This window comes from Eptesicus fuscus, chromosome 2 (genome assembly GCF_027574615.1).
Source record: "Eptesicus fuscus isolate TK198812 chromosome 2, DD_ASM_mEF_20220401, whole genome shotgun sequence".
In the NCBI taxonomy this organism is placed as follows: Eukaryota; Metazoa; Chordata; class Mammalia; order Chiroptera; family Vespertilionidae; genus Eptesicus; species Eptesicus fuscus.
The window spans coordinates 70,579,966-70,868,323 of NC_072474.1; the positions used below are offsets into that span (position 1 = coordinate 70,579,966).

General features: G+C 39.9%; 5 protein-coding genes and 2 non-coding genes across 11 annotated transcripts; all 7 read right to left on the bottom strand.

Moving 5' to 3' along the window:
• Positions 1-15,717: 15,717 nt before the first annotated feature.
• On the bottom strand, positions 15,718-15,839 carry LOC114232295 (small nucleolar RNA SNORA28). The gene has a single exon (XR_003618331.2). It is a non-coding gene; the product is annotated as a small nucleolar RNA SNORA28 (small nucleolar RNA).
• A 7,589-nt stretch (positions 15,840-23,428) lies between these two features.
• Positions 23,429-45,022, bottom strand: EREG (epiregulin). Its single transcript, XM_054722083.1, has 6 exons — positions 45,005-45,022; positions 42,869-42,995; positions 31,032-31,118; positions 29,424-29,547; positions 28,651-28,800; positions 23,429-26,639 (listed from the first exon to the last, which is right to left on the bottom strand). The coding sequence occupies exons 1-6, from the start codon at positions 45,020-45,022 to the stop codon at positions 26,558-26,560; spliced, it is 588 nt and encodes a 195-aa protein (XP_054578058.1). The 3' UTR covers positions 23,429-26,557.
• LOC114232290 (U1 spliceosomal RNA) lies at positions 39,106-39,270 on the bottom strand. Its single transcript, XR_003618326.1, has one exon. It is a non-coding gene; the product is annotated as a U1 spliceosomal RNA (small nuclear RNA).
• Positions 45,023-58,594: 13,572 nt separating the features above from the next.
• On the bottom strand, positions 58,595-88,290 carry EPGN (epithelial mitogen). Of its 4 annotated transcripts, none has more exons than XM_054728334.1 (5): positions 88,198-88,290; positions 87,613-87,702; positions 84,262-84,370; positions 83,439-83,591; positions 68,341-69,489 (listed from the first exon to the last, which is right to left on the bottom strand). In XM_054728334.1, exons 1-5 carry the CDS (start codon positions 88,238-88,240, stop codon positions 69,360-69,362), a joined length of 525 nt encoding a protein of 174 aa, XP_054584309.1. In that variant the 5' UTR covers positions 88,241-88,290; the 3' UTR covers positions 68,341-69,359. The 4 variants fall into 4 exon arrangements, with proteins under 4 accessions (XP_054584323.1, XP_054584309.1, XP_054584327.1 ...); XM_054728340.1 differs by lacking the exon at positions 68,341-69,489 and adding an exon at positions 80,485-82,039; XM_054728348.1 differs by lacking the exons at positions 68,341-69,489; positions 83,439-83,591 and adding an exon at positions 58,595-58,793.
• A 4,174-nt stretch (positions 88,291-92,464) lies between these two features.
• Positions 92,465-190,410, bottom strand: MTHFD2L (methylenetetrahydrofolate dehydrogenase (NADP+ dependent) 2 like). The gene is made up of 7 exons (XM_054728353.1): positions 190,226-190,410; positions 188,101-188,223; positions 171,187-171,339; positions 169,925-170,032; positions 155,034-155,126; positions 118,880-119,005; positions 92,465-93,773 (listed from the first exon to the last, which is right to left on the bottom strand). The coding sequence occupies exons 1-7, from the start codon at positions 190,377-190,379 to the stop codon at positions 93,661-93,663; spliced, it is 870 nt and encodes a 289-aa protein (XP_054584328.1). The 5' UTR covers positions 190,380-190,410; the 3' UTR covers positions 92,465-93,660.
• Positions 190,411-222,902: 32,492 nt separating this feature from the next.
• On the bottom strand, positions 222,903-225,008 carry LOC129151883 (growth-regulated protein homolog gamma-like). Of its 2 annotated transcripts, none has more exons than XM_054728365.1 (4): positions 224,814-225,008; positions 224,550-224,673; positions 224,359-224,442; positions 222,903-223,609 (listed from the first exon to the last, which is right to left on the bottom strand). In XM_054728365.1, exons 1-4 carry the CDS (start codon positions 224,914-224,916, stop codon positions 223,594-223,596), a joined length of 327 nt encoding a protein of 108 aa, XP_054584340.1. In that variant the 5' UTR covers positions 224,917-225,008; the 3' UTR covers positions 222,903-223,593. The 2 variants fall into 2 exon arrangements, with proteins under 2 accessions (XP_054584340.1, XP_054584333.1); XM_054728358.1 differs by having other exon boundaries at positions 224,550-224,694.
• A 3,560-nt stretch (positions 225,009-228,568) lies between these two features.
• Positions 228,569-230,758, bottom strand: LOC103288017 (growth-regulated protein homolog gamma-like). The gene is made up of 4 exons (XM_054728380.1): positions 230,562-230,758; positions 230,319-230,442; positions 230,118-230,201; positions 228,569-229,247 (listed from the first exon to the last, which is right to left on the bottom strand). Exons 1-4 carry the CDS (start codon positions 230,665-230,667, stop codon positions 229,232-229,234), a joined length of 330 nt encoding a protein of 109 aa, XP_054584355.1. The 5' UTR covers positions 230,668-230,758; the 3' UTR covers positions 228,569-229,231.
• Positions 230,759-288,358: the final 57,600 nt, after the last annotated feature.

A 288,358-nucleotide genomic window follows, 5' to 3' on the forward strand; every position in this document is an offset into this window, starting at 1 on the left:
TTTGTTTTATTCGTTCATTTTTTAATAAAAATCTATTTAATATAAATAAATATATTTTAAAGTAACATGTACCAAATGCTTTTCTAGACATCGGAGATGAGCAGCGAACTAGACAGATGAGGTCTCTGCTCTCATTGTAATTCGGGACACTAAATAATTAAGTAGATAGATAAAGACAATTTCAAATGTAGATGAGACTGTGAAGAAAATAGAAGGAGTAAGAGAGGACTGGGGTGATTGTGCCTACTGCATGTTGAAAAGGTCAGGGGAGTTCTCTTTGACTATGCATTTGACCTTGTACCATGCATAGATTTAGGTGGAGGGAATAAAAAGCATAAAGCCCTGAGGCTGAAATTGTTTTCAGGGATAATATACTTCCCTAGGACACCTTAAGGACAAGCATATAGTGGGACTAGTAATCATATGGAATTTTATGATCTGTGAGAAGGCAGAGTTACAAACATTTCCAGCCACCTGTTCCCAAATTAATAAAATGGACTAAGATTTTTCAGTATCTAAGTCAATAATCTGTGATCAACTTTTATCCACAGGTGAACCAGGCTTGTGGGTCCCCATAAGAGACTTGTTGAATCACTTAATATAGTGAGTTCTATTAAACTTTATTCTTTGACCTTTTCTACCATTCAAGGAAGTGTCCAGAGGAATGCAGAGATAAAAGAGTTTTGTCCACATACCCTCCTCTGCTTTTACCCCCACTTGCTTTCTTATTCTCTCCACTTGCTTTCTTACTCTCTACAGAGGCAGCTGTGACATCCTGCATGGATAAGGAAATGATGTATATCTTCTGCCACCCACTTAGAAATACTTTGGTGTCATTGGCTATGATTATTTTTCTCTCATCCCCACCCCCATCTCTAGCCCTGTCTATCCAGTATGAGAACATGGAAACTCATGTTGGAAAATGTGATCTACTTGGTCCCCAAACTTAACCTTGCTTATTCTTGGGTGATTATATTAAGAACGGATTTTTTTCATTGTATTCTACTGTAGGGTTTTTTTGTTTGTTTGTTTGTTTTGTTTTGTTTTGGGGTTTTTTTTGCAGTAAATAAAGAAAGTTATAGTTTTCTTATTTTTAAAAGATATGTCATCTCATAGAACAAGAAAATGATGGGTGGGTAGATTTAAATATTAACTTAATTTTCTTTATTTTAAAGCATTCTTCAGAGAACTACTGTGTTTTCAGTAGCAAAGATGTGGTGCATTTAAAATAAATTTGATTCACTCAGGAATGTTAAGGACAACTCTAGTACAAAAGGAATTAAACTTGCTGGGTGTATTATGGCTTTGGATAAGATAAACAGTTTGAAGAAGGATATGATATCACTCATCTCTTTAGGAAAGCATTTCTCTGTCTTAGAGTTAAAGCTCCAGGCGGAGGAAATGGGAAGGCGGGAGAACATGGACCAGTTCCAGAGGAGATGTTGGGTCATGGAGAATGAATGAGTCAACAGACATCAGAGGGCGTGTAGAGAGGGATTGGAAAGAGGGAAGAACGGAAGCAGTGGGGCCTTTGAGTGCCCTCGCACCTACACCCATGCACACACACCAGGCTCTTCGGGGATACGATGATAAGTCCTTAGTACTTTCAAAGAGTGACTGTGTACCCCAAGCAACCAACTCACTTCCACAAACCGGCTTGGCTCTGGGAGAGAATCTGACACACCAAAGTTAGGGAGGTGATGAAAGTAGAAGAATCTCTACAGTAGAAGAAAGAGCATTGTAAATTGTCAGCATTTCAGTCTTTTGTTTAGAAAGGTTGGGAAGGAAATGAGAAGTCACTTCTTGAGGAGAAGCAATGCAAACAAAATTGGTGGCACTTAGTTGTGGCAAGATTGGGTGTTTAAGGCACTCTATAGATCTCTTTATGCGATCTGTGTGAGGTATTTTCATTTCCCAGGGGACGTGGATAGGTGAAGGACCCTTATTTCTGTGAATTTCTATATATTTCTGCAGCTCAGGCCTCTAGCACATAGACCTGACATTTGACCAAGTCTTTTATCATATCTTGTTCATCATATTTACATTCCTAGCATTAAAAAATCTTTGAATTTTTTGTAAAATTGATATTCTGAGGATCTTAAAATTTTTTACAGGAATTTCTTACTTAATACCTATGCACTTTTAATTAAACAAATGGAACCACTGCTGTCATCCCCACTATATCATATGGCATTAAGAAAATTTGCTACTCACATGAAGCAAGTAAATGAATAAAATAAAAGTATGGCCTTAGTCTTTCAAATTAATGTTCTATCTTTTTGACATTTTTTCCTGAAGTAAACCAAATATGCTTGAAAATAAAATAAAATGCCTTCTATTTCACCATCATTACAGCTTCCAGTGTGATCTATTAAACTATTAAATAAGATTATGTTACTTATATTAACTAGGAATTTTTCCCATAAGAGAGAAAAAAAAACATCTAATAATTTCATTACGGCCAAAAGCACCTTGTGATCTGGCCTCTGCCTGCCTCTATGAGTGGTCACCATACACCTTACTCTGTATCTAATTGTCTTAAAGTAATAAAGAATGCACTCTGTTACACTAAAAAATATTGTTAATAAATTAGATAGGCACTCAACTCCAACCTCGTGTTTTTTTGTTTTTTTTTTTGCCCCTGACAAAGATGTCCCTCCCTCCTGCCTGGAACACATTTCTTCTCTTCATGTGAACATTTAGGACTTTGAGTCTGCTGAAACTCACTTCTGCGTATACCAGTATAAGTGATTACACATGTCATGATTTGCAATAATTTATTTAAGTATATGTTTATATTTTTAATATTGTCTTCTCCATAGGACTCTGATGCAAGAGCAGGACTGATATTCTGATGGTTCCACTGTAGCCTGATAAGGGTGCTATGTGTCTGCTTTTTCCATCATGGATACCGAGTGCCTAGCATAGTGTCTAGAACAACGTAGGCACTCACAACATTTGTTTAATAAATGAAAAATTGACAAAGCCAGAGCATGCCCTTATGAAATCAATTTTCTGAATTCAATTAATCCAGCCTTTATTGAACTCTTTTTTAAATATATTTTATTGATTTTTTACAGAGAGGAAGGGAGAGAGATATAGAGAGTTAGAAACATCGATCAGCTGCCTCCTACACACCCCCCACTGGGGATGTGCCCGCAACCAAGGCACATGCCCTCGACCGGAATTGAACCTGGGACGCCTCAGTCCACAGGCCGACGCTCTATCCACCGAGCCAAACTGGTTTCGGCCTTTATTGAACTCTTATCATTGTCAGAAGAGAGTAGTTCAAGAACCATCAGAATCAGCTGGGGCTTGGTGAAAAGACTGAATCTCAGGTACAAACCTGCAGAGTCACAATCTGCTATTTCACACGATACTCAGGTGCTTCAAAGTGCACATTAGAGTAAAAATGCAACAGTGCACAGCTATGTACTAAGCATGGAAAAATAAGAAGCTGACAACTTGGCTGGCCAGCATGACTTGTAAACCAAGAGGCTGTGGTTTGATTCCTGCCCAGGTTACAGCTAGATCCTCAGTAGGGGTATGCAGGAGGCAGCTGATCAATGAGAAGCTGATTACTCATACTCTTCACTTTCAAGCAACCTTCATGGCTTACCAAATGGGCCAATTCTTATTTTAAATATGGGTGAAAAATTTGCCAGTTATTCTAAAATCTCTACATACTACCTTCTGTATTTCTTATAAATCATATAATAAAACAATTCTATTACAAAGTTTATGATTTCCTGTCTTGGCATATTGTCTTAATCTAAGCAAATATAATCAGATTTGGGGTCTAATCTAAAATATAAAGGTATACAGAGTATTGAAATTCTACTGTGGTTTTTAAATAAGTACAATTATCTCATTTAAAAAATATTAGTGAATAAAGGTAAAATCATAGTGATACATAATAAACTCACTCAGATTGGTGACTCACATATCTTTCATGCATGTCTTCAAAGGCTCAGTGGACTTTCACATAAAAAGAATTTTTGCCTTTTACTTACTTCAACAGAGTCAATTGATTTCCTGTTAATCAAGATTTGAAAATGTCACTGAGATTTATTTTAGAATAAACTAGGACAATTTAGAAGGACCCAGGCCAATATCCGGAATGCCAGAGGTGATCAAATGAACTTTGATTCAAAGCAAACAATGTTACAAGTTCCATAGCTATTCTGACATTCTCAACTCAGGAGCCTTCTTTATCAAAGGGCAGAGAGAGAGAATGCATTTGTGCATGCCAAGGCGTGTTTAAGCTTAGCATTTAGCATATGAGGTAGCTGCCAATTACAAATTTTGCATATTAAGCAAAATTTAATTTATAATTATCATTGTACTCATTAAAATGTTTTGACTCATAGTACTGAAAAAATAAGGTAAGGCACTAATTTGTCCTGTAAGACCCCAAACCCAGAACCTAAATTCACAAGACCACTCATGGATTACTAAATTGAATATTTTATTGTAGTGTCTATTAGTGTAATAGGATGCTTTAGCTTACTTCCATTAGATTCTGTAACTACCCAAATGAGCAGAGACAAAGAACTAAGTTCTGATGAAGGTGAATTCAGGGCACTGCCCAAGTATGGAAGTGTCCAAAGCTCTTCAGAAATGTCCAAGAGACCTGGCGGAGGCTCCAGTGTTGCTGAGGCAGTACAGTGTAGAGGCTAAGGTATAGGCTTTGGAGTCATAGGACTGGACCCAAATCCTGATGCCCATTACTTGCAGCAAGCCTCATCTATGGATCAATGATAATAGTCATCTCTGAAAAGTTTTCAAGGATTAAGTCAAATAATCAGACAATGCCTGGAATTTACTATTAACAATTAAAATAGTATAATAGAATGAAAACAAAACTTTAAAAATCATCAAGCTTTCTGGGGACTTCAAAAGCATGATGTAAAATGGCTATATCTTAACACCATTCTTACTAGTGGCTAGCTTTGGCCAAATCATTCATTCATTCAACGTATATTGATTGAGAATCCATATTGCATTATGACAATTACTAGGGATCTAAAAAGAACACAAAAAGGTTGTAAAATACAACTTGGAATTTAGTGGAGATAAGATTTTTAAAGTAATTATTATACCACCAAAAACTATATAAATTGTGATAAATATGGAAGAAAATCATAGTATGCTATCAGAATATATATCAAGAAGAATGGACTTAAATTGCAAGGTCAGGAAAGGCTTCTGAGAAAACGTGACTTTTCACTTGAGATGTGAAGAATGAAGAGGAGCTTGCTAAGGCAAGAAGATATAGGAGCAATCCTGGTAAGATACAGTTTTGAGTCTGACAGAGTTTACGCTATGGGAAGAGCTGATCTGGCAAAGAGTGGTGGGAAATGGTGCAAACCCTGGGGGTATTTTACCCTGAGCACGTGGGCTACCATTGAAGGGTTTTAAGCAGAGGTGGTCTGATCACGCTGGTTTCAGTGTGGTGGATGAATTAGAATGTGACCGTTGTGAAAGGCAGGAGACTAGTTTATTAAGGGAATGTCTTAAAACACTGGAAACTGAATTTACCTTTCACACATTCTCTGTGTAAGGCAACTTTACTGTAGAATGAGAAGCATGGGGCAAGTTAGGGTTTTACAAGCTCACATTCCAGTTCCCTTTTAGACTAGTTTAAAAGATGTATTTGCTGAGGGAATAACTAAAAACTGTCTATGTTGGCTCATCCACTTGCAACAAATATTTATTGAGGTTTCTCATGTGCCACTTACCATCTTAGGCCCTGGGAATAGAGCTGGGAACAAAACACATGAAAACATTGCTCTCATCAATATTACATTCTAATGGAGGAAGAACTTAAACAAGTAAGCAAATAAATACATAATATATAATATGATAATACCTATGAATAAAAATAAATCCCAGTGAGAGGATAGAGAGTAAAGGAGGGTGGTAGAATTTTGGAGTGGTCAGAAAGAATTTCTCAGAGAAGGTGATTTTTGAGCACAAATAAAGATTAGGTAATATAAAATCTATACCAAGATCATTTCAGGTTTGAGGAACATAAGTAAGTGCAAAGGCCCTGAGATTAGTGCTGTGCTTAAGGTGGGAGGAAGGGTGAAGGGAGGTGGAGGAGAGTATAGGGAGGACAAATGGTGATAGATGGAGACTTGACTTGGGGTGGTGAATGTATAATTACTAGGGATCTAAAAAGAACACAAAAAGGTTGTAAAATACAACTTGGAGTTGATCATTCTGTACAGATGATACCCATTGTGCAGCTGAAACCCATATAATTTTGTTAACCAATGTCACCCAAATAAATTAAATAAAAAGACAAAAAATTAAAAGAAAAACAGAATGAACATGATTGAATCATCACCACTACCAACACTACCATTGTCATATTTATCACCACCATCACTACCATCACCACCACCCTCAGCATTATCATCATCTCCTCCTCCTCCTCCACCCAACCACCATCACCACCACCCACCACCACCACCACCACCACCACCACCACCACCATGATCCTGTAACACTGGGAAACTTTTCTAGAAACTTCATAGGACATGCTCTTGATTTGGCTCCATTAGAGATAGTCTTACATTAGGCAGAGCATAGAGCTCAATAAAAGTCTAAATCTTTAAGGATGCCCAGGTTTTATAACACTAGGATTTTAAAAGTTAAGAAAACAAATCATTTTTAGGCAGATAGTTTCAGTTTTCAGCATGAGTAGGAATCAACTGAGCCACTTAATAAAAGTGCCCATTCCTGTATAAATATCTTGATTTATTAGATCTAGAGTGAGCCCCAGGAATCCATATGTGCATATAGTTGGTTTTTTATGCAAGTGGTCCGAGGACTATGCTTTAAAAAATTCAATTTTAATGCCTTTTTGGGTTTTGAGATCTCACAACTTTTACAGTTTAAAATCACTTTCATCATTGCACATCTGTGCTTGAACTCAATAACGGGGACCTAACATATTGTTCTTCAGATCACAAAAGCGAGACAAGTCAAGACAAACCAACCTTAATGAGAAAATATGTACTATCTAAAGACTGATGGAGAAGTGAGACCAAGTAGTTAAAATTCATTGTCACTTGAATTATGAGACTGATGACAATTATAATTTTGCTGTAATGTACTTTCACTTTTCTAATTGGCCTCAATGATAAATCTTTTTCTCCTAATATAACTTATGGGGAATTCTTAAATAGATGCTATTTACAAAAGATCTGACACCTGGCATTTCTAGATAGTAATTTCATAGTTAATTAAGGTATGCCAAAGATGATTTACATAAATAGTATTTATTTTCAAGTAGTAGAGTATACAAATATTCATGGCCTTTAATAATACTTCATAATATTTCAATATCCCATTCTTATTATCACAATAATAAATAAAAACTATCAATGTATTGAAAAATTTTAAGGAGTCCCAATTAATAGAGAACTTTGGTTAATAAAATGATGGATAATAGAAAACTGATAAAACTATATTCCTTCCTTCAAATATCAATATTTGCAACATAGAAATGTTGTGCTTACAATAAAATATTTCTTGCTTTTATATCAAGCATCAGTTGATAATTTCATCTTGCTTAATTACTTGGTAGTAGCCAAAGTGTCCTCTACACAACCTTCATGCCAAGATGATTATCTCATTTTCCAATCTTTAGAAGTAGTGACTGGAGCATCATCCTGTTCTGCCTTAGAAAAGGAAAGTGACACCTAATATGGGTCAGCTGTTTGGGTATGTAGTGTGCTTTTTTTTCTTCCCTACTACTTAGTTCTTTTTATTACCTCATTTCAAAAGGTTAATAAGGGGCTGGGAGACATCTGTTCCTGAAAACATAAACCTGAGATTAGCATTCATAGAAACATAGAGGATATTAATACAGAAAACACTAATTTTAGATCAGACACTGAAATTCTGACCTTCAGATGATTTACTCTTCTTTTGTAAATAATTTTCAACGTGCTTTCTAACATAATAATGGTTATTGTGATGATAATTTTAGTAGAAGGTTGAACTTGAAAGTAGACTGTTTTTTCATCCATGTGTATCACACTTATATTTGTACTTAAAATTCAAAATAACTCTTCTCTCACCCCCACCTCCACACCTCAAGTCTCAGTATACTGGTAATTCTTTAATCAGTTGTCTGCATTGAATAGTATCCTGCTCCCAGTTAAGCACCAAGAGATTTTTGAACAGAATCACTGCTATTTGTCCATTAGGCTTGCTAGCATTCCTAAAAAGACATTTGATCACAAAATCCAATAAGCTTAGATTCTAAAATCCACAGCAGAATTTTAATAACTGGAAGCAGTTAAATTTTTGGCCAAAGATCAACCCAACCCACCCTGCAGTCTGGGTGCCAGTGTGCCAGTGAGCCAGGATGCTACTCTGAGTAAAGTAGGGCCATTTATGGTTTTTCCTCATTTCACTTCCTCCTTCCCAAGGGCAGTTTGTTTTTTAATTTAAATTCTTTATTGTTTAAAGTATTTCATAAATCTCTTTTTCCTCCCATTGACATCTTCCAGGCTGCTTCTGCCCCCTAGCACATGCCCTCACCCCCTATTGTCTGTGTCCATTGGCTATGGTTATCTGCATGCATACAAGTCCTTTGGTTGATCTCTTACCCCCTCCCCTGCCTTCCCTCATAGATTGGATGGTCTGTTCCATGCTTCTGTGTCTCTGGATCTATTTTTGTTCAACAGTTTATGTTGTTCATTATATTCCACAAATGAGTGAGATCATGTGATATTTATCTTTCTCTGACTGGCTTATTTCACTTGGCATAATGCTCTCCAGGTCCATCCATGCAGTTGCAAATCGTAAGAGATCAGCATAGTATTCCACTGTGTAGATGTACCACAGTTTATTAATCCGCTCATCTGCTGATGGGCACATAGGCTATTTCTAAATCTTAACTATTGTAAATTATGCTGCTATGAACATAGGGGTGTATATATTCTTTCTGATTGCTATTTCTGATTTCTTGGGGCATATTCCTAGAAGTGGGATTACTGGTTCAAATGGCAGTTCTATTTTTAATTTTTTGAGGAAACTCCATACTGTTTTCCACAGTGGCTGCACCAGTCTGCATTCCCACCAGCCATGCACAAGGGTTCCTTTTTCTCCACATCCTCACCAGCACTTGTCATTTGTTGACTTGTTGATGTTAGCCATTGTGACAAGTGTGAGATGGTACCTCATTGTTTTGATTTGGATCTCTCAGATAATTAGTGACTTTGAGCATTTTTTCATATGTCTCTTGGCCTTCTGTATGTCTACTTTCAAAAGTGTCTATTTAGGTCCTTAGCCCATTTTTTGATTGGATTGTTCATCTTCCTTTTGTTAAGTTGTATGAGCTCCCTATGAATTTTGGTGATTAAACGCTTATCAGATGTAACATTGGCAGATATGTTCTCCCATGCAGTGGGAGCTCTTGTTGTTTTGTTAATGGTTTCTTTTGCTGTGCAGAAGGTTTTTATTTTTATGTAGTCCCATTTGCTTATTTTCTCTTTAGCTTCCATTGTCCTAAGACATATATCAGTAAAGACATGGCTACCTATGTATTCTTCTAAGATTTTTATGGTTTCCCATCTTACATTTAAGTCCTTTAGCTATTTTGAGTTTATTTTTGTGTATGGTGTAAGTTGATAATCTACTTTCATTTTTTTGCATGAATCTGTCCAATTTTCCCAACACCATTTATTGAAAAGACTGTCTTGACTCCATTGTATGCCTTTTCCTCCTTTGTCAAATGTTAATTGAACATAATGGATTGGGTCAATTTCTGAGTTCTCTGTTCTATTCCATTGGTCTATATGTCTGTTTTTGTGCCAGTACCAGGCAGTTTTGTAATATAGCTTGAAATCTGGTATTGTCATCCCTCCAACTCTGTTCTTTCTTAGGATTCCTGTGGCTATTTGGGGTCTTTCTTCATTCCATATAAATTTTTGGAGAGTTTGTTCTAGGTCTGTGAAATATGCCATTGGTATTTTAACGAGTATTGCATTGAATCTATAGAGCACTTTGGGTAGTATGGAGATTTTAATGATGTTGATTCTACCAATCCATGAAGATAGTATATTCTTCCATTTGTTTATGACTTCCTCTCTCTCTTTTTTCAACATCCTGTAGTTTTCTGAGTATAGGTCTTTTACCTTCTTAGTTAAGTTTATTCCTAGGTATCTTAATTTTTTTGTTGCAATGGTAAATGGGATTTTTTAATTTGTTTCTCTTTCTGTGAGTTCATTATTGGTGTATAAAAAAGCCATAAATTTCTGGGTGTTAATTTTGTATCCTGCTACATTGCTGAATTCATTTATTAAATCTAGTAGTTTTTTGATGGAGTCTTTAGAGTCTTCTAGATACAATATCATGTCATCTGCAAATAATGAGAGTTTTACTTCTTTTCCAGTTCAGATAACTTTTATTTCTTCTTCTTGTCTGATTGCTATGGCCAGCACTTCCAGTACTATGTTGAACAGGAGTGGTGAAAGTGGGCATCCTTGTCTGGTTCCTGTTCTTAGGGGAAATGGTTTTAGTATTTGCCCATTGAGTAGGATGTTGGCTATAGATTTGTCATGTAAGGCTTTTATTATGTTGAGGTATTCATACCTTTATTCACACTTTGCTGAGAGTATATATATATATATATATATATATATATATATATATATATAAAGGTGTTGGCCCTAGCTGGTTTGGCTCAAGAATAGAGCCTTGGCCTGCAGACTAAAGGGTCCCAGGTTTGATTCCAGCCAAGGGCACATGCCCAGGTTGTGGGCTCGATCCCCAGTGGGTGGTGTGCAGGAGGCAGCTGATCAATGATTCTCTCTCATCATTGATGTTTCTATCTGTCTCTCCCTCTCTCTTCCTCTCTGAAATCAATAAATTTTAAAATTTTAAATTTTTTTTTAAAGAAAGGATGTTGGATTTTGTCAAATGCTTCTCTGAATCAATTGATATTATCATGTGGTTTTTGTCTTTTATTTTGTTTATGTGATATATCATGTTTATTGATTTGCGGATATTGTTCCAGGCTTGCATCCCTGGAATAAATCCCACTTGGCCATGGTGTATGATCTTTTTAATGTATTATTGGATATGATTTGATAAAATTTTGTTGTGGGTTTTAGAATCTATGTTCATTAGGGGTAATGGCCTGTAGTTCTCTTTCTTTGTGGTGTATTCATCTGGTTTTGGTATTAGGGTAATGCTGGCTTCATAGAAAGAGCTTGAAAGTGTTCCTTCCTCTTGAATTTTTTGGAATAGTCTGAGGAGGATTGGTGTTAGTTCTTCTTTGGTAAAACTCCCCCGTGAAACCATCCAGATTCCCAAGGGTAGTTTTGATCAGAAAGGCCTGAGAGTCTGATTTCTTCAGATCATGCTATAGTCCCCAGCTGCCTCTCTGATGAAGCCACATTTCTTTTGAGAGTACAGCACTTAATAGGTAGTTGTTCATTTAAAATAGTAGGACTGCAGCAATGTGATGGGCTGATTTTTTACTGCCAGTTAGCAAAGGAAAAAGCACATGTCTCTTGAATGTTTTGGGCTGTGCCAGTCTGCAACTGTGCTGTGGCACGTCAGTAATGCTGTAAGGCATATGAAGCAGCCCCAGAAGTTGAAATCTTAGCATTTCATTCATTCCCTGGAATGTAAGCTTCATGACAGCAGGAGCTGTGAGCATAAGCTTCACTGTATCTCAAAGGCCTAGACAGAGGCGGCCACAGAAGTTCTGGATAGTATTAATTGAAGCAAATGGAATTCGCTAATCATTTATTGAAGATAAATTTATTGAACACTTACCAAGTAAAACCATTTGTCAAATACTTATGTGGAATACAAAGGTAAATAAGATACAGAAGTTAACCTTAAAGGATTTTTAGTTTATTAGAGGAGTTAAGGATGCTAATACAAAGAAGAAAATGATAGGCAATATTAGAGAGGTATTGGTTTTGTATTTTTAAAATTATTTTAAAGACATTTCTCCATACCAACTTAATGCCTTGGAAAACACTCTGAAAAGTGCTGCATGCCAAATAAATGTGAAGGATTATTATAGTTCTAAATGGTTGTTTTCTCTGAATAGTCCAATGTTGAAGGCACTGCTTTAAGAGACTTCCTCTTCCTAGTTTTCTACAGATGTCTAAACCAAAGATGCAGACAATTTATAAGATCATCATCTTGGCCTAGCTGCACATCAGAATCACCTTCAGAGTTCTCAAAACTCCCAATGTTCAGGCCACACCCAGACCAATCAAGTCTGAATCTCAGGGCATAGACCCACACATCTCCACTTGATAAAGCTCTCCAAGGGATCTCATTGGTTAAGACCATTGTTCCTAATCCTGTCTACTCATAAGAATCATGAGGAGCTACTAAAAACCAAGTGTAACCCAAAGGGATGCAGATTAATTTGTCTGGAATAGGACCTAGGCATAGATATATTTGTTTAATCTTTTAAAGTTTATAGTAATATGTAATCAGGGTTGATATGAACAGAGTTAGGGAATAACAAAAATTATACCTAATTGTGGGGAAAATATATTTTTGTCATTGTCTATTGTTACTTGTCATCTGTAATAAGTATTAGCAAGTTTAAGAGACTACTCTACTAATTTGTCCCAATTTTAAGTGATTATGACAATGATCACAATGGGTTTCTATCCCTAAACCTATGACTGGTTGGGCCTGGGCAGGCATAGACTGTCCTGAAATTCTTGGCCCCATGAGCTGGTATGGTCACTCTTAGTCATTTCTCTTTGATGGAAAAAGCCTGGGCATGAATAGCGTGCAAGCCTGTGTGATCATTTCAACACAGATGTCACCACCCATAGGAGCCTCCATCTGGGAAGGAAACTTATTTATCCCTTGCACATCTTACATGGGTAAAACAAAACATTGTGTTATTTCAACTGTGATTTGTTTATAAATACTTCTGTTGTGTAATCCATGATAAAGTTTGGAAAGTTCTTGAATGATCAGTTTCTCAGAACTATTGACATAAATGGATCCTTCTGACGCATTGCATCAACTATTTATAAAAAGAAAGGATTGCAAATTGAAAGTTTACTGATAAAGTCATAGACCTTCAATCAAAGGCAAAATTACCAACTTTAATTTCAAAATTTAAATAACAGCATGCTGGTTTTACAGTCTTGAGAGGGTCTGTGTGATTTAAATGTACAAAGAAGAAGTGAGTGAAAGGTGAAGGAAAAGGTGAAATAGTTACAGGAAGACTAATGATTCTAAGTGAAGTCAGCAAGAATTCTGGTTCTTTCAGAGAAAAGAATTGACTCATCTCTTGACATTTAATTCATTTTACTTAGATCACTTAATATAAAATTTTCCTTATGCCTTCAAATAACTTCACATTTCCATTCAAATGAATCACATGAGTGGTAATCTAGGGCAGTTTATTTTGTTAGAAGTTTTTTTTTTGTTTTTTTTTTTTGTTGTTGTTCAGCTTCACCTGAACAAAGTCTGACAAGTTATGGATTCATAACTGCAAAACTCTTCTTTGAGGAAAGCAACTTTGATGAGAAATGGAATCTAAGACAGCATTCGTGTGCTTCTGTTCAATTTTCCAGCATATTGTCTAACTGATCATAGGCTCAAATACCAACTTCATTAAAGGGTCCACTCCTTCTGGTTAGCCTTGGCTTCTCAGAATAGCCCTTCTTTTGGTAGAAGAGAAGGTACCATGCATGTTCTGAATATCCATTGGATATGTTATTCCATGTAATTTGTACCACAATCCTAGAAGTTACGGTAGACAATTACACTAATTTTAAAGAGTAGAAAACAAAAATTATTAGAAATAACTAATATTTGTTTTAAAATATTTTATCATGTTCATTTTTATAGATGTAAATTTATAATTTGAAAAAATCTACATCCATATTTTAGATTATTCATTTATACTCAGTTGATCCCATACCACTTAAGCTAGTTGGCAGCTAAGTGAATTGCAGGCCATTGGGGAAAAAAAATTACAGGCATAGGAAAAAAGAAAATCTGTGAAACACTGGACTCTCAAATACAAACCTAAAATGTTAGGTCAATTATACTTGGATTAAGGGATTTTAAAAAGTATGTGTCATGTATTCTACTATCTGAATCTTTGAAAAGCTACCTTGCCCATTGATATCCTTCTTTCTTTCCTCTTCTTTTTAAATATACTTTTAGGGACACAAATTAAGGCCTTGCTAGTTGTCTGAGCTGATAACTCAACAGCCCACAGTGAGAACCTATCTGGGAGCCATACTAATAAAATTAGAATCTATACTAATAAAATTCTAGGTGGTCCTTTGTGATGTCGTCACAAGATGGCCGCCACAAGATAGCCACCACAAGATGGCCACACGCAGAGCAGAGGCAGGGCCTGGCAGCTGCTCCTTGTGGTGAGGCCTGGGGATCCCGTGGCTCCGTGCAGCATGGAGGAGGCCAGTCCTGGCATCTCTGCTGCCTCGTGTGGAGGAGGCGGGTCATGGAAGAGGAGGTGGGTCATGGCAGGGGAAGGCAGTTGTGGGAGATCAGGCCGCAGGGGAGGGCAGTTGGGGGAAATTGGGCCAGCAGGGGAGGGCAGTTAGGGGTGATTGGGCAGGCAGGGGAGCAGTTAGGCATCAATCAGGCCAGCAAGAGAGTGGTTAGGGGGCAATCAGGCTGGCAGGCAGAAGCAGTTAGGGGCAATCAGGCAGGCAGGCAGGTGAGCGGTTAGGAGCCAGCGGTCCCAGATTGTGAGAGGGATGTCCCAGATTGGAGAGGGTGCAGGCCAGGCTGAGAGACACCCCCCCTCTGTGCACAAATTTCATGCACTGGGCCTCTAGTAAATAGATAAAAATTCAGGTTTCTTATTGTAGCTGTTGAGTAGTGGTTCCTGTAAAAGGTGTTGGGGAGGGAGGACACTATTGGTGGCAATGTGTTGTTGCTCTTAGGACAGACCAAAATCTTTAATAGGACCATAGGCCCTACCTAATCTGCCCACCTCACTAGTCTGATCTCCCCCAACTCACCTCCTCACAGTCTGGACTCTGACACACAGGCTTTCCCCAGGGCTTCATATGTGACAGGTTCACTTCATTCTCAGTCTTTGCTCAAATTCTTCTTTTATGTGGACAGGAAACCATTCTCACTCCTTCCACTTAACTCAAATGTGCTCAGGGCTCAGTTTAAACATTTGCTGCTGTGGAACACTCTCCTGATTCCCTCAGATTTGTGTAGATCTGCAACGTACTGCCATAGCACACTCTGGTTCCTCTTCTGTAGCACTTAGCGGTTTCATGATTTCATACTTAATATCTGTCTTCTTTAGTCTAAGGCCATGGTTGGCAAACTGAGGCTCGCGAGCCACATGCGGCTCTTTGGCCCCTTGAGTGTGGCTCTTCCACAAAATACCACGGCCTGGGTGAGTCTGTTTTGAAGAAGTGGCATTAGAAGAAGTTTAAGTTTAAAAAATTTGGCTCTCAAAAGAAATTTCAATCGCTGTGCTGTTGATATTTGGCTCTGTTGACTAATGAGTTTGCTGACCACTGGTCTAAGGGAATAACTAACACATTTACTATCAGTAACAACTTTCTGAGGGAGCTATTATTCCTATTTACAGATGTGGTAACTGAGAGTTAGTGATATTGAATAACTTACCCATGGAGACAGTAAGGGATAAGCCAGGATTTAAACCTGGGTCTTTGACTCCAAACCCATATGTATTTTTTTAACACTGTCTAAGTTTATAGAATGGCTTGTCGCACAAAGGAGAGAGCACTGGAATAGGTTAGACTTTGTTGCTATAGCAAGCTCAAATTCTGTCAGTTTTGACCATCTGCCACAGAGTGTTACTTGCAACAAAGCCATACTCTTAATCACTATTGTTACCTGAGCTTCACCTGCATGTCTTCTTTTCTAATCCATACCTTGCACTTCACACAGTGCCAGAAGTATCTTGAAACTCATACTTAAATGGAAGAATAAATTAGTTGCAAAAAAAAAAAAAAAAGTAAGAATAAGCCATAGCCGGTTTGGCTCAGTGGATAGAGCGTCAGCCTGTGGACTGAAGGGTCCCGGGTTCGATTCCAGTCAAGGGCACATACCCAGGTTGTAGGCTCCACCCCCACTAGGGGAGCATGCAGGAGGAAGCCAATCAATGGTTCTCTCTCATCATTGATGTTTCTATCTCTCTCTTCCTCTCCCTTCCTCTCTAAAATCAATAAAGTTATATTTTTTAAAAAGTAAGAGTAAAATAAAATAAGAAACCCTGACATCTGGCAACTCACAGCTAGGACTGAATATAAGCTATACCCACAGAGAATCAAGAAGAGTCAGAGAGGGCCCTGAAACATGACAAAAATAAACCACTTTCCAATCATGTGTCAACACAGAGACAGGGTGTGCTGCAATCACAAAAATACCAAGTGCCCCCCTCCCCTGGCTAAGATGTGCGTCAATTACTTCCTTACCAATGACAAATCCAGCCTCACATCCTTCCTGTCTGACTTTGGCATGTAGTTCTGCCCACGGTTCCCATGGTAGGAGCCATTTTCAAGGATGTAGCTTTGAGTAAGTAAGGTGTTGCTGAGACCATCTGAACAGTACACCTCTATATAAGTTATACAAACTTTTATGATTCTGGTGGGTGGGTACAGAGATCTCATCTTGTGGCTTCCCAAGATGAGCCTTCTATGGAAGTCCCTTGCTTATTAAAATTGTCACCTACAATCCGTAGTGGTCTGCATCTTTCTTAGGTCTCTACTTGCCCTCTATTTACCAGGGTCAGTTTGCAAACCATTAGCAGGAAATCCTTTTACCATTGCTATAGTCCGATGTGTGGCTGTTATAAAGGGGCATGACCTGTTGGGTTTGTTTCCTGATGAAAATATCAAGGCTGAACTCAAATGCTGTGCATCCTGGTAAGAATGTATTATAATCTATGAAAAAGGCACACTTCTTTTATTATTTGATAAATTTACATTTTCTCAATGTAATGTCCCAGACTTATAAAGGAATTCTATGATTTCTCTCATGATTGGATTTCCAAGGTTAGTTTAGTTTCTTACATGTTTTTAAGGACCTAAATTTCAGATCGTATGGGCCTGGATTTAGAAATGATTTCTGTGTTTTTAAAAAAAGATATTTTCTTTGTCATGCAACTCTAAATGTAATTGATTGTAGTTTTATCTGTGTATTGCTATAAAAATAATGTGTACTTGTGTGTGTGTGTGTGTGCGTGTGTGTGTGTGTGTGTGTGTGTGTGTTCGCGTGCGCATGCATGCACATGCTAACAAGGCAAATACTATGTCTATTATAGTCTTGTTTTTGGGCATTTTTACATGCTAGATTGGTCCGAATGTGGAATTATTACTTATATTATCATGTTAGTAGTTAATATTGAACTCTTCTACTAAGTACCACAGAATGACAAATAATCAGAAGACAAATATATATTAATCATAATCATATGAACTGCTAGAGTTTGGATACCAACCTACCGAATAGTACAATGGAAGCTATGGACTGTTGGAGACTGAAGCACCAATTAAAAAGGCAGAAACAATGTGATAATGAGGCAATTTATTTCTACTCCAAGCCTTCATTAGGGTTCCCAGTATGCATAACATGGGGAGCAAATTGTTAACTCTGAGAAGCCAACTATGATTTATACCCATTAACGGAAACTTCCTACTCAGGATTTCTAAATTACATGTCTTTAACAACAGATCAGGAGCCATCATGTGCATTGGAGGGGGAACAAATTCTCAAGATAGCTCCTGAGCATATTCTTCAGTTCAACTTTCTGTTCCACAGCCCAACCCATGTTTTATAAAGAGGCCCTACCCAGTGATAAGCGGCTTATTTATATTCCCACAGCAATATCCTCCTCCTGTAATCTTGACTTCATCTTATGTAAGTACATGACTCACATGCATTGATTGGTCGCTTTCCTGAAACTTGGGGTGAGAGCCAACTCTCAGTTATCTGTGGTATGAGTGCCAGAGACGACTTGAAGAACTGAAATGCATTCGTTATTCCCACTTCTATATTAACAAATAATATTAATCTCCTCTCTGATGTCAACTTTCTTTTACTATTGATTCTAACAAACACAGAAAAGTCCAAAGAGAAAAACTACGTCATTATTGAATAGTTGAGAGCTTTTCATTTCTATTCTCCTTCACAGCCAAGATCCAGGGTAAGTATTTTCCACCAGCAGTCACCACCAACTCCTTCAATCTAGTGCAATCTAACCCTCCATCCCATCATCCACCAAAACACTTGTTAAACCTTCATGACATTCAGAAGTCAAAACCAGTGGCATTTTTTCCCTACCTCAGTTTTTTCTACATTTCTCTTGTACTTGACAGTGTTGACTGCTATTGTAAACCTTGTTTTATTTTTTCTCCTGGTTTTCATGCCATTGGGTTACTTTAGTTGCTTTCCTGGTTATAACCATCAGTAAGTCCTGGTGATATGAAGTGTATTCTAAATGTAGCCCCAAGTTCAACCACTTCTCATCACCTGTACCAATACATCTTTATCCCTAGCCATATTATTAAGCTGATGATTAAAATAACCCTCTACCTCTTCTTCCTTGTCTTGCCCATCTTTAGTCTACTTTCCACAGAGCAAATAAACTGGCCTTTTCAAAATACAAATTATACCAACACCCTATCCCCAATCATCTAATAGCTTATTGCATTTTTAATAAAAGAAACTCTACCGAAGTCTTTGCTCCCTAAATTGCCTATCCTTGCATATCTCTCTGACTTCTCTTGACACTGACCATTGAGCATGCTCCAGCCACACTGACCATACTACCCTTTAAACTTTAGCATTTTTGTACTTGCTGTTCCAGGTAAAAATATTTTTGGCTCCACATGTTTGTATGGCTTTCGCTTTACTGTTATATGTCCCTGTTCATATGTTACCTCCACAGACATACCTCCCTGACCACTCCAGATAAAGCAGCCCTGAAGCTAAAGCATATATGTGTTACTATCTTATTTTTATCTCTACCCATACAATCTTGTGCAAGTTACTGTGTACCTATTTTCTCATCTGAGAAATTAGTCTCATAAAAGTAGTTCTATATCTCATAGTGTTGTCATAGGACCTCCTGACTTCAAGATATGTAACCTTAATCACATCTGCCATGTCCCTTCTACCATGTAAGATGACATAGTCATTGAATAGGACATGGACATCTTGGAGAATGGCGGGGATGAGGAGGCATTTTTCTGCTGACCACACCAATTTAATGCTGTCGCTCCTCTGATCAAGAGCTTTAAATGATATTCATTTTCCATTAATGTGAGGTTTATCGTCTCAGTATGGCTTTGAATGTCCTTCAAACTAAATACTTAACTATTTCCAAATAGAGATCCTATTCTACTGTCAAGATGGTCTCCCTGGCATACCTTAAACATACTATGATTTTTTGGGTGTTTTTGCTGATTATTCTTCCCTGTCCGACAGACTTCCCTTAGCATATCAAAATCCTGTCCATTTTCCAAGGTCCAGTTAAAGTTCTATCTCCCCAATAAAAGTTTCCCTATTAAGGAAATCTTTCTCTAAATTGTTTGATACGATACTATTTGGTATATATGGGGGACTTCTGTTTATCTGTTCAGGATTCATTTATTCTTCCTCTGGTAGTGACACTCTGGTTTTTCTTTAGGGGAAAATTTTCTCCCGTTAGATACAAATTTGGTGGCTTCTCAAGCAAAATGCACTGCCCTCCTGACCAAGAGGTGAATCCATGATCCCAGCTAGGCAATTGGATGCTGTGTCAGACCACAGGCACCCAAGAAATAATAATGCTATGATTTTTAAAACTTCACCTTCTAAAAGTAGAACACAGCTAAGTCACCAGGACTTCCTGGTTCTTTGGCTTTTACGTTAATTCTATCTAACCTCCCATATCCTTCCTAAAAATTTCTTCTTAAGCCAAAATTCTTTTATGTTCTATAAAAATCAAAGAACCCTAACTACTAAAGCTTTGAATTATTTTTTAAATGTCTCCATAATTTCAAATTTCTCTTCTAATTTTCTTGAAAATGGCAATATATTTTACCCTTTCTTTATATATTCCACAACACCTTATATATTACTAGACACAAAAATTCTTTTCAATAATTAACGGTTGACTAATTAGTGAAGTATTGACTTTTATCTTTTTTAAAGAATGTGAATTGCTCTTTATATCAAGTTGAGGGCCAGGAACCTGACATATATTTCCTTGGTATCATTTCTGCCATCCTCAGAATAATGGAAATCATTGCTCTCATTTGCGAGATTGAATGGAAAAGTCACCATTCCACTGATTGTGCTTTTTATGTATGTTTCCTATATCCCGATGAGTATAATAAAAATGCTTATCTAGAATTGTCTATTATCCTATCACAAGGGATTCATTCCAAATGCCTTCATTAAATGACCCTGGGCTGTGCTTATATGAAATTTTTGGAAGACTTTTCTCAAATATCTCTCAGATATTTAGATAAACCAAATGGAGTGTCTGTGTTTGGTTTTATATGAGGGGTAGTTACCGTTAGCTGGTAACCAAACAGGATATTTAATAGATAGCCATGTTTTATGTCTCCTTCTTAATAAATCCATCTTGAAACATAATGAGCATCATTTATGTTTTATAATGTTTTGTAACCATGTGGGATAAAATATGTTTGAAAATTGACCAAAGTCAAATTCAGTGCCTATAATATCTTCCTTTTGAAAATTGTAATATTATATCTAACTCTGGTTCCCTGGAGTTTTCTTTCTTCTGCATAATCTCTTCAAAATGATTGATCCTGCCATTGTTGCAAAAAGTTTAGGGTAGTCTTTTTTTCAAGTCACTTGAAAGTGAGTCCCTCAGCGCTCCCAGAGGATGATATCAGGTTTTTGGCCTGAGTTATAAGAAGGATGAGGTTGAGTTTAATTGAGATGGGAACATTGTAGAAGGAACAACTTTTCAGGGGTGATATGAGTGATTGAACATGTTACCTTTGAAAGTCTCGTGGGTATCCAAGTGATGTTAGATAGGTAGTTGGATAATGAAGTCTGGTAATCAGCAGAAATATCTAGGCTGGGAGTAACCAGTATATAAATGGCAACTAAAGGTATAAGACCTTATGAAATAAAGTAGGGAGTGGCTATATAGAGAAAAAGTTTCAAGATCGAGAAGTGGAGGCACTCCAACATTTATAAATCAGAGGTGGGGGATGGGAGATATGCAGGAATGTCTAGCAAGAGACTGAGAAGCAGGTGGAAAACCAGGTGAATGTGGTATCCTGGAAGCCAAGTGGAAAGTGTTTCAAAAGGGTTCTTTTTTAAAAAAAATATATATATTATTGATTTTTTACAGAGAGGAAGGGAGAGGGATAGAGAGTTAGAAACATCGATGAGAGGGAAACATCGACCAGCTGCCTCCTGCACACCCCCTACTGAGGATGTGTCCACAATCAAGTACATGCCTTTGATCAGAATCAAACCTGGGACCCTTCAGTCCACAGGCCTACACTCTATCCACTGAGCCAAACTGGTTAGGGCTCAAAAGAGTTCTTTTTCTTACTGTCTGGCCTCTCAGACTGTGAACAGAGTCAATCTAATGGTTCTGTCAGAACCCAAGAATTTTATTTTACCAAAATTTCTGGTTCTCCAAATGAAACTCTAAACTAGATTTCTGATTAGCTCCATGTGATTGTTATGCTGCTTTTTACAGGGCCAGAATGACAGTGAAATTGGAGATCAGAAGACCTTGTTTTTTGTACCATCTTCACCTTTTACTATCACTGTGATCCTGGATAAATTATTTTACCTCTCTGTAAAATGGTCATAGCTATGCCTTCCTGCCCTATCTTCAGACTGGCATGGTCCAAGGAGCTAATAACTGGCACAGCACTCTGTAGGTTGCTGAAGCATGAACGAAGAAAGCCATTACTGCGATGGAGTTCAGAGGGACCAGCTTCTCCTGCTCGAAAGACCTGGGGAAGCCAAGCCTCTTAGTTGGTAGAAGCTGAGGGCATCATGATACATGTTCTGGCTGATGTATTCTTTCAAAAGTTACTCCTTAGTAAGGTGTTTATTCTTTTTTTTCACTTTATTTAAATTTTTTTCAATTACAGTTGACATACAATATTATGCTAGTTTCTAGTGTACAATATAGTGATTAGACATTCATATAACTTACAAAGTGATCACCCCAATAAGTCTGGTACCCATCTGATACTATACATAGTTATTCACATACCCATATTTTTTAAAGGGAAAAAGAAGTCTTTACTTAAAATAAATGTTCTGTGATCAAAAAAATTCTCTTTTAAGATAAGAAGCTGTTCAATGAGTTTATTTATGTTAGAATTCAGCATATTGCCACTACTTTGCTCTAAGTGAAATAAGTCAGTCAGAGAAAGACAAACACCATATGATTTCACTTATATGTGGAATCTAAAAAACAAGATAAATGAACAAACCAAACAGACTCAAAGATACAGACAGACTGATGGTTGCTAGAGGGGAAGGGGTTTAGGGGATGGGTGCAAAATGTGAAGGGATCAAAAAGTACAGATTGGTATTCCCAGAATAGTCATGGAGATATAAAGTACAGCATAGGAAAATATAGTCAATAATATTGTGATAACTATGTATGGGGCCAGGTGGGTACTGGAAATATCAGGGAAATACTTTGTGAAGAATATGATTAACCACTATGCTGTACACCTGAAAGTAATTCTATCTAATAAACAGTGAATATGCAAATTGACCATCACACCATCACAAAGATGGCAGCGCCCAGACCCCTTAGCCCCGCCGGAGTCCCCCAGTCCTTTCAGCTCCACCAGGGGGGAGGGGGGAGTGGCAGGTGTGTGGTGCAGCTGGACCAGCCCTCAGCCCCCTAGCCGCCCAGTACCACCCGAGGATCAGGTAACCAGGGTCAACCGAGGCTTGTGCTGCCAGCAGTGGCAGCAGCAGAGGTGTGAAGGGGTGTTGCCTTCCCCTGATCGCGGGGTCGCCTCCCACCCCTGAGGGCTCCTGGACTGTGAGAGGGGGCAGGCCAGGCTGAGGGACCCCCATCCAGTGCATGAATTTTCATGCACTGGGCCTCTAGTACAAAATAATATCGAATATAAAAAAAATGTTCTTCAAAATAATATCAGTTATTTTTTATTAAATTAGGGAGTTTATTTTGTTTGAAATATTCTTTTTTAATATTCTAAATACTCTTTTAAAATATTAACATCTAGAATTTTATAAATAATGTGACTTTTTATATTTCAAAGAAATTCTTTACTATGGTGGGCAATAAAATGTGATAAAGTTATATACTGCTTTCCCAAACTAAGACCATATGTCTTTATATCTAACCACATTGTAGCCCTGTAACTGCTTTTAAGTCCTTGCATACATTATAAGGAAAAAGAAAAAGAGACTATATTGGTAAAGCTTTTATGCATGGCTTTATTTTTCAAAAATTTTTTCCATTTCTCAACAAAAATAAATAAACATTAACAATATCTTGTAAAGTATCTATATTATCCTTCAATATCTTAAGGTACACAATTATCAAAGCTGATATTGAACACAAACAAATTGATACAATTCAGTACTCTGATAAAGTTCATTATCAAATAAGTTACTTTAATCCGCAGACAATACAACTTAATGTTCCATAGCATCTTTAATATAAACTGTATACCAAAATGGCTCTTTAACTTTAAAAAGTGCAATTACAGAGTACAAAATAAAAAAAAGAGAGAGAGAAATATTTTTAACATCATACCAATTTGAATAACAGCTATGTTTTAGGTAAAATTTTTCTCAAATTAAAATATTACAAAGTACTCCAGAACACTGTTTATATAAGCTGTTACTCCCTTTCTCTCATGTAAATAATAGTAGAAAAAAAACTGAAAATATTAAGAAGTAAAATAAGTGCATTTTTTCCAAGTGTACAGAATGGATATTGCAGCAAAAATGACAAAGTGGATCAGACATTAGCTTTTACAAACTGCATTATTGAAATCAATAGAAATTAGAAACTATAGTATTATGCACTTGTTGCATGAAGATATATTATCTGTCAGAAATTGATTTTAGCTTTCTTCCCAAAGACACAAAAATAAAAATCTGAGTTAGACTAGTCATGCTAGTGCACCATTTCTCCCATTGCTTTGACATTTGGCAGAAAGATGAGAGCAAAAAAAAATGTCTAGAAGAGTAGTGTTCTATTGTACTATTAATGTTCAATATGTTACATATACAGTATATCTCAATTTTGAGGTAAAACCTTTAGTACTAATCATAGTACTTATGTTCTTGATTACAGAGTATGTTAAGTGAGTTATTGTTTGGCCTTGGAAGGAAGCCATGAATTATCATATATACATTGGATTTACATTTGTTCTCAATATCTTGGCTATGAATAGCCCCTTCTAGAAATATAGTGAGAAATCTGTAAAATAAGGAAGACAGACTAAATGTGAGCCAAAATATTTCCATTGCTTATAGGAAACATGAACTGATAGTAATAATTTTACTTTTATTTTTGCCTAGCATTATCCTCATTAAGGCAATTACTTTTTACTTATTTCTCATCCACGAAAAGCAATCTGGGTCCTACCTTTGATTATTTAACATGTATTTCTAAATAAAGACTTAACTTTTACAGGGGCTAGTTTTATAAGCATCCTCAAATGAAGATTAAAAGCACACCTAACTACTTACAATTAGTGATGCAATATGAGTTGAGATGCTTCAGATAAACTAATATGACTCCCTTTTTTGTCAGTAAAATTAATAAATTGAAGCTGATTTCTTGATTAGTCAATAAATACTCTGAAGCAATCCAGATCACTTAAAATAGGCAGACTTTGTTTACAGGTGTCAATAAGTATGTATAGTATTTAAAATGTTTTTTAAGTTTTATATGTTTTATAATAATTTGATTAATTGAGCTCACATGTACATGTGTGTTTGTATGTGAATATGCACACATACACAAATACATACATATATAATTTGTTTGTTCCCCTAATAGTAAAGAACCAGATTCAGGACTTTGGATAAGCATCATGTGAATGCACCAGGCTATATGATGCAGGGATATATATGGAGTCAAGTCCTGGCACCTGGCACCTCAGAGGTTAGCCATCACTTATTTTATCTTTGTTGCCCTGGCACATGTCAGGACAAAAAGTGGAAAAGAATAGACCCTCCCTGATCAAGTGCGTGATCCTGAGAGACTGAAGGTCTAGCATTCAGTGAGAGTCTCCCATGCGATCCCCAGGTGGTAACAGCTGTGGCTCCTTATGCAGTTGCCCCAAGCATCCTTATTAACTCACTGAAACCATAGGCTCTGAGCACAGGAGAAACCATAGTCTCTTCCCAAAAATAAACAAAAGACAGAAAATAAGGCCCTGGTTTCATCTCCGTCTTCATCAGAAGGAATGAATGGTTAAGTCTAAATTGTAAAAACTTTCAAATAAATGTGTTCATTTGGAAAAATACATTATGGCTTATTTTTTTCTTGTTTTCTTATTTTTTCCATGTTCTGCATCAGGATATAATTTAAATATATAATTTCAAATTCTACAAGAAGCTACTTACTTCATTTCTTAAGTTAAAAATTTCTTGGATAGAAAACAACTATTTCTGTCTTTAGACAATATATATAACTATTGTCTTGTACTTTAAAATAATGATTAGTCCATCAAATTTTGGACTATGAGTTAACCTTAGAATTCAGCAAAGTCCTTACAATAATAAATACTTTTAAAAAGAAGCTCTAAGTGTGGATTTTTTTTAAAAAAAATGTCTCAGAAGCAAGAGTTGCCTCACATAAATGCTGTACAAAAAAGGAACTTTGTGAAGCTATAAAAATATCTACTATTTGCATAAAGGATGATATAAATTGGTTCGTTTTCCTTAAGAAGAATCTGTTAGACAGGTGACTAGTATCCATAGGCGTTGTGGGTTGGAAAAAGGAATTGTCCACTTCCCCTCCAAGCAGATAAACAGAGTTAGAGCTGAGGATGGGCCTGGAGGGAGCAGAACTCTCCCAGTTTAGTTTGTTTCAAATGTGTAGTGTTTAGCACATGATCTGTATTCACTTCTCCTCAATTCCCATTTTATCATTGTTTCAATATATGACACAGTGGAGTCAACTTATACATCAAACTATGGTATAAACAAACCAATTATCATTGTTTTGAGGAGTAGAAAAATATACTTATTAAATTGATTTGACCATATATTTAGGCTTAGAGAAATTTGTCCTTTGCTGACACTTCCTGAGCAACTTATTTGTAGCAGGCAAATAAGCTTTGAAGCTTTCAATAAAGCACTTAGCTCAAGAAAAAAAATATCAATTTTCTTTCTATATTAGTTTGTGTACATTATACAAATAGTCTGTCAAAAATAAAACAGAAATAAAAAAGTTTCCAAATATATTAAAAATATACCATTGTTGACTTAACACATGACCCAACATAAATATTATTAATAAAATAGGAATATTGACATCAACAGTCTTGCTGTGCATCCCGGCGCATGAGCTTGGTGGCGCCACTCAGACTTGTGGCAACGCCAGATCCCCTGAGGTCACCCTTTCATACTCGTTCCTTGACTTTTTACTTTCTCGATTTCTGTACCTGGAAATATTCAGGAATGAAACTGTTAGCACTGTAATTAACAGTAATGAGAAAAAAGTATGTTAACAAAAGGAACACTTAAATGGACTCAAAAGGTGCATCTGCATAGTGTTTCCAGAATGACAAAGATGAATAGGTTTAGGTTGGACAAGAAAAAAATAAAAAAGGAGAGAAGAAGAAGTAGCGTTCTGTGGTCAAAGATTTTTTTGTGGGAGAACTGAAAAATTTTGGGGAAGGAAATGGTGAAACATGGTTAAAGGAGACCACAGAGGCCTTAACATTATCTTGAAAATTGTAAAATTTCAAGAGCATGTGACCACATTTAAGCCTCATTTGTTTTTTCTTCCTTTCTTTCCTTCTCTCTCTCTCTCTCTCTCTCTCTCTCTCTCTCTCTCTCTCTCCTTTCTTTCATCTCTACCTACCTACTTAAGAACTAGTATTTTGAATAACACACTATATTATTACATTCTACCCATCACAATGATATAATGCTATCACCAATAAAAATTAAAATAACTAGGATTTATCAGGCACTAACTAGGTGACTGACAATGTTCTAAGTGCTATACATTCATTATTTATTTTATCCTCACATTTTCATTGCCATCTTCATTTTACAGATGAAGAAAATGACGTTCAAATAGGTCACATAACCTGGCCAAGATCTCCTAGCTAGGACTCATAAATCTGTCACAATTTATTTTGTGTGGTTTTTTAAAAATATATTTTTATTGATTTCAGAGAGGATGGGAGAGGGAGAGAGATAGAAACAAATGATGAGAGAATTATTCATCGGCTGCCTCCTGCACGCCCCCTATTGGGGATCGAGCCCACAACCCAGGCATGTGCCCTTGACCTGAATCTAATCTGGGACCCTTCATTCCGCAGGCCAATGCTCTATCCACTAAGCCAAACCAGCTAGGGCTATCACAATTTAGAATCATCTTTCATTCAAGCTATCTTCCAAATATTTTGAGTTGATTTTCTACCCATTTTGGAAGGAGGCATGTAGCCTATGCTTAGTGGAAGAATACATTAAAAAGCCTTTGTTTAGACTCAGTCCTGCCACTTGTCAACTATATGAGCTGGGGCATGTCAGGTGGCCACTCTAGATTTCATTTTCCCGTCTTTACCAAGGAAAGAACTGTAGTCAAAGACCTTCCAGGTGTATTTCAGATTTAATCATATCCAGTTCTGTAGTCATAACTAATTAGGAAGGCATTATTATTTGATGAATACTTAAAATCAAACATGGGCAAAATAAATTTAATCTTATAAAAGTAGCACACTTCAGACATCAAAAGTAGAAGTTCACTACTTTCATAAAGAATATTCAAATATACGTGGAATGATTTGTAACAGTTTTAAAATAAGAAGGACTTCAGGGAGACATTTTAATAGCATCTGTTAGGACTTAATTCACACTGTTCCCATACCCTGGTTCTAACCCTAATAGCATGGCATTATACATGAGGATGGGTGGGACCGTTCTGCGGACTGACCTGAACCACTTTTTAAAAGTAAGCTTTTATAATTGCCTGGAAACTCATTTCTATTTGTCTGCCTTATATTTTAAGATCCTAAGTTTCTGGGGTTATTAATTTACAAGGTTGCACTTTATGAAATACAAAACTCGACCCAATAAATTAATACAAGTGCCTGAGTATAACACTGGCATCATGGCTTACGGCTTACTTTCATATTTATTATCATATTCAATACTGAGTTCTGTAATTAACGTAGGATAAGGAATTCTCTCTGTATTGTATAAGGAACTGATACTCCCAAGTATCACACTCCCTATGCATAAGGTCACATAGGTAATAAGTAACAGAGATAATCATAGAATCAAATCAAGATGTTCTGCTACTATAACTTCTTCCTAAATAAAATCAGTGCAGAGTTCACCTTCTCCCTTTAAAGAATACTTTGTCCATATTTTTACCCAGTTTAAAAGTCTGTATTGTCTAAAAGCGACTGATAAACACAGAGTGTAAACGCGCTGGCTTACCATCTCCAGAAGTAGTAGATGGAGCCGGCGACTAAGAGAAGAACGAAGAGGATAAGAATCACAGTCAGAGCCACGTATTCTTTGCTCAAGGGTTGTTGGACCGTTAGAAAGAAGTGCTCACATCGGACACCAGCATAACCCACCTCACACCTAAAGGAGAATGCAAGAGAAAGATCAATAAATGTTCTCAAATCATGGCTATGGCTTAGTTTGGTAACAACTGATCTCACACTATGATGCAAGAAATCAACAAGGTTTGGCAAAAGATGAATTCAAAGACTGACCTAGAACCAGGCCGCTAGGTACAAAGAGCCCACATTGCTCTCAAGCTAACCTGTGGCATGAAAATGACAGTCCAGTTCAGCGGCCAGCTGACTGCCCACCTGGAATAGGGTTTTGTAAGTTTTTCAGGTTTGAAGTGCTCTTTGTCTACATCCGTGGAATCAATTCCCAAAACAGTGGTTGATAAATATAAGTCCAGTGGCAAGATTAAAAGTTGAGCTGCTATTGTGGCACGTGTGAGAGGGAGGCATCTGAAGCCCTCCCCAGTCTGTACCCCTGAAGTATCTGTACAATTTGATAACTACTACTCTTTGCTCCCTAATTTTTTTTAAAAATCACTTAATAGAGCTTTTAATAGGACATATAAACTGTATGCGCATAGTACATATAAGCTGCTCCCCGTGGAAATATACTAGTAGGGTAACTTCAATAAATAAAAGATAGAGAAGTCCAGGTTAAAAAAACATCTGTTGTTTGTTTGGGGATATTACCTGCAGTATTTTTCACTCATGTCCACCAGGAAGATGCACTGTCCATGCAAACAGTAGCCATTCATGTCAGAGCTACACTTTGTTATTGACACTTGAGCCACGCGTGGACTGTTTTCTGTCTTCACTGTGAAGGAAATGGAGAGTTGAGTATATTCTGTTGCCTTCTTGGAAGCATGAGTCATCCTTTAATAATAGTAACCACTGATCTACTGTAACGAAGCAGGTCAGGTACCAATCAGTAGAGAAGAATTTTCAGGAGCACGGAGTCACTCTAGTATCACATTCCCTTATCAGTAGACACAACACCCGAGTCCAAAAGAAAGTGGCCAACAGACTAAACCAGACAAACCTGGGGATTTAATTCTCAAATGACAACATGTAAAGGTAGAAAAGGTAAGTTGAGGGACACACACACACACACACACACACACACACACAGTATTACCTTCCACAATTATTCACTTAACCAAAATTAGTCTAATTTTTTCAAATCTCAAAATAATTCTGAAATTCATTATTCCAAAAGCAATTTTAAGCTGAATACATTAACTTATTTTAAATAGTTTAATTCTACAATGGCTTTTAAGCTAGCAAGGGTTGCTCTGGTGTACATGCCAGAATTGTTGAGGTTACCCCCAAAGAAACCAAGCAGAGCCTCCCAACATCTCTAACAACGAGTCCTGAGCATGAACTGGATAAACCCCGGGTTACAGATGCCTCAGTTACAGCAATAAAAATAGGAACTTTGTTAGAAACAGTGTTGCAACTTACATGTACAATTCACTTTAGAATATCTTAGTTACTAAAACATGAAGAATGCTCATAATTTTTTTAAATAGCATCTTGATTGCAATACTCTTGTTCAAATAATCAAAGAAGGGAGAAGAAGGCAGACTAAACCTCCAGAGAGCACAATGTTGGAGGAAGACAAGAGAGAAGGTGAACTTTTGGAAAATACCTTGGTTCCTCAGAGTAGATAACATTGGGCTCAATAGCTCAGGATAACCCTTGACTCAATGACTCAACAACCTTTGACTAAATATAAAGCAAGTCTCTCTTGAACCCACATCAGAGTCCTCTGGGGTCCTTGAGAGAAAGACTGTGCATCCATTTATCTTTGCATCCCTAGGCCTAAACACTGTGTTTGTCACGTAGTAAGTAACCCAGGAATGTTTCTGAATGAGTGCTGTGACTACAAAGACAGAACATCACTTGTCCCTCTTACAAAAATAAAATGAAAATACATTGATGATCTACTGTGTACAAAGTTTCAATGTTCCTATTTTGCCTGGGATTCAGCCTGTAACAATGGTTTCTCAGCAAAGCTCTGGGGAATGGCTATAGGAAATCTGATTTTCTTGTTCCTTATCTCTTCAAGATCAAATTTCTCCATATCACTAGAAACACAGTCCCTTTTCCTCCAATTTTTGCTTTGTATGTTTTCCAGGTTGCCAGTTCATAAGGGAGTTAAAAAATTTGTTTGTTAACACAGTAGATAGTCTCCCTCCTTCCCCCCGGCCCCCGCTTTCATATGTATTTATAGTCTTTGAGTTTGCATTTCTGTTAACAATATGTGATCCTTAGCGCTGTTGATAAAGTTGGGCTTACCTAAAGCTGTGCAGTTGTCTTCAGATTCTCCTGGGATACACGAAGGAATCACAGTGGTTCCGAGAACTATATGTAGAAGATGAAAACCTGTTTATAGAAAAAAAATCAAATATGTAATAAATGCTTCAAGGGAAAAAAAGCTTGGTGAAATTTCCACAATAATGCAGCATTTAGAATTTGATCCATCGAAACCATAAAAGAAAATCATTCCTGGAAACAGGCATATAATTGAAAATGAACCCCCACATCTTAGATCCAAGTGTAAAAGCCTTGGCATTGTATTCATAGTTAACTACAGATTTAACCTGCTTCAAATGTTTCACAGGAATCTTTTCCAAGACCTGATTTTGAAGTTTGATACCGTAAGAAGCTTAGAAATTCAAAAATTGTAGGATTTCTGATGTTTTATTCCATGTTATGCTTGAAACAATGCTCCAAGATGGAACCTATCACAAAAAAATGATTCAAATTCAAATAAGAATTAGGTTCTACTTATGCTAACAACTATGCAGGACTCTCTACCTAAGATACATTCCTTGTTGACTTAAGTGCCTAAATTCTAAATTACTCTGGCATTGTAAAATGTAATCTAGGCAAAGTCAGAATATATCTTATCTAACTCGGAATGCACACACATGCACTGAGCCATAGAACACAGTTTCTGTCAGCCCAGGAAGCATTTGAACAGAATGTTTCATCCTGTATCTCCAATGAAAAGGTAAATATTGGAAAACAGGCACCAGAGTGACTCAAGTAGTTTCTTCATTGTGTAGAAAGCATAAGATGAATGCTTTTCATCACATAGGTATTTTCTGAAGAGAGTTTAGTCTTATCTGTTTAATAGGCATTTGTACTTCAACTACTCTTTCCATTCTTAGGAGTAATTCTTATATAAATATAAATGATGGTGTTAGTAGTAACATTGGCAGCAGTTAACATTTCTTGAACACATACTATATGCAGGCACGGTTCTATCCTCCTTGTCTTTATTATCTCATTTAATCCCCTATTGACTCTTAGAGGAAGATACTATTGTTGCTATTAGACATATGAGAAAACTAAAACATAAGGAGTTTAAGCAACTTTCCTAAGGGTACATAGCATTGTTGTGAATGGGGCACTTGCAGAATTTGGAAACAGACAACAATGCTAGAGTATAATAGACATCACATGGAACAAACAAGTGCAAATGTAATTGAAGCAGATTATTTAATCCCAGACGGGGCAACAAAAGGCAATCCTGGGAGAAAACTTGTTTCCCTCCCTTAGAGTTTTTGGGAGAATTAAATAAAATGGTATTTTTTATTTTTTTTTTTGAAATAATGCCTAACATACCAGAGATCCCCATACATGTTCCTTCCAAGTCAACCTCTAGTCTCTAGTGTTAGCAGGATATACAGGCAGTGCCCTCTACTGGTCTGTTCCAAGATTATTTTATTTTTCTCAAAGGAGGCATGTATCTGTTAAGCAAATTGCGTAGTTTTTTTTTTTTCTTTTGCATCAGCATCATAGTTTGTAATTTAATGTTTCACACTTGACATTCTAACAATGCTGTGGAGTAGTTATTAGCCCCAAATAACCTTAGTGCAGTTAAATTAAATGTCTTGTCCAAGACCAATTATCCAGTGACCATAGCAGATAAGAACCAGAAAAGCACCTTCTGACATCAAGCCTCATCATCTTTCAATGATTTGAAAATACTTTTTGAAGTTTAGAGCTAACCCCCGCCTTCTGTATTTCTACAACAATGTAAATGCTGCTTCAATTACTATTATAAGGGGAAAGGGAAAAAAAAAACATCTTTCTTAAATGACAAAAAAAAATTGCTAAAGTTTAGATTTCATTGTCCGTTGAACAGAAATGAGAAAAGATTACTTTGTCCACATAGTTTTTCATGGAGAATGAGCTAGAATCTCATCCAAGTCCATTTGGTTCTACATCTCAATACAATTTTGCCATGTGCTTTAATGACTGAAGAATTAAACCCTTTAACTTATACAGTCTGCTCAACACAAACTGAAGTTCTAAAGTGTTTTTATATCCTTGACCCTCCTATTCTTCCATATTTCTTCACCTGAGGAGTGCATGGGAGGTAACATTACTAATTCTCCCGCCAGGAGAGGGCCAGCCAGGCCCATTGTGCAAATGTACACCTGAAGCTCATTTCTTTATCCTTTGCAGGAATCAGAAACTAGCCTCTCCTGTTCGGGATTGCTTCCAGCTGCAACCTGCGACAATATTAGAATCCAGCTAATGGTTTGGGGGTGTTGCTTCTCGGTCCTTTTTTTTTTTTTTTAGGATTTTAGCAGTTGTTAAATTTTCCACTGTTGGACACTTTGTTCCACTTGGTCAGGCCACAGGTGAAATATTTGTCTTTGTGAATTAAAGAATGTTCAGTGCAGGGCGTGCCTCCACAAAAACTGGGCTCTCCTCGCCTGTGACACTCCCTTGGACATAGTCCATCGCTCAGGATGGTTTCTGTGAGACTCACGACGTTAATCCAACATCCGGGTGTTCTACAGGAGAAATTGTAAATAATTTTAAATGCTACTCTCAAAAGCAAGTGTGTAGACTCCGGTTCCATCGCGAATGTATGTAACCAATAAGGTAGCAAAACTAGTTCTCAATCGTGTGTTCATCTGCACAGCTCTTTTGCTTTAAAACACTGGTTCTGAAGCTTCCCTCCACCTCACCTCTGCCCCAGACCCTTGCAAACTGGGGTAAAGGAGTAAGTGGAGGAGATTAAAAAAAAAATTGAAAAACTCCACCATGAAAGATTCTGATATCTACTATCCTGTACCCTTAAGAATTACTACACATTATTTTAAAGCCATACAGAAAAGGAATAGATGCTAAAGTCATATCCATATATTTCTTTAACCTTACAGTTTTTCATGACTTTAGCATCATAACTTTAGTGTTATCTATACTAATAAAAGGGTAATATGCTAATTAGACCAGATAGACCAGACATCCTTCTGGACGTCCTTCCGGACAAAGCCGCAGCAGCTGTGAGGGCCGAGGGCCAGCAGCGTTGGAGAGGAGCCGTGGGAGAGGCCACAGCATGGGCCGGTCCAGCACAGTAGCCCCTTCCGCAGAGGCAGCGGGAGAGGGGGCTGCATGATTCCGGTCCCAGTGCTGCCCCTTCAGCAGAGGCAGCTCAGAGGCAGCGGAATGGGCCCAGGCCCAGTGCCACACCTCCACAGAGGCTGGACAGGGTGCGACCTGCTGTGCCTCAACCTCCCACAGCCCCTCCCCGAGCCGGCCTGGCCCCAGATTGCCCCCCACCACCAGTGGGTGGAGGGCGGGGCCAGCGGCCACGGTGGCCAGCAGTGGCAGCAGCAGCGGGTGATGGGGTCGCCTCCCGCAGAGGGAGGCCAGAGGCAGCAGCAGTGGCGGGGTCTTCCCTTGATTGGCCCTGTCGCCTCCCACAGAGGGATGCCAGACTGCGGCTTAGGCCCACTCCCCACAGGTAGGACATCCCCTGAGGGCTCCCAGACTGTGAGAGGGGGCAGCCCCCCCACCCCCAGTGCGCGAGTTTTTGTGCACCGGGCCTCTAGTTTGAACATAGTGATCTCTCTAAGATTCAACTACTTGGGTTTGGATCCTTGAACAGGGTTCCTGCTAAGAAAATAATTCACCATGATACTAAAGATTATGGATAGTGTCCGTGTCTCAGAAAACAGGTCTAGTGGCAAGTTCACATTGGCAACTAAAACATGAGGAATTCTGCTCAAGGTGAAACGGGGTAAAGGATTTGTGAAGTCAAAGCTAGCAGGTGAAACTTCTGTTTCATTACTGCTATAAAAATCAAAACCCCTTTCGAGGCCATTTTTTCTGTCAAACTTCAAAATGGGTTTTAGGATCCTGAAGCTCACCTATTCATCCCTCTACCTTCACCTTTCAGAGACTGTGTCTCAGTGAAATCTCAACTGCGCCAGCAGGAAGTGGTGCTGGTGACTCACAGGATACAAACCACCTCTACCCTGTGAGTCAGGGCCGGGCCTACACCCTTACACAATATTGGGGACCGCACGCGTGGGAGAGGTTGAGTGCCATTACCTGAATGGGGGTAGCACTAAATGTTGTGGGCCCTGGGGCCTTAAGAAGTGCTTGCCCAATAGCAGGAGGGAGGCCAAATGTCAAACGTGTCTAATTACACCTGGTTTCTTTTGACCTTGCTTCTTTTGCCCGCACTGAGGGGCTCATCTAGAAGAAGGCAGGGACTCCGTGACTAGCCTACCAAGTCAAGTCAGCAAAATCAATGGCAGTTCCGGGAATAAATAGGCTCCCCTGAAAAAAAAAAAATCAGGCACATACAAATAACCCAAAATAAAATGAGATGGGTTACAGGATAAAAGGAATGAAATTTTTCTCCCTAATTTTACCTTTTATGTTTAGAACAAAACACCAAACTTATAATAAATTGTATTATTTGCCCAGCCCAAACAGGTAGTAAAACCCGTTTTATTCACATTTTTGCTATGGTCACATGCTAATCTACTCATGGACTGCTAGATTTCCACCTCTTCCATGGAGGTCTATAATTTTAGCATATGTGTGTAACACAGTAGGCATGTTATGTCTCGTACACTTTGAAAGAGTGAATATGCCTTCACCATTTCCACATGCTTTTGTTTTAAATTACATTCCACTATTAGATGAGCTCTTGCTGCACCTTGGTTAAAATAACTGTAAAATCTTTATTATATTACATAATGTAAACCACTGCTGTCAATACTTTCTAGTAACATCCTACTTTTCATATATTTATAAATAACCTTGTCTTTGTTTCCAGCAACCATTCTCTTCTTACAGCTTTTCAATGTTAACTTGTTAACTAAACTTCATTAAAAAACTAAATGTAAAAACCAATTAAAACTACTTGAGACCAAACAGAATGAAATCAGAGGTGGATATGATAATGGTTACAAATAAGTATTTCTTTTAATTTTGACATTAACAGATAGCCATAGGATCCTATTTGTCAAGGGAAAAGGAAAGACTTCATAGGCCATCATTTTTTTCAATTCATAGGCATTATACCCTTCAATTTTGGTAGTAATTTCTAAATCATACTTCAAAGTGCTCATAATTAGTCATTATACAATGCTACACTTAAAACTATTCAAATCAAGAGTCAGTGTGTCAAACTATAAGGGATTAGTTTAGTTCAACCTAAAATAGACTTAAAGATGTATCTTGTTCATGATAGAAATCTTCTCAGAATGCAGGAGGATGCATATCACCTCTTGTGTAAAGGATACAATGCTATTATTAATCTCAGTGTTTGGAATTTTGTGACTTAAGAGCTCCTAATATGGGGCATGCATCCCCTAAAAGCCAGATACATTTCTAGAATATTATTTCAAATATTTTATTGTAATTTTTTTCCTTTCAAGATAATGTTATATGGATCTTTATATAACTTTTTTTTTTTACCTGTCTCCCTTCCATCTTGTTTCTCACACCTATCCCCATAGATCCAATTCAGAAATATAAATTACTACTACATTATTGTTTCAAAAGAAACATCTCCTAAAGGGGCCACAGTTTGGATTATGAGTGTTTGCCATTTGCCTTCTTTTCATTGTGGTCATATTGTATGTGGCCTGAAGCTTTGAACATGTAATGGCATCTTTAGAAACAATGACTATTATCACATGCATTCTTTCTAAAGGCCTAATGCCAAAAATGAATTTCCAAAGGAACTGAGTTTTAATCAGTGAGCATCAAAAAAAAAAAAAAAAAAAAAAAGAGGAAAATATAAGTACACAAAAGTAACTTTAAAGTCTCAGAGTTAATTGCTTTTCATTCAGCAAGACTGCATTATGCACCTAGCACATTTGCAGCTGCTAAAAAGTTGTACTTTGTAAAAATATATTTTTGTTAAATTGGAGATTTCAACTTCAGTAAGAAGCACGTATGCAACCATAGTATAAGGCTAGGATGGGAAGAACTTAGTTACACCCAATAAATAAAAAAGGAGAGCAGCTTCGCCTATATTTATTTTTAGTAACTACATGTCTCAAATTATATTTGTTCAATACATACCTATTGAGGGTTTTCTCTCTGTATGATATTGAACAAGATGCTGAAAGGAAAACTGGTGGAAAAGCTATAGCTCCTGTCCTAAATAGAGTTAATGGGCTAGACCAGTGGTTGGCAAACTCATTAGTCAACAGAGCCAAATATCAACAGTACAACTATTGAAATTTCTTTTGAGAGCCAAATTTTTTAAACTTAAACTTCTTCTAATGCCACTTCTTCAAAATAGACTCGCCCAGGCTGTGGTATTTTGTGGAAGAGCCACACTCAAGGGGCCAAAGAGCCCCATGTGGCTCGCGAGCCGCAGTTTGCTGACCACGGGGCTAGACACCTGGGGATGAAGAGGAAAGAAGAGAATTCACAGATGATGTCAAGTTCCTGGCTATACAATACCAAGGAGGGTGGTGCCATTAAAAGAGTAGGAAGCAGGCAGACCAGCAGGTTTGCAGAGACGCTTAGAAATGGTAGACATGAACGGAGAACATAATGAGTGAAGGAATTTGAGTATGTAGTTCACACATCACCTATTTACACTTATTAGGCCCTTAGAAACACAAATCTTAAATAAAAGAGTAAGAACTGAGTTGATGAAGTCTATTTGAAAATCATATGAGGGAATATAACCTTTAAAGGTATAGGAGCCTTTCAGATTTCCCAAGGGAAAGAGTATGAAATGGAATATAATAGAACTTCAGGAAATATGTAATCAAGAGTGATTAGAAATGGCCAAGGAAATTCAAGAAAAAGGGAAGTTCAGTGTTGTATGAACCAATAGGTAGAATTATAAAAGTAGGCAGGGGTAGTTAGCAAAGCAATTATATAGGAAGAAAGTATGAGTGATGCCATCATAAATAGGATTCATTATTATTCAGGGCAAATGGCGCTAAAATCAGCAATAAAAGTGGCTAAGTTGACTTTTTTAACCACTTGAATTGGTTTTATGTTTGCATCCGGCTTACCATTAATATTAATTTTATTTGTCTTGGTAACTCAAGCATTGATTATTCAAACTTTGAATTATGAGTGCCAATGGAAAACCCATTAGGCTAGTGATTCTCAATCCAGAGTAATTTTGCCAACCAGGAACATTTGGCAATGCCTGGTGACATTTTTGGGTGTCACAACTGGGGCGGGGGGGGGGGGGGGGGGGGTGCTACTGACATCTAGTGGATAGAAGCCAGTGATTGCTGCTAAACACCCTGCAATTCATAGAAAGACTCACATAAAAGGATTATCCAGTCACAATGTAAATACAGCCAAGGCCCCAAAACCCTGCATTAGACACATGAGGGATGGAGTCTAGTTCTAGCTCAGAAACTAATTTTATTTCCCTGCAACTGAGATTCCTTTTCTCTGAAAATAGAGACCTAGGAATGGAGTAGGTTAGAGAGGGGGATGGAATTTAGATTAAATTACTCTAAGGTCCCTTTCATTTCTAAAACAATACTTTTCTTTCTTTTACTGACTATTCATCATTCAGTCATATCACTGCCCAATTTCTCCCTCCCTCTCTCTCTCTCTCTCTCTCTCTCTCTCTCTCTCTCTCTCACACACACACACACACACACACACAGTGTGTGTCATTTAAAATATGCTTAAATTTTGTTAGGCATATCATCAGTGAATACAGACATAAATGGGGAAACATGGGAAGAACAATTATTAGGTCTTATCATAAACAACAAAATTGAATTTTAAAGAACTATTGCTTAGTTTCAAAATATTTAGCTTCTCAAGTACATTTCCAAAGAACAGCTGGATGAGTCAAAACATAGTGGTGAGAATTCTAAAAGTATCAAGCGTATCATGCATCCAGCTAACATTTACTGAGTGTTTAATATTAGTGTATCACAGTGTGAATGAAAAAGATGAGTGCACCATCAGTAAGGAGAAACAGGGCTAGATACACAGTACTACTTGAAAAGGGCAGGACCACAGGAATGGGAGAGGTGTCAGGGGGCTGGGGGACAGGCTGCACATTTTTTATTTATGTATTTTTATTTTATCTTATATTATTTATTGATGCCAGGGGAGAATGTGAACACAGTCCCCCACTTCCACAAATTATGCAGTCGAGTTTCCCACAGTTGGGGGGAGTCTCGGGGGTCAGCACATCTGGAGTGTAATAGATACCCCTGGTCCTGAGGAAACCATCTTTGTGACCATGGTGTGTTCCCTGTCAGGTAAATATGCATACTTATTTTTGAGTGGTGCAAGAAAGGTGGAGGGGGTTATCAGAAAAAGCTTGACACTTTTCTCTAGACTTAAAGAATGAGCAGAACTTTCACCAAAAGTGAAGAGTGAGTTAGGGTCATCCGCACATTAAAAAAATGAAGCCTTATGTGAGGGATAACACTTCTTTTTAAATTTGTTTTCTCGTTTAAAAAATGTGAATAACAATAATAACTTTCCTGGTTAAAATGGAGTTATAAAGTTTAAATGAAGTGTTTTATAAGAAAGCACTTGAAGACGATGATGATGATAGCTCTAATTTTAAAAGTGTTTTTTTTTATTATTTTCTAATATTCAATTTGTTAATTCCATATACAATAACCTGATAGCATAGTTATTATGATCTCCATCTTACAGATGAGAAAACTGAGGTTCACAAAGGAATAAATCTTTATGGAGGCATAAAATAAAATAAAAACTGGGGTGTGAACACTACATTCTATGTACTATCTATGTCTCCTGATTCAAAACTATCAAATTTGACATATATAAATGTGTATATTTTTAATATATGAGAGTGAGACATTTTCCCTGATCTGGAGGATTTGCATTTAATTCACTTTCATGCCTCAAATTTAAAATTCAGGATTTTTGTCCTAAGAAAATTAAGGGTTAACATTTTTTTCTGGATAATTATCAAATCATCTTGTGTATTATAGATAGTATCCTAGTTAATAAAGTCATTACTTTAACCTAGAATGTCACAGAACTTTTATTTGCCCTGTAAGTAGACACCCAGTCTTTCATCACACATTGCCAGAGGACACTGAGTCTGCCATATTACTTCACTTTTTAAAGCTTCCAGAATTGCTATACCAAGGGGATGGCTGTCAGGGTGCTCCTCCCCAAGGATATCACAGCTCTGGGGAGTCTCACCATTGTCTTCCTTCCAAAGGAATGTTCCCAGCAGAAATTACAACCATATTAATTAGACAATTTACATAAGTCTATATTCAGAATGAAGTCTTACAGATGAGGAAACCACACCTTAATTTATAGTCTCTTTGAAGAGGATTTCTTACATGACATTTGCATCTTCTGTGTGACAACCAGGAAATGGGAGATTCTTGGGCAAAAATGGACAGAAGACATTTACTCTTGCCATTTACTCTAGTTTCTTTACTGAGCCTTAGTTTCTTCATTTGTCAAACTGGGCTATTCATACCAACCTCATGCAGTTATTTTAAGAAGTAAGTGAGATGATATGTGTAAAGCACCTACCACACAACATGATTGGCTCACAGTAGGCATTTGGTAACTGTTAGTTCTCTTCCAAACTCCTGAATTTGGCCCCCAATGGGGAGCCACACACCCCAATTACCCAAGTTGTTCATATGGCCAGATGATGTGGAAGGCAGCTGGGTACCTGGATCAAAACCCAGACAGGAGAGGCCTGTCTTCATGTTTTCTGCCTAGAGGTGTCATCTCAGGTGTGCTAACATGCAGGCAGCTCACGAACTCTCGGGTCAACAGAAAAGATCCTAGGAGAGCCAATGTCTCACTGAGATCCATGCTTCCCATATTTTCAAGAAAATAAATGTTTATTCTGCTCAATTCTCTTTCATTGTGCAATGAGGTACGGAGAAATTGTCTTGAAGATATCATTCAGGAATATGCTCAAAAGTCCATTGGGGTATCAATGAAAATGTTTTATTTTATAGATCAAGAGCCCCTAAGTATCAAAAAGACATATAAATTCCACAAAATGGAAATAATAAACAGTTTGCTGAAATCTAAAATAAATGAGAAAAATCATTCAGGAAAAGTTTTTCTAGATTATTTTTTGTTGGCGGGGGGCAATTTCAGAATTAACAGATGACCTTATCTTTTTCCCCCAGGTGCTTTAGAATAAAACTATTAGACTTGCATACTTGCATAGAGTGGGGAGAAATGATACAGAACTTCAAACAGGAACTTTCCTAGTGGCAGAGAAACATCTGAACGCACTGGGAAAACAGAAACTGACCTAGCTCATTTGGAAATGGGCTTGGCAGCTGATGAAATAAGTGAACTATAATTAAGTAATGCAATAAAGGAGTTAAGCACTTTCATGACAACAAAAACACACACAACATAGGTGGGTAGTAACCAGGTTATTCATAGGCTCTTGCTGTCTCAAATTAGAATATTTAATTTGTGTCCCAGAACAGACACTGGGCATTGTTCAGAGGCAACCTCCCAGGTGAGGGGGGAAGCGCTGAGCCACTGTGACCTCTAGGTTAAGTTCTAGCTCTAGGAAGACTGTCACCTTTCCAATTTTATTATTTCCACGGAGATTTAAAAACAAAGACAGCAGAGCCACATGATTTACTCGAGAATCTTCTACCGAGACCTTAGCACAGTTTTGGTAGAAACCAGACATCCAGTTTCCACTTACATTCCTGAACTTGGACAAGTTCCACTATGCATAGTATGCATTTCATTAGGTCTCAACCCCAGAGATAAGGCGTGCCGAAATAACAATTTAACTGTCACATCCTGCACAGGTAGGTAGGTAGGTAGGTAGGTAGTTAGGGGAATTCGCCTCATTGCACGTCCAGAAAGAATGTGAGACTGGCAAATTTTATTTCCTTATTTAATCTTCCTATACAGCTCCAAATTCCTCTTGAACTTTAAGGAATGAAGGAGAGAAGCAATATATATGTTTTTCAAACTAGGAAGCTTACACTAGATCCCCCACCCCTGCCCCCTTCATTTCAAATAGGATGATGACAGGCAACAAAGCACACTCAGCGATAACAGGCTGTGGGGTGCCTTGCCCGCCAGTGGAAAGCGCTGACCAGCCACGAGGGTTCAGGGACAAACCCGAAATGGCAGGTGAGAGGGTGGGTTGGCGGCGAGGAGCTCCAGGACCTGGGCGCGTCCCTCCGCTCCAGGTAAGTGAGAACAGCGGTTTCATTGGGGGGGGGGGGGGGGGGTCTGGGGCTCCAGCAAACCTGCCATCCGCGCCCCCAGAAGCTCAGCCAGGCTTGACTTAGAAAACTGAGGGCAAAAACGGCAGGAAAGCACTCCTTTCCCAATGGTCTCCCATGCCCCAGTCTCATCTACCCCCTTTCTCCTCCCCACCCCCGGCCCCTACGAGAAAGAACAGGGCTTGAAGCGTATCAGCAGTGCATCCAGGTCTTGGGGTTTCCAGAACAGCAAATTTAAAAGCAAAACCCAAAAGCTTTTCGACTTTTTATTTTGCCTAATACGGAGCTGTACAAAGTCATGCATGACATATATACCAATAATTAATTTATCCATGAAAAGCGTGTTGTTGTTTTTTTTATGCCGATTCCCCTCCTCCCGGACCCTACCCCATGGCAGCCCCGGCTGGAGGGACAGACGGACTCGCATGCAAGAGACGTCATTTCTAAGTGTAGCCGGCGGAAAACTCCCCGATTGTCAAATGACAAGTGAAACGCGGCTGCACCGGTCTCCCCCCGGGCGGCCGGCGGGCGGGGGCTTACCCAGGCACAGCAGCAGCGCGGGGACGCGGACGCGGGGGGCGAGGCGCGGTTCCATCCTGGGGCGCTCTGCCGGGCGGCGGGCGGCGCGGCGGGGAGGGAGCTCACCGGCTGGGAGCGCGGGGTGGCCCGGCTGCGGCTGGAGCGCGGTGGAGAGACCGGACGGCCACCAGTCTGCCACGTTCCCCTGACGCTGGTCTGTCCGGCGGTTGAGCTCGCTTGCCCCACGACACGACTTTTATAAGGGCCTGGGGAGGAGCCTGGGGCTGGAGGACTTACTAGCGGGGTGAGGTGCAAAGTGTCCAGAGTTTCATAATGGGCCGCAGGGGAGGAGTGGCTAGCGCGCTGTCCGGATGTCCTCCTCCCTCCCTGAACACCTGACGGTGGCTGAGGAATGAAAAAATGCCCTTCGGGTTAGCCGGGGACTACTCCCCAAACTTTTCCATCTTCCCCTCTGACTCCTCAGGGTGGAGGTGGGGAGCATGGACCAGATGGATTGGTTTGCTTTTGTGGGGTCACTTGCCTGAAGAGTGGGTGGCTTCAGTTGCTCTGGGTGACAGGCATAACTTGAACCCAAACCAGCGCTGGTGTTCCCAATAGTGGAAACGATGTCTGGTTTCTGCCCAAACTCTGTGTGTGTGTGTGTGTGTGTGTGTGTGTGTGTGTGTGTGTGTGTGTGTGCACGCCACCATCCAGGGGTGCCTTTCCTGGCCACATCTTCCTTCTCAGTGCCTCTGTTTCCATGGTATTACATGCATTTCTGGCTTCACTGTAGCGAGTAAGTATGAAGAAAGTCCTAAATTATATATTTCATTCTGTCCTATTTGCTATCCATCAGACTACTGCTTATGATTTAACTTCCCCATTTTTTTTTTTCTTAATCCTATCACTTTCTTGTACAAAATCTTTCCGTGCCTGCTCATTGCCTTTTGGACAAGACCTGCCACAAACCTGAACCCAGTCTTTTCAACCTCAGCTCCCACTAGCTCGCCAAACCATCTCAGCCCAGCCTGGCTGGAAAACTCACTACACCCTTCCTTGTTCCCACTTTCCTGCCTGTGCTGATGGAGTCACAGTTTGGGGGAATGACTGACTCTTACTGGAGCTACTCAAGTCCTACTCATTTTCTCAGTTCTCCTCAAAGGCCTGGATTTCTTGGCCTTCCAGATATCTCTTTTCATTCTGACTTCTCACAGCCATTATTTTTTATCTTCCACCTAGACTCATAGAATTCTAGATTTGGTACTTCACACCTGTTGAAACTACTTGGTATTATTTAAATGTTATTGGCTGTAAGTCATATATCCAAATCTGCATGAATACATAAATGATTTTACTTTTTATTTTATCCCCCGGTAGGGCCTAAGAACAGTGAGTCATTTTAATGTTACTGAAAACATATTTGAATAGAAAATGACATCTGATGGATGTTAATAACTCCTACCTTCCTACTTTTTATTGTTTTCTTATTATCCTCTTTTTCCCCCACCTTTTTCTTCCTCACCCCAAATGGTGCCCTTTAATGTCCAGAACTTTCATGTTGGAAACAAATGCTTACTTAATCCTTCCATCATGGTTAAGATTATAGATTTAGTAAGTCTGCTGTTGAACCTTTAGACAAGTAATTTAATCTCAGTTTCCTTGTATGTAAAATAGAGATAATAATAATAAAAATCAAGATAATGAAGGTACTTAACCACAATGCCTACCACAAAGTTATCACTCATTAAAAATACCTATTATTATATGTAAACATTGATGCTAGCTCGTGGCAGGATGGTGGTACTTGGTGGGTGGTCAATAGTCATGAATCAATGCATAGTGGGAGAGAGGTAGAATTATGGGCTCCGAAATCTAGCTTCGGAATCTACCAAGAAATCAAGCAGAAAGTAACTTATCACTTAACTGCTCTTTTGTAAAGAAAAAATGAAACCAAGAAATATGATCCTGGGACTAGGTTGAAGTTTTACTGAGCATTGATAGAGATCACAATTTAGTAAATTAGAATTAGAAATAGCTTTTGTTTTACAAAGTAGATTTGGAAAATAAATAGCTCAAGTGTTTGAAAAATTAAGGCAGAATTTGAAAGAATGAGGTGTCAACTGGGAGTGTTTCCTTATTCTGCACGATGATGAGGAGGTACTGGCAAGGAGTGACAAGAATGTATTAGTCCTAATTAATGGCTTGTTTCACCAAATACTGTGTTGTGCTTTGTGCTCAAGAGAAGGATGGGGTGGAACGCACTGAGGCGAATGGGGTCATTCCGCAACAGTCAGCTCTATGGTATTGATACGTGGGGAGGAATTTTTTACTTTGTGGCTGATGTTTGCAAGCATGAGATATCATCACTGTGGGGAAAAAAATGCTGTGCTTCTCCCAAAAGTTTCCACAGCAATGTACTCTTCACATGGTGTGAAGAAATCTTTTCTTTATTGGTTCTAGGTTTACTCAATTTTGTAGCCATTAGTTTTTGAGAATGACTCCATCATGACGCATCAGGGAAGATTGGCCACAGCCTCCGCATGTCTTTTTTTTTTAATAATTGTGGACTATTTTCATTAATCGTTCATTTAAATATATACACATAGTATGAATTACAATTATAATTCCTTTAAAGACACAAACATATTTGAAGATAGAACAACTTGGGAAGAAAATAATCAAGTCATATGGAATTTTCCTACTAGGAAGTGAGTTAAACTAATACATTAGCTAGATGAGTAATTCCAAGTCTGAGAGGTATTGGGTTTGTTTTTTTTTTTAAGGGGTTAGTAAATATATATAATGCTATTCTTAAAAATTCATTGAGTCTCTATTATAATTATTAAAATGTATTTATTTTAAATTGATACTAAACTCAAGGTGGCTCATGGCCTATGTTTGTAATTGATACGCAACAAACATGTAACCACTGCCAGGCAGGTAAATGCTGCAAAAATAATATTTTTACATTAAAGTGGGTCCCCTTACAAGAAGTGAGGGAATCCTGGACCACCAGCATCCACATTCGGGCCCTAAACTGGTACAGCCCTACAGACCGCAGCCAGATCAATCGCTGGACCAGCCCTAAAGGGCAACCATCCAGCCTCAGACAAGAACTTATAAAACCTCACAATTCTTCTTCCATTCTTCCCCTCTCCCATGCCTGGCCCCAAGTTGGGGCTCTTTGGGACTGCAACTGATACTTGCTTATTCTGAAATCACTGCTTTTAAAATTGACAACAGAGCACACCTGGTGAATCAGCTTTTTTATACCACAAACATATAAAGCCTTTCATTTAGTTAATCCTTAGATGGAATGATATTGGATCCCTTTTTGTCAATGAAGGCATTGAAAAATAAGGAAAGTGTCCAAGATGAGACTGCTAAGTTTCATATTCAAAATATAAGACCTTAAACATAACTCTGTTCTATTAAACGATCTATTAGATCATTTTGGGGAAAAATGGTTTTATTCTAACTTTAGTTAGATGTTAATTACATGGGGCCTTTTGAACAAGTTCAATTTGAATGAAGAATTTATGTCTTTCATGATAATTTTTAAAATATATGTTTAAATTAAATAAAATCTTATGAAATACAAAAAAGCACACATTTCCAAGAAAAATTCTGGGCTCCATATTTACCCATAACCTTTATAAGATAGCTAGAGGCCTGATGCACGAAGATTTGTGCAAGAATGGGCCTTCCTTCCCCTGGCTGCCTGCACCACCTTCGCTCTGGCCTGAGCCACCTTTCCACCTTCCTATGCTGCCCAGAGTGCCCAGAGGCCCCCAGCGGCTGGGGTGGTGCAGAACACCTACGCCATCGCCATGGCAATGATGCAAGCATCCCACTCTGCCCCCCCCCCGCCGCTCATGCAAATTAACCACCATCTTTGTTGGGTTGATTTGCATACTCACTCCTGATTGGCTGGTGGGCATTGCGAAGGTACAGTCAATCAGCATGTTTCTCTTTTATTAGTGTAGATAGCTGTTTTGCTTTTCGCTTTGACCAAAATCAACAGACTACAATGCTAGTTACACAAATCTCTCTTTTAGTTTATATGCCATCAAATATTTATTGAATGTCTTTGTAATGACATTGTTATATGGATACAGTTAAGACAGGTGCATCCCTGAAGCCAAGGAACTTTTAATCCAGTAAGAAACAAAATAGAGAGAAGGAGGAACATATATTGAATATATGGTACTCTCTTTTATTTAAATGACCTCTATCATAGACTTTTTAAAAAGAGTCTTTCTCTCTGGAGTAATCCATTCTTAATTGAGAATTGGTTCAAGAATTGAAAAGGCAAAATTATCTCCTTTTTTTAACATATAATTAAAGATGTAGAAGAAAATAAAAATTGATAATGTTTTTAAGTCTACCAAATAGTAAATTATATTTTGTCATTAATTGACTTCATAATTTGAGGGTTTTTCTTAAATTAAAAATGACAACACATTTGAAAGTTCACATACTATTTGATTGCTGAGTGATTAACTGGTTGGATGAGGGGACTCATTAAAAAACAGTATCTGCTGTTTGTGGTTTCTTTTAGATTCAGAACTGTAGGTGGTAAGGAACATGAAAGCACTTGATATTTGTTCTTAAATCTAAGTGAGATGTGCTTAATAACAATAATGATAGCAACTAATACTCATATCTAGTATTTTAAATTCACCTGGCAGTTTTAAATGTTTGCTCACTTGTTCCTCAAAATAATTATTTGGGGTAGGTACCTTTTTATTTCCATTTTACAGAGACAGAATTCAAACCAGGCAGCCTGACTCCAGCCAGCACTACACTCTTCACCCCCACACTGTATTATTGCTTTTACTTATAATATTTAGTGCACTTTAGTGAAAGTTTGTTATATGTGCAGTGCTCTCATACAGTCTCATTAAAATCCACATTTCTGGTTCTCTAGTTTCAGATTATTTGCTAAAAGCATTTGCATCCCTTTGCAGATAGTTTTACACTCTTTCCTTAAGAAGAGCGGTCTATGTTATTATTTTCCTACGAAGGAGAAAACCGTGTGTGCCTGTCTTCCACCTTCCATTATCAGAGCAGTTGTCTGTCTCTTTTATTGTTCCTTGTGTTTATGAAAAACATTTTCTTCTAAAAATGTCACATCAAACATGCTTTTTGTGAATTTCATTAGCAGAATCCTCTGAAAAATCATTCAGTAACCAGGGAATGTCAAAAGAGCAGATACTATTTGAAACTCTTAGGAACCTGAGCCATTCTGAAGCTGCTGCTTCTTGTACTTGCCATGAGTTGTGCCCTAGAAGCACCTCCTGGGTCACCTATGTATAGCCACAGACCATTAATTTCACACGTAGCGATGATGAATTAGGAATGCAGGCAGATTAACATCCCTATTTAAAGCAGTACTATTTCATGTTTAACTGACGCCTAGTTGCATGTAATTGCACATTACCTCCATCCAGGCTGCTACTCCTTATGTAACACTTTACAGTTAAAATGTTAATCTCCTTAAAGTTATTGATTCAACAATCATTTTATGCTTGGGCATTCAACAGTCATTTTATGTCTCATTCAATCAGCCTTTGAGGAACTTTCTTTGCATTTTATTGCTAAATCATTTGCGTGATTGTGGCATGATTACATCTGGATTTATACAATTTTACAAGTATTTAATATTCATGTTCTCAGGTGTATAAAAAGGCAAAACATATTTGATAAATGTTTAAGCTTGAAACTTTCATATCTTTTAATCTTCTCAAAGGTACCTGTGAATTACTTTCTAAATCTAAATGGTAATAAGCATTACCTAGGATAGTCTAATTTATGGAGACACTGGGGGTAAAAATATCTACAAGACAGAGTGGTATGCCCTCCAAATTCTAGGAATATTTTATGATTGATTTTTCCCCTCTGTTTAGCACTACCACTAACAGACAAGTGAAAACTTGCTAGTGAAGGCTACAAAACAAAAAGCTACTAAAGTCTTTATTTTTATTATATTGGATATTACTAGTAATAATTGACTTGGAAAATATCCCTCAATAAAATTACACATAAAGAAGATAATACTCTATCTTGCAATGCATCTTACTCTATAAGGAATTATTCATGTATATTGTTAACATTTTGTTATTAGGCTGGCTAGACACTGGTTCTCATTTATGGCTGCTCTTTAAAATCACTTGGTCAGCTTCAGGGGGGAAAACTGGTCCTTATCTTCCCAGAGATTCTGATTCACTTGGTTTGGGAAGGGCCTCAAATGAATGTATTTTTACAAACAGGCAGCTTGATGCTTTAATTAAAACACGGAAAGAGAGAGAGAACACTAAACCACACATTTTAGATCCAAGGTCTGGTCCTGACTGTAATTGTTGTGTGATCTTATATAGGTCATTTAACTGCTCTGGACCAGACTCTTCTCATCCTTAAAATGCAACTTTGAACTACACAATCTTTAATGGAAATTCTCTCTATGACGTCTGAAATGTGGTACTAATATGGAACCACAGCTTGACTGTCTCTCGATCCTTTGTCTTGTAAGATTGAACCATTTTAGACAAGGATACAAAGGTATTGGCTAAAATATGCTAGAGTTACAGTACAGATAATGTCCTCGGGATATGAAAAGGTAGTTTATCCTACATCCAGGCTTCTTCGTTGTTCTAGAATCTTGCCTCCATCACCCCTAAGATCTTTGCTTAGGCCTTTTAAAATTTTCTTTCCTTTGCTCAGAAGTTATGAATCATGAACTCTACCAAAAATAAAAAGAACTGGGGCTTTAGCAACTAGGGAATCTAGATCTGTTACAGATAAAAAAAACTGCATTGTTATATGACCCAAACCATATTTATGAGGAAAGTTTCACTCTTTCTGATGAAAAAAAAAGTTATAGGTATTAAGTGTCCTAAAAACCAGAAAATAAAGCAATCAATTGACAAAAACTGATATTAAAATAGTAGTCAGCAGCTATAGGTTGAAATCCTGGCTCCCATCATTTGTTGACTCTTTTGATCTTATGACCTTACTTAAATTTTAATCACCTCATCTGTAAGTGCTCTTGTCTCTCCTTCATCTTAGTATTTTTATGGAACACAAATTAATGTTTGATAAAATCATGAGACAGAACTATAAGATATGTGTTAACATTAATTTATTATTAATAATAAATAACATCAGATATTTATTTAGTGACAGGATATATATATATATATGAGAGTTAAAAAAAACTTAAAAGGGCAATGATGACAGTGTTAGATTTCCAAAGTCAAAGGAAGTGGGTGTTCCAAAGAGGAGGCACCATCACCAAGAGCAGATGGAGCAATGAGGTCAAGACAAGAGGAATGATGGCAGAGATTTGGCAATAGTGAGGTCACTGGTAACCTTCCAGGAGAAAGTTCAGTAGAATGGAGAAGATGGAAGTTAAATTGCAGACATTAATAGTCTGTATTTCTTCTAATACCAAATATTATGATAAGAGAAGATGAATCAGCTGTGGTCCTCAGCAAGGGGATGTTTATAGCACAGGCCTCTCATAAATTGTCAAGACTAGTGTAAAACTCACGTAATAGAGATGAGTCAGTCTTCCATGTAAGCCTTTGTTTAACCCGTACTATGTTCAAATGAATGAGATAGAGAAGCTACTTGTGTTTGGTTTTACTATAACATGGATTTCTTACTTTTTTTATTATTTAATTTGGAGGGAAATTTAAAAAAAATCATTTTGTTCAATACTACATAACTCTAAGAAGGTATCCTTATACATTGTAATAGAGGGGTTAGGGACAAAGTGATTTTCTGAGATACTATGATTCTATCCTTATCATCTCTCACTCCTTATTTAAATGTATTAGTCTTTCCTTTTATTTCTTTCCCACTTGTCCCTATTTCACTATTTGCATATGTGTATGGAGTGGTGGGGGGCTGTGATATATACACATCAGACACTATTTATATATGTTTTGCTTATTTCTTGTTCTGGCTAACACTCAAATGAGTCTCAATTTTAATATTCCTTCCTCTGATAGCCTTTCCTAATTTTCCTAGATCCTTCTATGCACTCTTCTGAGTTCATAACATCCTGAACTTTCTCTATCATGAAACTTATCAGTTGTTCATACATTTGCTTCTTTGCTTTTCTCACTGAAAGATAAGCTCTAGGAGGAAGGATCAACAACTAAGCTTATTGAGTAACTTATGTGCCAAGCAATGTTCTAAAACATGAAGTTAAAATTTTTAGAAACTTGCCTGGCACATAAGTTAAACAATAGAAATTGACTATTGTTATTGTTAAAGGTTGTAATCTCAATACCACATTCCAATATTCTTGAAGCCAAAGTGATGTCTTCCTTGTGTTTTGATGCCATGCTGTTTCTAGTGTAGTGTCTTACACGTAGTAGGCACTAAATATATTGTTGTGGAATGAATTTATTGATTACAAAGGGTAAATTCATATTATAAAGTATAGGAAGAGAAGGAAATTGCATTGGGACTCAGTTGTCCCACATATGGTAGTAACCAGACATTCAAATGTTAATAACTATTGCAACTGTAATTCCTATTACATTAATGATATGTATATTATTTCAACTAGCTCCTGGACCGGCTTTGTGAGACACCTACAGATCAAATTCAGAGCCAATGGTAAAGAAGTCTTGCCCATTAAGCAGGCTACTTAACCATACTCTGCATTGATCAGTACTACTTAAAAGTCACTATGTCATGTGATGGGTTTGGTGTGGACAACTAGAAGCCTGTTGTGCAGAAGAAATTCTCTAAGCAATCTTTATCATATGCTGCTTATTGAAGACTCCATAATACCTTGAATCATCCTGAGAACTGGTCAGAGATGAGATGAATCATTCTGAGAAAACACTGTGCAGCTTAAGGCCAAGGGACTTATTCTATTGGGAACCCAGTAATTAGGAGCTCAACCAACAGAAGACCCTTATGCACCACATGAAAAAGAGCTGATCACATTTGGATGATCATTAATATGAAAATTGACACAAGGATGATACTGAGACTTAAAAGATAAAATATCTATAGTGTGTTAAGAGAAACAACATCACCCAATATAATGTATTAATCTAGTTATTGCTATTACCACCTTGTACATTTGAAGTGTTTGTAATACTTTTATATATGCATCCCTGATTTATGAAAGAATTAGTGACTATGATAGAGAGGATAAGGTAGCAAACATTATTCAACAATCTTAGGCTTAAAACTAAAACGCTTTTTTGATAGGAAAAAAATAACATGGCATTCATAACTAATAAATTCTAAAATAAAAATTTGAAAAGATCCAGCTACTTTCCTTATTGCTAGCAAAAAATTCTTCCTTTTAACTTCTTTTTATTCTGAGTAGAATTCCATTTTATTAGAGTTGGAAGTTTATAATTTCAAATTAGTTTACCAAAATGTTATTTTCATGAGGTTTTCTCAACCTCATGAAGTAGTGTGCAGTGAGGTGGAGATCGGAGGGGGGCGCATTCAGATTTTTCTTGACTAGAGCTTAAAATCACTTTACATAATGACACAGTATACCAGGAATATATACTCATATATACCTGATAAATATTCCAAAAGCAATACTTTGTCTTGCTGAAAGGCACTGTGATGTACTTTATTTCATATGAAAGATAAAATAATAGCAGATTGATTAAAATTTACTGAATGACACACTAATTAAGTATGAAGGAAACCAAAGTTTTGCCACCCTGAAGTTGTCTTTTGGAATATCAATTTAAGCTCTTTATTAATAAACAAATATTAAGAAGGAAGCTTTGACCCTCCCCCCCCCCCCCCGCTTTTGTTAAGTATATTTTTACTGATTTCAGAGAGGAAAAGAGAGAAATATCAATGATGAGAGAGAATCACTGATAGGCTGCCTCCTGCATGCTCCACACTCGGAATCAAGCCGATGACCCTGCAGGCATGTGCCCTGACTGGGAATCAAACCATGACCTCTGGGTTCACAGGTCAATGCTCAACCACTGAGCCATGAGAGCTGGGTGATCCTTCCCCCCTTTTCTGCCCAAGAGATTCAGGAAGAGAATCTTAGGATGTTCACCTTGGCCTAACTTGAATTAAGTGTAGAAGACAAGAGTGCTTCAGGAAGGTGTTTGTTAGCTAGGCACCCACTGTGTCTCATGGTGTCTGAGTTGCCTGGCAAGGATTTTCCTGCCTTGTATGTTCTGCTCTTCCTCAACTTCTTGTAAATCTCTCTGTCGCAGTCTTTTCGCAGCAGCAAGCGTTCAGGAATCTGGAGAAGGGCTGCGCATAAATGGAGAGAGACTAGACAAGAAATATAAATTTGGAAGGCATTTTGGGGGAACCAGGAGGAAACTTAGCTCTAGTGACTAAGCTCCCCCGAGGCTTTATATTAACACATTTTGCCCTTTAGCAAAGCAGATATATACATCAAAGGTAAGGTTTGGTAAACAGGAAAAGATTATCAGGTTAGGGGAAATGCCTACAGCTGTTCAGCAGCAGGTAATAATATGCAGATCATGGGCCCTGCTGAAGCCCCAAGGTCCATCAGCCTTCTGATGAACTTCTTGCATAATTATGGCCTGCTGGAATTTGCCTCCAGCATCTCTCATTCTCACTTCTGAAATCTAATATCTCATTCCTCTCACCCTTCTCCTTTGTCTAAAAAATGTCTTATATATGCAATGCTGCCTCATTGTCTTTGGAATTTTCATGCTTATGTGAATGTGCATTTATTAAAAGTTTGATTTTTCTCCTGTTAATCTATCCCTGTTAATTTGATTATTAGCCCAGCCTAGAAGAACTTAGAAGAACTAGAAGAACCTAGAAGAACCTAGAAGAACTTAGAAAAAAGTATTGTTATATTTTTTAACCACCTCAGATACAACATGCAATTTAGAAAACAACAACAACTACAAAAACAACAAAAACCAAACAGATCAATGATGTTTCAGAGCAGTGGTAACGTGAGAAGCTCTGAGGCATGGGGGCCCCAAAGAGTCTGTAAGGTTGGAGGGGAGAGACAATGTGTGTTCCTGGAGCAGATGGATTCTAGGTTCTCTCCCAATTTTGCTATTTTGTGTTGTGTATACAAGTCTCCCATATAAAATTTCATTTAAAGAAACCTATTATTGGTTTTTCAAAGTTTGGCAGTTACCTCTGTACATTGTAATTTCCTTATAGGTCAAATCTTGTTATGACAAAATCATTCCTTCTAAAATCACTAAAAATAAAATATTTATTATTTAATGTGCTGTTTATTTCAAGCAATACTCCATTTGCAAAACAACTCTAAAGTGTTTATCTAGGTCCTTAGGATTTTCTTCTAATGCAGTTTCCCTTACATCCTTTAAATCTGGCATTAGCATTTTCAAATTTATATCTTAAGTTTGTGTTAATTTTGTTTATATAATTTGCATGGAATTTAACCCTTTGCTTAGAATTCTATGCTTAATTTTGAGTGGTCAGTTTTTATTTCTGATAAGTGGATCTATTTTTTCTTTAAATAGTTTATTTATTGCTTTACTCTTTATGATCTTTCAGATAAACATTTCATTTCAGTGATAGAGAAAATTCAAATATTTTTTAGACTTTATCTGTCTGTCAGGGAAGGAAACACATTTCCCCCCAGAAAAATATGTAATATTTCAAGCACAAAGGTGATAATTCACAGCTTCAAGCTAATTAGAAAGAATTTTAAATTATTATTAGAATTTCCTAAAATCACATCTGTTTGGGACAGGAACAGTAAAGCCAATTTATAAAAAAGAATCAAGATTGGGCCGGGCGGATGTGGCTCAGCCATCCTGCATGCCCTGTACTGGGGATCCAGGACTGACCCAAGAACCAGGAGGTCATGGTTTGATTCTGGGTCAGTCCTGGATCCCCAGTACAGGGCATGCAGGAGGCAGCCGATCATTGATATTTCTCTCTCATTGATGTATCTATCTCTATCCCTTCCTCTCTCTCTAAAAATCAATAAAAATACCAAAAAAAAAAAAAAAAGAATAAAAAAGAATCAAGATTGGGATGGAGATGGGTGAGGGCAAGATAAGTAAAAGCAGAAGAACAAGACAACTTGTATTTATTGAATATTCACTATGTGTGAAACATTAAGCTAAGTGCATTACACGTCTTCCTTCTTTTAATCCTCACAACAATCCATTGAGTCGATGTAAACATCCCCTATTAACTGATGAGGACCTGAGTGTTAAGTAACACATCCAAGTTCAAGCAGTGATGGAACTGGAATTTGAAATTAGGTTTGTTTCAATTGAAATCCCTAGTCTTTCCTGATGTCCCCTTTGCTTCCCAAAGACCATTCTGTTTCTGCATAGTCCCTGTAATTAAGCTCCTCACTGCTGCCCAAGCACAGGTTCCGTCATGGACCCTGAGCCACATTCCTCCTGCTGTCCTCTCCTCAATCCTCTTATGGCCAATCATTCTCTTTGTGATTACTCCTTCCATTGGGGGGCCCATCTCACCCTTCAGGCACAGCACTCTGCCCCCATTGTTTCTTAGCTTCACTTGACCCCAGTTTAACTTACACTTTGACTACACAGCCTCAGGGTACCTTAGAATAAGCCGCTGTGTTTAAAGTGGTACCGGAGCCCCAGTCTGAGGATGTCTTTTGCAAAAAAGTCACATCCCCTTGGTTTAGGCTGGACCTCAAATTAGGTTAATACATATGCAGAGACTTCGCTTGACAGTAACTCCGGCTTTGGTGAGAAAACATTTAGGTCTGGGATTGGAGGGTGTGGGGAAGGTGAAATTTCCCTCTCCGCCTTCCCCCACTTCGTATTTCTAATACACTGCTGTTGGGGGCGGGGGGGGGGGGGGGGGGTTCTCCTTGGTTTTAAGCCTGAGAAAAATAAAATAATTAAGAAAATTTTCAAGTGAAGTACAGATCCTCAGGCAAGGAAGGTTTGCTGCCCCTGAGATCCTATGGAACAATCTGGAGAACTCTGGTGTATAGAATTTCCCAGAAGATCCTCCTCTTCTGTAGCTCAGGGAAGGACAGGGGGGAGGACCGCATTTCCCCAGGGCACACTGGAAAGGCCAAGGAACACTTTCTAAGTTTCTGTCCTTTTCTGGATGGTGAACCAAGTCCCATGTCTTGCACTTTTGTTTTCTTATCATCCACCACCTGGCTCAATACCTGGAACATAATCAGTGCTTTATTAGTGTTCGTTAGGCGAATGGATGGGTTGGGCATTAAACAGGATGATGTGTGAAAGCAGCGTTGAAGAAGGTGCAGGGTTAAAAGTATGGGCTTGGAGCCAGATTGCCTGGTTTCAAGGTCTGACTATCCCATCTACTGACTGTGTGACTTTGAGCAAGCTATTTAACGTTTCTGTGCTCTGTTCCCCGTCCCCCCCAACTCCCCACTTATAAAATGAAAATAAAAGTACTACTGTCTCTTAAGAATGTTGTGGGTTAGATAAGCAGCGAGTATTTAGAACTATGTCTGGCTCATGGCAAGAGTTCAGTAAACTTTAGCCAAATGAAATTTAGCAACTTGGAAACTATAAACCATACAAGGTTTTTATTGTTTTTAAAATGACCAAGATCAGATAAAAGGCAAATGCAACCCAATAAACCCATGGCATTCAAGTGTCTAATATTTTAAGTTTGACTATTTATCATTAGTCCTAAAGGTTTTAACTTAGAGTAATTTGTAATTTCATTTATGTATCAATTTAAATTACCAATGTTAGACTTGTTTGCAAGACAAATCTTTTCTCTTGAGACTGTGCCTCAAAATATTGTCCTCAGCACCTGACACTTCTTGAAATTACATATTCATTATTTATTTTTGTAATAAGCACTATAAGGACCAGGACAACGCTTGTCCTATTTCCATAGCCTAATTTAAAAAAAGCTAAAAATTATGATACATTTACAATGTGCCAACTACTAAGAGTTTATACATATAATTAACATCGATTAATATCTCATTCAATACAAAAACCATTTGAAGTCAACACAAGGATACAGCTAAGTTATTAAATAAGATTAAATACAATTTAGAGCAGAGGGCTCTTGAAAGCACACATCTGATTGATTTAAAGTTATAATTATCACCATAAACAATAAGAACATTGTAGGCAACCTGAAAGATTTAGTAATCTATAATTCTGTAGTTATCTATAAAACTGCAGGTCAATTAATATTTGCTGCAAATACTCCTAACATTATTTATTCATTTAAATATTAGTCACAGACAACGTGACTTTATTGTTGGTATCTACACTAATAAAAGAGAAACATGCTAATTGACCATACCTTCGCAACACCCACCATCCAATCAAGAGTGAGTATGCAAATTAACCCAACAAAGATGGCGATGATGACGCAGGTGTTCTGCACCACCCCAGCCACTCAGGGCCTCTGGGCAGCGTGGGAAGGCAGAAAGGCAGTGCAGGCCAGAGCAAAGGCGGTGCCGGCAGCCAGGAGAAGGAAGGCCCATTCTTGCACAAATCTCAGTACATCGGGCCTCTAGTTAGAAATAACAAATTTTCCAAACAATTATTTATATTTACAGAACTACTATTTTTTTTCACCTTTTAAACCACTTTTTACCATCTGTTTACCTGGTTAAACTGTGTCAATTTAACTAGTTTGAGTGAGAATAATCTTGCACTCTCAAGATAAAAACAATATCATTTAAAACAGGATGGATAATGATTTCTCTTATGGGCTTAATTTTGTCCCTCCAGAATTCCTATGTTGAAGTCCTAACCCTTAGTACCTCAGAATGTGACTGAATTAAGAGACAGCATCTTTAAACATGTGTTTAAATTAAAATAGACCATTAGGGTTAATTTAATCTAACTGGAGTCCTTATAAAAAGAGGAAATTTGGAAACATGGAGATGTCAGATATATGCATGTATATAAGCCAAGACCATATGAATAAATGGCAGGAAGGTAAGCCCAGATAAAGGCACCAGAAGAAACCGAATTTTCTAACACCCTGATCTTCGACACCCCAGACTCTAGAACTATGATAAAATAAATTTGTTGCTTAAGCTATCCAATCTGTTGTATTTTGTAATGTCAGCTCTAGCAAACTAATACAGATTTTATTCTTACAAACTCTTATGACAAAGGTGTGACTATTATTATTTTTACGTATTATTATTTTATAGACAAGAAAGAAAAACACACACACACACAAACTAAAGTTGCCCGAACTGGTTTGGCTCAGTGGATAGAGCGTTGGCCTGTGGATTGAAGGGTTCCTGGTTCGATTCTGGTCAAGGGCATGTACCTTGGCTGTGGGCACATCCCCAGTGGGGGACATGCAGGAGGCAGCTGATCTATGTTTCTCTCTCATCGATGTTTCTAACTCTCTATCCCTCTCCCTTCTTCTCTGTAAAAAATAAAAAATAAATAAATAAATAAAGCACAAGGACCCAGGATTTGAACCTAGTTGTAAAGAATCAGAGACTTGTCTTTGACCACCAAGCCTTTTTGCTCCCTTAAATTGAATATTACATACAACAGTATTAAAGCCATATTTATATTATACATATTTCTTTTACTGTATAATTGAGTTTATTGTTAATGAAAACAATCATAAAAGTTATGACTGGAGAGAAGGACAAAAGAAAAAAAAATGGCAGATTAGGCCAGAACTTGGTTCAGCAACCTCCGTGCTTGAGTTCAGACTAACAAAGAATTCAGAGCGAAGACTCAAACTATAAGAGAAAGTTTATCTAGAAAGTCACAGAGGTAGAAGAAGTGAGCCTAGAAGAAATGGGCTCAGGAAACAAGTTACAAAGGCTAAGGAAGAGCCCTTGGAGCTTAGGAGAAAGAGAGAGGCAAGGAAAACCTGCCTGGGGGAGGGGATGGGAAAAGGCTCCATAGAGAGAGAGCCAAGGGTTAAAGACTTTTATCTGGAGACCTTAAGGATGAATCCCAATGGAACATTCATCAGCTTTCCAGATGTGCCCCCCTTGTGGTCTCCAGTGTCTGGTCGGCACCAGGAATTATTAGTCAAGGCAGCTGGTCCAGCTGGCTGTGGCATCACTTCGTCTGATTTTGCTGCTTCTTTGGGCCTGGAGCTAACACACAGAAGAAGCTTAGATGTCATCATCTAGGGTTTAATGCTTTAGGGAGGGATCATGCAGGGACTTACAGTTTGCCCATTGCTAGGCACCTGAGGATCTCCGCCCTGGTGACCCTCTGCACCTGTCCTATCTAAGTACCTACTACATTTGACTGAGCAGATAAAAACCATGACAACACATTGACACAAACTTGCACTGCTTAGAATAAAAACCAAAGTTCTCTTAGATAACATAGAAGATCTCAGGGCTCTGTGATGAGGCAACAGAATGACCAGAGGCACGCAAAAGTTCAGAAAAATATAGAAGAAAGGTAGCATTTTATATAAATGAACACCTTTTAAATAGCAAAAAAGGACAACAAATATTGCTTAAAACACAGAGGAAACATTGAGGACAGAACTGAGGAAAAGCAAGTAAAAATAGATATAAACAAAATTAAAATAACTACCATAGTAGAAAGTAATTTATTTAAATATTACATTAATGACAAAAAGTAAGGAGACTGGTATTTGGGATTAACCTTTCTACTGAGAAAACTTAGAAAAACTTGAGCAAAATAAAACAAAAGAAGGCATTAATCCGAGGCATCAGACAGCTAGCAAAGCAGTTAGCAATCAGGTATCTTCATCTGGCAGGGAGAGTGTGAGCCCAGCTGTTGGGATGCTTTTTCCCTTTGGGGAATTCCCAGCGGAGAAAGTAGTAGATGAGGAATGAGAAGCTGAGCAGAACTACTGACAGACTTCCAATGGGGACTGAGATGCTGTGATTTATAAATATATATATTCAGTCATTCGGATCTTCCATCTAGCTGTTCCTAGAGCACATATAGTATATACTAGAGGCCCGTTGCCCTCAGCTTGGCCTGCACCCTCTCACAGTCCGGGAGCCCTCAGGGGATGTCCGACTGACAACTGTCCGCAGGGAGCAGGCCTAAGCCGTCAATCAGACATCCTTAGTCCCACGGAGGCAGGAGAGGCTCCCACCACCGCTGCTGCGCTTGCCAGCCATGAACCTGGCTTCTGGTTGAGCGGCGCTCCCCCTGTGGGAGCACACTGACCACCAGGGGGCAGCTCCTGCCTTGAACGTCTGCCCCCAGATGGTCAGTGCACATCATAGTGACCAGTCGTTCCGCTGTTCGGTCGATTTGCATATTAGCCTTTTATTATATAGGATATCCTTTAATAATAAGCCAGTGACCTAGTAAGTAAAATGTTTCTCTGAGTTCTGACTTCTAGGAAATTAATCAAACCCAAGGAGGGGACCTCGGAACCCCTGCTTTATAGTCAGTTGGTTAGAAGCACAGATTAACAACCTGGGCTTACAACTGGCTACTGGCATCTGACGGTTGCTTGAGTTGGGGGACAGTCTTGTAGGACTGAGCCCTTCAGCTGTGAAATCTGATGCTATCTCTGGGTAGATAGTGTCAGAGATGAGTTGAATTATAAATACGAACTAGTAATACGAGAATTACTTGCTGTGGGGAACACCCAACCAATGTCCCCCCTTCCCTCCAAACACACATACACATATTAGAATTGGTACTAGGACAAATACAGGGACAAAAATTAGAATTTAGATTCTACCAAAAAAAGAGTGTACTTGTTACCACACCCACAGCCTTTCATTTGGGACTTGAAGAGCTACATCCTGAAAGTAAAAAAGAACCAGAAGTAGAAGATGCCTCACATTCATTTTACATAAAAAACAAACAAACAAAAAAAAAACCCAATGCATGGAAAGGTTAAATAATTTGCCAAAGGTCATATAATTGCAAGTAGCAGAACTATGGCTTGAACCTGGCCATTTGGCTTTAGAATGCAAGCTTTTTCTCATCATGTTACAGGATTAAATCTGAATGATATTGACACTCAAATCCAACAAAGACAGCATAGATAAAAACTTTAGACTAATTTTACATATGAATTTTGATACAATAATTTTTTTGGGAAAAACCCAGAAAATAAAATTCAAGAGCACATTAAGAGAACAATATAACAAGAGCAGGTGTGATTAATACTAACAGTGCAAAGAAGATTTACCATGAGGAAAATTATTAATTTAATTCAGCAAATTAATAGAAAAAAAAGACAAACTCATAATAACATCTAGATATTAAAAATTATTTTGACAACATTAAATATTCATTTCTGATTTTAAAAACACTTTAAAATAGAAATAAAAGGTTTTTTTTATTATACATAGATCAACTCAAGAATCTATGTCATGATGATGGAAAACACTAGATGTATTTACACTAAAGTTGGTTATGACTCAAATTATTAGTAGCTAGTATAATTGTCAGCATTAGATGAAAGAAATACTAGTAAAAGGCAAAAATATTTGAATATCAGGAGTTAAAGTATTATTACAAAAGAAATGATTTTATATCTTAAAAACACAAGAGAATTACATAAACTATTACAATTAAAGGCATATTTTAGGAAAATGGATACAAATAAAATTTATATAAAAAAATTGATGGCCTTGCTGTATAGAATCAACAACCAGTTAGAATACAAAATGGCAAAAGATCCAACTTACAGTAACACAAGAATGATTGTTAATGCCTATAAATAAATTTAACAAGAAATGAGCAAGATCTGTATGAACAAAATATTAAAATGCTATTATCCTATCTAATAAAGATGGAATATGCTAATTGACCATCACACCCTCACAAGACGGTAGCGTCCACAGCCAATAAAGAGGGTATATGCTAATTGACTGCCACACCCTCTCAAGATGGTGATGCCCACAGCCACAAGATGGCGGCGCCCAGTCCCCTCAGCCCTGCCTCATCCAGACTCAGTCCCCCAGTCCCCTCAGCCTTGCCTCATCCATCTGGAGTCCTCCAGTCCCCTCAGCCCCACCTCATCCAACTGGAGTTCCCCAGTCCCCTCAGACCCACCTCACCCAGTCCCTGCAGCATCCAACCTCATCCAGCCTCAGTCCCCCAGTCCCCTCAGCCCTGCTTCATCCAGCCGGAGTCCCTCAGTCCCCTCAGCCCTGCAGGGCAAGGCAGTTGGAAATGATTGGGCCAGCAGGGGAGGGCAGTTGGAGGTGATTTCAGACTGGCAGGGGAGGGAAGTTGGGGATGATCATGCCGGCAGGGGAGCAGTTAGGCGTCAATCAGGCCAGCAGGAGAGCGGTTAGGGGGCTATCAGGCTGGCAGGCAGAGTGGTTAGGGGCAATCAGGCAAGCAGTCCAGATTGTGAGAGGGATGTCTGACTGCTGGTTTAGGCCCGAACCCTGGGACATCTCCCAAGAGGTCCCAGATTGGAGAGGGTGCAGGCTGCGATAAAGGACAACTCCCCCTCCATGCACGAATTTCATGCACCAGGCCTCTAGTCCTATCTAATAAAGATGTAATATGCAAATTGACCATCACTCCAGCACACAAGATGGCCACCCCCATGTGGTCAAAGATGGCCACCACAAGATGACCAACAGGGGAGGGCAGTTAGGAGGGACCAGGCCTGAAAGGGAGGGCAGTTAGGGGTGATCAGGCCTGCGGGGGAGGGCAGTTAGGGGCAATCAGTCTGGCAAGGGAGGGCAGTTAGGGATGATCAGGCCAGCAGGGGAGGACAGTTAGGGGAGACCAAGCTGGCAGGGGAGGGCAGTTAGGGGTGACCAGGTCGGCAGGGGAGGGCAGTTAGGGGCAATTGGGCCATCAGGGGAGCAGTTAGGCATTGATCAGGCTGGCAGGGGAGTGGTTAGTGGGTGATCAGGCTGACAGGCAGAAGTGGTTAGGAGCAATCAGGCAGGCAGGCAGGCAGGCAGGTGAGCGGTTGGGAGCCAGCAGTCCTGGAGAGGGATCCCAGATTGGAAAGGATGCAGGCTGGGCTGAGGGACACACACCCCCATGCATGAATTTAGTGCATTGGGCCTCTAGTCTATATAATAAAGAGGTAATATGCTAATTGGTCCTAACGGTGTCATAGTCACGACCAGGCTGCACATACACAGGAGCTGGTGGGCGGGGACAGGGCAGGGACTTGTGCCACTGGGAAATGAGGCTGCTGCAGGGGGCGGCTCCCCTAGTCGAGGTGCACAAGCCCACAGAGCCACCCGTCCTAGAAGGGGGTGTCAGGATGGGGGCGGGGCCTCGGAGGAGAGTTCTCAGCACTCCTGTGGCGGGGTCTGAAGATGCGGAGAGGAAGGGAGAGCACATAGGCAGTTAGGGGGTTTTGGCCAGGAGGGGAGTGCAGATAAGCCATTAAGGGGATCAGGCCAGGAAGGGAGAGCAGATAGGCAGTTAGGGGGATAAGACAAGGAAGGGAGAGCACTTAGGGCCATCAGGCCAGCAGGGGAGCAGTTAGGGGCATCAGGCAGGCAGGTGAGCGCTTAGGAGCCAGTGGTTCTGGATTGTGAGAGGGATCCCAGATTGGAGAGGGTGCAGGCCAGGTTGAGGGACCCCCCCTCCCGTGCACAAATTTCATGCACCGGTCCACTAGTGAGAGATAAAAGAATACTTGAACCAACTGGAAGATATACCCTAATCTTAGATGGAAACATTCAACATCCTAATAATTGAGTATGCTCACCACACAATATGCCTTGTTCCATCCTATTCCCTCCTCATTCCCATCATTTTCCTCCTTAGAAGCAATCCACTACCGTAAACTTTGTGTGTATACATGTACAATAAATAATTCTGGCTCGTGTGTGTGTGAGCCATTTCAAAATTTACATATATTTTTCTTTCTCTTTCTTTGTTGCTCTCTGCCATCATTTTCAATCGTAATTCATCTCCTTGGAATAGTAAATTATTGTAAGGTCTGGGTCTGAGAGCTCCAACATACGGAGCCTGGCTGGCTCTTCTTGTATTATCTGTAGTTTTTGCAAATTTTTATTTGTACAGTCTTGTTTTCTTGTGTGTCTCTTCATTTTTAATTGTGTGCTAATTATGTATTTGCAGAGTTGTTTTGAAATCTATTTACAAAACATTTGAAAATTATTTTCAAATTAATTTGGTGCTTAGGATAATCTAATCTTCCCCCTTCCACCGCCCCCTTTAATTCACTTTTGCCTCTCTCGTGTGCCTGAGAAGCTGTTTTGGAATTTTAGGATCTCATTAACCTAATTTCAAGGACTGCAGTCCTTATAAGGGTCTATTTCTGACTTATCCCTTACTCTTAAGGTGCAGCCCTTTAAGTTCCAACTCAGAGCAAGGGGGGTTGTGTTTCCCACACCATCATAGTAGGACTTGAACTCAAATCTATGTCCACAAAATACCTTGCAGCCATCAAGGGATCTGCTCAGCCTTTCCATTTTTCCTCTGGAATTGGCAAAGGACCCCAAGGGAAAAACAGATCCAAATGCTGGACTCACTCCTAGGTTGTTTTAAACCGACCCTCTACCTTTCCAAGGACTGGTGGTAATTGTGTTCTCATTCTTTTTAAGATTTCTTATCAAATCCAATTAAGGCTTACAATCTATGACTATATTTTCTAGCAAAGCCCAAATCAAAGAATGTAGGACTTATAATTTTCCATTTCTGTAAAAGATTAAGAGTTTATTATCTCTAAACCAACATTGAAGTGACTGTCAATGAATATACTTCAAGGAGATGAGAAAAGATGCCAGGAGGAAAAATGCCATGCAAGTAACAAATGATAAAGAAGGAAATCAGAGATATATGTTGATAAAAAGGAATAAATACTGAGTAGTAGAGGTAAAAATTGACCTGGGGCAACATTTAGAACCTTCTTCCTCCCAGCCCTCGCAGTCTTCAGGAAAGTGCTCTGAACTGCAAGTTTAGAGCAAGTGAAAGAAGAAAGGTTGCTGCTGGGGCTGATTTTCCTGGGATTTTGCCTAGCCTGAGTGTGAAGTGGAAAACCTGGGATCCAACAGAGGGATGGAGGCCCAGAGTGGACTGGAGCCTCAAGGAGAGAGACTGAGCCCCTCCCTGAGACACCACCCACAGACTCCATCCTTCCTGGGTCCAGCACTTTTTAGAGTTTTTAACCCTTCACGACCTGCAGTGTCATTGTAATTTGTTTAGGTGTAAACTTGTTTTTAACTCACATGTCTCAAAAGCACACACCTCCAGTTTGAAGATTCTTGTCCTACTTTAATTCTGGAAAGTCCTGAGCCATTATTTCTTTAATATTTCCTCTAAGCCTATGCTTTCCTTCTGGAACTCATATCAGTTCCAGAGAAAAATGTTCTATGAAAGGCCATCACATACCATTGGCTATGGAGACCTCTCTATCAGGCGCTATGATTACCCCTGCTTAGGTGCAACAAGGACTATGGGTTCTGAATGATTCTCTCTGTGTCTTACACTCTATTTCTCAGCTTAGGCTTCCCCTTCCATGTGAGTGATGTGATTTCTGGTCCCTGTATCCTGGCTTAGTATATCTTCAAGCTCTGATTTCTTGAAGTTGATTCTGTTTCTCTTCACGGCCCAAGGTGGGTATTTTTTCTATCTACAGATGCTCCCCAATTTATGAATTGACTTAAATTTTTTTTTACTTTATTATGGTATAAAAGCAACATTCATTCAGTAGAAACTACTTTGAATTTTTACCTTTTGCTAGGCTAACAATATGCAATATTACAGTCTTGTGATTCTGGGCAGTCACAGTGAACTGCAGGTTCGAGTCAGTCATATAGTCATGAGGGTAAACAGTGATACCCCACAGTGTATTCGTTTTTAGGTGATTTTACCCAACTACAAGCTAATGTAAGTATTCTGAGCACTTTTAAGGTAGACAAAGCTAAGCTATGGTACTCAGAAGGTTAGCTGTGTTAAATGCATTTTCAATTTATTGTATTTTAAAATTAACAATGGGTTTATCTGGATATAATCCCCTTGTAAATTCAAGAGTATCTGCTCTGTGATCTTGGGTGTCCGGTGGAGATTTTCCATCTCAATTCATAAGTAGAGCAGAGCTTTCCTAGCTCAGGGCTCTAAACATTTGCTCATGAAATCTCAACATCCTTGGCCCTAACACCTATTTCTGTTACAGATTCCAACTACCCTATCCCTTCCTTTCCTTTATAGCTTCAACTTCTGTGCTATGATTCTGGGATCATTCTCCTTTTAGTTATATCCATTTCTTTCTCCTGAGTTTAGTCATCCAGTAGCAATTTCTGACACTGACATAATTTTCCAGGTTAAATGTAAGCACAAAATGATACAATTATGTGTCCCGACCTGGAAGGAATTGAACTAGTGAACTCTTTTTTTTTTTTTTTTAATATATTTTATTGACTTTTTACAGAGAGGAAGAGAGAGGGATAGAGAGTTAGAAACATTGATGAGAGAGAAACATCAATCAGCTGCCTCCTGCACACCCCCTACTGGGGATGTGCCCACAACCAAGGTACATGCCCTTGACCAGAATCGAACCCGGGACCTTTCAGTCCACTGAGCCAAACCGGTTTCGGCTGAACTAGTGAACTCTTGGTTCATGTATCGATGCTCAACAACTGAGTTACACCAACCAGGCCAAATTCCAGAATTTTTAATTCAAGTATTCTGATTACTAGAAAATGGTAGAAATAACCCATAAAATAAATAGCTGAAACTACACACAATCAAATGTATTATTCATGAAAATGTTTACATTCAAAGTTTTAAAGGTTCTTCAAAATAGAACTGAGTCTAAAATATATTACTTATTAAATAAGTAAGAGACTAAAAATATTACTTATTAAATAAGCCAACTTTTAAATTTAAATAAGTTTTACTTTTTAGTTTTTTATTATTGTTGTGAAATCATTACTTTTTAATCATTATATTCATATAGAAAACAATCATTCAATTTTAGGTTGGAAAATGTTTAAGCACCTATGCTCCTCTATTCCAGCCTATAGATAGAACAAGTTTTTAAAGTATTTTTATTCTATTACTTCTTAATTTATTCTCATTTTATAAGACATTTGACTAAAACAAAAATTCAAACTATGGTAATTTTTATTTTATTTTGTTTTAATAAATATTAACATTTATACTGTAAAAAAAATATATATATATATATAAATGAGCTACTTCAAAATGGAGTCTGAGCTGCCATCCCAGAGAAACGATGGTGCACATCTTACTCCTCAAACTTTGGGATGTTAAAACTAGGAAAAATAGTTTTAACTACTTTTAACTATTTCCTAGTTAAAACTAGGAAAACCTTTGGACTGGCCCTAAAGCAGCACTGTGTTCCAAACAACTGTTTGCAAAAATAATAGAAAAGCAGACATTATGACTACAAGACTGAAAATTATAGGCATTCCATAGGATTAGCATGGCCATGTTAGCTTTTCTAAACCTATAGAAATTGCTTCCTTAATTTATTAATACCTATAGAAATAATTTTTTCTATTTATGTAATTATTCCCTTTCCCTTTCTCACAAATACCCCCTCACCTTTATATCCTTATACGAACACTATTTAGGTTTCTGTCTGAATCAGTGCTTCCAAAATAGCTATTATTTTGTATCTTAAGTAAATGCTAGTTGTCTCTCACTTTGGCCTTTTATTTTATTTTTAGGTTAACAATACAAACCCATCAGACACACTGAGAAAATTATGAAGCAAACTCTTTGAGATAAGGAGAGGCCAACTACAGTCATAGTGGCTTTGTACTTGGCTCTTTCATCAGAAATTTTGTGTCATAAGTTTTACTCATGGTAAACATTGCACCTTTTTATCCAAGCATTACTAAGGGTACCCCCCCCCAAATACTCTTTAAAAAGTATTTGGTTGTTATACCATAAATCAATTCACAAATTTATCTAATCACTAACATCATCTGTAAATTTAATAACATAATACGCAGGTAAATTCTCTGTTTCCATCCATTTTTAAGGTTAAGTAATGTTGAAATGAGCACAATCTTTGTCATTTGTTTAATATTAAAATTTGAGTTTTATAAAAACATCTTCAGCTTGACTTCACCTATAAGGGGTTGCATATAGGATTCTCCAGTTGTACCCCATTTACTGCCCAAAATGATTCTGATATTGACTTTGAAGGATCTTTTAAACAATTTTAATTTGACCCTCTGATTGGGTTCTCCATTTTACCTAGTTAATACTTCTCTCTTTGAAGTAGCAAAAGAGACTGATAATTTTCTTTCAAATGTGTATAATAATTTTTAAATTATTAAAATGAATGTTTTAAGAATTTCTTACCTTGGGGTTTTCTCTCCAAAGAAACAATAATATTTGGTATCATGCACAGCTTTACAGCAATAACACTGACCTTTAATTAAACATTTAAGTACGTGTTAGAATGTGTAGATTTGCTGCTGCTGCTGGTTACTACTGGTTCACTACTTGTGGTCAAAAGCCTGTTCTCAACCACTTCACTTTCAAGTTCAAAGCAGGAGGCCTAATGGACAATCACTCTTTTTCAACATGCCTCATGATTTCAGCTTGTTTTGAATTTTTCTCATCACAAATATTTTTTCTATAAGCACTTGACTTAAATGTATTGTCTTAAGTATATCAAGAACAATATTGGGGGGAGCAATGGGGAAGAGGGGGGACATATGTAATACTTTCAACAATAAAGATTTATTTTAAAGCATTAAAAATAAAAAGCATAATTTTTAGTTCATTTGTATTATCTGGAACTTTTGCACAACAGTGGAACTCTGTACATTTAACAAGAAAAATATTTGCTAGAGCACAAATCTGACAGATAATGAAACTGGTTTATGAGAGCCAGGGGTTTATGTAATCAAAAGTTAAAACTGCCACTAATTTATGAGGTTAAAAACTAACTTTTTAGAAAAATCTATCTGTGCAGGGCCTTTGGATGGATGCACTTAGAAAGCGTAATTTCCAGCACAGCCATGAGGGTTACTAACTGCAGTGTTAACATCCAAATCAAATCCTCTCAAGTTAAAAAAAAGGCATAGTATTCTGTCACTCATTATATTTTAGTCTTTGAGCTGTCATTTGAAAAAGAATGAGTTGTGTCTTGAAGAGAACCAAAGTTTTGTCATCCTGAAGCTGCCTTTATTGGGATGTTGATTTTAAGTTCTTCATTAAGAAACAAAACTCTGAAAGAACTTTGACCCTCCCTCATCACCTGCAAAAAAGATTCAGTCAGAGAAACCGGTTATAGGAAGGGGATCTTAGAATGCTCACCTTAGCCTAATTTATATTAAGTCTGATAAATAAGAGTGCTTCAGGCAGGTGCCTTTTCGCTAGTGTGGGGGCTAAAAAATATTAATACTTTTCCTCCCATCTTCTAAGTTCTTCTGTCAGGGCTATTTATAAAATTAATATAGACAGATTAACAGGAGAAAATCTGAGTTTCAGTTCATGCTCAAGGGGAATTGACATAAGTATGAAAATTCCAAAGACAATGAGGCAACATTGGGTATATAAGACATTTAGGAAAAAATGAAAAAGAGTGTGCTAGATAGAGTTTTAGATTTCAGAAGGGAGAATGGGCAATTTATAGGGAGTTGAGGAAAAGTAGAACATAAGTGGCAGGAACATTCTTGTTAGGCAACTCAGGAAAAAAGGTACACATTCCCTTAAATAAGTTTCATATTCCAGAAGCGAAGTTGGCAGATTGCTCCATATTTCACTGATTCAGTCACTCAGTCCTGAGGATAAATTAGTTCAGTTAAGTAGTTGAGTCTCATTTCAGGAGGCAGTGATACAGATGGGCACCCATCATGAGGCCTACATTGTATAAGCAAGCAATCTGATATTTCATAAGAGGTGTGTCTATGAAAACAAAATAAAACAAAGGTTAATGATCACAGCAAATTATAAGCCAGTTTCTGAGTCTGTAAGGCTGTCCATCCAGAAGATTTCAGGATGTAAGACTTAAAGCTTCTTTTGGAAAGAAGGCAGGCAATCTGATAGATTCCCCTGATCTGCGGTTGAATGTCTCTGATGATATCAGGTGCTCAGGTGCCTCTCTGTGGCTCACACAGCATCAGTGACTAAGATGGGTTAAGCATGAGCTGTTGTAACGATTTCTCTAACGTTTATGTTGCATTGTCTAGGTGCAGTTTGCAATTGCAAGTCTCAGAAAGAAAAAAAAAAGTCCTAGTTCTCAGTAATTCTAGGGTGGGAGAAAAATAAAACATTAGTTTGGAGAGTTGTAAACAAATATTTAAGAAAAGTAGAAAAAATCCCACATGATTTAGTCCAGGTTATAGATGAAAAAGAACTTTAAAGACAATTATCTTAGCTAGATTCTAATACCCACATCATACAGTATTGTTTCTATTGAAAAACAACTTTTCTCATATGACCCTTATTTTTCTCAAAAATAGCCAAATTAAGACCATCTTATTTACTGCATAGGTCAAGTTTTAATAAATTTGGTCTGATTATTTGTATAAATACAACGAGAATAGCAATTGATAACATGGGCTCTTTTAAGAATCTGCTTTGCTGGAATTTAAGGAATTTCCAGATTGAACTATAGTTAACAACTCAAGGCTCAGAAGCCAAGCCACCTAGTTGTCATCAATATCTGCCTGTGATACCTATAGATTTGGTTGAGTACCTTGGGTTCTTGAGATCCCACAAATTGTTTTGAGGTGCTTTTTGTTTGATTGCTTGTTTTTTTGCCATCTCCCAGGAAAGCAGTGTTTGTTTCTTAGCTGGAAAGCCTGCTGTGAACCATATAAGAAAGGTACCAGGCTGTTTTTCAAGAAAATTGTATTGGCTTCCAAAGTCAATCTTAATTCCTTAAAGCTCTCTAGACAAGCCTTGATGATAATACCAGTTTCCAATTGTTTCCTGTTATGAAGAGAAATGATTCTTATTGAATTTAATTAGATAATCATATTATCAGAAAAATAATAATACTCATTAAGAGTTTCCAAATTCTGGAGGGATGAGGTAGAAAGAAAAATGCTTCAATACTGCTTACAAAGGTATAATCTACCAAATTATTCTAATAAAAACAAGTTTCCTAATATATGGAAAACAAAAAGATTTAAAAAGTCAGCAATATTTTAAGCAAAATGTTTTAAAATGCATAATCATCCTCAGCTCAATCAGTTTACTATAATTAATTATTGTTTATCTTGATCATTTGCCAGCATGTCCATGAATACAGTAATTTCTTTGAGTTCTATAAATCTTCATCCAGTTTTAAGGTGTGATCTGAAAATGTATTCTCAGTAAGCTGTACTTTAAAATAAACCAGTTACCTGTATCTTTCTGAAAATGAAAAATATTTGCAAAAGCATCAAAGTTAAAACAATGACTGCAAATGATAAAACTTAAAATGACACGGTTATAGATTTGATTATAACGCCACTGACAAAGAACTTTGCCTTTTTTCTTTCTGTAACATACTAGAGGCCCCACGCATAAATTTGTGCACGACAGGGGGGAGGGGCAGGAGGGAGTCCTCAGCCTGCCCTGCACCCTCTTGCAATACAGGACCCCTCGGGGGATGTCTGACTACCAGTTGAGACCCAATCCCTGCAGGCCAGAGATCCAGGGGATCAGGCCTAAACCAGCAGTCGGACATCCCCCAAGGGATGTAGCAGTGCATGAAGTGGCAGGTGGCTGGGGAGGAGCCCAAGCCAGGCTGGGCGCTGCCCGGCTCTGCACTTGGCATTCTTGCTGCTCTCTCGCCACTGCGCTTGCCAGTCATGAGCCCGGCTTCTGGCTAAGTGGTGCTCTCACTGTGGGAGCACACTGACCACCATGGGGCAGCTCCTGCGTTGAGCATCTGCCCCCTGGTGGTTAGTGCACGTCATAGCAACCAGTCATCTGATCGTTCTGGTTGTTCCGTTGTATCGGTGGCTTAGGCATTTATATACATAGATAACATTTGAACATAACAATTAGAATGTTGGTGATGGAAATTAGGCTCTTCCATGAGATCATGAGGAAAGAATTCCAAGGACCCACACACATGGTTCATTTGTGATATAATATCAAAAAAGTTTTCCCCCTGGTTTCCCAAAGTCTCATCTTTGTCCTGCCATGGAAAAAGTACAACCATGTCTGCAACAAGGCAAATGCCAGTGCCCAGAGTTTCTGTTTCATAGTCCTTTGGAGCCCGTGCAGTCTGCTGCAGGCCCCAAGTTGCCACTAAAGCCACATAGACTCCTGCTATCAGGTGGGAAATAACATGAATGAATGGGAAGAGTGTGGGTCACAGAGTGGGGAATAGAAAGAGAGAGAGACAGAAAGAGAGAGAGAGAGAGAGAGAGAGAGAGAGAGAGAGAGAAGAGAGAGAGAGAGAGAGAGAGAGGAGAGAGAGAGAAGGAGAGAGAGAGAGAATTATTTTTTTCCTGACATTATGACCAAGAGCTTTTTCAAAATAACCAATTAGCTTCCCAAGATTTTGTAGGCTTGCATTGGAGTCCAGCCCCTAGCCAAAGATCTTCCCAGGTTAAACTGAAAGTCCTCTGTAGTTAAATACCTTCCCCTGCATCAGTTGGCTTGCCATTTGGACTTTTTTGCACATGTCCTTATCTCTCCTTGCTCCACCCCCCAAACACAATCCGGTACTGGAGGAGGGCAGAGAGGGGTGTTAATTCCTTTGGAGCTTCCTGTTGGAGTCAACAATCTCAGTGTCCCCATCTGACTTTGCTTAACAATTTTTTACTTCCCTGGCTTTCTTCCTTTTAATAACTAGCTAACCATGGTAACATTATTGGAGTTGCAAATATATCTGAAATTTAGACTCTGGAGATTTGATATAATCTCTAGAAAATTTATTTTAGTAATAATATATGTATACTAATGCAACATAATTATTATTTCTTTATTTGTCAAAGCTTCCCATGCAATTTTAGCATATCACATAGGCCTAATTAGAATAAAATATATCTTCTATGAGGAGAGAAAAATCAAATCTTTGAGGTATTCCAGGGACCCATTGGTATAACCCAAAGCCATTTCCAGGTTAAGAAAAGGTCTTTTTTCTTTTTTAACTCTGGGAAGATTGTCAAACATACTTGACCAAAAAGATCATATATCATTATGAAAAATTTACCCAACGTATCAAACAAAAATATAGGCTAGTAAACCTTTAGCTCTTAGGATTGAAACAATTATTTTCTTAAGTAATCAAGGACCTGATTAAGACAACATAAAACACAAAATGTTAACAGAGGGAGCTATCCTCATCTTCCTGGGTTGCTAATAGGGGTGGAATTCTTGTGATATCATTGCATTGTATTCACATAAGCATAAAAATTCCAAAGACAGCAAGGCAACATTAGGTATTTATGACATTTTGGACACAGAGAAAGGAGGGGGATGGGCTATTAGATTTCAGAAATGAGAACGGGAAATTTACAGGTAGTTGAGGAAGAGCAGACCATATATGTCAGGAAAATTTGTGCTAGGCAACTCAGAAACAATGGAGTTCAGGGGGTATCTAGCTAATATGCACCTGCTCAATGCCCTTTTATTTACCATACTTAAATAAAATCAGGCTAAGATGAACATCCTAAGATCTCTTTCTTAAAGCAGGGTTTCCTGTCTGAATCTCTTGAGCAGGAGAGGGGGGAAGGTTTCTCTCTAAGTCTTGTCTTATATAATAAAAGGCTAATATGCAAATCAACCGAATAGTGGAATGACCAGTTGCTATGATGTGCACTGACCACCAGTGGGCAGATGCTCAATGCAGGAGCTGCCCCCTGGTGGTCAGTGTGCTCCCAGAGGGGGAGCACTGCTCAGCCAGAAGCCGGGCTCACAGCTGGCAAGCTCAGCAGCGGTGGTGGGAGTGGGCCTAAGCCATCAGACATCCCCTGAGAAATCCAGGACTGCGAGAGGGCGCAGGCTGGGCTGAGGGACCTCCCCCCCCTACCCTGCCCCCGCAGAGTGCATGAATTTTGTGCACTGGGCCTCTAGTTTCTTAATAAACAGCTTAAAATCAATATACAAAAAGGGCAGTTTCAGGGTAGAAAAACTTTGATTCCCTCTAATGGCCTTTAAAAAAATCTAAGATTTCATCTCATTACCTTAGCAATGCAATCTGAAATGGACAACATTTCCCCAAAAAGAATTCCAATAAAAATCCCAGGACTAATTTTCATTGATCTGAATTAAGTTGCATGCCTGCCTCTCAGGATCCTAGAATGGGGCATGAGAGAAAGTTCTGATTGACCCTGGGATCAGACCTGAGGGAATCACACCTATATCAGGTGCAATAAAGGTGAAGGAAAAGGGTACTCCAGAGCAAAACTGGGTGCTGTTTTTGGAAGGGGATTAGATGCTGAAAAGACAAAGAAATAAATGAATTTTTACTACATTTTATTACATTCCATACATATATTATCCTAACTATGCAACCACAAACTATTGGGGGACAATCCAATTTGGATCAGGTTTGAGAAATATCAGAAGGTGTGGTCACTCACAAGAGGCTCTCCAGTCTTTCACGTTAATGGACTGAACCAAAGCACCAGTTTGCAAACACACCTGTTTTCCCAGCCTACCTAAATCAGACTGAACCCAGACAGTAATGTTTGTTAGGCTCAAGCAGGAGACCCTAAGAGATACCAACTTCGACTCTCTTCTTTCTTACAGACTTCCCTTTATTAAATGTTTTTTTAAATGCTTAAGTTCTTGCTTCTGGAAGGTCTGCCATTTGACATAATTTATGGCCTAATATTAGACTATTGAGGAAGACTTTTTTTTTTTTTTACTTCTGCATCATTTAAACAATTTCGAATAAAAGTAATATTTTGCTCAGAGAAGAATAAAAAAAGAGAAAGGGAATAAGTCAAGATGAAAGGAGGAAGAATTGAGATTCTTCATAGAGTGATATTAATTTAGGACTTAGAAAAATATAGTCATGAAGTTTTCTAAGTATTTGTAGCTTGTGACAATGAAAAAGAACAAGTACACTATGATAAGTTTGTCTTAGAGAATATGAATCCACAGTAACATGGGGCTTTGGAGTTAAGTTCTTGATACTCTGTTAAAATTTAGGTGGAGAAATGAGTCATCATAATCCTGGTCTCCAAGGTCTTGCGTGCCTAATATAATCAGAATATTTCAAGTGCTTAATAAGTGTACTTGAGGTTTAGGTTGAGAGACGAAGGTTGTGATAATTTCAAGGTACAGTCAGTTCTGACTTAAGGCTTGTTTTGAAAACATGAATTTATTCCAACATAAAGGAACAACTTGAGCATTTTGTGTTTGCTTATGCATGATTTCATCTGATCGGCTAGATGAATGCATAATGCTGTTGAAGTGAGCAGCATAAACTATACCAAATGCACACACCTGCACAAATCTCAAACATACACCAGATACCTTGGCTCACATTTATGCTATGAGCTACACTCACATTTGCTGATTTAACTTTCTATACAATTTCTATAACCCTTCACCACTTGACAATAACTTACAAGCTACAATCCTCAGACACCAACTTTCATTAGCAAACTTCAGGTGTTTTTCAAGATAAAGTGCCATGCCAACTTATAAATACACTAGAGGCCCAGTGCATGATTGAATCATGCATGTGTAGGGTCCCCTACACGCTGTCCACTGGTGCACCAGGCCTTTCAGAAGCCTCCGCCCCACCGGAGGCTTCGGAAAGGCCTGGTGCCTGAGCGGACAGGCACCCAGCTCCCCACTTTTGATGGTCCGGGGTGGGACGTGAGCTCGCTGCCCCAGAGGCCCCTTCTGTGCCAGAGCACAGCCATGGCGCAGGCGCTGAGCTTGAGCGGCTGCTGGCAACGCGAGCTCAGCGTTCCCCTGGCCCAATCGGGGCCCCCCACGCCCTCCCGGACACCCCGAGTCCTGACCCCCCCCCCACGCCTCCTGGCCAATCGGGGGCATAGCAAAAGTACAGTCAATTTGCATATTTTTGTCTATTATTAGGTAGGATATTTACTTACTTATGAACCATTTTAAATGTATAAGACTGTGCTACTTAAAATTTTTTTCATGTGTCCTTGACAAAATTTTTGAGCATTATACCCCTTAACCCTAGCTTTCCTTATTATAAGCCCTGTGGTTTTTATTGCTTGGTTTTGCAAAGTGATGATTTTTAGGAACACATATGTCATTGTTAATATTATTACCTCTGGAACTTAGCCAAGAACATAAATCATTATAATACAAAACAATGTAAGCACCCTGGAGTTTTGTTTGCTTGTTTTTTAAAAAAGGATGTCTACTAAGGAGTTCAAAGGAAAGAAAGATGACATTTGTAAATAACATGATTCTTCAAGGAAAAGGCATCATTAGAAAAAACTGTGTAGGATCTTGGCCCACAGAGCTGAAGGTAATATATCTGGAGTAAATAGCAGAGACCCAAACACAGATAGAAATTGTGGGTTCTGCGTACGGAGCCCTAGGAGGGTAAACCCATTGAGCCATCTGGGGGAGAGCCGGCCAGCTGGAGAGGAACCTGCCCTAAACATGGCATACAATGGGAAGCTAGCACCAGCTTTTGGGAAGGAGGTAATATGAGTAGAGATGAACACTGAGCAAACAAATCTGTCAGAGATTATAGCAGAGAGTGACTGAGGGCGTGGGCAGGGCGGTGTCTGAGTCACCCGGGCCGCCCTGCCAGCCTCCAGGTGAATGTGGGTTCTCCTAAAGAGCACATTCCTGAGCTTTCCTCATGGCTCTTGCAGTTTGTAGTCCAATGAGGCCCTCTGCAGGCATCCTGATGACTAGACTCGGGAATTTAGATGAGGCAGGATCTTAAGAGTAAAAGCCAGTCAAAGCATCCAGGTTGCAGACATAAAGGCCCCTAGGAATCCTGACCAGTTAGCATGGTGACAGAAACAGGTGGGCGTCCCAGACATACTCTTAGCCAAAACTGTGTGAGAATATAGGGCAAGTGCTCTGTACTTCTAGTTTTCACAAGAAGGTAGAGAACCTAGATTTTCATAGACAAACGCCTTGATTTCTAGAGGTGGTCTTGATTTATGAAAACAACAACACCGGGGACACCAAAATAAACACGTCTGTGGGCTGGTTCTGCCTTCCGGGCTGCACATTTTGAACACAGCTTCCAACCAGGAAGGGAATGTGGAGCTCAGCTTTAGAGTCGAACTTCTCCACTTACCAGGTAGGAATATCATGTCCAAAGGGTCTAGGGGTAAGATTGAGGGTGACCGTTTTGCTTTAAGGTGTTTGTGAAGCTGGGGGTAAGATTGAGGGTGACCGTTTTGCTTTAAGGTGTTTGTGAAGCTGGGGGTAAGATTGAGGGTGATATAGTGAAAAGGCAGTTGATAAGATTTTACTGTAGATGTGAAAACCACTCACTCCTCACCCCATCATCAAACTGAGCCAGGTATGTCCCAGTTACCATAGCATCAGTGCCAGAGAACCCTTGTTCTCAAGCTGGGGTCAAGTATTCCCAAGTGACCTTATTGTACCCTGAGTGCTGAGGCTAAATCAGGATTAATTTACAGTCTACCGTCGCTCCCCAGCCTGTATAGTCAACTGTCAGCAGGCACTCCAGGCCTGTTCTGGCCGCACCTAAGGCTGGTATGCATAGCTTCATAATCTGCAGCTGACAGCAGGGAGTTTTTGTGGTTGACACATGACAAAAGTTATTATTTTATATGTTTTAAAGAAAAAGAAAACCTTTTTCATTTGCCAATAAATCACTTGGGTATATTTCTAAGCTTATTAAGCAATTAACCCCCAATACTAATATTTCCCATAGAATATTGAAAAATGTTATCAGATAGAGTTTAGATGAGAGACTTTGGCCTCAGATCTACATGGTTCAGGTCCTTCTCTACACCTCAAATACATACAGGTGTGGGATTCGTTAAAATAATGCTAACAATGCTTTTCAAACATCGTGAGTGCTCAGAAAGGGTAGCTCTATTACACAATTGCATCTTCATCTGTGAAGGGACTTTATATTAAGTCAGTATTTTTGTGAGGCTTTAAAGATCTAGAGATACCATTCCTTCCAGAAAGTTGGGAAGCCTGATTAACATCCTCTTAAAGATCAAAAGCATGGCGAGTTGGATACTTGCTTGACTGTGATCCTCACCTAATTTCAATCAAAATGATTTAAGCTCCAATAATACCTTAGACATAAAAACTACAAAGAAAGGACATAAAGTGTGTAGATAAGCCCTGACTAAGCGAGTCAGTTCTCCTTGTTACTGTATAATAACATTGCTAATCTTTATGAGATGTATCTTTGGAAGCTGTGGGTGTTGCCCACAATCTGAAACATCCATCATATTGATTTTGGGCAGAGGAGTGAAATATGATGATGGAATGCATTTATTCAGGTGGATATTCTTAAGGAGTTTGGTCTTTGAATTCTTAGGCAATTAGTTGCTTGGGCTCTTTTCTCTGAGCTGTACATTCATTGATTGAATAATTAACAGACATTTAGAGCTGAATTTGGAAAATATGCTTCTGCATGTGCTACTGAATAGGGCTGTGACAAAGGTTGGAACAGAAATGTGGACTCACCCAGATTAGCAGTGCCAGACTCTGACACATTAAATTTCAACACTTCCAGTTCATCTTGGCAGATGCTAGTGTCCTGATGTCATGCAGCCATGATGTAAGGCACAAAGAGTGGCATTTTGCAATAGAGAGATTCTGGGAACCCTCCCCAGGAGTGTGAGCTGCAGGATATCAATATTTACATTACACCACAGAGAGTGTGCTACATTTTTGTAATTCACAGAAGTTAGAGAGCTTACTCATGATCTCCTGCAGAGAGGGATTGTTTCTATGTTCAACACTAAAACCTTAAATCGCTGGTGTTTACCTTGTGATTTCTTAAGACTTTTTTTTTCCCAATAACATATAGTGAATAAAAATCTTCCATAAAGGACATTTCAAAATGAAAGGATTAGATTTGCATTGTTCCAGGAAACACTAAAAGATAAACTATGTTATAATTTTATTCACTTCAAACATTAGAAAAACGTAATTATAAAAAAAACTAATTTGGGGAAAGAAGACTCAATAATAAGCAACTATAATTTCCTTTTTATAAATTTCTGGCTCAAGTATGAGTGAAATTATAGTGTTTGCTCCCACTCCCATTGTTATCATCATAATTAGCTAGTTAATATTAATAACAGGAAGAGAGCAAAGGGGAGGCCAGACACTATAAGCATGGTCATTTGGGCAACTTCACCAGGAAGCTACAGCTTCACACTCCCCAGGGAACCCCTGGTCCATTTCCTGCAGATCACTAGGGGAAGGGATCTAACTAAGGGAAAGATGGGCACATGTGCAGTGAAATTGGGGTGATGCAGGGAAGGTGCTTGTCTGTCAGTCTGGCCTGGGGAACAATAAATTGGCTAGGGGGTGAACCCTATCAGAAGCGCATGAAATCTAAGCTCCTGCTTAAAATCCCCAGAAAAGGAGCTTTTTCTCTCTTGTGCCCTTGTTAGCACTTATTCTCTGGCTCCATGACCCACACACGCCCATGCACTCGCCTGTTCTCTCTCCATAGCTAGTTGGCCTTAAGCCGCCACATGGCCCATGGCCATGGGACCACCCGATGGATTGTAGCTGAGAACACAAGCTAAACTACACAGATGCTGGACTGGACTGGGCTGTAAGATGGAACAGAAATTCTGGGCAGTGGCCTTAATTCTGGCCCTCCTGAAGACAAGATTGGGCTTCTTCATGGCGAGAGAGACAAAGATGAAAACTTGGAGAAGACCCCCTTAATTTTACATCATCAATAAAGCTTTCCACAAAGCCCCATCCTCTCATGGGGGCCTCAGGAAATTGTTTTCCTCATGGGCACCCCAAGAACTTCACTTCTACCGATAACCCCATCATGCTTCAAAATGCTAAGTCATGAATATTGAAGTCCTAGCATGTGTTCTCAAAGAATTGAAGGACAGACACAGCAAGAAGGCAAAATGGGAATGAAAGACATTGATGAACCCCTTGACAAGTTTCACTTTAGTAAAAAATGCCAGAACATACTCCACTTCTTGCCTAAGTGAGCCACCCACCTAATGATCCATAGATTGCTAGAGGAAATGTAGTTCTTATGCAAGGGATTCAATGGTAGACTTCTTTCAGGGCCTTATTGCACATGGGGGGGGGAGGGGAAGTGAAATATTCACAGAACATCTTGTATTTCTTCACTTTTTTCATTTAGGTCCTGATTCCACACATAAATATTGGCTCCATAGGAATGCCAGAGGTTCCTTCCTGCAAATTTAACTCTTGGGGTTATGGGATCACAAGATTATGTGTAGGACAGACCATAAACATGTGGCTTCTTATGAGCCACACTAACTTTCTATGGTCTCACCAGATGGATTTTATACTGATAAGCGTACTGTTCCACTGGTGAAAAAATTGGAATCCTATTGATTTTTTGTTTTGATGTATTTTTCAGTTTGGCAATCTGGACATTTTAATTTTCATCTGATGTTGCATAATTTCAATTATATTGTGTTTGTAATTTAGAAATATTTATAGACAGCAAATATGTATACCTTTTTAGGTTATAACCTCTCCAGACTCCAGCATTAATTCCTCTTTCATCAGGAGGCAGTCCTTAATTAAGCTTTATTGTTTCTTCCTGGACTCTCCCCAGCTTTTTAACACCTTTTTGAAATGCTCAGGGAGAGCATAGCTTTCTAGGTGTGGTCCCTGGAGTCACTGGGAGGAACCTTCACCTCCCCACTTCTTGGTGTGATGTAACCTTTACATACTTTGTGAGGACAATCAGAAAGTGCTGACATGCAATTCATCTGCTTTAAATTCCTTATGAAGGCAAAACAAAGCAAATGAAATACCTTCTACTCAAAGGAAAGCAGAATGTAAAGTTTTAATAGTGAATGGAAAGTCATAACAATATAAGAGAAAGGCTTGTTATTAGGCAATCATGGTAAGAATATTCATGATTGATCCTCTTTTAGCCCATCTCATGATCAAAATGGTTTTGCTGATCAAAATTACAATGGAAAAAGTCAAGAGTTATAGATTGAATCTAAAAGAAAAGTTATAGACATTATTTTTAAATTATATGTTTTGCTTCACTTAAAAACAAAATTTTAAACTATTATTTTACAAAACAAACACTAAAATATACACCTCAGATGATAGACAGTGGTGTGTTTTGGATTTGAGGTACAGTTGAGAATATCCCAATTTTTCAGTTATGAAAAAATTGCTTTTTCTCCCCTGGTCAAATTTTAGAGCTATAAGGGCCCCGTAGAAAATGAAATTAAAGCCCAACAATATCAGTGGTCCTGACCAAGATTATTCTATTACATGAAAAAAAAATATGATTAAAGTGGAAGGCCCTTAATTCCCAAATAGTTATTTCTAGAATAACTATTGCATTTCCTCACTCTATGTGCAAATCTGCTATCAAGTACTCAGAAGTGGTTAATAAATTTCCCACATGCTTTTGGCTGATGAAAAAATTCCTGTGTCCAATTCTTTAGTTTTTCTTTCAGGATCAGCTGTAGAATTTCATGTATTAGTAGAATTCTAGAATTTCAGTCCAAATGAGTAGTCACCAGGTAATTCCACTAACAATAGGAGGAAGTGCTAAACATAAGCATTAGGATACCAGTGAGTCCAACACATTTTATAATCCATGCAGAAAAAGAAATGTTTTGCCTACTCAGGGCTTGATATCCAGTAGCTTCCAGTCATCAGAAACTCTTTAGCTTATTCCATATTTCACAGATAAAGGCTCCACAATATTGTCACAAGCTGGGTATAATGTATTTTTCCTTGGACCTTCCATTTTCTTGTCTCTGACTTAGACTCCAGGCACTTGTTTGGTTCACTGATGGTGCCACAGCACTGATCTTATCCTAATAGTTGACATCACATTCTTTAAGACACTGTGAAAGCAGCATGTTTGGGATTAGGTCCATGGAGCAGTGGTCCAAAATACTGGTAGCTAGTACACGAAGAGCCCAAGCTTGGTATTGCTTTGACTTGTTGCAAGGTTGATAATTCTTCCCATGAAAACTCACATCTGACACGGTCAGAAGCATGGCACTCAGTCTCTTTTCAGTAAGAATAATAACCACACAACAGCAACAGACCCAGAGTAGTACTATGAACTTGACTTCTGTCACTGTAAGCTTGTTCCATTGGCTCTCTTGGTATCCTAACAATGACAAAGTCTAGTGATTTCTGTTGAAATGTATTCCCTCATTTCATCATGATCCCAACTTGCATCACGTTCAAGTCTAGTCAGCTGGGGAAGTTTTGTTGTTTCATTTGAAGATGTCAATTTGGGGTCCACTGATTTTTACAAATGCCTCATGAAAATTTCTTACAAAGGACTCACAGTGGTCTTCCTCTGGAACAGACCTTATAAGGTGATTTCAATTTTAGACACCTAAAACAGAGTATTGATTTCCATAAAAATTTGAATGCTGTTTGTATACCTTATTGTAGATTATATAAATGTTCTGGGATAGCAGTTGTTGCTGGTCCCTTTTACCCATTGGTAGATCCATGCCCAGCAGCTATGGGTGTTAACAAACCCAGAACAGTATCCTTCTCCAGAGGATTCCCTGGGCCCACAGAAAACTTTGCCTGAATTCCTGGGAGACTCCTGGTCTGTGCCCACTACCCTGCCAGGAGCATCCTGACACCCATGCTGATGACACAGGGTACTAAAACCAAGATCCCTCACCTTCTTGGGATAGGTCTATAATGCCATTCACATTTGAGATCACCCTGTGGAGTCAGGCTGAGACTTGACTTTAGCAAATACCACATCTTTGCTTACCTTCTTCCTCTGCTCTAGCTTTCCTTACTTCCTTATAGGTCCTACTTTAGGGCATCTCTTGACCAAACACTTGCACAGGAATCCCCATTTTGTGTTCTGCTTTTAGGGAACCTGACCTCAGACAGCAGTCTTATTAACATTAAAAGGTCTACTTCCTTTCCCCCACTCTTTTTGGTTCCTTAGGCAATTGATATAATAATATCAATTGATATAACATATTTCATATGAATTGTTCTATAATTGATATAACATTTTATTCTTTCTAAGATGCAATTATTAAGCAACCAAAATTTTTTCTTATTTTGATAGTCAGTCTTGATCACTTTTAAAATTAAAACTTAGTTAATAGAGTATGCCAGGGAAATGTATTTATACTTTTTTCTTTAATTTAGCTCACATCATTTCTTGAGTTTCCCTAGCTACATGGATTTAAGGGAAAAAATTACCAGTGTGGATACATCAGAAATAAGAATTAATACACAAGTAACTTATACTTAGTGGATCCAGCTTATCTTCTTAAACTTCTAGCAGTAGATAATATCTTCTGAATATACCTTCAATTGATTGTTTGGAAGTAAATGGCCCATGTTTGCCACACTCTTTATTCATTTAATATTCATTTCTTGATTTCTTCATTCAACAAATATATACAGAGTGTCTATTGTGTGCCAGGCACAGTATTTGGCACTGAATATATAATTTTGAACAAGACATACTTTTCACTACCCTTGTGGAGCTTACTGGCCTCTTCATTTGTAACTTTGATGTAGGCAGACAGAGGATGGAGGGAAATTGGAGCTATCTTATTGCAACTGCAGGTAAATTTTCACTGCTAATCTGAGTTTATGAGAAAATGTATCAAAACAAATATGTAGGAACTAGCCAGATTTGCAGCCAGATTTTCACTAAAAAATTTAACCTGGTACATTGTAGGGGCTCAATAAATATTGTTCAAATGAACGAGTACCCAGTGACTTCATATTTTGTGTGTTTTTTTCCATACCTCTTTCTTATGTAGCAGTAAAAAATAGCAAGAAAGCCACTTAATAATATTCCGACGCCAATCCAAATTGCAATGTATTTTTCATAAGAATTTACAGCATATGAAGTTAAGGTCAAATGCTCACACCTTTCTCCAGTATAACCAGTAAAACACCTTTACAAAAAGAAAAAAATGAATAATTTTAAGATTCACAACGACAGAAATACAAAGAAAAGAATGTTTCAAAGAATGAAGATGCAAATACCAAATGAAAGCCAATCTGTTACAGGTATTGAAGAAGCTATGTATTTTACAATAATCATTTCATTAAGACCTCATATCAATGTACCTTTCCTCATTGGTAAAATGAAGATAGTACGTGTGCTTTATGCCTTGATCTAGAAAATTTACTCTTATATAGGAAGATGCTGAGCAAATCAATGATCATCAAAATAGTATTTTAGTTGCTCTAGAACTCTCTATTCTCCAAGTGTTTTTACCATACCCTATTTCATTTCATCCTAATCACATTTGCATGATGTTAAAATGCTGATATGGATTCGGTAGTTTTGAGGTGGAGCATAAGCTTCTGCATTCCTAACAAGCTACCAGGTTCACAGATGCTGCTAATCTGGGAACCATATATTTGAGTAATGAGGATTAGGTAGCTTAGAAAAAGACTCCTTAGATATTCAACTACAAAGAGAATTGGTGAGTCACGATCAGATCATGTACCCTTTTATCTCTCCATAAAATAGAGGTGTGTGGAAATGTACTGTGTGAAACACCAGAGGCATAAATTCTTCTGTTGCCTCTAGGACTTGGACAGTTCTTTGCAAATTACCTGCAGATGGCTTTCTTCAACTCATGATGGAAGGCACAAACACCATTGATGCAGTAACTATCGTGGTGTTCCAGGCAAGGATGTGAGAACTTCAAGGCTATTGGTCCTTCTGTGCCGTCATATAGGATAAAGGAGAAATAATATTAACAGATGAAGTAGGTCACATTTTTATAGTAGGTTTATAACATGTTAAAGAGACCTTTAATTTTGATATTCTATGGGTGCTCTGTCCACTGAACTATTGATTGGTTCCCTTGGCAGGTTATATTCACAAAGCTTAGGTTAATATCACCTAGACATATAATTAATTAATTAGGGGATGGAGGTAAATTTCATTCTTTAGAAGCTACATAGTAAGGGATAGATACAAGTTTGCCAAAAGGTGGCAGCATCAACTCTAGTTTTAGAGGCTTTCTAGAGCAAGGCTTCCGAAATGTATGCCTGAATGCTAATAAGTATAGAAGATCTCACACAATTTTTTCATTCTCTCCTTTACACCTAAGAAGTCAGCGCATAGAAAGATTTGGGTTTATAATTGTGAGACAATGAACTTGATTTCTCTTTTCCCAGAGGAGCATGAGATGAGAACTCCCTCTTATGTGGACTGCCGTGAGTGGCTAATTGAAAAGGGAATATTTTCTCTAACTGATTTCAGAAGAGATATGGTTATGACCTACACAAGAAGCCAGAAACAACTTATGGCCCGGGCTTAACATAGTTAAGACAGTACTTTCAAATATCATTTAGAAATTTTATTCACTTAAGAGACATTATGAAATAGTGGGAAAAGCCTTGGAGTTGGAACTTAAAAACCTGGGTTTTGATTTCTAACTCTTATACTGTGCAAGTGGCCACACTTGATAGAACTTTTGTGGCCAAGTGTCCAGAAGCTTCTTTATGGGAAACCCCCCCGGGGGAAGCTGCAATGTGGCAAAATGTATTTCCTTCAGGATGCTTACTCTTCATTCCCTGATGTACTCAGGACATATGCTTATATAACCCCTGGGGTTTCTGAAGTGGAAAGCACAGTGGTAAAACTGTATAACTGAGTCCTCTTTGCTATACTTTCATTGCTGATTCTTAAATTTTTCTCAAATAGATTTAGTAGCATTTTATTTTGTTATTGTTATGAATAAATATGTCATGAATAGCTCCTCATCCTTAGTTATGTTGCACAATATTTGTCTTGCTAAGCAGATTAAGACACTCCTATTTATTTGTTCAGATCTAAAAAGGCAGACTTTTTTTTAATAATAAAAATACTAAATTTTTAAGTCCTAAGACACCAACAAGATCCCATGTTGTAGAACTTCTTTTTAGTTGAGAACACATAATATTATCTTAAGATGCACATTCATGTGGAGTCATTAATCTATTTTCTCATTTTAATAATTAATTCTGAAGCAGTGAGAATTTTGCATTATAAACTGAGTTAGGTTCTTCCTACTTCAAGACTAGAACCTGAATCAAGATTTGCTAGAAAATGTGAGACCTGAAAGAAAACATTTCCAAAGAAAGGGTATGCTATAGAGATTCATCTTTTCTATAAAAATCTGGATTCAGGTTAAATAAAAAGCAAGGAAAAACTAAAGTTCTCCATCAAGAAAGCAAGGGGGAAATGATAGAGATATATTCAATCACTTTTATTTTCATTGTTATTACCTGTAACTTGGAGAATTTTACTTGCAGTTCCCTATTAAGAAAGAAAAAAGTGGTCTGGGCATAATGTTATGAACTCAGTCATAGAGAGAAGCCATATTTTAATTTTCTGCAGTATTATTTTCTACTAAACAGATTTCTTTCCCTTTTTGTTCAAAAGCTCAGAAGACAGGAAGACATAAAAGTCTTTCTAAACCCTACACTTATTTTGGTTTGCAGATTAATAGATATTTAAAAGTTCAAATGGGCCTTGACCGGTTTGGCTCAGTGGAGAGTGCCTCGGCCTGCAGACTGAAGGGTCCCAGGTTCGATTCCAGTCAAGGGCATGTACCTTGGTTGCGGGCACATCCCCAGTGGAGGAGGAGGGTGCGGGAAGCAGCTGATCAATGTTTCTCTCTCATCGATGTTTCTAACTCTCTATCCCTCTCCCTTCCTCTCTGTAAAAAATCAATAAAATACATATTGTTAAAAAGTTCAATGGGTGGGAGCAGGGTGGAGAGAGTTACTGGTAATGGGGAGGGTGGCGGTGAGGGGAAAGGGAAACATTTGTAATGCTTTCAACAATAAAGATAAAATTTTAAAAACTCAAATGGGCAAAAATATTTCAAATACATTTTTAAATTTAAAATTATTGGTGAAATGAATTTTTTAAATATATTTTATTGATTTTTTACAGAGAGGAAGGGAGAGGGAGAGAGAGTTAGAAACATCGATGAGAGAGAAACATCAATCAGCTGCCTCCTGCACACCCCCTACTGGGCATGTGCCCATAACCAAGGTACATGCCCTTGACCAGAATCGAACCTGGGATCCTTGAATCTGCAGGCTGACGCTCTATCCACTGAGCCAAACTGGTTAGAGCAGTGAAATTAATTCCTAATTATTACTACCTCATATTCAGAAACAAAATATTTGACTTAATCCTTTTTATTTGCCTGGCGCTGAGAGCATCATATGGCATTTCCTCTGTCCTATGTCACATCACTGATCCCCACATCAGGGGGCAGTATGTGATTTGTGTGAAAATCATAACCATGCAGTACACAGGTCTTGGCAGGTTACAAGCTTTCCAAGTTCACATCTAAGAGTTTAAACAGGTTTGAAAATACGCTGATGCTCAACAGCAGTGGGAAGCTATTCAAGTAATAATAATAACAAAATAAGAAATAAAAAGTGGGTAGAGGAGTTAGAAAATATAGCCTATGTTAAAAAAACAACAAAAGCCCCTCAAAAGAAACAAGGAAAAAATATTTCCAAAGATGAGGGGACATGAATTAAGATTTCATTTTGTAGCCATAATTTCTTTGGCTGCAAAGCTCATAGTCACAGATCAAAATATAATGCCAAAATGGTGACAAATTACCCCTGGACACATGTGAGTTACAGGGAACCAAGCATGAATCAAGCAGAAAATGTGACATGTTTAAATTAACATTCAGGAAAAGTAACTGGAGACATTTCTTTAATTTCCTCACTTCCTCCTTTTAAAAAGCTAATTCTTTGCAGACCCAATTACCTGTCACTTCGATTTAACATCATCATGCTAAGAGTTGATTATCTCATCATAAAATATATATTAAACATTTTCTAATGTTGCTCTTATTACAATCCAAATTCTCTCAAAAATTAAGAAGTCCCTTGAAATGCAAGGGAAATAATTTAAGGGAAGTCCCAAAATTGCAAACAAAATACCTTTTGTTTTGTTAACTGTCCAATTACTTGGCTGGGTTTTGATTGCGAGTGTCAAGTTCAAGGCCACCTCTTCACTTAATGCTGCCATTGCTGTATGAAGAGGGAAAAGGTATCTTTAGCAGGTGAGCCCCCTTCTATGTATAAGCAACAGACTGAAAGTTATTCTATTTATTTCCTTTATGTTTTATTTTGAATCCATTTACATTTGAGATCCATAACCTAAGTAGGGCAACTTCTTGACAGTTTCTCATCCATATTCCGTCCATTAACTATATTATAATTATATAAAATAGAGACACATTAATATTTAAGAGAAAGCGAATATATTTATATTCTGATTTAATCACGAGGATGCTGTCATATAGTAGTTAAAATGTATTAACCTCCTTTCAGTTTTATAAAGCAAATGTGTATTAGGAGAGGAACATACATTACATAAGAAATTAAATTAATTCAGATTCCTTGCACTAATCTTTGTCATGAAGAACAACTATGAAAAGCCAACTTCTCACTAATTGAGAGAAAACAAATCCATTTCACATTTTACACTGACACAAAGTTAACAAAGAAGAAGAAACCACCTACCATTGAATAAGAGACAGACTGACACTGAAACCCTGAGAGCCATCTCCTGTCCTTGCTGACAGTACCTGCTCTTCTCCGCCTCACTGGTGGAAGGCTTTTATGGAGCACTCGGAGTCTTTCTTGCATTTATATTTGATGAAGCGTCATCTGGCAGTTACCAATCAAAAAAATATGTACTCCTGGCAGCAACTTAAAGCCTCAAGGCGCTCACACCCCGGGTGAGGATATCTGTGTTATCTCCCAACATGATCAAGTTTTCCTTTGAAACACTTATTTCCTGTTACCTGTGGGCATAATCGGGAAAGTAAAAGTGCTTAAAACAATAAAAAAAGAATCTGACGTCAGGAAAGGCCCCAGTGGTGTAAAGAGGATTGTACCTGCTCCAACGCTCCTAGCAACCTCTATCAGATTCCAATAAAGGGAGTTTTGATATTTGCAAACTAGGAAACAGCATAACCTGTTAATAAAAGAAATATTCCTGCCACTTGCCCTACCTTTCAGTACAGACTGGGTTTCATTGCAAATCAAGATATTTTGTCACTTAGTGGCAGGGGAGAACAATTTCATTTGTGTAAAAACAGAGGTTTCATATTCCATTTTAGTTTTTGATATCTCATTTTATTATTACACGTTCTGCACAAATGATTGTTTTTAATTGTATAACATTTACCATTATGTCATTCTGCCATTTAATATTTTTCTGAATAAATGAAATGGGCTACTAAGTTCTGGGAACTACATTGCTTAAATTTGTGCCCCAAATGAGTAGACTAGAGAGAGGACCAGGAAAACACAATAATAATAATAACAATAATAATAACATAATACATTTTCCATTGAAATAAAATTAAAATATTTAGGTTGGTACATCTAATGAATAGAAATTTTAAAACTTAACACAACATTCAAAATTTTCTCATTGTTAATCTAGTGCCATTTAAAAGGCCAAAACATGTAATTAATGTTAGTACATATTGTGACTATGAGGAGTTTCTCATACGTTTTTACTGGTCCCAAATTGTTGTGAACAATTTATAAATACGTTCTGCAGAGTTGTCGTGACTTTCTCTCAGGAATTTCAGTTGCTCATATTTTCTATACTGTTTATATTTTCTAAAGCTGTTTAAGTCAAGATAGTTTATCATTTGCATCACGTCCACCCAGCACATTCAATTTACCAGAAAGGATCCCTAACACTATTCAAACATGAATTTGGCTTTAAAAGGCACACAAGAATGAGCTTGTTGAACTCATTATAACTTGGGCAATCACTTACCACAGGCGTCATCATTTAAAGTTAAAAGAATATATAGTCCTTGGCTCACTTTAAATGTGCCTACATTTTGTTTTCTAGTTCTGTGGAGTTTTTTTTCAACTATTTATTAAGATAATTTCTGGATAATATTTCTCCTAGGCCAATATTATTTGAATTATAAGTCAAATAATCATCTTGTGAACCACTGGTGAGGATTTAAGAAGGAATCATTTACAAAAGATTCAGTAAACTGTCACAACCCATTGTAGTTTTTAGAGGAAGAAGCTAGGACTAATGTCAAATACCTTTATTTTGAAGACTGGGGCATAGAAGTACAACCAACCATCTTTGTAATAACTATTAACTGGTGCTTCCAAGGTGCTTTGCATTTTACAAAAGCTTTTTGCACACATTACAATTCTTTGTTCAGTAATCCTGGTCCTAACACTTCCAGCATCCATCATACAGTTAATCTGTCTTAAGTGAATAAAGAAATTAACAACAGGTCTTGTTTTTACTCTCATATTACAATAAGAAATGAAGGCTCAAAAGAATTAAGTGACTTGCCAAAGGCCATGCCCCAGAGTTAAGACTTGCATCTGTGCTCTGATTCCAGACATATGCACTTTCCATTTCCCCAGCTGTGCCCTCTGGTAGGAGTGGGTATACTGCTCTCAGAGGAATTCTCTTAATTATCTCCTAAAATCAAGCTTCAAATAAACTACCTTTATCATTGGAATCTAAATATTAACTGTTGCTTTCATACACATTTGGGTTTAGAGAAATGGATCAGTGTCTCTCCAGATGTTTCCCTATTCTGGTGAGTTGGGCTACATAATAAAGAAACTCATCTGCCACTTCAGCTTAAGGTTTATATCAGAAAATAGCTCTGAGTCATCCCACATGCTTCTTTTCCTCTGATGGATCCCACTTACATTCTCTGTAGGAGAGACTCCAATCTTCACTTCTTCAATCCTCTCTTCAGAAAGTCCTTTCTCCAATCCTGAAAAATCGGTGAGATGGGTGTTGTAAGGTGGCTTCATTGTTATCTATTCATTCTTGATACACATTAGAGCAGGTTGGAGGGAGGAAGGAGAAGGCTGAGAGCTGCAACACTCCACTATCATTTTCCCCTCCTACGTACCATTTTTTGCCTTTTTAAAATTTATTCATCTTGCTCCTCTAGTCATAAGCATCTCTGCAAGTGTCTTCACACCCCTTCCCTTCCCCTTCCTTTTCTTTCTCCTTCCTTTTCCTCTCTTCTTCTCTTATTTCCTTTCCTTTCTGTTTTTCTTGCTCTTTTACTAACTCAACCAAACTTTGATGCTAGATATTGGCAGGAAATGGTATTCTTATGGATTCAGTTGTCATTCACTCATTTATTCATTCATAAAATAATGAATGCCTGCAACATTCATGGCACTGGGCTGGATGTTATGATGTATGCAGGACAAATAGACAAATCCTGTGTGGATTCTGACCTCAAGGAACTAAAGGGAGACAAGGAAAATACATACATGGGTGTTGTAAGGGTAGGAACTGATAACTCCCATGAATGTCTACATAAACTCTAAGAGCTCAGGGGTGGGACTTAAACTCTCCCAGCAGTTGCCATGGATAAGTTTCAATTGAAGTAAACCTTAAATAATAAGTAGGATTTGGACATATACTGATACAAGAAAGGATTCTTGGTGAGGGGAGAAGCAGGCAGAATGGTGTAGTGAAAAGAGTGGGTTCTGGATCATATCATCCCAACAGACTTGTTTCAAATTCCAATGCTGCCTTCATCATCCACTTGGCTTTGGCTGAGACTTTAATAACCCAAAAAGCAAATTTTCTCATCTATCAAATGGTGATTGTCAGTACCAAAAAGAAAATAAAGCATTTAGCATATGATAGGTTCTCTATTTAGGACAACTGTTACTACTGAACAAATACAGAAAGACAGGGTGTGCATAAATGGTCGATTCTTGCCTCCATGTTTTTGTATTATTATTGTTCAATCCCAATTAATTCTGTAGGGTCATTTTTTACAGATACTTTTAGGAGAAGGCAATTTACTTTTCCAAAGTTTCTGCACAAAGTCATCATATGTCTTTTATGGACTCCAAATATTTAAAAGTAAAGTCACGATACCAACAAACCAACAAGGCTGCCTCCTTGGCCACATTTTAATCAGGCTCCTGTGGGTCCTCTTCTTGACCAGGTCTTGACTTGGCATGCTTGGCCCAGTTTTAGAAAAGGATCTTGCTAAGTCAGTATATGGACCACCCCCCATATCTGACCAAGTTTCTCTTCCCCCAATTCTTAATATCATAAGTCAATGGTGGTAAGGTAGTTTAGCAAGAGTCCCCCAACCCTTGGCACTAATCAAGTTCCTCTTAATAATTTTCCATCCACTGATCCCTTCATTCTGCTCATTGGCTATAAATCCCTAGCTGTCTTTGCTGTATTGGGAGTTGAGTTCAATCTCTATTGCTATAGTCTTGAGCCTATTTCTATAGTCTTAAATAAAATATTTCTTACCATTTTTAACAAAGATCAGACTCATTTTTCCTTTACAGTATTTTAATTAGTTTATGGAAAGGCTCACTCCTGAATTTTAGCCTAGCCATAGGGGCAAAAACCTTTAAAAAATAACCCCTCCTCACTTTGGGGAAAGCAGGGTGGGCTCAAAATGACAGATTTCACCTTTTCAGTGCACATATATTTTTGGTCATTTTGTTTGTTTTGAGAATTTGCAGCCCTTAAAAATTAAAAAAGGCCCATTTCTGAAATGTTTGTGTGAGAGCTTTAAATTTAAACTTCTGTCAGGGTTATCAGACAAAGATGATCTAGGCTGATTGTGGAATGAGCCATAGGACCTTTACTTTCCTGCTTGAAAAACTTGTACATTTCTCAGCATGCTGTAAAGAAACAGATAATAAATATATGAACAAATAAACTTAAAGATATCTTAAGGAAAAAAGACAGGCATTCTTATTCAAATTGTTTTTATTATATAGTTAAAATACTATTAATCATAAACATCCAATTTATTCTCACATACATAATAAGTATACACATCATTAAAAACATGCATTGGGTAAGAATGATTATTGGTACATAAATATACTGGGATTTGAGTATGAAAACAATACAATTATGTGGCTAGAGCAGTCTCAAGATACCTTCAACTGAGAGTCACATGTATTTCCTAATTTAAATTGTGTTAGAAGCATGGCATCTACTTTGAGAACCAAATGCTGTAAGAAAAAAGGGTAGAACTGTGGGAAAGAAAACAGATTTTTTGTCATATTCTAATGTTTAACATTGGCACATTGTTTGTGTGTTTTCCCAATTGATTTCTGCATTTGTGAAAAATCATAATTTGTTCTTTAATGAAGGCCTCACTCATAATATGTCATCTTTTCCTGATCTTTGTGGGAAAAGACCACCTTAGTTTTGTTTTGTGCATTTGTTTGCTTTTGGATTTTCTATTATTCCTCAAAGAAGGCACTGTCTACATATTTTTCTAGAACAACAAAGAAGTTACATGTAAACCTAGTACATTCTTATTACATTTTTACTATAACAAGTAGTCATTTATAATTTCATATAATCATTATCTTCCCAAGCAGCACTGAATTTTTTGTTCTCCTTGTATATTTCTCTTTCCTTGATTGAACATTATTTACTATTAGGATGCCTTATAGGATGCATTTAGGAGATATATAAGATCAATATTTTACTTTTTGTATGTATCTTTCTTTTAGCAAGTTAGTTCTTTTTTAGCATATGATATAGAACTAAAATATTTAAAAATTGATCATGCTTATGGCAAAACCTGAATTACATTTTACATGGGTGTCCATTTGGCTGACAAAACATTTGTTGAAAACATATGGCATGTGATATTTAATTGTGTAAAATATATTATTCATTATGAGCCCTTTATTGTTTTAATATTATGAACAAATATTATTCATAAAGTAAATGTTACCAATGTTTCCATTGGAATTGTTTTGTTTGTTTTTTCCCTAAAACTCAAAATCTGTTAGCAGGAAATGCATAAAGTTGTGTGAATCCTCTGATCCACAATGATTCCATCCATGAAAAAATAAATATAATGTAGAAATAAATAGCTTTGTAGTAAAATATAAAGGATTTTCCCCCTTGTCAAGTAAATAAATAGCATGATTTCAGCTTGCTTCGTTCTTTCATGCGGCCTAGTAAATGACTCTTTTAGCTGCCAGGAGTGTGTTCTTCAGAAGCATGGCCACCGTCATGGGTCCCACGCCTCCTGGAACTGGAGTGATGAAGCCAGCCTTCTTCTTTACAGCTAATGGAGGAAACAGAAAGTACTCTTCACTTTTACATTTTTCTGGGAAGTTTATATTTTTTAACATACTGAACTGTTAAAAGATAAACTGAGGCACTAAAAAATTTTTTAAGTTTATTTGAGCATTTATCGATTGCAATTGGGCAGCGCCAAACCGGAAGTGGTTAGGAGAGCTCCACTGACAGAACTCGGGAGAGGCTTTTTGTTTAAAAAATTGTGCTTATTTTTTCAATTACAGTAGACATGAAATATTATATTAGTTTCAGGTATAGAAAAAAGTAATTAGACATATGAAGTGATCGGGCAGAGACCTTTATAGAGAAAAGGGGGGAGCAAAGTCAGCAAGTTATTGAAGGATAGAGCTTTGAGTCTAGCTGGATGTTTGTGACTAGTGGTCTTTAGGTTTGTACTTCATAACGTTAGTTCATTGAAAGGCTTAGATTTCTGTTTGCTTCCACAGGCTGCCATGGCATTAGAGCCACCTCAGTCTACTGGCCTCCTTATTTAATTAACTTAACAGAATACAGTAGATTTTTCTGCTCTACACATGTAACTAAAACAAAACAACTTCAAATTATTTTTATAATAAAGTAGACTATAACACACACACACACACACACACACTTAGACAAACATTCCTGTGTATGATATCTAGTGTGGAAAGAATACTTCTTTAATGCATAATCTGATATTATTAAACACATGCTATTTAGATGTATAGCCTTTTACAAGTTGGCTCATATATGCTTCTACATGAATCAAAATCAGCAGATGTCTTCTAGATCTTAAGTATTACTTTTGTAAAATTTATATTGCCTTCTGGAAATTTGGCTTATAAAATTTATATTTACCTTAGTTGAAGTATAGTATCAGGTGGCAATAATTCTTTAAAATCATATGAAAAGCAAAGCAATAATATTACTTGAAGAAAAGTCCAAGTAAGTTTAAAGACATCACACACACAAAAAAATCCAACTAGTGTGTATTATAAATCTTCTTATGATATGTAACAAAGTAAAGATAAGAATATTGTGATTTGGAAGATAATATTTTAGTTTTCCAAAAAGACTCTTTATATGAAGCATTCCCTTGCCATACTTCCATCCCACCCTATGCTGTAAAAGCCCTAGACTAGGTCCAGAGCCATGCTGTAAATAGCCTCACTATTCCTTCTACCTGGAATAATCTTCTACTATATCCAACTAAGAAACTCTTTATTAGTCTTTAAAAGCCAATAAAATGTCACCTGGCTATAATTTTTCTCAAAATCTCACCCCTCCAACATGAACCTCCACTCTTCGTTTCCAGGAACTTTATAGCTACCCCCGTCATGGATTTACACTGTGCTGTCGTTCTCTGCACTAGACACCAGGACTTAGAAGGCAGAACCAAGTCTTTGTGGTGGTGGAGGTTGTCATTTTCAATCTTTGAACTTCATGCACATGTTAGGTATTCACTACATTTTGATAAAGTGAACTAAATAGCCCTTGAAATTTAAAATCTAAAATCAATTTGCAGGAATATGTCAATGCTGTTGGTTGGATGCAAGCAATATCAAAACAATTTATCTCAAGCTAATTTCCTGGAAAACTCAAACTACTTATTTTTCCTGAGGCTGACAAACTGCATTTTTCGTTTTCTAATAAACTGACTTGATGACATGAGTAATGCCACCCAAGACCCTTTCTATATGATTAAAGAAGCAATGCCTTCAAATATTTTAGCAGTTCTCTAGCAGAAATGTACTATATAGATTACTACTACTATTTACACTGAAAGTGTATAAAATAATTGATTTGTAAAATACTAACTTTGAAATATTAATAGATGAAAATAAAATACTAAATAATACGGTAAATTAATAATCAAATACAAATTAAATCAATAGAAAACAAAATGATTTATTTCACAATCAAAAGATGGGTAAAAGCCAGGTTGGCATGGTTAAGCATCAATCTATGAACTAGGAGGTCACAGTTTGATTTCCAGTCAGGGCATATGCCCGAGTTGTGGGCTCAATCCCCAGTGTGGGGCATGCAGGAGGCAGCAGATCAATGATTCTCTCTCATCATTGATGTTTCTATCTCTCTCTCTCTCTCTCCTTCCTCTCTGAAATCAATAATAAGAAAAGGTAGATACAATTTATTATCTCAGGGAATCTATTGTGGGTATGTAATCATTTTTACATAATTTAATTTTCAACTTTGAAAAGTAAAGTGGCTTGAAATTATGAATATATTGAAAAAATAAATAACCATAGCTACTATCAATTGAGCCCCTACTACTTGCCAATAACTTCCTATACATTATCTTAATAATATTTAATTATTATTTGATTTTAATAGATGAGGAAAATGTGGTTCACTGAAGTCACTGGCTTACCACTCTCCTGTAGAGACATTGTTCAAAGCCAGGTTTGAAAAATTCTGTGATTGCATAATTCCACCCCTTCCCAGTACAACTGTATTACCATGACCTGAACAAATAGAAAAGTCCCAAGAAAGGCCAAAAATAAACTGCTTTCTCAAGGGTTAGGAGGACATTCTGAAAATAGAAACCAAGAGGAAAAAGTTCTAATCTAGTAATTTTCCTACATTTTTACTATAGGTGCTCATAGCTTATCATCTTTGGCTTATATCTAACTCTTCAAGTTACACATCTGGCTTAGCGGTCTGCGTCGCTTTCTTCCTGGATGTCAGGTCAGATAAACCACTTGTTTGCTTAGGTGTCATGACCCTTCTTTACCAACTTACATTTTCCACAACATGGTTACTATCGCATTCTTGTGCTCAAAAAGTGATCTTTGTGGGGAAGAAAGAGGGAATGGAAATGAGCTGTTTCCTGAAATAATACCTGCCCAATATGTGTAGCTTGTTTTTTGCATTTTCCCACAATTTACTGGTAGAAACTAACACAGTTATCCTGTCCTACCTATCATCTCACAGAATTAGAATATGTGATGGGTAATGCGTTTTCACCTGAACCAGAGTAGGGCTTCCCTGGACATCCATAAGCATTTATCAACAACAGAGCCCTGTAGATTATTATCTAGGCAGAAGTTTATGATATCACTGTGAATACCCCCTGGTTATTCAAATACTTGTTTCAGATATATTTTATCTTTAAAATAAAGTGAATAGATATGAAAATGAAATTTGTACATAGTCCTAAAAGGCAGACAGTAATGAATTTGTTAAATACATATCCTACATAATAAAAGGCTAATATGCAAATTATCCCCTTGACCAGGATTTCAACTGGGAGTTCAACCAAAGTTTGACCAGGGTGTGGGGCTGGCCAGCCAACCGCCCGTGGACCCTCCCCCTGGCTGGCCCAATCGGCCAGATCTGGGAGGGCAGACCTCACCCGTGCATGAATTTGTGCACTGGACCTCTACTATAATATATACAAGGTCTTTATTCCTTTGGATTTGATTTTCATGGGAATCTATGTCTGAGAAGGAAATACAGAGATGGGCAAAGGAGGTTTACAGTTGTTTATATGGAACATAATATAATAATTAATAAATAGTAATGCAAGAATAAACTCAGTGTTTTTCATACTCACAGCTGTAAACCTAGTTTTGCCCACCTCTGCATAAATTGATGTGCTGCTGGCTAGTCTTACTGCATTCTTTGTCTATTTACATAAGGACTAGGATATGGAAGTAAGTGATTTCTCAGGAAAGGTAAGGGATTACCATGGGCAAATGCCAGTGGGTACAGATGCCAATGCTTAAAAAAATTCTCTAGTCTAATGATTTTGCACAACTATTTCATAGCTGTCTTAAGTGATGAGTTTATAAAGTATGAGAGGTGGTTTATGACTAAAATTAGTCATGTGAGAAAAAGTTAAGTTCAATACATGTTTGGTACTCTGAAAAGCATCTTCCCCAATTACGTGTGCAAGAGAGTAAGTTAACAAGCATTACTTCTCCAGAATAACCTTTTATTGGCCGGTCTTTCCCTGAGGGCAGACAAGGGTTTATACCTGCTTATAGAAGTTGATGCTTTTAAAGATTAATCCTATAATGTGTGGGCAAAAGTGTTCTATATGCTCCATTGAAAAGAAATACAGAAGCATTTTAAGGTAGTAATTTCCTTCAGAGACTTCCTGTGTGTGTGTGTCTAGGTGTGAGGGAGTATAAGTGCGTTTTAAGGAAAATGCCCAAAGTTCTGTTTATATGAGAATCAGGTATTAGACCTTGATTGCTATCAGCTCTTTTATAAGAGACTCATGAACAGGTATTATAAAAACCAGGGTTAAATTCAATTTCATAAAGTTAACATAATTTTAAAGTCACTGAAACTCTTAGGCAAATAGAACAATCAGCAAATCCTATTATCTGCATGGCACTTGCTCTAAGGAATGAGATTTAGATAGAAATGACGTGGCCATGTTTAAAGCAGGTTCCTGAAAAAAAGTTATTTTGAGGAAAGGCAAATTATCTTAACAATTTGAATGACCTCTCTGTGAACTTTAGACCCTGCAAAGTAAGTTCTATAGATTTCACATGGTCAAACTCAAATTTGAAGGCTTGGGATAGGAAGAATAGTAAAGTCACAATGCCAATGGGATGTTCATATGGAGACTGGAGATACGTGTAGTCATTTTTTATAGTCTATTATAATAGTCTCTTGGTTTCCAGTCTCTACCACATTAGCCATATAACCTGCAGTCAGATTTAGTCTTTAAAACACTGATTAGATCATTTCAGTGTATATACATTGGATGAATCTTCACTGTCTCTAGAATAAAATACGAATTCTTTGTCATGATAATTAAGGTCTTTCATAGCCTGGCCCTGCATCCTGTTTTGCATTATTTCCTAACTCTTGCCTATTTTCCTGACTCAATTACTCTCTGTTCCCACACATGCTACAAACCAGCCCAGATAGATTCATAGCAAAGCTTCCTGGAGAACAGCCATAGTCACTGTCCCTTAGAACTTATAGTCTAGTTGAGAGATGCATATTACAAATACAATGAATTAAATAACAGTTGATCTAGGCTATGAAATGTGCTACAAACAAAATGTCCACTGCATTGTAAACGTTAGGAAGACTTAACTGAGCCTGAGCTTTGTATACACATGTTTATCTATGTCAGGTTCAGAAATCTGATGAATCAAACTTTTCCCAGTGAAATGGAGAGGTGAGGAGTAGACCGTGCTCCTGGTCAGGGAACAATGTTAGCGATGAAGGTGGAAAGAAGCTTCTTGCATGTGGAAGGTAGCATGAACTCTTGGAAACACTGCAAAGAAGGCCCGTGTGATTGACACATAGGAGCGAAGGGGAAGAGTTGCAAGAGATGACAAGGAAAGGCCAGTTCACGTAGAGCCTAGCAGATAATGCTGGGCATTTTGGATATTAAGAGCAATGGTTAAAGTAGTTACATATTTATAAATATTATGAGGCAGGATAAGATCAAATGGGAAACTAAACTCCTGTTCTGTGTTTGCACCTTTCTCTAATGAAGTTGGATTATCATCTGGGGTAGAGGGAACGAGGAAAACAACATAAAGTGAAATGTGCTAAGATTGAAATAAGTTCTGGCACTTGTATGAGCACTTCAACGAGGAACAGAAATCAGATATGGGGGTCAGAGAAATATTTGTAAAGTGACAGAAAAGTTTAAGATCTCGTGGATGCCTGAGGGAGTAAGGAAGGAGTGAATGCAATGCAGACACAGCAAATAGTAAAAGTGAAGGAGGTTTGGACATAATGAATCTTATGCAATAGAAGAGCTGAAAGAAGTTCATTGTGACCAAAGAATACGGTGAAAAGAGAGTAGAAAGAGATGGAGTTGAGAGGAGGTAATGGCTGCATGACCCTGAGGTGAGGGCTCTGGAGTTACTACAGCTGTATTACTGTGTTCAAGGTAAATACATTTTTAAGAAAGTCTTTTGTGAATGAATTTGGTCATTTATATCCTACATAATAAAAGCCTAATATGCTAAGTGTCCGACCATTCGTTCAACCGTTTGTTCGACCATTCGACCAGTCACTATGATGTGCACTAACCACCAGGGGGCAGATGCTCCGACCCATAGGTTAGCTTGCTGCTGGGGTCCAGCAGATCAGGACTGGGCGAGATGGGCCAGACACGACCTGGAGCCCTCCCGTGGTCCCTTCCTGCCCCGATCGTGCACCAGTGGGGTCCCTGGCCTGTGCCCCCTCTCACAATCCGAGTCTCTCAGAGAATGTTGGAGAGCTGGTTTCAGCCCGATCCCTGCAGGCCAGGGACCCCACCAGTGCATGAACCTGTGCACCAGGCCTCTAGTATTTAATAATAGCAAGTTTTGCAAGATGAGAAATTGAATAGAAAAATGAATACTAAATAATTTTCAGAAGATAATTAAAATAAAGGAGAAATTCATGCTGCATTTTTGTAAAGTTTCAGGTTCTTGTATGTTATTAAATTTTTATTCAGGAAATCATTTTTCAGCCTGGAATATATATCTAATCTTTGTGTTCCCTTTTATCCAAAATGTGGACAGCTATTCTTTTTCATGTTATTGGCTTCAGATTTCTAAAGGGAAAAATTAAGAAAAAACTAGCTTGACATCATTTTATTATTCTTACTTGATGACGAGCACTTTTCAATGTCAGGACAAAAACTATAGCTTAGGAACAGATGTTATTCATTTCAGGTGATGGCAGGGATGGTGGAAGAAACTAGGTGTTCAGTGTACATGTGTGCCTCCAAAATCCAGGGTGACACATGGTTACAAGATTTAGAAATATTACTCATAAAGAACACTAACAGAAACATAAGGGACATTAAAATGCCCTTTCACAGTTTTGATAACAAAAAGGAAGAAGTATGTGATCATAAACCTTTGGCACTGACAACCCATGCTTCATGACAGGTGTCTCTGGCTTGTGTGTTCGATGTCATCATTTTCTCTGGAAACTTTACGTTCCCAAGTTCCCAGGGCCTGAGTTTAATAATCCAAACTTTCACCAAAGTGCTTTGTTAAGAAAACTCACTGATTCTCAGGCAGATAGTGCATTTCTGCATCAGCACATTATGTACCCCAGGGGTCCCAAATAATGGAATTTCCAGGTGTATCTTCACAGAATTAATTTTGCTAATACAATTTGCAACTTGCATATTCTGGCAAAGTCAAAGAATATATTTGTGCTTCATACATCTATTTCTGGGTGGAGGAAGAGGAACTGATGTCTCAAGTTTCTATAGGAACATTTCATTTCCCTTTGTATTCTGCCCAGCTCTCTGTCACTTTGAAGGAAGTACTCTTTGGCCCATGTCAGATTTCCAGCAATGCTGCAATGCACTTTGAAAACCAACTCCCTTCCCCAAAAGGAAAAGGAATGATTCCTTACCTGTGGCAAGGCAGCAGAAGAAAAATTTATTGTTCCTCTCATGTAAATTTCCGCCTCCTAGTATACATGTGTAATTGTCTAAATTAAATGCTTGGAGAATTTTCCCATGCTTCTAAATGCAGGCCATTTAAGGCATGAACTCTTAAACATATCCAGTATAGTGAAGGGGAGACAAGCTTCAGGAGAATGAAATGCATGAATAACAACCAGAAAAACCTGTCTGGCATAGGTCTAGAGAAATAGTATGACTCAGGAGGTAATATGGAAACCACTCCACTTTCTCATGTGGTTGATATAAAAATGACACTTAAGAGCATGATAAGCCAGAGGGAGGAAAGAGCTCCTGGACAAGTGAATGGCTCACCACTGAACTCTAGCAAGGCAAAAAAAATCAGGTGCCCTAGAGGCAATTTACTATGCTTTCTCTTGCATTTATCTGATTGCCTGATTCCTGGGGTTTCTGTAAGATTTCCACATATATTAAGACATTCATTATCATGGCCCCTGTGGTGCAGTAATGGGACTGGCAGGATTAATGTCCTAATGGGGTACAAATGTATGACATTCTGATCCACATTTATATACCAACTAGAGGCCCAGTGCACGGATCCGTGCACCAGTGGTCCCTTGGCTTGGCCTGCACCCTCTCGCAATCCGGAACCCCTCGGGGGATGTTGGAGAGCCAGTTTTGGCCCGATCCCCGCAGGCCAGGCTGAGAGACCCCACCGGTGCACGAATTCGTGCACCAGGCCTCTAGTATGTGTATAAGATCTTTGGTTAATCTCTTCCCAACCTCCCCCCTTCCCCTTCCCTCTGAGATTCATCAGTCTGTTCCATGTTTCCATGCCTGTGTGTTGAGCGTCTACCCCCTGAAGGACAGTGTGTGTCATAGCTACTGGTCGAACGGTTGAATGGTTGCTTAAGCTTATATATATATAGATTGTATTGGCCTTATTAGGTGGTGATCTGTACTTACAAATACTTCTTTCCCCTAGTTCCCATGCTATCTGTATGTGTAGGGTGGCTAAGCCATTTTTTTCTTGCTTTAGTTAGTTTTCTCTTTATATTAAATCAAATCGAATATATCTAGTTACCTGCTTCACAGATGTGAATACATACAAATACTGCTCATACTACACAGAAGCATTCAGTGGAGCCAAATAACAAATCAGTAATGCCATGGAAGTTCAAAATTTCTTTTCATGAACTCTATGATCCACTAGTGGAACCTCCTCTCTGACTACGGATGCTGTCGGCTATCATTGCCAGTTTCTATTTTGGAAATCAGGAGTAGTGATCACTGCTATGATATTTCTAGTATCCTATCAAAATGACTAAAAATATCTTCCTTTCATTACTTTCTTAAAAAAACAAAATCATCATTTACCCCTATCATTCTCTTAAATCCCTTTCCTTCAAGCCAATGAATATTCCTATTCTACAGTAGAAAATCTGTAAGCTACATAGTCTGTTTGGAGTATCCTCAAAATCCCCTGGCAGAGCCTTGATCTCAATAGTTATCATAACCAAAGATACTACAACATAAAATTTCCCTCTCATTGACCTTTGTATTTTAATATGAGGCCATGAGAAAAAATTTCAAAAAAATCTCATCATTAAGTGTAAGAATAAAAGGACCTCCAGGGGCATCAGGTACTTCTCTTGTTCTTGTGGATGCCCTTTTTGTGCTTCAATTTTAACTCTTCACTGTAAGAGTATATCAATCAATGTTAAATACATTATACTGTGCTGGCAGGTGTGGCTCAGCTGGTTGGGTGTTGTCCCATGCATCAAAAGATTGCTGGTTTGATTCCAGCTCAAGGTACATACCCAGGTTGCAGGCTCAATCCCCAGTAGGGGGCATGCAAGAGGCAGCCAGATGATGTCACACTCTCACATTGATGTTTCTCTCTCTTCCTCTCCCTCTCTTTCTAAAAATCAATAAACTATTCTTTAAAAAAAAAGACCTAGACTTCATAATGAGCATTTTGTCCATAATGAGCAACAATGGAGATGGTTCTCACTGATGACAGGGATCTCGTAGTGACTATCAGTGGCTCTACCTGTTTTGTGAAATGACCTATATGGGTACTATGACCACAGTGTTAGTAATAGTGTCTCTAACAGGCATTTGAAAATTTTCATCAACAAAATGGTTGGACAAGATCACTTCTGGGTTAAAGCATTAGGTCTTCTCTTATACCAAAGCTGGACTTTTGGGCTACATTGTAATCATCTACCATAAATAGTTGATATTTTGTGTCAAACCGATCAACTGTATTATTATGGACTGAATGTTTGTGTCCCTCCAAAATTCATATGTTGCAATCCTAATCTCCAATGTGGTGGTATTAGGAGGTGGGGCCTTGTGTGGTGATTAGGCCATAAGGGTGGAGCCCTCATGAAAGGGATTAATGCTTTTTATTTTTATTTATTTTTTTTTTTGGCCCTTCCTTCAGATCTTGTTTTTTTTTTTTTTTTTTTTTTTTTTTAAATTTCTTTATTGATTAAGGTGTCACATATTTGTCCTCATCCCCCCATTCCCATCCCACCCCTCTCCCCACGCATGCCCCAATCCCCTGTTGAACTTAACCGTTGGATAGGCTTATATGCATGCATACAGGTCCTTTGGTTGAACTCTCCCCCTCCCCCTCCCTCCCCCTACCCTCTTCTATCCTCCCTCTGAGGCCCGATAGTCCGATCGATGCCTCCTTGCTTCTGGTTCTGTTCTTGTTCCTCAGTCTATGTTGTTCATCATTTCCTCTAGATGAACGAGATCATATGTCACTAGATATATACTAATAAGAACTGAATGTGAGACGAGCAATAATATTTATGCTGACAGGCAAATGAATCAATCTGTAGTGAGCTTCCCCCTGGACCAACAGTTCTTTTGAGACCCAATTTCGATGTCCAGTAGTTCCTTATGTGTACATGTCAGCACTGACCCCTCAGCTCTGGATGGTGGACAAATGGTGGTAACGAAGGTCCGACTCCCTCTGATTTGGTATCGGCCGAACCCAGGGGCACGGCGTCACCCGGACTAAGGGGCACGTGGCCTCACCCATACCCAAGGGGCGCGTGTTCTCACCCGGGCCTGGGACCCAGCCTCACCCGGATGGATCCAGGGGCGCACGGCCTCACCCGGACCCAGGATCTGGCTTCACCCGTACCCAGGGACGCTTGGCCTCTCCCAGACCCAGGGCCACTTGGGCTCACCCGGGCCTAGGTGCACGAGGCCTCACCCAGATCCAGGTACACATGGTCTCACCCGGACCCAGGGACGCTTAGCCTCTCCCAGACCCAGGGGCACGTGGCCTCACCCGGGCCTAGGTGCACGAGGCCTCATCCGGATCCAGGGACACATGGTCTCACCCGGACCCAGGGACGCTTGGCCTCTTCCAGACCCAGGGCCACTTGGGCTCACCCGGGCCTAGGTGCACGAGGCCTCATCCGGATCCAGGGACGCATGGTCTCACCCGGACCCAGGGACGCTTGGCCTCTCCCAGACCCAGGGCCACTTGGGCTCACCCGGGCCTAGGTGCACGAGGCCTCACCCGGATCCTGGGACACCTGGTCTCACCCGGACCCAGGGATGCTTGGCCTCTCCCAGACCCAGGGCCACTTGGGCTCACCCGGGCCTAGGTGCACGAGGCCTCACCCGGATCCAGGGACGCAAGGTCTCACCCGGACCCAGGGACGCTTGGCCTCTCCCCGACCCAGGGCCACTTGGGCTCACCCGGGCCTAGGTGCACGAGGCCTCACCCGGATCCAGGGACACACGGTCTCACCCAGACCCAGGAACGTTTGGCCACTCCCAGACCCAGGGCCACTTGGGCTCACTCGGGCCTAGGTGCACGAGGCCTCACCCAGATCCAGGGACACATGGTCTCACCCGGACCCAGGGACGCTTAGCCTCTCCCAGACCCAGGGGCACGTGGCCTCACCCGGGCCTAGGTGCACGAGGCCTCATCCGGATCCAGGGACACATGGTCTCACCCGGACCCAGGGATGCTTGGCCTCTCCCAGACCCAGGGCCACTTGGGCTCACCCGGGCCTAGGTGCACGAGGCCTCATCCGGATCCAGGGATGCATGGTCTCACCCGGACCCAGGGACGCTTGGCCTCTCCCAGACCCAGGGCCACTTGGGCTCACCCGGGCCTAGGTGCACGAGGCCTCACCCGGATCCTGGGACACATGGTCTCACCCGGACCCAGGGATGCTTGGCCTCTCCCAGACCCAGGGCCACTTGGGCTCACCCGGGCCTAGGTGCACGAGGCCTCACCCGGATCCAGGGACGCATGGTCTCACCCGGACCCAGGGATGCTTGGCCTCTCCCCGACCCAGGGCCACTTGGGCTCACCCGGGCCTAGGTGCACGAGGCCTCACCCGGATCCAGGGACACACGGTCTCACCCAGACCCAGGAACGTTTGGCCACTCCCAGACCCAGGGCCACTTGGGCTCACCCGGGCCTAGGTGCACGAGGCCTCACCCAGATCCAGGGACACATGGTCTCACCCGGACCCAGGGACGCTTAGCCTCTCCCAGACCCAGGGGCACGTGGCCTCACCCGGGCCTAGGTGCACGTGGCCTCATCCGGATCCAGGGACACATGGTCTCACCCGGACCCAGGGACGCTTGGCCTCTCCCAGACCCAGGGCCACTTGGGCTCACCCGGGCCTAGGTGCACGAGGCCTCATCCGGATCCAGGGACTCATGGTCTCACCCGGACCCAGGGACGCTTGGCCTCTCCCAGACCCAGGGCCACTTGGGCTCACCCGGGCCTAGGTGCACGAGGCCTCACCCGGATCCAGGGACACCTGGTCTCACCCGGACCCAGGGACGCTTGACCTCTCCCAGACCCAGGGCCACTTGGGCTCACCCGGGCCTAGGTGCACGAGGCCTCACCCGGGTCCAGGGACGCATGGTCTCACCCGGACCCAGGGACGCTTGGCCTCTCCCCGACCCAGGGCCACTTGGGCTCACCTGGGCCTAGGTGCACGAGGCCTCACCCGGATCCAGGGACACACGGTCTCACCCAGACCCAGGAACGGTTGGCCACTCCCAGACCCAGGGCCACTTGGGCTCACCCGGGCCTAGGTGCACGAGGCCTCACCCAGATCCAGGGACACATGGTCTCACCCGGACCCAGGGACGCGTGGCCTCTCCCAGACCCAGGGCCACTTGGGCTCACCCGGGCCTAGGTGCACGAGGCCTCATCCGGATCCAGGGACGCATGGTCTCACCCGGACCCAGGGGCGCTTGGCCTCCCCCAGACCCAGGGCCACTTGGGCTCACCCGGGCCTAGGTGCACGAGGCCTCACCCAGATCCAGGGACACATGGTCTCACCCGGACCCAGGGGCGCTTGGCCTCCCCCAGACCCAGGGCCACTTGGGCTCACCCGGGCCTAGGTGCACGAGGCCTCACCCAGATCCAGGGACACATGGTCTCACCCGGACCCAGGGACGCTTAGCCTCTCCCAGACCCAGGGCCACTTGGGCTCACCCGGGCCTAGGTGCACGCGGCCTCACCCAGATCCAGGGACACATGGTCTCACCCGGACCCAGGGACGCGTGGCCTCTCCCAGACCCAGGGCCACTTGGGCTCACCCGGGCCTAGGTGCACGAGGCCTCATCCGGATCCAGGGACGCATGGTCTCACCCGGACCCAGGGGCGCTTGGCCTCCCCCAGACCCAGGGCCACTTGGGCTCACCCGGGCCTAGGTGCACGAGGCCTCACCCAGATCCAGGGACACATGGTCTCACCCGGACCCAGGGGCGCTTGGCCTCCCCCAGACCCAGGGCCACTTGGGCTCACCCGGGCCTAGGTGCACGAGGCCTCACCCAGATCCAGGGACACATGGTCTCACCCGGACCCAGGGACGCTTGGCCTCTCCCAGACCCAGGGCCACTTGGGCTCACCCGGGCCTAGGTGCACGCGGCCTCACCCGGATCCAGGGACACATGGTCTCGCCTGGACCCAGGGGTGTGTGGGCTCTCCCAGACCCAGGGGCGCTTGGCCTCGCCCGGGCACGGGATCCAGCGTCATCCGGATCCAGGGGCACTTGGCCTCACCCGGACCCGGAGTCCGGCCTCACCTGGACCCAGGGGCATGTGGCCTCACCTAGACCCAGGGACGTGAGGCCTCACTTATACCCAGAGGCGTGTGACCACACCCGAGCCCAGAGGCGCGCAACCCCGCCCGCACCCGGGTCTCAGCGGGGCCCCGTCTTTCCGATCCCAATTCCTGCCGGTCAATCCCCCCTCAGCAATTCCCCTGACCATCCTTCCAGAGCTCCAGTATGGCTACTTCAGAACTCGTCGGGCGGCGGCTCGGCGAAGCTCCGGTGCACCCGGTGCATGCCTGGTTCCGCGGGACGCGCGCACCGCGCACCGGACAGAAGCCCGGGCGCCCTCTCCGTGCACCTCCCTGCGGCGCTAGACTTCAGTAGAGTTGACTGATTTCAAGGGATTAAGAAGTATAAATTGGGGGGAAGCCGCGGCGGCGACGTCCGGAACGCGGCGATGGCGGTGCCTGGAGCTCGGCGGCCGCCCAGCGCACGTCCCAGACGCGCGACCCTCGCGCGCCTGGTTCCGCGGGACGCGCGCACCGCGCACTGGATGGAGGCCCGGGCGCCCTTTCCATGCACCTCCCAGCGGCGCTAGACGTTGACTGAAATGAAGGGATTAAGAGGTACAGATTGGGAAGTATGAAAAAGATGGCGGCGGAGGTTAGGGGCTGTTCTGTTGCCTCGCACCCAGCGAAATCGGAGGGGATGAGGTGTGGAAGTGCGTGGGTCAGGCTGGTGGCGGGGGAGAGGGGCTTTTGTTCCAAACCTAGGGGAGATTGGCTCTCCATCACCCTGAAACCCATCTTCTGGCGAACCCCGGGAGACCCAGATGCCTGCGGGGAGAGGCGGGACTCTTGCGGAGGTGCGCCCAGCAATCAGTGTTTGCTGCGCTGGAGTGCGGAACGAGGGGACTTAGATACGTGGAAGGCAGAAGGACCAGACTCACAGCCATCTTGGCTCGCCGCACCATGGCCTGTGGGCGCCCTGAGACCCCGCCCCGCCCTGGGACCCGCCCCGCACGTTTTGAAGACCTGCCCCGCAAATCTTGCAGGCACACCTGCGCCCCAAGCAACGGCTTATGCATGTGGGTGGCCTGCCCTCTGGCAGCGGACCAGATGATCTGCTGTTCTAGTCGGACTGCTCCAGGGCCACTCAGACAGGAGGAAGAAACTACAGTTTTTGCTGTAACCCTTGCTGAGTGCCTAAGGCAGTAGCTGATCTACACCCCATTGGAGACCCAGAAACGAGGGCATCTGGTGGTCTGTGGGAGATGACACCAGATTTCAACCACGTGCATAAGGGACACATTCAACGGGAATATTCAGTGAGCGCCAAAGCTTTGCTGCACCAAGACCCGGCCCATAAACGTGTCTCCTACACAGCAACTTTTCCTTTATAGACAAAGAGAGCCCCCCCAGTGACACCAACAACAATCAAGACTTAACTATACAAAGGAAGACCAAGATGGAGGCATAGGGCGGAAGCCTGATTGTTGCCTACCACAACAACTTTGAGACTACGACAAGAGAGCAGAGCAGACACCATCCAAGACCACCATAGGGCTGGCTGAGTAGATGCTCTACAACTAGAATAAAAGAGGGGTATGTGGGATGATGCTGATGCTGGTGACCCAAAGACCACACTTTAAGAACTACGGCTCAGGCGACACAAAAGAACTAAGGCTCAGGCGATACAACAGCGGCCTGGAACGTGCTCGGCGCAGATCCCCCGGCGGTCTCCGGCTGAGGGGACGGCTCCACTGGCAGCCAAGCACGGACAGACGAACCCCTATGAGACATGGGGTGGGAGACTCCGCGCTTGCTGACCTCTGAGTCCGTCAAGAATCTCAACGCCCCGGAAGCGGCCAGGTGCGCATGCTCGGCGACCAGCCACCGATGCAGACCCAAGGGCCGACGCAGCGACGCCAGACTGGCCCACCGCCATGCACCGGGATTAATGCTTTTTAAAAAAAAAAAAAAAAAAAAAAAAACCCTAGAGAGCTCTCTCACTCTTTGTGCCATGTGAGGATAGAATGAGAAGTTAGCTGTCGTAACCCAGATGTGGGTCCTCACCACCAACTGACTATGGTAGCCAACTGACTATCCCCACCTATAAGAAATAAAAATTTGTTGTTTATGCTGCTCAGTCTATGGTGATTTACTATATCAGTCCAAACTGACTAAGACACATATCTATATATATAAAAGCCTAAGTGACCAGCCGACCAGCTGACTGGCTGACCAGCCAGTATTTATGATGCGCAATGACCACCAGGGAGCAGATGCTCAATGCATAGGCATGAAAACATGGAACAGACTGATGAATCTCAGAGGGAAGGGGGAAGGGAGAAGGGTGGGAAGAGATTAACCAAAGATCTTATATGCATACTAGAGGCCCAGTGCATAGATTCATGCACTGGTGAGGTCCCTCAGCCTGGCCTGAGGGGATCGGGCTGAAACCGTCTCTCTGACATCCTCCGAGGGGGTCCCAGATTACAAGAGGGTGCAGGCCAGGCCAAGGGACCCTACAGGTGCATGAATCCATGCACCAGGCCTCTAGTCATCAAATAAAATGATTAACACTGAAAACTGAGTTGGTAGGGAGTAATTTTAATTTGTTTTTGTTTGTTTTTTTAGAATATCACAGATTAATAGTTCTGTAAAAGTGATATAGTTAAAAAAGAGTCTTATGTCCTTAGATTTTGGTAATAGGCTCTTAGTTTTCCATCTTGTACAACACACACTTGGGAGTAAATAGTGCTAAAACTACTTCAAAATAAGCTTTGTTTTAACGTGTAATCTAGAGAATATAAGTTCTGTGAGGCAAGGACTATGCCTGGTACCTTGAAGGTGTGTTGGGTGAGAAATATGTGTTGAGTAAATCAACAAATGACTCAATGTATGTATCATTATTAGATCTGGGTTGCTATAGATTAATACTTGGTTTGATGTTACCTTGAGTAGGAGTTTTGTTGCTATTAAGGCAACTTTAAAGAATTAATCTCTGTAAGAGTAATACTTGACATTTATAAGTGCTGAGGATGGTCATACGAATGACCAATGATCTGACTAAGATGACTGGGACCTGATGTGGGGTGGAGATACAAAAGAAATGCAAGGCAAGAAGTTTGCCTTACAGAGGCATAAAGTATAGTAGGGAAGAACTAAGTAAAAGTTCAAGGTAGTAAAGGATTAAGAGCAAAATGAGTAAGTTAGATGAGATCTGCTTAGGGGTTGGGAGAAGATGGGGATAAGAGTCCTTTAAAGTTGATTCATGTGACTGTTGGGTAAAGAACAGACTTGATGTAATTACACAGAAGAGAGCTGAGGCCAGAAAAGTAAAGGTGAGCAGGGTGGTAACTGAAATGCGAAGTTATATATTTCTAGATTAGTACTATAGCGGGAATGGAGAGAAAAGGTGAGTAGTGTGGACATACACAAACACACACAAACCATTTTCTGCCAGCCATATGCTCAGCAAGTTGCATACATCAGCTCATGTGAAGTGATTATTTTATTTAATCTTCAAAACAACTTTTTAAGATAGGTATTATTACCTCAGTTTTCAGATGATAAAATCAAGTCTCAGAGAGGTGAAGCGATTTGCCTAATTGTTTTAAGCAACAGAGCTAAGATTCAAACCTCAGTCAGCCTGACTCCATAATCTTTTATGAAAGGTTGGTCATAATATAAAAAAAGCTTGGAATGAAAGGTAACTCTTAGGCTTCAAATGTGGAGCACTATGCATATACAAGACATCTAGAAGCAACTATAAGAGAAAATATAGATAAAAACTGCTTTAAAAGAACTCCAGGTGTGTTTTAGTTCCGTTTCTAGTACTTTCTCAGAAAAATAGTACTAGGCTTCTACATAATATTAGATCTTCTTCTGTCCTCATGTTTCTACTATTGGGTTTCAAATTTGAGGAATAATTCTGACCAAATGGAGTCCCACATTATAGAGTCCCTTTTGCTGTAGGAGAGGTTTCCTATCCAGTGGAGATCCTTTAGAAGGATGCAAGGTAAGGCTCCAGCTATTCTGACCACAAGTGTTAAAATATCATACCTTACTCATTTAACATGCAATGCTGGGCCTACTATTGAGTATGAAAGACTTTTGTAATTTTTTCTTCCTTGCCTTTGATCTGCTGTTCCCTCTACCTGAAAAGAGTCCCTTTTCCCTCTGCCAACTCTTTACGTAATTACACAGACTTAGGTGAAATTCATTGATCCTTTCAGACTCATCTCAAAAGGATTCTAGAATTGCCACCTTCCCTCTTGTGTATCTGAAAATTCTTAAGAGTCATAACTGATTCTTCTCTTTCTTTTATATCTAATCATTTACCCAATCATTCTAACTCTCCTTTTAAATTACAATACCATCTAACCACGTCTTAACACCTTCATTGATTGCCAATCTCACCTTGGATAATTTCTTACTTGGATAATTACAATAGCCTCCCAATAGGTACCATATCTATACCCTTACTTCTCTAACATCTATTTGCTATTCAATAGCCAGGGTGATCCTGCTAAAACACAAGTCCACTGTTATTTTTCCCAAAAAAAAATCCTCCAATGGCTTTCCATTGCACTTAGAAAATCCAAATTCCATTCCATGGTCCATAGGCCCCACTTGATATGGCACCCCTGCTGCTACCTCTTGAGCTCCACCAGGCATGCTGCTCCTCGGGGTCTTCACACTTGCTGCTCCAGATGCCTGGCATGTTCCTCTCCCACATATCCACACGTCACTCTCCCTCATTTTGTTCAGGTCAGCAGTGAGCCTTCCCTGACTACCCTTTCTAAACAACCTCACTCCACAATTTTCTAACCCCCCTTATTTTGTTTAATTTTTGTAACATTAAACACTGCCTAAGATATTATATTAATATGTTTATATTTATTATTTTTCTCCTCCAATTAGAAGGTAAGCTACCTGTGGGTAAGGATTTGCCTATTTAGGTCACTATTGTATTCCAAGTGCCTATAACAATGTCTGACACATAGCATCTTCCCACCCCTTCCAGTATCCCAGTTCCAAGCCCCGCTCTGGCCTCCAGGGATTTCTGGGAGGGTCTGAGCAACCCCTCCTCTTCCCATTATCCTCCTCAACTCTATATGCAAAGGGGTGTTGTGAGAGGTCAGAGAAGCCCCTGGGCCTCTATAGGGTTGGGAATTATGGTTCAGGAAGAAATTGATAATAGGAGTGGGCTCAGCTATGTGTCCCCTCCAAGGCTTGGGGTGTTTCATTTCTGGTACAGTTTCAGAAATAGCAAGTTGTAGGACAGAGAGTAGACAGACAGACCAGCTCAGGGTCTGGGCCTTCTCTTTCCCCCTCATTTTCCAGGGAAGCTGGGCTAATGACCCTCTCTAGGACCACCCCTTTTCATCTACACATCCCTCCCCAAGTGCAAGCACAAACTCCATCATGAAAACTGATCTTCCTGCTGCTCAGTTGAGCTGGTGCTGGTCCTGCATCCCTCTATCCCCTGTGGCCTAAAGGGTGAGGTGAGCCAGCTCCAGGAGGGCACTGTCCATGAGAGGTTGCCCTGCAGTAGTGGCACACAGAACCTCACAGGAGGACCCAAAGGGTACACAGGGCATTGAGGAGCGCAGAGAACCAGGAGAGACAGACTCTGTCCCTATCCCTGCCCCCACTGTTTCCCAGCATGAAGCTAAAATCCTGTGCAGTGTGGCGTTTTTTTTTATTTTTATTTTTATATTTTTAAAATATATTTTATTGATTTTTTACAGAGAGAAAGGGAGAGGGATAGAGAGTTAGAAACATTGATGAGAGAGAAACATCGATCAGCTGCCTCCTGCACACCCCCTACTGGGATGTGCCCACAACGAAGGTACATGCCCTTGACCAGAATCGAACCTGGGACCATTCAGTCTGCAGGCCTATCCACTGAGCCAAACTGGTTAGGGCAGTGTGTGTTTTTTTAATTAAGACAGAACATTGTGTAAGTTTAAGGTGTACAACCCATTGATTTAATACATTTACATATCGCAATTATATCGTGGCACATAATTATCATTTATTTTTTTGCGATGAGAACAATTGAGATCTAGTCTTTCAGCAAATTTGAAGTTTATAATACAGTACTGTTGACTAAAATCACTATGCTGTGTATTATATCTCCAAAACTTATCTTCTAGTTGCAGGTTCACACCATTTAACATCTCCCAAATCCACCTACCTCCAGCCCCTAGTAACCACCATTCTATTCTGTTTCTATGATTTCAGCTTTTCAAGATTCTACATATAAGTGAGATCATGCAGTATTAATCTTTCTCTGGTTTCTCTCACTAAGCATAATGACCTTAATGTTCCATCCCTATTGTCACAAATGGCAGGATTTCCTTCTTTCTCGTGGCTGAATAATATTGACCTCATGTTCCATCCCTATTGTCACAAATGGCAGGATTTCCTTCTTTCTCATGGCTGAATAATATTCCATTTTATCTATCGCTATCTCCCTATCTATCTATTATCTATCTCATATCTTCTTTATTTCATTCATCCATTGAGGGACACTTAGAGTGTTTCCATATCTTGGCTATTGTGAACAAGGCTGCAATAAACATGGTAGTGCAGATATTTTTTCTATATCCTATTTTCATTTCCTTTGGATATATATCAAGAAATAGGAAGGCTGGATCATAAACTGAAATATAGAAATATGTTGTTTTTCTGTACAATAACAATGAAATATATGAAAATGAAACAAAGAAAACTATACCATTTACAATGGTATCAAATACAATAAAATACTTAATAATAAATTTAACCAAGTAAATGAAAGATCTACACAGTGAAAACTACATGACTTTAATGAAAGAAATTAAAGAAGACACAAATAATGGAAAGATAGCTCATGCTCATGGATTGGTAGAAGTAGTATTGCTAAAATGTCCATACTGCCCAAAGCCATCTATAGATTTAATGCAATCTCTATAAAAAATTCCCATGGTGTTTTCCACAGAAATTGAAAAAAATAATCCTAAAGTTTGAATGGAACCATAAAAGACCCAAAGTAGCCAAAGCAATCCTGAAAACAAAGAACAAAGCTGGATACATCACACTTCCTGATTTCAAACTACAAAGCTACAGGAATTAAAACAATATAGTACTGGCATAAAAATAGACACAGGGGCCAATGGAGCAGAATAGAAAGCCCAGAAATAAACCCCTACATAAAGGGTCAATTAATATTTGACAAGAGAGCCAAGAATACGCAACAGGAAAAGGACAGTCTCTTCAATAAATGGTGCTGGGAAAAGTGGATAACCATATGCAGAAAAATGAAACTGGCCTCTATCTCACACCACTCACAAAAACTAACTCAAAATAGATTAAAGATTTAAACATAAGATACCATAAAACTCCTAGAAGAAAACATAGGGAAAAAACTCACTGACATTGGTCTTGGCAATTATTTCTTGAATATGTCACCAAAAGTATAAGTAACAAAAGCAAAACTCAGTAAGTGGGATTACATTAAACTAAAGAGTTCCTGCACAGCAAAAATAAACAACAAAATTAAAAGGCAACTGATAGAACAGGAGAAAGTATTTTCAAACCACATATGGATAAGGGGTTAATATCCAAAATATATAAAGATCTCACACAAGTCAATAATGAAATACCAAACAATCCAATTAAAAAATGGGCCTAGAAGCCAAATAGATTTTTCCAAAGAAGGCATCCAAATGGCAAACAGGAACATAAAAAGATGCTCAACATCATCAATCATCAGGGAAATGCAAATCAAAACCACAATGCGATATTACCTCACACCTGTTACAATGCCCATTATCAAAAAGACAAGGTGTAAATGTTGGCCAGGATGTAAAGAAAAGGGAACTCTTGTGCACTGTCCGAGGTATTGCAAATTGGTATAGACACTATGAAAAACAGTATGGAGGTCCCACAAAAAATTAAAAATACAACTACAATTTAATCCAGCAATCCCATTCTGGGTATATCCATGGGCTGTATTCTAACAGCAGGTAACTTGCCCCACCCAGGGAGGCATATGCACAAGAACCGTAGTGTTGAACCAGGAGATATGCAAAGTCTTGGGAGCCCTGTGCAACCCTGGGCCCTGGAATAGAAACCAAGGTTTTTTTGTAGACTTGTCCCCAGTTCCTGAAAATATGACCCAGGCCTCCTTGCCTTGGGCTGCCTTAGTGTACCACTGCCCCAACTACTGGGGACTTTGTGGACTATGGCAGTAGCGATAGCCCAACCTCCCAAGGCCAGGGACCCTGGATTCGAAGCAGACTCCCATCCTGTGGCCCACCTATCAACTAGTACGGCCCAATTCAGCTGCGGTTGGCCTGCCCTCTGTTGCTACCCCATCAATCTGGCATCCCAGCCTCACCCCTAACCTGTCCTGGGACATTCTATACATGTCCATAAGTTTGCCTTCAGTAAATCCCTTTAGCTGTATATCTAGAGTCTTTTAAATGGCAAATGGAGACACTGTCAATATCTCCTGATCAGCTATTTCAAATTTCCCCTTCAGTATCATCACTGTTCATTTCTTTCCTGGCAATTCCCTCTTTCCATGATCTGTGTTTGTAAAATGTCATGAGGTCTATCACTGGGGGATAAGGAGTCAACAGAACTGTGCACTTTATTATCTGAACTGAATGTGCCAGAGCCAATCACCAACAGACTTAGAAACTTGTGACGTGATTGGTCACAACCCACATTTGATATTTACATAATACTTTCTGGACTAAGGACCTAGCAGTGAAGTTTGCACTTTATGCAATTAGAGTTAACATACCACTAAAATTCAGACCTCTTTGCTGGGGGACTGGTGTTACGTAGCTAAATTATGGTAACTGAAATCTCTGCACATCAGAACCAAGCAAACTGAGGACTGCTATACACCAAAGCATTGTCCAGGCACATTTGAAACTTGATATATACATATCCTGGGGGTGAAATAAAAAAGTGACTTCATGTATTAACCAAGTAAAGTACAAAACAGTGGAGATATAGCAAGGGTGGGGAATGTCTGGCCCGTGGGCCGTATAAGGCCTGTGAAATCATTTGGCCTGGCCCTGCCAAGCCATTAGGGGTGAATTAATTAAATGTTTGACCAAATATAGCAGGCTAATTTTTAAGTTGATAATTTTGTATGGCCCTCGAATTATGTTATAAATATCCCAATGGCCCTTGGCAGAAAGAAGTTCCCCCACTCCTGCAATAAAGGGTAGATATTGTAAGAGTCTGGCTGTGAACAAATGGTGCTACATGACTATGTCATCTCAGGCAAGATGCCCAGGGTCTGTGTGCCTCTGTAAACTGGGGATAGTGACAATACCTACGTTATGGGGTTCATAATAAATTAATAATTAATGTAAGAGGATGAGAACAGTGCCTAGCACATCGAAAGCATCTCAAACACTAGCTACTGTTATTACTAAATGAAGAACCAATACAAGATGGTAGCCCCATGTAGAAAAGCCTCTCATATTTTCTTTTCCCTCAATATAATTTTCTGCTAGATTTTCCTGTCACCTCTTTAAGAATATTGGCAAATCTGTGACTGAGGTGTGGTAGGGAATTGTTTGAGCAGTGGTGGAGAGATGGACAATTGTTTCTCTCAATGTCACCTTTAGTCCTGACCACCATACAATGCCATTACCCTAGAAAGGGTTATTCTATTCTATTCTGGGCTCAAAAGGAAGAGAAAGATAAAAGAGAATGAAGCAGAGGAAAATTGAGAACAGGAAACTTTCATAGATGAAGAAAGATGTGCTCTAGAGAAAATAATAACTACAACAAAACAAAAACCTGACATTACAGTAAAAAACAAATAGGGTATTTTTATGTTTCCTTCCAAGAACTATAGTTAATGGAAGCCTTATAAAATATCACTCTTTTGAGAGAGTGATTCAAAACTGAGGCCAAAACATCTAATAATGAATAGGCATCTGGATTTTCTTAGAAATAAAATAGATAAAATGATTCCTGGCTTTATAAATCATTAAATTTGCAATTATTTACATACTTTTAATATTCTTCTAATAGGGTCATTGATGAAATTATTCTTTAAAAAAGTATTCCCATCAAAGTAATCTACTTGACGTTGTCCTGTTTCCTTTATTAGTAAGCCAAAGATTTCAGCAAGGACAATTTCCTTCAGCACTTGATTTTATCTACATCCATTTTGTTGATCTTGGCCATAGTTCTAGTGAAACTTTCACCAATACTCACAAGGCAGCCACACTTTCCCTGTGGCAATTAGCAGCCAAACACTACCTTATAAGTTTTGTGTCACAACCCAAGTTAAAAGTTCCTCCTTCTCAGCCAAGGGATCAGCCCTCACCTCAGGTTAAGTCCCAAAGAACAACCTGAAGAACGACATGTCGAAACCTACCACTTGCCTGCTCCTCTGGGTGGCTGAGTCATGGCCTTCATGGCAAGGCCTTCTTTACTAAGTCCAGGTCTTCCTTAGGCCGCCAGCTCCATGAACCAGCAATGCAGCAAGAGTGAGATTTTTCAATCAGATGGGTGTATTTTATGATAGAATCGGAAAAATCTGACTGTACAAACATTTATGGGGTTTTACACAATCATTTGGTAGCACTCAGTTGAATGTACAATATATACCAAGCATTAGGGCTAGAAGGAGCCATTCTATCATTTAACTGATAATAACACCAATGCCCAGAGAGGTTGCAAAGTTAGTGGGTTAGAATACCAGGTCTAAAAGCACCTCTTCAGAGTCCCAGACAAACGCTCTTTCCTGTTCATTTCATAGCTTGTTTCTCTATGTCATTTCCCTTTTTTATTTCATTATATACTTTGATACACAACCACAATTGAATTTAATAGATTCTACCAAGTGGAGTAGTCTGCCACCTGAAGTGCACTAAGCATATGCACTCACCCCTAAATGCTCATTTTAAAATATTTTCAGACTATCCTCATGAGCAAAAAGATATTCTTAGCTAAACATAAGAATGCATGGAAATGATCTAAGACCAACAAACTATCATATAAGAGAAGGGTCTTATAAGATGTGGTGAACTGCTGGGGAAGTTTGTCCCACAAGCACAGTCAAGGTTATGAACTGAAAACATCCCAGCTTTTCTTGCCTCAAGCTGGTGATCATGTGCTGTCTATGCCATCTGGATGCATCATAAGTGTGTGGTGATTTTTACAATAAACACAGGGTAACTGTAATGTTATCAAGAAGCAGAATTACAGTGCAAAAAAAATAGGAAATAGGGTCAAGACTTGAAATATATTCTCATTCTTTCAAGTTGAGACATTCAAATAAATTATTGTTATCTGACATTAGTGACTGAACATGAAAAGTGAAATAAAGGAATGAGGTCATTTCCTAAAGAGATCAACAGATACACATAACACACACATATACACACAGACACACATGTTCATTTGGAGCCAGCTTGCTGGACTGGGAGCTCCATCCATGCAAGGAGCCTGTGACAGCCTAGGAGGGCAGCCGTGTGCGGTTTGATAAGCTCCACCTGCACTTCGCTCTTACTCACCGTGCTGCCCTCAGAGGAAGGAGTTACACTGATTAATAATATTGCCACCATCAAATAGAAACTTTCTCTTTCTACTATCAAAACATGAAAAATACAATCTTTCTTTACCTTTACTTATCAAGAATGATATAATTTATTACCTTCAAAGTCCACATCTCCAACTAATTTTATCTTTTCTGTTACTGGGTCGTGGACATAGTTGATACCCACATCAATTACAGCAGCGCCTTCTTTAATCATATCAGATGTGATCAGCTTTGGAATACCTAGAAGCAAAACAGAGTTGTAAAACACTCTAGAAAAGACTTAAAATTGGTGATGAGTATAAAAAAGATTTACACATCTAATATTTTTGTTGCCATGGCTTTAAAAAAATACACAATAAAAACTCTTCCTAAAACAACAACAACAAAAACTGCTCCTAACTGTATTGATCATTTCTGACCAAGCAGAAGAAATGTGGGCTTCTGTGGATAAGACCCTGCCAGGATTTGCCCTGTCACCTTTAAGAATGCCTACCAGACTTCTTCAAATGAGTACCTGTTTGAGCAGCCTTCTTTAGTATTTTGTGTACTATAAATGGCTTGGGGAGAATACGGAGATGAATGAGGCTCCTTCTGAGGTTTAGTGGAGTGAAAACAACTTGGAAATTGGAGGCAGACAAAGAGAAGAAAGGGAGGGAGGGAGGAAAAGTATAGAAAATAATGATGATAATAATTCATATTCCTCAGGGTTATGGTAAACTGTAAAGTGCCATACACATACTCCAAATGTGAAATGCTATCTTGAGCTTTCTTTTTATTTGTTCTTGGTTTTTCTGATTATAGAGTATATGTCTCCATCCCAGTTTGAAAGATAGTTTTACAGAGATCTTATGTCACCATCTATTTTCTGTATTTTCAAATTTTATCTCAAGTACAATACCAGCAAATGGCTAATGTTCTAGTTTTTTGGTTATTAATCAACAAACCATTTCCAAACGTAGTGTCTTAAAACAGCAATTTATTATGTTTCATGGTTCTGGGGGTTGACTGAGCTCAGCTGGATGGATCTTCCTGGGGGTCTTTCAGATAAATGGAGTCACAGTGGCTGAGGCTGGAGTCACCTGAAGATGTGACTGGCCGATTTCCACGGAGGCTCATTCACACGTCTGCAGTTGATGCTCACAGTTGGCTGAGCTCAGCTAGGGCTGTCAGTTGGGGCCTATAGGCATGACTACTCCATGTGGCTAAGGCTTCTCACAGCCTGGCAGGTCGCTTCCTGGAATGAGTTTTCCAAGAATCAGGAAGTAGAAGCTGCCAGTCACTTAAGGCTGAAACCTGGAAACTGGCACAATGTCACTTCTGCTATATTCTACTCTAGAATCCACTTAGATTTAAGAGGGGGGTAGAGACTCCACTTCTCAGTGGGAGGAGAATCAGAGAATTTGTGGCCAACTTTACCACAATGCCTCTGGTGGGCATCGTGTCTGGTAGGTGATTTACTCACCTTCACATTCTACATCCTTTGCAGGAAAAGAGCTACGTGTTGTGTTTTCAGAGGCTTTATACTAGCATCTGAATGTATTCATTTAAGTATTCCAGATGGCTTAAATGTAACCTCATGACATAGGATTTTCAGTGTTAGTAGGAATGTAAAGGCTATAAAGAAATAGTCAGTGTCAAAATAGATATAGTTATCTCATAGGTCCCTCAGTCACATAATGATATTATAACCAATGAAGCATCAATGGAGATATTTTCCTCCTGCTTTCCCATTCTGTCCCACAGACCTCTTCCTTTTTATTGGTTCTAGAATAGAAATTTAGGATTGCTCCAAGATAATAATAAAGTCCTGTTTCTTCCTGGCATTCAATAGAAAAAGAAAATGTGCACTCATATGACTGCAGGAAATATTTTAAGATGAAAATGTTGATGACATACTTATTAAAATCTAACTACTATGCTTTTGAAATACTTATTAAATTCTAGCTACTATACTCTCCTTCCCAGTTGTAACTGTTCATAATAATTTTTCAGAAAATATCAGATTGGCAATGGACAAATGTACAATTTTCAAAGTAGGGGAAATCTGAGCTTGATTTTAATTCCCAGGAAAATTACAAAATACAAAAAACTTAAATGTATGTTTATTTTTTTCTGATATGATGTTATATACATTTATTGTGGGAAATATCTAAAAATTTTAACATAAGAATAAAAATCAATATAATCTTGCCATCCAAATATAATAAATATATTTTTATTGCATTTATTTCTAGGATTTCAAAATATTTCTATATTGGATATAAAATATGATGTCTGTAATTTTGTTTATATTGTGCTTCACTATATATCTTAACACTTTGTCATTAAAATTAAATTGTGAGCATTTTCCCATTTCATCAATTATTTAAAATTTAAAAACCACATGAAATAACTTATAATGTGGATTACCATATTAAATTATTCAGCCTTGCATTTGTTCCAATATTTTATTGTTATACATAATGCAGTGATGATCATTTATGTTCAGGAAACTACAGATGATTTCTTAATTGAAGCATCAAATTTGAACCCTTATTAACAGCATGGAAAAACATGGATTGGATGAAAACTCTTATTGGTACAGTCATAGCTGTTTAAATAACATATTCTAAACTGTTGATCAATGCATCTGTAAGGTCCATTGAGGTATTCCATGAAAAGTGTTTGTCAGTGACATTTTCAAAATGTTTATAAAGAACTCTGAAGAACACATTGGCATGGTGATAGTTATTTTCCCCTTGTCTACCTCCAGGTCCATATTCTACCCTTCTCTGACCTACTCTATGCACAGCTGAGGCTGATCCTTACAGAGGTCTTGTGTGCTTCCTACCACTCTCCGGACCCTGTCAGAGCCATGAGAACAGGCTCCAGCTGGTCTGCTGGAGGATACAAATCCTGTGGAGGAGAGCTGAGTTGTCTCAGCTGAGACCATCCTAGACCAGTCAGCCTCCAGCCAATGCTTGAGTGCCCGGTCAAGATCAGAGAAACAAGCCAAAGTCACCATAACTGACCCACTGAACCACAGACTCATGAGAATTTTCTTTTAAATATTATTGTTTAAAGTGACTGAATTGGTGGTATTTTTGTTTTTGTTTTTTTTGTTTGTTTGTTTGTTTTAGATAGCAGTAACTGCATAACCTACATTCACAAATGATACAAAATTGGATAGAATAATTTGTAGGTAGCCACTTTGAAATAATGAACTATAAGTAGCATGAATTTGAAAATAAATAAATATATAATTCTGAGGTGCTGTACTTGATTAAAACTCATTAAAAACTATTAGGCTATGATGCTAAGACAAATAGTGTCCAGATACAAGGAAGTAATGTTTTCCATTGTATTTTTAGCAGACTCTTTCTGGAAGCATTGGCTGTAATCTAGAGAAGAATAATTAGAAAGGATCTAGAATTTATGTTATAAGAAGCAAATGCACCCTAACCAGTTTGGCTCAGTGAATAGAGTGTCGGCCTGCAGATAGAAGGGTCCCAGGTTCGATAACGGTCAAGGGCATGTACCTTGGTTGCGGGCACATCCCCAGTAGGGAGTGTACAAGAGGCAGCTGAATCGATGTTTCTCTCTCATCGATGTTTCTAACTCTCTATCCCTCTCCTTTCCTCTCTGTAAAAAATCAATAAAATATATTTTAAAAAAAGAAGTAAATGCTATCAAATGAGTTAGCTCAACTGTTTATCTGCAACAATATAAAAAAGATTGTGCCACAATGTAAAGTAACTGTATCATTAACTACACTGTTTAGCACTATTTAATTCAGCTAGCTTTATTTTTCCATAGCAAGACTTTTTCAATGAAGGCAAGAGGATGTTGATTTATATTCTGGCACAGCTCCCAGAGGACCTATAACATATAGTTCTCAAAGTGTGAGAAATAATCATGGACCAGTCCTAGTCCACACATTGACTACCTCTGAAATAGAGGAATGGTTGGATAAACTCAGGCTGACTATCTCAGGAAAAAAATACAACCAAATTCAAAACTCAATAATTGTGGTAGTGTCTTCAATATGTTAAACTGAACAGAAAATATATTTATTCTGTATGTTTTCAGAGGGAAGAATAAAGGAAGGAGGGAACAAAGGAAGATAATAGATTTTAGATTAACATAGAGTTCAGCATGTTTTAAGGATAATAAAATACGCTTCAAAGAGAAACTTTATATTGTATTTATTCCTCATTACAAATATTCACAACAGGGTAAAAATGGGATAGAATTGGGAAGGTAAGTGATTCCTTCCAACTCTATGATTTAAACATTCTCTTTTGTCTAGTCATACTGAAAAAAAAATGTTTCTTCTCACAATTAATTCATTTCTGAACCCTTGTAGACTTCTGACTAAATAAAGGTCCAACTAAAGAAAAGAAAGATATTAAAAATTCACTTAATGATTAAAATTTTGATAGACATAAAAATCTATTTTTATGTTAAATATTCTAAGTCATCCATTTACATTATTGTCTTATAGAGGCAAATGATTGATATAGCTAGTTCCCAAAGTATACAAGTGCAATATATTTAAATCCTTATCACTTGATAATAGTGAAAGGGCATTAAAAGCTATTTAAATGTTTGGTAAAGAAAAGACATACATATCATTAGGATGTGGAGTCAGATTTTTTTTTCTTGTTGTAAAGTTGAAAATGATTTCAAGAGAATATTTCCTATGAGCTTTATGTTTTTTTTATGTGTGATAATTCCATGGAAGCCTATCCTTAATTCTTATATAATTTGAAGGCTCAAGTATTATATGTGAGAACCGAAACCATCCACACCCATTAGCTTACTGTGAACATTAACATGACTTTACTATTCCACTGTCTTCACCAACATGACTTTATTACTAGTATTCCAGGAAACTCTCGCTCAGAAAGATAAAAGTTGCAAGTAATTTTATATTAGGAACTTACAGAAAAATTCATTTTAATTAACATCAAACTGTCTGACTTTTCAGTAGATAGCATCAAATGGCTGTTCTCCAAGATAGTTAGAAAACCTTGTTTCAAAACCCTCTCCTTGTTTTGTCTACCAATCCTAAACTTTTATATTATGGTCCTTACCCAATCTTAATCAAGCCTATGCATAAAAAGACTTGTCTTAACGCAAACTTCAACATTTCCTAGATATCCCAACTTTGCTTCCACAACCTAAGATGCTACTAAAGTAATCTGGAACCCAGAAGATAAAAATAAATCCCTGATTTGTGGAATTTGATGATTTGTTTGGTAGAAATATTTCTATATTGGCTAACTTCGAGTTACCAAGGTGACATCACTGAACATGGAATTGGAAATAAATGCTCAGGATCCAGCTACTCAGGCTGATCAGAGCTAGCTCCAGCACACCACGGCTTCTAAGGTGCTTTCCCATACTTCAGTAACCATAAACTCAGATTCGTCTTATCAATGGATTGTTTGGGTGATATGTGGGAAGAGCCAGCATTCAACAATATTGGGGATCCACGAAGATCTAATTAAGAACTTCTCTTGTCCATGATCCAAGACCTCAACTTGGAAACCATGAATGCCCTCTGTGGCCCCTTGAGCCTCTTGCTGGGACAGGGAGCTGTTGGTCTCTCTGGGAATTTGAGTCTCTCATTGAGTCTGAACTGACCTATTTTCATTACAGCTCCCCAAATGCTGAATTTATTTTGTCTTCTATGAATAAGAAGCCCCTTTTAGGAATCCGTTAATTACACAGTCAGTTAAAAAATGTTTATCCTTGTTGGAGATGGGTCTTATTACTTACAACACAATGTGGTTTTGTCTCTCTAATTTTTTATTCCATATCTATAAGGGAAATTTTCACAGGAAGGAGATGGAGGTAAATTGAATGAATCTATTTTTCAAAATGACCCCAAGGACCAAAGAATTCATTGTCTTTTGAACTTTGGAAAATCCTATAGAAAAATTTTGCCTCAGGTTCCTTAGCAAGATTTTATGAGAACTTTCTTCAGTCTTGTTTTGCTTTTATTTTCTGTGAAATCTCTCCAGGCCTTTCTATCTGCTGGGAACTGCAAATCAGTAGAGTCGGTTGGCATCTGGAGATGGGCTAGAAATTAGGCGGTTTTGTGTGTGTGTGTGTCGGAGGGGGTGGGGGAGAAAGGGGGTTGAGGCACAAGGAACACAAGCAGCACTTTCAATTGACCAGTCCTAGACTCCCCTTACCTCAGTCTAAACTTAAGACCGTGCCCCTCTGAGGTAATTACTGCTTCTTACATGTATTTTTAGACCATATCCCAAATTCTTATCCTTACCTTCTAAATGGCATCATTTTACCAAGGATAATTTAGAACTGTAGTAACCATTCAGAGGAACTTTTGATGTACACAAAAGTGTTCATTTGAGAGGTCTTTTAGAACATAAAGGAATAAAATTCCAAATATTCAATGGTCTGCATTATTAAATGATTTTGAGGGCATATCCAAAGGTATTCAGATTCCAAAATTATTCCCTTAAAATATGTCTTGGCCAAGGCAAAAAAAAAAAAGAAGAAGAAAAAAAAGAGAAAAACTAAAAATGTTCTCTCATCTAGCTCCTTCCAAATCTCAGCACAAATCTAATAGTCTTTATCTTATTATTCCTCTTTCCCCCGAGCTATGTTTCTCCATTTCCTTCTGACTCGTTCCTTTTCCCTCCTGGCTGGCCAAAAACCTCCAAGTACAATTACCTCATAAAGTTAAATTCCCCTTGGAGTAGAGAAAACCTCTTAGGTTTTAAGATTTAGTCTTTGTTCTAAGCCAAAAGCCACATTGAAACCTTTTGCAAAGGTTAGAAAAAGAAATTTTGCAGAGGAATTAGGAATACTTTTGTATTTAGTAGTTTTCAAAATTATCATATCAGTTGTCTGAATTCCTGATAAAACCTATCCACTCTATATTCTGGGATATCCAGTAACGTATAAAATTTAATTGTTACACACTTATATTATCAACATTAAAAATTCTAGCTTATAAATATAATTATACACTAAAGTCCAACATAAGTTTATGGAGTTATGGTGTTTTTTTCCTCAAGACAATCCACTTATAAATTTATTTCTGGCAGTAGAAAAAGGCCTATTATTAATGCATATTTTCAAAAATAACTACTTTAGGATGAACTATTCTCAACAGGAAATTTAGTAAAAAAGATTTCTGATTCAGTTAAGATTTTTCTGCTGTGGGTGAAAATTACTTTGATAAGTAGCCTAACCAATGGATGATCTACACAGAACTACACTATTTCAAAAGTTATGACTTTTTTGTTAAGTGACTGCAAATCTGTTATTTTATAATTCCTTATATAAGAAATAAGAAATTAATCACCAGTGCTATCTTAGCAAAATAAACTAAATAAATATAATGTTTTAAAAAACAATACCAATACCTCAAGTACACACCAAACATGATTCTACACCCTAAGAGCTAAATTTACTGATATGAAGGTACAACCATTACCCCTTGAGTAAGTGTCAGGCTATATCTTTATTCTTACAATTTAGAATCCAATTTTCATATGCCTATTTGACAATGTCTGAATTGAGTTCACATGAATTACAAAAACATTAATCCTTTCCCAATGAATCCTCCTATCATAGTCATCTTAAAGTCTTTATGAAATAGCTCAGTCAAGGCATCCTGATAAAAGGAAGTTCCATATTTACACAAATTTAATTAGTAGAGTTCAAAGAGCTATGCAAACATTATCTAATTAAACTTCACAACAATTCAGTGAAGCAAGAGAAGGTTGACCCATTATCCTCATTCACAGAAGAGAGATTTGAGGTGCTGAGAGGCTAAGTGATTTCTTAGTTTCACAATGATGAGTCAGAGGTGAGACTGGGAACAAAACCAGAACTCCTGTTTGGATGTAAAAGTAACACCATGAAAATGCTTATTCAGGTGGGTTGTTCCTTTAGCTGGAAGCTGTCCGACTACATAAATTACAAGAGTAATTGCAATGGAATTTGTATTAATGCATATGTTTCTTTCTAGATTAGAAGTTTTTTCTTCAGCATTATTGCTCCGAAAGCAGTTAGATAACAGCTATATGCAACCTAGCTAAATATAATCTACAGTAGTAGTAAGAATGCCTCAGTGTCTTCCCCCAAGAGTCTTCCTGCACATCTTCTAGAAGTGCTTATAAACCAGTGAGTGAGTGGCAATGACCACAGGGCATATCCCCTTTTCTCTCTTTCCCTGGCTTCTTGGTTCCTATCTGATCCCTGTTTGGTTTATGATGTTTCTCATGAGAATAATGTCCATACCAAGGACAATCTCTGGATGCTTCCAGCTTCTAATCCTTTGGGTGCCAGAACAGTACTGGGTTCCTTTGTTCTCAGAAAGTTATGAGTCACTCTTGAATATTTCAATCAGCTTCTACCTGGAACCTTTTCTCTGTAAAGTCCAGTGGACATGTGAGGGCAAGATGTGTGCTGCATTTTTCGTCTTCCCATCAACTAAACCTTGCTCCCTTCAAATGGACAATGGTGCATTTGGGGCATGGGTGGAGGTTGGGTGCCTATGAGGGCAATAGGCAAGAATTTACATTACCAACCACCATGCTATATCTACACTAATAAAAGAGTAACATGCTACTTGACTGTACCTTTGTGACACCCACCAGCCAATCAGTAGTGAGAATGCAAATTAACCAAACAAAGATGGCAGGTTAATTTGCATACACAGGCACCAAGCGGCCAGGGGTGGGGTGGGATGCTTCGCACCACCACAGCTGCTCCTAGCCTCTGAGCAGCGTGGGAAGGCGGAAAGGTGACTCCAAGCAGGAGTAGAAAGGCAGCTCCGGCCAGAGCGAAGGCGGTGCTGGCAGCCAGGGGAAGGAAGGCCCATTCTTGCACAAATCTTCGTGCATAAGGTCTCTAGTATAGAGTGTAAAACTCAATGGAATTTATATGGTTATAATAATCTGGTTATTTAACAGGAAAGATATAAAGGGAAGACTAGATAATATAAGAATGCCATTTATATAGGTTTGTCAAGAAGTTGCAGTTAACATTGTCCAAGTCTGCTCCCCTCATATTGTTTGGGGAAGGGATTGGACAATAGACATGCCCAGTAAGGTCTGGGTGACATGGGAAGATGCTTTCCTGTCAGTCACACCTGGGAGCAAGTCAGTGGCCAGAATCAGCATGGCCAATGCAAGGGCACGAAATTGAATATTTAAACTCCTGGACAAAGGAATGCTCTTGACTCTTAGATCTTGGCCCTCTAGCTGTCTTGGGATTCCTGTTGTTGCAGGGTGAACACTCTCCAGCATTTGTCCATGTGGCCCATGGCCATGTGGACTCCATACAGTAAACTGATGGACTTTAATTAGTCTAATGCTGAATTGGACCTGGCTGCAATGTGGAACGGAGACTCTGGACACTGGCCCTCCTTTTGGTTTTGCTGGTTTTTGAGACTGGACTAAGGAATATGGAACGTTGGACCCCAGAAATGTAATCCCATGCAAATGAAGTCTTTTATTATATATCTCATTTTCCTGCGGGGGCTTCTGAAAATGCTTATTTCAGTGATGCCCCAAGATTCTGAATCCCACGACTGACGGGGAAATTTGGCCCACTCATTTCTCTGGTAACAACAGTATTTAAGGTGATGGCTTTGGCCATTTTAAGGATTACTCAATTTTCCTGGGTCGGTCCCATGTACACAGGATGTTACATGTTATCAAACTTTTTTCTCCTGTTAATCTGTCTTATGTTCATTTAATTACCAGACCAGACAAAGAACCTAGAAGGGAAGAAGGGAATGATTTTTCCATTCCTAGAGACTGAAGAGAGATGAAGATAGGGAATATATGAAATGAAGTCATTTTAACTAACCTGTTAAAATTATTAACATTATGAAGATTGGGGCATGAGGAAAGACTTCATTCTCCTTCTAACTATCCTGGGAACTTAAATTTTTTTGAACTTTCCACATCCTGTATAAATGCCTAGATACACATCTGGACTTCCATTTAACCCACTAATTACCCACTGACAAACTCCTGTGTCCAGGCCACCTGATTATCCCCTGAAGGACTCACATATTCATTTACCTGACATCCATTAGCCAGAATGCCTGACACCTGCTGATATCCTTAGACTAATCCTAGGGGTAAGAATACAGGATGAATAATTCTCAAGAATGTACTTTATACTATAAGAACTTTAATTCTTTCTTTCTTCTTTTAAACACTTCTGTGTATTTGCCTATCTGTGTTCTCAGTTTGCAAACTCTAAAACCCTTAAGTAAATCTCTAATTTATTTCTAGAAAAGCATCCAGACTAGTTTTGAGTTTGTTCTACAAGCCTATTACAGTGCTTGTTTGTTTAAAAAAAAATGCAGCCTCCACATGTGCAAATTAGGCTAACTGCATTTCTTTTTCATTCACCACACAAAGTATTGCTCTAAAAATACTGCTAGACAATTATTGACATAGAGAATATTAAACTTAGTGATTGCATGATACGTCAAATTACTATTTTATTAACATATATTTATGATTATCCATGACAAAAATACTAGCCATGGCAACTATAAAGTGCATGTTTAACTTTCCCTATTCCCTTGTTGGAGTAAAAGACTCAGGTTTAAACCTCGGGCTTTTATAGATTAATACCAGAGTAACCTTGGAGAACTACCTATCTAAGCCTCAGTTTACAGTAGTTGATAAGAATGGATAGAGAAGTATATATATATAGTGTGAAAGTGCTTAGCACATTGCCTGGCATATAAAAAATACCCTGTACATGCTTACAGTATAGCAAAGTTATGTACATATTATCCTGGACAAAACATTTAGAAGAAAAGAAAGTTACTGTACATGCATATGTTGTGTTATAATTTGGTAGTTTTCAAACTGTTAGTTGTGATACATTACTGGGTCATAAAATAATCCAGTGGCAATCAACATTTGTTTCAAAGAAATAGCACAACATGATGATGTAGCATGGCATAAATCAAAGAGCAAGACATATACTAGTACTAAAGTATTCTTTTGTATGTGTAAGTTTTATCCTATCTAATAAAAGAGTAATATGCAAATTGACTGTCACTCCAAGACACAAGATGGCCACCCCCAGTGGTCAAAGATGGCTGCCCCCATGTGGACACAAGATGGCCACCACAAGATAGCCTGCAGGGGAGGGCAGTTGTGGGTAAAAGGGGTGACCAGGCCAGCAGAAGAGGGTAGTTGGAGATGATCAGGCTGGCAGAGGAGGGCAGTTGGGGGAGACCAGGCCAGCAAGGGAGGGCAGTTGGGGGGTACCTAGACCTGCAGGGGAGGGCATTTGGGGGGACCATGCCTGCAGGGGAGGGAAGTTGGGGGGGGGAACAAGGCCTGCAGGGGAAGGCAGTTGGGGGGACCAGGCCAGCAAGAGAGGGCAGTTGAGGGGAACCCAGGCCTACAGGGGAGAGCATTTGGGGGAGACCAGGCCTGCAGGGAGGGCAGTTGAGGGAGATCAAGCCAGCAGGGAGGGAAGTTAGGGGTGACCAGGCCAGCAGAGGAGGGCAGTTAGAGGTGATCAGGCTGGCAGGGGAGTGGTTAGGGGTGATCAGGCTTGGCAGGCAGAAGTGGTTAGGGTCAATCAGGCAGAGGCAGGCAAGTGGTTGGGAGCCAGCAGTCCAGTAAGAGGAATGTCTGACCGCCTGTTTAGGCCCGATTCTGGTGGGATGGCGCCTAAACGGGCGGTCGGACATCCCTCAAGGGGTCCCAGATTCGAGAGGGTGCAGGCTGGGCTGAGGGACATATATACATATGTGTATGATACTGTATATCATACACATATGTATTTGTTCCACACTTTTACTCACCCTGCCAACATTTGATTTCATCAGATTTTTTATTCTTTGCCAATTTAATGTATGAAAAATTATCTAATTTTGAGTTTATGTTTGTCTGATTATTCGTGACATCAAGTCATCTTTCATATATTTATTAGTCAATTGTACATTGGGCTCTGTCTAGATAACGGATAACTCATAAATTTAAAAACAAATACATAGTACCCTTGGCAGGTGTGCTCAATAATTAGAGCATTGGCCCATGCACTGAAGGGTTGCAGGTTCAATTCCTGGTCAAGGGCAGGTACCTGGGTTGTAGGTTCATCTGTGGACCCGGTGGAGGCGCATATGGGAGGCAATCAATCAGTGTGTCTCTTTCACATCTGTTTTTCTCTCTCTCTCTCTCTTCCTCCTCCCTTCCACTCTCTCTAAAAATCAATGGAAAAATATCCTTGGGTGAGGATTAACAACAACAACAACAACAACAAAACATAGTCTATTGCTCAGCCGGTATGGCTCAGTGGTTGAGCCTGGACCTATGAACCAGGAGATCACGGTTCAATTCCCACTCAGGACACATGCCTGGGTTGCAGGCTCAATTCAGAGTGGGGAATGTGCAGGAGGCAGCCGATCAATGATTCTCTCTCATCATTGATGATTCTATCTCCCTCTCCCTTCCTCTCTGAAATCAATAAAGCTATATATTCTTTAAAAACATAGTGCACTTTTTGAAATCCATGGTCAAACAAGAAAGCCAGACAATTATAATACAGTATGGCATTGTGATGTAGAAATGTCCAGGATGTAGAGGAAGATGAGTTAGGGAGGGGATACTAACTTAGCCTGTGGCAGAGAGGTCTTGTTTTCCAAAGGACTATGTTGATTCTGAGAGATGCCTTGAAAAGTAGGTGAAAAAGTCAGAAAGACTGTTCTAAACAGAAAAACCAGAGTATATAACAAGAACAAAAACATAAGCTTCAATAACAAGAACAAAAACATAAGCTTCCAAAGAACTTTGTAGGTTTAAGGAAACTGAAAGGAATTTGAGATGGTTAGAGTCTAGGATGCATGCCTAGGGCAGTGGCTGGAGATAAAGCTGTAGTCTCAATTCCCACTATGCACTTCAGAGAAGAGAAAGGCTGATTCACTTTCAATGGATCATATTCTAGTTCATGTGTATCCCGAATTTACTAAAGACATAGTTTCTCCCTTGAAAATGTTGGAAATACCTAGTTTTACATTGCATTAAGTTATTGAAAAAACCACAGCTGGGTGTATCCAAAGACCTGGAGGAATGGACATCGCAGAAGTCCCCATGGGGAGGGCTGAGGAGCCTCCAAGGCACATTCCACCAAGGTCTGCACATTAGAATCCCTAGGGGAACTTTGAGTACTTCCAATGACCAGGCTGCATCCCAGATCAACTAGATCAGAATTTCTCTGTGTGGGACCCAGGCATCAGCATTTTTAAAGTTCCTCAATTAATTGAAATGTGTGACCAAGGTTGAGATCCTGCCCTAAAGAAAGAGGGGACCAGGTGTATGTGATGGACTGAAGGCAGCATCATATTTATTGATATGGGAGAGGAGAGTCTAAGTACATCTCAGTATCCATAGCTCAGACCAGGCTTTACTCCAGGCTCCCATGAGTCCATTTAGGAATGTAGAGAGGGAGACCCCATAAATAAAGAATTGGCAGCTCTTAAAAATGCTGTATTATGTTTTGTGCCACTCTGAGAGAGACTGCCATGACGCAAAGGCATTCTTTCCCATTTTTCAACAGAACTTCATTCTTACTTTGAGGGCTCCAGCACACCTAGGATGGACTGTGCAGCTAAGAGGCTGTGTCTGGCCACAGTGGTCAGCATTGTTGGCAGGAAAAATAAAACTCATCTCTATATGAATGTATGTTGTAAAAAGAGGGTGATGAGGGGTTAAAGCAGAAGAGAAGACTATGTGAAAACTGGACTTGTTAGGGAGTATAAAAATCCATGAGAGATGTAAAAATAACAGCAAAGGTATGAGGCATAATTAAAAAGAATTATACAGAGAATCTCTAAAGTTTTGGTACTATAAGGAAAATATCCAGATGGGAAATATTCTCATTATTTCAACAGATATTTGCAGAATAGCTATTATGTGCCAGGTATCAGAGAAAGTGAAAGGGATAGACAAGGAACAAGATAGACAATAATCTCTTCCCTAATGGAGCCGACTTTTTCATAGGGAAGGTAGCTAAGAAACAAACAAACAAACAAACAAATAAATAAATAAATACCACACACAGTGTCTGGCAATAATAAGTGCCAGAAAACAAAATAAAAGCCTGCTATTTTTATATAGGCCTCTCAAATGAATGAAAGGAAACAGACATGAATGAAAACAGTGTTATTATGCAAATTAGTGGGTTTCAAATTTTTTGGTTTCAGGTCTACATCTTAAAAATTATTGAAGACCCGAAAGAACTTTTTTACGTGGCTTATGTTCATTGACTTTATCATATAAGCAATCAAAACTGATAAACTGCTTAAATATTTATTTAATTCTTTTAAAAAAGACATTAATAAGCCCATTACGTGTTAAAATGACACATTTTAATTAAAATAACCACATATCCCAAAACAAACAAACAAAAAATAGTGAGAAGAGAAGCACTGTTTTATGATTTGGATAATCTTTTAATGTCCAGGCAATAGAAGAAGCTAGATTCTCAATCTGCTTTTGCATCCAGCATCATACTCACTTGTAGTTGGAAAAGGGAGTGTTCTAAAAGACTTCTAAGATAATTGGTCATCTTTCTTTGAATCTACATCAAAACTAGACAAGAAACCGTTTCTACAGGGTTAGCTGCAATGTGTAATTGGAAGCCATTTCAATGAGCTTCCATATTCTATAATATTAAAACCCAATATTGGTCCACCTTACATTTTGAGTGGATATAGTGGTATTATGCATTACTTATTTGAAAAATATCACTTCACTGAGTTATACACATCTTCCCAATGTTGTCACACATCATTAAACAATACTTAAAAATCATATTTGTTAATATCACTATCAATCTCGGGGAAAACATATTGGGAAGCTGTCAAGCTCACAGTGGGGTCAGTTTTTGCAGAATTTTAAGATTGCTTGAATCAAACTATAGTCTAGTCCAGAGTGCTAGTACAAGTTCACCACAACTCACCTGGATGTCTTTTGTAGCCACTACCAGTCTTTGTTTTCATATCTTCCTTCCCACTGACAAAAGCAGTTCATTGGGCACTCTGACCCATTTCCTTCAAAGCCAATAAAAGGATCTATCTCTACCACCAAGCAAAGACCTCCCAACACCCCATCTTTTTGGTCTGAGGATCATACCACTTCCCAGCAGATTGGAGAGATTGTGATGATGAATTTTACCTAATAATCCTACTTAATAATAGACAAATATGCAAATTGACCGCACCTTCGTTACGCCCAAGCCATGCCCACCAGCCAAGCCACGCCCACCAACCAATCAGGACGAGTATGCAAATTACCCCAACCAAGATGGCAGTTAATTTGCATATCAAGACAGCATAGAAATAAGCCAAGAGCTGCAGAAGGGAGCAAAGCTGTGGCGAAGCAAGCAAGCTGGGGGGGAGGAGAAGGGAGGAGCGGAGGTGGGGCCTGGGGAGAAGGAAGGAGAGCAGTCGGGCTGGCAGAGAAGGGAGAAAAGCAGGCAGGCTGGTGGAGAAGGGAGAAAAGCAGGCGGGCTGGCGGAGAAGGCGGGGTGGGGGAGAAGGGAGGAGAGCAGGTGGGGCGGGGTAGAGTGCAGCAGGAAACCCTATTGCAGGATTCTTCCTGCAACGGGAATGCTAGTATAATGAATAATCTCACTCTCACTTGAGAACCCCCCTCCCCCCCACAAACAGGGAGTGGCACAACCTTGAACTATAATAATCATGTAACAACAGTTGAAACAAATAGTAACAAGAAGATTGTTCTGTCACACCTACCAACAAAATGAGTGGTGTTACTTTTAATTTTGGTTTTCTGTAGAACATTCAAAACAATATTATTAAACAATTCTCGGTACCAAATCTCACAGAGTTCACTGTCATAGATGAGGTCAGTGTATGAGCCAAAGTCAGGAAAGAACAGGCACTTTGAGAGGATGAGAAAAGCTCTCTGTTCTCTCCGGGATTTAATGGTTGGCTCTGTTACCTTGCCTACAAGCTTTGTTTTGTGAGAATTACTAGTTCCTTATTACATGTTTTGTGATACAAGAACCAAATGAAAAATTAGGGCAACATGTTCATAATCATTTGGAAACACTGAAATGACCCATGAGACTCTAAACAGACCTGAGATGAAAGCAAGGAAATCAAGGGAATACTAGTACATTGTTTGAGGTTAAGAAAATGCTTATTAAAAGCAGAAAAATAAAACAAAACAATAAAACTACCAAAAAAGCCAAAGATTGTGTTTAAAAATGAACAAAATTCACCAAAGTGGATTGGAAAGCTTCAGACTTTGTAGTAGAGTTCTTCTCCTACCATAACTCGCCCTTCCCATGTAGCCTAACAGGGTGCAAACACAGTAGGCTGACATTGGGAGTGGGAGGGTAGCTGACAGAGCCCTGTCCTGGTGAACTTGAATGTCTCTACTGAAATGCACTGCAATAAAGCCACACCAGATGGACACAAGGTGCCCAGTTAAAACTGGTAAAAGGAAAGGTCTTTCTTGTGTATTAGTAATAAACCCTTGAAAAGCATATGCCAGCCATTCACCTCCTCTGAGACGCCTTCTGCAGCGACCCCAAATGCAAAAGAAGACGAAGTGCCCCACTATATATGCCCCTGAACTTTCCTTTCTCACAAGTTTTCAAATTTTTCCATTCTCTCTGCATGTTGCTATTTGACTAAAGCTCCATAAGGGCAGTAACTGAGTCAGTTTTGTGGGACACCCAGCACTGTACTCACTGCCCGACACTACTTGGTGCTCAGTAAATGTGCTGAGGAAATACAGAGAGGGAGGAAGAGTATAGCTTTAGACCAGCTTAATAAGCCAGTCCTAGGAAAGTGGCATGTTAGTCTAATGGGGAGAAAGACATAGGAAAAGGAAGCATCCCATAGGAAAACAAGAGTCATCAAGGCTCTTGTTCTATATGCTTTAAATTGGAAATGTGTTCATGTGAGAAAGCAACTGAATACAGTTCAGTAAGCACCTGTTAGACATCTTAAGGTAACAAATAAATCCTCAGAATTCTGACTAAGAAATTCCAAGTTTTCCTTGTGACATATGCCCCGCTCCCTCGTGCTCTAGTGAGGAGGAAAGAGCTTCTAAGAAGAGACAGAACATTATTTGAGTAGTTTCTCTCATTTGTGCCTTATAATTTAATTGGCTTGGCTGGCACTGCAGGGCTGTTTAGAAGAAACGAGAAGGTGAAACAGCTGTAAGTGTCTCTGCAAGTCTTGGGAGTGTCTTACCTGGCAGTAGTAGCAAGAACTGGCAGGAGGGGAAAGAGAGGTAAGCAGAAATTCCAGCAATGTCCAAATCACAGATTCCGGGGGGAATGTGGATATACAGCAGTCATTCGGTTCCATGAGGCATAATAGGACAAAGCATGGTCGGAGGAATTCTTCACGTGGGAAGACAGATGACACTGACAGCTCTACATGGAGAACTAGCAGACACCCAGTAGGGAATAAGGTTGGCCATTAGGTCTGCACAGGCATGCAGTCTGAGTCACGGAGAGAAGTTGGGCTTCGTGTGATCTTACACTAATGGTAAGACTATATTTCACATTTATAAAAGTAAACACAGTAACACTCCACACCCCTTGCCCTAGGTTTGCTGTAAAAATAATACTAAGTAGATGAAAACATAGAGCATGGTGCTTGGCAAACAGTAGCATTCAATTAATGACAATTGCCTTTGGCTTCTTAGTTTTCTCATTGAAATGTCAAATACAATATGAATATTGTGTTATATACAGTTTTGTGGTATTAATTTACTTTGAGTGACCTTTCTATGTAACAAAAATGTCTCTTTTTTAATAAGTTGCTTCAAACTTCTTTTTTCAAAAAAATCAAAGTATAAATAAAGTTCCACCATTAATCACCTTTTGGTAATTTTAGCAACTCAATTTATTTTGCAAATATCCTATTATTTCTTTAGAGCAAAAAACAAAGATGGCTTGCTTGGCCGGTATTGCTCAGTGGTTGAGCATTGAGCCCTGGACCAGGAGGTCATGGTTCGATCCCCAGTCAGGGCACATGCCTGGGTTATGAGCTCAATGCCCAGTAGGGGGTGTACAGGAGGCAACCGATCAATGATTCTCTCTCATCACTGATGTTTCTATCTCTTTCTCCCTCTCCCTTCCTCTCTCTGAAATCAATAAAAAATATATTTCAAAAAAATAGAGAGAGTAAAAGGCCACATATAAATGAGCTAAAAATGCCCTGATTTTAACTGTGTTAGCCACTATTGTTATGTGACTGAGATCTCCAGCTGATTCCAGGAAAATAATGTCATTAGTGAGTGATTATTTTTGTCTTTTGGCAGTAGGGGGAGAGAGGAGCCTTTTCTTTACATAATTATTCTAGGACTAGAGGCCCGGTACATGAAATTCATGCATGGGGGGAGGGGTGTCCCTCAATCCAGCCTGCACCCTCTCCAATCTGGGACCCCTTTAGGGATGTCCAACTGCCCGGGATCGGGCCTAAATGGGCAGTCAGACATCCATCTCACAATCCAGGACTGCTGGCTCTCAACAGCTTGCCTGCCTGCCTGCCTGCCTGCCTGATTGTCCCTAACCGATTCTGCCTGCCAGCCTGATCACCCTCTAATCACTCCCCTGCCAGCCTGATCAATGCCTAACTGCTCCCCTGCCAGCCTGATTGCCCCTAATTGCTCTCCCCTGCTGGCCTGGTCGCCCCCAACTGTCTTCCCATGGAGGCCTGGTTCCCCGTAACTGACCTCCCCTGCAGGCCTGGTTGCCCCCAACTGCCCTTCCCTGTTGGCCTGGTCACCTCTAACTTCCCTCCCTTACCAGCCTGGTTGCCCCTAATTGCCCTCCCCTGCTGGCCCGATTGCCCCTAACTGCCCTCCCTTGCCAGCCTGGTCACCTCTAACTGACCTCCCCTGCCGGTCTGGTCACCCCTAAATGTCCTCCCCTACAGGTCTGGTCACTCCCAACTGCCCTCCCCTACAGGCCCGATCACCCGTAACTGCCCTCCCTTGCCAGCCTGGTTGCCCCTAACTGCCTTCCCCTGCAGGCCTGGTCCCCCCCAACTGCCCTCCCCTGAAGGCCTGGTCACCCCAAAATACCCTCCCCTGTAGGCCTGGTCACCCCCAACTTCCTTTCCCTCCAGGCCTGGTCACCCCTACTGCCCTCCCCTGCTGTCCTGATCACCCCCAACTGCCTTCCCCTGCAGGCCTGATCCCCCCACAACTGCCCTACCCTGCAGGCCTGATCCCCCTCAACTGCCTTCCCCTGCAGGCCTGATCCCCCCCAACTGCCTTCCCCTGCAGGCCTGATCCTCCCAACTGCCTTCCCCTGCAGGCCTGATCCCCCCCAACTGCCCTCCCCTGCAGGCCAGATCCCCCCCAACTGCCCTCCCCTGCAGGCCTTGTCCCTCGTAACTGCCCTCCCCTGTAGGCCTGATCACCCCCAACTGCTCTCTCTTGCAGGCCTGGGTCCCCCCTAATTGTCCTCCCCTGCAGGCCTGGTCGCCCCCAACTGCCCTCCTCTGCAGGTCTGGTTGCCCCCAACTGCCTTCCCTTGCAGGCCTGGTCCCTCTCAACTGCCCTCCCCTGCTGGCCTGATTGCCCACAACTGCCCTCCCCTGCTGGCCATCTTGTGGCAGCCATCTTGTGTCCACATGGGGGCGGCCATCTTTTGTGTTGGAGTGATGGTCAATTTGCACATTACCTCTTTATTATATAGGATTAACAGTGTACTAACTAGCTTCCACTTAGAGTTTACAGGCTAGAATCCTTAAGGGAAATGAGGTACATTTGATGATGAAAAAATAATTTAATATGCAAGAATATTTATTAAATTTAATAAATATGTAACAGGTAAAAAGAGGCTTTGATTTGTTTACAAATTCCTTGGCGATCAAAGTCATATAAAAAATGTCCCAGAAGCTTATGTTTTTTGCAGTTGGAGCACATATTTTGCAGAAAAAATATGGGTCTATGACAAAAAGGAATGGAAATAGATAATTTTTTGGCCCTTTCAACAACTTATTAATTCCTAAAGCATCATTCTAGGAGGGTATGCTCTTTATAACTGCTGCACATTATGGAAGGGACACATATGGCAGGCTGTGTTTTGTAAAAGCACAACTAGAATAAAAATGTAATACTCAGCTAAGAAAATGCCAAGTCTTTTACTGTTAAAAGTACTTATATGTACTTATTGTTAAAAAATATATATGTGTGTAGTTATTGGCAGACAGAGAATTGTAGTCACAATCTGCAAGCTCTGCAAAGCTAAACACATATTTGGATTTCTACCATATGTAACCTAATCTAATTATTCTTCAGAATATAATTGGATGTAAGCATTCCTTTTGTAGATACACCATCATTCCTTAAATGTTCCCATGTTGTTGGGTGCTTAGACTGTTTCCAACTCTTTGCTATCATAAATAAATCTGTTATGGATATCCTTGAATATTATCTCTGTAAGCTCATTACAATTCTCAATAGGATAAATTCCTGGATGTAGTATTTTGAGAACTGAGATTATGTGTGTTCACAGCATATATCCAAGTTTTTAAATCTATGTATTTGTATTTGAAGAGACGTAGTAAAGTTACTATCTCATCTAGTGCCCTAGGTAAACTAACACCATGTTCTGAGTTATTTCCAAGCCATTCAGTATTCCTTCGCAGAATTTCCACTATAAAATCAGAAAACTTATCATAAAGTAAGGAGAAAATCCCTTCAAATAGTTTTTAATCCCCCCAAAAAGTAAATTTGGGGTGATATCTTAGTAACCTAAAAGAGCTTATGTTACTCCTAGTAAAAACAAAGGGAATTTCATTCACTGTGATATGGTGTGCCACATTATTTTTAAGAATATTCTGACCAACTATCCTAGGGTGAATGTATATCATAATGAGTCATGTGTGTATGTGTGTGTGTTTTACAGAGAGTAAATCTTCCTAGTTACCTTTTAAAGTCAGTGTAAGTATGAATTATGGGAAAACATAATAAGAACATTATGGAAATGTACCTGCCTTTTCTGCAGTGTAATAGTTGATCCCTGTTATAGATTACCATCTTGATTTAAAGGTCACATATTAGTTGCTAAGATACTAAGAGTGAATGGCCTGTAATCTGCATACTCAGAGAAGAAATATGAGAGAGGAACCCCAGCCATAAAGCCCACACTCATGCATAGTACTAATTAATTCTCAAGTTTTGTAACAAAGGCAAGTCATTCTAAAATGAGCAATTATCACCCTAGCCAGTTTGGCTCAGTGGCTAGAGTGTCAGCCTGCAAACTGAAGGGTCCCAGGTTTGATTCTGATCAAGGGCAGATGCCCACGTTGCAGGCTCAAGCCCCAGTAGGGGGCATGCAGGAGGCAGCCGATCAATAATTCTCTTTCATGACTGATGTTTCTCTCTCTCTCTCCCTCTCCCTTCCTCTCTGAAATAAATAAAAATATATTTTAAATAAATAATAAATAAATATAAACTAGGCAATTATTAACTAACCAAATCAGAAATAAATTTGGATGAAATGCACTCAGGTAGAAGTCGAAGGGACAGAGACAGAAACCTTCCCTTGACTATACATACCAATACAGGCAAAAAGAAAGGGCTTTCATACAAAGCTGTCTGATGAGATATATGCTGGCACCAGTGATTCCTTTCTTCTCATCTCTGTCCTTCAGAACCAAAGCCACACCTGAAGCAGGCAACCAGGTGTGCAGTCAGATTCTCCACAGCCCATTTCAAACACTATCTCTACATGGGTTAAACAAGTGTTGATGCGTGGCATTTTGATCCCTGATTTTTTTAAAGTTTCAATTTTCCTGTATTTTAATTAGATGCGTGAATGTTACTGCAAAACCACAACTAATAATAACTGACTGTAGATAATGGAATCATTTCACTTTCTTCCAGTCAACACATGTTTGGAAGAGACATTCAGCAATACCACACACTCGGAATACACCAGAGGAATGATGACTTCACCACAGAAGGGCTCATGTTCCTACCCACACTAGACACTAAAGCAAAGTATTTTCTTATTCTTTCATTGAAGACGGTCATCATGTCTCAGCTGTTTCTCTGCCTCCTCCCTACCGTACCTCTGAACTCTGCAGGTGCAAGCGCTGAGTCAAGGGTGCTGATGCAATGCCATATTAAGCCTCCGTGAAGTGGAACAGCCCAAACAAGGTATTAAGGGTGAATGGACCCTGGAGAGATCATCTGCCCCTATAAAGGCCCTCCTCAGCTTCTAGGAAAAAAACCTTAAACAAAGATAAACATCTGAATTCTAAAGAAGGAAGTGTATTCATTTAGCAATGAGTTTTCTAATCCCCAGTGCAAGATTCTTCACTAGATATTTAAAAATAAATAAAACCTGGTCGTGGCTACTGGAGGTCACAATACCTTGGGAGTCACTTCAATGCTGTCCCCTCCACGTGGTCACCTTCCATACTGACCCACCATAATTCATGCTGTTTTTTATAGACTTATTTCATATCTCACCTAGGTCCTCTGTATTTCCATTCTCCTCCCTTTTATTTTGTTACACTTCAGAATTAGCAATGTGATGCTTGAAAGGGGACTTTCTACTTTAACTAAAGGTACAAAATGCCATCCCCTGTTAGTGTGATGTATCCAAATTTCACATAATATTAAGGCATATTTTATGACTTTTATGGGTGTTGTTAAGCAGATATTTTGTTTTTGTTTTAATCCTCACCTGAGGATATTTTCCATTGATTTTTGAGAGAGTGGCAGAGAGAGGGAAAGACAGAGAGAAACATTGAAGTGAGAGAAACACATCCACATCAATTGGTTGCCTCATGCTCACATGCTGACCCGGGCCCAGGCCAGAGAGGAGCCTGTAAAAGAGGCATGTGCCTTGACCAGAATCAAACCCAGGACCCTTTGGTCTGCAGGCCGATGCTCTATCCACTGAGCCAAACTGGCTAGGGCTAAGCAGAATTTTTGTACAACTATAAGCTATAACTTGATAAGCCTCATATAAAGAAAGGTCTATTAAAATTAATAAACTATAAAGGTATAAATTCAGTGAAGATATGGTAGAAAAAATGCTTTAAACCTCCTCTTCAGTGTAGTCCAGGTAACATTTATTGGAGTCAATAGTTGAAATGAGTAATAATATTCAAAATACATATTTTAAAAGGGCATGGAGCCTTAGAGTAGCTTTTAAATCATCTACTGATATACCAGGAAAAAATAAGGGCTGTAGGTAACACTCTTTATTAGATATGGATTAGCTATCTTAGATCCCATCCAATTTTTAATGTATTTTTGTTGATTTCAGAGAGGAAGAAAGAGGGAGAGAGAGAGAGAAATATCAATGATGAGAGAGAATCATTGATTGGCTGCCTCCTGCATACCCCCTACTGGGGATTGAGCCCGCAACCCTGGCATGTGCCCTTGACCAGAACTGAACCAGGGATGCTTCAGTCTGCAGGCTAATGCTCTATCCACTGAGCCAAACCAGCTAGGGCAAGCCTATTCTATTTTTAATGTAGATATACTCATTTGCTAACAGAGAAATAGTGGACCTTTAATCCCAACTAGCATGTTGACCCTGAATCTCATGGCCATCTCTGCCTTGACCAGAGCCTCGAGAGAGATAAACGGACAGCACAGGAGTAGAAGAATAAATAGAAAAAATAGATGGGGTTACCAGAAAAACAGACTAGATGGCCAGGAAAAACTACAGAGATCCAAAGCATGTAAAACTTTTGTTTTTAGGTCCTACTTTTTAAAGAATAAGAATGAATAAGCCAATGTTTCGAGCAAAAACTAGGCAACCCAGGCTCAGAAATCAAATAATCAGACCATAAAGGATTGAGAAAACAATTTCTTCTTGTTTTGTAAAGCACTAAAAACAAAAAATAGGCATGAGAAATATATGGTTACTGAAAGCAGGCTTTCTATGGTAGAAAAAAATACTATGAAGATATAACAGGCTGTGAGAATTAAGGTGGAAAAAGCAGGTCAACTGGGTTACCTGGCTAAGTCATATAACGGAAATAAAATGCATTTGATGAGCCGAAACCGGTTTGGCTCAGTGGATAGAGCGTCGGCCTGCGGACTGAAAGGTCCCAGGTTCGATTCCGGTCAAGGGCATGTACCTTGGTTGCAAGCACATCCCCAGTAGGGGGTATGCAAGAGGCAGCTGATCGATGTTTCTCTCTCATCGATGTTTCTAACTCTCTATCCCTCTCTCTTCCTCTCTGTAAAAAATCAATAAAATATATTTTTAAAAAAATGCATTTGATGATAAAAGCATCGTATGGTCATGACAAATCCAACACGAACAGAGCAGAAATGTAAGTATGAACAGAAAATACAGGTTGTGAGAAACATTGATTAATAAAGCTTAAATTTATACAGGTTAATTTTATGTTGAGACTATAAGTAACCATTCATAAGCAAATAAAGAACTTAAGACAAATATAATAATTATTAAAGGGACCTTGTGCAAATAATCTTAGGTGTTTACAGTGATGTTCACAGTTTTTCATTGCATTATTCATAATAGTAAAAAAACAGAACAATCTAACTGCCCCATAATCAAAAATTGATTAAACGAATTGTAGTATATCCACAGCACAGAATAAATACTATGGAGTCAGTAGAAGCTGTGCTTTAGAAGAACACATTTTATGAGGAAATGTACACAGTATGGAGCTGTAAAATACAAATACTACGTGCAGATGAACAAGCTGTGTAATATTTGTATTTACATATAGTAAATATAAGACAGTTGAAGGCCAAACATAAAATTAACTTTGGTTGGCTTTGGCTGGGAATATGGATTCTTTCCCCCTCTTATTGTCCATATTTTCTATATTTTTACAGTAAGGACATATTACTAACATCAGAAAAAAATCTATAGTTGTGTCCTCTTATACATTGATAAACCTTGTTTGTTGTGGGTCAGGGAGTCTTTGTCTACTTGGTAACTCAGGCTCTGGGGATGGGTTGTGGGGGCTGGAATGGGGAGGGGAGTGGAAGTATAGAGAGATGACTGGGTAAAAGTCTGAGGGAACAAACCCCTTCAACTAAGTGCCTCTACCTCCCCTACCCTTTCACAAAGTCAGATTTTTCCAAAAGAAAGACAAGTGGACTGTGTGTATTTTGATTTTGTTCATTGTCTGTACTCTTCTCTCAACATGACAACACTCACTGATTTGGAAATGCCACAGACCAGGCTGTGCTATGCCCTGGATCAAGCTCTCACCAGTAATCTCTCTCCCCTAATGCTTTTTAAAGTTTTAACTGTACTCTCTAACCCAGAGGCGGGGAAAAGGTCAAGCATCTATACAAGCCCATTGCTCACAGCAAAGTGAGGTTCCTCAGGCCCCTGGGGTGTAGCAAGCTAGTTGAGGAGCCCAGCATTGCGACAAGGAGGAGAGATTCATGATGAGTTTTGTGTTGGTCCATGAAAGCACTTTCATGCCCTCGGAACAGGGAGCTCTTGCCTGCTGTGCTGGGAACCGAAGTTCTAGCCAGCACTGCATGCTAAATAATCTCCTCTTTGTTGCCAAAGAATTGCGTGTTCTGCTCCTAGTAATTATATCAAAGACATTGTGTTTTACATCTTAAATGTGTCCCTGAGCCTAAAGCCACAAAAGGGGGTGGACAGAAGTGCAAAGCAAGTCAGGACTGTAGGACCATATGTGAAGCTTAGACTCCTAATGCAGAAGTCAAGAACATTGGTTAGCCCCAATGATGATGACCGCCCTGCATCTACAGTGCATGCAAAGCGAACTACAGATCCTCAGCTCCTTTCACTCTGCCTCTAACTGCATAACCTTAAAATATCTGTCAAAAAGCGAGAAATTCAGTTAGTATTCACAGGTCTCGGGCACATCATGTCAAACAAGCCTTTTCAGCTTAAAAGGTTCTGTTGCTCTCATTTTGCTCACATCCTACTAATCCCTGCAAAAGAGCTTTAAAAAAAAAGCCTATTTCATACTCTATTAGGGATGTCGATGATCGCTGGAAATAGAAGACTCCCAAAGAAAAATGCTTCTAAAGATTACACGCTGCAGGGCGGGCAACAACACACAAGCCTCGTTCGGTGGCTGCTCCATGAAAATGCCCCCCTCCCCGTGGCATCTGGTTCTTAACTACACATATGTGTGCCCTCTGCCTTGATGAGCTCCAGTCAATCAGATTTTATCAAGATAACAAAAGTGGACAGCTTAGCTACTGCTTACACAGCACCTACCATATGCCAGAGGTGTGTCACTTCTCTCCACAGGATAACCAGGCCTTACGACAACCCTACATACGAGGGACCATTATTATTACTTCCATTACAGAAGAGGAAACTGGGGCAGGAAACAACATCACGTGGCTTGAACAAGGCCATACAGGTGTTAAATCGCAGTGGGAAGGTTTGGACCCAGGAGGTGTGTCCCTAGATCGAACACTAGTAACCCAAACAATAAATACCCAACTCTATATAGCTTCTACTCAATAGCCCACCCAGAGGTATCACATCTCAGTCTACACACACACAGTACACGGAGGTCTGTTCACATTAGGAACCTGGCGAAACACTGGCCCGCTTGGCTGAAGAGTTGTGAAGTGCCCCCATCCACCTGCGGCCTCTCTACACCCTCTTCTTTCTCTGCCGGGCAGCAGATGCCCCTCTTCAGGGTCCCTTTCACCCTGAGTAAATATTTGGTCAGATGTCTCGTCCATTGGAAATGGCACCATTGAAACACCCACTGGACATCCTAAGCAGTTCTCTGAGTTGTGGAACTTAAACTCTGCCCCGGTGCTCCTGGAATGGACCCTCTGTAGACTTCCCGACCCGCATCCCACCAGCGCAGCTCAACAGCAAGTTCAAAACAGCCCTGCCTTTCACAGGGAGGATGCTTCCGGACAAGGCACAACGAAATGTCCAGTGGGACAGCATGGACTGTGTCCCTGCTCTGACAACTGGAGATGTAAAAATGGCAGCATTCTTGCCCACCACAAATTCACATATCGGTGGGTGCCAAGGTCATGCATCACGTGCTCCTGTAAACGTGCTCCCTCATGAAGGAGCACAGGGAACAGCCTGGTGTGAGGCAGAAGGAAAGCACCTGACCCTGACTTGCCAGGCCTGGATGTGTTTAGTATCAATCTTCCTCGACAGCTCAGATACACAAGAAATAGCAAGATCTTGTTTTATTTTACCTAATTCCTTTTTATTTCAAACCCCCAACCTACCAGTTTGGAAAACCTTAAACCTCAGTCCTCTCTGAATTATCCTTCATTTCCAGAATAGGTACACAGTTCAAGAATCATCTGTCAGAAGTTTGTAGAGATTGCTTTGGTTTGGAGGAGATGGGCTGTTGGGAGCCAGTGGGGCTATCAGTTTGTCTGCCTGTTGTGGGTCCTGTGAGTACCAGGTCTCAGTCACCATCGCCTAACCCTAAGGGGTTCCCTGGCATCTCTAGACCAGTGCTCTCAGGTAGAAGTATAAGTGACGCACAGGTGTGAGTTTAAATCTTCTAGTAGTCACATTTTAAAACAAGAAAAAGTAATTTTAATCATGTACTTTTAAAAATCCAATATGTTAAAAAATACTTTTTCAATCAGTAATTGTACTTCGTAGGTATTTACCCAAATGAATTAAAAACTTATATCCACACAAAAACCTATTAAATGGATGTTTATAGTAGTATTCAGACTCACCAAACCCTGGAAGCAACCAACATATCCTTCAGGAACTGAATGGATAGATAAATTGTGGTACATGGGACAATGGAATATTATTCGGTGATACAAAAAATGAGCTATCAAGCCATGAAAAGACAGAGAGGAACCTCAAATGCATATTACTAAGTGAGAGAAGCCAATCTGAAAAGGCTACATTCTTTGTGATTTCAACTATTTGACATTCTTGAAAGGGCAAAACTATGGGGACAATAAAAAGATCAGTGGTTGCTAGGGTTTGGGGAGGACAGGATAAATAGGTGGAGCACAGGGGATGTTTAGGGCAGTGAAGCTCCTCTGTATGATACTGTAATGATGGATACATGTCACTATACATTTGTCCAAGCTGATAGAATATATAAGAGTGAACCTTAATGCACACAATGGACTTGGGGTGATAACGGGAGTTCATTCATGTAACAAATGTCCCACTCTGGTGGGGATATTAATAGTGAGTGAGACTGTGTATGTGTGAGGCAGGGGGTATATAGGAAATCTCTATCTTCCCCTCAGTTTTTCTGGGAACCTAAAACCACTCGCAAATGAAGTCTATTATTTGAAGTTTTTTTTTTTAAAAAAAAGGAGAGGCAACAAGAGACTTGACCGGGGACAACTGAATACACAGCTGTGGGCAAAGGCTGTTGTCATCCTGAGAATCTACAAACCTTAAATAAAAACTAAGCTTTTATGAAGTGGTCACTTCTTAGATTAATGTGTTTATGTTTATGATAATCAGTTAACTTTGATACTATGTTTGCATCAAAAGTAACCAAAAATATATTCCTTTAGTTATATCAAAGTTGTAGCTTAATAATCAACTGATTTGTTATTTCTAAATTATTGTTTAAATATTCATATGTCGTGGCCTAAGAAGGACTAACATATATTAGCATATCATTTACTGGAGTATTTACAATATGCTAGGGACCGTGCCATGCTCTTTACATGGATTGGCTGGCTTAACTACCCTATGTTTGAGGCTATTATAATTCTTCTCACTGAAGAGACTGAGGCTCAGAGAGATGGGATACTTGACCAAGGTTGCACAATTAATAATTGGCAGAGATGGGATTTAAATTCTGAAATTCTTACTCTAGCAAGGCCTGTGCATTTATACCACTCTGTACCATTGACAATAACTGACAAAATTAAGATAAAGGACAAATTTAGGAAGGCAGAAGGAATTCTAGTGGACAAGCAGAGACTAAAGGGGACAAGATGGAGAATGAGAAGAAGAATATGGGAAGAACACTAGCATTAGTGAAACCATAGAGTGTGCTGGCATTGGCTCAGGAAGCACCCAGGGCTGTAAAGGAATAAGTTCCACGCCCAAGTGGCATGAGCTCTAAATGGTGGCATCGACTATTTCCATGCCCCATCCCTTGGAACTTCTCAGTGTCCTGGCATCCTGAAAATTACTAATCCTGCTCAAAGGAAGTGGAAATACTGTACTGAGAACCTAGGATGATGTCTTATGGGTGTGTGTCTAAACTTGAAAATATGATGGAAGAAGTGGTGAAAAGTAGTTGGTTGGTCACCTTGAATTTTATGAAGAGTAAGTATGAATATTTCCAACTACTCTACTGAATTGCCCATTTACCCTGTTTTATATTACAGTGTCTATCTTTAAAAGTGTTGCAGTAGATGCTTGAGTTATGACTGTGAAGGTTCATTCATCATGCTGGAAGGGATGGCTTAGTGGACAAAATGCCAGCTTTCACCAACTATGACACTGTATCCAGAGGTTAATAATAATAGGCAAGTGGCATTGACTCAGCAGCTCATCTTCTGAATGAAGCTAGTTCCAAAAAGTTTACTCAGATGGGTGGAGGGTTCTTTAGACAATGTCTGGAAAAAAATTGCCAATCCTGCCTGGATAATGAAAATTCCTAGAATCTTTACAAATGTAGTATTTCCCCAGCATGAACTATGAAAGAACCAAAGGACTTTTTAACACAATCTTAGAATCGGTGCCCTCTTCATGCCAGCAGTACCTTCTTTGTCATTAGTCTTACACAAGCCAATTTAGCCTTTCCCAAAACTAGAGTAGTCTCCCTTTTATCCTCAGTTTCTTCACCTTCTGTAGTTTCAGTTACCTGTAGTCAACCTAGATACAAAGTATTAATGGAAAGTTTCATAAATATATAATTCGTAAGTTTTAAATTGTGCACTGTTCTGAGTAATGGGATAAAACTGTATTGCCCTGCTCTGTTCAGCCTGGGATGTGAATGATCCTTTGTCCAGTGTGTCCACTCTGTGTACGCTCCCTGCCCTTAGTCACTTAGCAGCCATGTTAGTTACCACCTGTCACAGTAATGTAATGCTTGTGCTCGAGTAAACCTTATTTTACTTCATAATGTCTCAAAGCACCAGAGTAATCATGCTGGAAATTTGAATGTGCTAAAGAGAAGCTATAAAATACAATAAAATATTGAAAGAGAGACAGGGAAGGAATGTGGAGCACACAGTCACATAAGTTTTAGTTTATTATTAATTATTTTGTTAATATCTTACTGTGACTAACTTATAAATTAATGTTTATCATAAGCATGTATGTATAAGAAAGACATAGTGTTCAGTACTACCTATGGTATCAGGCATCCACTGGGGGTCCTGAAATGTATCCCCACAGACAAGAGGTGGCTACTCTACTTCTTTATTCCACTGTTTAATACCCTCAATTTTAGCTGTCTATAGTAGTCTCTTTCTTCACCCTTCTCATAGTTTCTTTTTTTTAATATATTTTTATTGATTTCAGAGAGGAAGGGAGAGGGAGAAATAGAAACATCAATGATGAGGGAGAATCACTGATAGGCTGCCTCCTGCATGCACCACACTGGGGATCAAGCTTGCAACCTAGGCTTGTGCCCTGGCCAGGAACCTCCTGGTTCATAGGTTGATGCTCAACCGCTGAGCTACACTGGCCAGGCTAATTTCTTAATTTAACATTTATACTCAGATCAGTCTACTCCTCCACTTAATGATAGAAACTACTCTTTTATTTAAAAAAAATATTTCACTTAGATGGCTTTATCAATTACTTTACAATGACAAATTTTAAACAAATTCATCTTTATAAAATTATACAGTATTCTTAAAAATTTATCAGCAAAGCAGGGTTTTAAGAGCATATAGGATCCATTGCTATTCTTATTGTGTTCATGCAAATAATCAGACCAAATAGAAACTTAAATTAATACAGTAAATATGTTGGTCTTAATTTGGCTGTTTAATAAAAATGAGGGTGATTTTAGGGGGGGGGTTATGTTTACATAGACTTTAAAATACACAATTATGAATATTAGACTCAAAGCTTTATTTTCATTTATGATTTGAATTGGATCCTAAATTAATCTTAAATATTTGGCTACAACCCTCCAAACTATTCTTTCTTTCCTTCCACCAGACCATTTGTCATAATTCTTGCTGTTCTAGCTTTTGTCCCAATAATAGTAAGATTTGTTACACAGTTTGTCTCCATCAGGTTACAAGCCGTGCTTGTACTCAGAAAATACCACTCCTCAACACTATCACAACCTCCTTTTGTGCCTCATTGTCCCTGACAGAGAGCAAGGATTTGGGGTTCTGAAGAAAAATGCTGCTCCTTTCAGCAGGAAGCAGCTATAGAAGAGACCTTACACCCTCTTTTCTCTGAAAGAATTCAGTGCCAAAATCCTTGAGAAGGGAAATGTTAGACAGAACCCCAGAGCAAGAATGATGGGCCAAGTACAGAAACTCACTAGGGCAGACAGCCCCAGATGCCTAGCAAGGGGCAAAACTGGGAAAACAAGAACCTCGCCTCCAGGGTAACCTATCTTCCCCTAGCATATCACTGGTCATGTGATTTGGACGCCAGATCTTTCATATCGCTAGTCATCCAGTTTATACTCCTGACCTTTTCCTCCCTAAAGATAACATCTGGGCCTCAGTTGTATTTCAGCTTCAGGCCCAGAAAAGCAGCAAAACCAGACACGTGGTGCTGTGGCTGCCTCAGGACCAGCTTTTACCTCTCAAGTCATTCAACTGATTTCCTCAGCCTTGGGTATCTGATAATTTTACCCTCCCTTATAGTAATGGACATACTAAGGTGCTGGGTGATTGGTTTCTGATATGTGGGATAACTGTTTATTAAGAATAGTTATTAACAAATAGAGGACGGAAACATTAGGCCTTTAGGGCAAGATAATCCTTAACAGCCATTTGTAAGCTTCCCACCACAGGAGAACAAGAGACCAAGAAAAACTCACTAGACACCAGGAGTCAGACCATACAAGGAATGGAAACTGTCCTGAAGGCACCTGATCTCACACCTGCATTCCATCTGCATTCCAAGCCCACCAGCTCAGCCCCCAAACCCACTGATGACAAGTTTCCTGCCAGTGACTGCATATAATGATGAAACTCTAGCTCCTGGGTGCTGTCATCATTGACCCAATCAATGTCCCTTTGGCTGAGTGGTATGCAGCCCTTCCCTTTGGATACCCCAACCCCCATCCTTAAATAAATTTAATTTTTCTTTAAAAAATTACCAGCTCAATTTGTAATAATTTGAAGAAGTATTTGTTCCAGTTGTCATCTCAAAATCAATGCAGCATACATTTATTAAGTACCCACAATGTATCAGGTACTGTTCTGAGCACAGTAAAAAAAATTCCTATCACTGATAAGGGCTTAATCTCCAACATTTACAGGGAACTCACACAACTTAACAAAAAATGGGCAACAGACCTAAATAGATACTTTTTGAAAGAGGACATAAGGAAGGCCAAGAGGCATATGAAAACATGCTCAAAGTCACTAATCATCCGAGAGATGCAAATCAAAACGACAATGAGGTACCATCTCACATCTGTCAGAATGGCTATCATCAACAAACGACAAGTGCTGGTGAGGATGCGGAGAAAAAGGAACCCTTGTACAGTGCTGGTGGGAATGCAGACTGGTGCAGCCACTGTGGAGAACAGTATGGAGTTTCCTCAAAAAACTAAAAATGGAACTCCCATTTGACCCAGTGATCCCACTTCTAGCAATATATCCCAAGAAACTAGAAACACCAATTAGAAAGGATATATGCACCCCTATGTTCATAGCAATACAATTTACAATAGCTAAGATCTGGAAACAGCCGAAGTGCCCATCAGTAGATGAGTGGATTAAAAAACTGTGGTACATCTACACAATAGAATACTACACTGCGGTGAAAAAAGGAGTTCTTACCATTTGCAACAGCATGGATGGAATTGGAGAGCATTATCCTAAGTGAAATAAGCCAGTCAGAGAATGATAAATATCGCATGATCTCACTCATTTATGGAATATAATGAACAATATAAACTGATAAACAAAAATAGATCCAGAGACAGAGAAACATCCATCAGACCATTAAACCTCAGAGGGAACGTAGGGGAGTGTGGGGTAAGGGGGAGAGATCAACCAAAGGGCTTGGATGCATGCATATAAGCCTAACCAATGGACACAGACAACAGGGGGGTGAGGGCATGAGGGGGGGATAAGGGGGGGGGTTAATGGGGGAATAAGGACACATATGTAACACCTTAATCAATAAGGAAATTTAAAAAAAATTCCTGTCTTGTAATTTAAAGAGAAGAATATAAATAACTTTAAACACCTAGAGGCCTGGTGCACAAATTCGTGCATGGGTGGGGTTCCTTGGCCTGGCTGGTGATCGGGGCCAATCAAGGCCAGCCAGGGGGAGGGACCACAGGAGGTTGACTGTGGGAGCACACTGACCACCAGGGGGCAGCTACTGCGTTGAGCGCCTGACTCCAGGTGGTCAGTACGCATCACAGCTACGGTGGGTTGTCTGGTAGTAAAGTTTGCTTAGGCTTTTCTATAGATAGATTATTATGTATTATAACCATGGTACAGCAAAGTTCCTAGCAACAGATTATTTCTCTCTGGGAATGCAGAGGGGTATAGCTTTGAGTAGGAACCTAGAGCCTTTTATTTCTAACAGCATAGTTTGACAGGATTTGGTTTTCAGATTTGAACTCCTAAATTAGTCTACATTTCAAATTTTGGAGAGATGCTTAAAAGGTAAGTCCTATATAGTTAAACCTATAATGTTGTGACTATGAAAGTTTGAGAAACTGGAGAAGTGAGATTAATATGAACACAAGCTAATTTTAGTCATGCACCAGGATCATCACATACCATTTCCTCTTACACTTTTTCTTCTGTAAACCCATTCCAAGGTTTCACCACCACGTTCTTTATTGTCATTTCAGACACTATCAATGTGCCTGATACATCACCCACTACTCCTCCTCTACCCTTCCTAACTTTGAGATGGTACTGCTTCCATATATGCTGACATCCTAGTTATGACAATAATCAATACCTCTGCCATGAGGTCATTATATCCTTTTGTAATACCCACTGCTAATTGCATGTGTTTATTTCCCACACAGAATGCATGATGTGGTTATTCATTGTTAGTGGGGGTTTTTTTATGCCTTCCCTGCAATTCCACTATAATTTACCAATGCCTACGTATTTTATCCTCAAATTCTCCAGGTGGTTATTAAGGAAGTAAAAATGTAGTAATCTTTAGTTATTTCTTATAAATTCTCAATTTTCTTCCCTGAAATTTCCCATTAGACAGATGTTTATTTCCTAAGGATGATTGCAGGGCTACATACAGAGTTTATTCCAGAATTCAGCACACATTTGTATCTAGTTAGAGGCACTAGATCTGGAATACAAAGCAAGGAACAATACCTGTTTGCACTGCCTTCACTCAAAATTGTCTTCCTGCCAGGATCAAGACTGTGTGGCCAACTGGCTGTCTAAAGTAGCCTGCACATGGGATTGGCGCCCTCTGGTGGTAAGAGGATACCCTGCGTAGGATAGCTGAGATATAGAGCCTTAATACTGCCTCATCACCGAGAAACCTGGGTACCTCCAGGCTCCTATTTTGTTAACTTTACATAGAATTGGTCCCTTTTCCCTTTCCCCTTTATTTTCCCCTTCCTTTCTTATTTTTTAACTCCTTGCTCACAGTGCCAATACAGTGAGTCTATATGAGAGACTCAAGGATGATGACAGTGTTGGCATAATGACTTAAAGTGATACAAAGTTTGATTTAGTCACAACAGAATAGCAGTGGTTCTTGAAAGATGATGGTAATTACTCATTTGTCATTTCTCATAACATGAAAAACATGAGTATGAATGCATACTGAGGGATTTTGCTACAAATATGCACTCAATAAAGAAAATATGCATTCGATATTATAATTGATAAATGGGAACTAAGATCAACTGTGAAATATTCTTTATATGTTGTTAACATCAGAATCAAATCAAATTTTAAAGATGATGTAAATTTCATTTTGTCTAAAATTAGAGATTAGCAATGACGACCACTTAATTTCTTTTCTCCTCACCAAATTCTGAGGCTTGTGTGTGACTTCAAGTGTTTCTAAAAAGAAGTCAACGTAATATTTATCTTGCATGAATATATCAGTTGCTGCAGCAGTATTTCACCTAATGTCTATCTGTGGTCTGACAAAGTGTATTGTCTCTCTAAACATCCATCTTATTTCTGTCAATTGAGCTCAAAATCTTACATATGGTATACCACCTGAATATAATTTTTTAGAAAAACAGGAACTGTGGTTAGCAGATTATTGTTGATTCTAAAATGGGAATATTTCTATTCATACTCTATGAAGAGGCAAATTACTCCATCTAAAGTTATTACATATATATTTTGAGTTCCATAGAGGGCCTATAGAATAAGAAAGTGAATTAAATTTTGTTAAAACTAATTTAAACTATATTATTCTCCATTAAACTCAATTTATTATGAAACTTTTACTCTCCCTTCATAGTTTGTAAATACTCTAGTTCCTGATAAAATTAAATGGGCTCTATTCAAGCCTTGGATAAAGAACAGGCACAAGTGTCTGCATTGTGAAATACTATGCGGCAAGAGTCAAGGGTAAAGGTAGAAGTTAAGGGTAGAATTATTTTGTATGTTCAAATGTAAAACAAATTAGAAAAAGCTAGACCCATTAAATGAAAGTGTAATAATGGTTCTCTCTGATTCTATTCTTGTCTCTCTAAAGTCAATTCTCCTTGACCCAATGCAAGTAATCTTTTAAAAATGTATGCCAGACCATGTCAATCTCCTGATCTCAGCCATCGTAGCTTATATCAAGGTTTTTACCATGGCCTACAAATTCCGACATGTACCAGCCACGGCTATTCCTTTAACAGCATTTCCTACCAGTCTCCCCATAATTCATTCATGTTTAGAAGCAATCATGTTGTCAAAAGAATTGGCAAAGTGTGCATCTGTTCTTGTGCTTAATATTTCATTCCAAAGGCTACTCAGGTTTTCTATAATGAAGTGACAAATGCTAACACAGGCAAAGTGGACCAATATGACTAATATGATGATTACTAAGAGACAGAATCCAGTTGTTGGAAGATAATCATACATATCTCAATTCTCTGACGAAGTGGTTCTTACCGACATGCTGGCAATTAGCGAAGGAATTACTCTGCTGATGATATTTTACCAAATAACACCCACTAAAGACTTACCTGCAGCGACTATGATAATATCTGCCAGCTGAGTATGGATCTTCAGTTGTTCTTTGGGGGTGTATCTGTGAGCTATTGTCACTGTTGCATCACCTGGAATGCAGAAGAGTTCCATTAATGATTACTTAGATTATTCATAATTTATGAATGCTCAATTCTAGAGGAGTTTCAGTTATATCCTAACTGTGAAAAATTGCTTTGAAATAATTAAATCACCTTAAAAACAAAATCTAGATATGAAAATATAGTTGACCCATATCATTGTACCCTTCAACTGACCAGTGGAAAATCAAATGAGCCCAAATGAGGGTATGTGCTGACCATATGGGACAGCTATAAGTAGGGTCCTAGAAACCTAGCACTTGAAAGTTCTACATTGACAAGTTAACACACAGTCACTCGTTAGCTTGATAATAAGACATAGAAATACTGAAAACAGCAAGACAAGTGCACTAAAAATGGGGCAACATCTTGTAGCAGGACAGGTTAGAGATTAATTCTGCCTCATCTTGGCAGGTACCATATTCATCTTGAGGAGGTGTCAAAAAAGGGTTCCTAAAAGAGGTAATATAACTTTGTTAGTTCTTAAAGCATGAGTTGTAGTACAGCAATCAGGGGAGGGGAAAAAAAAAAAAAAGAAATTCCAAGACAAAAGAATGGCAAGGAAAAATGAACCAACTTTGAAATTTTGTGTTTAAGAAATGATGAAGAAGTCTAGGTATAGGGAAAGTATTCATACATGCTTTCACAAAGTGAGGTATGAATCAGAGAGGTCATCAGACTGTGGGATTTCAGTGCTTAACGTGAGAGCCAAGGAAGAGGAGTGAGAGAAAGGCAGTGACGAGTGCAGTCAAGGGAAGGACTCCCGCCATGAACATGGCTGTGTGAGGCAGTATTTTCTCTCTTCCCTTTCTGTGTAACATACAACAACAAAAATGGCACAGTCTCTATTTTTAGGAAAACTAGAAGACATACCACAGGGAGAAAGGCAGCAAAGAAATGGACAGAATAACAAGATGGTCAGCAACAACAGATCTCTGAAAGTGACTGCAAAAATATACTTCCTGAAGGTGAAGAGTTCACATCAAAATGCAAATATTTGTAGCAGATAAAATAGGAAGAAAGGCTGGAGAAGTCTTTTGAAACCCAGTATAGCTCAACAGTAAGGAACACAAAGACTTATACAGGGAAGGATTTCAACAGGAAGGAAGTAGTTGAATTCTGTGAAGGCGAAGGAGGAATCTGAAGGCTGCCCAGTACCTCCTTCACAACCCCTAGCAGAAGTATCCTGCAAACAGCAGATCCAAGAAATCCAACACTTCAATAAGTAATTTACGAAAGCACTTGACAAAGCATTGAACACATATTATATAAGGATCAGCCCAGGGGAATTTGGATGGTGACAGAACCGTTCAGGTTCTATTGGTAGTTACATGATTATATGCATTTGTCTAAACTCATGGAACTGTATACCTAAAAGAGTGAATTTTACTATATGCAGTTTTCTTAAGTAAATAAAAGGATACATTTTAAAAGTGGCAGGCCCAAGAAAAAAAAGCAAAAAAATAAATAAATAATAATTTAAATCCAATTAGAAAGAATATATGCACCCCTATGTTCATAGCAGTATTTTTTATAATAGCTAAGATCTGGAAACAGCCCAAATGTCCACCAGTAGATGAGTGGATAAAAAAGCTGTGGTACATTTACATCATGGATTACTATGCAGCTGTAAAAAAGAAGGCTCTTTTAACCTTTGCAACAGCATGGAGGGACCTGGAGATTAATATGCTAAATGTAATAAGCCAGTCAGAGAAAGACAAATATCACATGATCTCATTTATATGTGGTACCTAATGAACAAAATAAACTCACGAACAAAATAGGTTGGAGGCATGAATGCATGGAACAGACTGAGGGATCTCAGAAGGGAGAGGAGTGGGTGTATGGGAAACCAAATAACTTATCACCTGTTCCTGGTCCTGAGAGCTAGCTATCCAGTGTTAAAATAAAAAAATTAAAAAATGGAGACTAACCTTGAAAATTCTCTGAGCAGACAAAACCAATTTAGTCATACAAGCTAAGCTTATTTAACAAGGTTAATTTGACCTTGATCATTTCTTGCTTATGCCTCTGAAAATCATAAACAAAATTTGAACTGTTTCTCAAGGTTCATATGAGGTAACCATTGACCAATTCCCTATCATTTTAAAAAATTCTAATACTATAACCAGTCACTGTGAAGAATGAACAGTCCCTGCTTTCTTGCTAATATAAGCTGTCTTAGAACAATATACTCCTGAGCCTCATTCCATATTTTGGTTTGAGGGCTCCTAGTTTGCAAATTATCTTTTTGGTGTGTAAACAATAAACTTTTACTGATTCCTACTTCGATGACTGATTATGTTATGTCTGAACTTTTGACGCCTGCTAACTATATTCTGTCTTAATTGACATAGTGAAAACTCTTGTCATTCCTATTTCTAGTCCTGGTATTCCCACTACTTTTCTTCAACAAATCCTCTGGCTTGCTGAACCTAATCATTCTTTCTCCTCAGCTTTTTCCATAGGGTAACCAGTACTAACAAGTTGCAACAACTACTCCTTAGAATGATGTGTATCTCTTGACTCTCTGAGGACTTTTCCCCCCACACTCAGTTTCATGTCCTTATTGCTCAAATAATAACAGCCTTGGCAAGAACCTAATTTTTCTAAGCATTCCACAGACCCAGGTAAAAATTTATAAGAAGAGTCTTAAGCAACTTATTTGTTTCTGCAGTTTTGCATACGTTATAGAGATCATGATAGCCTAGAAACCTTCAAATACCTACTTGTGCCTGCATCAGCAAATACAGCAAAATGAAAAACCCAGTAGGGGCTGGAATCTTATGTGTGGGGTTTATTTTGTCACTTTCTCTAGATAAGGAAAAACTGAGTCATTCCCAACACATTAACTCACACCATGGTCTGGTTTAAAAGGAAAAAAGTCATTGAGGAAAACTCAGTACTCATCAAAGGAACAGCACTCAATGAATCTTAATAATACTGCACTCTCTTGACTCTGAACTCCATTTACTGCATACTTTCTATCCCAACTTCAGCTGTTTTTCCTGGATTAAACTGTTTAAATTTTAGATATTATTGCAGAGCACTCAGGTCTAAGGCTTCTGTCCCTGCTTTACTAGTAAATGGGTCAGGATTTACTGCCTTTATCTGGTCAAGACCTGGCTGGTTTGACTTGCTGTGTATCAGTCCTCCAGTTGTCTTCCAAACACTTTGGGCCAATGGTTTCACTTTTAACTAGTCAAATACTGTTTCAAGCTCGCTCCTTTTAAACACCTACAGTTCCTTGGAGAGAAAGAGTTTTATGGACAACTGACTGAATCCTGACCATCAGTGTCTGTAGATATTTGAAAAATCTGCCCCAGATTTGGCCAATTATTGAATTGAAATTGTGGATGCATTTATTCAATAAAGACAATATACAAATGAGCAAACATATATATACTAGAGTCCCGGTGCACGGACTCGTGCACTGGTGGGGTCTCTCGGCCTGGCCTGCGGGGATCAATGAACCTCTATGACACCACAGCCCAGCCTTACCAGCTCATCGGGCTTCAGCCTGCTGTCCACATTGATCCCACACAGCACAAAATAGTGTGCGAAGCGGCAGGCGACCAGGGAGAAGCCCGGGTCCGGGCTGGGTATTGTGCTGCTCCTGCTCATCCCGGCCCCGCTGCACCTGCTGCCGCTGCCACTGCTCTGGCACACAGGGGGAGTATCCACAGGAGAGGCTCGTACCACTGCAGCTACGCTCACTAGCCATGAGCCCGGTGTCTGATGCCCATCTGTCAGCTGAGCAGCGCTCCCCCTGTGGGAATGCATTGACACCAGGGGGCAGCTTCTGCATTGAGAGTCTTCCCCCTGGTGGTCAGTGCACGTAATAGCTACCAGCAGGTCGTCTGGTGACTTAGGCCAGGCGTCCTCAAACTACGGCCACGGGCCACATCCGGGTGTTTTTGCCGTTTTGTTTTTTTACTTCAAAATAAGATATGTGCAGTGTGCATAGGAATTTGTTCATAGTTTTTTTTTAACTGTAGTCCAGCCCTCCAACGGTCTGAGGGACAGTGAACTGGCCCCCTGTTTAAAAAGTTTTAGGACTCCTGACTTAGGCTTTTATATATGTAGACTAGAGGCCTGATGCACGAAATTCGTGCACAGGTAGGGTCCCTAGGCCCGGCCGGTGATCAGGGCTGATCGGGGCCTTCCAGCTGCCAGCCAGGGCCTTTCTTCCCCAGCTGCCGGCTGGGGCCTTTCTTCCCCAGCTGCCGACTGGGGCCTCCCTTCATTCCACACCACCCCCTGGTAGTCAGCGCACATCATAGCGAGTGATCAAACTGCCTGTCTCCCAGTCGAACTCCTGAGGAGACACTGCATATTAGCCTTTTATATAGATAGATAATAAAATTGTACATAGTAATAAGCACAAAGAAGAAAAGAATGCAGAGTAAGTGAATAGAGAGTAATAACATGGCTGATATTTTAATAAGTGATTAGGGACATTTGAACAGAAACTCGAAAGAAATGAGCAAAAAATATGTAAATAACTTCAAAAAGAGCATCCAGGTATATTCCAAGTGCAAACACACTGACACATGAACAAGTATGACGTACTCTAGAAAAGCAAAAGGCAGTAGTGGCTGTGGGGCAGAGGTAGAGGGTGAGAGTGGTAGGAAGATGAAGCCCAGGTTTGATCATGGAAGGGCTCTGGAATGAAACGTGAAGCTCTGGGCTCATTCCAATCTTCTGAGCACTCATCCTCAACCTTGATAGCATTAGAATCTTCTGTGTTTAAAAAAAAATACTAATGTTCAAGTCCAAGTTGTAAATATTATGATTTAATTGTTCTGTGTCAGGTTCAGGGAGCTATACCTTTTCAAAAGTCCCAGATGATCCAAGTGGGGAGCAAGAGCTGAGAAACACTGGTTTAGAAGTTGAGAAGAGGAAAATGACCCAGAAACAGAGAATGAGAAGAAATGTCTAGTGAAATAAGAGAAAGTCATGCCAGAGTTAGCTTTAATCTGTGCTTAAACAATAAAAGAAATAGCTCTATAAAATTTTGCCATTTCATTAAATTTTAAAGCATGTTATACATATTATTCGGTCCATTACATAGTTTCCTGATTATAAGGACCCTCAGGAGAAATTACTCTTTTGTCTTAATATCAGAATATGTTTTATTTATCCTGAACATGTGTTTATTTTTAATCTTAAAGATACTTTATTGAGTAACTAGTTATTATTTTCCTGCTAAAAAGCTCTCAGGATAAAATTACTGATCCAATCATATAGTAACAATAATTTATATTTAATTAAATAAAGTTGCCAAATATATATTCAGCACTAGTATATAAAAAGCAATGTGATTGGCACTAAGAACATACCTGTGCAGATTTAATGATATGTTCAGTTTTAGCAGTAGCCATATTCTTAGCTCCATTTCAGGCCCAGCTTTCCTTTAAATTTTTCTTACCTATTTCTCATTGGCATTGTGTTTTAGATATTGCTATGGCCCACCTTAAATACTTTTAGAATAAGTACACCGTAGTAGCGAATATGTATTGAGTACTTACTATGTGTAAACACTAAGTTCTTTAAAGATATTAGCTCATTTAATTCTCCCAAGACCCTCATATATCCTTATCAAACAGAAAAATGCAGAAGCAGAATGTGACCTCTGGCAATGTGACCAGGGAGCTTGTGCTCCTTCATACCAGACTTTCATGTCCCAGGTGCCAATCTTCACCACTCTGGACTGCAACTGTGGTGTGAGCAACTTGGCAGTTATACATGAAAGTAGGAGTTTTAAAGTCTTATGTTTTTAGGATTATTGTCCTATTAATAGGAATGAAATGTATTAGTATCCAAATGAATAAATTCCCCAGGTGACCAAATGCTCATGGTACCAAGTTGCCAGGTCAGGGTTTAGGGCAGTACTCATGATTATGAAACAGATTTTAGCAACAACAAAAATCAACTAAATTTTAAAGCAATCAGACCCCCCCTGAAGCCTAGACAAAATGAACCAGCCAGCTCAGCCATGCGACAGTGGGCAAGTGAGAGCATGAGTCGAAGTATTGCTCTTCCCTTTCTAGTTGTTCTGACTAAAAGGTGTGTGTATGGGGTTTGTTTGTTAAAGTTTTATTTAATTCTTGCATTTATTTCCTGCTTTTCAAGATTAACAGATGAAAATAAACTCAGGAATCTTACTAGAATATCTGATTCTGTAAACATGCTTACAAGGTCATAGACTAAAGCTAAATACTAGTAAGCATTCCCAAGGCTCTTGCATTTGAGAGAGAAAAAATGCAGACATCTTAAAGAACTCTCTGCTGTTACTGCCCTCTCAGTCATTCATCCTCTGGGAGAAGGGTGGACCTCTGGGGCATACTAGTACAAACACAGCAAAACACACACACACACACACACATATATATACTAGAGGCCCACTGCACAAAATTTGTACATGGAGGGGTCCCCTCAGCCCAGCCTGCACCCTCTTCAATCCGGGACCCCTTGGACATCTCTCTCACAATCCGGGACCACTGGCTCCTAACTGCTCACCTGCCTGCCTGTCTGATTCCACCTAACTGCCCCCCCACCCCCCGCTGGCCTGGTCACCCCCAACTGCCCCCCCCCCCCCCGTGCAGGCATAGTCGCCCCCAACTGCCCCACCCGCCGGCATGGTCATCACTCACTGCACCCCCTGCCGGTGTGGTCGCCCCCAACTGCCCCCCCCTGCGGGCCTGGTAGCCCCATGCAGCCTGCTGCTCAGTCATTTGGTCTCCCCTCACTAACCCCCCTGCCGGCCTGGTTGCCCCACGCAGCCTGCTGCTCAGTTGTCTGGTCACCCCTCACTAACCCCCCTCCCAGCCTGGTCACCCCACACAGCCTGTTTGGAGAAAAACAACAACTCCCAGGGTCCAATACTAAATATTATTATTATTCTCTCAGAGATGCAGTGCTTCCTATATTACTATAGTAAAGCCTCTGGGAATGATCACAGTCAAGTTAAGTTTGGTTCTGTTTAATACAGATTTCTCAAACCTATTTGACCAATTCCTCTCCTCTTTTTAAAAATTAAAACCTATTTAAGATCTTGTGGTATGTCAGTGTTCCTAATAATACAACTTAGGAATAGCTGTATTAAACCTCTTATGATACCCTTGGTCTACAAATAAGGTAAGTTATTCATTCATTTATTGCACAAAGACTTTTTAGACAGTTAGATACTGAAGATAAAATGGGCAGAAACAGAGATCTGGTCTTCGCTCTTGTGGAATTAATTGTCCAGTGAGTGTAATGAACATTAATCCAATAATGACACAAATAAGTGACAATTACAAACTGATAAATGTTGTAAAGAGAAGTTCTTCAGTATGTCTATGGTGGTGTGGGGGGTGGGAGAGATGATCAGAGAAGCCGGCTAAAGGAAGTTCCACCTGAGCTGAGAAATACTAGGTGAGTAGGAGGGAACAATGACTATTTGGGATGCTGAAGGATGATGTAGGTAAGAGGTTAAATCAGAATGGTGATCAGGGGAGGAGAAAATGGAAGCAATTCTGGGAAGTCCTGAGAATCTGCAGAAAAATTCACACAGGGAAACAGAAAAAGACCTTAGATAAAAGAAGAGCAACAAACTATAAGAATAATAAAACAGAAGAAACTTCAGAGATATTTATTGATCAAAGAAAATGGGGCCTACACTCCTTTTTTTTTTTTAGCATTTAATAAGGTTATAAAATAACAGTTTGGCATTAACTAAAAATTTTTAAGTCATCAGATCATCATTTATATTTATGGCATGAGTTATTCTTTTTGTAAAGAGTACATATTTTTCTTCTAGATCTTAGATATTTTTAATAACTTTAAGTAGGAGATTTTTTATTTTTGCCTGTGAGGTGAGAAATGAAGATTAGTAACAGAAGATAAATAATAAAAATACAACAGTAACAGAAGGTAGACAAAAAAGGGGGCTAACATTCATATATAACTGTAATTAGAAATCGTTCATCCCTTCCTTCAACTAAGCTTTTTATTATAGAAAATTCTACTCCTTTGCAGCACTTTGCACAATTACAATGATTAATCATTCATAGCTAATTAGTTTAATGGCTGTCTTTCTTAATAGATTATAAGCTTAAGAGGACAGGGCAAAATCTGACTTAGTCACCAAAATATGCCCTATGCTTAGTGACCAAGAAATCAGTCCATCTATAAGAACACAGCATTACATGTTAGCAGCTCGAGGAAAAACCAGTTAGTCTAAACAAAATGATAGACTCTAGATGTTCTACTGGAAAACACTGTGACCTCTTTTAATGAATGCCGTCAGCAACCACTCCCCCTCCCTTCCCAGCGTCCTGACGTCTCCTCTCCCATTCCTGATGGTGATGAGCCACCCTTCACCCCTGTGAGCTGATTCTTGGGGAAAGGGAATCTTAAGTAATACTTCTACATAAATGCCTAAAGTTTTAGAATATTAAGAAATTTGTGTGTGGTAAGTACCTAGCTTCTCTCCCTCCTCCCCTTCCTTGCTTCTATACAGGAATTTTTTTCAATAAATGACAATATTTTATTTTAAAACCCTTGCCTGTGGTCTTATTTTCTATAATACTGGTACAGTAGTTGGCAAATTGGAGATACTAAATAAACTTTTATTAATTGACTAGTTGTATTATAACATACCAAGCCCTGTGCTAAATATCAGAGATACAAAAAGAGAATTGAGAATTTCACATTTCTTATGTCTGTAAGAAAGGGGAACAGATAGATAACTAATATGCAATAGGTCTAGTATTATGTCAACAGCATAGACAACGTGAAAAACTTAGAAGATTTGGGCCACATGTTCAAAGATGGTGAGAAGTGAGAAAAAAGCTGGTGAGTAATGGGAACTGGCATGCAATGGGGTATGCAATAGCAAAGAGATGTGGAAGAGACAATGTGTTTGGGAAACAATGTGTAGTTCTATGGGGCTTCTGCATAAGGTACCAGAGAGAAAATGATAAGAGGAATGGCTGAAAAGGTAGGTTGGAGCAGACCACAATAGCCTTATGAGTGATGCCTTCAACAATTAGGCATACCGATTTTAGAAAAAGGATGGCTTGTGCTGGTAATATAATAAATGCCTCCGAGGTCATGGCGAAAAAGAAAATGAAAGGGAGAGAGAAAGATTTGGACTTCACTCTACATTTTAAATAATGTTTAATGTTAGTTTCAACAGTGTAATAGTCCCCATTGTTTGATGTGAGAATACATATTTTCCAAGTACAGTGTTTTTCAGATCCTATCTGGCTGAATTTCAGAGATGTTGGAAATGGGACAATACTCCTACTATGCAGCTGAGAAAAGGAGACTTGAACATGTATTTGTATTTTTCTATTGCTTTCCACTATGCAAACTCAAAGCTATAATTCAGTAAAGTCTAATCAACATAGAAGCATCACAAAACATAATATCCTAGTATCTCATGAGAATTTCTAACTTAGGATCATGGGATGGGGGGAGCAGACACAAATGCCTGCCATCCTCCCTGCCCCAGTTTGACAATGGTTCATTCCACAGAGGCAGCGTCCCACTCCACTGCCAAGGCTAAGAGTCTTAGTAGTGATGGCTCTGCATGACTTCTGCATTTCTAGGTGATTCTATTTGGCTCCTCTCTTTGAAACCCTAGAGTGCCTGGTCCCACCTGGCACTGAACTGACCTTAATCACACTTACACACCATGTGGAACTTCCTTGACCATCCACTCCTGTATTACTACCTGAAGGCACCTCCTGTAGGTCAGAGACAATGCTCTTGGCTGGCAAAACTGTTTATTTTCCCATCTGAAGCCAATTTTCACAAAGCAAAGGCATTCTACTAGCAAAATATCTTGTGGTTTCCCATTAACATAGGGTGCTCCTTGAATAAAAAATAACTGATAAACAGAAGTTGCAACTGAAGGGCAGCTTGAGTGCAAAAGCTGAACACCAATGCAGAAGCAGTGCTCAGAAAAAACAGTGTCCAAAGATGAACCCTGAAGATGCAGACTACCATCTCCAGGAAATGTCAACACTGTACCCCACAGTGTTTCACACAGAATAAGCACTGAGTGCATGCTACCTGAATGAACTCAATAACACCCCTGGGTCCATAGAACTGTAAGCAACATCAATTGGTTGCTGAACCTTTTAAAATGCTCCTTTAAAAAGTCCCAGCATCAATGCTATTGCAATGATACCACAACCTTTTAGTTAAAGCGGGCACATATAACCCATGTTGTGGCCATGCCATTTTGGGATCTATTTAGATGAGATGTCCTACATAAAAATATAAAAATATGCAGGAAGAAACTTGCTAATTCTCTAAAAGAATTTGAAATAAAATCATATTCTGTATTCCTTTGGTGACAAAATCATAATGTTTTGGTCATTATGGCACTTTGTTATCTGAAGGGCAAAAAAAAACTGTTTTAAAAAAATTACAGAACTCTCTCAATTCCTCGCAGTAAAGTTAAAAATAAAGACTGTGCTAAAGCCAATGGTATTCAGTTTTCATTCTGAAAGGAGGTAAAACTGGGTAGGTTACTCCATACAAAGAAGTTAAAAGAATATACCGTGACCTATAGGTGGTCACAATGGTACTCAAACATCCTAATAAGGAATGTGGCTCATGAGGAGAAACTCTCCATTCTCAGTCTCTTTATGTTCCCCAATTAACCAGGCTCTTCCCTAAGCAATGAGAATGTTTGCTTATGGATGCCAAATTTCATTTTGTGCCACTGAATATAATTTAAACCACCCATACTTATATGTCATGCCCTCCACTATCATCAAGACTATAAGCTGTTGGAGGACAGGAACTATTTCTCATCTACTCTCTATAAACTGCATGGTGGCTCTAATGCCATATTGTCTACAAAGCCTTCTGTGGTGATGTATGCTCAGCAGAAGGTGTTCACCTTTAGTTCCCTGCTGCATTGAGTACCAGCACTACCCATTTATTTCACAATTATAGCACATGCTCAGTCTTCTAAATATTTCAAGCCCTTGATGAATGAAAAGCAGCTATTTCTCACAAAACAGCAGGAACCCATGTCCTAAATAATCAAGAACTAAAAACTAGCCCTGAGTAGACACATATTATATCAAGCTAAATTGCAGTATGGCCATTTTTTTAGTGCAGTTATCTTTGGCTTTAATACACAAATGAATCATTAGGGTCCTGAATTTCTTCTGGCAAAGCAGTACAGTGTGAACTGAATGCTCAACGTCGTGTCATGAGAACAAGTTCTATAGATCTGAATTGGCCAAGCTAATCCTCCTGCATCATTGTTATTAGCCAACAATGCACACGTAGTTATTACATATAATTACTGCTCTAACAGACATGGGCATTTGAAATATTAACTTTGCCACAGGCTCCAAATCTTCCGTAAGCAGCTCTCAAAAATTCAGTATATTAATAATGTATGTCAGCACACTCCTATTAAATATGCATGTGCTTAAACACCACCCATGTTACAAACTGTCCAACATAATTTTAATGTAATTAAGACCTTTTAGATTCTATAATTATAACGGCACCTAGGTGCCACTATAATAAATGTAAATTCAATCAACTGGTTTGTAAATAACCACTATTATATAACTAATTCCACTTTAATTCAATTTTTAACATGCATTCAAGTGAGAATATTTCATAACACAAAGTATAAAATTTTTATAAACTTATTATGTTTTATGACATAGGAGTGTCTAATTTAAAATTAAATGAATAAAGGGTAAATTGATTTTCTTAGACTTAGACAAATAATTAAAAATGAAAATATATAAAGAAATTAGCATACAATATATTGATATCTATAAGAAAAAGTATACCAAGTATGGTTTGTAGTATTATGATGTCATATTTCTAATAAAATTATATGCTTTTATTATATAAAACTTTCTATGCTTTATAAATTCCCATTCTACATTTATGAAATTATTATAACAAAGACTAGATTTGATCCAAAATACAGCAAACATAAAACTTGTCAGAAAAAAAATTTCAAATGAAGGTGAAAAATACATCATTAACCTTGGATCATGTTACTCTAAATTTATGATTAGTACTAGTGGCCCGGTGCATGAAATTCATGCACGGGGCGAGGGGTGTCCCTCAGCCTGGCCTGCACCCTCTCCAATCTGGGACCCCATAGGAGATGTCCACCTGCCGGCTTAGGCCTGCTCCCCCCAGGGGTCCTTAGGAGGTGGGAGAGGCTCCCGCCACTGCTGCTGTGCTCGCCAGCCATGAGCCCGGCTTCTGGCTGAGTGCTGGGAGCACACTGACCACCAGGGGACAGCTCCTGCATTGAGTGTCTTCCCCCTAGTGATCAGTGCGCATCATAGCGACCAGTCGTTCCACCGTTTGGTTGATTTGCATATTAGGGTTTTATTATATAGGATGCCACAGATTATTAATTTGAGCATAATAATAGGAATAATCATAATAGCCACAGTTCATTTATACCAAGGGTTTACATAACTCACTGTGTCAGGTACTATAATTAGTGCTTTGCTTTCATATCTCATTTAATTTTCACAATAATCCAGTGAAGGATATATTAATATTATACACATTTTCCAGATGAGGGAAGTGGAGGCTTACACAGATTAAATGACTTGTCCAAGGACACTGGGCTTGGCAGAAGGGTCTGACTCCAAGTGTATCCTCCAAAACACACAGTCAGTACTCAGCTCCCAGCTCTCCCCTACCACTTCCTTGTGTGGCCTTGGGTAAGTCACCTGAAGTCTCTAAAGCTCATTTTCGGTCGAAGGAAGATGGCTGCCGACGGGAAGGCAGACTGCAAGATAGTGTGTGAGTGAGAGAACAAAGAGAGAGTCTGTGTGGTCGCACGGTGAGTGCTTGTGAACTGAGGGACAGCTATACCCCAGGGGACTGTGGGGGATTGCCGGACAGGGCTCCCCTGACGGGGCAGCCTCCACTGCTGCTGGGATCCTTCCAGGAGCGACCGGCTCTGACGTGGAGAACGGCTCTGACGCGGAGACCGTGCCATCTTGAAGGGGAGAATGGATGTTGTTGGAAGCCTGAAAATCCCAGGACTCCACAAAAACGGCACCCAGCAAACTGCGAACCTGGGAACACTGGTCCCCAAGTGGCGTGAGCACACGGATTCGGAGGAGCTCTGCGCCTCCTCACGGAAAGGTCAGATTTCGCCTGGGATAAGGTGAGGTCTGTGGTCCGGGCAGGAGAGAGAAACACACATGTGGGAGCTGGAGGAACTGAGGAAGTCTGCCTCCAGAAAAGTCTGCGGGCCATTGGGGTTGGTGTGATTCGTGAATGGGGGAGGGGATCCATAGGGCTGCTAACAGAAGGGATCTGTAAAAAGCAATCCATAGCTGAACTGGGCGCAAAAGGGCAGTCTAAAAAAAATATTTTAACAGTGTGCCAGCTGCTTAGACCCCAGGGGAAAAAAGACTGCACAGACTTGCGTCACAGTGCTGGAGTTTGCGCACTTACTCTGACTCTTTTTTCTCTCTCTTTTTTTTTTCTCTTAAATCTGTGCTTTTGATTACTAAGCCCAATACATAGGATCACCCTATTGGGGACACTCTAAGAGACTGCAGGGGAAAGTTGTTTTTGTGGAACCTGAAGATCAGAGCAGAGAATAACGATCACAGAACCAGCTCTGGGGCAGCCCATTCCCCCAAACTGGTATTAAGTGCCACAGGGAAAACAAAATCTAAACACTAGCTAGAGAGGACCTATATACCCAGAGATCAATCCAGAAACACTGCCACCCAGGGATTGAATCACAAATTGACTATTGTGTAAACACAAATAAAGGAGTATAAGAAACAGAGAAGTACTGCCTGCTTGAAAATCAGGACTGTGGCCTACAACACTGAGGAGCAGTGGAATGCAGGGAACTTCAATATTGTCCTAATTAGGAATCAGGCATGCCAAACAGAACAACAGAGGAAATGAATGACCTTCACTACTGCACATTTTTTTTTTCATCTTTTACTTAAGAAACTAAATTTTTTTTATTTTTTTCTCACTTGACTTTACCTTTTAAATTATTACATTTTTTATTTTCAATCAGTATTATTACTACTATTATTTTACCTTTTTTTAAGTGTCATTTTATTTTCTCTTCATTTTATTTTGGGATTAGTGTTATACATTCTATTTTCATCTTTCCTTTAGCATCATTTTACTCTATCTCAACTTTACCTTTATGTCAACACTCTCTTCCTCACTTTTCCCCTTTTGTTGTCCTATTTCTCTTACCCTATCCCTGCTTTAGATTTTTCCCTGTTCCTTCTTGTTACCCTGTTAAAATTTCACCTTACTTATATATCTAATTTCCAATCCCCTGCACTAAGTCCATACACACCTCTCTCTTCTCTTTCTTCACTATCCAAATTTTTTTCTCTCTGTCCTTTTGTTGTTGTTTACTTAATTGTTGATTACATTGGTTTTTTTATGCTTGTTTGTGAGATTTTTTCACTTTTTCTTTTTGTTTTGTTTTTATTTGTTTTTTTGCTTCTGTTTTCCCTTGCCTCACTTGATATTAGTTGTTGTTTGTAGTTTGCATTCATCTCTAGGTATTTGTTGCTGGCATTTGTTAGGATTAGTGGCTGTTCTATTGGAGTTTTCTCCCCATATAAATAGTTTTCCCCCCCCTCTTCTTTTTTATTCTCTTTCTTTTATCTCTTACTTTTCTTTCCTTTTACCAATACAAATACACTAAGTCACAATTTCAAACATCTAGCTTTTATTAATTTAAGAAGTAAAAAAGTTGTAAAGGTATATGGAATCTCAAAGGTCTCACCTACCTCCTGGTCGTTCATGTTCTCCATCAGTGTGTAGAAGCATGGCAATGGGCATCCCTACATTCTTGGACCTTCCAGCCACAACCACATTTTTCCCAAATGTTTCAATTCCTTAAAACACAGAGTTTGATTTAAATAATCAACAAGAAGCAAATACACATTTGAATAGCCAACTGAAACATTCTTTAAAATTTTCTAATTGAATTTGGATTATTGTATGGCTTATCTATAATGTGTCCACATTCATTATTTATAAATATTTATTTTATGCCTCTTGGATTTGTCACTTCCTCTCTGATTATGTCCTCATGGAAAAAAAAAATCACAAATAGTTTCAAGTTGCCATTAAATTGCTTTTTAAATATTAAGATTTACATGAAGATTAGAGGTACTGAGACTTAAATATATTAAATGCTAATTACAAAGTAAGCAAAGCACAACAATGTCAAGTTTCATTGGCAATAACACTTTGAGCACAACTGGAACAAAATAAAGTGGGGGGGAGCATTTTCCACAAAGCTCATGCACTTAACATCATAGGAGAGAAGCACTAAACTTAGGGACTTAAAGAGGTATGAAAGATAAATCTTGCAGATTTAACACTGTTTATCACTTTGGGGCATAGTTTCTCATAAGTAAAATGAAGAAGTTAGAATTAAGGATATTGGTTTTTTTTTCCCAAATACTAATATCAGAGTATAATTCTAGGATTTGCTTTCCTTTGGAAATTTTCTCTTTCGTTTGGAAAACAGTAGATTAGAAAGGAGATGCTGTTAGAAATGGAAGTGACAGTGGTGGAGTTCTCACAGGTGTACAGAGATGTTTGCCTCTACATTAATTGACACCATATTGCCTTAGGGGTCAATTAATGTAGAGGTCAATTACATATGGCATTTAGAGCACAATTCAAGGGTAAATGTTTGTAATAAAAACCTAGGTCATTACAGATGATTCAAATATATTCAGCACATTCTGTTTTTAAAGGTAAGGAAAAATATAATACATTTTAGAAAATGTACATCAGAATACATTGTTTTTATATTAAAAGTAGGGAGGCAAACCTACTATTAAAAAATTCACTCCCCACAAGATGCAAGATTTGTTACCTATAAGCCCAGTTTAGCTTATTTTGGATTATTCTTTGACTTACAGGACTTTATATCTTTCTACAGACTCGGTGGGATTGAAGTGGTTCCATCAAGGCAATGCACAAGTTCTCAGTTTGGCTCTTAGCACCCACGTCCTGTAGACCACAAATTACCAACCTGTTCTTTTGATTATTTCCCAAACAGCACTGGCAGTGGCAGGTATGAGAGAATGCTGATCAAGGCACAGTCTTCCAATATTGATAATATGAAATCCATCTACATCTTTTTCAGGGGCAATTCCATTGCATACTGTTCGCTCATCCACATGATCTGAAAAGTAAATACAATTGGTCTAATTTTACAATTGTTTTTTTTATTTTTTTATTTGGAGGTATAGAAAATGAAATGTGAGGACCTACAACCAGATCACTTATAAATCATTATTCTTTTCTTTTTCTTAACACCAAAATAGTAAGACAAAATGCTCTTGACCAATGGCTGCATTTAACTGCTGTAAGAGAATAGACAAGTACAGGACCATAGTGGCTGGCCTGGTGGAAGGGAAAAGTCTATAAAATAAAACAATACCAATGAGATCTGGGAACACCCAGATGATAAATCTTTGCCTCAATAAGCTTGCATATTTAAATTTATGTTTTACTATACTTTCACAAATAGACTTTCATTAAATATTTCTAGCATTCCAGATTAAAAGGGCTTGGTTAATGTTAAAAATAGTTATTAGTGGGAAACCAAGATGGCAGCATAAGGTATACACCTGTACATGCTGCCTCTCACAACCACACCAAAACTACAACTAAAAGACAAAACGACTATCACCCAGAACCACGGGAAAGCTGGCTGAGTAGAAGTTCTACAACTAGAAGGAAAGACAAAAGCGCATTGAAACCGGGTAGGATGTGCAGAGGCATGGAAAAGCAGAGGTATGGAGGTGCGCGAATCGAGCTGGCGACTGGGTGCGCTGTTTTTTTTCCATCGGGAAGGAGATACAAGCTCCCTACTGCTCTGAACTCCAGTTTCTGGCGAGACTCTGGGGACCCAGACTCCTATGGGGAGAAGCTAGACTGTCTGGCATCAGGTGAGAAAGTGAGGGTGGCTTTCTTGCAGAGGTGCTCGCAGGAATCATTGTTTACTACGCTGGGGTGCGGGATGCGGGGACGCAGAAATGCAGGGATGCAGAAACGCGGAGATGCAGAGAGGTCTGACTGGCAGCCATCGCTGTTTGCCACGCCCAAGTGATTCCCTGAGACCCCGCCCCACCCAATTTACAAACCCACCGAAGCTGTGTGCGGCTTTTGCATATGAATGGCCTGCCCTTTCGCAGCTTAACCTAACAAACTGCAGCTGGGTCAAACAGCTCCAAAACTTCCAAACCCCAAACAAAGAGGAGAAATCTGCAGATCTCCCTGTAGCTCCTGCTGGGTGGCCTCAGGCAGTAGCCGACTTGCCCCTCCTGGGAGATCCAGGAGCCAGTGTAACTAGTGGTCAGTGTGAGATGATACCAGATTTCAACTCCTCACATCCATAAGTGACACACTCAAGAGGCAGACTCAGTGAGCACCAAAGCCCCACTGAAGCAAGTCCTGCCCCATAAGGGTGTCTCCAGCACAGCAGTTCTTCCATTATAGACACAGCTGATCCTCACAGCCAATTGGCCTGGACGTCAATTCCTCCCAGTGTATCAACAGCAATCAAGGCTTAACTACAACAAGACTGGGCAGCCAGCCTACAAAGGGGTGCACCAAGAGTGTCCACCTCAGGTGATTGGGGAGGCTGAGCCACTGGGCCCTATAGGTCACCTACCACACAAAGCCACTCCATCAACACAGGGAAGCAGCCAAAATGCAGAGACAAAGAAACATGTCATGAATGAAAGAAATGGAGGAAAGCAAACTACTGGATATAGAGTTCAAAACCACAGTTATACGGTTACTCAAGAATCTTCTAGAAACCTCCGAGAAACTTAGTGTGACCTTCAAGGATCATAATGAGAATGCCAAAAAAATGGAAAAGGACCAGTCAGAAATTAAGCATACATTGTCTGAAATAAAGAATAACATACAGAAATTAAACAGTAAACTAGAGGACCCCAAGAATCAAACCAAAGATTTGAAATATGAGGAAGCAAAAAACACCTAACCAGAAAGACAAAAAGAAAAAAAGAATCTAAAAATATGAAGATAGTGTAAGGAGCCTCTGGGACAACTTCAAGCATACCAACATCTGAATTATGGGGGTGCCAGAAGAAGAGAGAGAGCAAAATATTGAAAACCTATTAGAAGAAATAATGACAGAAAACTTTCCCTACCTGGTGAAAGAAATAGACTTACAAGTCCAGGAAGGGCAGAGAACCCCAAACAAGAGGAATCCAAAGAAGACCACACCAAGACACATCATAATTAAAATGCCAAGGAAAAAAGACAAAGAGAGAATATTAAAAGCAGCAAGAGAAAAACAGTTAGTTACCTACAAGGGAGTACCCATACGACTGTCAGCTGATTTCTCAACAGAAACTATGCAGGCCAGAAGGGAGTGGCAAGAAATATTCAAAGTGATGAACAGCAAGAACCTACAACCAAGATTACTCTACCCAGCAAAGCTATCATTTAGAAATGAAGGTCAGATAAAGAGCTTCACAAACAAGAAAAAGCTAAAGGAGTTCATCACCACCAAACCAGGATTATATGAAATGCTGAAGGGTATTCTTTAAGAAGAGGAAGAAGAAGAAAAAGGTAAAGATAAAAATTATGAACAACAAAGTGATAACAAATACATATCTATCAACAAGTGAATCTAAAAATCAAGTGAATAAAAAATCTGATGAACAGAATAAACTGGTGAATATAATAGAATCAGGGGCATAGAAAGGGAGTGGACTGACAATTCTCAGGGGGAAGGCGGCGTGAGGGGTGCGGGAAGAGATTGGATAAAAATCTTACACCTATGGATGAGGACAGTGGTGGGGGGTAAGGGCATGGGGTGGGGGGGGGGGAATCGGGTGGAGGGGAGCTATGGGGAGAAAAAAGAGGAACATCTGTGATAATCTGAACAATAAAGATTTATTTTAAAAAATAGTCATTAGTGCCAAGCTTCATCCCAAATGACATAAAAAAGAAAATATTAGACACACACGCACATGCCATTTCCCTGAAGCACTAGCACGATGAAGTCCAAAATATCATTATGGTTTCCTATATGAAAGAAAAAGAACATAACTTGGGTAATGAATGAACTAATCAAATGAGATATGAGGTCAAATTAATGCTTCGATTCATTGATATATTGCTACCTATTCACTCATCACAAATTGAAATACTTTTTCTCCTCTGCTCTCCCACAGAACTGCTATAAAAAGTTCTTGGTACATTAGCTCATTTCGTTAATCACATTAGCTATTTAACTGTATCTCTCACTCATGAGTGTGAGCGTTTTGGGACACAACCTCGTCATATTAAACTGATCCACCCATTGCCTTCTCCATCTCAGCTGATGACGGTTCCACCTTTTGTACGACTTGCCAAAAAAAACCTGGCATCATTCTGAACACCTCACTTTCTTTCATATCCAACATCCAATAAATTGGAAAATCTGTTGGCTCTTCCTTCATAACATACCTAGCATGTCACTGCTCTCACTGTGTCCATCGATACTGCTTTGGTTTGAGAGGCCATTATCCCTCCAGTGAATTCTAGTAACAGCCTCCTAATTAATTTCTGTTTCTATTCTTGCATCCATACAATCTATTCACAAAATAGCAGAGGTTATAGTTTTGAAATGCATGTCAACTCACACCACTCTTCTCAAAACCCTGCCCTTTTTACTGTTCCTCAAACATAGGGGTTGGAAACCTTTTTTCTGCCAAGGGCCATTTGAATATTTATAACATCATTCGTGGGCCACACAAAATTATCATCTTAAAAATTAGCCTGTTATATTTGGTCAAACATTTAATTAACTCATCCTCAATGCCTACGCAGGGCCAGACCAAATGATTTTGAGGGCGTTGTGTGGCCCGCAGGTTGGACGTTCCCCACCCCTGATCTAACATAGCAGGCTTTTCCCACCTTGACTAGCTCTCCTCTGTCTGCCAGAATCCTTTAAAAAAAAAAAAAAACAACTGTCACTTTGGCTAAATCTCTCACTTCTTTCAAATCTTTGCTTAAGTTCTGCATTCCTTATAAGAGCTATTCTGACCACATTATTTAAAAATGTAGGTTCCATGTTTGATAATGTTGAAGTCATTTACACTGGACCAAACTTCTCACAAAGAAATAATTGTAAATGTCAGAAAAGTTATATTAAAAAACAACTACCTGAAAACACTAGAGAGTCACTAGAAGTAGACAGATTTAGAAGGGAGTGGACTTCTGAAAGAAAGAAAAAATGTCACTGAGAGAGTTTTCCATTTTGGAGGCTTTTCCAGACAATGGGTCAGCTGGAATTTGGATAGAAATCTGCAATGATTTCTATCATTGGGAATCCAAGGACACAGTTTGGGGCTACTATGTCAGTTGGAAATTGAAGGGATATCACCCAGGAGAGAAGAGAGCCATAGAGGGGAGATTCAAATTGTCTAAAAACTCTGCCCAGATCTCCGAATGACCCCTGGACAACATGCCTGGGAGGCAAACTGCAAGAAGCCCACCTAAGAATAAGAGAACTAAACAGATTGCAGTTATGGCCCACCAAAAGAAAAGAAAAGCTTGAAGTCTCCAATATGATAGACATTCACAGAAAGTTTACAGCTAACATTATATTTAATAAAATACTGAATCTTTTCCCCAAGATTGGAAGTAAGGGTACCTACTCCCACCATTTCTATTCAGTGTTTTATTGGAGATCCTAGGTAGTGATTAGATAAGGGGGCGGGGGAAGGCCTAAAGATCAGAAATGAAGACCCTAGTCACAGATGGCATGGTTGTTATGCACAATATCCTAAATATCCTATATAATGAAAGGCTAGTATGCAAATCAACCAAGCAGCGGAACAACTGGTCGCTATGACATGAACTGATCACCAGAGGGCAGATGCTCAAAGCAGGAGCTGCCCCCTGATGGTCAGTGCACTCCCACAAGGGGAGTGATGCTCAGCCAGAAGCCGGGCTCATGGCTGGCGAGCACAGCGGCGGTGGCGGGAGACTTTCCTGCCTCCACAGCAGCACCAAGGATGTCCACCTGCTGGCTTAGGCCCTCTCCCTGTGGACAGCAGGCCTAAGCCATCAGTCGGACATTCCCCAAGGGCTCCTAGACTGCAAGAGGGCACAGGCCAGGCTGAGGGACCCCCAAGTGCACAAATTTTGTGCACCAGGCCTCTAGTTTACAAATAAAAAATAAAAGAACTAATAAAATGAATTTAACAAGATTACAGAGTACAAAGTCAACATACAAATGCATCAATTGTATTTTTATACAAACAGCAACTATTAGAAAATCAAATTTTAAAAATTCTATTTACAATAGTGTTCAAATCATAAAACACTTAGAAGTAAACTTTAAAGTATTGAAGATAACCTCTATAATGAAAACTACAAAACATCACAGGATGTCAATTCTTCCAAATTGATCTTTAGATGCAATGTAATCTCTATCATAACCCTATGAGGTTTTTTTGGTAGAAGCTGACAAACTGGTTCTAAAATTTATATGGCTATGCAAAGAACTTAAAATATCCAAAGCAATCTCAAAAAATGAGGAGAGTCTCTCAATTGAAAGTATCTAGTTACATGAGAGTTTGAATTTTTCAAAATTTACAGGTGAGTACACTTAAGATTTATTCATCTTAGTGCATGTAAATTTCACGTGAAAATGTAAATACTGTAAATGATAATATGCACACTTATGTTTAGGGGTACATTAAGTGTTCTTACCTTTAAATGCTTCAAAAATAAGATGGGCTGATAGATAGATAAATGGAGAAATGTGATGTGTTAATAATTAGAATCTAGGTTGGGGGCATGTGGTGTTCACTGTACCATTCTTTTAACTTTTCTGAATGTTGGAAATTTGTCATAATAAAATATTGAGGGGAAAACAAAAATACAACCTGTTCCCCAATATCTTGTTCTTCTTTACCATGCTCTATTTCTTTTTTCCCCCATAGCATATCAACTTCTAATAAGTATAATTACTTACTGTGTTTATTTTCTATAGTCTGTCTCTCCTGCTACTCCACAAGGGAAGACATTTTCAACTTTTTTGTCACTGCTGTATTCCTACCACAAAGAATAGTACCTAGTCCAGCTGGTTTAGCCCAATAGTTGAGTGTTGACCCATGAACCAAGAGGTCACTGGTTCAATTCTGATCAGGGCACATTCCTGGGTTGCAGCCTAGATCCCCAGAAGGGGGTGTGCAGGAGGCAGCCTATTGATGACATTTCTCTCTCATTGATGTTTCTCTCTCTACCCCTCTCCCTTCTTCTCTCTCTAAAAATCAATTAAAAATATTTTTAAAAAAGAATAGTACCTAAACATTTATTGATCAAATGACTACTATTACCCCTAATTCATAAATGAAGAAACTGAGACAAAATTAGTGGACAACTGAGGACAATTAGAGCAGACTGCCATAAGGAAAAAAAGGTCTGATTCTTCTCTAACCTCTGACTTTTATTTTTAAAAATATAATAAATAAAGGTGGCTTTCATTAAAATTTTTCAATATTTGCATCTCTATTATTAGATATCTGTCACTTCTACATTCTCTGATACAAATTTAAAAACAAATCTTTGTAAAATATTCATGTTTATTTTTCATTTATTACCTCCTTTTCAGGACTTGAAAAATCAGAAATTTCAAACACAGCTTCATCCTAATAAATATGAATAAAAGGCCCTTGAAAATGCACTCACTTATTCACTTAATAAATATTTATTGAGTATCTACCATGCGCCTAGTACAGTTCTAAGGGTTTAGGATATATAAGTGAACCAGACACAAAAATTCTTACCCTCTGGAGCTTACATTTGAATGAAATAAATGCCTGCCTAATCAAAGTATTTAGCTATGACCTCTTAATGAGTTAAGTATTTTCTAGGAGTAATTGAGAGATATTTTTATAAGCCATGTACACTTCTCAAGTCAATAAATAATATTTAAGCCCTACCAGGTTTAAGGCTTAAATATTAAGCCCTAACAGGTTTAAGGCTCAGTTAATAGAGCGTCGGCCCACAGACTGAAAGGTCCCAGGTTCAATTCCAGTCAAGGGCATATACCTTGGTTGCAGGTTCAATTCCCAGTAGGGATTGTGCAGGAGGCAGCTGGTCAATGTTTCTCTCTCATCGATGATTCTGGCTCTCTATCCCTCTCCCTCCTCTCTATAAAAATCAATAAAATATATTTTAAAAAATAATAATCTTACCTTATAATAGACAAATATGCAAATTGACCGCACCTTCGCTACGCCCAAGCCACGCCCACCAACCAGGCCACGCCCATCAACCATGCCCACCAGGAAACGGTTGCAGGGAAGCTGGGGTGCGGCGGAGCCCAAGGCCCGGAAAGCCGCCCGGGGCTTTCCCGGCCTTGGGCGCCAGTGGGGTGCCTGCTCCGATCGCAGGAGCGAGCCGACCTGGGGGGTCGGCTCGCTCCTGAGATCGGGTAGCAGGGATGCTGGGTGCAGCCGAGCCCAAGGCCACCGCCCAGGGCCAAGCCCGGACCCTGAAAGAAGGTAGAAGGTGGTGGCCACAGCCAAGGCCTGGGTCCCCGGTGCCGGCAGAAAACTGGTGCAGGCAGCCAGGTGAATGAAGGTCTATTGCACGAATCTTCGTGCAAACGGGCTACTAGTAAATAATAATATTGAAGTTACACCCTATAGGTTCTACATCAAGGTTTCAAGACAGGAAATATTTACTAGGTGCCTACCACTTGCACAATATAATTTAAGAGTTGTTTCATCATCAAGGAGGGGATGAAAAAAGAATATGAAGTGACCGTAATCTCACTGTACTTCTACATCCCCAAATCCGAGAATAGAGTAGAACTTGGAGGCAGAGTGGGAGGTATGGCTCTCCACCCTTCCTTAGGCTCTTTCTCCAACAAGGCCATAGAAACTACAACAACATCCCAGGCAAGCTTACTTCACAGGCTATAAAAAATGATTAGTGGAGTGGGAACCTACATATCACGCAAAAGTTATAACCTCTGCCCTGCATGCATCTCTTAAGTGACCTGAAAAGTACACGGAGATCCAAAAATCGCCTTATTCTTCAGAAGGATTGTTGAAGCCACCTTGGTTTGTTAAGTCCTCAGTTTCCTAGGCACTACACTAAGTGACTCCTATCAAATATATAGTACAGCACTTGAAGCAGTGCATATTTTATAGAAGAAAACACGTAGGTAGGTGAGCATGTCTATTCTAAGGAGTTTCTTTTACACATAAGGGAAAAGAAGAGATGCTGTGTTTCCAAACATCTCAAGGTGATCTTGCTTCCAAACATCTCAAGGACAGTTAATCCGAATTGTTTTCCAACTAACACTTTCCCCTAGTGCTTAGTACAGAGTTATGTATAGATTGAACTCTAAGTAAATAGTTGTTGAATTGGTAAATGAATGAAGAGGGTCACAAAGCAATCATATAAATTTATATTTTAAAAGACTTCCTACAAAAAATTCCAGATGTTTAAAAGAGTCTTTTGATTTTGATAAATTCTTGACCCAAGATGAATACACTAGAAAATAGAGAGAATATCATTGTAAAAGAAAAATGGTGAAAAAGAAAAGAAGTAACCTCTGTAGTTCAAGAATTCCAGATTTTAAATATACTTTGAGAAGTAAATCATCTCAAGTTATATAATACTAGAGGCCTGGTGCATGAAATTTGTGTATGCAGGGAGTCCCTCAACCCGGTCTGCATTCTCTCACAGTTTGGGAGCCCTCAGGGGATGTCCGACTGCTGCAAAGGCAGGAATCTCCCACCACCGCCACTGCGCTTGCCAGCCGTGAGCCCAGCTCAGGGCTTTACGCTCGAGCGATGCTTCCCCTGTGGGAATGCACTGACCACCAGGGGGCAGCTCCTGCATTAAGTGTCTGCCCCCTGGTGGTCAGTGCACATCATAGCGACCGGTTGTTCCACCGTTCAGTCGATTTGCATATTAGCCTTTTATTATATAGGATAACCTGTTTGTGAAAGCAACCACTCAGAAAGATGTAACTACATAGATTTGAGAGACTAAAAAAACTCTTGAGATGGATTTCACCTGGGTCTGAGTGGAGAGAGACTAAGTGGCTACAGAGATCTGCCAATCTCACTAATGTGTCAATGATATCTCAGTGATTTACTCAGCTTCCAGTATAAACCATTAACATTTTTTTAAATCACTACTTTCTCAACGTTGCCATAATGTGGTTAACTATTCCACATACAGGAGATTCACCTTTCATTTTTGTCCCCTTGCTCATAAATTCTTTGATAAAAATTTTATCTAAGAATTTCTTTTTAACTGAATGAATGGTATTGTGAGGATGACTTTGTTTCTATGTGAATACTCAAATTTTGTCTAGAAAGATTTGAAATAAAATATTCTTTTCCAAATCTAGTCTTTTTTCTTTGAATAAACTTTAAGCGCATAAAATGGTTGAATCATAACTTATGGCTTGAGACACAATCTCAATTTTGATCTAAGCAAAATTCTGATTTATTTTATCAATTACAAAATATTTAAATAGCTATTTTTCATAAGGTAGGCATATGCAAATCCACCACCCCAAACGAAGTTACAGCTTTAACAATCATCTATATAGGACCATATAATTCACCCATTAACCCATCTCCTTTCCTGCTCCAACCTGATGTAAAGTTTATCCTGAATCCTGTGTGTAGCATTCCCATTTAAAAGTCTTCCTTTTCATATAGTTTCATTGCATTTATTTGTGTTTTTTTTTCAGAAATTCAGCAAATTTACCATTTAAGTGTTCTTATCTATCTATGGCTCTGATAATTTCTCTTTCAGGTAAGTAGATATTGATTGTGACTCTGAATTTGATTCTCTCTCCATATTTTTGAATGGTGGTTTTCCCTGCAACCTCAGTTCTTTCATGGATCAAGAAAAAATTAATTCTTAATTTGCTCACTTTTCTTTGTTGTTAAGACAAGAGGATTTATGTTAATCTGGCTAGGACTGGGCTTTGTTTAATTGGGTTGTTTTTATTTTCAGTAAATTATTGATTTTTGAGAGCTCTTTGTATATTCTGTATATACATGTTATCAAGATATGCTTTGGAAGTATACTCCTCCAGTCTGTGTCTTATCTTTTCATTCTTTTAACAGTATCTTTTGAAGAGCATAGTTTTCTATTTCAATGAAGTCTAATTTATCAAGTTCTCCTTTCATAACCACATAAAATCCAATTGTTCCAGCACCATATGTTGAAAGCATATTATTTATCTTTCTACTTTTGTCAAAAATCAGTTGTTGATATAAGTATGGTTCTATTTCTGGGCTTTCTAACTTGGTTGGAATACCACATGGTCTTGATTACATAGCTTTATAATCAGTCTTAAAATCATGCAGTATTAATCTTCCAACTATGTTACTCATTTTTAAAGTTATTTTGACTATTCTAGGTACTTTACATTTCCATATAAATTTTACAATTTGTCAACTTCTACAAAAATAGTATATTAGAATTTTAATTAGGACTCTCTTGAATCTACAAATCAATTTGAGGATAAGTGATCCCTTAATAATATTTAGTCTTCCAATCCATGACTATAGTATATTAACATGTGGGTTATTTAAACGTGCATTATGTATTTTCTAAATATTTGGAGAGTTTCCAGATATTTTTCTGTTAGTGATTTTTTATTTAATTCCATTGTGGTGAGAAAACATACTTTAGGTACCATGAACCTTTTAAACAATATAAAGCTTTATGACCTAGAAAATGCTATATCTTGATAAAGGTTCTATGTGAACTTAGAAAAAGTGTGTATTTTGTTCTTTATTAGAAGAGTGTTCTATAAATGACAATTAGGTCAAATTGGATGACACTGTACTTCATATCTCTATCTTTACTGATTTTTTTGTACACTTGTTCTCTCAATTATTGAGAGAGTACTACTGAAATCTATTATAATTTTTAGTTTTCCTTGTAATTCTATTAATTTTTATTGAATATATTTTAAAGCTTACTTCTTAGATATATAAATAATTTAAATTGCCATTTCCTTTTAATAAACAATTCCTTTATTACTCTGGAGTGACTTTATTCATTCCTGGTAATATTCATCACTCTGAAATATACTTTATCCAGTATTAACATAATCACTTCACTTTCTTTTGATTAGTGTTAGCATGATATGTCTTTTCCATCATTTTGCTTTTAACCTCTCTGTGTCTTTATACTTGAAGTGTGTTTCTTATAGGCAGCATATACTAGTTAGTTGGGTCTTGCTTTTTATTCAATCTGAGAAAATCTGATATTAATTATTTACAACATGTTATTTTATTTAACCAAATCTATCAACTGTTATATGTTTTTATTATTGTCATTTCCTTTTTTTCTTCCCTCCTTTAGAAAAATTAAATGTTTTTAATAATTCAATTCTATTTCCTTTGTTGGCTGATTGGCTATAAATCTACCTCATTTCTTTGCTTTCTATCCAAATGAGTCCATGGAAACTGCTTGTACATTGTTTAATCCTTATGCGGATTTGTCCTCCAACTTCAGAATTATAACTCTAACTTGAAATTTCTTTTATTTATTTACCACAATTTTAAAAAGTAATCTCAGATTTCTAAATCATGAAATAATTTGAATTCAGATTATTAACCAAATGATAAGTGTAATTGAATGGAATTGTTTTATTTGTTCATTTACTCATTGGTTCATTACAACAATCCTATCAGACATGTACAAGGGAGGCTATCTCAACCCACTTCCACATAGCCACCTACCAAAATGACGAACGTATCCCACTGCTTCTGTAACACATGCAGGCTGATGTCCAGGACTTGCCAAAAGAATATCAGAGAGTAGTTAATAAACTATTTCTGTTCCTACCAGTTGAGTTTCATGATAATCAAGAAATAATTGTGCATTTATCTCAATCTGGTTTTGCCAATTATTTTGCAGTAAATTATGTAATTTAATTTTAAAATGATATAACCAAATAATAATGGACTGTGAAAACAGTTATGTTTATGAAAATTAAGCTGAATGTTCTAGAAAGACTCTTGAGAAATAAAAAGAATTAGTAATACTTTAGATAAATGCAAGACAACTATGAAAATTGGGAGACATTTTCTAAATCTAGACAAAATTTCTCTCAGCTTCACCTCCAATTGAAAATTATAGCCAATGAATCATAGGTATTATTAATGCTAGAAGATGATACAAAATTCTAATCAGTAGGTTCCAAAGAGTTTTGGACCCACACCAAAACACTGATGAGTAAAATAAGTTATTTAAATGTTTTATGTTATAATGTTTAAGCTAAATATGCATTGTTTTTATGATTTTCCTTTTTAATCAACTTTCTGTATTGACCAACAAACTATATGACCCAAATGAGTCATATAGTTCCAATCCTCTTGATACAAAGGGAAAAAAAGTGAGTCATCAGTTAAATAACAATCAGTAAATCAAAAGGTCAGATTACAAACTCAGACTACAGATATCCAAAGCTGAATGGTATCTTCTGCTAGCAACAACATACCACTCAGTATGTGATTACTAAAATAAGACATAGGCCACTTCAGGATGAATAGTCTATTTACTACTTACAGTCTTTATAATTATATTTATAGTTTTTTCTCTCACTATTATCATTTTTTATCCTTAACAAAAGCAAATTATGAGTAATGATAGGAATATCATTATTGATCAGGACAAAACCATAAAAATATAGGTTACAAGGCTGGAGAACAAGTAGAACAGATGGAAGATCACTGAGGTAATTCTAGTGGAGATGGTAGTTACATGCACTAAGAACCTGAATGTGAATGTTTGAAACACATGCTTGTAATGTTCAGAGTCAGCAAAATGTAGGTCAATAAAGGTTATAAAGGCAGGCTCTGAAATCAGACTGCCTGAATTTGGGTCCTGGCTCTACCATTTACTATCAAGTAATATCGGACAATTCCTTTAACCTGTGTTTCCTCATCTGTGACATGAAGGCAATAATTCCTACGGCATAAGGCTGTTTTAAAGATTAAATAAAATAAGCTGCATAAAAGAGTGCCTGCAACATAGTAAGCACAGATTATTCACCAGATAACATTGATACACTGGTGAGGGTATTAACACAACAGTCCAAAGTAATGCCATGAGTGACCAATCTACAAGGATTCACATCCCAGTGCAATTATTTACCAGCTCTGTAACCTTAAGGAAAGTTTAACCTCTCTGGGCCTCAAATCCCTCATCAGTAAAATGTGCATAAAAAAGCTCCAACCCCACAAAAGATTATTGTGAGGATTTAAATCTATACTAATAAAAGGGTAATATGCTAATTAGACCAGACACCTTCCAGACAACCTTCCAGTCATCCTTCTGGACAAAGCCATGGTGGCAGGGCAGAGGCAGTTAGGGGCAATAAGGCTGGCAGGGGAGAGCAGTTAGGGGGATCAGACTGGCAAGGAAGAGCAGTTAGGGGGATCAGGCTGGCAGTTAGGGGGATCAGGGCGGCAGGGGAGAGCAGTTAGGAGGATCAGGCCAGCAGGGGAGAGAAGTTAGGGCGATCAGGCCAGCAGGGAAGAGCAGTTAGGGCAACCAGGCCGGCAGGGGAGAACAGTTAGGGGGATCAGGCCAGCAAGGGAGAGCAGTTAGGGGTGATCAGGCAGGCAGGCAGAGGTGGTTAGGGGCGATCAGGCAGGCAGGCAGGTAGGTGAGCTGTTAGGGGCATCAGGCAGGCAGGCACAGTGGTTAGGGGCGATCAGGCAGGCAGGCAGGTGAGCTGTTAGGAGCCAGTGGTCCCGGATTGCAAAAGGGATGTCTGACCACTGGTTTAGGCCCAATCCCTGCCTAAGAGGATGTAGGCTGGGCTGAGGGACCCCTCCCCCCCCCCCATGCATGAATTTCATGCACCTGGCCTCTAGTAAGTTAATAAATGTAAAGTGAGTGAGACTTAACTGCTTAATGTAATAAATGTTAGCCACTACTATTTTGTATATTACTTGCTTTTCAGCTAATTGAAAATTGCTCTTTCTGAGAGTATCCAGATGTTAGTTACCACCATGTTCCCTTTGGCTCCATGCTTCTCACCCTCCAAAATAAATAGGACTCAAACAATTTACTAGTATTTCTATACAGATAGATCACCAGTGACATCTAGTGGTATTGCTGACAAATTCACCAAATGAGTTATATTGCCCACATAGAGGTAAAATTTCTAGAGATATAAATTTAATTTTTAAGACAGACTAAATTGAATGTTGTTATTTGGAAATTTTATATAACTACTAGAGGCCCAGTGCACAAAATTTGTGCACTGGGCAGAGGGCAGGGGGAAAATGGGGGAAGGACCCTCAGCCCAGCCTGCGCCCTCTCGCAGTCCAGGACCCTTTGAGGTATGTCAACTCGGCTCCTGGCTGAGCGGCACTCCCCCTGTGGGATTGCACTAACCACCAGGGGGCAGCTCCTGCATTGAGCATATGCCCCCTGGTGGTCAGTGAGCATCATAGTGACTTGTCATTCCTCCGTTTGGTCAATTTGCATATTAGGGTTTTATTATATAGGACTAGAGGCCCAGTGCATGACTGAATCATGCACGTGTAGGGTCCCCTACACGCTTTCGCTTTCGATCATGTGGGAGCTGGGTGTCTGTCCGCTGGTGCCTGAGTGGACAGGCACCCAGCTCCCACGCTTTTGCTTTCGATCACAGGGGAGCTGGGTATCTGTCCGCTGGTGCACCAGGCCTTTCAGAAGCCTCCGGTGCGGCGAAGGCTTCTGAAAGGCCTGGTGCCTGAGCGGACAGGCATCCAGCTCCCCCACTTTTGATGGTCCGCGGTGGGACATGAGCTCGCTGCCCCAGAGGCTCCTTCTGTGCCGCAGCACAGCCATGGCACAGACGCTGAGCTCGAGCCGCCACTGGCGACGCGGGCTCAGCATCCCGCCGGCCCAATCGGCCACCTCGGCCACCCCGAGTCCTGCCCCCCCGCCCCTCCTGGCCAATCGCGGGCATAGCGAAGGTACGGTCAATTTGCATATTTGTCTATTGTTAGGTAGTATTTGGATGTAGTACAAATGCAAATGGGAGAAATTTCATAAACTGCAAACTATAAATAGATTGCTTGGCAAATACAGTTCAAAAAAAAATTGGGCCAAACAATTGGGTTTAAACCCATTGCCTATATTTTTGGACAGATTTATGATTCTCGTAAACCCCTAATAATATCTAGACCTCAGTTTCCTATAATATGAAATGAAGGTGTTGTACATGTTGAATTTCTTTCCAGTTCTAAAAGTAAGTGATGAGTTACTATACTAATTTTAACATGATGAATCCATAGTATTACCTATCAGAAGCACTTTCTCAGAGGGAAACCTTGAAGACTTGATAACTTCCAAGATCCTTTCCAACTTTATTATTTTTTAAAATCAGCCATGTTGGAATTAGACATATAAATTTTTGGTGTAATTTAATCAGCACGGAAGTTATAACATACTAAGATGTTAGGTTATATTGTTGAAGAAATTAAAATATTAACACCACATAAAGATGTGAGGCAAAGCATCATGCATCTTTATTTTCTGCAAGTCAAAACTTACAGAAGGATGCGAAACTGCACAAAAGTAATGTAACCTATACTATATCAGCAGTCCTTGCTTTGCTCCTTGAAAATGCACAAATTTTAGAGACACAACTAATTAAATAACACCAGCCCTTCAACAACACAGTTCATATGTCAGTGACCATGGTATATTAACTGTATTATGTCAGAGCTGCTGGCTCTTTGGTTCATAAATCCCTATTTACTAGTAAATAATAGATAAAGCATCAGGAGCAGTGACCAACATATCACTTCTTTCAAAGCCCATCGATGATTGGCCACTGCACATTTGTATTCAGTGCAAACATAGACAGCAAAGCATGTTTCCTCCTTGTCTCCAAGTGTAAATTCACATGACATTTCCCCAAAGTGAACAATCAACAGAGGGAATTAGCCTATGAAGAGGAAAAGTACAGCAGAGTCAAAATGTAATGTTGCTAGAACTGAAAGTGGATTGAATAGCTCTGAAAACGGTGACAGCCAAGCAAAGACAGACAAAATCTAGGCAATCATGAAGTGAATGTAAGACCTATGACCTAAAAACAAGCTCAAGTTGCTTCAATAGGGTGCTAATTGAATATAAATGGTTGTACAAGAAATAGGTGACTGGAATGTTGACACTGTGCCCTTTGGAGCAATTTAGCTAGGCAGGAATTCAGAGAAGGTGAACTTATCACATCAATGAGGAAAGTTATGACAAAAAGAATGATAACGTCCCAGAGAAAGTGACACTGGCATAAAACCTCACTTTGAAGAAACTCAGAAAAATGAAAGCTGATCCAAACTTAAAAAGAAATATGAAAGTTCAAGTCACCAAGACTTAGAAAAGATGCTTGTTCCATATTGTAAGTCATACGATGAGAAGACGATAACTTCTGTTCAAATTCTTGACAAGTTTTTTGTAAAGAAATAAAATACTTTCATTCTCAATGTTTTAAAGTTTTAAACTACAGGGTACTAAATAAATATTAGTTTTACTATTTTTCATTTCCCTATACATTTACAAACCACAGTAAGTAAATTTATAATGGTTTGAGAAAACATTTTAAGAGTCATGGAACAATTGTCATTTTTGCCCTTGATTAAGATCATTTTGCCTGGTTTCAGCTTACACAGTCATTTTACAGTCTTGCAATACTGTGCAAAGCAAGGAATGCATGTATTGTCAATGTCCAAGTAGTTCTTTCACATTTTCAGTCATTGTAAGCATAAGTCACTCAGAAATTGTCACTATTACCTGATAGTATAATAGCTTGATCCCTTCTGAAAAAATTATATAAATTACTTGCAGTATCATGACATAATGTTGAAAGATGCCCTTTACCCTAACCAAAGCAGACATATAGAAAAGCATTAAATACCTGGCAGTGGCAACTGAACTAATATGCCACTGACTCTTGGGTCCATGTTCAATTGATCAGTTATATCCAAAAGCTCTTCTTGAGAAACATCCTTAGGCTTTAGAATAATCTCACTGTAGATACCTAGAAGAAAACAAGCACAGACAGTCACCTGATTAACAAAGATGTGTGCTTTTCATTAGTGGTGTCTTACACAGTGTGTAACTCAAGCATGTCAAACTCAAAGGCTAACATGGCAGAATGGAGCTTGAGAGAGCAGGCCAGGGTTGCCGCCAGCAACAGGGGAAGCAAAGCTTTCCACACACCCTGGCCTGGCCCACCCACTTAAGGCAACAAAGTTTCCAATTATAACCCCAACACAAATGGATGTGGGCCTCGGAGGGAGCCCCAGGCTTGGCTCCGCTCCAGGCTACAAAGTTTCAATTGTAGAAGGAAAATAAATTCCAGATACCAGGGCCTCCGCTTGGGTTGCCAGGGGGCGTGGCCCACCTGCAAACCACCACAGGCCCCTCACTCAGGCAGCCCCATGCCCCAAGGGAACCCCACCCTGATCAGGGACTCCCTTCAGGGCAAACCAGCTGGCCCCCACCCCTGTACCAGGCCTCTATCCTATCTAATAAAAGAGTACTATGCATATTGATCATCACTGCAACACACAATATAGCTGCCCCCATGTGGTCAAAGATCCTGGCCCCATGTGGACATAAGATGGCCACCACAAGATGGCCAGCAGGAGAGGGCAGTTGGGAGGCACCCGGCCTGCAAGGGAGGGCAGTTGAGAAGGACCAGGCCTGCAAGGGAGGGCAGTTGGAGGTGATCAACCCTGCAGGAGAGGGCAGTTAGGGGTAACCAGGCTGGCAGAGGAGGGAAGTTGGGGGCAAACAGGCTGGCAGCAGAGTGGTTAGGGGGTGATCAGGCTGGCAGGCAGAAGAGGTTAGGGGCAATCAGGAAGGCAGGCAGGCAAGCAGTTGGGAGTCAGCAGTCCTGGATTGTGAGAGGGATGTCCGACTGCCCGTTTAGGCCCACCAGGATCGGGCCTAAACAGGCAGTTGGACATCCCTCAAGGGGTCCCAGATTGGAGAGTGTACAGGCTGGGCTGAGGGACAACCCCCCTCCATGCACGAATTTCGTGCACTGGGCCTCTAGTGTAAAATAATAGAACATTTTAATAAAAATTAATATTTTTCCTTGAACATTAACTTACCGGATACTGAATAACTGCACAAATTAATAAGTGTAACACAAATAAACCTATTTCTCTTGTTCTCCAAAAGCGAAATATTTCCTGTTGCGCACACCAAATAAATCAGTCCAAGACTAATGAGTGGCAATGGGCTGCTATATATTCGCTGCTAGTATTAGTGGAGAGAAACGGTGCACTTGCGCATAAGGCACGTAAGGGAAATGAATGCAACACGATTATAGTCATCAGTCATTAACGAACATTGTAGTTCATTATTAATAATTATGTATAACAGGATATTGTAAACATTAAGCTATGAAATTTTTATTAAAATGTTTCCTACACACCGTTATTTTGACTGGGCCGCAAAAATATTCGTTGTGGGCCGCATGCGGGCCGCGAGTTTGATGTGCTTTGTGTATCTGGTTTTTTCTGCTCCTGTCTCACAGGAAGGAAAGGCCCTTCTACAAAAATGGTGTTCTAAGCATCATCAGAAGGGATTTCTCAAACAGGGTTCACATGCATTCTTTGGCCCAGTACCCTGTGCGGCAAATTGTCCTTATTTGTGATAAGCTACTATTAGTGAATTTGAATACAGTAAAAACATCAATAGCACCACCACCACTGACAGGTCAAGTTTGACAGAGTGAACGGACCAGATTTATTATCTCATTAAAGCAAATGTAATAAAAATGGTCCTTTTAAGTGTAAAGTCTTCCTCTCACATCTCACCATAGCATCTGAAATTACATTGAATTGATTCAATAAGAAATTTAAAGACAAGGGGTAAGAAATGAACATAAACATTGGTAACAAAAAAAATCTATCATAATAATAAATGTTATTCAAATAACACTTATTTGACAATGATCATTCATTATCACACTTTGAAGTAAAACCAGAAACATTCTTTAGTAACAAGCACAACTAAAGCATCCCTACCTACAGCAGAGGCGGCTTGAATCTTCTTCCTGACGTAGGTGTGGCTTGCTGGGTTATCTCCCACTAAAATGATACTGAGGTGAGGTCTTCTGTTCCCAAGGGAAATCCAGGACTCCACACCCTCTTGTATTTCTTTCTGGATTTGTTTGGCCATTTCAGTTCCTGAGATAATAATGGCATCGTGTCTATGGAAAATAAAAGATTAAATGTAGTACTGAAGACGACAGTAAGGGGTATTCAACAACATACGTTTAAGATACAAGAATGTCTAAAACATTCGTGGTTCTCCAAGTGAGCATCCAAATTTTGATTTTCCAAGTATATATGACACCCAATTCTTCAGGTTCATAAATATACTTACAATTTTGTGAAATGTTCTAAATCTGCTTTTTAGTTTTAGGTCTGCATTATAATATATCTATAGTATACATTTCTTTATAACTACCATATGGATTTTTTAAATTATCAAACCATATACTCCAGATCTGGACTATAATACTGGCTCTGTTGAAAGCTCTGCTATTTTTTGGAAGAAGCAGATCAGCACAGTCTAGTTAAAAACTAACACCCATCTTGAAAGCCTTGTGCCATGTAGCACTAGTATGTGACCCCACAGTACTGCGACCCTAAGGCTAGTGTGTTCACTGTTAGTTACTGTGCCCTATACAAGACCCGAAGTCATGAGCTCTGTACTGCACAACTCTTTTAACTTTTTTCCACAGCCTTAGGACAGCTCCACGACAACAGCTGCCACTCTTGCCATGCTTGTCAGTGATTACTGTGGGAACCAGGTCAGTAAAGATGGCCCAATTGTTCCCCATTCCATGGCATCATTTCTAATGGGGGGGAAAAAAACTTCACAGAACATTACTTACTGGCAGTTTATAGAAGTACTTAAAAAGATAAGAAATGCTATGCTTTGATAGGTAACATAAATCTATCTCTAAAAAGGCACAAAGAAATGCATTATGGGAAGGCTTGCCAGCTCACCATGATGTCAAACTTAAGAGTGATAAATCGTGTTACTCTTATTGTGTGTTTATTTCTTAAAGGTACCTGATCTATAATAATAAAAGCATAATATGCTAATTAGACTGGACGTCCTTCCCTACAACCTTCCAGACAAAGCCAGAGCTGCAAGGGAAGCATGGGTCCTGGGTGCCAGAGGGAAGCTGGTGCTGGCAGCCAGGGGAAGGAAGGCCTACTCTTGCACGAAATTCGTGCATCAGGCCTCTAGTAAAGTATAAGATGATTCCTTCTTCATGCTAACATGATTATTACACAAAATGCCACAAATGCAGGCCAATGAATATTGTGAAGAAGAGGAAAAGGAGGAAGAGGAGGAAGCAGAAGAAGAAAAGGAGGAAAGAAAAATCTTATAGTACCTTAATTCTTTCTAATATCTGTACACTTTTTATTTTCTAACAAATGTGAGCACAATGAATATCAGCCAACACACAAGTGCAAACCTGCTGCCTCTTCCAAATAAGTCGGCTGCCTTCTTTAATAGGTGATGTAAATACAGGTAGAACCAGATCAAGAATACTCCATTTCAGTCTGGCCCTAGTGGTCCATGGTGCTCATCCAAGTTCATACAATTTTGATGTAAACATTGTTCTGGGAAGAAGTGATTCCAAAATGTGGCCTATGGGTAGATACATTTAAATTGCCTGGGAAGCTTGCTGAACTTGCAGATGCCCAGACCCCAAGACCACATCCACAATTCACAGTCCCTAGAGAGTGAAGCCTAGGAATCCGCATGTCTAGCAAGTTCCCACAAGTGTTCTTATGCATGACCGTGTTTGAAAGCCACTTCTTCAGTTCAACACGAAAGTACATTTTAATAATAATCATAACCCTGGGTAAATAATTAACTGAGAGAATAAACTGGTTAGACAATACAATTAAAACTATACCTTATAATTATAAGTAAACTGTACTTTTGATTCTTATTTTGTTGACTTTTCACTAAAAAATTAATAGCTTTCAAGACATGGAAGTTCATGGAAAATTCAGTGTGTCACATTTACTCCACTGTCCTAAATTTATAACAGCTTTATTGAAGTACTAGAGGCCCGGTGCATGAATTCGTGCATGGGTGGGGGCCCACTGGCCTGCCTTGATAGGGGCTGTCCGGGCTGGGCTGGCCAGGGGGTGGGGTTGAGGGCAATTGGCCGGCCAGCCCTGTCCCCTGGTTGAACTCCCAGTTGAGGGACAATTTGCATATTTTCTGTCACTCCATATTAGTTTGTATCATCATGAATTTTATAAAAATGAAATTATGCACTACACTCTCCTTTTTATCTACTACTTCCACTCACCGTAATTAAGATTCATTAATGCTGTAGCATGTATCAATAGTTCATTTCTTTTTATTGCTGAGTAGTTTTCCATTGTATGGATATACAGAAATTTGTTTATCCATTCAATTGTTGATGGGTATTTGGGTTGTTTCCAGTTTGTAGTCATGATAAATAAAGCTGTCTGGAACATTCATGTTTAAGTCATTGTATACACATATACGTTCATTTCTCTTGCACAAAATTTGAGCAGAATGGCTGAGACATATGGTAGGTATACGTTTAAAGTTTTAAGAAACTGTCAACCTGCTTTCCAAAGTAGTTGTAGCATTTTACATTTCCACAAGCAGTATATGAGAGTTCCAGTTGCTCAACATACTTGCCATCACTTGGTATTGCCAGTCTTTTACATTTTAGACATACTATTGCCTATACTGTATGTTGGTATTTCCTTGTGCTTTTAATTTGCACCCCTATAGTGAATAATCATGTTAAGCATCTTTTCATGTGCTTATTTACCATCTGCCTAGCCTCTTTGTTGAACTGTGTAATTTAATGTTTCGCCCATTGTTTAATAGGTTGTTTCCTTATTTTTGAAGTTTTGAGGGTTCTTCATATAGCCTAGATTCAAGTCCTATATCAGGTTTGTGACTTCAAATATCTTCTAGTCTGTGCTTTGCCTTTTCATTCTCTTAACTGTGTCTTTGGAATATCAGTTCTAAATTTTTATGTATTTCAATCAATTTTATTTTTATGGATCATGCCTTTGGTATTGGTACAATGAATCTTTGCCTAACTCAGAGTCACAAAGGTTTTCTCCAGTGTTTCCGTCTATAAGTTTTATGGGTTTAGGCCAGTGGTCGGCAAACCGCGGCTCGCGAGCCACATGCAGCTCTTTGGCCCCTTGAGTGTTATAACGCCACTTCTTCAAAATAGACTCGCCCAGGCCGAAAACTGACTTCTGTGCATGGGCCACGAAGTTTCAATCACACTGTATGTGCGCGCCCGCACGTGGTATTTTGTGGAAGAGCCACACTCAAGGGGCCAAAGAGCCGCATGTGGCTCGCGAGCCGCAGTTTGCCGACCACAGGTCCATGTTATACATTTAGTTCTATGATTTAGCTCTATTCATAGTTTGATGAGAGCTTATATCAGAATATTATCTAATGTTTTTCTCTGAATTTATTGAGATTATCATATATAATCCTATGCATTTTTGGTGTTAGTCTGTTAATATGGTGAATTACATTGATTGATTTTTAAATGTTAAACCAACGTTGCATTCCTGGGATAAAACTCACTTGGTCATAATGTACCTATCCTTTCCAGATATTGTGGATCTCATCTAAAATTTTGTTACTTGTGTTGTATCTATGTGCATGAGAGGTATTTATCAGTAGTTTTCATTTCTTATAATGTCTTTATATGGTTTTTGTACTAGGGTGATGATGCCCTCATAGAATGTTAGGAAGTATTCCACCCTCCTTAAGAGTTTCTGTAAAATTGCTATTACTTATTCCTTAAATATTTGGTAGAATTCACCTGTGAAAATATCTGACCTTTGAACTTTCTTTATGGGTAGGTTTAAAACTACAAATTTAACTTTTTAATATACAGTGCTATTCAGGGTATTCATTTTTTCTTCAGTGAGTTTTTATAGTTTGTGTCTTTGTACATTCTAATAATTAGTACATAATTATAATGATAGACTAAATTAAGATAAAATACACTTACTTTGAGTTTAAATTTTATTTTTCAAGATTAAGTAACAAACTTTTTTCACTGTTTACTATGAATTTCTAGTGCTCATTTTTTGTTAATTAATTTAGTGGTCTTTTAATATAAAGAGAACAAGGACCTCTATATTAGTAAATATTAAGGGTTGCAGATACAGCAACTAATTCCAGCATGGCTCATTTCTAAAAGATAAACATTAAATACTTTCCATAAATTAAATTGTGTCAGCAATATTCAGTTAGGGTAAAATACTGGATTACAGATGCAGGTTTATATGCTAATAAACTATAATGCTAATAAACTATAGTAAACAACATTCATTTACATTTTAAGACACAAAATCACCTGAACTCCATGTTGCATTTTATAGCATATAAATAGCAGTGCTGCTGCTGATGTGTCTTATAGTTGACTAGTAGCCCTGCGCATGAATCTGTGCACCAGTAGCTTGCCGGTAGCTTGCTGCCGCCCTCCTGTAGCTCCCTCTGCCCACCGACCCCTCCTCATAGCTTGCTGCCCTGTCCCCTCCTGTAGCTCTCTGCCGCCTGCTTGTAGCTCGCTGCCACACCCTCCTGCTGATCTGTGATCCAGTCGTTATGCGGTCGGTCATTACACTTCATGGCACAACGACCATTTGCATATTACATCTTTATTATATAGGATTCTCTGTTCAACAGAATAATTTGTTCATAGGCTACTGTGAAACAGGCAATCACTGAAAATAATTCAGGATAATTACAGTCGAGAAACTACAAAGAGAATGTCAGAGTCAACACTGGCATAAATTGATTCCTGGCTTCCGAAGAGACAATATACAGATTAAACTTGACTGCAGTCTGTATGTTTGGGTCTGAGAGAGTGACAGTGCCTACTTTACTTTATAGCACTAAGATGCTAAGTTAGTTTTCTAATTATAGCTAACACTAGAGGCCTGCCTCTAGTGTTAGCTATAATTAGAAAACTAACTTAGCATCTTAGTGCTATAATTCGTGCATGGGTGGGGTCCCTCGGCCTGGTCGGAAATAAGTGCCAATTGGGGCCATCTTGCCTAGTCCCAATAGGGGCTGATCGGGGCCGCCAGTCCAGGGGAGGGACCGCAGGAGGTTGGCTGGCCGCGGGAGGTTGGCTGTGGGAGCACACTGATCACCAGGGGGCAGCTCCTTCATTGAGTGTCTGCCCCCTGGTGGTCAGTGCACGTCATAGCAACCGGATGACTGGTTGTTTGGTCGACCAGTCACAATTGCTTAGGCTTTTATATATATAGACGATACAGCCTGAATTAGCTTGTGTTTATGGGTAAATATCCACAAGACTGCCACCCAATTATGACTTTGAGCATTTTCAGTAGCAGCTGACCCATCCTCTTAATTTCCTCAGTCACTGAAGAGCCTCAACAAGCCTGGTTCTGTGGGAGACACACTATAAGTATATATAAAGTAACCTTGAATTAGTAGAGACCCAATGGGAGGATGCCTGTATCAGTCCATGTGTGAAAAGAACTGGTAAACACACATATTATCTAGCTCACATAATCCTTAGTGCATAAACAAATGAATTTTTCAACATGCACATTGTTGATAACAGCAAGAATTTAACTCCCTAGTTAAAGTTATGATCTCTGCCAATCCATTTTCCATACTGCAGCCAGTGATTTTCCAAATGTAATCATGTCAATTTCCTGGTAAAACTCCTCACTATATGCCCATTGCTTATTAAATTAACAAACCTATATTAAGGACCTTCTATACAGAAGGCACTAATCTATGCACCAGGAACATAAATAATAGTGCACAAAATAAATTTTCCAATTTCATGGAAACCATATTGTAGTTGAAAAAGACACAGCAATTTAAAAAATAAAAAAAAAGCAAATATTTAATATATCTTGTGTGGAAAAAAGGAGGGAAAGGACATATCGAGAGAACAGGGTTATCATTTTATATAGGTGGGTTAGTGTCACTTCTCTGATTAACCAAGTGACATTTGAGCATAAATGAAGGAAATGAGGGAATGTCGTGTGAAGAAGAGAATTCCAGGCCCAGGAAACTGTACAGCAAGTACAAAGAACTTTAGGCAAGAGTGTGCCTGGCATGTTCAATGAATAGTAAGGAGGTCAGTGTCTGCCATAGAAAGAATAAGTGGACGATAGGGCATGAAGTCAAGGAGGGATGTCTGATTACATGACTATTCAGACCTTTGAAAGGATGTTGGTTTTTACTGTGAGTGAGCTAGGAAGCCATTTGGAGATTCTGAGGAGTGTCATGACCCAATTTTCATTATTCAATCAGAACTGGTGAAAAGGTAGAGGATAGTCTCTGGGAGCAAAGGGCGTGGGGACACTACGGTGGTATCTCAGGCAAAAGATGACAGTGGCTTGGGCAAGGGTGGTAGCAATGGGGGTGCTACGTAGTATGATTCTGAATTTGAGGATGGAGCCACTGAGATTTACTGAGATTGGGTGTTATGTGTGAGAAAAATAAGTCAAATTAGACTCCAAAACTTTTTAACCTGAAAAACTGAGAAAAGGAAGTTTTAACTAAAATCTAAGATCCTATAGCTTCAAGCCCATGCATGAGCTTTCTTTGGCATCACTTCTAAAGAACACAGAGCTCACCAAATCCCACACTACACACAGCTGTATTTCAATGTATCAGCTGCGCCAGGTTCTCATTTCTGGATCTTCACATGCCCTGTTCCCTTGACCTGAAACACTCTTCCTTCTCCTTACTCCTCTAACCTCCCTACCAAATCTGTTCCTCCTTCACTTCCACATATATTCCTCAAGTCTCAGCTCAGGTACTCTGGGATATGTTCTCTGACCCTTTACCCTGGGGAACTGCCTCTCTGAGCTCCCACGGCACCCAGCTCTTCCTCTTTTGTATTATCGTAAGTCCTTGTTAAAATTGCTGGGTAGGGCAGCAAGTGTATATTTACTATGATATCCTTAACACCTAGCAGAGTATGTGCACATCGTATGTGTTTATTAAATATTTGTGAAGTTATCAAAGAGTTAAAATGTTTATTGTATTATAATTTTTAAAAATTGGTAGCCACTGAAAATAATTATAACAGAGCAATATGTGAAAATATCCATTGTATAAAGTGAAGATATGAAATGAAAAATTGTAGCTACATACATAATTATGACTTAAAATATGCATGCATATGGCTAAAGATTTAAAATAAATATGCAAAATAAAATGGTGAGATAGGTAGTAATCTGGATATTTATCTATCTTAAAATGTTTTTTCAATGTCATCAAAATAAGTCTTCCTGAATTATATTGAGTAGATGCAAAATAGCTATAAAACATATGAAAAGGAAAAATAATAAAATTAACCTTACCACCCACTTTAATAAAAAATTATAATCACTGAAATCACCTGTGTAACCCTCCATCAAATAACCCTATCTTCTCCCATAATTAAATTCTATTCTGAAATTTTGATAATTCCATTATTTTCCTTTATAATCCAATCTACTATTTGTATTTTAAACATTAAAGATGTAGCATACATTATATACTACATATATAATAACTAGAGGCCCGGTGCATGAAATTTGTGCACAGAGAGGGGGTGTCCCTCAGCCTGGCCTGGGTCCTCTCCTTATCTGGGACCCCTTGGGGGATGTCTGTCAGTTTAGGCCCAATCCACAGGCCTAAACCGGCAGTTGGATATCCCTCTCACAATTGGGGACTGCTGGTCCCTAATCGCTCAACTGCCTGCCTGCCTGATTGCCCCTAACTACTTCTGCCTGCCAGCCCAATCACCCCCAACTGCCCTTCCTTGCCGGCCCAATTGCCCCCAACTGCCCTCCCCCGCTGGCCTGATCTCACTCCCAACTGCCCTCCCCTGCAGGCCTGGTCACCCCCAACTGCCCTCCCCTGCCGGCCTGGTTGTCCCTAACTGCCCTCCTCTGCAGGCCTAGTTCTCCCCCAACTACCTTCCCCTGCTGGCCATCTTGTGATGTGAGGGTGGCCATCTTGTGGCAGCCATCTTGTTATGACATGAGGATGTCACTCAAGGACCACCCAGGCTTTTATTAATATAGAATATTTCTCTAAGACATATACCCAGGAATGGAATTGCTGGATTATAGGATACATGTGTGTGTTTAAGGTATGCTAACCTGTTTTCCAAAGTGGTTTTCCAAAGTAGTTCACAAGTCCATCAGTGGTATATAAGATTTTATTGCTCTACTTCCTTGATATTGTCAAAGTTTTTAACTTAACCAATTAATTAAACGGCATTTCATTGTGGTTTTAACATGCATTTCCTTAATTACTAGAGGCTGGACATTTTAAAGGCTTATTGGCCATGCAGAGTTCCTCTTCTATGGAGTGACTTTTTATCTCTTTTGACCATTTTTCTAATGGATTATTATTCTAATCTGTAGTCATTATTTATATATTATGAATACTAATCTTATATCAGTGTATCAAATACGACCAGTATTTAGCTTCCTTTGGACTTATTTTATGGTTACTTTTAATGAAAAGTTCTTAACAAAAAAATAATATGAATATAAAATTAAGATTAAAATTTTAAATTGTTTTAATGTATAAGAATATAAAATAATTACTTTTAAAATGTTAATTTAGAAAATAGTTTTGAATAGAACTTTTTTATAGGTCCACTAATATATTTATTAGTCAAATATCTATAAAGGTAAAAGCCTAAGCAACCATTTGATTGTTCCACTGTTCAACTGGTAGCTATGATGCACACTGACCACCAGGGGGCAGACGCTCAATACACAGACATGGAAACATGGAACAGACTGATGAATCTCAGAGGGAAGGGGAGTGGGGGAGGGAGGGAAGAGATTAACCAAAGATCTTATCTGCATACTAGAGGCCCAGTACACAGATTTGTGCACCGGTGGGGTCCCTCTCACAATCCTGCACCCTCTCACAATCCAGGACCCCTCGGGGGATGTTGGAGAGCCAGTTTCGTCCGATCCCGCAGGCCAGGCTGAGGGACCCCACTGGTGCACTCGTGCACCAGGCCTCTAGTTCTAAATAATGTCATTTTCATTACTTGGATGTCTCTTTTTAGTCTTAAAAAAAAAAAATGAGCTGGTTTGGTCAGAAAATCAGTCATATTGCCATTAAATAGACATCAAAAGTGAAGTTGACCTTTGAGATATCTTTCACACAATTTACCCTATCATTACTTGCTCAGGTGACATTTCCTGAAAAGGCAGAAATATTGCAAGTGACCCCCAAAGAAAGCAGAACAAGGGCTCTTTCAGTCCTTTTTCTCCCCACATTGCTGGGCTAGCACTAACTGTGGATTCCTTAGGAAGCAATAAATTATGGGGACGGGGGAGGAGTATACGGCAGCCCAGTGCAGTACTAATTACTTACCCCAAGCCAGAAGTCCTGAGTGTCAGCCCTAATTAGCAGTTACGAGCTTGGACAAGTCACTAACTGCGCTCAAAGGCATGCAATTTCCTCAGCTGTATAATGGGAATGTTCTCTGTTGACCTTACATAAAGAGATTTGACTAAAGAGCTGACTGGCTGATTTGCAGCTCTCTCTCTCCTAGGTTTTAAGTAACAGATGGAGACATATTCAGATAATCAGGAGCAATATAATATGGGATCAGAAAGCCATCAGCATTTAGTATTGTTTCTATGAGCTTGTTTATTTACCTATACTTCCCAGAAAATAAACTGTAACTATCCTAAACTCTGGTTATTAGAACTAAATGAAGTGTCAATTAACTAAAGCAAAATAGTAAACAGAAAAAATCATGACTTTGCTTGTATATAAAATACTCCTTCACAAAACAGTAAAATGCCAAAATCCATCCAAGATTAACAGTGTCTTCAACTTGAATACTTAGCATCTTGCTTCTGCAGCTAGGTTTCCATCTCATTTTAAACCAGACTTTAGAGCAGCAATTGTTTCATGAGAGCTCTTTTAGAAAAAGCCTAATATAATCATTAACAAGTCAAATTTCTCTTCAGGTCCTAAGGTAGTTTAATTGCTTTGTATTATAGGGCACAATTTGGAGATTTTGAATTAGAACTAACAATAGAAATTAAACCCATGAGTAACAAATTCTGAGATTAATATTAGTCTGTGTTTTGCATCTATTAATTAATTTTAATCAGAAAACCTAATTTTGGACATATTACATTAGAACATATTATTTCTAAATAACTAGGACAGACATAAAACTAAGATATAAGACATTAAATGGTGAAATATTTAAGTTCTAAATTGAAAATTGTATAACTACTGAGAAATCAAAACTGTAGCCATACAGCTATCATATCTCATTTTCATTAGAATAGGTAAAATATTCAGATGGGAAAACCACACTATCATATTTGCCAACAAAACAAAATATGATTTTGAGAAACTGTCTTTGCTAGTCATTGGAACTAATTCAATCTTGGCTGAAATCAGTCTGTGGAAAACCAACTTTAGTAATGGTCTTAAATAGTCTGGGTCCTTTCAGCCTCACATGAGGATAAAAAGATCTTGAATTAAGTAATTCTTCTATAAAGATATAAATATTGAGTAAGTCCAGAGGGGAGAATCTGAAGAAAAATGAACAGCCTTCATGATAAAACTTGGTTTTTAATTATTAAATTCAACTACCTACTTTATAAGACATTAATATTTAAATAACATAAACCAGTATGTTTTCCTAAGTCCAAAATGTAGGGTTTTTTTTTTTTTTTAATGTTAGCCTAGCTGCAAAAATTATAAAGCCATTGGCAACGAGACATAAGAAAGGTGAGGCTTCTATAAAGAGCTGTAGGCCAATACACAAATTTTTATAAATGCCAGAAGGAATCATAGCAGGAGGAAGAAAAAAAATCTGCCAAATTAATGATTTTAGGAATAATAGAACAGGATAAACATGAAACAAAAACTTGGGATATTCATTTACTGAAAATTAGTTCACATAGGATTATCTAAAGCAAGGTTTGTGGAAGTCCCTGTCGAAGAATACCTGCAAATCTGCTTTGAGCAAGACTTTAATTTAAAGGTCTGTATGGGACCTCCCCTTCAAATGGGATCGGTTCCTGCCCGGCTCCATATACTGAAAAGCACTGAGACAGACTTACGTGATGTTTACAACCCAAAGACATTTTTAATTTGTAAACTCCTCATATAGCAAGACGAAGTAGGAAAACTCTAATCACCAAGAATATTTTTTTATTTTTAACTTTTGGGCTACTTAGGGAATTCATTTTAGAAACAATAAGCTGCAACAAACAGAAGAGTTAATTTATTTCTTTGACATTAAATATATTTTCTTCCCATTAATAAGATCTAATTTCTCACAAGTGGGGGGGGGGGGGAACTCTGCAAATCTTAAAGGAAAAACCATTGAGAAAAATGCTAAATGATACTTCAAGATTTTATAACTTTCAAATTCTGTCAAACATTATCACTTGAAATTTCTCTTGTCAAAAAAAACAAACCTCCACTAAAGCTGTATTTACATATCCATTATTGCAGGTATCTAATTATATAAAAAATGCATTTTCATCTTTCATTTAAGGCTCTATATAACTCAGAAATTGATACTAAAATCTGTTAATTTCAAACATTCAATATCTTTCAGTGGAGAGTTTATCACACTCAGAGACAATTTCCAGTAAGAATAACACTAAGGTTCAAATTTTAAGTCAATGGGAATGAAGTCAGATTTAGACCACATTCACTATGAAGAACTAGATAACTAATGTGTCACTATATACATTTAAAAAATGATGACTAAGGATGGGGACAAGTGGGGAGGCAGACAGTGGCGACCTCTGGAAGATGGAATCTCTTCTCTCTGCTGGCCCTAGAAGAGAAAAGAGACACCAATAAGCATCAACACACTGTCCGAATTCCTCCCCACCAGAGACTCACCAGTCCACAGGTGTTTCTCAACCTTACAGCCATCCTCACCTTTATATCTGGTATTCAGTGCCAACAGGAGGATATCAAAGACACCACCCTATCCTAACTTTTAGTGCTGCCGTCAAAAAATAAAAACTATCAAAAGTATTGTTTATTTTTATAGTTAAAATCTGCATCAAATGGGGCTGAAGGCAGCTGGGTCGAAATAACAGTTCTTATCTATATTAAGAAAAGCTTTCTAAAATGATTGCACTCGGTTATCCTATCCTATATTATAAAAAGCTAATATGCAAATCGACCAAACCGCGGAATGACCGGTCTCTATGATGCGCACTGACCACCAGGGGGCAGACACTCAATGCAGGAGCTTCCCGTTGGTGGTCAGTGCGCTCCCACAGGGGGAGTGCCGCTCAGAAACCGGGCTCATGGCTGGTGAGCGCAGCGGCGATGGTGTGGCAGGAGCCTCTCCTTCCTCCACTGCAGCGCTAAGGATGCCTGACAGACGGCTTGCGGAGGAGCGGACCTAAGCTGTCAGCCAGACGTCCCCCTCAACCCCCCAGGGGGCCCAGACTTCGAGAGGGCACAGGCCAGGCTAAGGGACACCCCCCGCGCCCCCCCCCCCTCCCCCCCAGTGCACAAATCTCAGGTACTGGGCTGGGCCTCTAGTTTTCAGTTATAAAGAGACTATTAATAAAACTTTTAAAAGATCTAAATTATCCATGTTGGGGGGGGGGGGGGAGGCATCTGTACAAACCTAGTGGCTACAACCAAACACTTGGGTTGTAACTGTTGTGACTGCCATTCAGTGCACATGGAGAGGATAGGGTGAAGGGGTTGATTACATCAATCAGGCTAAGAGAAATTAATCAACTTGTACAATTTGAAAAAAGTTAACCTCATCCTGGAAAGAAGCCCTCAAACACTAAAATTTTTAAACATCTAAATCAGTAGATAAAATAACTATAGTAGATAATTCCTTCAATTTTGTAATGCAAATAGAATTCTCCAGAATCTCCTTTTCCTAGGTAATCAAGTTAGTAATTCCAAACAACTGGCAAATTCTTCCAGACACCACAAGAGCTTACACAACCAGAACTCTGAATCGGTTATTTTCTCACATGTTCTTTTGGCAGACCGTGTCACTAAAAACTGCCTTCCCAAGTAAGCCCTACAGGAAATCATTTTTATGTCAGCTACTCAAGACTTACGTCCAAATGCATGCAATGGGGACTTAAATTAAATAAGCAGCAGCTATATTTCCACATGACTGGTCATTGCTTTCTCCCAGGTATTATGCTGAACAATGGAGACACAACAAGACTAATAAGACACCATCTCTGGCCAGGGAGACGGAGAGTGAAAGCGGCGCATTCCTGGGAGCCCTGTACCGAAAGTCTGGAAACAGAATCTCTTCTCAACTCACTGGCTTGGGGACAAGAGAATGTAATTTAACTCCTTAGGTTTGCGTTTGTAACTGACGGAAGGGTCGTGTTGCAGGGAACCCCTGGCACACAGTTAAAACCGTGCTGTTCTGTATTTCCAAACTAGTCAGCAACAAGGTCCAAAGAGATGCAGCGAATAAAAGACTCATCACTTCAATGGCGGTTTGGGAAGTGTCATACAGAAAAAAAAAGACTGAGAAATCAAGATTAATGTCTGATTTTGAAAATCATTAAAACCTTTTGCACTCGGATGTCGAGTGTGACTCGACACGGTTAGCATCGGTAGCAGCTCGTATGTCGAATTGTATTGAATGTATCAGTAATTTGAAATATAAAAAAATCCAAATAAATTAGGTTTGTATGAAAAGAAACTCCAGTTTTTTATCCTACTGCCGCGCTTTGTAAAATCTGGGGTATTTAAAAAATTAAATCCCGAGTAAAATAAAGGAATCGAGAAAAAAGCAAGCGAGTGCAAAGGGTTAAGAATGTTAGGGCTGGAAAAGACCTAACTCCGTATTACCAACAAAGAAATTCAAACACTCATGACAACCCACGTGGAACAGCGCCCGCTCCTTTGTTCACCAATTACAATAACCCAAACAAATAAACAACAACAAAAAATGTTTGGAAGGAGCAGACACCGCGTTTTCACGGCAGCTTTCCCGAGGGACTCCAATGTCTGCACCGATGACCCAGCGGCACCAGCAGCGAAGAAGGGACGATCTGGTGCCGAAGCCCAGAGCCAAACACGTCCAAGTTGCCCGACTCCGCGCCAGCTGGACAGGCCTCGTGGTCCCGGAGGCCAAGTTCGGAGCCCAGAAAGGCCTCGCCCCCGCCCCGCTGCGCCGCGCTGCCGCCCGCAGCCCCGAGCCCGGAGCGCGGGAGCTCCGCCCGCTACGAGCGCCCGCACCGGGCTGCCCCTCCCGCCGCCCGCGCCTTCCCCCCCGGAGCGCGCAGAACCGGGGACACCAAGCGTCCGGCAGTGCTCGTACCTCGCGCCACTGCTCCGAAAGGCCCGGAACGCGGGCCCGGCCGCTCCCGGCGCCCCCATTCGGCCCAGGCGACCGCGGAGCAGCGAGAGGACGCGGGCGGACAGAGCCATGACCGCGAACCCCCGGCTTCCGGACGGAGTTCACCCCCGCCGCTCCGGTCCCGCAGCTGCTGGACGGGGTCCGCCCCCACCGGGCCCGGCGGGGGAGCAGCTCCCACCACCACCGGGTTCCGGGGAGCAGTGCAGGGGCGGGGCCAGGAGCCAAGCTCGGGCAGGGGGCCGGGGGCGGGGCTGAGGGATCTCCCCAGCGTCAGGGGGCAGGGTCGGACCCCAAGGCTTGAGCTGGACGTAGTCTGGGGGGGCGGGGGCGGGTGCATCTGGAAGCCTGGTGGGTGGCCGTGTGGTTTGGCGACTTGGCTTCCCTCCTACTCGGCGAGCCGCAGATCTTCCCGGGGGGAGGACCCAGGGAAGGCGGCTACACTAATCCGTTCCCGCAGCACGCCCCCTTTCTCCCAAGCTAGGGCTCCCACCCTCAGCCTCGGAGAGGCCACGAGAAATTTGATTTAAAGCGGGGAGGGTCTCACTGGTTCTTTTTGTTTCTGACTCCCTTAGCGCGACGTGTGGACACCTTGGGGGCTGGAGACAGAAACAAGGGTGTGAGTGTGTGGAGAGAAGAGGGGGACCTGACTGAACACGGCCTTGATTTTTAGGGTTTCTGTAGCTCTACCTTATCATTTACACTTTGGGGAGAGAAAAACAAACTGAACAATGTCTATGGTTTTCCAGTCTATGATCAAGTTAACACAGCCTAGGAACGCGCTGTTGTGTGTGGAGAGTTTGCACTGAGAAAGCAAAATATCAGCTTCCTTTGGAAAATCAAGACTGGCCATTCATTACACTGGGGTATGTTAAAAGATAAACTGAGCCAAAATTTTTAAAAATTTTCAATGTTTAGTTGAGCAAAAGTTGATTTGAATCAGGCAACATCCAATCTAGCAGATAAAAAGGAGTTGTAAAAAAATAAAAGTCTTTTATATAGAAGGGAGGGGGAACAAGGAAATTATCCAGGCAAAAAGCAGGTTGCGCCCAGCCGGTGTACTCAGTGGTTGAGCGTCCACTCATGAACCCAGGCATATGCCTGGGTTATGGGCTCAATCCCCAATAGGGGGCATGCAAGAGGCAAGCCGATTGATGATTCTCTCTCATCACTGATGTTTCTCTCTCTTCCTCTCCCTTCCTGTCTGAAATCAATTAAAATATATATATATATTTATATATATATATAAAAATATATATATATATATATTTTTTTTTTTTTTTTAAAGCAGAATGGTTATTGCAGTTCCTTTCCAGGGGATGGTGGGGCAGATTACCTGACTAGTGATGACTGAGTGATTCCTGATTGACTGGTTTAAGAGTCTGATTCTGGTAGAGCTGAAATATAAGTAAGTCTTCATTTGGTGACATGAGGCTTAGCATAAGCCACTCCATTTGGGGCATGCTGTCTTGTTTTACTGGTATAACAACAGACACAGATAAAACCAGCTGCAAAGTTAAAGGAAACAATATTTCTCCCAAGGTCAGACTGTAGGTGTGAAGTGTCATGAAAATCCCTTTGACTGCTGCTTTCTTACTTAGACCCTTCTTCTCTAAAATCATAGACTGTCAGAAAAGTTGCTTGTTTAAAGTCATATCAATAAGAATGAAACATCCTACTCTTGTCCGGATGACACAAAAAAACAGTCTTTATTTCCAAGCTAGTACAAAGCTTCAGATAAGGGATTTCTGGACACTCTATCAGATAGAGTTGAAAACACTGGATATAAGGATGCTCAATAATTTTTTTTTTTAATTTGGAGAGGTTTTTAATGTTGCTAATGTGCAGACATGTGAATACCTTTACCAAAGACATCATCTCCCAGCACTATCTTAACCCCTTTTTACCTGAACCATTTCTCAGGAGTCTTCATGAAGCTGGTAAGCCTGAGAGATGACAGGGTCCCTTGAAATTCCATATGAGAGATGAGGTAATGACTCCCTCTGTACAAAGGGAATGAATGCTTCCTTACTGCTTGCCATAAAAGTGATGGATTCCTTAAACTCAGAGTTCCTCTTCCGTGGCCAACCCACTACACATGCGGACTTTATCTGGTCCTCCACATCGCTCTGTGATACATGGGGCTCAAGAAACTGGAACAATGATGCTAATACTCTGGCAACTACTTTTTTTTTTTTTCATCATATCATTTGACCATGCATGTGAGGGCTTATTTCTGAGCTCTCTTTTCTATTTCATTGTTCTACATGTCTACCTTATGCCAGAACCATACTCTTTTGATTACTGTGGCTTTGGAATAAGTTTTGAAATCAGAAAGTGTGAGACCTCCAACTTTGTACTTTTTCAAGATGGTTTTGGCTATTCAGGGTCCCTTGAAATTCTATATGAATTTTAGAATGGATTTTTCTATTTTTGCAAAAAAAAAAAAAGATATTTGGACTTGGATAGGGATTTCATTAAATCTGTAGATTGCTTTGGATCACATTAACATCTTGGCAATATTAAGTCTCCCAATCCATCAACACAGGATGTCTTTCCATTTATTTGTGTCTTCTTTAATTTTCTTCAGCAATGTTTTGTAGTTTTCAGTGTATAAATCCTCCTTGGTTAGATTTTCTTCTAAGTATCTTATGCTTTTTGATGCTATTGTAAATGGAATTATTCTCTTCATATTCTTTCTGAATTGGTCATTTTTTTGCAACTACTTTTGCTGTAACAAATTTCTTTGTCTCTGTCCAGGAGTCTCATGTCTTCTGTAAGTCTTCATGAAACTGTGGAAGGCTAGTTTATTAGATTGTAGGTAGGATAAAATTAACTCCCTCATAAAGACACAAATTATAAGGAATGAAAGAGGGGATATCACTACAGATGCTAAAGGCAGTATCTATATACTAGAGGCCCGGTGCATGAAATTCGTGCATGGGGGAGGGGAGGGGGGGCGTGTCCCTCAGCCCAACCTTCACCCTCTCCAGTCTGGGACTGCTGGCTCCCAATTGCTCACCTGCCTGCCTGCCTGATTTCCCCTAACCGCTTCTTCCTGCCAGCCTGATCACCCCCTAATCACTCCCCTGCCAGCCTGATCGATGCCTAACTGCTCCATTGCCAGCCCAATTGCCCCTAACTGCCCTCCCCTGCTGGACTAGTCTCCCCCAACTGCCCTTCCCTGCTGGTTGGTCACCCCTAACTTCCCTCCCTTGCCAGCCTGGTTGCCCCTAACTGCCCTCCCCTGCAGGCCTGGTCACCCCCAACTGCCCTCTGCTGTTGGCCCGGTCACCCCTCACTGCCCTCCCTTGCCAGCCTGGTCGCATCTAACTGCCCTCCCCTGCCAGGCTGATTGCCCCTAACTGCCTTCCCCTGTAGGTCTGGTCACCCCCAACTGCCCTCCTTTGCTGGCCTGGTCACCCCCAACTGCCCTCCCCTGTTGGCCATCTTGTGGCAGTCATCTTATGTCCACATGAGGGCAGGCATCTTTGACCACATGGGGGTGGCCATCTTATGTGTTGGAATCATGGTCACTTTGCATATTACCTCTTTATTATTTATATATATATAAAAGGCTAATATGCTAAGTGACCCTCAGACTGTCCAACTGGTTGCTATGATGCACACTGAACACCAGGGCGCAGATGCTCAATGCAGGAGCTGCCAAGATGCACACTGGCCATCCTATATAATAAAAGTGTAATATGCAAATCGACCGAATGGTGGAATGACCAGTTGGTGGGGAGCAGAGCCGACGAGCAAGTGGTGCCAGGCCAGCCAAGGAGTGTGCCAGCAGGCAGAGGGAGGGAACGGCGATGGAGGGGGGCAGTGACCAGTGGCGGTGGAAAAACAATGGGGGAGGCAGCACTGTCCCCTGATCACCCATCTGGTCACCTCCTGCAGAGGAAGGTCAAGTGTCAGTGGTGGGGTGATAGGGGTGGTGCCGTCCCCTGATTGGCCAGCCCGGTTGCCTCCCACAGAAGGAGGCCAGACTGCAGCTTAGGCCCGCTCCCCTGGAAGAGTGGGTCTAAGCCATCAGTAGGACATCCCCTGAGGACTCCCGGACTGTGAAAGGGCGCAGGCCAGGCTGAGGGACCCTCCCCCCCCACCTCCAGTGCATGAATTTTCATGCACCGGGCCTCTAATATAGGATATAAAGAGCCAGGGTCCCTAACGACCAAGGCTCCACTGAACACCGGAAGTCAGTACTGGATTGCTATGGCAACCCACCACTGACTGCTGAGAGGGCTGTGGATCAGGCCCAGAGAGAGGCCGGCAGAGAGAGAGGCAGGGTCTGATACCCAGCCTCCATGGAAGCTGTTGATTAGCCAGCATCTGTGCCTCTGTTTCTCTCAGGGACTCCTTCGGGGCTGCTGATCAGCTCCCCTCTTTGATCAGGCCCAGAGATAGGCCTGGAGATGCTAACTGGCATATAAACCAAACAATCAGAACCAAACCTGGGTAAAGTGCCAGGAGTCAATGGCTGCATATGAGGCAGAGCTTTTGACACTGACTGGCATAGAAACTGGCCAATCAGAACCCAATCTGGGTGAAGTGTGAGTTGCCAATGGCTACTTAGGAGGCAGAGCTTTTGACACTGACTGGCTTAGAAACTGACCAATCAGAAACTAATCTGGGTGAACTGCAAAGGCAGAACCTAAGGTGGGGGCTGAGGAGGGTTTTTAAGGACAGCAGCTGTTTGGTGTAAGGTGTAAGAAAGTGATTCTATTTTTTCATGACCGGTTTGGTAATATAGTGCATATGGCTGGCTATCAGTCCAGATATAGGGATTATGTGTTTTTGTCTGCCAAGAGCATCTCCTCCTGCTGAAAAAGGCTCTCCCCCCTATTTAAGCAATCCTATCCCATATAATCTATCTATACTACTAAAAGAGTAATATGCTAATTAGACCGGGTCCACCAGCCATTTTCCAGACGTCCGACTTCCTTTCAGACAAAGCCATGGTGGTGGGGGCCAAGGCAGAGGCAGTTAGGGGCAATCAGGCCAGCAAGGGAGGACAGTTGGGGGCGAGATCAGGCCAGCAGGGGAGGGCAGTTGGGGGCGAGATCAGGCTGGCAGGGGAGGGCAGTTAGGGGCGACATCAGGTCGGCAAGGGAGGGCCATTAAGGGTGAGATCAGGCCGGCAGGGGAGGGCTGTTGGGGGCAAGATCAGGCCAGTAAGGAAGGACAGTTAGGGGCGATCAGGCAGGCATGCAGATGAGTGGTTAGAAGCCAGCAGTCCCAGATTGCAAGAGGGATATCTGACAACTGGCGGTCGGACATCACCCAAGGAGTCCCCAATTGGAGAGGGTGCAGGCTGGGCTGAGGGGACCCTTCCTACCCCCTCGTGCACGAATTTCATTCACCAGGCCCCTAATAATGTTGATAAAGTGATGATATAAAAAGCTTACATGTTAATAAGATAATAATGCAATATATTTGATAACATAAATAAAATATAAATTTTAAACAGAAATCATCAAAAATTGATCCAAGAGGAAATTTAAAATATTATAACTCTATATAAATGTTTAAAAATTAATTAGTAATTAATAACCTCTGACAAAGTATTTTCAGGCATATTGGGCTTCACTGGTGATTTTTCTCAAACATTTAAGAGAAGAAGAATAATGATCCTATGCAAATTTCTCAGAAAATATAAGAGAAAGGAACACTTCCCAACTCACTTTATAAGGCCACCATTGCCCTTATATCAAAATATCACAAGAAAAGACAACTACAGATCAATATTCCTCAACATAATAGCAGAACAATAATAAATAGTATATTATATTACAATAATAAATAGTATATTATAAAACAATAATAAATAGTATAAAGCAATATATTATAAGGGTTATATATGATTAACAAGTAGGAATATAAGTGGTTCAACATTCAAAAATTAATATGTAATTCTCGGTAGCAACAAATTAAAGAAGAAAAAATAATGATGATCTCAATAGATCTAGAAAAAATATTTGACAGAATTCAACATTTATTCATAATAAAATAAAAACTTTCACAAAACTAGAAATATTCATCAAGCTGGTAAAATGACACCTATGAATATCACAAATAAAATCATACTTAATGGTGAAAGACCCCTAAGATTAAGAACAATGGTATTTTCTCACCATTTCTACTTTATATTGTACTGTTCATCTGGGGCTCACTAAAAAAAGGGTACAAAAGAACTTTTGGGATGATAAAATGTCCTAGGTTTTCATTATGGTATGATACATAATGTATACATTTTTCAAAACTCATCAAATCACACACTTAAAATGAGAACATTTTATTGTATGTAAGTTATACCTCAATTAAAATAGATAAAACACAAGGGTTAAGCATGGTTGATTCTCTTTGGATGTGATCCACATCCCTCACTTACTAAGAAGCCTCTTTTCTTTTTAAAACATTTTTACTGAGTTCAGAGAGGAAGGAAGAGGGAGAGAGAGATAGAAACATCAATGATGAGAGAGACTCTTGATCAGGTGCCTCCTGCATGCCCCACACTGGGGATCAAGCCCACAACCTGGGCCTCAACCCGGGCATGTGCCCTGACCAGGAATGGAACCATGACCTCCTGATTCATAGGTCAACGCTCAATGACCAAGCAGAAGCCTCTTTTTTAAGAGTACATGTTTACACCACTTTTATTTCCCATAATTAATTTGGCCACTAGAGGGAATCCGTGTTTCATAAACCCAAAAGCTTGGCATTGACTTGAATATCATGTCATCTGGATATACATGCACAGAAAATAACAATTACATGTGAAAACTTTCATTAACAGATTGGTAAGAATTTAGTAATAAGTTTGATAAAACTCTTTTTGGCTATAACAGAAAATAAAAAAAGTTACTTGTGGAGGGAATGAAGCTCTTTTCATTAGTTTATTGAAATAGTGAACCCAATCTTGACTTCCATCTAAATGTTGTGAGTCATTTGAACATAACCTTGGAATATTTTTATTGATGAGAGAGGGCGAGAGAGAAAAAGAGAAAGAGAGAGAGAGAGAGAGAGAGAGAGAGAGAGAGAGAGAGAGCCATCAATTTGTTGTTCCACTTATCTATGCATTCATTGGTTGATTCTTATATGTGTCCTCACTGGGGATTGAACCCGCAGCCTTACTGTATCCAGATGATGCTCTAATCAACTGAACTATCCATCCAGGGTACCTTGGAATACTTTTTAAATAAGGCTATACTTTTGGTTACAAAACTTATACATGTTCATTATAGAAAATTTGAAAGTTGTAGAAAAGCTGAATGAAAGAAGAGAAAGAGGAAGAGGAGAAGAATTATAAAAGCCACTGTCATAAGATACACAGTCTGCAAATAAGAATACTGTCAATATTTAGGTGTACCAGAGCTTTTACTTACACATTAATTTTACTTGATTGTAATCATATATAACATGGCCACTTGAGGGAACCCATGGTAGAATTTAACCACTATTTGGTATCTAAAATAAAGTAAAAATTAAATATTTGTTTATAATGTGGAACATTCATAATTACATTAATTATGTTTCTTTGAAGTGTTTTAATAGTACTCACCTAAGAAAGTTATACTAAAAGCTTATTAATATTTAGTAGCCACATTAAATTGTTCATATTTCTTTGGTGGCTCTAACTCTTAGGCAGGAAAATCTAATCGAGTATCACAACTTGAAAGGGGTGGGCAGTGGATGGCAGAATTCTTTCTTCTTATTCTAAACTTAGAGGCCCGGTACACAGGATTCGTGTACTGATGGGGGGCGTGGCCTGCAGGGATTGGCCGCTGTGGGAGCTCCACTCATCTGGGTCAGTGGAGCAGCTGTGGATCCGCCCTCTGAGTGGCTGCTCCCTGGTCCGGCATCTTCTGTGGAGCAGGAGCACTCGCGTCTCCAGGGGACCTGGTTGGGGCTGGGCCCAGGGACAATAGCACTGAGAGGCAGCAGAGTAGGGCTCAGTCCCGCAGTGGCCACGAACCTGCCTCTCAGCCTCCAGAGTCAGCTCTGTGAGCCCAACAGCGGTGCTGCATGGCCTGCAGGCATCCAGAGGAGGTGGCAGGAAGTGAGGAGGAGGAGCCTGGGGTGAGGAGGCAATGATCGAAGCCTGGGTTCCTGCCTATCAGCCTGGGATTCGGGAACAGCCGCTCATCCCAGTCAGCTGAGCAGTGCTCCCACTGTGGTAGCGCACTGACCACCTGGTGGGGAGTTTCTGCATTGAGCATCTGCCCCCTGGTGGTCAGTGCACATCATAGCGACTGGTCGACCAGTCGTTCTGCCATGTAGTCGCTGGGCTTTTATTATCCTACCTAATAAAATGGTAATATGTAAATTACCATCACTCCGCTACGCCCACGATTGGGCCAGTGGGAGGTGCAGGGGGCGGGACTCGGGGTGGCCGGGGTAGCCAATTGGGCCAGCAGGATGCTGAGCTCGCGTCGCCAGCGGCGGCGCAAGCTCAGCGTCTGTGTCATGGCTGTGCTGTGGAACAGAAGGGGCCTTTGGGGCAGCGAGCTCACGTCCCACCGCGGACCATCAAAAGCGGGGGAGCTGGGTGCCTGTCTGCTCCTGCACCAGGCCTTTCAGAAGCCTCTGCCAAGCCAGAGGCTTCAGAAAGGCCTGGTGCACCAGCGGACAGGCACCCAGCTCCCCCGCGATCGAAAGCGAAAGTGTGTAGGGGACCCTACACGTGCATGATTCAATCATGCACTGGGCCTCTAGTATAGGATAATCTCCACTTAAATTGCTAGAGGAGAAATTGTAATCTATGACGAGGAAAAAAATCTCAGACAAAAAGAATAGTTTTTACATTATTTACATATTAAACTTATGATGCATTTTCAAGGAAAAAGAAACTGTAAATACATTTAACTCAGTTGTACCTTGCCACATAACAAAAACATATTCATGTTTAAGTGGATGGGACAATGAAATGGATAATAAAGAGTAAATAGTTTTGAGCCTTGTTTGTGGAAGTTACTTGTACATTTATTAAAGTCCATTTGGCACAAATGTATATTTTAACTGATAGAGGGGATAAAGGGAAGAGAGTTCACATGAATGTTAATATTAAAAATAAATAGTATTTTTTAATATTTATGGAAAACATTATTATTTTTCTGGAATAGGTATTGTGTTACATCATTACCTTTTCTTTTATTTAATCCTTAAAACAGCTTTATAGGGTCTAAAGGGAATTACTCTCAGATTTAGAATCTGAGGCTCTGAGAGATTAAATAATTTTTCCAAAGTCACACAACTAGTATGTGCCAAAGTTAGGGTTCACAGATAAGTCCATCTGGCTACCACAGCCATACCTTTAATCTACACACTCTATTTCCAGGAACTTCCGTGTATGTAAAACCCTTTCAAAGCAGAACTTCTTTATCCCACTTTAAGATGAATCATCTTCATGATGTTGTACTTAAAGAAACCTCAGCCTAAAGAATTAACTTAAAAGAAATATTTACTTCAGTCCCAGGAAAGAACTTCAAAGGGTAATTTCATTTCTAATCCAAACCAAAGATGATACTCTTGGTTTAATTCTACTACTTTATCAAATAACAATATCAAATAACAATATAGGGAGTGACTGGCCCTTTTACTTATGATTATTTTGTTGCCTTCATTGTCTAGGGGGTATTATATTTTGGTAACTATAACATTATTTATGTACACAGATGATTTTATTATATTGATTGATTTTATACGACACTTTTCTGGTACTATATTTGAGTGGAAATGAAACCCTTTCTTAGCCTCTAAAACTAGAAAAGAATAAATAACATCCCCATAATATGCTTTATTGAAGTTTTTAACTAATATGGTGTAAAAAGGAATAAATTTGGGAATCATACCTGGAAACATATAACAGTAAAGGCAGTTTTGCATTTACTTATGAATTTACAAATACAGAGATTTTATAATTCAATTTAATAATAATTTATTCAGCATATATTATGTGCCTATATTAATAAACTGGTAATGGATTAAATGATCTGTAGGTATTGCTAAGAATGCATTAAACATCCATTCTAGATTTTAAAGTTCTTAATAAAATATGACTGCACACTTACTGTTGGGGTGTCTGAAGAACTCAAGAAAATATCTCAGCACTATAACAAATACAAAAAAAATGATCAGATGAGTGGCAAATGAAATTAAACCCAGTATTTAATATTGCTAAAAATAAACATTGGAAGGTATAGCTTAAGATGTGAGTCAAATAGACTGCCTACTGAATACCACAAATAAGCCACCAAGTCATGGTAATGTTGAACCGGAGGGGCCTTGCACACATGGATGGCCTGGTTACAAAGGGGAAAAGGGAAGTACTAAATTGAGCATGCCTGATTCATTCCTTCCAAGTAAGGTAACTTATTTCTCCTCCTATCAGAATGATAAAAAGGACAAGTAAAGACTAGACATGTTATTTAAATTCACCAGTTCAATTTTAAAAGAAAGATAAGTGATGGAAAGTATTCTTCCAACAGATATTGTAAGTTATTAAACATAACAATACTGCCCTAACCGGTTTGGCTCAGTGGATAGAGCGTTGGCCTGCGGACTGAAGGGTCCCAGGTTCGATTCTGGTCAAAGGCATGTACCTTGGTTGTGGGCACATCCCCAGTGGGGAGTGTGCAGGAGGCAGCTGATCGATGTTTCTCTCTCATCGATGTTTCTAACTCTCTATCCCTCTCCCTTCCTCTCTGTAAAAAATCAATTAAAAAATTCATTAAAGTTTAAACTTTAAAAAATAACACATAACAATACTAACAACCTACATGTATAATAGGAGCCAAAAGTCAGCATGGTGTCTAATGGTAGAAAAATAGAAGAAAGTGATTAAAAAGGTAAAACTGAAACAGGATGTCCAGAACAACCATTATTATATAACAGGTTTGGGGAAGTACTAGACAATGGAATTAGACAAGGAAAAGAAATGAGATATAGAGATTAGAGCAAAAGAAACAACATATTAAAAGCACCCTAATTATATTTATATGAAACTTCTTAAATAACTAATGATACATTCCAGCAATAAAATACTGTGCCCCACATCTCTCCACCTCTAGGGAAATATATGAAAATACTCACTGAAATTGAATATTCACCAAAACATATTTTTACACAAAGCATATGCATCGTATTTCTCCATGTGTATCATAAAAAAAGAAGTGTGTGTGTGTGCATGTTGTACACTATAATAGTCTATAGCATGCACATACAAATAAACACATATACTGATTTATTTATAGACTATTTTATTACAAGAATGATATTCACATGCAGAAAATTAGTAATCCTCACAGGTTCTGGGAAGGAAAATGGAAGATCCAGAGTAGAAGGGAGAGGCTTGAGGGTTGTTTGTTTGTTTGTTTTTTACTGTATAACCGTTTTTACCATTTGAATTTTTATAATGTGCACATACTTTTCCTTCAATGAAAGAGTATAACCAGTTTACCTACTTGATGGTGTAAGTTTTTGCTTCTGAATGATTAGCAGTATGTGCTTATGCAATTACCATAAAGGTAGTTAGGAGTTTGGATCTTTCTGTCAAAGGACTATGACACTTTGAAAGGCTCAAGGAAGATGGGGATAGTTCTTGGGCCAACTAGTGTTTTGTATGTTTTGGGGCATACCAGGAGAATAAATAACAAGAAATTTTATAAATAATCCAATTGTGTAAGCCACTTGTTATGGACTGAATTTTGTCTTCCAGTTCATATGTTGAAGTTCTAAACCTCAGTACTTCACCATGTGACCTTATTTGGAGATACACTATTTTTAAAGGGAATTCAGTTAAAATGAGGTGCTAGGGTGGGCCTTAGTCCACTATCATCCGTGTTTTTATAGAAAAGGAGATTAGGACACAGGCACACACACACAGAGGGAAGACCCTGTCAACATACATGGAGAAGACGACCATCTGTCAGCCAAGGAGAAAAGTCTCTGAAGAAACCAGCCCTGAGGACACTTGGACTTCTTCTAGCCTCCAGAACTATGAGAAAATAAATTTCTGTTAAGCCTCTCGGTCTGTGGTACTTTGTTACAGCAGCTCAAGCAAACTAATACACCACCTAAACCAGGGACACTGACTACGGGGTAAGACAGCCCTTGAAGGAGAGGAATGACCTGATGAGATCTGCTTTGTAGAACAATCACTTTGCCGTAAATAAGACTGACAGGAGGGGACAGCCTGGAGTCTGGGGGACTGGTTAGGAAGTTATGCCAATGGTCTAGTGCCGTGGTCGGCAAACTGCGGCTCGCGAGCCACATGCGGCTCTTTGGCCCCTTGAGTGTGGCTCTTCCACAAAATACCACGGCCTGGGCAAGTCTATTTTGAAGAAGTGGCGTTAGAAGAAGTTTAAGTTTAAAAAATTTGGCTCTCGAAAGAAATTTCAATCGTTGTACTGTTGCTATTTGGCTCTGTTGACTAATGAGTTTGCTGACCTCTGCTCTAGTGAAAGCTGATAAAAGGCATAATTAAGGCAATTTCACAGAGAAGGGAGAGGTGTTACATGTGAGAATTGTTAAGGGGGTGGAAATGGCAGGACCTAGAGCCCAGTTGGATGCAAAGCAGAAGGAGAGAGTCAGTCTATGATTAAGCCAAGTCCCCTGGCTTAGGCAACTGACTGAATTGTTTATAAAGTAAAACGGAAGAAAACAAACAAAAAAATAAATAAAACAGAGAAACAGTGGGTCCCTGTTGAACTCTGGGGAGAGCTAATGAAATTTCAGTAGTTACATGTTAACATCAGCAACAAAGGAGAAAATGCAGAGACAGGCTTAAATCCAGATTAAGATCATAGAATCTGATAACCAGTGAAGGGAGGCTGGTAGAGCTGGCAAGGAGGAGCAGTCAGGATGTCTTGGCCTGGTGAGTTACCATGTCATGGGGAAGAAATGCACCTCACCCAGAAATACACAGAGGGTCTCTTTCTGGAGGTTTTATGTCTCAACATTCCACAAAGGCTGGGTGCAACCAGGGTGGAGCTGGCCCTGCTGGCTGAAGGGGAAGTATTGGAGGAAAATGGAGATAACAATCTTGGCATCGTGCCTCGGCTTTGCCTTTAACAGGTTTTTTTAACCTTGGGCAAGTCAGTTGCTTTCTCTTTGCTTCATTTCCTTTCACTAGCAAAATCACGGTGAAAATGAAATGATTCTTATTGTGACACTTAATTGGATAATTAATACTTACAGAGCTCAGGAAAAGCCTCCCCGAGGAGGTGATTAATGAAATAAAAGCTGAAGAATAAATAAAAATTAACCGGATGAATGAGATAGGAGGCAGGGAGGAGATGAAAGATGTTCCATCTTATAAGACCCTGAGCTGAAACGGAAAACAAACGGTATTTTCAGAGAACCAAGAAGTGCTCTACTATGACTAGAGCAGAGTCTCATAGGGACAAAGTGAGAAAACCCAAATTATAAGCTGTTAAGTAATTTTCTCAAGATTGCATAGCTAATAATGCTATTCATTATTGAGCATGTCTTCACCAGGACTTAAACTGTTAATCATATACAGCGTCCCAACAACAGACCATTGACAATACTCGTACAGTTCATAAACCCAGGTCTTTAAATAACACTTAATTTTTTCCTTCTCATACCTGTTTGTTAAACGCATTTCTAAGGTATATATGAAAGAACTAAGAAAATAATGTCAGGATATTTGCCTTTTCACTTATCAAGAATTTTAATAATGCTATAGTTATTAGGAAGGTATGACACTGTATGTCTGAATGTATTGACTGATGAGGAAGAAAACAGAGTCCCAAAATCATACATTCTTGTTATCTTAACTTATGGTAGAAATTGAAAAATGATGAAGTTTTATAAATAGTGCTGGTACAATTGGTTATCTATGTATGAAAAAATTTATTTCTACCTCATATTTTAGAGCACAAAAATCAATTCTGAGTTCTAAATATAAAAGACCAAACTATTCAATTTTTAGGAGACACTATAGAAAATATTTTTATTACTTTGAGAAGAGACTAGCCATCAAAAAGTTATAAAACTTTATTGTAAAAAACATCACACATACAACATTTTGCCACATATATAAGTGACCAATAATTAATAGACAAAATGTTTGTTTTGAAAAAAAAGTTTTATGAAATGGAAAATAACAGAACATATGGGAAAAATAAATAAAATTTCACAAAGAATAAAATACAAATGGCTCATAAGCAAGCAAAAAGGGAAATGTAAATTAAAACCATAATAAGATAGCATTATATAGAATTTGGCAATAATTTTAAGTCTGACAATTCCAGTGTTGGCCAATAGGTGGAGGAAGAGGAACTTGCATGAATTGCTTTTGGGAGGAATAAATCTGTACAACCACTTGGACAATAGTATTCTTTGGTGAAGTTAAAGATGTGCATACCCTGAGAGCCATTTATTCCGTTCTTATATTTTTATCCTAGATTATCTCTGACAAGTGTAGCAGGAGACCAGTACAAAAATGTTGAGAGCTGTATTTTTCATAATAGCAAAACTGTAATTTCAACCTAATAGTGGAGCAGATAAGTAAATGTTGATGTTGTCATAAAATGGAATAGCAGTCATGTATAAAACATCCTAAGTTAAACTCACAAATATATTGTACAGTGAGATAATTTAGTCATTTATATTTCATCTCATTTATTCATATTCAAATAAGCCAACAAAATTAAAGAATTAATTATTTACGATTTTACTCATAGGGGACAAACCATTACTTCTCATGAACTGTCTAGCTCTTTATTCAAATTATAACTCACAATTCTAGGAAAAAGTACAAAAAGGAGATTCTATTAGTCCACCTCTTTCATGAAAGTGTTATCAGTGGAAGTGGAGTTCTTAGGATGCTTTGAGGAAAAGAATTGCCTGAGGCCCCCATGGGAGGATGAGGGTTCATGGAAAGCTTTATTGATGATGTAAAATTAAGGGGATTCCCCTCCAAGGCCCCATCTCTGTCCACCTTGCTGTGGAAGAATTCCAATTTTTTCTTCAGCAGGGCCAAAATTAAGGCCACTTCCCAGAATTTTGGTTCCATATTAAAGTCCAGTACAGTCCAGCCTCAGACTAGCTTAGCTTGTATTCCCAGCTGCAGTCCATTGCATGTGGGATCCCAATGGCCATGGTCCATGCTGATGCTTAAGTCCACATGGCTATGGAGAGAGTGCCAGCCATGGAGCCAAAGAGAGCAAGAGAACAAGACAGAAGAGGAGGGAATGAGCAAGAGGAAACTCTTTGGGGATTTTAACTAGGAGCTTTTTCAAATTAGCCAATTAACTTTATAGAATTTCATATCTGATGGGGTCTACCCCCTAGCCAATCCATTGTTCCCGAGGCTAGACTGACAAGCAAGCACTTTCCTTATGTCACCCTGACTTCACTGAGTATGCACCCATATCCCCCTTTGTTCAATCCCTTCCCCAGTGATCTGCAGGGAATGGACTGGTGGTTCCCTGAAGAGAGTGAAGCTGTAGCTTCCTGGTGAAGCTGCCCAGATGACCATGTTTACAATGCCTGGCCTTCTCTTTGCTCTCTTCCAATTATTAATATTAATAAACTAGCTAATCACAACAATAACAAAAGGAGAAGTGAAGTTTAAATTAATCAAAAACATAACCTCAAATTAACACAGTTAGAAGGTGTTGGAACTGAAAACAACTCCCCAAATCAGTCTAATTCTTCATAGTTTATGTTCTCAGTCACTCTATGAATAACTCCATCTCTTTCATCCTTTTCTGTATTCACCAAGTTAACAAAGCCTATGTTAAGTTTCTAATATTTGTATTTTAAATTTTTATCATGAATCCACACAAGAAGTGTTCTGAACCAAAGACACATTTCACAATGAATGTGTGTCACTTCCTGCTTGCCTCAGGTCTTACTCCTGGGGCAAAGGAAACAAGCCTGGGAGAAGGAGGGGGGTAAGGGGGGTGAAGGACTGGGGAAGGCACAGGTGTGTGGCTCACTTCTTCCCTGACTCACTTCTGCCTCTGTGACTTTCTAAATAACCTTTTTCTTGTATTTGAGTCTTGCCTCTGAATTCTTTCTTAGCCCAAAATCAAGGACAAAAGTCTAACATCTGGTGCCGATTCACCATTAACAGTCCTAGAGGTAATCAATGGGTCCTTGTGGGAGAGATTACAGAAGTTTTATTATCTGTTAGGATCAGAGTAATTAATCCGACAAATAGCTACAGATTTAGTACTTGTGGTATATGAAGAAGCTAGGACTTTGCACAAGAACTCTGAGGAAACCAAGAAAGTTTTATTTCCCACAGTCTAAAGGGGTTAAAGAATCAGTGATAGCATTTATGGAGCTTCCAGAGTGGTTTGCATTTGTTCACCTCCTACAATTTACAAATTGCTTTTGCATCTTATCTCATAAACCTGAGAAAATACCATAGCATTTATGAAGAAACTATTATTATTATTTTTAAAATATATTTTATTGATTTTTTTACATAGAGGAAGAGAGAGGGATAGAGAGTTAGAAACATCGATGAGAGAGAAACATCCATCAGCTGCCCCCTGCATACCCTCCACTGGGGATGTGCCCACAACCAAGGTAAATGCCCTTGACTGGAATCAAACCTGGGACCCTTCAGTCCACAGGCCGATGCTCTATCCACTGAGCCAAACGGGTTAGCTCTATGAAGAAACTATTATAATGAATTTTCAGGGTAGGGCATGGAGGCTCAGAGTAGCTGTACCCAGATGTTCAGGACAAGCTTGGTCATGCACCCACCATCTTCCTCCTACTGAAGGCTGGCAAGGGACACAGGAAAGGTGCTGAGTCAGAGACAAGCGAACACTTAGCTGGCCCTCCCAACTTATGCACAAACTTCCCTCCTTTTCCAAGGTGACTCTGATCTTTCCTTTTCCCTATCATTAGATGCCAGCCTTTGTGTCTACTGTGAAAGCTAGATGTGTTCCTGCCATCCTGGGGCAATGTAAATTCAAATTTACAGATTTAGAAACATTTAAACCATTAGTATATCTGTGAGTCACTGGAACAGCATTATACTTGTGACTGTTTTCTTTCCATGAAGGCTAGGAAATGAAGCCCTTCTCTGACGATTTACCTAGAGTAAGTACTCCACCACTTGCTTTAATCTATTTTTGCCCCTGCATTGCACAAATTATTTGAGGAAGAATCTGTTAGTGGTGGAAAAATAGCACCAGGTGTTAACGCAGTTCAGCAACCACAGTTATTGAGTTCTGGCTAAGAGAAGAATTCAGAGCCAAGACTCAAGTTTACTTAAAAAGTCACTGAGGTCAAAGAAGTGCGCCACAGAAGAAATGGGCTCAGGAAACAAGTTATAGCAAAAGAAGGGCCCTTAGAGCTTGGGTGGGGAGAGGGGGGAGAGAGAGAGGGAGAGAGATGGAGAGAGAGAGAGAGAGAGAGAGAGAGAGAGAGAGAGAGAGAGAGAGAGATCAGTCCTGGGAAAAGACAGACAGGGGTGGGGAAAGGAGAAAGGCAAGGGCGTGCTCCACAGAGAGAGTCACTCTGGGTCCTGCATCCTGAGGGCCTTTATCTGAAATCTCAGGGGAGGATCTCAATAGGATATTCATTAGCTTTCCTGGTGTGTCTCCATAGGGTCATGGTCACCGCTGGTTGGTCAGTGCTGAGGTGGTGGTAGTGCTGGGGGCATTGGTCATTGCAGCTGGTCCTGAGGTCAGCCAAGGCTTGCTTAGCCTGGTTTTGCTGTTTTTCTGGGTCTGGTGCGAGTCCAGAATTTCCCAGGCCCAGGGATTCATGCTTAAGGGCATGGTCTTACAAGGGCTTATAGTATTGACAGTTGCTGGGCACCCGGGGCTCTCATGCTGATGACCCACTGCACCTGTCCCGTCGTTCCTGCTCTACTCAGACCTATCTACCTGCCTACTACAAATCCACTTTTCAACTTAGCTTCCAGCTTCAGTAAGAAGGAGTCGGATGTATAATTGTTTGAAAAACAATTTAACATATTAATTTCAATGAGAGCTCTTTTAAAATATGTATAAACATTTGAAATATTTTAAACAGCCAGGATTAAGTAACAGATTGTTTATACTAAAATAAAGTGAATCTTTTATGTAAAACAGGGAGTCTTAAGGTGAGGGCCTGCAGGACTTTCAAAATGTATCAAATAAGCTTTCAGGAACAGGAGTGGAACTAAGAGAGAGAGGTGCCAACCAATATCAGCCATGTAGTGGGTGTGAGCTACAGTCTATTATAAATTTACAGCACTTGGGTATTCAGGAGGAACAAGACGTCACGATATTAAAACAAACCAAAGCAAGAAGTTTCTGTAAAAACCTTTATTTTCATCTTATTTGTAAAAACACATCCATAAACATTTAACTTCTCTATTCCAAGATAGAGAGAAACAATGCATAATTGGCATTGAACAAGGCATTATGCCTTACTAGGCAGACATAAAATGTCCAAGGGATATTTAGAACATTAGTTCCTTCAATAACAGAAATGTTGACCACATACTATGAAACTGTTTCAATAAATAACAACTGACATTCTTAACAGTATAAAAACAGATGTACACGGAACATTCCCCTACCTTCACTGTGGCCTATTTGCTCGAAACCCCCACTATTTATCTCCAGCCTTTATCACAGTGGGTGGAAAAATGTGTGGTCTCCCACCCACCCAGCCAACTGAAAATATTCGTTGAGTGAAGAACATTTAAAATGCATCATCATCAATTAAATAACAGGCTGAACCAGCTTTGATTTGACATAAAAATGACCATTTACAATAACAGTACAGCAAATTACCAAACACTTCCACGTCTTTAAATATTAGATAGAACTTTGAAAAATAAATACATTCACATGTAAATAAATAGGAGAACTCCCATAAGAAATAGTCAAACAAGTGAAACACAGGTAGCCTCGGGAGCTCTTTGTTTCTCTTCTTTCACTCCGATTCCACTTAGGATACAACAAGGAACCTGTCAGCTTCCTCCTTCTCCCTAGGTCAGTTGGTGCTGGCCCTGTGATGAGAAAATGGTTGCTGATTAGGACTCAGAAACATAACTGCTTAGCCCTGAACCAAATGGTTACCACCTGCACCCCGGCTGCCCTGTGTGGTAGGAAATGCCAGGCTACTGGATGCTGTTTAATGAGGAATAAGGGACCTGTGGCCACAATTGTATTATTAGCTTCAAAAAGCCAGGAAATAATGTTACATGAAAAAAAGTACATGCATAACATCACTTCAGCCTCATAGCAAACCCCATGAAGTAGATATTATTATTTCCCCCATATAACTGAGACTCAGAGAGATGAAATACTTTCTCCCTGGTACAGGAATAGTAAAAATAGCCTAGACATACATTTGGAGCCGAGGATCACTGCAAAGTCCCTGGTCATCACCACTAAGATTTAGAAGCCCATGTTGCCCGGAATTCAGGGAGTTCCACCTTTCCGTTCTAAAGCAGCCTAGATGAACAGTGTTGTTCCTTAATGGGCAGGGAGCATTTGAGATCATTGGCCAAATCCACCTAATCTTTTAGGAAGGCACATTCACCCACACGCATTTGAAAGGGGATGGAGGGGGACGGTGGTGGAGGGCACCGGAAATGTCCCGTGGCACCAGAGCACATTCATGACGGTGGTGGCAAATCTAATTGTGAAACTATGAGCTGTCACTCCTTCAGCTACACCCTGGGTTTCCCTGATAAGAGTTTTCAGGAGGCAGATGCCAATATCTGTCACGAATGACTCTAGTCACATAACTCACTTGTTTAACATCTTGTTCAGTATTTTCTTAACCAGGGGGGATGCGGGGTTGAGACAAACTTTCTGTCCATTCTTGAGAGTGGCTCTGCAGGCAGAAGGGAGAACCCACGTGAGACAGGAGGGCGGGCTAGGGTCAGGGTGGGGGCATCTGGACAGTAGGGGTTACAAGGAGCAGATCGTGGTGGCGCTTACATGACTTCAGTTTGGTCGCAGTGAGATCCTGGGGACGTCACCTGCACACTCTGGATGTTCTTGGGGTGAATTCCCTGCACGGTCTGCAAGCACTGGCAGCGCAGTTCAGTGACCACGGGCGCCGCTGCGGGGTCCACGGGCGCCGCTGCGGGGACAACAGGCTCGGTTAGCAGGGACCACAGGCTGGGTTAGCGGGATGCTCCCAATGGGCGCCCACCCACCCTCCCCCTTCTCCTCCTTGGGCTCCCAGGGCTCCATTCTCACCTGCAGCTTGCCGGCAGGCGGCGGCCAGGAGCAGGAGCAGGAGCGCGGCCCGGAGGAACCGGGGAGCGCGGGGTGCAGCGGCGGCGGTGGCGGTGCGGGCCATGGGGCTGAGCTCGGAGGATCGGTGCTGCGGTGCCTGGAGTGTGAGAGCTGGCAGGAGAGCTGGTGGAGCGAGGTCTGTGGCTCCCCGAGGCGGGCGAACCCCTTTTATCCATGCTCGAGGCGGAAAGCTAGCAACCCCAGGGCTTGGGAAATTCCCGGACCTGCAGTTCGTTCCAGGTCGCGGGGGGTGGGGGGTGGTGGTTGAGGGAGGAGGATCTGGGGTGCGGCCCCGCCTGGCCTCCCCAGGGACTTGGCGGACTCTGCGAGGTTCTCTTTCCGCCCAGTTCCCCAAAGCGGGAGCCAGTGGCTTAGTAAGAGCGGATGTCACTCATTAGCGGAGACAGGCACCCGTTGGGAACGTTAATCTAATAGCCACATTTCAAAAGAATGTGTGGAGGGGGAAACGACTGAATTTTCCCTGTTACGTACGCATAAATATCTTCTGGCTGGACGATTTTATTTTCCTTTGCACAAAGGCACTCTTAAAATAGCTCTGTCTTCTCAGATTATACAGAAGATTATACATAAAATTGTCCATCTGGTATTTTACACGCACAAATAAGTCACACTTTGTGTTATATCAGGGGTGAGGGGATGACCAGTGTCAAAAGTTTAACTCCGTGTTTAATCTAGGACAAAGTGTCCCAGTCCTATAGTTTCCCTTCTCTGTGAAATTCTGGAACTTCCAGAGAGATCTAGTAATCCCTGTGTACACCTCTTGTGCTTAGAGGGCGTTGATTAATCCATGAACTTGGAGCTGGTGGTTATTTTGGAGCTGCTGGGGGGAAGGGAAGGTTGCGTTGGGCTCAGGGGGTCCACAGTTTTTAGTTTTGCCCAACCCCACAAAAAAAGTCAAAGGGATCACAGCTGGTCTTTCCTTCTGTTTCTACAGTAAAGGCATCCTGATGATTCCAGCCATCTATAATTGCTTACATTCATTTCAATTATCTCTGAGCACCATCCAATATATTAGATTGGGGCATTATTCTGAGGCTTTTAAAAGAATGGATTTCAATATAAACTTTCTCTTTCCATTTACTTAAGATTTGTTTAAAACTTTTGTGGAAGTAGTAATGAGTAATTGCATTACAAATAATATAAACCAAAGGAAAAAGGAATGCCAACATTACAACAGAATATCAAGAAATAGATATAGGAAATGAAGAAATGTCCTCATGGAAATGTTCTTTATCACACTTAGTTATAACGCGCATGAAAACAGCATGATGACCCTGTTTTGTTGCTTCCTGTATAATGAAAGCAAATTTTAGGAAGTTGAGAGATGAGTTATAAATATACTATGAAATATGCTTAAATATTTCAACATTTTGAAATTTGTCAATACACTTTTTATGGTCCATATATGTCTCTTTTGTAAAAAGTTCCCTGTGTTTTTTGGGGAAAAAGGTGATTTATTAAGTGAAGTGTCTATATACATTGCTCAGGCCAAGTTGGTTGATCATGTTGCTTAACACTTCTATACTGTTGTTGATTCTTTATTGTTTTGCCTATTATTTAAAGAGGTTTGCTAGAATCTTTAACTATGGTCAAAGTTTCATCTATTGCTCCTTTTAGTTTCTCTCCATTTGCTTCATATATATTTTTTAAATTTTTAAAAATATATTTTTATTGATTTCAGAGAGGAAAGGAGAGGGAGAGGGAGATAGAAACATCAATGATGAGCGAGAACCATCGATCTCTCACAGTGGGGATCTAGTCCTCAACCTGGGCATCGAAACCTGACCTCCTGGTTCACATGTTGACCCTCAACCACTGAGCAATGCCGGCCTGCTTCATATATTTTAATAAATGGTATTAGATTCATAAACTTTTAGAATTATTTGTTTCTTATAAAATTGCCCCCTTTTTATTTTAAACCAGCTTTCTTTATCTCTAAGTCTACTTCTTTCTTTGTGTCCTAATATATTAATCAGGCTTTCATTAATACATAAATTAGCCAACATGTTAATAATTTATATCAATAATAGATTAATAATTACAAGTAATTAATACATTAGTACATCTATACTAGGTTTCTGTCAGTTTTAGCATGATATATCACTCAATTCTTTTAATTTCAAGCTATTTGAGATCTAATATTTAAAGGGTGACTGTTTATGCAGCATACATTTTTTGTCTTGTTTTTGTAGTCTGTATTTAAAAAGTAAAAAAAATTCAATTTTAATTGGAATGTTTGTTCCATTTAAATTACTTTAATTTTTACTATAGTTGGATTTCAGTCTACTGTCTTTCTATTCCATTTGTCCTGTCTTTTTAAAAATAAACTTCAAATTTGAATAATTTCAGATTTGTGAAAAATGTATAATTATAATTCATTTATCAAAGGTAGGTGATTAACATTGGTACATTGTTATTAATTAAATTTCACAAAGTTTCCATTGATGTCCTTTTCTTATTCTGGGATCCAGTCCAGCACACCATACTGTATTTAGTCACCATGTCTCCTTTGTCTCCTCGGATCTGTGACAGATTCTCAGTATTGTCTTGTTTTTCATGACTGACAGTTTCGGAGAATACTGATTTTGTAGAATGTTCCTCAGTTTGGCTTTTTATGATGATTTTCTGATGATCATACTGAGGTTATAGGTTTGGGGAAGAATATTATGGAGATGAAGTGCCCTCCTCTTCACATCATGTGCGGGAGTACATATATTCCCATAACACAACTGGTGATAATAATCTCGATCACACGGTTAAGGTGGTATCTGCCAAATTCTCCACTGTAACGATATTGTTTTTCCTTTTTTTCTAATCTCTTCTTTGGAAGTAAATCACAACACCTGGCCTCCACACACAGGAGGAAGGGAATTAAGTCCCACTTTCAGAAGGAGAGACACTACTTACATGATGTATGAGGCTTCTTCAACAAAGATTTGTCCCTTCTCTCTTGCACCACCTGTTGTTCTGCTCCTTTATTTCTTCACTTCTGTCACCTTTTGTAATATTCAGGTATTTCCTTATTTTCCATTGTATCCCCTTTTTAGATTTTTATATCCCAAGTTTTGCATTTCCTTTTGAGAGGTTGCCCTAAAAATGCTAATATATCTTGCCACATTACAACTTTCCTAAACTTAACACTTTTCTCTAACAATTGAAGAAATATATTATAAGTCCATTTATCTCCCTATCTGCCCTTTGTGTTACTTTGTCATGTATTTTACTTTAGAGTGTGTTTTACCTCCATAGATAATAATGGTTATTAATATTGTAAATAACACAAATTGTTTGAGTGTTTAGGAGGAATCCACTTTTTCATCTTTTGCGCCCACCCTCATTAAAAAGGAAAAATTGCATACTTGTTTGAACAACTACATACCAAAAGCATTTAATAGGAGCCTTGTTAAAATATTTATAAACATTCAGAAGTTTATAAAGTGCTAATTTTATATAATGAATTGATCAGTGCGAAAAACAGCTGAGTTTATGTAAAACTAGGCTTCTCAAGGTTGGTGGGGAAGGTAGTGTGTCAAATATTCCTTCATAAGTAAGAGAAATGTAGTGCCCTCCTCTAAGGAAAGGAACAGGCAGGAGTAGGCTTAAAGTTAAGCATGAACTACAACCCAACTGTACAACACCTTGGGCATCCAGCGGGGAACCAAAGGTCAAGAAGAATAAAACAAAACCTAAACATGTTATATTTTGCAAAACTTTTATTTTTATGCCATTTGTAAACATGTAACAGTAGTTTTAACTTCTCTGTTCTAAGACAAAGAGAGACATTGCATAATGACATTAAACAAGGCATTATGCCTTACAAGCAAGACATAAAATGTCCAAAGGAATCTTCAACATCAAGATGTTGACCGAGTAATAAAATAGTTTCAATAAATAACAAGTGACATTCTTTTAAACAAGTACAAAAACAGGTGTGCACACACTTTCCCTGACCCTAACATTGATCTATCTCATTGTCAAAATTGCTTAGATCCCCCCCTCCCGTACACCCCCCTCCACTTCCATCACAGTGCCTGGCACGTAATGGTCTCCCAATAAATATTAGTTTAATGAGACACTTAAAACCCCTCATCTTCAAATTAAATAACAATCAGAACTGAGTTATGTTTGATTAAACACATTCACATGTTTCACACCTTTAAATACTAACATTAAAATGTTAAAATACAAGCTTTGAAAATAAATACATATATAAATAAATAGATCTCTGGTTTAAAAAAACAACAAATACAGTAATCCCTTTCTAGCTGTCTGTGGAATCCAGCTGTTCCCGTCTTCATTTCAGTCCTGTAAGAGCAGGGACCTCCTTTCAGGAACTGCCACCATGAGCTTCTTTTCTCTCAGTTGGTGTTGTCCCTAAGGTGAGAAAAGGGGTATTGTTACAGGTGTTAACAGAAAGCCGCTCTTCCCTCACGGGGCCCCTGAGCTGGAGGAATGGCTGCACGCTGACCCTGGCCAAACCCTGCACCCAGAAGGCCCCACTGTGTCTTCTACCCTGCACAGCAGACAGCTTGCTCCTTTACTGAGGAAGTGAGACTGTGGACTCAACTTGATTATGTCATACTGGGCTAAAAATGTACGTGCATGACTCCACTTAATCCTCATACAGTACATTTTCCCCCGAGGCTCAAAGGGATTAAAAAACTTTCCCAGAGATTTTAGACTTGACCTTACGGTGGTCTTGCTGCAAAGTCCCTGCTCTTCACTGTTTAACTGCCCAGGCCCATGTTGTCTCAACCCAGAGGTTCCACTTTTCAGTGTGAAAAACAGCCAGATTTTAATGTAAAACTAGGTTTCTCAAGCTGGGTGTGGAGGGTAGAGTGTCAAATATTCCTTCACGAGGAAGAGAAACGGAAGGGAAGAAACAGGCAGGAGTAGGCTTAAAGTTAGGCATGATCACCCTGGGCATTCAGCAGGGACCCAAAAGATCAAGAAGAATAAAACAAAATTTAAATATGTTATAGTCCTTAATGGGTAAGAGGCCTTTAGCATCATTGGCTGAATCTATTTAGCCTTATAGGACTACCCATTCACCCACACCCATTTGAAAGGGGATGGAGGGGGACGGTGGTGGAGGGCACCAGAGCACATTCATGACGGTGGTGACAAATCTAATTGTAAAACAATGACTCGTCACTCCTTCAGCTAACCCTGGGCTTCCCTAATATAATTTTCAGAAGGCAGATGCCAATATCTGTCACAAATGACTCTAGTCACGTAACTCACTTTTTTAACAGCTTGTCCAGTATTTTCTTAACCAGGGGGGATGCGGGGTTGAGACAAACTTTCTGTCCATTCTTGAGAGTGGCTCTGCAGGCAGAAGGGAGAACCCACGTGAGACAGGAGGGCGGGCTAGGGTCAGGGTGGGGGCATCTGGACAGTGGAGGTGACAAGGATGGGGACAGCAGCAGAGCGTGGTGAACTTACATGACTTCTGTTTGGTCGCAGTGGGGTCCTGGGGACGTCACCTGCACACTCTGGATGATCTTGGGGTGAATTCCCTGCACGGTCTGCAAGCACTGGCAGCGCAGTTCAGTGACCACGGGCGCCGCTGCGGGGACAACAGGCTCGGTTAGCGGGGACCACAGGCTGGGTTAGCGGGATGCTCCCAATGGGCGCCCACCCGTCACCCCCCTTCTCCTCCTTGGGCTCCCAGGGCTCCAGTCTCACCTGCAGCTTGCCGGCAGGCGGCGGCCAGGAGCAGGAGCAGGAGCGCGGCCCGGAGGAACCGGGGAGCGCGGGCTGCGGCAGCGGCGGCGGTGGCGGTGCGGGCCATTGGGGCTGAGCTCGGAGGATCGGTGCTGCGGTGCCTGGAGTGTGAGAGCTGGCTGGAGAGCTGTTGGAGCGAGATCTGTGGCTCCCCGAGACGGGCGAACCCCTTTTATCCATGCTCGAGGCGGAAAGCTAGCAACCCCAGGGCTTGGGAAATTCCGGGGCTCGCACGTAGCTGTCCTGTCGGCACGGAAGGCGCGGCCCCGCCCCGGAGGTGCGAACTTGCCTGACGTCCCGAGGTGACTCTGCGGACTCTTCCAGGTTCCTTTTTTTGTCCAAATTCCCAAAGCGGGAGCGAGGCGCTGTCCCCCAGGAGCTGCTGCCTGCGAGGGTGACCGTGGGCGCCCAGTGACCCCAGTGCCCTGGGCGGGAGCCTCAGACCTTTAGACCCACGTGGAGGCTGAGCCACTTCTTCAGGGGAAGACAATGACTTCTCTCTAAGAAACTTCAGTTGTTGGGATTGAGGAGAAGAGGGGTATGGCAGCCTCTCTGACCTATCTAGCCTCCTTTTCTTTTTCTTTAATGTCAAATGTTATTTTTATTAAAATAGTTTACCAGTGCCCACAGGGTCTATTGATTCTCTGAAAATGAAACATGTTGAAGTTTGTTTCCTTACACTAATTTTTACCTGTATACCTATGCATTGTAAATATAACTGTTAAACAATAAGTCGCACATATTTCAAGTGAATACTATCCTGAATGTGGGCATACATATGCATCCTTACACCGCCAATAACCACAATCAAAATAATGAATATATCCATCACTCTTGAAAGTTTCCTATTAGCCTTTTATAATCTTCTTCCACTTCTTGTCCAGTTGCATTATGTTGAGGCAATAACTGATCTTTTTATCACTATATATCATTTTGCATCATTTGGAGCTCTTTACATATGATTAATGAAATTTACATTTTTGTCTGAGTTCTTCGCATAATTATGTTTTCTTTATATACTTTTGAAAATTTTCAATTATAGTTTACATTCAATATTTTTGTATTATCTTCAGATATACAGCATAGTGGTTAGAAAATTGAGTAATTTACAGTGTCTCCCCACCCCCTGTTTCAAGTACCCATCTGGGTCCATACATAATTATTGAGTATGATTGATTATATTCCCTATGCTGTAATTTATACCTCTGTAACTACCAATTTGTACTTCTTAATCTCTTAACCTTTTTCTCTGAGCCCTCTAACCCCCGCCCCTCTGACAACTGTCAGTCTGTTCTCTATGAGTCTGTTTCTATTTTGTTTGTTAATTTATTTTGTTCTTTAGATTCCACATATAAATAAAATCATATGGTATTTGTCAGTCCCTGACTGACTTATTTCACTTAGCATAATACTCTCTAGATCCACTCATACTGTCATAAAAGGTAAGATTTAATTATTTTTTATGGCCAAGTAGTATTCCGTTTTGTGTATATGCCACACCTTTTTTTACCTACTGGTCCAATAATGGGCACTTGGGTTGCTTCCAGATCTTGGCTATTGCATGTAATGCTGCAATGAACATAGGGGTGCATATATTCTTTCGAATTAGTGTTTCAGGTTTTTTCAGATATATTCTCAGAAGCAATTTGCTTGGTCATAAGGCAATTTCATTTTTTATTTTTTGAGGAACCACCACACAATTTTCCATAGCGGTTATACCCATATGCATTCCCACCAATGGTGAATTTGGGTTTTCAGTTTTCATTCGTCTCTGAAAGAAATGTACTCTTTAAAAATACATCTGTCATCTCAGATTAAACATAAGAATGTTTGTTTTATTCCTGGTGTCTTTGAGCTCAAATAAATCACACTTAGTGTCATGTTTTTCTTCATGGCACAGGGGAGTAGAACGAAGGGGCAAACCATTGAGAAGGTTAACTCAGAGTTTATTTGGGGATAACAGTGTTGTAATCCCTCAACTTCCCTCCTTTGAAATTCTTGGACTTTCCCAAATCTCCTCATTCAGGAGCAATCCTTTCTGTTGTACAGGAGGCTGTTTTCATTCCTGACAGTAATTGAAAAGCTATGAGGGCCTTGGTGGGCTCAGGAAGTCCACTTTTCTAGTGCTGTCCATGGACAGAAAAGACCATTGACACCAGAAAGAGACTTCTGCCATTACTCCTCTAGCAGCAAACAGATGTGTTCTTTGAAATATATAAATATTAAATTAGTAGTATGTTCCACTCCATGACATCTGAATCTGCCTGCCACCTGGGGTTCTTTCTTGAGAAATTGTCTTCAATGTATACTTCAAAAAAATTTTATTTTAAGTATTCATTTCAAAGAGAGAGGAAGGGAGAGAGAGACATCATCAATTTGTGGTCCCACTTATTTATGCATTCACTGGCTAATTCTTACATATGCCCTGATTGTTTCTTACATGTGCCCTGACTAGAGATTAAACCTGAAACCTTGGCACAGTATATTGGGATGACACTCCAACCAACTGAGCTACCCCAGTCAGGGTGCCTATCAATGTACTAATTTATATTTCTAAGAATTACAATAAAACATTTCAAAATCTGTGCATCTGAAGCCACCTCATTGGATACAGTTGGCCTTCCTTATTGCTGGTTCCACATCCTCAGATCAACAAACCTCAGATAGAAAAAATATATATTTCTAATGTTGCTGTCTTTGTTGACATGTACTGTATAGTTAGGTCTACCATGGTTGTGTCTGTACTGACATGTCAGGATTTTTTCTTGTTATTCCCTAAACAATACAGTATAACAACTATTTACATGGTATTTACATTGTATTAGGTAATATATTTAATCTAGAGATGATATAAAGAATATGGGATGATATATAAGGGTTATATGCAAATACTATGTCATTTTATAAAAGGTACTTGAGCATGGTGGAGAGGGCCTGACCTTGAACCAGTCCTCCACAAATATGGAGGGATGACTGTGATTCACTTTTCACCATCAATATCTCTTTTTGGATTAAATTGTAGATGGGTTAAGTTGCTTCTCCAGGGTGGATGCAGGCCTCTGGGATGGGCGAAATATTCTGCCAGTGCTGTGAGAAGGGCTACATGTGCAGAAAGCGGTCTGCCTCAGGAGCAGAGTTTGGGAAAGCTGTTAAGGCTAACCCCAGCCACACATTTACATGCCATCTAGCTATCTGACCATGGACAATTTATTTAACTTTCTCTGTGCTCTTGTTTTCCTTCTGTAAAAGAGAGCCAACGATAGTGCTCACCTTACAGGGTTGTTACGAGTAATAAATGTGCTAACATTTGTACAACATTAGCAAATATTAGTGCTATATAATATTTGTTAAGGAAACACAATAGAAGTAGTGTTTTTCAACTTTACTGTTTTGGACTAAATATTTATGTCCTCCAAAAATTCATATGTCAAAGCCCTACACCATTATAGTATTAGGTGATGGAGTTAGGGGAGGTAACTCGGTTTACATGAAGTCATGAGGACAGCATTATTGCATTTGTAAGAAGAGACAACCAGAGAACTTCTCTCTCTCTCTCTCTCTCTCTCCCTCTCTCTCTCTCTCTCTCTGTCTCTTTCTCTCTCTCTCTCCCTCTCTCTCTCCCTCTCTCCTCCCCCCTTGTGAGAACACAGCAAGAAGACCTGCAAACTAGGAAGAAGGTTCTTACCAGATACTAAGTCTGCAGACACTTTGATCTTAGACTTCCCAGTCTCCAGAACTGTGAGAAATTAATGTTTGTTTTCACCCAGCATATCGTGTTTTGCTATTGCAGCCTGAACTGATTAAGACACTATGTTAAACAGAAGCACTCTAGGGTGAATCTTTACACAAACACTAAAAAATTTTAAAGTAAACATCTTTTCATTTACTTTTTAAAAATTTCAGCATTAGGCTTTTAAAAAAGCAATGCACCTATATTCTTTGGGGATCTTAGAGTAGATTTTTAAAAGTCAAGGCTGGTTTAAAATTTTAGTTTCAATCATGTCCCATATAAAATAAAAAGAAAATTCTCACCAATCTACTTCTGGGAAAATATTTGCTGCAGGCATTAACAGCTGGCTGCCCAGAAATAGAAAGTATTATCTGTAATTATTCCCAGACCCAACCCACAGTATTGACGTAAACAAGTACTCAGAAATAGTACAATTTCAATTTATCTACAGTAGCAGCCAAAAGGATGAGACATGCCAAAAATCATTACCTACAGAATTACTCACAATGCGACTCCTAGAACTTGTTTAACCAAAATCATTTGCTTTCAGAAAGGAAGTAAAAAATTTTTTCTCCTTTCATAACATCTCATTTCCATGATTTAATTTATGACAACCCCATACTAAGGAAATTTTAAGAGCACTAATGCTATGAAGCCTACTTTTTTTTTTTTTTAACATGTGCTGAATGCCACTTTTATATGCAGAAGCTATAAATTCACGCAATCACTAACCCAACAAAGTTACTTCTAAATTAGAAGCTCAAGTTATTAGGTTTCATTCTACCCTATACTTTTTATTGTACTGTTCAGATTTGACTACCACAATGTAATATGCCCTCAAAACCTAGGGTCACTGTTGCATGTTGAGCCATCAAGAATGTTGCACATTGAGCTGGTATGGCTCAGTGGTTGAGCATCGACCTATTAACCAGGAGGTCATGGTTCGATTCCTAGTCAGGGCATATGCCCGGGTTGCGGGCTCAGTCCCCAGTGTGGGGCATACAGGTGGCAGCTGATCAATGATTCTCTCTCATCATTGATGTTTCTATCTCTCTCTCCCTCTCCCTTCCTCTCTGAAAACAATAAAACTATATTAAAAAAAAAAAAAAAAGAATGAATAGGTATGTCTGGCTCTGCTTTATCCTGGCTTGCCTTGAGAACTTTGTTGACTTAAATACCAGCTCTCCCTCCCCATTTCTAAGAGCGATAGTTTGTTGTATAATGGTTCTGCTTTGGAGGGAGAAAATGAAGATGCCTTAACATGTCACTAGATCTCAAGATCATTCGTCTCTCTGTCTAAGAGCACTCAGTTAATTATCATTGTTAACTTCCTCTTCCAATCTCCACTACATCTGCTATTTCTACCTGTCTGACACCTACCCTTCCACCTTCTTAAAACAGAACTCTGGTTTTCCTTTGGAAATGCTCACCTCTGCTCTTATCAATCCATGGGGTTAAGGTAAGATGACTTCAATTCTGAACTCAGGAGGGGAAGTCTGTGACCCTAAGGCAGCCTTGGTCCCTCCTTCCTGCCTACACGCTTTCCCAGGCCAATATGGGTTCAAAGTGAAGTCAATAAGTTCAGATTGGTGGATTCAGAGACAATGCCAATTGTGTAGGAATGATGGGAATCGACAGGCTCTTGCTTCTTGCTGGGATTACTAAAGTGGTCAGATAGAAACCCGGAGTCTTGCCATTGCTTAGGGAGAGCCTGCCTGAGAACTGTGTTGTCATAGAGAAAGCACAGACCTGGCCTGTACAAACATAGGATAATTGGGGACATTGTTTGCACATAGCTTTGTCCTACCTAATCCTTTAACTTTCCTTGTTTTTTGGCAATGGGTTATCTTTTCTTATAAATCCAGTTTGAGGCATGTTTCCATCAGTCACTGTTAAAGAGCCCTGAAAAACATATTTCATTTTTCATACTGCAGCTAAAATTATCTTTCTACCACAGATTGATTTCTTCACTATTTCAATCCTTCCTTTCCTTCTTTTCTCTATCTATTCATTTACAAATTAGCATTTATGAGTTTGGGATCTAGTTTGGTTTTAGGAAAAAAAAAAAGCTCTAAGATGCATTCAACGACCACCAAACAGTCTAATGGGAAAGGCAGACGTATAAACAGAAAGTTGTAAAGTAGCCTGATAAATCCCATGATGGCTATACCCAGGATCTGAAAGAGCACAGAGGTGAGATACCTAACCTTGTTTCTCAATGAAGTGGGTCGAACTCTTAGAGAAGAGCTTTAGAGAAATTTCTGTGGAGGTTTCTCCTGAGTTGAGTCCTAAAGGATAGATGAGATCTTCCTAGGTGAATGGGGAGATTGATGTGTGTGTGTGTGGGGGGGGGGGGGAACATTTCAGAAGGAGATGACCAAATGAGCAAAAGCATAGAGGATAGAATGAGCATAGTGTCTACTAGGAGTCGCTGCCATTTCGTATATCTGAAGCTTAACCTGTGAGGCAGATGGGGGGGAAGACAGGAGGCAGGACCTAGTCACTGAAGGCTGTGTGGACCCTGTCTGTTCTGAATCAGAGACCAGTTCAGATGTTACTTCCAGAACTGGAATGCTCTTAAATCCACCTCAAGGTGTTTCTGTGACTCCATGTGCAGAAATTTACCACTTACTAAGTGGTGTGTGGGAGGCTCAGAGTAAATAACAGACTTGGTATATGGCAAAAATGAGGACATAGTGGACATTCAAATCCATAGACCTTTACTAAGCACCAACTATGTACAAGGTGCTATGACAGATTTTATAAGACATGCAAAATTGAATAAACTCCAAACTCTTGACATTCTTTAATATCCATCCTATATACTCCCTATACGTGTTAGCTAACTTCTGTTAACTAACTTCTGTAATAAGGATTCTGATGATTTGAGCAATTTTCAGTTATTTAAAATCATTTCAAGTTATACTAAGCATCATTAGAAAATATTGGCTTTGGACAATTTTTAAAGGATTTTTAAAAATTGCTCTAAATTAGGTTTTCACCTCTATCTTCTTGAAATTGTTTTCTAAATGTTTATGGAAGCAACTCTGATTAAATAAATACTACCATGATTATATACTCAAACAGCAAACAACAGTGGTATGACAAATTTACAAAAGTGAACTAAACACAGGAAAAAGGGAAACTTCTCCAAGGAAATAGTGTTTGTTATAAGAAGACGTTTTTGGAGAATAAAAACATCATGATGATTTTGGTTTTATTGAAGCAAAATTGAGGAAGTCAGTAAATGAGTATATAAACCAGTAATAAAAATGTCATATGAATACAATGTCACAATATGAATATAAGCTAGAAGAATTATGAATAAAGAATCAATAACTTGATTTTTGAATGTCGTTCAATAGTACATTTTCTAATGTTCTGTACTATATATTCACATATATTTATATATCAGAAATATTTTTATTTTTGTTTTTATTCTTCTTGACTCTGTCCATTTGTACATGCATTTTTTTTTCTTGGTGGTTGTATATTTATTCATTCACCAGTTCATGGACATTTGGGTACCCAGTATTTTAACAATTACAAATAAGGCTGCTATAAAAAATAGCCTACAGGTCTTTGTTTGGATATATCTTTTCATTACTTTTGGGCAATGCTCAACCACTGAGTCACATCGGCCAGGCTGTGTCTCTATTTTTAAAAAAAAATTTAAAAATGCATGTACATAAGCCAGTCAGAGAAAGATAAATATCACATGATCTCACTCATTTATGGAATATAATGAACAACATAAACTGATACACAAAAACAGATCCAGAGACAGAGAAGCATCCATCATACCATCAAACCTCAGAGGGAAGGTAGGGGAGGGTGAGGGTAGGGGAGAGAAATCAACCAAAGAACTTGCATGCATGCATATAAGCCTAACCAATGGACACAGAAAACAGGGGGCTGAGGGCATGAGTGGCGGGGTGGCGGGAGGTAATGGGGAGATAAGGACACATATGTAATACCTTAATCAATAAAGAAATTAAAAAGAATACAGTGCAACTGGAATTCACATCTACTGTTGCTGGAATGTAAGATGTTTCAACCACTTTAGAAAATAGTTTGGCAGTTATAAAGTTAAACAAATATTTATTACTTGAACTTTCAATCCCATTTCTAGGTATTTGCCCAAAACAATAAAGACATATTTTTTAAAAATTTGAAAAAAAATTAGCATCTACTATGTTTGACATTTTCCTAGAATGTAAACATACTGGGTGAGGAGAGGGGAGGTAGAGTTTGCTCCTCTAGAGGAACAGATCAGAAACACAAGCAAATAATTACAATAGATTTTAGAGTGAGATTTGATGGAGGTTGGGATATGGTACTTTGGAACTGTGGAACAGAAGACAGATTAGCGAACACTGTTGATGACTAAGATTTGATAGTCCTAACTCTGTTTATGCTTGGTGATTCCTTTGCTTTCAAGTTTTGCTGCCAACCACACAAAACTGGACACGGGTATAATCCCTTTGTTGAGTCTGACTCGGTGAAGAAATAAATAATTGACATGGTTATATACTATGTTTATTTATTCTTATCTTTTTACACTACAAAGGAAGTTAAGACAGCCTCTCAATTTCCAGATACTCTGTACACTTTATCGTCTTATAAACATTGTGGTTGACAAGCCTTTCTGGCTTTTAACTTTGATTCTTTTGGGAAATGTGGTTTACATTCATTTTGCTAAATTTTTCTTTACTGACTGTAGCACTGGGTTGTGGTTCTGCTGAAGAAATAATCGTGTCTGTAGTGCGGTTAGTGGGTTGTGTGTTAGCTCAGGGATTGTGGCCGTTGCTGTTTGATAATGATATGTGTTCTGAGGATAAAGTACCAAAGGAAAGGAGGGAGAGTAACATTTCCTAGGTCCCAATTCTGGGTCAGGTGAAGTGCCTGAGCATTTCATAATGTAACTTTAATAATTGGTAATGACACTAATACTATGAAGTTGGTATCATTATTCTCACTTTCTAGAAGCGGAAAGTCAGGTAGAGATCCTCAAAGGTACAGTTAAAGTTCAAACTCAAAACTGACTCAGAAGCTCATTGGCTCCAAGCCAGTCTTTCTCTGGACAAGGAAAGAAGGGATTGAGGAATCTTATTTCTAATGAGTGCATTTCATTTTTTAAAACCTCCTAGAAAACAATGCACTTTAAAAAATATTTAATCTAGTTTATACTAGGTACCAAACAGAAATGTGGGGGCAATGACAACTACTAGCCCCAGAGTGTTGACAGCCCAGAGACTATCCTACATATTGTGCCACTTGAACTCCAAACACTTCACCCTATGGAGTGCCCAGAGACGTCCAATACTAGGCCAGGATCTGATAATCAGACTGAAGGTAGATGATAGGCAGGGTGTGTAAAGGGCCTAGTTGCTCTAGCTCTATAGACTTTCTAAGCATCTTGGATGGCACTAACAAGGACATCAGCCATCAAAGAGTGGCTCTGTCATCAAGAAACTAGAACAGTGTTTTTAAACAACTCATGATGCATTAGTAGGTCCTAAAATCAATTTTGTGGGTTTTAATTAGTTTTTAAAAATATAATGGAATTAAATACAATAGGATAGAATAAAAAGAGAATCTATATATACAAAAGCCTAATATGCTAAGTGTCTGACCGATTGGTTGACTGTTCAGTCGACAGCTTGACCAGTCACTATGATGTGGACAGACCACCAGTGGGCAGATGATCCAACTGGTAGGTTAGTTTGATTCTGGGGTCCAGCTGATCGGGACTGTGCGAGATGGGCTGGACACACCCTGGAGCCTTCCCGTGGTCCCTTCCTGGCCTCTAAAATATTTCTTCTAATTAATTTCCTTTCAATGTGCACAAATTCATGCACCAGGCCTCTAGTATATGGTAATTCATCACATACAATTGGCTTAAGTATTATTTTGTGAAACTTTTATTTCTTATATTCATGAGTAACTGTATAAAACTAAATTATTGATGCACAATATGTAGAAAAGGAACTTCCATAAGCAAAAATATCCCTTCAATGATTTTGTTTCATTGATTGAGGTTATGACTAGATAATAAGTTCCTAGTTTGTAAACACTAGCTGCTGAGATTTCCAGTCAGGAAAAAAAAAAGTTGAAGTAATGCCATTTAATGTCCTTACTCTTTGAAAGTTTGCAAAAACAGATAGTTACAGTACATTGTTGTACAACCTGTACTTTTCCCAATAGGAATGCTGGCTTCTGATGCTCTTGTTGATAAGAATGATAGCTTCTCAATGTTCTTAGTAGAGTTCATCTAAAATTAAGATTGGCATAAAACAAAATTTGTTTTGGTCCTTTGACCAGTTGGGTTATACTTACTAATTATATCCAATGAGGGATATTTTTGTGTGTGTGTGGCCGTAATCCAAAGGGAAATAAAGGAAAAAGTAAAACCATAATACCTTTCAAATGAATCCCACTTTCTAGTGTGTAAACTTTTCAAAAAGTCAATTGAAGTACTTTCATTTCAGTTTTAACACTTTTAGCTTATTTTCACCAAAACATCTCTGCTAATTGTTTGATTCAACCAGCTTCATGGAGACTCAGATATAGTGCCACCTATCAGCTCGGTGTGGAGAAGGGACTCTCAGAAAAGGAACAACGGCCTCTGCCAGCACTTTTGTCTGTCAGAAAACTGTCCACCCAGCTCTCGCCCAGATGCCAGCAATTAGTTCCTCCCTGTATGCCCCTGTTTTCTTTCAAGCTTCTGCCCCAGCACTGGAGCTCAGAGGGAGGGAGTTGGAGTCAGTCAGTGTACAGGACCTTCAAGAGGAACTGTCTGGGACTATAGCAGCCCTCTGTCTCACTAAGCCATAATCCCTGCTTGTTATTACATCTAGAAATTATGGGGACTTGTCTTCCCAGCAGTGGGACTCTGGACTGGTGTGTGTGTGTGTGTGTGTGTGTGTGTGTGTGTGTGTGTGTGTGTATGGGCGGGGCGGGGGGGACTGGAGGAGGCGGCGGATATGGGGCTGGGATCCCTGACTCCTTAGGGGGACCTCCACAGCCAAGATAACCCTCCCAATTTTAAATCTCCACACATAGGTGTGGGACTAGCTCATTCTGCATCTCTGTCCCTCTTACCAGTCTCATTGTGACTTCTTTTTAAAGTTCCTAGTTGTAGGACATCCATTCGGTTAGATTTCAGGTGGTTCTGAATGGTGGTTCTTCTGTAGTTTAGTTGTATTTTTGATGTGGTTGTGGGAGTGTTCAAGTACCTCATTTACCTACATTGCCATCTTGACTGGAAGTTGCCCCAATAATAAATTTTTGGTAACATAATACCATATGACATTATTAGAAAAAAAATCTAAGAATTATTGTCTTGGCTTCAGTGGTTCCTCAAAGTAGCCTTGAAAAATTGTTCAGTGGGAGACAGGCCTATTTTTTAGTGGTTTAGGAATCTGACTCTACTCACTTGTTCAAAGACCGTGAAAGCTCTTCCACTATTAAGGTAAAATCTACTGATTAGTTACTTCAGTTTATTGAAGTACTCCAAGGAGTAGAAATTTCAACAGCAGGAAGTTTATTTCCCAACTTGCACTTTTTACTAAAGACACATCAAATTGCTTACGAATTAACACATTTCCTGTCAGGAGACTTTCATAGTTAGGTCAGAAGTTTGAACTGATCACTATGTGTTTTGGGATTTGTACTCAGATGGCTGAGCCTCATGTTAAATTCACAGGAACAATATCATTGTATTAAGCAGAGGGGAATATGATCTTAGAGTAAAAATGTGGAGTCACATCATCTTGTCAAGGGCATCTTTGGTAATTAACTTTTGGCCATAGCTTCTTTATGACTGACACAGGAAATGCTGCTTTGTGGTTTGAACTACTTATGGGGCTCATGGCTCAACAAACCCAAATATTAGCAAAATGAAATTGTGTTGCACAATATGCATTACTTAGAGCACACAGTATTGGGGGAAAAATCATTGGGACCCAGCCATCTGCCTCAGATCTGCCAGCCTTGAGTCCACTAAGAGGAGCAGAAATGAAGCAAAAGGGGAAACAGTCTGACCTTAACTGTAAAGGGCAACAGGATGCCTGCAGACTCAAGGTCATGCTCTTTTCCTTCTATTGAAATGGCTGACCTGTGACAAATTTATGCAAATAGAAAATAATTTCTCGAAGACAACTTCTTTGTGCCAACTGTCCCCTGGTTGTTTTTTTGGCCCAGACTGTGGATAATATTGGCTCATTTTAGAGTCTAGCTCTATCAATTTTCCTGCAACCTAAGGCCAACCAATGTTTATTTCACAGAAGGGAAGGCCAAGGCCCTACAAACTAGGCTGGAGTGAGAGAGGCCCCAGGGCAGGGTGAGAACACAAGGCTGTTTCACTTACATTCTTTCTATTCCTTCCTCTTCCATGGCCTCTCTTCTGAGAGTGAGGAGGGTTCATTTAAGGAATATAAATTAACATTTAAACCTGGGAACAGAGATGCCTGGCATCTGAGGTGTAAAACCACTTTATTTTACCCAAAACCGCCACTCAAAAACACTCCTCTTGACGAACAGGATTTGCACACTGACTCCCTAGAGTAAAACATAGTCAGTTTCATTAACAGAAAACTCTTCTCTGTAATTGGAGAGTTATCATCCCAAGGATCCTATAGGAGCTCATCCTTGGTAAGTGAGTGTTCCCTCACAGTGCTTATGGTCATTGCTGTGCTCAAGCCAGCTCATACCAGTGGTAAATTGTCAAGAATTATGTTAGCCAGTTTTTAATTCTTGGTAACATAAATTTGGCCATAGTGGGAATGTTTACACCATGCACAGCAAATGCACAAATTTGGGCTTTTTAAATTTTATTTATTTATTTAGAGATGTAGGCACTGCTCTTCAATTCTGAGTGAAGCCTTGTGACTCCACATGAGGGAACAGGGCCACCCTATTTAAGAAAGCACAGAGCAATATGCACTTGCAATTTAGAAATCATAAACTGATCCAGGTTCTGTAGTGCCTGAAGCTCACACATTATGGGCCTGCTCTAGAAGGAAGAATACAAATTACAACGTAAAGTTAAGTGCAAAAATGAACACCTAGCCCTGGCGAGTGTGGCTCAGTTGGTTGGATGGCTGTCCCATGCATCAAAGAGTATCAGGTCCATTTTCCAGTCAGGGCATGTAACTAGGTTGTGAGTTTGATCCCAAATCAGGGCAAATGTGGGGGGGAGAGGGGCAACCCATTCATGGTTCTCTCTCACAACGATGTTTCTCTTTCTCTCCCTTCCGCTCTCTAAAAGCAATTTTAAAAAATAAACATTTAGATTGAATAAGAGTAGGAATCATGGCAAATTGCAAATACATAAAGGTGAAAAAGACCACAAACAAAAAATGGGAAAAAATAGTATTTGTGTATTAAATATCTGCTTGCAACACCTCTAAAATATTTTTACTTTACATTTTGGTTACATGCTCTTCCATTTAAAATAATTTATAAAAGATAATCTTCTATACAAAAATAATGGTTCATTTTTCTGTTAGGATGGTTGAATAAGATTTTTTTTTTATTATAGATAGCTGGATATATAAAGGATGCCACTCACATATGGATGCATTTACTATTTGTCATGCTCTTCAAATAGGAATCCCGACAGAGTCTATGTAACATGATTCCAGCCAAATAGAAAAAAAAGTGTGAAAGGTGTGTAATTGTATACCCTGCATAATTAAGTATATCCCTGAAGTGGGAGAGTTTGTTTTGTCTAGGTTTAGAATGAACTGAATTCTCTGCTTGTAACTTTTCATTTTGATGATTGGAAGAATTTTCCACAGATTTCACTACTGGCTCTGTGTAGTTCAACCTCTTTCTCCCATATCTGCATTATTTTGTTATTGTGTAACTTAAGATGCATTCTGATCTCATCAGAAAGCTGGGTGTGTAGACACAGTAAGCAAAGGGATATTCCTAGAGCTCTTCTCACATCAGGATGGCTAGTAAAAACAGAACCACTTCTAACATGACTGTGAACTGGTAAAACATATATTTCTAAACCTGAAGTAAATTTAGATATTTCACCTCAACTCTCCCTTAGCCAGATCTCAAAAACACAGAATTGTACCTCTGAAACCTATATAATTTTCTTAGCCAATGTCATCCTAATAAATTAAATTAAAAAACACACACACAGTTACATCCAACATCAACCAATACAAGGAGAAGTGTAAAGAGGGGAAGTGAAAGTAAAGAAAATAAGCAGTACTACCAATTTGGTTAAAATATCTGACTTCAGCAACTTTTATAAAAATATTAGAGTCCCGATGCACGAAATTCGTGCAAGAGTAGGCCTTCCTTCCCCTGGCTGCTGGCACCGGCTTCCATCTGGCACTTGGGACCCGGGTTTTCCTCCCACCTCCTGCTTCATCAGGAAGGTCATCCGAAGGACATTCGGTATAATTAGCATATTGTGCTTTTATTATTATTGATAAACTTCCCTAGTGCCCCTCCCAAAGCCAACTGGTAGCAGTTACAAATACAAGAGGATTCTGCTGTACCTTCAAAATAGTGAATCAGATCTTGGTCACTGAAATGATTTTACGAAAAGCTCCCATTATGGTAAGTTCAAAGAGGTTTTTCTTTTCTTGTAACTAAAGTGGCACGCATTTTGCTCTAGTCATATGCATTTCTTTCTCTCTTTCTGGCTCCCTACCCAAACTACTCGTGAATCTGCTACATTAAAATTTGAATGTTAAACTTTAATTCATCAAAGTTGTAAATGGACTCTTCTTTGGCTTCTTCTGTTGTAGTCCCTAACAGCAAAGTTAATGTGGCAGATTTTTTAATAGATGATTTATCTTAGTGAAATAATGCCTTATTGTTATTTTTCTCTTGAGCCATTTTTTTTTTTTTTAATAGAACTGTTCAGAGAAAGGGATTTTAAAGGGAGATTCTGAAATCCTTGGGAAATTCCGAAAGTGGACAAGACTTTATAGACATGTCAACAAATGACATTGTCCAGGAATTAATGAGTCATGCATCAGGCAGGCTGACATCAGAATGGATTAAATGAAGGAAGCTGGCCTGTGACACAGCAATTTCTAGCTGATGAGCCATAATAACCATGAAAGTCTTTCTCTTTTCTGTGGCTTTCCCTTGAAGGTTCACTCTCTGTGAAGTGCTTGGGATTCAAATTCAGCTCCTATGGTTAAAGAGAAAAAACAAACAAAAGTTACTTAGAAAAGGGTACACTGGGCTATAGGAAGGCTCACAAGATAGGAGAGGACAGACCTTGAGATTTTAATCCATGTGATAAGATGAAAGTTGGAAGAATGAACTTCCAGGAAGTGCCCAAGCAGCAGTGCTCCCTGGATTGAATTTAAAGCATGTACTAGTATAGGTTTTGTCCTGTAAAGAAACAGGAAAGGTATTCCAGACAGAGGGAATAGTATGAGCAAAGACTCAGAGGTACAAGAATCTGAGAGGCTAAAGCTGAGGGGGTAGCAGGAAAGAAAGAGCTGGAGGGGTCAGAAGGGGTCAAGCAGAGAAAAATTCTATCTGGGCAAAAATGAAAACTGTATTCTAAAGCTCACATGGGGATAGACAGTGAAGATTGAAGCCAGGAAAAGACATGGCCAGATTTACATTTTAGAAAGTTCATTGGGCAGAAGTGAATAAATGGTGGAGGGGAGAGCTTGAGGTTAGATCATTTAGGAGATTTCTGTGGTGATCTGGGTCAGAGAAAGGGGGACTCAGTCTAATGCAGCGGGGCTAGGAAGAGAGAGTAAATTCACTAAGTAGTTTGTAAAAAGACTAGGCAAAGTTACATGTGGAAATACTTTACAGAAGCAAGTAGAAGGAGAAACAGAAATGCTGCCCAGACAATCATGAAGCAGAAGTACTGGCTGATGTTAAGAAATTTTAGAAACACAATAGAAGGTGAAATTGTAGCATACACACAACCCACAAGATTGAAATGAAATATATTAAAACCCTAACAGCCGTAATCTCTGGATAGTGACATGACAGATCATTTTTCTTTTATTTTTTCTACTTTTGTATACTTAAAATGAATCCTATTTGTAATGCAGAACTATGACAAATATTAAGAAAAGAAGGATGGAGGAAAAAAGTGGGGAAAGGAGGAAAGAAGTATGGAAGGAAGAACAAACAGATTTCAAAGCTATTGAAAAGATATAATCAATGATGTATGTGAAGGAAAAATGGTTCCATTAAGAAAGAGAGAGTTATACCAACAGCATATTTCAAAGACCTAGAACAAACTCTCCAAAAATTCATCTGGAATAAAAGAAGACCCCGAATAGCCACAGCAATCCAGAGAAAGAAGAACAAAGTAGGAGGGATCACAATACCAGATATTAAGCTATGTTACCAAGCCACGGTTCTCAAAACTGCCTGGTACTGACACAGGAACAGACATATAGACCAATGGAACAGAACAGAGAACCAAGAAATCAACCCAAGCCATTACGCTCAATTAATATTTGACAAAGGAGGCAAGAGCATACAATGGCATCAAGACAGTTTCTTCAATAAATGGTCAGATACATGCAAAAAAAAAAAAAAAGAAACTAGATCACCAACTTACACCAAACACAAAAACAAACTCAAAATAGCTAAAAGACTTAAATGTAAGATGGGAAACCATAACAATCCTACAAGACTCCATAGGCAGACATGAAATATCAGACATATGTCATAGCAATATCTTTACAGACACAGCTCCTAGGGCAATGGAGAGTAAGGAGAAAAATAAACAAATGGGACTACATAAAAATAAAAAGCTTCTGTAAAGCAATAGAAACCATCAACAAAACAATAAGAAAGCCCACTGCAAGGAAGAACATACTTACCAATGCTATTTCAGAAAAGAGTTTAATTTCCAAAATTTACAGAGAACTCCTACAACTCAACTAAGGGAAGATAAACAATCCAATAAAAAAAAAATGGGCAAAGGACCTAAATAGACACTTTTCGAGAGAGGACATACAGAAGGCAGAGAGACATATGAAAACATGCTCAAAGTCACTAATCATCCAAGAGATTCAAATCAAAACAACAATGCGGTACCATCTCACACCTGTCAGAATAGCTACCATCAACAAATGAACAAACAAGTGCTGGAGAGGATGTGGAGAAAAAGGAAGCCTCCTGCACTGCTGGTGGGAATGCAGACTGGTGCGGCCACTGTGGAAGACAATATGGAGTTTCCTTAAAAAGTTAAAAATGGAACTCACATTTGACCCAGTAATCCCACTTCTAGGACTATATCCCAAGAAACCAGAAACACTAATCAGAAAGGATATATGCACATCTATGTTCAGAGTAGCACAATTTATAATAGCTAAGATTTGGAAACAGCCTACATGCCCATCAGCAGATGAGTGGATTAAAAAACTGTGGCACATGTACACAATGGAATACTCTGCCACTATAAAAAAAAAAAGGAACTTTTACCATTTGCAACAGCATGGATGGACCCGGAGAGCATTATGCTAAGCGAAATAAGCCAGTCAGAAATATATAAATATCACTCATACGATCTCACTCATATGTGGGATATAATGATTAACATAAACTGATGAACAAAAATAGATCCAGAGACAAATGGCATGGGAGCCAGGCTTAGAGATCAACCAAAGGACTTATCTGCATGCATATTAGCATAACCAATGGACACAGACACTGGGGTGTTGGTGGGCTTGCCCTTTGGGGTTGGAGTGGTAGGGGGGTCAATTGGGGGAAAAGGGGACACATGCAATACTTTAAATAATAAATGAATGAATGAATGAATGAGAAAGTTATGGTCCCTACAGAAGCCTCTTTAACTTAACCTGTTCTAGAAGTTTCCACAAAGCAGGCATTATAGACTATGGCACCCAGATCAGATGTCCAGTAAATATGGGTAGTAAACATGAGATAGAAGCCGAGGGAAGAGAGTAATTAAACTATGTTCTCTGGCTGTCCATTGGTTCAGCTGTAATTGCTGAGGTGGCTAGAAGGGGAATACGTGCTGTAGGAAAGCAGCAGCCTTTGAGTCTCATTTCTCCGACAGAGGCTGCCCTGGTGAGGTTGGATCCATGGCTGGCTACCCAGCTCTGTGCAGTCCCTGTCCAGCCCTAGGCTGTGCTTCCCTGACTCAGCGCTTGATATACTGATTGTTGGTATGTGTTGAAAATTTGAATGGGTTGAACAGAACATGGCGGTAAATACCCAGTCATTCACTACCTTTTTTTTTTTTTTTTTTCTGAGCCCTTGGAAAATAAACTATAATAATAATAGTGACCATAATGATAAAAAATTGGCAATACAATATTTGCCAATGGACCTAGAAGTAATACCAGTAGCTTCACTGAGTATTCAAATATTCACATTTTTGAGTCATTTTTTTCCAAGAAGAGTCCAAAAGTAGCCTGAAATTCCATGCAGTAACTTCCCTCACTAGAGCTCTCTGCAGGAGCTGGCCCAGTGTTTGTGGGGAGCACTTGGATGTAAGTGCTCGCCTAAGAGGCCACTTCTCCTCTCCAGGCCACCTTTGCCTTAAGAACTCTATGCTCAAACCTAGTGCTCGGTTCATAAATCAACTTCCCTAAGGTGGTTGAATGATATTGTCCATGTGTTCCCATGGCCTCTGTACTTACCTGTATTCTAACACTCTATCCACTGCATTTTACTTGCCTGTCTATGCTCTAGATTTCAAGATCTATAAAGGAAGAAATTATGTCTTATTCACAGCACCCACCACAATGCCAGCACAAGCTGAAAAGTATTGTCCAAATAATTAGGAATATGGATTTTATTAAATGACATTATTAAATTAATAAACAGATGATTTAAGTTCAGAAAAAATTACAAAAGTTAACAACATGAAGAACCAAATACTTAATATCATTTGCCTTGCTTCACTAGTGGGCTCTTTAATATAGACTTCACTCCTCCCTCCCCAAACACACACATATACACATATATACACTTCCATGAGCATCTGTCTACTGCTGCATTGAGCTCTGGAAAAGAGGAAAAGTGATAGATCAAAATAAAGTATTTATCAATTATAACTACCCAGATACTGAAACTATTCCTACAGAACAAAATGAAAAGCAGTGGGAACAGAGCAAGGGAGTTTCATTCAGCAACTTTTTTCCCACTAAGTCATAAATTGATGCTTTAATGTCTTATTTGCTGAGGTGCAAAATCCTTTTAACTATTATTTCTGCATATGGAACTAGGGATATAGTTTTATATGATGCAACGAGAAGTATACAACTTCACCTCGAGATATTGCTGCCCCAATTGACTCTAATCATGAGGAACATCAGACATTGGAGAAATTCTGTTCCAGAATAAAGAAGACTAAGGACACCTGACAACTAAATAAAATGCATAATCCTAGATTTGCATCCTGGAATCTCTCTCTCTTTCTCTCTCTCCCATCTACCTATCTATTCAATTATCCGTCTATATAAAAAATATCATTGGAACAATTTTCATAAATTGAATAAAGTTTGTAGATTAAAAATAACATTGTGTCACCGTTATTTTTCTAGTTTTGATCATTGTAAATGTGGTTGTATAACAGAATTACCTTGTTCTTAGAAAATACTGGAAATCTAGGTGAAGACTATTCTAGAATTCTTTTTACTCTTTTTACAGCTTTTAATAAGTTTAAAGGTATTTAAAAATAAAAATATTATAAAATCAGGGCTATAAATTCATCTGATGAATTGAGAGCTATGTACTGTTATGGACTGCATGCTTGTATCCTCCCAAAATTCATGTGTTGAAACCTAATCTCCAATGTGATGGCATTTGAAGATGGGGCTCTTGGAGAAGATTAAGTCAGAAGGGTAGAGCTATCATGAATGGGGTTAGTACTCTTTTAAAAGACCCCAGACAGCTCTCTCACCCCCTCTGTCATGTAAGGATACAGGGAGAAGGTAATCTATAACCAGGAAGTGGGTCCTCACCAGTCACTGAATCTGCTGGCACCTTGGACTTGGACTTCCAGCCTCCTGGACTGTGAGAAATAAGCCACCCAGTCTCTGATACTTTTGTCATAGCAGCCTGATCAAAAATAAGACATGTACCTTGAATAAAATAGTAATTATACTAAATCAGGTTAAATATTAAGCATGCTGAACATTTGCTAAGAGACCTACAGGTGTTTGTTTCTCTCAGGGTTCATTTCAAAGTGCAGTGTAGCATATTGGATTTTGTGTAATTGCCAGTAATAGAGTGTAAGGATGAGGTCCCGCAAACATGTAGTGTTGCAATAATATAAAAAGCTTCAAGTGCACCCCAGCCACCAAAAGTCCTCAGAGGCAGCTAAGCAGTCCAGTGCCCACAGGCTGTAAGAAACTGGAAAGAAAGGATCCAAAGTAAATATGACTTGCAGGCTGACTATTGCACCATTGCTCTCTTGACATTTTTTTTTGCTTTCTGCAGTACCCATGAAGGGAGGCCTGCTAGAGGCTAGGAACAGTAGTTAGCATAATAAATGCAGGAGGTCCATCAAAAGGTTGATGGACACATTCAGCAGGGCTGAAAACTTGTATGTTATTACTTGCTGCTGGAACAGCAGAAGGCAGTTCCCCCAACCTGATAATCTTTTTATTGTTTACCAGGCCTTACCTTTGATATGTATATCTGCTTTGCTAGAGGACAAAATGTGGAACTAAAAAGCCCTGGGGGCAGAGATTCGAGGAATTTAGTCACTAAGCTTCCTCTGGCTCCCCCAAAATGCCTTCCAAATTTATATTTCATATCTGGTTTATTTAATTTATGCGCAGCCCCTTCTCCAGATTCCTGAACCCTTCTAGATGCTGAGAATGACCCTGGCAAGGCCCCTCCTTTCCAACTGATAGATTTTTATTTTGTCTAACTATGATCCTCAGAAAGCAAGACTATCCAAAATGCTTTGTATTCAAACAAAAGAAATCTGTTTGAATTCATTTAATGTTGACAAGGGTACACACTGACTTTCATGGGCCCTAGACCTTTTTACTTTTGTGGGGCTCATCATAACATTTTTTTTCTGTTTGAGACAAAATTTAGTAGTTTATTTTGTGTGTCCAATATTATCTTTTTTTTTTTTTTGTATGCAAAAATAACACATTCTTTCACTCTAAAGCTTTATATTTTTATTTGAAAAGAAATTAAAACATTTTCATGTGCTTCTAAAATAACCTATTCTAAAATCACTGTGCTTACTGTGCCTAACACATAAGTCAACCCTGATTAGAATAATATTTTTAATTATTTAGGCTCTATCCCTCTGAGGAAAGTATAATATTTGAATTGATGTAGGCATTTGGTTGCTAAAAATCAAATTTTGTTCTGTAACATGTATATTTACACCTGAATATTAGCTGAACTTTATCAATCTATGTATCACTATATATAAATATATCCATTTATATTATATTCCACAACTGAGAAATATTGTCTACTCACATTTAGCCACATAACCCACATATTTTTAGTCAGCATTCTGTTGATGAAGGCCAGACAACTATGATTTTCTGTCTGTTTTGAGGATCCTATAATGGATCCTAGACCATCCTGACATCCTTCTCTATGACAAATAATATTGTGTTTTTAGCACACAGTTTCTGTACTTGCTTATTTTCTTTTTATTAACATTCATTTTTAATAAGACATCTCTGAAATATTTATATGTTTCTATTTATTATTTCTGAATGTAAATTTTTTTGAGGTCATAGCTCACCTCCTGTAAAGAGCCTTGTGGTATCTCAGAAGTTCTGCAAAATTAAATAGAAGAAAAAGTGTCATCTGGAGGTATGATATTAATTTTAAAAATTACAAATATTAGTCTTTACCTGGCTGGTGTGGCTCAGTGGTTGAGTGTTGACCTACGAATCAGGAGATCACAGTTTGATTCCTGGTCAGAGCACATGCCAGTGTTGCAGGCTCTATCCCCAGTAGGGACATGCAGGAGGCAACCAAACAGTGATTCTCTCTCATCATTGATGTTTCTATTCCTCTCTCCCTCTCCCTTCCTGTCTCTGAAATCAATAAAAAAAAAAATTATAAATATTAGTCTTCATATGGAATGTTATTCAAATAATCAGAATCATTTTAAAATAAAAGACATTGATCAGGGTTGGCCAAAAATCATGACTTTTATTTGCAACAACCTGTTTCTTAAAATTGAGACATTGTGCCCTGGTCAGTGTGCTAAGTGGTCAGAGCATGAGCCCTGTGTACCTAAGGGTTTCAGGTCAATTTCTGGTCAAGGGCAAAATACTTGAGTTGCAGGTCTGGTCCACAGCCCTGGTTGGGGCTCCTGCAAGAGGCAACCAATTGATGTGTCTCTCTCACATGGATGCTTCTCTCTCTCTCTCTCTCTCTTCTTTCTCTCTCTCTCTCTCATCTCTATCTCTTTCTCTTTCTCTCCCATTGTTTTCCCCCACCTTCTACTCTCCCTAAAAATCAATGGAAAACATATCCTCAGGTAAGGATTAACACAAACAAACAAATAAATAAATTATAAACTAATTAAGATATTGTCTATGGTTCTCAAGTCATTCTGTTAGAGTTTAAAGAGGATCTCAAAGAGTTGTGCCTTTCGATGAACTAGTCCTTTCCTGACTATTTCGCTGCTCCCATTGTACCAAGTATTCATGCAGTGCTTTAATGCCAGGGCAGAAGGACATAGTCTACTCCTTTCCATCCCAAATTTTTCAAAGAATCAAAAGTGATTTTTTAATAGACTACACTGTAAATACTGAGAAATCATGTGACTGCTTTCAAAAGTGCTTACTTATTTGGCTTCTGCAAATGTAGAAAATCTAGGTGCTGGGTGTTCAGTGGTGAACAAAATTGCATAAATAAATAAATAAATAAATAAATCCTATCTAATAAAAGAGTAATATGCAAATTGATCATACCTCCGCTACACCCACAAGCCATGCTCGCCAGCCAATCAGAAGCGGGTATGAAAATTAACCCAACCAAGATGGCTGCAGCCACAGAGCTACAGCAAGCAGGAGGCTTGGGTTTCCCCGGCAATGGAGGAAGCAAAGCTTCCCTGCCGCCCTGGCCAGCCCAGGCCTACACTCAAGGCTACAAAGTTTCAATTATAGAAGATAAATAAATCCCAACAAAAATGGCTGCAGCCACAGAGCTGGAGAGAGCAGGAGGCTTGAGTTGCCCCCGGAGATGGAGGAAGCCAAGTTTCCCCAGCCCTGGCCTGCCTTGGTCTCCACTCAAGGCTACAAAGTTTCAATTATAGAAGATAAATAAACCCCAGATACCAGGGCCTCCACTTGGGTCGCCAGGGGGGCGTGGCCAGCCTGCAAACTACCACAGGCCCCTCGCTCAGGCCTCCCCATGCCCCAAGGGAACCCCCACCCTGATCCAGGACACTCTTCAGGGCAAACTAGCTGGCCCCCACTCATGCACCAGGCCTCTATCCTATCTAATAAAAGAGTAATATGCAAATTGACCATCACTCCAACACACAAGATGGCTGTCCCATGTGGTCAAAGATGGCTGCCCCCATGTGGACACAAGATGGCTGCGACAAGATGGCCAACAGGGGAGGGCAGTTGGGAGGGATCAGGTCTGCAAGGGAGGGCAGTTGTGGGTGATCAGGCCTGCAGGGAAGGGCAGTTGGGATGGACCAGGCCTGCAAGGGAGGGCAGTTGTGGGTGATCAAGCCAGCAGGGGAGGGCAGTTAGGGGTGACCAGGCTGGCAGAGGAGGGCAGTTGGGGGGACTGGGCCTGCAGGAAAGGGCAGCTGGGTGGGACCCAAGCCTGCAGGGGAGAGCAGTTGGGGGTAACCAGGCCTTCAGGGGAGGGCAGTTAGGGGTGACCAGGCCTGCAGGGGAGGGCAGTTAGGGGCAATCAGGCTGGCAGGGGAGTAGTTAGGCATCAATCAGGCTGGCATAGGAGTGGTTAGGGGGTGATCAGGCTGTCAGGCAGAAGTGGTTAGGGTCAATCAGGAAGGCAAGCAGGCAAGCAGTTGGGAGCTGGCAGTCCTGGATTGTGAAAGGGATGTCCGACTGCCCGTTTAGGCCCGATCCTAAAAGGGCCTAAATAGGCAGGCAGACATCCCTTGAGGGGTCCCAGATTGGAGAGGGTACAGGCTGGGCTGAGGGACACCCTTCCCCACCCACCCCCCACCCCCGTGCACAAATTTCGTGCACTGGGCCTCTAGTAAATAAATAAAATCCCTGTCTTTATGAAACTTAACATGCTACAGATATCTCTTTAGTTTTAGCTATTGTGTCCCCTAACTTCTGAATTCCATAGCAATGGTTTCATTTATTTTATATAATTAAATTCCTGGGGAGCTGGCTCATCTTCATTCTGCAGAGGTAATCAGAGAAGCCAGAGAAAGTTTCTGAAATAAGAACTAAATTTGAATTGGGATTAGAGTGATTGAAGCAACTCTAGGTGCATGTTGACTAACCCTCACAATCTGACCCAGGTGACCTGGAATTCCTTTCACTGTGACAGCTGAGTTCAATGGCATTTGGCCCTGCCAGGGCTTCCAAGAAGTTGTGAAAAAACAGGCCGGGATCATTTCAGTTCACCACTGAATCCAACAGACAATGATTTCAATGACAAAGGCATATCTAAACCAGATAAATAAATCATTTCTCTGTTTTTTTTTCTTAGTGTGAAGCTCATTCATGAAGAGACCTCTGCTTGGACTTGCAGCAAAAATGGGTACAGAAGCCTGTACAGATAGTTTGGAGGAGGTTTTTTGTTTTTTAAATCCTTACCTGAGGATATATTTTTATTGATTTTCTTTTCTTTTCTTTTCTTTTCTTTTCTTTTCTTTTCTTTTCTTTTCTTTTCTTTTCTTTTTTTTTTTTTAGAGAGAGAGAGAGAGAGAGATTGGTTACCTCCCCCACACCCTGACCTGGGATCAAACTGCAATCTTTTGCTGTAGAAATGATGCACCAACCAACTGAGCCACCTGGCCAGGGAGGAGGCAAGTTGAATTTTAGCAATTAAAAATCTTCATTTATCTGCCTGGCTGGTGTGGCTCAACAGTTGAGCTTTGACCCAGGAACCAAGAGGTCACAGATTCTATTCCCTATCAAGGCACATGCCCGGGTTGTGGTCTCGATCCCCAGTAGGGGGTGTGCAGGAGGCAGCTGGTGGATGATGTTTCTCTCTCATAGACGTTTCTATCTCTCTATCCCTCTCCCTTCCTCTCTCTCTCCAGAAATCAATAAAAACATATTTTAAAAAATCTTCATTTATCATGGAACTAACAATGAAAACTTAGAAAAATCAGCTTAATTATGTGATAGAATTGCACTAACCTTTTTTTGCAACTATTTAAAAGGCTTCTTTCATGCATTTGCCTCTTCAATGGTAGAAAAAAGAGCAGCAATAGCAATTTTGCTTTTTTAATAACTGAAGATATGGATCAAAACAGTAAACCCAAAAGAGTATTGCTTTCTCAAAGAAAAGCACAGCAAAAGTTCCTTTATTCTTTCTTAATTTATTGTTTGTTATTAATTGCTTTTGGGGATTTTAAAACCTCTGGGATTATGGTCCCCAGGAAAACACTGGACTACTCAGAGGCTCCCAGTTCACTGGTCCCAGAGATCCAGGTGAAACTGCAAGTCTAGCTGATTTATCCTGAAAGTCAGACCACATCATTGGCGCCATATCCTGTTTGGTAACTATCCTTTCATTAGGAAAAACCAGTCATTAATATCAACTCAGATTTAAGAGGAGGGGAACTAAATTCTACCTTTCAATGGCTTGAGTAGTAAAAAATTCTCAGCCATCTTTAAGTTGCCAAAATAGGACTGAAAACCACTGTAATAGCCTAATCTCCCCATGTTATAGATGGAGATGCTTTGATAGGACATCAATTTTGAGTAAGTGCAATTAACTCTAAAACTTCAAACATGATGTTTGAAGTTTTAGAGTTAAAAGTTTAAGTTTGCAGAACTTTGGCAAACTTTAAGTCAAAAACTTTGTTAGAGACCTGCCACACTGCTTTTGGTCTCTCTCTAATAGAATATACCTTTAGTTGTCTGTTTTTAGAAAAAAACCCTTTTAATTCCTATATACTTTTCTAAAGAGCTAGAAAAAAGAAAATCCAAAATTTTCAAGTTAAATGGTAAATATTCACACATCCAATGAAAAGGAGGGGGGGGGGTGATCATTGCAAATACTCTGCATTATGTGTTTTCTATCACCTATCATCATCATGATTTCATATTGTAAGCCTGGTTAGGGTATTACTGAGAAAAGAGAATAGCACTTCAAAACATCTGAAAAGGATTTAGGTTAGTGAAGAAAGTATTGCCACAAATTGGCTTCTTAAGAAGCAGATTCTGATAAAAAAAGTTCTAGAGATCCATTGTTCAACAACATGCATATAGTTAACACTACTGTACTGTATTCTTCAACATGGTTGAGGTGGTAAATTTTAAGTCATGTGGTTTTTGCCACAATCAAAACCAAATAGGAAGGAGGTTCTGGGATGATTTTGGCATTTAAGACATTTACTAAGGATGAAATCTGATTAATTGATCCTTAGTAAATGGGCACAGGTGAACAGCCGAATTGCTTATGCAAGCCCTACCATAGACTTAGACAACCCAGCAGGCAAGCCCTAGAGCAAATAATGTTGTCTTGCCTAGAGCTGAAAATCTTTATACTCTCACTAAGCCACTGGATGCTGGCTGCCCCAGGAAGGCTGTGACCTTGGTCAAGGCAGCTCCAGCAAGGTCTTAGTTGAAGGCACATCTGGACAGTGGAACACCATTCTACTGCCATTGTTTGAGAAAGAAAATACAATGACAACATAGGGGAACGTAATGACTGCACTTTGAAGACATCGTCTGAGATTCCTAAAGGAATAATGTGAGACACATGCTTTAATGTCATGTGTCTCATATTATTCCTTTAGGGATCTCAGACAATGTCAGTTCACTGAAAATGGAATCCAAGAGTATTTAGTATTAATTTTAGCTAGAAAAATCTTCTCCTTTGTTTTTACATACATACACACCCACACACAAATCCTCTTTTAACACAACATAGTTAAAACTCAGGAATAAGTCAAAGGGGTGTGAGTATGAAGAATGTAATATATTTAAGCTTTTTAATTTCTACACTATGAAATTTTTTCATAATATCTGTTCTTATGGATTTCTTCCAGGTTTTCTACATTTATTTTCATCTTGCTAATAAGACACAATTTGAAGTTGAAAAAAAATGTTACTAAAAGGAAATTATGTTGATTTGGTTCTTAATATCATGTAATTTTGAACTTTCTTATAACAACATTTTCACATTTTTTATCAGAATATTTTGAGGCTTTCAAAGATCTCACTTGCTCTCAGCATGAACTTGGACAAATTCTTATTGTCTCTAAACTTCAGTTGCTTCATCTGTAAAATGAAGATACGATGGCATGTACTTCATAGGATCATTGTGAGTGTTCAATGATATAATGTTGTAGATGGTTAAAAACAGTGGATGGCACAAAGAAACAAGTCAATATGTGTAACTGACTATCTTGTGATACTGTTAACTGTTCTTTCATTAGCAAAAATCAGCTATTACCATATGCCATATTTTTGAAAAATATATTTGTTGGAAAGTAATGACGTAGGAATGGAATCCCAAATCTCTGATCCTAGGGTTCTGTCTCCAAGAATTTTCTAAATCCGTCACAAGGTGGCCCCAAATCCATATACTCTCTGACTCTGCAATCATGGAAAATGAATCAAACATCAAGAAGACGTTGTAGCAAAAACCCATGTTAATGATTCAAAGTGTAGGTAGACCACTTAATAATGAGCTGTCCATTTGGCTAGAAAAAGAGAGAAAAGCAAGCCTCATTTATTTGAAATGGGCAAGAAGGCTGTTAAATGTGTCTAGACATTTTTCTTCAAGGCTAGTTTCAATAGTGGTGAATAAATCATCCTATTGACGCTGAACACTTCAAGTAGTACATGGCCTAGCATGTTTGAGAAAAACCTCTAATCTTTACCTTTTCCCTCTTTTATAAATGGGCTATTTAGCAATTATTTATTGTTTGTCTTTACCCGAGTACTTGTAAAAAAGGTTTGAGAACCATTTCTTTCCCCTTTATCCTCTCTTACTTGAAACAGAGAAAAACAATAGATTATAAATGATGTAAGATCCTGTCAGAAAAGCCTCAGATTAAAGGTTTTAAGAGATCATGACTAATTCATGACTTCTTCCTCTTATCTCAGAATTTTTGAAATCTTAAGATGGTGCCTCAACAATTTCTTTCCAGACAATGAACAATTCTTTCCAGGCTAGGTAGTGCGATGATAGAGGCAATGCTTAGCAACTGACTGCAACTGATGGGCAATCTATCTATATAAAAGGCTAATATGCTAAGTGTCCGACCTGGGTAATGACATCAAGTAGCAGCACCTGGCTTCCTCTCCCTAGCGAAGACTAGCCTCAGGTGGAAACACTTTACATAATAACCAAATGTCTGTGAAGCGTTTTCCCATGCCTCATCTCATTTGATCCTCACAGAAGTCCTGGAGTAGGTAGATAGGAGACTTGGTGGAATCCTATTTTCTTTTCATTAGCCAGAAAATGGAGATTTAGAAAGCTTAGAAACTTGACCCAATTGAAAAGAAGTAAGAAATGGTGGACCTTGAAAATGACTTCAGGTTTTCTCACTGTGCAGAGTATAGTCAAACACTGCTGCAGTTACATTATTTACACTTTGTTCTCCCTGTGAGATCTACAATAATAATGTGCTTCATGTTGATGACAATTACCTGAAAGAGAAGTTGGGGTGCTTCACTGGGCTGAAAAAAGTTTAGCTACATCAGAAAGCAGATCTAATTAAGCAAGTTTGTTCTATATCTATAAAAGGCTAAGTTGACATGCACAATACATATAAAGCTCTCGCTGGCACCAATCACATGCTGTGTTTCAATCTGTCATTGTCCATTGTGAATTTGGTTGTTTTTGTTGACATTCTGAAGCTGAAAGAAAGCAATGGCGTCACACGAAATTAACAATGGCGATTAAATATGATCATAATAGTGATCCAGGTAGATATAATTATCCCCGAGTAACCAAAGTTGCCATCATATTCAGAAACGAAGATGGAGGACCTCCTTTTGAAAGGGACTTGCTCGTTCATTGTAAACCAGATCCCAATAATCCGAATGCCACTAAAATGAAACAAATCAGTATCCTGTTTCCTACATTAGATGCAATGACGTATCCTATTCTTTTTCCACATGGTGAAAAGGCTTGGGAACCGATATTGCATTAAGACTCAGAGACGACAGTGTAATCTACAGTAATACTAGATTCAACGGATGATGCTGAAAAGGAAAATTTTCCCACAGAATTTCTTAAAAGTATTACTTCTTCGGGAATCCCATGTCATAAATTAGAATTGAAAGTAGCTGCAATCATCATGCTACTGAGAAACCTTAATAGTAAATGGGGTCTTTGTAGTGGTACTAGATTTATTATCAAAAGATTGTGACCTAACATAATTGAAGCTGAAGTATTAACAGGATCTGTGGAGGAGAGATTGTTCTGATTCCAAGAATTGATTTGTCCCTATCTGTTAATCAATTTATCAGTCATTATTTTTATCAATGTTTTTATATCATGCTTTTGTTGTTATATATCATGTTTTTGTTCTTTTTATATCATGCCTTTGTTGTATCATGTTATTGTTTATTTGTTAATCAATTTGTACATTATTTTCATATATATTTTACTAATTTTCTTTCATCTCTGACACTTCTATTATAAAGGGTAAATAGCGATATTAAAATATTTCTTCTAATTAATTGCCTTTCAATGTGCATGAATTCATGCCCTGAGCCACTAGTATTTAAATAAATGGTAAAATAAGTAATATAGCGGAACTGAGAACATAAGAACTACTGTATGTAGTTAAGAGCCTTAGCACTGGAGTCAGAAGTTTTGGCATTCTAGTTTCACTTAACTTGGATTCTAATAGTAACTTGGATAAGTGTCTTCAAGATAATCATGCTTATTTCATAGAAGTTTTTGTGAGAATTAAATGAGATTGCAGGTAAAGTGCTGAACATTTTGTCTGGAACATGGTGAGGACATAATAGTACCTTTATTACCACCACTACTTTCACTCACAATACCATGGGATAATGAAAAGAATTAATTTAATCTCCAATGGAAAGATCCAAACATATCCCTGCTGATATTTCTCAACTGATTTTGACCTAAATCTCAAAACCCAGCTCTAAATATGCGATATTGTCCCGGTTTATGAGAGGTGGTCAGAAGTGTGAACAGACAAACATTGCTTGGAAGAGTGCAACCTGGAATTTAATAGAATGATCTGAGTATATACTTTTAGTCAAAATATAGAAAATTACATTTTTGAGTGAGCTTATATATTTTTGAAAGTAAATGAGACTTGATTGGATTCTGCACACTCTACTACATATTTGATTTTTACCTCAAAAAAAGAAGCAGAAATAAGATGGAATCATTAAATTTCATAATCTACTGAAGTATTTCTTGCACCTGTCTTGAAAGTAAAAAGATAAAATTAGCAATTCAATTGTAGTGTGGATAAATCAAAACTCATAATCAAGTGACTTGCCTTATACTCAAAATTTCTAACTTAATGTTTGGCATGAATTGTTAAAATTCTTGGTTGATTTATGGCAAAGTGCTTTTGCAGTCAGCCAGCAAGACCAAAACCTTAGATAGCATTTGCAGCACTCGACATAAAGCATATGTTTCATATTCTCCCTGCATTTTAGAGAAAGCTGTACAGTGCTTATTTTGCAAGATAAATCCATTATTAAGACACAAGCTGTTTTCATAAAACATACTAAAAACTAAATTACACTTTCAATGACTAAAAATTGGAACAAAGATTAGCATAAATTGTTGCTTATATACATACATACATACATACATACATACAGAGTTAATGATGTGTGTACACACATGCACACGCATACCAAGCACTCTGTTGCATACTTTTATATATCAATTAATCTAATTTTAACAACAATAAGTATTATTATCTCAATTTAACATATTAGGAAACTGAGAGCTTGATATAGTGGACTAGTGCTTTCCATAATGTTGGCTATATACTATTTTATTATGTAATAATTACTACATGTGAAAGAAGCATTTACCAAAGAGGTAAAATGTAAAGCATAATGAGCAATATGATAAAAATAAACGTGCTTGAATGTACACTGTGAACATCAGAACTAGAACTTGATCTCTATTATCAGATCTATGGGCTCTTCCACTTCTCCATCCCTCTGCTTCCAGAGTTAATTACAACCCTAAACTTTGGTTCATGCTTACAGTTAGACATGTAGTTATTTTCCAAAACTAACCTAGACATTAAATTATTGATAGCATTCTTTTAGTTTGTATAAAACTACATCAGTGTTTTGGTAGTCATAAATTTAATATAAACACTGGAAGCATAATTCTCAGATTTTATACTGTCTGCTCAGAATTGATCAGTTTGTTTTGTGGTTTTAATTTAGTACTTACATGTGATTTATTGACAATCACTTACTTTGCACTGACTCAATCAGAAAAACTCAAATTAGCATTACATTTGAAAATAGTTTTCTTAAAACTGCGCAACATTTAAGATTAAACAAGAAAATGTCAAATGTGTTTTCTCATAAATTTTTTACCAATTTATTATGGTATCAATGTGAATGTGGAAAATGCAATAAACAAAATATTATATCTCAGAACCAGCAGATTGCAAAAATCTCTTCAGCTTTTACTTTGGTTACTTTTGCAATATACCTGCTATTTGCCAGGTTCTGCCTCTAGGCTTTATGCACAAATCATTCAATAATTTCTATCTGAATTGTTGATAGAATTGATAAGATGCCCCTTCCTTCCTTTTCCTGGTGAAGTATTTATTATGCACCTACTAAGTGCCGGACACGATAGTCATATCTGGGGCTTCAAATATGAAAGGATACAATCAAGAATGTCAGAAGACCATACAATATTAAGAAGACATGAATGTGTTTATATTTTAATTCATTTAATAATACATTTATGAAAACAAATGGAATCCAAGATGTAAAGGAGTTTATGTAGGCACTGTAGGTGTCTGGAATTTTGGATTATGATCCTTTGTGACAGGTAGCTGTTGCCTCAAGCAGGTGTCAGTGGAGGATTGAATGTTGGCATCTCTTCTCTCCCATGTCACTCCTTATGGTCAACAATATCCACACACTGAATAATACAAGGGCCCAGCACTTTAATGAAGGCTTTAGAGCTACTGAAGACAAAGTATGGGGTGAGCCTGGTGTAGCTTCTTATGCCAGAAAGTATGAAAGTGATAAAAAACAGAAGGATATGTCAAAAGGACAAAGGAGGCAACTTGAGGAGTAGTCATCATGGAGGAGGAGAGATGTGATCAAAATTCTCAAGGAAATGAGGGATGTGGTCAAATAGATACCTGGTGGAAGAGAATTCCAGGCAGAATAATCATTCCTGAAATGGAGCCCTGGTTGCTGTATGTTTGAGGAAGAGTAAGGAGCTGAGTGGGGCTGGATGAGAAAAGGGGAAAACAGTAGAACTGCCACCAAATGCAGTGACCAATTTCTAAAGACTTGGATATTAACTCTGAGTGAGAAAGGAGCCAATGGTGGATTTTGAACATAGCAGAGTCCTGATCTGGCTTATATTTTGAAAGACTGCTCTGGAAAGTGTTGTCAAGAATAGATATAGATGAACATAAGGTTACCAGTTAGGAAGCTATTGTAGTCATTCAGGTGGCTGACGATGGTGGCCCAAATCAGAAGGGTACCAGTGGGAGGGGTTAAAATTTGAGAGTATAGCCAACATGATTACCTGGTGAGTTGGATGTAGAGTGTGTGAGAAAAGAGAGAGTTGAGGATGACTTTTAAGTTGGCTTGTAATAATAACCCAGGTGACAGATACATAGAGACAATGGAGCTGGACTGGTCGGCTTGAATTAAAAAGATATTGTGGAGTAAAATTGGTAATATTTGGTGATAAACCTACCACTTGAACTTGAAATGCATGTACTTTTCAGGTTAGGGCATATTTTATACTGCCTTCTACCTTTATTTTAAAAGCCTCCTCATAATTAATTCTGTCCTGCAAATCATCCTGTACTAGCTAGCTGTCTCATTTCTCCTTTTTGGAACCATCATTTTCTTTTGTGCATTATGGATGCTCTGCATAATAATTATGGGAGATAAGTATTGGGGATATAAATCCTAATGTTTTTAATGTATTGGTCATTAAGAAAGGGGTGAGTCTGTCCAAACACTTGTGTGTGTGTGTGTGTGTGTGTGTGTGTGTGTGTGTGTGTCAATATGCAGATTTTCTTTACAGCTCTTTTTCTCCTTTTTCTCATTCTTTCTCCACTTGGAAACCAGATGTGACTGGGAAAGCTAGGATGAATTGATAGGGAGCTTTGTCATTTCCATGAACATATTCTTACAAGAATTCACTAGGCAAAATTGCAAAGTCAGCACATGTTAAGCAATTTTCCCTTTTGTGACCTTCTTTCCTTCCTTCTTAAACCTTTTTGCCCTCCATCCACCTTTGTCCCTACACTCTGGCACTCAGAGCTTTGTCAATCTGTCATGCTCTCTGATAGACCAGAACTTGCCTTCCAGTGCCTCCATCTCTCCTTCCAAATAAAAACTACCTTATCCTCCACTTCTTTGTCCCAGCTCCACCCTCACCTCAATGCTACAGATCAATAATGAATTGATCTGATTATAGTGTTTGATCATAAGATAAATGAGTGAGCCAAAGCTTTTACCAAAGAACTTGAAAGAGAATTTGGAACACCAAAAGCTATCTCCAATAGGATAATATGTGGGGTTATATTTTATTGCAGACTACCTCTTTTTTAACAACATCTTAACAATTCACAAACATGAGCCCAGACACACATGCATATGTGTGTGTTCTCTCTCTCTCTCTCTCTCTCTCTCTCTCTCTCTCTCTCTCTCTCTCCCATGTCAAAGTAAAATTGCAAAGCATGAGCTTTGTGGCCACATACAGCCCTTTGCTCCCATATACCTCCGAGAATTTTAAGTATAGGAGAGGTTTATGTACATGTTATAACAGTGTGCTCATAAATGCCATCCTTAGCTTCCTAGAAGCATCCTGTGGACTTGTGCATTATTTTATCTAGAGGAATAATACAACCTTGTAAAATTAGAAGGCAAAGTGGTATTGACTACTTCAGGATAAAGTTCAAAAAGGGAGGTAAAGAACTAATAAGCCACTCAGTATTTAAAATGATTTTGTTTCCCTCACTCAGAAATGGTTTACTCTCTCTGTATCAGAATTAAGTTATTACATAAAAACAAGAAAGATAGTTCTTTCTTCTTTTTGTAGTCAGACAATATTTTCTATTACATCTAAATAAGACAACTAATAAAACTGTCTTAGATTGTAGACATAAGAAGGTGCAGCAGAATTAGACCCACTCATGACTTAAGTATTGAAGAGGCTCCCAGTCCTATTAACGCTGCTTCTCATAGTCTAGGACACAGACAAGTGCTGGGTGGCTCCATGAGAGATGGAGAAACTTCCTGGAAGGGTAGGACGTTTCTCAACATAATGAGTTGAATTATGAAAAGGAGTCAAGGGTCTCTGACAGTCCAGTGTTTTCTAAAGACCATTTTCAGTTGTTTAAATTCATAACCTAATACCTCCAAACACAACTAACCGCAGGAGCTGTGAGGAAATCAGCCATTTGGGAAAAATATATAAGAACTGTAACCTCAGGGCAAGTGTTAAACATATCCCAGAACTATGGTGATGTCTTAACTTTGTTTACTGTTATGTAAAACTAAAGAAAGTGAGGGGGGAGAGCAATGGGGACGGTGCTATCACCATCCTGAGACTAAATTAAGATAGGCATTTGTGAATAACTGGATATTTCCTAAAAGAGAAGGCAAAGTAAGACCAAAGAAATGCAAACCAAAGAAGTTTAAAATGGGCAACTAGATAATGGAAAGCTAAATGGTTTTATAATCTATGGAACATCTAGAGAGAAATGTGCCTCTGTAGACAAAATACACTGAGTGGCCAGATTATTATGATCTCTGAATGCATAGTAATCTGGCCACTCAGTGTATATCCTCTATAATAAAAGGCTAATATGCAAATTATCCCCTTAACCAGGAGTTTGACCAGTAGGCAGGCCGGCCAACCGCCCATGTCCCCTCCCCCTGGCCAGGCTGGCGGGACCCCACCCATGCATGAATTCATGCACCGGGCCTCTAATATATATATATATACAATGGAGTGGCCAGATTATTATGCATTCAGAGATCATAATAATCTGGCCACTCAGTGTATTTTTGCCACCCCCCTTTTTTTAAAAGAATTGCCATAATTTTTATTCTTGTAAAATTAGAACCTGAGACAAGATCTTACTTGCTTGTAGTTCATTTGCAAAGGGACCCTGGACACTAGTGTGAGGAAGTGAAGTGGAACAGAGAAGGGTGGAAAGCCAGTATAGGTAAGTGTGCTTCATGGAGTCGCTGCTGTGGGCAACAGGGTTTCTATTTCCCTGAACTTCTGGGAAGCACACAGAATGCCTTCTAGAATTGTTTGCCATAAAGCCTTAGTGTGGAATATGTAACCAGCAATTCTCCTCACCCAATGGTTGGTCCTCCAGGCATTCAATTCCACCCCCTATTTGTATCAGTAGCTCTCCTTGCACACTAGTTAAGCAGTCTCCCATTACCTCCAAGAGAGCTCTGAAAGTAGAATGCAAAAGATAACTGCTCTTGAGCTAGGCAGCTACCAGTGCAAGGTAAATCTGGGACTGCATGGAACTCCTCTGCACAGTTGTGATTGAAATCAGGGGTAAGCCTGGGGTATATGATGTGGAGAACAATAAATGAATGTCAGAGGCTATCCCTTACACCCCTCAGAGGTTCACTACAATGCCATATGAGTTCTCTTGATCACTGGTCTCAGTGGGATAAGTTACACTCCACCACCCCCTACCCCAACACACACACTATTTCAACTAGCCCTAGGCCATCATTGATATTCATCATCTCTCTTGTCCACATTGTTCTAGATTTTTGTTTTTCTTGGTTAGAAATTTGAGCTGATTTTATTTGCTGATCTGGTGGAATAACATAGTACTTTATCCCCGAGGGGTTTTAACTTTTGTTGTCTTGCCCTTATTTGGCCACAGTTTTTGAAACTGCCCATTTTCCATGGCAGAGAAACATCACAAGTCCCCATATGTGTCAGCAATCCTAACTCCTCTTGATAATCAGGGTCATTATATCAACCAGGATAGTAACTCTTTTCTTTATCTGCTGGTCCATGAGCATGAGGAGTTCAAAGTGACTAGAAGGAAGTTGTAGTTTTAGGTTCAGAAAACCAAAACTACAACTTCCTTCTGGTACCAATGTTCTTCTCCTTGGAACCAAAACTTTGATTTGTCAGAGCTTAGCATTGTGAGTTTCAGAAGCATAAAATCTGCACATGGGTTGCTGGACATATCGGTTAGAAAGCTGAATACTATGTCTACCTGCTATTTCCCTGATCCATGTATGTATTCCAGCACCATACACTGACCACTGTTTGAATACATATACCACATCCTAGAGGGTGGTGCTCCAACCTTTGAGTGTCATGCCTGAGCTGGTGCATTTCAGCTAGGAAGTAATTACCAAAATCTGTCTACATTGTCACATGGGTTAGATCAGAAACCTACTCCATTCATCTATCTCCCCAAAACCCGAATACTCTTTACCTCTAAATCTCTTCTCTCTGTCAATTCCAGAAATGTTGTAAAAACACTTTCGCTTTGGCTCACTTCACTTTCTTCTCAATTCTTTTATACATCTCCTCCTTCAGTCTCTAAGTTCTGTTTGGCTTTCCTTGGATGAGTTTATTGCTCTTTCTAATGAAAATGTATCTAGCCTGGTGGGTGTGGCTCAGTGGTCACAGTTAGATTTCCTATCAGGGCACATGTGGAATCGATCCCCAGTGGGGTGTGTGTAAGAGGCAGCCAATCAATGATTCTCTCTCATCATTGGTGTTTCTATGTTTCTCTCCCTCTCCCTTCCTTTCTGAAATCAATAAAAATATATCTATTTTTTTAAAAAAGAAAATGAATCTAGGTTTTAGTTTTAGCTCCTTCCAAACCTTCCACCATTTCCTAATCCAACTAACATAACAAAGACCCTGGAACACCCTAGCTCCATCTTTAGATGAAAGAGGAAAGAAGAAATAATGGATTATACTTACTCTTCTCATACCTATTAATATTGAACAAACTCTCAAGTATACAATGAATTCTTATATAGTTTCTCTTCCTGTCCAGGGAAACTGTTCATCAAGGTGTCTAAGGAAGGGAACATCAATGCTGGTTCTGATCCTTTTCTGAATGTTCCATGCTGCTCTGTCCTACACTGTCTTTGCAGGTATGTCTATTTCCTGGTCTACATACATTTCTTGTATGTCTACATTATTCATCCTGGTCTACATTATTCAACCATCTATAGTTAAACATTTTATTAATAATCGAACTTCAATGATTGAATTGTCATTATTATTCCATGTCTTTAGAAAGTTTTGCTTCCTCAGTATGATCTGCAAAATATTATATAATATTTATTATCTTGGAAAAGAGTTGTGTGACTTTGCAACTCTGTTTCTTTAACCTAAACTCTCTATATTTTTGGGAGCAAGAGGGGCAGGAGGAGGGCTCTGCCATGGTGAGAATTTTCAGCACCATGTGATAATAAAAAAAGTGCCAGCAGGAAGTGTCAATTTTTACTTGGAGTACAAGCTGGAAACACATCCTCCTTTCACAGTGGTACACCCTTTCTCTTTAAACACTCCCTCAAAACATTAGTCAAGGTGGTTGCTGTTTGATCTCTTCATTCCCAAAACAATGTAGGCTACACTGTGGTCAAAGCCATCTATTTTGATTCCTCAGAAATTATCTCTTGTTACTGATAGTCGATAAAAAATGTATAGTTAACCTTTTGACAGTGTTTCTGATCTTACACAAACATGTATGGGACTGAGTACTAATAAAGAGTGACTTATTCCTGTGATACCACATTTCTCCTCTCAAACAAGAGCTTGGGTTAAAGCCACAATATGAAGAAGTTCTTGTATTTTATTATAAAAAAACACACAAAGTAAGTGATATTGTGGGAAATCAAAGGGAAGGGAGACAAGTAGGGAGAAAAATGAAGGGTACATGACCCTCAACTCTCTACTTAAGATGTTTCTTCCTCCTTTTGGCAGCTGAAATAATGGGGGGAAGAGGATGTAAACAAGATTGGGGGAATGAGACTGGGATTGACTTGTATCTCAGATAAACATCTGGTTATTTGAGTGGCTATTTTGAGTTGTTATTCTGTTTTACTAGAACATTGGCAGATTTTCCCCTTTAAATGAGCCAAAGCTCGTTATCCTAATTCTCTCTGAATATTTTTTTTTTTTTAATTTCTTTATTGATTAAGGTGTCACATATTTGTCCTCATCCCCCCATTCCCATCCCACCCCTCTCCCCACGCATGCCCCAATCCCCTGTTGAACTTAACCGTTGGATAGGCTTATATGCATGCATACAGGTCCTTTGGTTGAACTCTCCCCCTCCCCCCACCCTCCCCCTACCCTCCCCTATCCTCCCTCTGAGGCCCGATAGTCCGATCGATGACTCCTTGCTTCTGGTTCTGTTCTTGTTCCTCAGTCTATGTTGTTCATCATTTCCCCTAGATGAGCGAGATCATATGTCACTAGATATATACTAATAAGAACTGAATGTGAGACGAGCAATAATAGTTATGCTGACAGGCAAATGAATCAATCTGTAGCGAGCTTCCCCCTGGACCAACAGTTCTTTTGAGACCCAATTTCAATGTCCAGTAGTTCCTTATGTGTACATGTCAGCACTGACCCCTCAGCTCTGGATGGTGGACAAATGGTGGTAATGGAGGTCCGACTCCCTCTGGTTTGGTCTCGGCCGAACCCAGGGGCACGGCGTCACCCAGACTAAGGGGCACGTGGCCTCACCCCTACCCAAGGGGCGCGTGGTCTCACCCGGGCCTGGGACCCAGCCTCACCCGGATGGATCCAGGGGCGCACGGCCTCACCCGGACCCAGGATCTGGCTTCACCCGTACCCAGGGACGTTTGGCCTCTCCCAGACCCAGGGGCATGTGGCCTCACCCGGGCCTAGGTGCACGAGGCCTCATCCGGATCCAGGGACACATGGTCGCACCCGGACCCAGGGACGCTTGGCCTCTCCCAGACCCAGGGCCGCTTGGGCTCACCTGGGCCTAGGTGTACGAGGCCTCACCCGGATCCAGGGACACATGGTCTCACCCGGACCCAGGGACGCTTGGCCTCTCCCAGACCCAGGGCCACGTGGGCTCACCCGGGCCTAGGTGCACGAGGCCTCATCCGGATCCAGGGACACATGGTCGCACCCGGACCCAGGGACGCTTGGCCTCTCCCAGACCCAGGGCCACTTGGGCTCACCCGGGCCTAGGTGCACGCGGCCTCACCCGGATCCAGGGACACATGGTCTCACCCGGACCCAGGGATGCTTGGCCTCTCCCAGACCCAGGGCCACTTGGGCTCACCCGGGCCTAGGTGCACGAGGCCTCACCCGGATCCAGGGACACATGGTCTCACCCGGACTGAGGGACGCTTGGCCTCTCCCAGACCCAGGGCCACTTGGGCTCACCCGGGCCTAGGTGCACGAGGCCTCACCCGGATCCAGGGACACATGGTCGCACCCGGACCCAGGGACGCTTGGCCTCTCCCAGACCCAGGGCCACTTGGGCTCACCCGGGCCTAGGTGCACGCGGCCTCACCCGGATCCAGGGACACATGGTCGCACCCGGACCCAGGGACGCTTGGCCTCTCCCAGACCCAGGGCCACTTGGGCTCACCCGGGCCTAGGTGCACGAGGCCTCATCCGGATCCAGGGACACATGGTCTCACCCGGACCCAGGGACGCTTGGCCTCTCCCAGACCCAGGGCCACTTGGGCTCACACGGGCCTAGGTGCACGAGGCCTCACCCGGATCCAGGGACACATGGTCGCACCCGGACCCAGGGACGCTTGGCCTCTCCCAGACTCAGGGCCACTTGGGCTCACCCGGGCCTAGGTGCACGAGGCCTCACCCGGATCCAGGGACACATGGTCTCACCCGGATCCAGGGACGCTTGGCCTCTCCCCGACCCAGGGCCACTTGGGCTCACCCGGGCCTAGGTGCACGAGGCCTCACCCGGATCCAGGGACACATGGTCTCACCCGGACCCAGGGACGCTTGGCCACTTCCAGACCCAGGGCCACTTGGGCTCACCCCGGCCTAGGTGCACGAGGCCTCACCCGGATCCAGGGACACATGGTCGCACCCGGACCCAGGGACGCTTGGCCTCTCCCAGACCCAGGGCCACTTGGGCTCACCCGGGCCTAGGTGCACGAGGCCTCAACCGGATCCAGGGACACATGGTCGCACCCGGACCCAGGGACGCTTGGCCTCTCCCAGACCCAGGGCCACTTGGGCTCACCCGGGCCTAGGTGCACGCGGCCTCACCCGGATCCAGGGACACATGGTCTCACCCGGACCCAGGGACGCTTGGCCTCTTCCAGACCCAGGGCCACTTGGGCTCACCCGGGCCTAGGTGCACGAGGCCTCACCCGGATCCAGGGACACATGGTCTCACCCGGACCCAGGGACGCTTGGCCTCTCCCAGACCCAGGGGCACGTGGCCTCACCCGGGCCTAGGTGCACGAGGCCTCATCCGGCTCCAGGGACACATGGTCGCACCCGGACCCAGGGACGCTTGGCCTCTCCCAGACCCAGGGCCACTTGGGCTCACCCGGGTCTAGGTGCACGCGGCCTCACCCGGATCCAGGGACACATGGTCTCACCCGGACCCAGGGACGCTTGGCCTCCCAGACCCCGGGGCACGTGACCTCACCCATGCCTAGGTGCACGAGGTCTCACCCGGATCCAGGGACACACGGTCTCACCCGGACCCAGGGACGCCTGGCCTCCCCCAGACCCAGGGCACGTGGCCTCACCCGGGCCTAGGCGCACGAGGCCTCACCCGGATCCAGGGACACACGGTCTCACCCGGACCCAGGGACGCCTGGCCTCCCCCAGACCCAGGGGCACGTGGCCTCACCCGGGCCTAGGCGCACGAGGCCTCACCCGGATCCAGGGACACACGGTCTCACCCGGACCCAGGGACGCCTGGCCTCCCCCAGACCCAGGGGCACGCGGCCCCACCCGGGCCTAGGTGCACGAGGCCCCACCCGGATCCAGGGACACATGGTCTCGCCCGGACCTAGGAGTGCGTGGCCTCTCTCAGACCCAGGGGCACGTGGCCTCACCTGGACCTAGGTGCATGAAGCCACCCGGACCCAGGGGCGCGTTACCTCTCTCAGACCCCTGGTCGCGTGGTCTCACCCGGATCCAGGGGCTCACGGCCTCACCCGTACTCGGGACCCAGCCTTACCCGGATCCAGGGGCCCACGGCCTCACCCGGACCCAGGGTTCAGATTCGCCCGGACCCAGGGGCACATGGCCTCACCCGAACCCGGAATCCAGCTTCACCTGGACCCAGGGGCGCGTGGCCTCACCCAAACCCAGGGGCGTGAGGCCTCACCTAGACCCAGAGGCGTGTGACCACATCTGAGCCCAGAGGCTCGCAGGCTCGCCTGGACTCGGGTCTCAGCGGGGTTTCGTCTTCTTGATCCCAATTCCTGTTGGTCAATTCCCTCTCAGCAATTCCTTCGGTCATTTTCTCAGAGCTCCAGGGCGGCTGCCGCAGAACTCGTTGGGCGGCGGGCTCGGCAAGGCTCCGGTGTGCCCGGTGCCCGGCGGTGGGCTGGTCCGGTGTCGCTGCGTCGGCCCTTGGGTCTGCAACGGTGGCCAGTCGCTGAGCGTGCGCACCTGGCCACTTCGGGGCATTGAGATTCTTGAAGGACTCGGAGGTCAGCAAGCACGGAGTCTCCCACCCCATGTCTCCCAGGGGCTCGTCTGTCCGTGCTCGGCAGCGAGTGGAGCCGTCCCCTCAGCCGGAGACCGCCGGGGGAACTGCGCCGAGCACGTTCCTGGCCACCATTGTGTCGCCTGAGCCATAGTTCTTAAAGTGTGGACTTTGGGTCACCGGCATCAGCATCATCCTGCGTACCCCTCTCTTTTATTCTAGTTGTAGAGCATCTGCTCAGCCAGCCCCCCGGTCTTTCTGGCTGGTGTCTGCTCTGCTCTCCCGTCGTAGTCTCAATATTGTTGTGGTAGGCAACGATCAGGCTGCCGCCCTATGTCTCCATCTTGGTCCTCCTTTGTACAGTTAAGTCTTGATTGTTGTTGGTGTCACTGGGAGGAATTGTCCTCCAGGCCAATTGGCCGTGAGGACCCTCCTTGTCCACACAGGAAGAGTTGCTGTGCAGGAGACATGTTTGTGGGCCGGGTCTTGATGCAGCAATGCCTTGGCGCTCACTGAGTCTGCCTCTAGAATGCCTCCCTTATGCAAGTGATTGAAATCTGGTGTCATCTCCCACCAACCACTAGATGCCCTCGTTTCTGGGTCTCCAATGCAGTGTGGGTCAGCCACTACCTGAGGCACTCAGCAGGAAAAAGCTTCTGCTCAGCTTGGCTGGGGCGGAGCTACAGGGTGGAGCCTACAACCTTGGCTTCCTGTCAGCCCCGCCCTATGAGGCTCCTGTGTCTGTGTCCCTCTGTATTCCTTGCAAACACCTCTGAGAGAAACGCGCCCTGGAGCTTCGCCCACTGCCAAACAGTCCAGTCCCTCCCCTAATGAATCTGGACTCCCAGATTCTCGCCTGGAACTGGGTTTCAGTGCAGCCGGAACTGGGTCTCAGCGCAGTCTGGCGTCCCTGTCTCCTTCCCAGCAGGGCCACCCAGTGGCGCAGGCAAAAGTCCGTCCTCTGCGCACCTTCCAGTGCGCGCGTCTGGAGCCGCCGCTTCTCTGTGCCTCCGCCACCACAGCCCAAATTCATTCCCCCAGCGTGCGCCTGGCTTCCCAGGGTTTCGCCCGGAACTGGGGTTCAGTGCAGTCGGAACTGGGGTTCAGCACGGTCCTGAGCTTATGTCTCCTTCCCGCTAGGGCAGTTCAGTGGCGCAGGCAACAGTCCGTCCTTTGCGCCCCTTCCCGTGCGCGCCTCTGGAGCTCTGCCTTCCCCCGCTCCTCCGTGCCTGCGCCCCACAGCCCAGATTCATTCCCCCAGCCTGCGCCTGGCTTCCCAGGGTTTCGCCCGGAACTGGCGCTCAGTGCAGTCGGAGCCGGCGCTTAGCGCACTCCGGAGCCTTTATCTCCTTCCTGCCAGTGAACGCCGGCCAGGCCGTCAGCCGCCCCCTCCTCTCCGGCTCCATCCTCCCCGCAGGCGCGCGTGCCCGTGTCTCCGCCAGCCTCTCCACACCTCAGGCTTCCACGGCTCCCCCGACCGTCCCCGTGGCCTTCTCCTTCCCCCCATCTGTGGGCATTTCAGTCCGCCAGCTCTCCTGTGGTTCTGGACGATGTCCGTTCTGACCTCCAGTTGTGCCTTTGAAATTGTTGTGCCCGGCTGCAGGTTAGGTGTTTCACCTATGCCGCCATCTTGGTTTCTCTCTGAATATTTTTTATTTTGAAAAATTCTACTGCCAAGAGCAAGATCTAGAGTACTGAATATTGGAGTAGCTATATTGGCTACAGGGTTGCCCAACAGAAAGAACTTCCATGTGATAGTGTATAATTTATCATCAAAACCAAAATCAGGGCCACCCCTAGAAATGCAGTTAGAGAGAGTCCACAGGGGCTTCTTGCAGTGGTAACATTTTAGTTCCTAAAAGGTATGGTGAATATATTATTTATTTGATTATTTTTACACCACTTTGAATGTCTGAAATATTTTATAATAACAATTTTTAACCTAATTAATTGAATAAGGAAAAAAGAAGATAGATTTTATGATTATTTATTAGTAAATACTGAGGATGCCTTATTAGCTCTACACTCACTTGTAAAAAGGTAATCAGTACAATATGATAACTCTTTCAAAGACTTCATACAAGCTCTGTTATTCATTTACTTAACAGGAAGGAATTATTACACGATCAAGAAGAGGTGTTTTATGAAAGGATTTTTTAAACATACTCTCTTTTTCTCCTTTTATACATTACTAGAGGCCCAGTGCATGAAATTCGTGCACAGGGGTGTGTGTCCCTCAGTCCAGCCTGCACCCTCACCAATCTGGGACCCCTCGAGGGATGTCTGACTGCCCGTTTAGGCCCGATCCCAGTATGGGCAGTTGGACATCCCTCTCACAATCCAGGACTGCTGGCTCCCAACTGCTTGCCTGCCTGCCTTCCTGATTGCCCCTAACTGCCCTCCCCTGCAGGCCTGGTCCCCCCCAACTGCCCTCCCCTGCCAACCCGGTCACCCCAAACTGCCCTCCCCTGCAGGCCTGGTCCCCCACAACTGCCCTTCCCTACAGGCCCGGTCACCCCCAACTTCCCTCCTCTGCCAGCCTGGTCACCCCTAACTGCCCTCCCCTGCAGGCTTGATCACCCCAACTGCCCTCCCTTGCAGGCCTGGTCCCCCCACAACTGCTCTCCCCTGCAGGCCTGGGTCCCCTGCAACTGCCCTTCCCTGTAGGCCCGGTCGCCCCCAACTTCCCTCCCCTGCAGGCCTGGTCCCCCCCAACTGCCTTACCCTGCAAGCCTGGTCCCCTCCAATTGCCCTTCCCTTTAGGCCTGGGTTCCCCCCAACTGCTCTTCCCTGCAGGCCCAGTCGCCCCAAACTTGCCTCCTCTGCCGGACTGGTCACCCCTACCTGCCCTCCCCTGCAGGCCTGGTTCCTCCAACTGCTCTCCCCTGCTGGCCTGATTGCCCACAGCTGCCCTCCTTTGCAGGCCTGGTCCCTCCCAACTGCCCTCCCCTGCTGGCCATCTTGTGGCGGCCATCTTGTGTCCACATGGGGGCAGCCATCTTTGACCACATGGGGGCAGCTATCTTGTGTGTTGGAGTGATGGTCAATCTGCATATTACTCTTTTATTAGATAGGTAGAGGCCTGGTACATGGGTGGGGGCTGGCTGGTTTGCCCTGAAGGGTGTCCTGGATCAGGGTGGGGGTTCCCTTGGGGCATGGGGCAGCCTGGGCGAGGGACCTGTGGTGGTTTGCAGGCTGGCCATGCCCCCCAGTGACCCAAGCATAGGCCAGGGCCAGCTGGAGGTAGGTATCTGGGATTTATTTATCTTCTATAATTGAAACTTTGTAGCCTTGAGCGGAGGCCAGAGCAGGCCAGGGTGGGCTGGAAGCTTGGCTTCCTCCATCACCGGGGGCAACTCAAGCCTCCTGCTTGCTCCAGCTCCGTGGCAGCCGCCATCTTAGTTGGATTAATTTGCATACTCACTCTGATTGGCTGGTGGGCATAGCGGAGTGATGGCCAATTTGCATGTTTCTCTTTTATTAGTGTAGATTCCCCTGCTTCTAGTCCTGAGGTGATAGGGAATTTTGAGGATTTAGAACTTAGACAAAATATTTGAAAGAAGTGAGATTTGAAAAGTGGCTTCTTCCTGTGGTTCTGAACTGGGGTGATTTTGTCTCCCTACCCCTGCCCCTAGCCCCTTCCAGGGGCTTTTGGCAAAGTCCGGAGACATTTTTAATTGTCATGACTTGGGAAAGAGAGTATTGTTGGTATCTACTGGGTAGAGGCCAGGGAAGCTGCTAACTATCCTACAATGCATGAGACAGCTTCCTGCAACAAAGAATTATCTGGCCTAAAATGTGAATAGTACTTAGATTGAGAAATCTGGTTCTAGAGACAAGAAAAGTATTTTTTCTTCCTTTCTTCCTTCCTTTCTTTCTTTCTTTCTTTCTTTCTTTCTTTCTTTCTTTCTTTCTTTCTTTCTTTCTTTCTTTCTTCTTCCTTTCTTTCTTTCTTCTTTTTTTTTCTTTTTTTCTGGTGTGGTGATAAAGTAGATTGAAAGGATGGAAGGGGATCATGACAATGTAGATACTGGTGGGCTCCAGAGAGAGAGGAACCCTGTGCTCTCTCTCCCAGAAGAGTATTGGAAAAATGGAAAAACTCCCAAAGAGTTTGCAGGATCTGATAAAATGCAGTTTACTAAAGATGTCTGTAATACTCTCAACAATAAAAATACATTACAAAAAAAAAGAGAAGTCTGGGCAAATGAGGCTTCAGATCACCTCACAGAGCATAGAAATATGCCCTAGCAGTGTCATGGAAGAGACATAATGCTTCATCTCTTCTTGATCTTTTGCCAGGAGCTGTGGAGAGAGCCATGTACCTAAGGAATTCAGGCAGATGGAAATTGTGGACATATATGACTGCCAAGCACACAATTGACAATGATGTCCAGAGGGTTACGCCTATGATCTCAGTTCTGTGTCTACCTCCTAACTTAGGAAAACCTTTATAAAAGGAAAGAAGAAACTATTGAGTGAGATTCCACCACCCAGGTAGAATAGAATTAAGGATAGGAATAGAGCCGACTGCAGAAAAAAAGAGAAATATTTCTTGCATACCTGTGATTATGGACTGACCATAAATTGTGTTAATTGAAAATGTAGCCAATGCTAATAGGTGGTATACATTTCTTCAAATATTACCCATACTCTTTTAGCTGCTCCACAGACCCCAGATCTTACCATTCTCTGCCTGTGTTTAGAGGTGTGTGCACATCTGAGGTAACAAATGGAGGAAGTGTTTTATGTTTTCTAATAAACTTCTTCTCTAAAAAATGTTGCATGCTTATTTCAATGGAGATGGTTATTGAAACCATTAGCATAGGTAGTTGCAATCTTTAAATGAAGGTCATTTTGTATTACCAAAGAATAAAAGTCTAAAATAAATCATGAGCTTTTCTAACTACTCTGTGTCCCAGCTGGAATATCAAACACATTCCTGAACAACCATAGCATTTCCATAGCCAGTAAAATATTGACTCAGAAGTTTAGATGCCCACAGCCACAAATCACTTACATATGAATGGTTTAAAGTTATGTGCAAGTTCCATTTTCATATAATTAGAAAACAAGCATATTGTGTAAAAGTCATTTAATCTCTCGTGCTTCCCTGAAACGTTCAAGTAAATTCACTGTTTTCAATAAATGCTGCTCTGAAAGATATCTTCGGAGTTCAGATTTATTACAATGACTTTAATAATTCTTTGGCATTTGCTTTCCTTGATGTCATAATGCTGAAGAGAATTTTTAAAAAGGACTTTTGTTCATATGCATTTTATTGCATTGCTTAACAGATTACTAAAATGCAAATCTCAAGGTATCTGACGTCAGCCACATTTGTGGCCTCAGATTGTGACCTAGTCTCTGGTTATGATTATTTCTATTGTCTAATGGCTGGTTCAAATTTTTGCACATTTTATTGGGTTAATTATGTGGACACAGGTCTTAAGCCAAAACCAGATGAAAGAAGTGGACAATGCTGTGGTTGATTTGGCAGGTTCATGGAAACAGTAGAAAACGATGGAACACGGATTTGGCAGCAGAGAAACAAAAAAATTGCAATACGATCCATAATACCCAGCATAAAATTGGTGGTAATGAATACAAAGTGATGAATGATCTTGATAATTATTATTAAACTAGAAGCCTGGTGCATGAAATTTGTGCATGGGGGGATTAGACCCCAGGTTTTCTTATTCCTTTCTCCTAGTATTAAACTTGATCCACAGGATTCTATTCCCTCTGATCCTTATTTCTATAAGATGGTCCCAATATCTCATCTAAACAGGAAGCTGTCATGGACAATGCAGTTGGTCTTTGATGGTCTTCTGTAGGTTCCCATGATCATCTTCTTTGCCACTCATTGAGCTCTTTCCAGACCTTTCATTAAAAAGTGGACACAAGAGTTCACAATCTACTAGTAGAGTGAGAGAGACAGACATTTTATAATACAGATATTGTGTTGCAAGTAACTCTACTCCAAAATGATTGTCATACTTAATAACCTTATTTATGAAATGGAAAAATTTAATATTGTGGATGTTAATATTGGATAAATTAATAATGGTATTCAATTCAAAACTGTTGTGATGGTTACCTGCATTACCATAGGTAACATGCTCAAAATAGTGCTTGACACATATTAAATATCTACAAGTATTAGCTCTTATGATCGCTATGGAAACTCTACTAGTACATGTCCCTTTGTTCCCTGGTTCTTGTCCAGCAGTAACTACCATTTAATGAATGACTACTGTGTACTATGTAGTTTACCCCAAGTAATATTTCATTAATCCTTCCAATATCTCTATGTAGTGTCTATTATCAATCTTGATTTAAAAATGGGAAGTATAAGGAAATCCAATAGTTTACCCAATTTCAGCTCTAGTAAATCCAGAGCTTAGGTTCAACCTATCCTTTTCTGCCAACGCACACAACCCCATAGATAGAGATTACTATGGAGAATGGAGATTAAACTGCAACATTAATTCTTTAGCAGTTATTTTCTCTGGGGGACTGGTTCTTCCAATCTACTTTGCTAACTTTTGGAGCAAATAAAAACCCTGAGATAGAGACCTACTATAATTTGTAGGGCACTGGAAAAAGTCAATTCAATACGTTTTGCTAATATTTATTTTCTTTCTACAGCCAGCCTGTAGAAAATATAATTTTTGTAACCCTTAGTGAATGGAGAAAAAGCATTTGAGCATTGTGCTTCCCACATTCAATGCTTTGTTGAAAAATCTGTATTTCTAGGTGTGTCATGTCACATTTATAAAACATTATTACTAATCTCAATTAATTCCAAAGTACTGATCAGTCAGGAGAGAAGTGGACAAATGTGATCCAAGAGGAACAGTGATGAATGAAGCTATAGGGTTGAAGATGCTTTGCTTGGACAGAGAGTACACTTACAGCTCTGACCAGCCTACTCTTCGTCAGTTTCCTTCCTATGTTTTTTTCAGTGAAAACTAAATGTGATTAAATTGGGTTTTTAACAGTACTCAATGGTCTTAACAAATGAGCAGCTGTGTTTATTTTTATTGCTTTAAAACCTAAATGTATGTGTGTGCATATATGTGTATGCATTCACGCACATGTATGCCCACACACATTTTTAAAGGTAATGAATAGCTAAAATTTATCAAATTGTTAACTATGTGCCAGGATTGTTCCATGTACTTTACATTATTTCATTTAATCTTTAAAACAGATCTGAGATAGGTGAGAAAACTGAGGCCCCCAAGAATTTTAAGTAAAGATAGAAAAAAATGAGAAGCCAGACAGCCAAATGCCAATCTCGAGTTTTTACTCATTGTTAGATTGCTTCCTATGTTCTTTGGCAAGTTTGGAAAATAATGAGAAATAATTTTATTGCTAAGAGATAATCATTGTCCATATTTTCAAATTTTGTGCATATGTCAAATATGCTGGTACAAAGTTTTCATATTTTTATTTGATGTATTATAATACACAATTTAAAATATTTTGAGTTGTTTGAATATTATGACTTCATTTTCTATGGTATATTATTATTTATTTAATTATTTAAGTGCTTTTAAGAGTATACATTTCTCTCATTTTTCACCATAAAATATTACAGTGATATTCTATGTTTAAGAATTTTATGCAATTTAAGATTATCTTTTAGTATATATTCCTATGAAATTAATTCCTATGCCAAAGACATGGTTTTGTTTTAAAGCTGCAGACTCTTTTGGATGAAAATTTATTTATAACTTCCCATGAGACTTTCTGTCATTTTTTCTGCCTGTCGACCCCTTATTTACTCTTCTCTAGTGGCTTTTACCCCCAACTAATTCTGAATTTTCAGTCATTTAGAGGACAAGTTAATATCCAAATGTAGGTCATTTTACCCTTTAAAGGTAGGCTTTGGATTCTTTAGTGCTTTCTGGATCCAGAGTTCTGTCTGTGCTGCCACTTACACCAGAAAGTCTGGCTCTTGTTGAATTTTCCTGGTCTCTATCCTCCAGGCTTTCACGTTCTCTCCGCCTCACAATATTAGTTAAATGTGGATTCTACCTTCTAGTTCAAGCTAGTTCTATTATTTCCTAGCTTCTCTGGTGGCTGAAGGTTTTTTGGGGTTAGGGGAAGGGAGAAGAGGGAGTCTGAACAAACAGACCTTGCATTTGAGTTCAGCTGCATATCCTTCTAAGTCCCCTGACTTCCCTGGTGCTGGGCTCTGTGGTTAGGCTTTTACTTGGAATTGTTGAGGCAGGAGGGAAAGGGCAAATCTCCCAACCCACAAAAATGTCTCACAGACATGACCTGAGTAGAAGCCAAGATCCTGAAGATAAGTGGGACTGCAATTATTCTCAACACCATAAATCAACACTTCACAAAGTCATTGTGAACAGATAAGCTCCAATTTTCAGTTGCACACTGGATGCTAAATTCACACTGCAAGCAAAAGATAGGTTAACACAAGTTAATTAGCTGGCAAACAAATCTCAACTTTTTAATGAAAGGTCTGGAAAGAGCTCAATGAGTGGCAAAGAAGATGATCATGGGAACCTACAGAAGACCATCAAAGACCAAAGAGGGAATAGAATCCTGTGGATAAAGTTTAATACTAGGAGAAAGGAATAAGAAAACCTGGGGTCTGATCCAAGCCTTGGGATTTTCATTTAAAATTTTTTATTTTAATACATGTGTGCATTAATATTTATATTTATAATTTTTTAATAATAGAGAAAATAGTTCTGATATTGTAGCATATAACAGTTAAAATCATTCTAAAATATTGGCCAAATTGCCTGGCTGGTCTGGCTGTTGGTTGAGCATCCTCCCATGCAGGTTTGATTCCTAGTCAGGGCATATGCCCAGGTTGTGGGCTCAATCCCCATTAGGGTATGTGCAGGAGGCAGCCTCAATGTTTCTATTTTTCTCTCCCTCTCCCTTCTTCTCTCTGAAATAAATAAAAACATATTTAAAAAATAAATAGATATTGGCCAAATAAAAATGTTCTAAAATGTTGGCCAACTCTAACAGAGAACAAAGCCTTGTAAACATATTAATTGCTGACAGTGCATCTCTTAGATTATTCATTTCCCAAAAGAAGAAAATTGCAGACTTATTCTGTCAACCACAAGTTTACAGATTTTTGGAATCATGGAAAAGAAAATAGTCTTTTTCAAACACTTTTTAACATTTATCTCTAATCATTAGTAAAATTTTTAGCAAAGTAAGTGTCCTGCGCATGTTGTTAAGAACTAAATAGAGTGACAATGAGATATTACAGAGTCAGACAACCAGAGCTTGGAAGACTTAAGAACTCACTTAAAAAATATGGCTTGTCTATGACCAAAATCTTGACATTAGTTAAGGAAAATTCACTATAAAATGGAATAAAGTGTGAAATTTATTTTCATGTCAAACTGAACAGACTAAGTAAAATATATTATAAACACCATTTTGTAATGAAGTTTTATAGCAGGAAGGTCCTGGGAAACTAATTCATTATATAGCTTACCAAAGAAGCATGGTATTAGTAATAGAGGAAATCCTTTCATTTCCAGCATGGTGATTGTCATTCTAATATGAAAGAGAAAAATATACCCATATTAATCAATCTCCAAGGATCTAATAAACCAGTATATGAAAAAAATACTGAAAAGTAAGTTTATATGTTTTTGCTTTACAGCGAAATCAGATAATAAAATATTAGTCTGCAGATTCAGATTTATATTTTGTGTGATCAGTTTCCAACTTATAAATTGGTTATATTCTGAAAATAAAATTTAATCCAAGGTGGTTTATTATTATTTAAATATTTTTCTCTTGAAATAATGTTCTAAATGATGGATTATTTCATAGAATAACCCTTGTTCTGATACCCCCAATATACACATACACAAACTCACACACTCACACACATACTCCTATACTCTTTCTAATCCTAAATGTGAAGCAACTTAGTGTAGCACAAGTTTTGGGAATAGAATATGGAAATAATCCACCAGCAATAGTTATGGTCTACATTAATGGCCTTAACAAATTTGCTTAATTTCTATTAATGTTATTTAGTCATTTGAAAATGGAAATAATAGTAACTCCCTCAAAGGGTGGTTAGTTATGAACATTAAGTAAGGCACGTAAGAAAAAGCTCTTTTACAATGTAATATTCTATAAAATGTTAGTTACTAATGTACACTTGTACTCTATAGTACAGCTGCTCTTTGGATGTAATCATTCTGTGTAAACTATGTGGGAAGCAAAGTGCTGTTTATAATTTCTCTATAGAGGAAAGTGCATTGTGTGGCAAGAAAGGGCTGCAGTAGATCAAACAGTATAAATCCCCCAGCTGTAGTGCTGTTAGCCAACCCTCTAACCAACAGTTCTTCACTGTTTCCCCTCCCTTTCCCAGCTGTAGTGATTGCTGTTTCCAAGAAAACAACATCTATGTAACTTGACCATACCTCTGCAACACCCACAGCCAATCAGGAGTGAGTATGCAAATTAACCCGACAAAGATGGCAGGCCTGTGGGCAGTGTGCACGTGAGCCAGTGCTGAGCAGCTGGGGTCCCAGGGATGCCACTGGAGTGTCTGGTCCTGTCAGCCAGGCCTGGGGGTGGCTGGAGTTCGCAGTCCTTTTGTTTTATGCAGCCCCTGGACCCAAAGTGGAAACCAAGAGCATGGGGAGCACCAGGAATGCTGGGAATCATAGTTCTGGTGGCAGACGCATTGCGGGATCTCTTAGACACTAGAGCAAAGTGAGCCTGGAGCAAGTTCCTGTTGCTGGTGGGGGATGGAGGGAAAGCAAAGGTGAGAGACATAAGTAAAGTCACAGTGTCGAGGAAAAATTAAAGGGAAGATATCCTGCAACTTCTAGGAAATCTCCACCAATGGATCAAAGCAAAAAAAAGACCTCTATTATTCTGTGAGCACCAAACCAAACTGGGTTGGGGTCTCAAACCATTCGCTCATATGATTGCAAAGACAGACAGAAACTCCCGGATTGGAGAGGGCTCCCCTGAGGGCTCCCAGATTGGAGAGGGTGCAGTTTGGGCTGAGGGACCCAGCCCCCGTACACGAATCTTCATGCACCGGGCCCCTAGTACTGTATATAATGTCTCACTCGTCTGGTGGGCCATAGCCAGTGTTAATCATATTATTCTCTTTATTTCCATAATTGCCTTGACTCGTTCTCCACTCATTTCATGCATAGGAGACTTGTCTCTTTTATTTGATTCCAAACTGTTGGAAGGCAGCACACATATTTTGCATCTGTAGACTCAGAGTACCCAGCACAACCCTAGGCACAAAACTGATGCTTGATAATGCTAGGTGGAGGACAAGAGGGCACTTCCCAGGTAAAGAAAATGCTCTCAGAAAGCTGGAAGCTGTAAAGGGCTTTGTTGCCCCCAAGGGGTATTAGCAAGATTATGACTGCATTGTGTAAGAAGGGAAGACAGTAAGATCCAAACCACAGGGAGGAGCGGTAATGACTAGATTAAAGATCTATGAGCTATAGCCAAGCCTGAAAGTACCGGAGAAGCCACTTGATAAAAACTTTTAATAAAAGCAGTTTCTCAAGAAACCAAGAAGTGCCATATGTCAGAAGATTAGAAAAATACAGTTTTTAAAAATTGGAAAAGAAGATGGATCTAGTAGGGAAATCTTTTTCAGGAGAGTATTCTATACTGAGTTGTTCAGGCTGCAAGGTAAATGGCTATTTCATTCTACTTGTCATCTGCATCACCTACAAAGGATAGATATTACCTTTGAATTTTGAGCTATGCTGACTCAGCTAAAATCTTAAATCACAATTACAAAAGCTAACATTTTTTAATATTTACTGTGTGCCAAGACTATTTCACTGCGTTGTGTGGCTTATAATAGTTAATTACCGCATTAATGTAATGATTTAGGAACTACTAAGGAAACCGAATCTCAGAAACTTCCAATAACTTTCAGAAGGCTGTCCTTCTCACAAGTGGCAGAGCCAAGGTTTGCACCAACAACCACTATCCTAAACCACCTTTCTTAACCTTGGTACCATAACACCTCCCAAGTATAAAGAAAGCTTATTTATTTAGATGTTCTAATTCTGTGTGTCTTCATGTAGAAAAGAACACAGCTCCCTCTAAATTAATGTATGTGCTGTCTTCTGTCCCAGATTCACTAAAATTACCCCTTTATCTCTCTCTCTCTCTCTTTCTTTCTCTCTCTCTCTCTCTCTCTCTCTCTCTCTCTCTCTCTCTCTCACACACACACACACACACACACACACACACACACACACACACACCTGTCTGTTGGTCCGTCCTTCTTTCCTTATTTTCCATGCTTTATCCAATTGAAAACATTGCACAGTCGCTCACCTGCCCATTGGCATTCTGTGGCTGATTTCTGTTAGGTGTTAGTGGGAATCAGATAGCAAGAGGTCTGGCAAGAAAAAGGGTTGGATTAGTTTGGTTCTACTTTTGCCCTTTTCTGAAATCCATAACTCATGTTCCAAAACAATGCCTCATCTCTCACCTGGCTTTTTGCCAAGATTGTCTTTGAGACTAGACATACTTAGGCTGAGGTCAAATTGTGTGACTTTCATCTCTCAGAGGAGATGTGAAAGGGACACCCAAAATGATGGGGGTTGCAACTGCTACTCCTTGCTTACTGTGCATTAGTCTGGCTACCAATTATTTCATGTGACCTTCACAGTAATCTTTGAGGTGGGAAGTATTCTAATTATCTCAGGCAGAAACAAAGTGGGCCTAATTTTAGAAAATGCCCACATTCGCACTGTTTTAAAAGACAGAAAAAGAATTCATTTCAAGTTTATCTGATTCCAAAGTCTGTGCTCTTTGCACTATGTCAATTATATCCCAAAGAGTTATGAGATTGCAAGCTTCTTCATGAACACTTTTTTTGGTGATAAAATCTATCCTTTTGTGAGCAATCACTAGGTGCCAGGCTCTGCTGAGAACTTTGTATGTGTTATCTAAATTAATTCCTCTTAACTCTAGGAAATAATTAATGAATATTGCTGAATGGATTAGTGTATGAGTAAGTAAATGAAAGTATTGAACTTGTGGTTAGTTTTGAGGGGAAAACAGTAGAAGTTCAAAGTGTTATTGAACTCAATTGAATTTCATAGTAAATAAAAATTATTTCTGTATTGCTGCATGTTTCAGAGTGCAACAATATTGTCTGTTTTTGATCAAACTGAACAGTTAACTTGTTCAACAAGGCATTGATACATAGGAATTGATTCTTAGTGGGGAAGATGAAGAAAGTTGGCTCTTTATAAAGACAGAGGGCACCATTTTTCAAGCTGTTTTTGAACATAACTCAAGGAATTGGTATGGCATCTAGATCCATGATCTTTTTGTTATAATCCCTTTCTAATTGTATGACCAACTGTGTAGAATTTCTCTTTGCATGATATTTAAGAGTAGCCGAGGAAAACTCTCATTCTAATAATTTTTTTTTAATTTCTTTATTGATTAAGGTATTACATATAAGTCTTATCCCCCCATTACTTCCCCATCCCTCCCACTCATGCCCTCATCCCCCTGTTTCTGATAATGGGTTAAGTCACAGCTCTTATCTCTCAGGACACATCCTGTATATTTCCTGATTCTTTGCCTTTCCTTTGCACTTTACTCTGTTCAAATGTTCTTAATCTTCCTCCCATGCCCTCATCTATCACCTTATACCCATGTTCTCAGTCACCAAGATCCTTCTAAAATGTACCATTCTCCACATACTCCCCAGGGGGGAAAAATTAATCTATTCTGATTCTCTGCTACCAAAACCTGGTATTTGTTTGCAGCTTTACTAACATTAGTTATGTTTACTTCTCTATATCTCCTAGTGGATTGTAAATGGATTGGAGAAGGGGATCCTGCCATTGAGGCCTATATTATACCACTTTCCCCAACCCATCCTAGTCTCCATTAAGTTCCTTTAGCATTCCAAGTTCTTACCCATGTTAGGGCTTTATGTTTTGGTTTCCTCTGCCTGTGTGTTAGACACCTAGGGAAAATCATAATTTGTTTTCCCTTTTGCTCAGAATATAGCTGTCTAGTGAGAAACTACATTTCCTAGCTTCACTTTCTTTGAGGTGTAGCCATATTACAAAACCATATGAGTATGAGTGGAAATGATTATCTCATTTAATCCTCTCAACAACATATAGAGAAGACAAGGCTCAGAAAGTGTTAGAAACTCAATTAAAAGTGTATATTTTCAAGCCGAGACTCTTCTATGCTCATGCTTCTCTTGGAATTTTGGTTTGCAGGAATCTGGTGGACTACTGACCCTGGATTGTTAAGTGAAAGAGAAATAAACTTCCATATTGGTTAGTCATTGAATTTTAGAGTCCATTTGCTAACCATTACCTCCAACAAATGCACCCCACAATATTTTTCAACCAGTAATAAATGCTACTGGTATTCAGGTCTCAGGTTAAATATTCCTTCCTCAGAGAGACTTTCCAAACTTCTGGATCTAAACAGTTTTCTCCTGTACATCCTAACTTATGACCCAGCTTTTTTCTCTTAGAAATGCCAGCATCATCTAGAACTCTTTTTAACTTATGTGATTATTTGTCTCTCTCCCTCACTAGATTGTAAACTCCATGAGTACAGGGACCATGTCTATTCATTAACCACTATTAACACACTGTCTGGCACTGAATTGGCACTCAATAAAGATTTGTTTCCAGATCTTAGCTAGTCTAAATAATGCTGCTATGAACATAGAGGTGCATATGTTCTTTCTGATTGGTGTTTCAGGCTTCTTAGGATATATTCCTAGAAGTGAGATCACTGGGTCAAATGGCAGTTCCATTGTTAATTTTTAAAATATATATATATTTTATTGATTTTCTTACAGAGAGGAAGGAAGAGGGACAGAGAGTTTGAAACATTGATGAGAGAGAAACATCGATCAGCTGCCTCCTGCACACCCCCTCCTGAGGATGTTCCCGCAACCCTGCAACGCACATGCCCCTGCCTGGAATCGTACCTGGGACCCTTGAGTCCGCAGGCCGACGCTCTATCCACTGAGCCAAACCAGCTAGGGCCCATTGTTAATTTTTTGAGGAAACTCCACACTATTTTCCATAGTGGCTGCACAGTCTGCATTCCCACCAGCAGTGTACTAGGGTTCGTTTTTCTCCACATCCTCACCAGCACTTGTTGTTTGTTGATTTATTGATGGTAGCCACTATAGCAGGTGTGAGGTGGTAGCTCATTGTCATTTTGATTTGCATCTCTCTGATGGTTAGTGACATTGAACGTTTTTCATGTCTCTTGGCCATTTATATATCCTCTTTGGACAGCCCAAGTGCCACCAGTAGATGAGTGGATAAAATAGCTGTGGTACATTTACACCATAGAAAACTATGCAGCTGTAAAAAAGAAGGATCTCTTATACTTTGTGGCAACATTGAGGGAACTAGAGAATATTATGCTAAGCAAAATAAGCCAGTCAGAGAAAGACAAATATCACATAATCTCACTTAGATGCAGAATGTAATGAACAAAATAAATGGACAAACAAAATAGACCCAGAGACATGGAAGCATGTAAAAGACTGAGGCTTCTCAGAGGGAAGGGGAGGGGAAGAGATTAACCAAAGAACTTATAGCATACATGCATAACCCATGGACACAGAAAATAGTTCAGTGAAGGCATGGGAAGGGGGCAGGAGTGGGAAGGAAACAGTGAATGAGGAAAAGCAAAAAGGGGACATCTCTAATACTTTCAACAATAAAGATAAATTTAAAAAATTTTGTTAAGTAAATACAGCTAACAGTAATAATTTTGAAAATCATTGCCACATATCAAAATTTTACAATTGGTACAAGTTATACTAAAAGTGTTTTAAATGCATCGTCTCATTTAATTTTCTCAACAACATATAGGGAAACCACTTAATAATATGGTTATCTCACTTCAGTAACTCACACAGGGTTGTGCAATTCAAAGCGTATGTTCTCAAATAGAGATTCTCCTCTGTGTGCCTTTATCTCTTAATAGTATGGTTAGCAAGAGTCAGTGCCAACATCCAGGAAGTTCTAA

Excerpts from the sequence above, each read along its gene's own strand:
- MTHFD2L (XM_054728353.1), bottom strand. The coding sequence starts at position 190,379 with ATGGCCAAACAAATCCAGAAAGAAATACAAGAGGGTGTGGAGTCCTGG. Across the intron at positions 155,127-169,924 it reads AGAACATGAACGACCAGGAG|GTGATGCAACAGTGACAATA; the intron begins GTAGGTGAGACC and ends TCTGCATTCCAG. Across the intron at positions 93,774-118,879 it reads TGGAGATGTGGACTTTGAAG|CTGTAAAGAAGAAGGCTGGC; the intron begins GTAATAAATTAT and ends TTCCTCCATTAG.
- LOC103288017 (XM_054728380.1), bottom strand. The coding sequence starts at position 230,667 with ATGGCCCGCACCGCCACCGCCGCCGCTGCCGCAGCCCGCGCTCCCCGG. Across the intron at positions 230,443-230,561 it reads CGCCTGCCGGCAAGCTGCAG|CGGCGCCCGTGGTCACTGAA; the intron begins GTGAGACTGGAG and ends TTGTCCCCGCAG. Across the intron at positions 230,202-230,318 it reads TGCGACCAAACAGAAGTCAT|AGCCACTCTCAAGAATGGAC; the intron begins GTAAGTTCACCA and ends TTCTGCCTGCAG.
- LOC129151883 (XM_054728358.1), bottom strand. The coding sequence starts at position 224,916 with ATGGCCCGCACCGCCACCGCCGCCGCTGCACCCCGCGCTCCCCGGTTC. Across the intron at positions 224,695-224,813 it reads CGCCTGCCGGCAAGCTGCAG|CGGCGCCCGTGGACCCCGCA; the intron begins GTGAGAATGGAG and ends TTGTCCCCGCAG. Across the intron at positions 224,443-224,549 it reads TGCGACCAAACTGAAGTCAT|AGCCACTCTCAAGAATGGAC; the intron begins GTAAGCGCCACC and ends TTCTGCCTGCAG.
- EREG (XM_054722083.1), bottom strand. Across the intron at positions 31,119-42,868 it reads CCACCCCGCGCTCCCAGCCG|GTTTTCATCTTCTACATATA; the intron begins GTGAGCTCCCTC and ends TTCTATAAACAG. Across the intron at positions 28,801-29,423 it reads ATGAGTGAAAAATACTGCAG|GTGTGAGGTGGGTTATGCTG; the intron begins GTAATATCCCCA and ends ATTCTCCTTTAG.
- EPGN (XM_054728334.1), bottom strand. The coding sequence starts at position 88,240 with ATGGCTCTCAGGGTTTCAGTGTCAGTCTGTCTCTTATTCAATG. Across the intron at positions 84,371-87,612 it reads GACAGTTAACAAAACAAAAG|AAGGACCAATAGCCTTGAAG; the intron begins GTATTTTGTTTG and ends ATGACGGCACAG. Across the intron at positions 69,490-83,438 it reads TACTGCTACATAAGAAAGAG|ACACACCTCTTATGAAATAT; the intron begins GTATGGAAAAAA and ends TTGTTTTCATAG.